General features: G+C 43.2%; 1 protein-coding gene across 3 annotated transcripts; it reads left to right on the top strand.

Annotated features, from left to right (window-relative positions):
- Positions 1 to 53,518: 53,518 nt before the first annotated feature.
- Positions 53,519 to 254,679, top strand: SH3RF2 (SH3 domain containing ring finger 2). 3 transcript variants are annotated; one of them, XM_040344588.1, is made up of 11 exons: positions 53,520 to 53,658; positions 60,819 to 60,898; positions 76,980 to 77,393; positions 178,681 to 178,950; positions 187,684 to 187,779; positions 189,811 to 190,125; positions 216,685 to 216,782; positions 222,256 to 222,426; positions 239,330 to 239,562; positions 243,051 to 243,394; positions 253,523 to 254,679. In XM_040344588.1, the coding sequence occupies exons 3-11, from the start codon at positions 77,016 to 77,018 to the stop codon at positions 253,856 to 253,858; spliced, it is 2,241 nt and encodes a 746-aa protein (XP_040200522.1). In that variant the 5' UTR covers positions 53,520 to 53,658; positions 60,819 to 60,898; positions 76,980 to 77,015; the 3' UTR covers positions 253,859 to 254,679. The 3 variants fall into 3 exon arrangements, with proteins under 3 accessions (XP_040200523.1, XP_040200522.1, XP_040200520.1); XM_040344586.1 differs by lacking the exon at positions 60,819 to 60,898; XM_040344589.1 differs by lacking the exons at positions 60,819 to 60,898; positions 187,684 to 187,779 and having other exon boundaries at positions 53,519 to 53,658.
- Positions 254,680 to 278,213: the final 23,534 nt, after the last annotated feature.

Raw genomic sequence — 278,213 nt, 5'->3', positions numbered from 1 at the left:
AATTTGGGCCCTAGGTATTGGTGTTGCCACAACACTGTAAGCCCTCACAGTTAGTCTTGGTGGGAGCTGGAACGCCCTGCTGTGAAATATTAGATCAATAATTGCATTTACATGCCCCTGTTGAACAGGGGCAGAAAAATTGGGCCTTTGTTGGTGGTGGTGCTGGCGCCACAACACTGTAAGCCCTCACAGTTACTCATGGTGGGCGCAGGAATGGGCCCTGCTGTAAAATATTAGATCAAGAACTGTAATTACATGCCCCTGTTGAACAGGGGCAGAAAAATTGGGCCTTTGTTGGTGGTGGTGGTGGTGCTGGCGCCACAACACTGTAAGCCCTCACAGTTACTCTTGGGATTACTCTTGGGGGTTACTCGCAGAAATGGGCCCTGCTGCAAAGTATTGCATCACAAATTGTAATTACACGCCCCTGTTAAACAGGGGCAGAAAAATTGGGCCTTAGGCACTGGTGCTGGTGCCACAACACATGCAACCCCTCACAGATACTCTAGTTGGAGCGCAGGAATGAGCCCTGCTGCAAAGTATTGCTTCAAAAATTGTAATTACACTCTCCTGTTACACAGGGGCAGAAAAATTGGGCCTTAGCCACTGGTGGTGGTGCCCAGAACCAAAAATGTTCTTACAAGCTATCAGCATGATCATTGAGGAGGAAAAGGATAGTCACTCAGCATAACAGGATAGTCACTCAGAATCAGCATAGGCAGTCTTTATTCATTATTATTCAGTTACATCAGCATCAGGTGCTTGGTAGCTGGTGGTGATCTAAGCCTGATTCATTTTTATGAAGGTCAGTCGATCGACCGAGTCGGTGGAGAGGCGCACCCTGTGATGGGTTACAAAGCCTCCAGCAGCACTGAATGTGCGTTCTGAAAGAACGCTGGATGCAGGACAGGCCAGTGGCTCAATTGCATACTGTGCAAGCTCTGGCCAGTGATCCATCCTCAAGACCCAGTAAGCCAGAGAATTTTTGGTGGGAAAGGTGTCCAAGTCTGATCTTGACCCTAGATATTCCCGCATCATGTAAAACAGACGCTGGCGATGGTTGCTGGAACCGGTCATACCTTGTGGCTGCAAACTAAAAAATTGTCTGAACGCATCGGTCAGACGGCCACCTTCTCCACCGCTCCTTCTGTGACTGACCGAAGCCTCAGCAACACGTTGTCCAGGACCAGGATTTTGTAACCTCCCAGTCTCTGGGAACGCGTTGCACAGACCTTTCTGTAAGGCCTCCCGAAGATGTTGCCCCTTTTGCAATTCGGCACTGCGTAACTGACAATTACACGGCCGTGCGACGTGGCTTCCAAACAAAATTGGCGTTCTTTTTTTCCCACAAATAGAGCTTTCTTTTGGTGGTATTTGATCACCTCTGCGTTTTTTATTTTTTGCGCTATAAAGAAAAATAGAACGACAATTTTGAAAAAAATTCAATATTTTTTACTTTTTGCTATAATAAATATCCCCAAAAAAATCTAAAACATTTTTTTTCCTCAGTTTAGGCCAATACGTATTCCTCTACCTATTATCGGTAAAAAAAAATGCAATAAGCGTTTATCGATTGGTTTGCGCACAATTTATAGCATTTACAAAATAGGGGATAGTTTTATGGCATTTTTATTAATATTTGTTTTTTACTAGTAATGGCGACGATCAAAGATTTTTTTTTTTTTCGTGACTGCAACATTATGGCGGACACATCGAACGCTTTTGACAAATTTTGGGGACCATTGTTATTTTCACAGCGAAAAGTGCTATAAAAATGCACTGATTACTGTGAAAATTACAATGGCAGTGAAGGGGTTAACCACTAGGGGGCGCTAAGGGGTTAAGTGTGCCCTAAGGGAGTGATTCTTACTGTAGGGGGGCGTGGCTGTAGGTGTGATGTCACTGATCGTCGTTTCCTATATCAGGGAACAGACGATCAGTGTCACTGCCACACAGAAGAACGGGGAAGGTGTGTTTACACACACCTCTCTCCATTCTTCAGCTCCTGTGACCGATCGCGGGACACCAGCGGCGATCGGGTCCGCAGGTCCCGCGGGTGCAGTCAAGGAGCTTCGGACTGGGACGCAAACGCGCGGCGGCGCACGACTCCGCGGCTGGGCTCTTAAGGGCAACGTACAGGTACGTGCCTGTGCCCAGTCGTGTCCTTCTACCGATGTATATTGGCTTGAAGGGGTCCTTAACCACTTGACCACTGGGCACTTAAACACCCTTCCTAACCAGACCAATTTTCAGCTTTCGGTGCTCTTACATTTTGAATGACAATAACTCAGTCATACAACACTGTAACCAAATGAAATTTTTGTCCTTTTTTTCCCACAAATAGAGCTTTCTTTTGGTGGTATTTGATCACCTCTGCGGTTTTTATTTTTTTCGCTATTAATGAAAAAAGAACGAAAATTTTGTAAAAAAATTAATTCTTCTTCATTTCTATCATAACATTTTGCAAAAAAGTAATTTTTCCTCAAAAATTTGGCCTAAAATGTATACTGCTACATATTTTTGGTAAAAAAAAAAAAAAAAAATTGGGAAATTATTTAGTCTGGGTGAAAGTTATAGGGTCTACAAGCTATGGTACCAATTTCTGAAAATTGAACAATTTGATCACACCTGAATACTGACAGCTTCTCTCATTTCTTGAGACCCTAACAAGCCAGTAAAGTACAAATACCCCCCAAATGACCCCTTTTTGGAAAGTAGACATTCCAAGGTAGTTAGTAAGAGGCATAGTTAGTTTTTTGAAGTTGTCATTTGTTCCCACAATTCTTTGCAAAATTAGGATTTTTTTTTTTCACACCATATTGTCATTATAACAGGTTATTTCTCTCACCTGGCATGTATATTCCACAAATGGCACCCCAAAATATATTCTGCTCCTCCTGAGTATGGCGATACCACATGTGTGAGACTTTTACACAGCGTGGCCACATACAGAGGCGCAACACTGAAGTAGCAACTTCAAGCATTCTAGGAGCATAAATTACACATCTAATCTCTCAACCACCTATTACACTTTTGAAGGCCCTGGAGCACCAGGACAATGGAAACACCCACAAAGTGACCCCATTTTGGAAAGCTAACACCCCAACGTATAATCTATAAGGCATAATGAGTCTTTTGAAAAGTTCATTTTTTTGCCAATGTTTTTGGAAAATGTGGGAAAAAAATGAAAATGCATTTTTTTTACACAAAGTTGTCCATTTATAGGATATTTCCAACACATAGCATGTACATAGCAAAAATTACACCCCAAAATATATTCTGCTGCTCCTCCTGAGTATGGCGATACCACATGTGTGAGACTTTTACACAGCGTGGCCACATACAGAGGCCCAACACCGAAGTAGCAACTTCAAGCATTCTAGGAGCATAAATTACACATCTAATCTCTCAACCACCTATTACACTTTTGAAGGCCCTGGAGAACCAGGACAATGGAAACGCCCACAAAGTGACCCCATTTTGGAAAGCTAACACCCCAATGTATAATCTATGAGGCATAATGAGTCTTTTGAACAGTTCATTTTTTTGCCAATGTTTTTGGAAAATGTGGAAAAAAAATGAAAATGCTTTTTTTTTTACACAAAGCTGTCCATTTATAGGATATTTTCAACACATAGCATGTACATAGCAAAAATGACACCCCAAAATATATTCTGCTGCTCCTCCTGAGTATGGCGATACCACATGTGTGAGACTTTTACACAGCGTGGCCACATAGAGACCCAACATCCAAGAAGCACCATCAGGTGTTGTAGGGACACAAATTACACATCCAATTTCCTTACAATCTATCACATTTTTGAAGGCCCTTCATATTTCTAACACAGCATGTTCATACCAAGAATTACACCCTAAAATACATTCTGCTGAGTAATGGGTAAAAAAAAGGATTACCTGTGGTTTTAGTAGTGCAATTGTCCACAGGAGGAGAGCCCTGATCCAGGCAGCAGGCAGGGACGTGGTCAGCGACAGTGAATGGAATTGTCCAGGCAGCAGGCAGGAATATTGTCCATAGTCAGTACAGGCAGGTATACTGTCCATATATAGTCCAGGGCCAGTGCAAGTAGAAACATTGCTAGCAGTGCCAAAATATTGGTCCTGGTAGTAAGCAGGAACATGGTCCAAGTAGCAGGCCAGGAAAGAATGGGGACAGGGGTAGAGGCTTCTCCCACCCAAATCTCTTTGAAGCCTCCGGGCAACCAGACCCTAATCTGGGAATGAGAAAACTAAAAATTTAGTTTTTTCATCCAGAAAAACAATTCTGGAGCCCCTCACATATGTGAGACCCCTGTGTTCCCACTAGCATAGCAGGGTAAAAGATCAATCCAAGGGGCAGGCAAAAAGCGTGGTCAAACAGTCCAGGGTCAGTTCCAGAGCGGGCAGAAGTAGGTACAGTTTAGCGTTAGGCAGAAGCGTAGTCGTATAACAGGCCAGGGTCAGTTCCAGAGCAGGCAGAGTAGGTACAGTTTATCGTTAGGCAGAAGAGTAGTCGTATAACAGGCCAGGGTCAGTTCCAGAGCAGGCAGAGTAGGTACAGTTTATCGTTAGGCAGAAGAGTAGTCGTATAACAAGCCAGGGTCAGTTCAGGAGCAGGCAGCGGTATGTACAGTGGCATAAGAGGTGTGGCCGTAAATGATAATTACGTTTACCATACTTTCCTAATAATCTAGTAAAGTATGGTAACGGCGGAAACATTGATTGAAACAAAGGCCTGGTTGGGAAGGACAATCAGGGCAATAATATGTAGTGTCTCTTCTAGTTCCTGCTTTGGTGCACACACGGCATCTCTTCTGACGTTTTCGGCCTGATTCATGGGGGGGGAGTTTATCAATAAAGTGTCGTTCATGGAGTCTGCTCACGCAATCAGAGCGAATGCCATCTGATGAGTCTTCAGGGTACAAAAGGGAGGAGAAAATTTCTTCTTGGTAATAAAGATAAGATAAGGGGTTCCTTGTAGATTTACGGTAAACGACATAAGTGTTGTAAATGGCCAAACTGAAAAGATATATGGAGACCTTTTTGTACCAATAGCGGCTTTTTCTTGTGGGAAGGTATGGTTCGAGCATCTGATCATTGAAATCGACTCCCCCCATGAACAGATTATAGTCTTGAACACATGCCGGTTTTTGGACAGGGCCGTTTCTTTTGGGGATTTCCACGTAGGTGTCATTATGTATCGTTGAGAGCATGTGTACATTTCGTTTGTCCCTCCACCGGAGAGCCAAAACTTCTTCATTCCGCAAAGACGCCGTCTCCCCTTTTTGCAGTCTTTCCATAATGAGCCTTTGCGGGAAACCCTTCCTATTGGGTCGCACTGTACCACACGCTGGAGTGCCCATCCGGTGAAGGTTGCGGAAGAGGGGCAAGCTAGTATAGAAGTTATCCACATAAAGGTGGTAACCCTTTCCAAGTAGTGGATATACAAGATCCCAAACAATCTTTCCGCTGGCTCCGATATATTCTGGACATTCAGGGGGATGCAGTTGGGTGTCCTTCCCTTCGTACACCCGGAAGGCGTAGACATACCCCGTGACCCGGTCACATAGCTTGTAGAACTTAACCCCATATCGGGCCCTTTTGTTTGGGATAAACTGCTTGATGCCAAGCCTGCCTGTGAAGTGGACCAATGACTCATCCACGGAAATATTTTGGTCGGGGACAAATAACTGGGGAAATTTCTCTGAGAAAAAATTTAGAAGTGGCCGAATTTTAAATAATTTGTCATGTGATGGGTCATTTCGGGGAGGGCACTGGGTGTTGTCGTTGTAATGGAGGAAACGCATTATCATGTGGTATCTGGTTCTTGACATAGTGGATGAAAAGACTGGCATATGGTGGATGGGTTTTTTGGATCAATATGAGTATGATTCATTTTTTTTTGAGAGCCCCATGTTGAACGTAAGGCCTAAAAATAATTTAAATTCCTCCACTGTCAATGCTTTCCATTCATAGGGACGGGCGTAATATGAATCAGGGTTGTCTCTTATGAATTGCTGTGCATAGAGGTTGCACTGGGCCACGATGGAGGATAATAGGTCTTGGGTAAAAACTAAATTAAAAAAATCAATAGGGGTAAAGTTCTCTGTGTTCACCTTAACACCTGGCTGGGCGGTGAAAGGGGGGATGTTTGCTGCTCCGGAATTGGGGGGAAGCCACGTAGGGTTTTCAAGGGCATAGGGAAGGCTGGCATGGGTCCTAACCCTTTGGGGCTGAGATGACACTCTGCTGGTTATTGGCCTTTGCTGCAGTGGTACTTCATTTCTCCTGGATGGTACTGAGCTGCTAGTTGATGCCACTGTATTTCTGGTGGATGGCTGCGAGCTGCTGGTTGATGCCACAGCGCTACTTGTGGTAGCCTGCTGCCCCATGTCAGAACGCCTTTGTTTCATGGGCACACTTTGCTCTTCCTCTGAATCTGTAGAAGACCCACTGCTTCCAACCGGTTCATATTCTGAATCAGAGAGCTCCCCGCTGCTCTCGTCGGTCAAGCACATATGTTCGTATGCCTGCTGAGTGGTAAAAAAACTTTTTGCCATACTGGTGACTGTGGGCTGTGGTGACAAACTATGGTAGGGAAACTGGAACAGATATGGCTGCACTGATGGGTGCTGATGAGATGAGGCTGGTCTAATGAGTGTGCACTGATGGGTACTGAGGGTGCACTGATTATCTGCCACTGATATGCACTGATAAGGCGGCGATGATGAGGATCCACTGATGAGCACTCACTTATGGGCACTATTGGGCACTCTAGTGGCACTGATGAGCGCTGTAGTGGTGCAGATGAGCACTATGGTGGCGCTGATGTGGTACTGATGGCACTAATGTGGCACTGGGCACTGATGGCACCGATGGGCACTGTAGTGACACTGGGCACGGTAGTGGCACTGACTGAGCACTGGTGGCACTGATGGAGCACTGGTGGCACAAATGGGCACTGTAGTGGCACTGATGGTGCACTGACGGACACTGGTGTGGCACAGATGAGCACTGGTGTGGCACAGATGAGCACTGGTGTGGCACTGATGAGCACTGACGGCACTGATGAGCACTGTAGGTGCACTGATTGGCACTGATGAGTACTGTAGTGGCACTGGGCACTGGTGTGGCACTGATGGACACTGGCAGCACCGATGAGCACTGTAGTGGCACTGGGCACGTTAGTGGCACTGATGGAGCACTGACGGCACTGATGAGCACTGTAGTGGCACTGGTGGTGCACTGACGGACACTGGTGTGGCACAGATGAGCACTGGTGTGGCACTGATGAGCACTGACGGCACTGATGAGCACTGTAGGTGCACTGATTGGCACTGATGAGTACTGTAGTGGCACTGGGCACTGGTGTGGCACTGATGGACACTGGCAGCACCAATGAGCACTGTAGTGGCACTGGGCACGGTAGTGGCACTGACGGACACTGGCGGCACTGTAGTGGCACTTATGGACACTAGCAGCACCAATGGGCACTGAAGTGGCAGAGGTGGCACGGAAGTGGCAGAGGTGGCACTGGTGGGGACTGTATTGGCACTGATGGGGACTGTATTGGCACTGGTGGGGACTGTATTGGCACTGTAGGGGCACAGATGGGTACTGTAAGGGCACAGATGGGTACTGTGTGGCACAGATGGGTACTGTGTGGCACTGCTAGGCACTGCTGGGCACTGCTGGGCACAAGAAAATAATGACACTACCTTTAAAATGTCTTCTCTCCTCACACTCTGCAACGGTGTGAGGAGAGAATGGAAGAAGACCTTAGATTGACCCTACTTTGTTTACTTTTTGATCGCTCCCTCATTGGAGGGAGCGATCAGGTGGTGAAGAGCCGCTATCATTGGCTCTTCACCGCGATCTGTGTTGCGCCGGGTCTCCTGGACCCGGCGAACACGCACACTCCCGCGAGCGCGCCGCAGGGCGCGCGCGAAACACGGAGGTGCACGAGGACGTCCCAGGGACGTCCTCCCGGGATAACTCGACCGCGCTGCAGCAGTATTTCTGCTATGGCGCGGTCGGCAAAAGGTTAAGTGGTTAAAAAATTGCATTTTCTCATTATGAAAAACGGTCGCGTGTACGCGACATTACTTTTAGAAAATTCATAATATTTTGGGGGTTTTACTCTTGAAGGCAAAAATGCACATTATTAGCCAGATTCAGGTAGGGTTACGCCGGCGTATCAGTAGATATGCCAGCGTAACTCTGAATCTAAGCTGTCGTAAGTTTAAGTGTATCTTAGGGTGCAATATTTACGCTGGCCGCTAGGTGGCGCTTCCATTGAGTTCGGCGTAGAATATACAAATGACTAGATACACGATTCACGAACGTACGTGCGCCCGTCGCAGTAAAGATACACCGTTTACGTAAGGCGTTTCCTGGCGTAAAGTTATTCCAACAAATAGCTGGCCTAGTCAATGTTAAGTATGGCCGTCGTTCCCGCGTCAAAATTTGAAAATTTTACATTGTTTGCGTAAGTCGTCCGTGAATGGTGCTGGACGTAATTTACGTTCACATCGAAAACCAATACGTCCTTGCGGCGTACTTTGAAGCAATGCACACTGGGATATGTACACGGACGGCGCATGGGCCGTTCGTAAAAAACGTTTACATAAAACGCCCCCCCCATCCTCATTTGAATTAGGCGCACTTACGCCGGCCCCATTTACGCTACGCCGCCGTAAGTTAGGAGGCAAGTGCTTTGTGAATACAGTACTTGCCTCTCTGACTTAAGGCGGCGTAGCCTAAATACGATACGCTACACCGCCTTAAAGATGCGGCGCCCTACCTGAATCTGGCTATTAATGTGCGTGTGTAAAAATGAAAACAAATGCCAGCAGTGAAAGTATTAATGGCTGAGAGTAATCTTTATTTTTTCCTAATGGGTGAACCCTAGATAGGAACTCTGATGAAAGTGACAAGGCCACATATATGTAGCAATGCTGAGTTAACATATTCATTATTTATAAGTACACTTTGCAGGTGTAGTAGTCCTTATATGGTCTGGCACTCTTCTTTGTGCCACTTGTCCAAAGTGATTTTTCTGTGGAGCCTGTGATAAGCCATTCGCCCTACTTGGTAAATGACGTGCATATTTCCACGTATGGTCTGGGTTCTGCTAAAGATCTAAATCTAACTTTCTGGAATATTAATATTGTTAATATTAGCAATAATAATATTGTTCATGGAATACTTTTTTTTATAAATATTAAAGTAAAAAGTAGATTCTGTTACAAACTGCAAGTTTATTACAGAATTTTGTCCTCTGCTGGAGTTTTCTTGAAATGTTGATTTTTTTTTTGGGGAAGGCATAGTTATTTATCTACTGTAATGCCGTGTACACACGGTCGGAATTTCCGACAACAAATGTTCAATGTGAGCTTGTTGTTGGAAAATCCGATGGTGTGTATGCTCCTTCGGACATTTGCTGTCGGAATTTCCCGACAACAAATGTTTTATTTTTTTTAAATTAAGACAACCATCAAGGTTTTTTGGAGTGCTGCTGTCCATATTTTCTTTTTCTATTTGTTGCCTTGTGCATTGCCAGCACCCTTGATCTCCTGAGACCATACTGATCACCCTAACACAATCCACCTGGAGCTGTAACTTTCTTTCTTTCTAACAAATGTTTGAGAGCTGGTTCTCAAATTTTCCGACAACAAAAGTTCTTCCGATCGTGTGTAGCCAATTCCGACACACAAAAATCCACGCATGCTCAGAATCAAGCAGAAGAGCCGCACTGGCTATTGAACTTCATTTTGCTTGGCTCGTTGTAACTGGCCGCGTTCTTGACGTTCGGAATTTACGACAACATTTGTGTGACCGTGTGTATGCAAGACAAGTTTGAGCCAACATTCGTTGGAAAAAAATCCACGGTTTTGTTATCGGAATTTCTGATCGTGTGTACCACCTAATGGCCCGTACACACGATCCGAATATCGTACGACGGATCGTAAGACTTTTTTCACTTAATAGTCGCAAGTAAAATGAAATAGGTTATTAAAGTCACAAAAATTCTCGTACGACCGAAAAAAATAATCGGAAGTGAAGTCATGTGTTGTAATGTATTTGTATTGTATTTTCGGACGACAACTGTACTGACTAAACGAAAATCGTAAGATCTGACATCGTACGAGGAAAATTTTCGTGCATGTCTGATCGAATAATATCGGATGAACTGTCGTGATCGGCTCTCGAAAGTAGTGTACACACGATCCGAAAATCGTACGATCCTTCATCGGACGATCGTTTTCGTCCGATATTCGGATTGTGTGTATGGGCCATAAAGGATGTTAAATGCTTCCCAGCCCAATATGCATTGCATATATCTGGCGGTGTTTCTTCTAGCAATAATTGTAGAACATCTGTCTTAAATCAATATGATGCCATTTTAATGGCTTGGAATATACTTGTAAAATGTGAAATGATCTCTTTGAAATTAAAATACTCACAAAGCAGCTATTACTTTTACATGAAACATGTTAAAATATAAATTACAACTTAATTATGCAGTCATGATATAAATCCAATTTTGATATGTAGAAGATAATGATCTATCGTTACTATAGCTTTTCCCCCCTCATACCCATCTTTTGCTTTTAGTATTTTTCTTCAAAATACAAAAAAGAAATATGAAATTCTTTCTAAAATCTTTTTTTTTTTAATTATCTTTTATTATCATGATTGCATATTATGCTGTTAAAACCAACCATAAATTACTCATCTTAGGTGAAGTGAAATTACATCCGTGGGCATACATGCAATTACCACATTTGTTACAGTTGCTTTGTGATTCTTCCCCCAGTTTACTTTACTGAAATTATATAATGTTTATCCAAGTCCTTGGATTTATTATACACCTCTTTTATCTTTACACGTGTCTGTACTTGCTAGGCATTCAACCTCAACAACCTTTACATACATTAAACACATTTTTATTTAATCCAAAATAATATTTTTTATCAATGTACTGTATATGCTTTTTTTCATGTCAAAACTGCAAAATTATAAAATGTACATATATTATATATCAAGAGGAATATTGTTATTATTATACAGGATTTATATAGCGTCAACAGTTTACACAGTGCTTTACAACATGATGGCAGACAGTACAGTTACAATACCATTTAATATAGTAGGAATTAGAGAGCCCTGCTCATTAGAGTTTACAATCTAACAGGGAGGGTCAAGAGATACAAAAAGTTATTAAAGGGGTTGTAAAGGAAAAACATTTTTTTCATAATAAGCATCCTTTACCTGCAGACATTCCTCTTTTCACTTCCTCATTGTTCGTTTTTGCTCAGAAGTTTCTCTATTTCTTCTCTGTTCTGTTCACTTCCTGCTTGTCTGATTGTTACTCACCACCGTGAAGGGAGGCTTTACTGCAGTGGTCAGTGACGTGCTCGCCCCCTCCTGGGAACTACATCTGTGCGGCAGGACGCTCTCTACGTGTGAGGCCTCGTACGGACGACACAACATGTCCGATGAAAACGGACCGTTTTCATCGGACATGTCCGCTGGGATCATTTGGTCTGATGGCTGTACACACCATCAGACCAAATTCCGCGCGGACAGAATACGCGGTGACGACGCGGCGACGTGACGATGACGCGGCGACGTGCGCGAACCCGGAAGTTCAATGCTTCCACGCATGCGTCGAATCACTTCGCCGTGATGCGCGGGTTCTCGGACCATCGGAAATGTCCGATGAGTCGTACTGACCATCGGACATGTCCGGCGGACATGCTTCCAGCGGACATGTTTCTTAGCATGTTAAGAAACAGTTGTCCGCTGGAAACCTGTCCGGTCGGCCGGAAAATTGTCCGGTCGGCCCTACACACGACCGAACATGTCTGCTGAAACTGGTCCGACGGACCAGTTTCAGCGGACATGTTCGGTCGTGTGTACGAGGCCTTAGAGACTTCAAGGAGGTGTGAATTACTGGGCGTGCCACAATGCATACTGGGAAATGTAGTTCTTAAATGAACGAGCGCCGCAAACCAGGAAGTGAATGAGAGAACAGAAACTAGAACGCGGGAGGTGATATAGATGAAGGAATTTAATAGGTATTTATTTGTTTTTTTTTAAACAGAATCATTACACTATTCTGTCTGTTTACCTTGCAGACATTAATTTTAGGCAAATTTTTTTTTTTCCTTTACAACTCCTTGAACTGTGAGGGATGGTCTAATGGAGAAAATGTTTAGTAGTTAGGTGGGGGCTGGATAGGCTATTCTAAAGAGATGAGTTTTCAGGGATCATCTGAAAGTGTACAGAGTAATGCTACGTACACACGATAGGTTAGTCTGATGAAAACGGTCTGATGGACCGTTTTCATCAGACCAAACCTATCCTGTGTGGGCCCCATCGGTTATTTATCCATAGGTTAAAAAAATAGGAACTTGTTTTAAAATTATCTGATGGATAAAAAACCTATAGAAAAAAATGATCGTCTGTGGGTACGTCCATTGGTTAAAAATCCATGCATGCTCAGAATCAAGTCGACGCATGCTTGGAAGCATTAAACTTTTTTTCAGCACGTTGTGTTTTACGTCGCCGCGTTCTGACACGATCGTTTTTGTTTTTAACTGATGGTGTGTAGGCACGACTGACCATCAGTCAGCTTCATCGGATATCTGATGGAAAAATCCATCAGACCGTTTGCATCAGACTAACCTATCGTGTGTACAGGGCATAAGAGATGGTCGGACAGATTGAGGTAGGGTGTTCCAGAGGATGGGAAGGGCTCTGGAGAAATCCTGGAGGCGAGCATTGGACGAGGTGACAAGGGAGATCAGATCTTTAAATATAAGTGAACCCAATCACTAAAATTTCATATGAGTGTAGCACCCTCTCAAGCAGGTGCCAAGATAGTTAGATAAGTGTTAAAGTGTGTTTTTGATAGGTAAATTTAGTTGCCACATTATAGGCAGTGTGGCTTTAAATATTGGTTAAGGTAAAACCATAGTTTGACTCACTGTACCCAGTGAACTGGGATTGTTTAGTTTGGCCTGATCTATGTGCTCTGCTGCTGCTAGTCTGCTGGATAGCTTCCCCTGTATCCAGACAACTTGAGAAGTTGCGCCATTCTAAATTTCCAGCATATTTCTGAGGCTTAGGCCGGGACTAATGGCTTCTACCACGGCTTCCACAATCTCGGACTCAGAATACCCTTTCTGTAGCCCCATGTCGATCTGACGCATAAGGTTTGTATAGGACAGCTTGTCTTTCTGTTCCTTTTCGCCTATCTGGCCAGCAATCCTAAAGTCCTTTTTGATTGTTACTTCTGGCAAGTCACGATGAGGAAGTCTTCGAGTAACTGAGACAGGTTTTTGTTTTAGAAGGCTGTCGCTCGAGCCCTTGCTCTCAGTACTTAGCTCTTTTATCTGCTCCTCAACCATTCTAAAGGTTTCCTGGAACTCCTCTTGTATAATGCGATATTGTTTCTTCAAAGTGGCTAATTGCTGTTCCAGTTGGGGATCTTTCCTGCTGGTGCTTGGTACTTCATCATTGTCCCTCCTGGGTGTGACGAACTCTAGCCCACTTGTGGTCAGGGATGGCCGGGAGTCCACTTTCCTTGAACTGACTCCCCCTGATTTGAACTGGTAGGGCTCTTGTCTGGAGCCTGTGGATGTGTTATGCAAATCTTCATCTCGTCAGTCACGTGCACACTCTTTCCACGGAAACTCTCTGGTACTTTCTCTCTATATTCCAATAGTGCATGGGTGCGGTCAGTCCCTCGAGCTGGCCTGAGGGCAATCACCCATGCTTTCCTATGAGGAGATAAATGTTTTACAATGGTCCTGACCTCCTCTTCATCCCAGTTCTCACCAGTGAGTTCAACCGCCACACTCGCTTCTGGGTGTGCGCCTTCCGCTTCACACCACTGAACCACTGTAAGGGGGTCCATACTAGCACCAAAAGGGCGGGCTTTACTTGCAGAGTGACAGGATCCCGGATGAGCCCCCACATGTAGCGCTACCCCCGAAGGAGCTGCTGGTAATTGATTCGGCCTGTACTCTGCTTTAACACCCCCCAATAATTTGGTCTCACTCCCCTTGACACAGCTGTGGTGCAGTGCTGATGTAAAGCTCAATAATAAAATACAGGTACATAGACACAGATTATATTCACTTTACCTGTGTTGTCACCCGGGCATACACTGTTACACCTGCTTGGAGAATTAACAAGCCTCACAACAGATTATGTTAAAGCAAAAGGTAACTTTACTAGAACAGGTTTCTGCGTTAACATGGAACCACAATTGGTATACAACAATAAGACAAGAGGTTGTAAATGGCAAAATCCTTTATTGGACATCCCAAAGTAACACCACAGGACACAGGAATTGCCTGGTAGATGTGTTTCACACAATACAAATGTGCTTAATATTGTGTGAAACGCATTTACCAGGCAATTCCTGTGTCCTGTGGTGTCACTGGGATGTGCGAAAAGGGATTTTGGAAACCAGTAGTGGTGTGCAGCCATTCCTTCCTTTTCATAGAGCGGCGAGCACCCACAGGTTCCATTAGGCTTTGTTGCCTCACCTGGAGCGGCGAGTGTTCTTTGTTCAGTTCATGAAATGTATATTAATTGAGCAAGAAAGGAATAGTGTCTAAGGGGGTAATCCACAAACACCCGGCGCAACATAACTTTTGTCATTTAAGTTACACCGCCGCAAATTGCACAAGGTAGTGCCCGATCCACAAAGCACTTACCTTGAAATTTGCAGCGGTGTAACTTAAAATCGTCCGGCGCAAGGCGTTCCTAATTTAATGGGGTGAGTCCCATTTAAATTAGGCGCGCTCCCGCTCCGGACGTACTGCACATGCTCCCGACGTCATTTTCCCGACGTGCTTTGCGCGGTTTTAAGTTGCGCCGGGTTTTGAGAATCGCGACGGGCGTAAAAACAAAAATACGAGTTGCGGCGGGAAAATTAAAAAAAAAAAAAAAAAAAAGACACCGTCGCGGGAAAGAAGGGTCTACTTTTACATGGTGTACTAACTTTACACCTTGTAAAAGCAACCCTAATTTTGCGATAGCAAACTAATACTTACGGAGAAAAAACGAAGCTGAAAAGCTTCGTGGATCTCCGTAAGTGCTAATTTGCATACCCGACGCGGCATTTCGACTCGAAATGCCCCCAGCGGCAGCCGAGGTACTGCATCCTAAGATCCGACAGTGTAAGTCCCTTACACATGTCGGATCTTCTGTCTATCTATGTGAAACTGATTCTGTGGATCAGTTCCATAGATAGAAACAGGGATACGACGGCGTATCAGTAGATACGCCGGCGTATCCCTTTTGTGGATTACCCCCTAAAATCCTATCTCACTCAGAATGTGAAGCTATCTCTCTGATGGCTTATCAAGATCTATCTCTCTCAGGTATGTAATGCAAGTGCACTCATCCATGTGGACACAAAAACACTACTAATGGATGAGGCCCATGTTCAACATATTTACAAAAACCATTCTCTAGTAAAAAATAAATGTATTGGCAGGCATATTTTTGTACCTCACCCCAGCAAAAAAAAGGAAAAAAGATTGAGGAGGAAAATATATTAAATCATGTGATCCCTAAGAAAAAAAGAATAAAAAATATGTGCTCCTAAAAGGACCTTAAACCTTACATGTTTCACTCCTATATTAGAGCTTTGTCAGAGGTGAAAATAATAAGGTGGTGAGCAAGGAAAACTCAAATAAAACTGAACCACCCAGTCACATGGTGAAGAAAAAAATAATGGCCTGAGCAGGATCCAGAGTGCTGAGTCCAGATGTGCTGACAGCCAGAGTCCTGAGTGCAGAGCAGATAGTTGATTAGTCACTGTGTGTGACTGGATGGTGAGCTGCAGTATTGCTAGGACTGGTGAGCTGCTGCTGTGGGGATTTACTATCTACTGCTAAAGAGATTGAGTCATTTTGAACTGACCATAGAGCATCTAGTAGCCTTAAGCCCTGTTCACATGATCGGTGTGTCTGATGAAAACAGACTGATGGACTGTTTTCATCGGACAAACCGATCGTGTGTGGGCCCCATCGGGTTTGTTTTTCATCGGTGAAAAAAAAAATGAACATGTTTTAAAATTTTCCTATGGATAAAAAACAAATAGAAAAAAACTATCGTCTGTGTGGAAGTCCATCGGTCAAAAATCCACGCATGCTCAGAATCAAGTCGACGCATGCTCAGAAACATTGAACTTAATTTTTCTCAGCACGTCGTGGTGTTTTACGTCACCACGTTTTGGCACGGTCGGATTTTTGACTGATGGTGTGTAGGCAAGACTGATGAAAGTCAACTTCATCGGATATCCGACGAAAAAATCCATTGGATTAGATTCCATCAGATATCCGTACAAGGCTTTATTGCTGCTGCAGGCTTGACTTGGACTATTCTCATATGCACCAATGGTACAACTGGGCCCCAACGCTGCCCGGGTTAAGGAGTTAGGACTAAATACTGCTCCTTCACAGCTTCTACAAAGAGACCTTTTCTTATTGCCTATGCGAAGAGGTACCTCCCAGGGTACATTGCACTACATCCTAGCCATTCTCCTAGAGTACACTCTAGACTAGTTATGGTATTATTTTTCACATTGCAGGTAATGCTTATATGCACTGGGCTAGATTCAGCAAGCATTTACGGCGGGGTATCTCCAGATACGCCGCCGTAATTTCAAATCTGCGTCGGCGTATCGTTACGCCGATTCTCTAAGGCAGATACGTTTAAAAAATAGGCTTCCTCCGCCGCCGTAACTTGAATGCGGCGGCGTATAATTGTGTGCAATATTATGTTGGCCGCTAGGAGCACTTGCTCCTGTAAGTTGCAGCGGTGTAGCGTAAATACGATGCGCTGTAACATCAAGCGCAGCTACCTGAATCTAGCCCACTGTTTATTGCTGACTTTGCTGATTTATGAGTTAATCCCAGTCTAGTGGTACAGAAGTCTTTTCTAAGTTAAAGTGGTTGTATACCCTCCTAAGCCACTTTTACCTACAGGTAAGCCTAGATTAACCCCCCTGGCGGTATTCCCGAGTCTGACTCGGGGTGAGATTTTCATACCAAAAGCGGTAACCCCGAGTCAGACTCGGGCTTGCCTCGCTGCAGCAGCAGACAAAGTTACTTACCTTGTCCCTGGATCCAGCAAAGCCACCTCGCTCGATTCACACAGTGTCCTCCTGTGCCGCCGATCTCCGTTCCCTGCGACGTTACGACGCACGGGAGCGGAGAACAGCGCCAAATTCAAAAACGTAAACAAACACATTACATACAGTATACTGTAATCTTATAGATTACAGTACTTTATGTAAAAAATACACACCCCCCTTGTCCCTAGTGGTCTGCCCAGTGCCCTACATGTTCTTTTATATAATAAAAACGGTTCTTTCTCCCTGCAAACTGTAGATTGTCCATAGTAACCAAAAGTGTCCCTTTATGTCAAAAATGGTTTTAGATCAGCTAGAAAACAGCGATAATAAATTATAAACACTTGCAGAATTGTGCAATAGCCATTTGTGGGGAAATTTGTCATAATAAAAAAATAATGACAGTGACAATTCTGCAACTGAGCAAATTTCAGTGATTTTGAGTTGATTACATTATTGAATAATTTTTATTAGAATTATATTATTATTTGTTATAATTATTTATAATTATTTATTATATTATCATTTATAATTTTGTTTTTAAAACAATGTCATACCCGGGATGCCTATTAGACTCTGGTTTGGTCAGATTTAAGTGAGTTATTCCTAAGAATTACAGGCCTACAGTATAAAACGCCAAATTTCCTTGCAAATAATGGTACCGCTTTCAGCACCTTTTTTCTGAAATAATCATACCGCCAGGGAGGTTAAGGCTTACCTGTAGGTGTTTGCAATATCTCCTTAACCTACACGGTTTAGGAGATATATGCAGAAAGGAATGCACCGTTGTCTATGGCGCATGCGACGATAACAGGAAGAAAGCTCAGAGGGGACATGGCGGCAGCGGTGGACGGGACCGTGGAGGACTTCAGGGGCTTCGTTCTCAGGTAAGAGACACATAATGAGCTAGTATGCTGTGCATACTAGCTCATTATGCCTTTCTCTTGCAGGTTTTGTTTTTAAAAAAAGTTTGTAACCGTTTACTTCCGCTTTGACTTGGCATAATGATTATACTGTCTAGTGGACTGTGTCTGAACCTACCTTCTGTGTGTTCATTTATGCTCAAACCGCCATTTATTTAAATCCGTACCAATACATTGAGTTAATTTACTTCTAAACGGTCTTGTCTATTTCCTGGTGCTAATTCACAATTGAGCTAAAGATAGCTATACTCAGGGGCGTACCTAGAGCATTTGGCACCCGGGGCGGATCCTACATCTGGCACCCCCCCCCCCCCCCAACGTTTACCTGGAAAAACACCCACAATTTTTTTTCATGTTTTCAAGAACATGTATTGCACGAATTTGTAAACTTTACATCAACTTAAAAAAAAAAAAAAAAAAAAAAAAAACATAGGTTTAAGTAAGTTAATAACTTATTTTCCAATTTCAATTATTTATAACATTTACTCAACAGATAATACTGCTTTTTTTTTTTTTAACAAAACCATAGCATAGCAAACGCCTGGATTCTGCACACTGTAAATCGCACATGTCTACATTCTGCACACTGTAAATCGCACATGTCTACATTCTGCACACTGTAAATCGCATATGCCTACATTCTGCAACCCTCCCAATCAGGTCAGCTACAGTGTTACACTATACACATGGCAGGGGGTGGCGGGCACAGTAATCACCCCCCCCCCAAATCAGGGCCGTCTTAATAGCATCATGGGCCCCTGGGCAAAGCAATGCTCTGGGGCCCCTACAATGGAGACAGTGCAGGTAAACAGACATCAAGTAGGTAGGAGGTAGGGGATATCTAGGGTGTAGAGGGGTCAGAGTGCTGGAGGGATATCTGGGATGTAGAGGGGCAGCCCGGGGCCCAAGGAACAGCTGCTTTGGGGAAAGAGCAGGGGCCCCCATGCAACTGGGGCCCCTGGGCAGTGCTCAGTGTGCCCTCTCATTAAGACAGCCCTGGGGCAGCTACATACAGTGCTAGTACACATGGCAGGGGGTGGTGGACACAGCAATCACCCCCCAAATCAGGTCAGCTACATACAGTGCTAGTACACATGGCAGGGGGTGGCGGACACAGTAATCACCCCCCCCCCCCAAATCAGGTCAGCTACATACAGTGCTAGTACACATGGCAGGGGGTGGTGGACACAGCAATCACCCCCCCAAATCAGGTCAGCTACATACTGTGCTAGTACACATGGCAGGGGGTGACGGACACAGCAATCACCCCCCCCCCCCAAATCAGGTCAGCTACATACTGTGCTAGTACACATGGCAGGGGGTGGTGGACACAGCAATCACCCCCCCAAATCAGGTCAGCTACATACTGTGCTAGTACACATGGCAGGGGGTGACGGACACAGCAATCACCCCCCCCAAATCAGGTCAGCTACATACTGTGCTAGTACACATGGCAGGGGGTGGCGGACACAGCAATCACCCCCCCCCCCCAATCAGGTCAGCTACATACTGTGCTAGTACACATGGCAGGGGGTGGCGGACACAGCAATCACCCCCCCCCCCCCAAATCAGGTCAGCTACATACTGTGATAGTACACATGGCAGGGGGTGGCAGAAACAGTAATCACCCCCCCCCCCCCCAATCAGGTCAGCTACATACAGTGCTAGTACACATGGCAGGGGGTGGCAGAAACAGTAATCACCCCCCCCCCCCAATCAGGTCAGCTACATACTGTGATAGTACACATGGCAGGGGGTGGCAGAAACAGTAATCACCCCCCCCCCCCAATCAGGTCAGCTACATACTGTGATAGTACACATGGCAGGGGGTGGCAGAAACAGTAATCACCCCCCCCCCCCCCAATCAGGTCAGCTACATACAGTGCTAGTACACATGGCAGGGGGTGGCGGACACAGCAATCACCCCCCCCCCCAATCAGGTCAGCTACATACAGTGCTAGTACACATGGCAGGGGGTGGCGGACACAGCAATCACCCCCCCCCCCAAATCAGGTCAGCTACATACTGTGATAGTACACATGGCAGGGGGTGGCGGACACAGCAATCACCCCCCCCCCCCCCAAATCAGGTCAGCTACATACTGTGATAGTACACATGGCAGGGGGTGGCGGACACAGCAATCACCCCCCCCCCCCAAATCAGGTCAGCTACATACTGTGATAGTACACATGGCAGGGGGTGGCAGAAACAGTAATCACCCCCCCCCCCCCAATCAGGTCAGCTACATACAGTGCTAGTACACATGGCAGGGGGTGGCGGACACAGCAATCACCCCCCCCCCCCCCAATCAGGTCAGCTACATACAGTGCTAGTACACATGGCAGGGGGTGGCGGACACAGCAATCACCCCCCCCCCCCAAATCAGGTCAGCTACATACTGTGATAGTACACATGGCAGGGGGTGGCGGACACAGCAATCACCCCCCCCCCCCCAAATCAGGTCAGCTACATACAGTGCTAGTACACATGGCAGGGGGTGGCAGAAACAGTAATCACCCCCCCCCCCCAATCAGGTCAGCTACATACTGTGCTAGTACACATGGCAGGGGGTGGCGGACACAGCAATCACCCCCCCCCCCAAATCAGGTCAGCTACATACTGTGATAGTACACATGGCAGGGGGTGGCAGAAACAGTAATCACCCCCCCCCAATCAGGTCAGCTACATACTGTGCTAGTACACATGGCAGGGGGTGGCGGACACAGCAATCACCCCCCCCCCCAAATCAGGTCAGCTACATACTGTGCTAGTACACATGGCAGGGGGTGGCAGAAACAGTAATCACCCCCCCCCCCAATCAGGTCAGCTACATACAGTGCTAGTACACATGGCAGGGGGTGGCGGACACAGCAATCACCCCCCCCCCCCCAATCAGGTCAGCTACATACAGTGCTAGTACACATGGCAGGGGGTGGCAGAAACAGTAATCACCCCCCCCCCCCCCAATCAGGTCAGCTACATACTGTGCTAGTACACATGGCAGGGGGTGGCGGACACAGCAATCACCCCCCCCCCCCCCAATCAGGTCAGCTACATACAGTGCTAGTACACATGGCAGGGGGTGGCAGAAACAGTAATCACCCCCCCCCCCCCAATCAGGTCAGCTACATACTGTGCTAGTACACATGGCAGGGGGTGGCGGACACAGCAATCACCCCCCCCCCCCCCAAATCAGGTCAGCTACATACAGTGCTAGTACACATGGCAGGGGGTGGCAGACACAGCAATCCCCCCCCCCCCCCCACAAATCAAGTCAGCTACATACAGTGCTAGTTGTACACATGGCAGGGGGTGGTAGGCACATCAATCACCCCCCTAAATCAAGTCAGCTACTACATACAGTGCTAGTTGTGCACATGGCAGGGGGGTCCCCCTCCCCCCAAATCAGGTCAGCACACACAGGGTGGCAGAGCAGGCAGACACACTCCTCCAGGCTCTTCTTCATGCAACACCCCCCAACCCCCCCCTCACCACTGTTGTCCAGCCTCAGGCTCTCAGACTCAGCCTCTGCTAGGGAGTAACTTGGGAGGCCCAGATGGATTCGATTCCTGATCCTGCCTCACTGCCTGTGTCTGTATGTGAAAGCAGCAGCCGAGCCGCCCCAGCGGAGAGAGATGACAGACACAGGCTGAGGCCGCAGTGGTGGGTGGAGGCGGAGCTAGCAGGAGGGAATTCAGTGAATAAAACGAGTGGACAATCTGGACTAGTCCATTGCGGCCGCGGCGATGGGGGTGTTCTAAAAAACACCTAAAGGGAAATGGAGCAGCCAGACCCAGCAGGGATGCCTTGGGATGATTAGACAGTATCACCCGACTTGGGTATGGAGTGCACCCCACATAGCGAAGTCACTCGGCCACTGACACCCCTTCAATGTGTGGTACCTGGGGCGGACCGCCCCCGCCGCCACCCTATTGGTACGCCCCTGCTATACTCTTGCAGTAACTTTCATTCATCCAGGTGTGTCAGAGGGTTTGAGGGTGTTTTTGGAGTCAAGATGCAGAATAGAGAACCCAAATTACCAAGCCCTGCGGGGGTAGCACTACACATGTCTTATTACTGCTAGTACACTGCAAAGTCTGAAGTTTTCTTACCAGCAATATACTGGAAGTAATAAGACATGACTCAAATGCTTTTATACTAGGTAATTCTGTATTATATATTCTTTATGTACCTTACCTTTTTGTTATCAGAAATTACTTCTTATAACCATGGAGAATTATACAATAAGAACATTCTATCATTTTTTCTTATAGATATATTTTAATAGAACTACTAAGTGAACATTTAACACTAGCTACCTTATTTAATATTGCTGTAAATCAGTGTCCAACTTGCTAAAAAAAGCATATGCAAAGGTGATAAAGGAAAATTTATTATCATATACTTACCGTAATTTTCCTTTCCTGATGGACTCCATGGCAGCCTACGTGTGGGTTAACCCCGCCTCCTCTCCAATGCTATAGGACCCCATACCCATAAAAGTCAGCTCACCTTCCAGTACTGTGTTCCGTAACTAGCCGACTACTTACTTTTAGGGTGGGAACTCCGTCTGCCATGGAGTCCATCAGGAAAGGAAAATTACGTAAGTATATGATAATACATTTTCCTTTTTCCTGACAGACTTCATGGCAGCCTACATGTGGGAAATAACTAGCCAGACCACACTGGTGGGTATGCTGAGCAAAAAATTGTTTTAATTTGTCCCGTCAACCGACAGGATTCTTGAACCAAAATTCACAGAGTAAAGAGATGCAGGCTCAATACAGTAATGAGACATAAATGTATTTATGGAGGACCAAGAGGCCGCTTTACAGATGACGTCCGGGGCCACATGGCAAGCCGCTGCCCAGGAAACTGCCATCCCTCTGGTGTAGTGTGCCGTCACCTCCTGTGGGGGAGCCAAGCCCTTAGCCCTATATGCCTGCTGGATTGTCTGGACGATCCAAGAAGCGATTGTCCTGGATGAGGCTTTCTTTCCTTTATTACTGCCTGAGTGCAGGATAAATAGATGATCGGAGCGTCTAAAGGGAGACGTAACTTGAAGATACTCGGTAAGGATATTGCCTATGTCCAGGGACTGAGTTTCGTTGGACTCTGGAGACTTAAAGGTAGGAAGAACAATTTCCTGATTCTCATGGAATACTGAAGATACCTTTGGATTTGAACCCAGCATGGGTATCAGAACTACCCTGATCCGGAAAGAACGTCAGGAAAGGTTCTTTGTGACCAAGAGACCCGATCTCGGAGACCCTCTTGGCCGAGGTAATTGCGACTAAGAAGGCCATTTTAGCTGAAAAGTCCTTGGGAGGACGGGGAAGGCCCGTTGTACTGAGTCCATTCAGAGAATCAAGAACAAGGGGAAGATTCCACTTGGGAAATCTTGGCATCCTTTGGGGCTTCAATCTTGACGCTCTTAACAGATCTTCTGAAACGCCCTTAAGGAAGGAGTCCACATTCTCCGTCCAAGCCTCCATTGCCTTTGATAAGGCTGCCAAGGCTAGGGCAGGTTTGCAGGCCGTACCTGCAAGACCTTAAATTCTTTTGAGATCCTGATCCATCCTTCTGTCGAGACCATCCTTGAAGGACACTGAATCGACCAGCAGGGGCGTAACGTGCTTGGCCAGACGCGTCTACCAGAGGAACGTTCTCAAGGTGTTTGACATCATCCGTTTTGAAAGGATACAATCTGGAGGCTTTGTTTGTCATGGCGGACTTCCTGTCCACCTTACTCCACTCTTCATCAAAGATGCCCTTCAGTTCATTTAGTAACGGAAAACTTAGGCGCTCTTTCCCCAGATGCTTAAAGTACTTTTTCTGGGGGAGTAGATTGGTCTTCCCACAAAAGTGCCTTTAACCGCTTTAATAAGCGGAGTTACTTGGGAGATATCAAACTCCACACTCTCCTCATCGCTTTCCAGTTCACCCTCCGGGGAAGCCGGTGAGGAAGCGTAGGGCTGGGAAGGACCTGGATCCTCGTGGACCTCATTGGCCGGAGAACCTGACCCAATGGTATTGGCCTGGCTTTGTGCGTGGGATGCAGCCTTCTCCTTTAAGATCGTTGCACCACCCATTCAACTAGAGACTCGATGTGTCGATCCTCTGTCTCCTTTTCCCCAACCGCACGGGCGTAAAAGCGGTCACACAATGACTTGCCCTCAGGGACTTGTGTGTCACATCCCCAACAGGCTCTTCGACCAGAGCGGCTATCATGGTGGTGGGAGCGGTGTTTGGAGGAGGAATGGGAACTTCTCCTCTGGTGGTGAGATGCAGATGGAGAATTGCGTTTGCTTTTCGATTTAGAAGACGAATGATGTTGCGGCCTGGTAAGGTCCGAGTTGATCTGGATTGCGGCACGAGGATCTGGACCGGAAGGGCTAAAGAAAATAAATTTGGGGGGAAAAGCCGTTAAGAAAAGCCAATATTTTGCGACTCCCACTCCACGCCCTCCCCTCTCCTGCACATACCTTGTGCGTGAGGGCTGGCCACGTATAGGCGGTGACTATTCCAATGTTTCTGGACCGGTGTAACACATCGATACTAGGTCAGAAAAAAAAAGGATCCTATGGTGCCGGGAACAAAAAGTTAAATAAGTGACCTGCCCCTTTAAGCATATTTTCCCTAGACTGTGACAAAATGCATTTAAATTCATTTATATTATTTTCTCATCATTTTTTTTTTCTAAACCTTGCACCAACACAAAAAAAACAAAACAGAAAAGAGGATCCTGCCTATTTCATAGGCAGATCCACCTCACTGACCTGGATCGCCAGAGAATCACAGCAGCATCTATGAGAACAGGCGAGCAGCTGCTTTAAATTCCCCGCCAGTGACGTCACACACAAACCACGCACGCAGCTTTGTGGTGGGGAAGCCGCCCAACGATGCCTGCGTGGCCCCTGAGAGTTTTACCGCACTGCGCATGCGCAAGCCAAGCCTCACTCTGGGAGAGGACACCACGCATGCGCGAACGGCAATGGCGCCCGCGACCCGGAAACACCACGGCGAGCTGGAACGCAGAAGTGCTCCAGCTGCCATAAGGAGAATACAGGTGGAAAACGGAAGAAAAATAAGGGAAAAAACAGACCAGATGTAATACACATAAAATACACAGAAATTACTGCCATGGAGATGGTGTCAGACCTTGCCAGCCGTGGAGCTCCTGGATCTTCTGGCACACAACAGCAACAACATATGTATGGCGATGAGGTTGCTGAAAGCTCTCCACCCGCTCATGGCTGGGATCCGAGCTGCACCGCTAAAGTGTGCTATCCACATCCTGGGACATCTGAACGAATGTGCATCCTAGTTCCAATGGAGGAGGACAAAAAAAGAACACAGTACTGGAAGGTGAGCTGACTTTTATGGGTATGGGGTCCTATAGCATTGGAGAGGAGGCAGGGTTAACCCACACGTAGGCTGCCATGGAGTCTGTCAGCAAACTGCTTTTTGCACTACCTTATTAACCACTTGAAGACTGTCATGTGAAACCCCCTCCTGTCCAGGCCCTTTTTTCATCACTCTGACTATCAATGTTTCGTTCATGCAACACTGTACCCAAAAAAAAATTACGGTACCAAATTTTTGGAGACAGTGCTTTTTCTGGTGGTATTTAATCACTACCGGTCTTTTTCCTTTCTATAGTAAAAATTAAAAACCCCAAACTCTTTTCCTATTTCCTTAGTTTCTGCTGTAAAACTTTGCAAATACATAATCTTTCCTAAATGTTTTCATAAACATTTCCTTCATAAATGTAGCCTAAATTTATTCTGCTACATCTCTTCGGTAAAAACAAAAAAACAAAAGAAATATATATTATCTAATCTGTGTGAACGTTTTATAGCTTCTACAAACGATGGTTCATAAATATTTGAATTTTATCAACCCTGATGTTCTGGCTGCCTGTCTCATTTCTTGAGGCCTTAAAAAATAATCTTTTGTCACAATTTTTGTGGTAAAAGAAGAAAGTAAATACAGTTTGATTTTATTTCACAAAGTTGTAATTTTAGTAAGTTTTCTTCTCACATACAGCATGGGCATACTGTACCTACAGTTACACCCCAAAACACATTCTTCTACTCCTCCCAAGTATGCAGATACCACATGTGTGACATTAAACTCAAAGAGACCAAAACTCCAAGGAGCACTCTCAGGCTTTCAAGGGTTATAAATAATGGGCTAGATTCAGGTAGCTGCGCCCCTTCTTACGGCGGCGCAGTGTATCGTATTTACGTTACGCCGCCGCAACTTACAGGAGCAAGTGCAGTATTCACAAAGCACTTGCTCCGTAAGTTGCGGCGGCGTAGCGTAAATGGGGCGGCGTAATCCCGCGTAATTCAAATGTGGAAGGGGGGCGTGTTTTATGCCAATATGTGATGACCTGACGTGATTGACGTGTTTTACTAACGGCGCATGCGCCGTCCGTGTACATATCCCAGTGTGCATTGCTTCAAATGACGTCGCAAGGACGTCATTGGTTTCGACGTGAACGTAAATTATGTCCAGCCCTATTCGCGAACGACTTACGCAAACTACGCAAAAATTCAAATTTCGAAGCGGGAACAACGTCCATACTTAACATTGGCTGCGCCACCTAATAGCAGGAGCAACGTAACCGAAAAAGCCTTACGCAAACTACCGCCGGGCGCACGTACGTTTGTGAATTGGCGTAACTAGGTAATTTGCATACTCTACGCTGAAAACAACGGAAGCGCCACCTAGCAGCCAGCGTGATAATGCACCCTAAGATACGACGGCGTAAGAGAATTATGCCAGTCGTATCTTAGGCTAATGTCGGCGTATCTTGCTTTCTGAATACAGAAAGAAGATACCCCGGCGCAGCTTTGAATTTACGCGGCATATCTATGGATACGCCGGCGTAAATCGTTGCTGAATCTAGCCCAATGTGTCTGATTTCTTGACCACCTATCACACTTCTTGAGGCACTGAAATCCCAGAACTGGCGAAACACCCACAAAATTAACACATTTTGCAGATTTTTTTTTTTTTACAATTTTACAAACAACTGTCATTTATTAAAATGTTTCTCACACACAGCATGGGCATATTTAGAATTTATTTTTATTTATTTATTTTATATTTAGATTGAAGAGGCGAAATAGGGTATAGGTAGTGGGTTCAGGTGTAGAACTTGATCAAAAGCATTCCTGCTTCCAGACATAAACTCTCGTCATCACTCTAGCCAGAGTGGGTAGTGTGCCCCTGGATAGGCCTCTCTCACTAGTCCTAGCAGCCAGGGCGTCACACAGAACTTTGGTACAGTCTCTGCCACTGACCTTCCCAAAGGTGGAGATACGTTCGGTCCAGAATCCTCTCAGTTTAAGATTAAGCACCCCGGATCTCTTCTTAAAGTAATTATTTGTGAATTCAGGAAACTGACAGGCGAAACACTGCTCAGCCTTTTCAGTATTAGTGTGTCCTTCAATGAAGTTCAGGCCTCTCCTGAGTGTACCAGCCTCGTGCTCTGTGCTCTCCAGAACAGATACTTAATTTGGTGGCTTCCTCCCTCTAGGACGGACAGTGCAGGACCACTTTGTTAACGTAGACCCAGTCTGACTACTGGGCCTACCGGGCAAATCACGACTCCAGACCAACGTGGTCCCAGAGCCAGGAACTCTGAACACTGAGAACGCTGAGAAAGAATACCTAATACACCTTGATCTGACTGCTGCCACCCTCAGCCTGGGGTGGAACCGACACCCCAGACAACAATAGTGGTCACCTGCAGTACAGCCATGGCTGGAACAGAGGCCTAAATTTGAAAACAAACAGGTCAAAGGTAACTAATCCTCTGACCACCCTCTAAATTTAAAGCAGGGCCAGCAGAGAAAAACAACTGCCCGCTACAATAATTAATTTGGATACACATACGTGGGAATTTACTAAGACTGGAAAATACAGAATGTAGCTTTCATTTTCAAAGCTTAAATGAACAGACTGAAGTTAGAAGCTCATTGGTTACTATGAACAATTGCTCCAAATTCTACCTGCTCCAGTTTTAGTAAATTCCCCCATAAATAGCTGCAGTTTTATTAACGCTTGAAAAAATAGCAAAAGTGCATTCAGGTTTTTAAATTGTTTTACCTTCAGGCATTAGAGGAGAAACAGGAAGTGAGAAATTCAGACAAAGAAAAAAAACATTTAGAAGGAAAATCGAAGGTAAAGGTAAGTGAACCAGCAATGCACTAGCTTAAAGGAACCTATATCGAAAATGAAAAACACACCTTTACAACCCCTTTAAGGGGTTGACTAATAAATGGGAGATGATTTTATTTCATCTTGCAGAGTTGCATGCTGATGTGGTTTTTAGTGAAAGACTTTAAGGCCTATAGAGGAGGATGGGGTTTGTGTAGGACCATCTGTACTACCCGAAGACATGAACTTGTTAACTATTGCATCCACAACATTTCAGCTAAACTTCAACTTGCAGAATTGATGACTTCATAGTGCATGCAGCCAGAGGCGTATCTAGTGAAAATAGCACCTATGGCAAGCACTAAAACTGCGCCCCTGTCGAAACATTTGAAACCCATCTTTCAGATAACCTTAACAAAGGAAAAACAGCTAACAAAACTAGTGATATTTATCATCCCTTGGGTAGTGACATATCCTCTTTATGGAGAAATCTGGGGTTTATTAGACCCCTGATCCCTCCTCTGCCCTCCAAGGCCAGGTAAATGCAGAACCAATGCTGGAAGTGATGACATTTTCATCACTTCAGTTTTCACAGAGGAGAGGGAGAAACTTATGTTCCTCCTTCTTCTTTGTGCGCTGCGAATCCGATAGCCCTGCCATTGTCCATTAGCAAAGGTGCTGAAAAGGAGATCCTGCCTATGTTCGGGAGGAGGGAAGAAGGGACCCTCAGGCCCTGGTAAGTGCCTTGCTGCCCAGCCACTCAACAGCGCCCCCTTCATATGGCGCCCATGGCTGCCATACCCTAGATACGCCACTGCATGCAGCTAGAGAGGTCAGAGATTGCTTGTTTTAAAGCTTGTTTTCTGTTTAAGATTGTGTAATTACTTTAATGTCCATTGTCTGGGTACAGGTACACTTTAAAAATAGTTAGTGATCAGTCGGACTGTTATAGTGTAAAATAAAACGTGTATGTTTCTAAAGGAGTATTTGCATTGTGATAACTATGATTATAAACGCTGATTTTATTCTCTTAAATATGAAAATTTGCAGAAAGTTGCAGTCACAAAGTCTTGCTATTCCCTATTTGAATAAAAGGGATAGTGTATATTTAGCATCAGATCACGTTTGGATTGAATTTTAGAACATTCACTTATTAATGCTAGCAAAGCCTTGATCGAACAACTTTATTACAGTGATAGTAAAATATATGGTCCCAGCTACCACTAGGGGCCAGTGAAGCTTCATATGACTGCATCCACTTTAAATCCATATGCTTGATGACATTTAAATATGTCTAGCTGATGTGTCATGCATTTCTGGAAAATATCTACAAGCATATAAACTATATTTTTTTTGTACTGACAGTAAAACAACTTATAAATGTGTTTTACAAAACAATTTCTTACATTTGCATTACAGGTAAAACAATAGTTAACTTTTTCTTTCAATAAATTAGCATTTGTTTTAACAAGTATGGTACTATGAAAAAGCAAATCAAAAACCTCTGGTGAGGATTATATCTGACCTTGAACCTCTGTTTAGCATAAATACAGGTGTATATATACTGTACTATCCTATTAAGACAGCTGTATAGGCAAGGGGTGTTGAAACACCAGTGGGCTCTACACCTACGGTGTTATCCAGTGCAGGAACAGGTGGCATTTACCATGGAAGTAGTGGGGAAATGGGGTAAGGGTAGCTCCTACTCAAGAGCTATTATTCTTTTTGGATACGTTAAGATGTTTAAACTAAGTTTTAGTACACCAGGAAAGCTGCCTGTGGTCAGTAAGGCCTCAAATGGGTGCTTTCAGTATATTCTCTGGTGACCATGTAGACTATCTGAAACCAGACCTGACCAGAACCTCTTAACCTTTGGACCTTCCTACTAAATGTGGGCAAAGTTGCATTGTGACATGCAACAATGAAAGTAAGTAGGTCAACTGTCTGGACAAAAGTCAGCTGTTAAAATTAAGCCATCCATTTGGATTTGATAAGAATATTCCTTTTATTCTGCCATTTTATAAAACTCCATGTCACACCATATTTGCGTACAAGCAAAAGTTTTTGGAAAAAATACATACCAGTAAGACGTAAAATTAGCCCATTTTTTTTTACATTGTGAAAGATAATGTTACGCCAAGTAAATTGATACCCAATATGTCATGCTTCAAAATTGCGCCCACACATGGAATGGCGACAAACTTGACCCTTAAAAATCTCCATAGACGATGTTTAAAATGTATACAGGTTACCAGTTTTTGAGTTACAGAGGCGGTCTTTTGCTAGAATTATTGCTCTTGCTCTAATGATTGTGGTGATACCTGACATGTGTGATTTGAACACCGTTTTCATGTGCGAGCTTGGTGGGACAGAGCGCTCTACATTTTTTTAATTATTATTTATTTAACTTTTTATTTTTTATTTTCACACTGTCCTTTTAAAAATAATATATTTTGGGTCACTTTTATTCCTAGTACAAGGAATGTAAACATCTCTTATAATAGAAAAAAAGCATGACAGGACCTCTTTAATGTGAGGTTTGGTGTCAAAAAGACCTCAGATCTCACATTTACACTTAAATGCAATAAAAAACATTTAAAAAAAAAATTCCCCTTTAAGACCGTTTGGCGGAAGTGATGTTTGGCGTTGCTTCCGTCATCCAATGTTATGGAGACGAGTGGGGCCATCTTTCCCTCACTCAGCTCCATGCCACTGAGGGGATAGGATTGGATCATCTCTGCCGCTACCGGTGGCTTCTGTAAGCAGCGGAGATGACCGGAGCGTGGCGGGAGGCACCTCTCTCACCACCGATAAAAGTGATCTTGCGGTGAATCTGCTATGGAGACCACTTTTAACTGAAAGAGGACCACCCATTGTTTCAGAAAATACTAGGATTGCGGCAGCTATCTGCTGCCATAACCCCAGTATTCTACGTCAAAGTACCAACGTATAACGGCATTGGCTGGTCCGTAAGTGGTTAAATTCTTTTACTGTATGAATTTTGAATTCTGGCTCTGATCAAGTTGTAATATATGATGCTTCGGGCTGCTGTGCTGCAAGAAAGGGTCGGCTGCATGGATCTGGCTGTCAGTTTTATTGTTTGTTTCTGATGCTGTCCCTGCTCATGTGCACAGAGGAACAAGCACAGCTGTAATTGGAGACTGTTATTACATAGCTTTGTGTAGCCTGTTAAGTCCACCCACTATACAGAGGAAGTGGATGTTAACTGCTTAAACTGCTGTGCATGCTCAGAGGAACTGAACATTGTGGAAGAGATGGTTCCGTACAGACTATGCTTGCTTTGTGGACTGAGGAGAGTAACTACAGATCCCAGCGATCTGGGGAGAGGAAAAGGAGGAGGCGGTTCCTAGGCTCAGGGTGATACAAGAGGAAATTAAGGGAGATTGTTATGATTGTTTGCAAGATGCTTGCTACTGCATCTGAGACAGAGCGAGGTACCACACCCCAGTACCTGAGATCGTCATTGTTGCTGACTGAGCCTGATGCCCAGTTGTTGGAAAGAATGCTTCAGATGCTGACTTTATTGTTGAACAGAGAGAGGTCATCTGTTGCCGTAGGAGTCAGTCACAGTGCAGGTGCCTTTACCAGTGTTTGGAGGAACTTTTCCCCCGAGCACTCCAACATTCGATTTAGGCCCCAACGTGCTGACCAGAAGGGTTTATTATAGATTGCCAAACTTTTTTTGTGGTACTACTAACTTTAGACAGAATTACCCCTAGCAGAGGAGTTAGGGACTACTCTCTATTCCACTTGTCTGTCATCAACCACATATCCTAATTGCTATTGTTTTACCTAGTTGTTTAGTAATTACTACTGTATCTTTTTTTTAAACTGTTTGGGTATTGTATACATTTGCAATAAATATTCCCCCTTCAGTTCTGGTGTGTCAAAGTGCATGGTGTACTTGCAGAGTCGTGGGCACAGGAAACAGAGGATTCAGAAGACAGCAGCTCCTTCAGGAGTAAGTGTGTGGGTAGGAGCAGAGTGGTGTTGTGGCAGAAAACACACAGAGAACAGGTGCAATAATGGAAATATATTCTAACAGATGTCCCACAAGAACAGACAGGTCTGGCGGGAAATCCAAATGGGAGCACTTACAAGATGTAACAGCAGATCGACAGTAGATTGGTGGAACAAAGGTGCTGACAGCATCTGTCTCAAGGAGCGGAATGCGGTCTGGATGGTCTGCACCCAAATGGGAAGGCCTACCACAAGGATGGTGTGCCCCTCTACTTTCCATACTGCTCCAGGACCTTTCCCTGATGCATAGCACTGTCGCTGAAAGACAGGGGACCTGTCCCTACTCTAGCCACTTGCAAAATGCTCTATAAAGCCAGAACCCAGGGTCTTAAATAGACTCTGACTCACCCAAGATGGCCACCAGAGTCACATGCCAGCATTTAATCGGATAGCTGCCTCCCTGTGACCAAGGAAACCATAGAGGAACTAGGTTCCTCTTGACTTGTTCCTCCTCCTCCTGCATTTCCAATGCAGACAAGTGCCACCTGCATTGGAGAAAGTAGACTACACCTGCCAACAAGTGCTACCTATATTTATGCTATGTATATACATATATCCATGTGAGCATCACATCAAGTGAAGTATTAACTGATTGTATTTCATTTTTAGTCTGTTTTTGTGTATTTTACAAAATAGTCATATTTTTTTTTCACATATGATAGAATCTATTGGAAAAAGATCACCCAGCATTTATTATATATTTTTAAAAAGCATATAGATTCATTCCTATTAAGATGAATAGTGTTCTGCATGCAATTTGCCAGCAGGATCTTAACTGTTTCTGGAAAAATTATTGCAGGCATCGATTTTGCAAGAGCTCCATTTGATTTGGGCAAAGCTTGTAATGATACTGAAGAATGTGAATTCAATTTCAAGAGATAATGAGCCCTGAAGATCCCAGTTTTTGCAACATGTCCCCATGGTATACAGCATTGTAGATCGGCAGATCTCTCACATCTGCTGGGTTTAGTAAGAGATCTGCATTGCCTCTTTAGAATCTGAACTAGTTTGTTTTTCTTCCAGTTTCCCATGTAGCAAAGAATAACTTCTAGAAACGTGATGTAGACAGCGGTGATCAGTATGCTTATAATAAATAATGCTGTTTAGCTTTAAGATGTCCAACTTGTCAGTATTCTGATCTGTTTTGAGCACACAATAGCATCGTTCCTATTTGCATAATAGTGTGCTTATAGGATGACAAATATCAATAAATCTGCCATCTTAGTTTCACGCTTCTCTTATCTTCACCATTACAAATAGACATCAAAGATGAAGTCAGTAGAGTTTTAAGCAGCACAAAATAGAAAATGTGGAAGGATTTTCATTCAATATTCACCAGTAGACCATCATTCACTATGGCATTATGTTATATAACCTTTAAAAAAAAATTCACGTGCAAAGATTATATTATTTTCTAAAATTAATCACTTTTATTAATGTTCTACATAATCTACCCAAATATAAATGTAATATAATTTTTAGAAAATGTAAAGATCCCAACTATGTTTTTTTTATATCTGAAATATATATATATGACAATTTGGGATCTATTTATAAAGCAGAGAATGTGACTTTTTCTTGCCTTGTTTATTCTATGAGGGCCCCACTTGTCTGCTCACTTCAGCGCCATACATTTATCTTATGTCCACAAATAATTTAAAATACAGCTAGGATGGGTCATTTCTGTTATATCTTTCTGTCTTACCTGGATTCAAGGTAGCATTATTACTACTGTACTACCTGTTGGGGGCGGAGAGGGTTCTTACCCTTTAAGGGAATAGTGGAATACATAGCACCCATGCTCTTTTATAATGCAGTACTATATTATTGAGCATCCAATATATACCCGTTCGGTTCGCACCAGAACCTTCGAACGGACCGAACGTTCGCACGAACATATCGAACCCCATTGGCGTCTATGGGACTCGAACGTTGGAATTCAAAGTTCTAATTTTAAAGCCTAATATGCAAGTTATTGTCGGAAAACGTGTTTGAGAACCCGGGTCTTGCTCCAGGGAAAATGTTTTTTTTCTGGAGCAGCGATTTTAATGATGCTTAAAGTGAAAAAAAAAAATATCGTACCTGCTGGGTGTCTATAGTATGCCTGTGAGGTGGCACGTGTTTAGAACTGTCCCTACACAAAATGAGATTACTATAAGAAAAAAGTCATTTAAGACTGCTTGCGGCTTTAATGTAATGTTTGGTCCCTGCAATATGGATGAAAATCACTGAGAAAAATAGAATGGGTTTCCCCGCCCCCCTCCCCCAGGTCATTACAAGCCCCTTTGGACATATATACTTTGAACAGCAGTATACAGGCGGTGCAAACAAGACAGGGGCCCGGATTCAGAAAGCACTTACGCCGACGTATCTCGATATGCGCCGCGTAAGTGTAAATTAGCGCCGTCGTATCTGTGCCCCGTACCCAGAACACAAGATACGCCTGAAAACAGGCTTCTTCCGACCAACGTAAATTTCCTACGCCGGCGTATCGTAGGCGCATATTTACGCTGGACGCATCTGGCGCTCCCATTGATTTCCTATTCAAATGTACAAATGAGTGAGATACGGTGATTCAGAAACGTACGTTTGGCCGGCACAGGCTACGCGCAGTGCGCGTAAGTGCATCGTCCGGCGTAAAGTTACCCCTCATAAAGCAGGGATAACTTTGCACCAGAGTTGCACAGGTCAGCTGGAGAGCAGCTACAGCAGCACCGTTACGGACGAGCTGAGCAACCACACTTGCATGACAACACATCTGTATGCCAACATGCCAGGGGCAGCCGTGGTCATAGCACTACTGCGTCTACGGGCACGTAGGAGGGCACATGAGAGGATATACCGCACACGCATAGACGTCTTTGGCATGGGTGATTCGGAGGTGTATCGCATCTTCAGATTCAGCCCTGATGCCATCCTGGAAATAACCACAACCCTGCATGATGACATCACCAGCAAGACACAACGCGTACATGCAGTGCAGCCACTGGTCAAGGTACTGGCAACACTGCATTTCCTCGCCAGTGGATCTTTTCATCATACAAGTGGAGTCGTGGCTGGGATGTCACAATCCACCATGAGCAGATGTGTGCACCAGGTAGTCCCCGCAATCCTCAGACGCATGTCCCACCACATCATCAGACCCACCCATGAGCATCTGCGGCAGAAGGCAATGCGTGATTTCTTTAGAATTGCAGGATTCCCACGCACCGTGGGGGCCATTGATTGCACACATGTGGCACTACGTCCCCCCCAAGCCACAGAGCACATATACCGCAATCGGAAGCATTGGCATTCCATCAACCTACAGGTGATAGCCGATGCCCAATGCCTCATATGGCACGTCCGTGCCAAACACCCAGGGGCCAGCCACGACAGCTACATATACCGTCAAAGCAACATCCCAACAGAATTCGGACAGAACGTGTACAGGAACAGCTGGCTGGTTGGTGAGTGACATGGGAGTCAGGCATGACTGTCCGACCCCATGATGCAGACATCACGAGGGGCACATGCACGACTAACATCCTCCTGTCTTTTCCCTTCCAGGTGACTCTGCATATGCACTTGGACCCCATCTCCTGACTCCATTCTGGAATCCCAAAACCAGAGGAGAGAGAAATACAATGCTGCACACATTCGTACCCGTACAGTGGTGGAACGCACATTTGGCATCCTGAAGTCCCGTTTCTGAAGCCTGGATAAGTCCGGGGGGACCCTGTTGTATTGCCCAAACTTTGTGTGCCAGATCATCGGTGCATGTTGCATGCTACACAACTACGCCATGAGAAAGGGCCTGGAGATTGACATGTGTGATGACCTATACCCCCGAACCCCAAAGTCCCCCCCTAACCGAGGCTACCCTGTCTGCTGAGGGAAGAGCAGTCAGGAGATGCCTCGTGGTAGGCTTCTTTGCACGTTAAACACACACATTCATCATGGCACAAGGAGAACGCACGCATGCACACCACTGTGGTCCCTAGCTCACACACACCACATACACATCACATTGGATTAGCCCAAGTCCACCATGCAGGACTTGGGAGCAGCAACGCCACGCCAAGGCCCCAATTATGTTGCTGTCCATTCATACCACATTCACACGGTCGTGGGGATCACTCCTCCCCAACGACCCAGGGTGACACCCCTTTGCTGGCAGGAATGTCACCCCCACATTCACACACCAGTCACACTGTAGCCTGCACTACTCCCCGTATGCAGGAATTAGAAAAAAAAGACAACTCATACCCGTGTGCAGGAATTAGAAAAAAAAGACAACTCATAACCTGAGTATACAAATAAAACCAATAAAACCCTCCACCTGCATGGCAGCCGTATTGGCCTGGACTTCCTCTGCCAGGCTCCGGACCTCCGTTACAAGGCCTGATGTAGTGGCCTGCAGTTCCCCCAGACAGGTCACAATTGCTGTGCCGTTGCCGACCACATCCTGCAGGCTGTCATTGATGGCGAAATTCTGATCCGCCTGCTGGGTGAGGGCCTGCTGCACAGCTAGGGTACAGGCAGCCTGGGTCTGGGCCGAGGAGGCCAGGCTCTCTGCCACTCTGTGCAGGTCCCCCACTAAGGCACCCATATGGCTGGTTTGCCGGGCCTGGTCCCTCGCCAAATTCTCCTCCAATGCCTCCGGAACACCCCTTTGTTTTTTGTGTAGCCTTCCTTGGGGCAGGAGAGGCTTGGGGCAGGCTGGATGGGGTGGCTCTTGAGGAGCTATCCCTGATGGGGGGTGGCCCTTGAGGGGCTATCCCTGATGGGGTGGAGGTTTGGGAGGTTACTGGTATGGGGGTCTCCTCCACTATGAAGAACCCTTCCTCCATAGTGACCTGCTCCTCCTCTACTTCCTCTACAGGTGAGGTGGGGGCACTCTCCTCCAGGGATGGCGTCAGTCGCCCAGCAGCCGACAACGGCCCAGCTCCCTCCTGGACATATGTGGATGACACAAAACATTCACATGTTGGTGGACCCACACACTTGTCACATGTTCCCTTGCACCCCCTCACATTCTACACACTGGAGAGAAGATAAAACACACTTACCTGTCCTCAAGGGCTAGTCAACCGAATTATATCCCTCCAGGCCCTCAACCTGCTCCCTCTCCAGGCATCGGGCAATCACCTGCTCCTCAGAAGTGAGGGTGATGTTGGTGGCTGGTCCACCTCCTGTGCCACTGGCATGCCTCCGGATCTTTACCAGCTTTTCTTTAACAAGACGCCGCAGATCATTGATCTTTTTCATTATATCCTTGGGGGTCCTAGCCTCCACGCCAAGGGCATTCACCTGTGTCGTTAACTCCAGCAGGATCTGATCTTTCTCCACCTTGCTGGTAGTGCCACTCAGTGCCCCATAGAGGCACGCGCCGTACTTATTGAGGCCCTCGATAATAAGTGCCTTCTCCTCAGGGGTGAAATTGAGCTTCCCCCGACCCTTAGCAGTCACCACTGGTGCAGACATGCCTCAAGAAACAAAAATGCTTGTGTACTTTTGCACTTGACGGGCGCATGTCTGGACGTATTTATGCACTGGGCGTAGGCGGTGGGCCGGCGTATCTTAGGGGTTACGACGGGCGTAGTTGTGAGCATGCGCAGATGGGTGCAGTCAATTCGTCCACGTCACAGCACATGCGCCGTTTAAGATACGCCCGACGTAAACCACTGCGACACAGTCGGACCATCATTTGTATGGGGTGACGCCCACTTACACTTACGCTGCCCTAATCGAAAATACGTTACGCTGGCGCATCCTGGTGAGTAAAAGCTTTCTGAATACAGTACATGCCTCTCCGTGCTGCTCCGGTGTAGTGTAAAAAACATACGCTACGCCGGCATAAATATGCGCCAATGTATCTGAATCCGGGCCAGGGACTGTAGGTTTGTTGTTAAGTAGAATATGTTTGTAATTTTCAACTGGTACTTCTTTAAAGTGTAGCTTCAGCCATAAAATCTTTTTTTAAGCTTTTCTGAAAACATAGAGAAGGGTTATCACCCCTGTAATGTTTGTTTTGCTGTCTGTGTGCATCTGTTCAGAAGATTGCACCTCACTTTCTGTCCCAATGACAATTTATTTTTATTTTTTTTGTGAAACAAGGATTGGTGATAAAGCATCAGTGGACAGGAGACAGCTTTTACAGAAGAGAATTTCCCTTCCTAGGGGTAGATTTCCTCTCACTTCCTGTTGTCTCCTTCCGTTTGCAAGTAGGAGTCGTTTGTAAGTTGGATGTTTGAAAGTAGGGGCCTGCCGTATATACTCTGCATAAATTTGGGCCCTAGGTGTTGGTGTTGCCACAACACTGTAAGCCCTCACAGTTAGTCTTGGTGGGTGCTGGAATGCCGTGCTGTGAAATATTAGATCAAGAATTGTAATTACATGCCCCTGTTGAACAGAGGCAGAAAAATTGGGCCTTAGGCACTGGTGCTGGTGCCACAACACTGCAACCCCTCACAGATACTCTAGTTGGAGTGCAGGAATGAGCCTGCTGCAAAGCATTGCATCAAAAATTGTAATTACACGCCCCTGTTAAACAGGGGCAGAAAAATTGGACCTTAGGCATTGCTGGCGATGCCACAACACTGCAACCCCTCACAGATACTGTAATTGGAGCACAGCAAAGAGCCACATGCAAAGTATTGCATCAAAAATTGTTATTATACGCCCCTGATAAACAGGGGCAGAAAAATTGCGCCTTAGGCACTGCTGGCGGTGCCACAACACTGCAACCCCTCACAGATACTGTAATTGGAGCGCAGCAAAGAGCCACATGCAAAGAATTGCATCAAAAATTGTTATTACATGCCCCTGTTAAACAGGGGCAGAAAAATTGGGCCTTCGGCACTGCTGGCGGTGCCACAACACTGCAATCCCTCACAGATACTGTAATTGGAGCGCAGCAAAGAGCCACATGCAAAGTATTGCATCAAAAATTGTTATTATACACCCCTGATAAATAGGGGCAGAAAAAATTGGGCCTTAGGCACTGTTGGTGGTGCCACAACACTGCAACCCCTCACAGATACTGTAATTGGAGCGCAGCAAAGAGCCACATGCAAAGAATTGCATCAAAAATTGTTATTACACGCCCCTGTTAAACAGGGGCCGAAAAATTGGGCCTTAGGCACAGCTGGCGGTGCCACAACACTGCAACCTCTCACAGATACTGTAATTGGAGCACAGCAAAGAGCCACATGCAAAGTATTGCATCAAAAATTGTAATTATACGCCCTTGATAAACAGGGGCAGAAAAATTGGGCCTTAAGCACTGGTGGCGGTGCCCAGAACCAACAATGTTCTTACTAGCTATCAGCAAGATCATTGAGGAGGAAAGGGATATTCAGTCAGCATAACAGGACAGTCACTCAGCATCAGCATAGGCAGTCTCCAAGGGATCTGACATTTCCAAAAAATTATTCAGTTACATCAGGTGCTTTGTAGCTGGTGGTGATCCAAGCCTGATTCATTTTTATGAAGGTCAGTCGATCGACGGAGTCGGTGGAGAGGCGCACCCTGTGATCGGTCACAAAGCCTCCAGCAGCACTGAATGTGCGTTCTGAAAGAACGCTGGATGCAGGACAAGCCAGTAGCTCAATTGCGTACTGTGCAAGCTCTGGCCAGTGATCCATCCTCAAGACCCAGTAAGCCACAGGATTTTCGGTGGGGAAGGTGTCCAAGTCTGATCTTGCCCCTAGGTATTTCCGCACCATGTAAACCAGACGCTGGCGATGGTTGCTGGAACCGGACATACCTTGGGGCTGCGGACTAAAAACTAGTCTGAACGCATCGGTCAGACGGCCACCTTCTCCACTGCTCCTTCTGTGGTGTTCACAGCAAACAACTTTGTATTCCGTGGCTGGTGGTACAATAGGCATTCACCGGATACAGAAGTAAGTGCCGCCCATTACATGCCTCAAAAATTAGCCCACAGGCGTTCACCGGACAGCAAACAACTTTGTATTCTGTGGCTGGTGGTACATTAGGCATTCAACAGATACAGAAGTAAGTGTTGGCCATTACAGGCCCCAAAAATTAGCCCGTGGCCACAGGCGTTCACCGGACAGCAAACAACTTTGTATTCTGTGGCTGGTGGTACATTAGGCATTCACCGTATACAGAAGTAAGTGTCGGCCATTACAGGCCTCAAAAATTAGCCCACGGCCACAGGCGTTCACCTGACAGCAAACAACCTTGTATTCTGTGGCTGGTGGTACATTAGGCATTCACCGGATACAGAAAAAAGTGTCAGTACAGGCCCAGAAAATTAGCCTACAGGCGTTCACCTGAATTTGAATGAAACATGGTCTACTGGTCACATGTGTTGAATTCCCCCGAGATCCATGCTTCATTCATTTTTATAAATGTGAGGTAGTCAACACTGTTGTGAGCTATCGGTCACGACCCCCCCTTCTGCGCTGAACGTCTTTCGGACAGGACACTGGATGAGGGGAAAGCCAACAGTTCCATTTGCAAATTGTGCAAGCTCTGGCCAGAGGTCAAGCCTGCCCACCCAGTAGTCCAGGGGTTCATCACTTCTCAGTGCGTCCACATCGGCCGTTAACCCTATGTAGTTGGACACCTATCGGTCTAGGCGTTCCCTGATGCTGGATCCGGAGGACAGCTGTCGATGGGTCGGCTGAAAGAATGATCTCATATCATTAGTGACCAAGACATCTTCAAACCGCCCTCTTCTTGCAGGCGCTGTTGGATTGGTACCTAAAACTGTTTCTCTGTGAGTGGAAATTCCTTTGCCAGCGGACGCAAAAGCAGAATGCAGCATTTCTCGAAGCAAGGCCAGGAAGTGCTGCATTCTGATAGCCCTCTGGGATGGTGGTAACATTTCCATCATGTTTTGTTTGTACCGGGGGTCTAAGTACGTTTCCACCCAGTACTGGTCCTTGCCCTTTTTTTTTTATATACGGGGGTCCCTCTTAAAACACTGGAGCATGAAGGCCCCCATTTGCACTAAACTGGAAGCGCTGTACTGGCCTGGCTTCTGCTCATCATCCAGGATAATGTCGTCCTCGTTCTCCTCCCCCCATCCACGGACAACACCAGGGATCCCAGAAAGGTTTAAAGCATGCTCTTCTTGCTCCTCCTCCTCCGCCCTGGCACCATCCTCCTCTGACTCCTCTTCAGACTCCCGTTGTTGACTTGTCTCAGGTGGAGTAGCCCCCCCTGGGAATTCATCCAGCATTGCGACTTCCTCATCTTCCTGCTCCTGCTCCTCAACGGCTTGATCAATGACACGATGCAATGCACGCTCCAGAAAGAAGGCGTAAGGTACGATATCACTGATGGCGCCCTGGCTGCGACTGACCAGTTTGGTGATCTCATCAAATGGCCGCAGAAGTCTGCATGAGTCGTGCATGAGCACCCAAAAAAAACAATCTCCCCAGAACCTGTCCTGCCGCAGAGTTCGTACAGGTAGTCGTTAACTGCACGTTTCTGCTGGAGCAGCCTATCAATCATATACAATGTTGAGTTACATCGCGTCGGGAAGTCACAAATAAGACATCTGACCGGCAGGTTGTGTCGCCGCTGAATGTCAGCAAGGCGAGCCATAGCCGTGTAAGATCTTCTGAAATGGCCCGAGATTTTCCTGGCCTGCCGCAAGATGTCCTGGAGCCCAGGGTATTTGGCAACGAATCGCTGCACGACCAAGTTCAGGACGTGTGCCATGCATGGCAAGTGTGTAATTTTGCCCTGTTTCAGCGCGCTCAGCAGATTGGCACCGTTGTCGCACACCACTTTACCAACTGTCAAATTGAGTGGTGTTAGCCACTGATCTGCCTGTGAACGCAAAGCTGAAAGGAGTGCAGGACCAGTGTGGCCCTTGTCTTCCAGGCACAACAGACACAGCACAGCTTGAAAACGTCTCACCTGGCATGTGGAATAGATTCTGGGGATCTTGGGCGGCACAGCGGAAGAGACGGTAGCATCGGAAAATGAGGACTCAGCCGAGGAGGAGAGGGAGGATGAAGTAGGAGGAGGAGGAGAAGAAGAGGCAGGCCTGCATGTAATCTGTGGCAGTAAAACCAAATCTACAAGGGTGCCACGGGTTACATGCTTGACAGCTGTCAGAAGGTTCACCCAGTGGGCAGTGAAAGTTATATACCTTCCCTTGGCATTTTGGCACTGACACTGTGTGCCAGAGATACATTCACTTGCCGCTGAACATGGCCATATAGCTCTGGGATGCCCTTCTGTGAAAAACAATTCCTTTCTGGGACCTTCCATTGTGGTGTTCCAATGGCCACAAATTTATATGGCAGTGGTTGGCGGGCTATCAGTTCCAACAAGCCAGCGGTCAACCGTTGGGCAAGAGGGTTATCCGGCGTCATCGTTTTTTACGATCAAACATTTGGGCCACAGAAGCCTGCCTTTTTTCAGAAAAACGTGAGGAAGTCATGATGGAAGGTAGAGTGGAGGACAATTGTGAGCATAGAGGGGAAGGAGAAGGAGAAGGAGAAGAGGCTGGACGGTTAGAGCCTGGAGTGTGGCTTTGTGGGTTCTGATGGCGTTGCTCCCACTGGGCTCGGTGATGGTAGGCCAGGTGCCTTCTTAAGGCGGTCGTCCCTAGGTGAGTGTTGGGCTAACCGTGACTTATGCGTTGACTGCAAAGGTTGCAGATGGCAACACTATTGTCTGCAGCGGACACGTTAAAAAAAGCCCACACTGCGGAGCCATGGGCCGGCTTCCTGGGAGTGCCAGATGTGACCGTACATGGTTGATGGCTTGCTCCTGATACATTAGGAGTCTGGTTTGTCCCTCCTGTGCAATGTAAGTTCAGCCTGCTTCTCCTCCCTATCTGTTGGTCCATCTCTCCCTCTAAACTCTCCTCCTCTTCCTCGCTTGTGGGCACCCACGTGACGTCTGTAGACACATCATCATCAACGTCACCTTCCCCATCACTAACTAGAGATCTCGGAGTAGGCAGCAACAGTGGGGACCAACCTCCTTGGGCTGATCTGGGTACTGTCGTCAGACTGCTGAGTGGCGGCTGTTGCTACCTCCTCTTCCTGATCCAATGCCAAGAATGGCTGTGCATCCGAAATGTCTTCTGATGGATCGGAAAATAATTCCTGTGACTCAAGTGGATCAAGCGGAGGGTATATGGTGGTGGTGGAGGTGGTGTTGGTGGCGAGCCACTCAACCAAGTCTGGTGCGTCCTTTGATGTAATCGAACGAACATTGTGCCACTTACCACTTTGGCTCTGGCCTGGTGCTCCTGCCCTACCCCTCCCACCCCTGCGGAAGGGCCTGCCTCTTACTCTGCCTGTCATTTTTTAAATGACCCTGTGACAACAAAAGTCTCTAGAGAAGCGCAGTATATGTGGAAGAAGGTATATAACAAAATCTGTCGTTTTGGGGGGCCACTGGTTTATCAAAACTTTTTTTTCAGGATTTTGTTTAAATGTGCGCAGCAGAGGTAATGCAGTGAAAGAGGCTAAAATTCAGCAGTAACCAAATACACCGCCAGTCACAATGCTGCACAATACAAATCCACTATAATATGCTTTCTATATTCGAAAGTATATTATAACTACCGTATATATTACACCTATATACTGCAGACCTGTTGTGTAGTGATTTATGTCGCTAAAGTCTGTCCCTGCTGGAAACGTCAACCTCTTCCTACACTTACAAAAAGTATATGAATGTATTACACCCCTATGTACTGCACAGCAAGTAGCACACCTATACCAGTGCTTGAAAGGACTTTTGTGGACCTGTTAGGTATCGATTTGTTTTGCTAAAGTCTGTCCCTGCTGGAAACGCCAACCTCTCCCTACACTAACAAAAAGTATATTAATGTATTACACACCTATGTACTGCAGAGCAAGTAGCACACCTATACCAGTGCTTGAAAGGACTTTTGTAGACCTGTTAGGTAGCGATTTGTTTCGCTAAAGTCTGTCCCTGCTGGAAACGCCAACCTCTCCCTACACTGACAAAAAGTATATGAATGTATTACACACCTGTGTACTGCAGAGAAAGTAGCACACCTATACCAGTGCTTGAAACGACTTTTGTGGACCTGTTAGGTAGCGATTTGTGTTGCTAAAATCTGTCCCTGCATTGGGCCTACTTGTAAAATCTTGGATCAGGCAAAGTGATGATGTCCCCTCGCTGATTTGTAGTGGTAACAGAGAAAACGTTATCCACTTTCCCGCGACATTTAAGAACTACTCTGTCACTGAAAATTTACTGACCGAGGCTCCAGTCTCTCAAGCAGCCTTCAAACCGTTGGCCAACGCAGATGAATGCATACTCTGTATTGCGATCAGTCTTTGGTACACTTAAATGCTCCCATATTGCGTCCTGGTACCAGCTCTCTCTCTTTTGTTCAATCACGGGCATAAGAGCTGGAGGCACATAAGGATATTCCCACCCATAGTCCATGGCCACCTTTCTCATGAAGATGCGTTGCACGCGGGCCAGTTTCGGTAAAGTACGGGGGTGTCCAAGTCCCAATAAGACAATAGCATCAGGAGCTCTCTTCAATACAGGCAGGAGAGCAGGCATGGGGTTAACAACACTGATGCTTGGCACTTCAACTTCCCATGTTAGCTGTGGGACATCCGCAGATGGTGCGGCATCCCTGGAGTGCTTCCTGTGTTTGCGGGGTTTGGCAGCCCGGGAGTTTTTACCCCGCTGTGATTCGGGAAACTCAGGCTCGAACGATTGGTCACCTCCAGCATCAGATAATGAGTCCAAGTCAGATGTGTCATACTCCTCAGCAGGCAAACACGCACGTTCTCCAACAAGGGTACTGACTTTGTCATGCTTGCACACAGGCAGGCCTCTACCACAGCCGTGGGAGGTTTGAGCGGGGCCCATCTTGGCGATAGCGTGCCACACAGAGACCACATTGGTCAGCGCTGTCTCCGTTACGGCATCTGCTTCCACACTGGGCACACACTCTTTGTCATCCGCATCGCTTACCTCCGGGGTAAAAGCCGATGGCAGAGTCAATGTAGACGAGACAGTCACGGTCTCCGAATCAGCGATCACATCAGTTGAAGAGGGTTTCGGCCATGGGGCCTCCTCATCCGCGGTCACTGTCCCAGTAATCCAATCCACCCTGTACTCCCGAGGAGATTCAGTCGGTGGCTCCACTTGGAATAAATAATTCCAGCATTTCTTGCACCGTGCAAAGGGCAAAAGACGGACGACCAGCTCCGAATAGCGGAGGCAGGACAGTCCAAGGGCCTCCACGCTTTCAATGGAAAATAGGACGAACTTTCCCTGGGTCCACATTCGGATTCCGGTATCTGTCAGGGGGACTCCAGCAGTAGTAGACATCGCATTTACTCCCGGCACAGACATCGGGGGTCGCAGTTTTCCAAATGGCGTTGATGGCACAGACATTTTTGCACGACCTCTCGTAGGCAGGAAATCACTCTGTCCTTTAGCGCCAAACTCAGTCTGCATCTCACGCAGGGGTGGGTGACTTCTCCCACCTGAATGTCCGCAACAGGTGTTCTTTGCTGTGCTTTTTATTACCGAGCGGGGTAAAAACAATAAAACTTGTGGTGAGGAAAGTAAAGTTGAAGAAGAAAGGAGAATAGCAAATTCAGGCGTGATGATAGGGAAACAGTCCTGCTCCCAAGCGTAACACTTCTGTGCGCCACTCTTGCCGGATTGGGTTTAGTGTACCCGGACAGGCCTCTCTCACTGACCTGGCAGCCACAGTATCACTCAAACATTTGTAGGATAAAGTCCCTGCCACAGACCCTCCTTGGTGAACTTGAACTTGAGGAAAAGTCTCTGCCACAGACCCTCCTTGGTGAACTTGAACTTGAGGAAAAGTCTCTGCCACAGACCCTCCTTGGTGAATGTCAGGGAGACACCTCTGCCACAGGCCCTCTCTGATTTGTAGTTACGGAGGCAATCCTCCTTAGATGAATTACGCCTGGATCTCCTTCAACTTGTCGCCCAGGTACCGACTGACAGGTGATCAATCCTTCAGTGTCTGGCTACCTTGATCCCCGGTGGTTTGTCGAGGCCCTTTTGGACCGCCAGCCTCTCAATGGCGCTCCTCAGACGGACTCCCTACCGAACAGCAATACAGCTTGGGATCCTCACAGGTGGGAACCCAGTCGCTCACTGGGTCCCCGCCGCTGTTCAGATGCTCTGGGCTATTGTGGCCCCGGAACCAGGAACACCACGTGGCACGCACGCCCCGGTAAGTTAGGCCATAACACCGGGGCGCCTTGATGTGGTCACCCTAAAGGTGGGTGCCACACTAGAAGAAGAAGACCCAGAACCAATGGCGTCTGTCCCATAAATACCCCTCCCCAGCATGCACAGCGAGGTCAAACCCTCCTGATTGGCTGCTGGGAAGAGCACCCAAGTCTCGACTCCACTGCTGCCACCTGCAGCACCGGGGTTGGAAGAACACCCCAGCACAGCAGAATAAGCCCACAGCACCGCCAAGCTGAGACAGAGACCCTGTTTAACGCATAACAATTTGGATCAGAGTTTAACTACACTCTGATCTCCCTCTAAATTTAACTAGCACCGGTACTGTAAAATAACCAGACACTACATGTATAACATAATACCGTCTGTGAAAGCGGATACCTTGTTCTTGTCCCGCCACCTCTATACCTCAAATTTCTTGATTTTGTTCTTACAGTTGCTAAAAGAGGTTCTAAAGAAAGTACAAAAAGTAAAGAGGAGAGTGGGCACTTCTTATGTGTGCCATTATAAAGCATAAAAGGTTCTGGCAAAGTACCATTTATCCGGATTTGGGCTGTAGGACTAGAGTACAATGCCCCTATCCACCTAAAAATGCGTGGGCCCTTGCCAAAATTACACAGTGTCAACAACATATAATTCCAGTCCAACCTATCGAAAGCCTTTTTTAGCGTCTACCGATAGGAAAACTGGTTTCTTTTCATTTTTAGCTTCATACATTAAAAGAATAGTTCTTAATATGTTGTCCCTTGTTTCTCTTCCAGGAACAAAGCCTGCTTGATGTTTCTCTATCCATTTTGGCGTATGAGGTTTCAGTCTTTCAACCAATATTGTTGCATACATTTTTATATTTTCATTAATCAAAAATATTGGCCTAAAGCTGGAGCACAATGTTGGATATTTCCCTTCTTTTACTAGAAGTGATATATAGGCCCCTAAATCTTCCTTTAGTATCTCCAGTCCTGCCCCAATGGAGTTCATAAATGTCTGAAAATAGGGGGTCAAAATTCCTGTAAACCTTTTCAAATATAGGGACGTATACCAATCTGGGTCTGGGCTTTTACCAACCTTGATAGTTTTAATTGCCTGTTCTATTTCTTTTTTAGAAATATCGCTGTCTCGCTTAGTTGCACCCTCTTCTGATAAGACTGGAAGATTTACTTTCAATAGATACTGGTCTATTTTATTTCTTCTACATTGCAAATCATTGTCATGGATATGCAATAAAGGCTGGCAGCTTACCTGTCTCATATGTTTATTAGAGGCCTGACCCTCTTTCTGGCTGTCTTTTATCACTTTCCTCCCTGTATGGCTCCACCCCAGGACATCCCAGGAAGCCTATATTAACCACTGCACTGCTAGTCTGCTTTGCTGTTCAACCTTTGTTTGTAGCTTGTTCCTGTCTGCAGTGTGTTACGTTTACCTTCCTGTGTACCGACCTTGGCTCGTCTCTGACTTCTCCTGTTTGTCTGTTTCCCTGACCCTTGGCCTGTTACTTGTTTACCCTTGTCTGCCTGTTGCCCCGACCTCGGCTTACCCATCACTATCGCTTGTCCTGGTTGCTGCTTCCCCTCTCTCCCTGCGGAGTGTGACCTTGGGGACCCCAGGGGTCGCGACCTGGATCCAGCTGCGGCGAAGGCCATCCTCACCACCAGAGGCTCTGGTGAACACAAAGCTGGGTCTTAGACTCTGCGCCCTGGGGAATCTTGGGATCGCGCTTCCTCTCTGATCGGCCATAGGGTTCACTACCCTGTGGTGCATCCCTGACCCCAACGGGGTGCACTTGTCACCTGGCCACAGGTGACCTGACAATCATCACAGTTTTGAGTATTGTTTACTTTGCTTATTCCAGAAAGATTTTACTAATGTCTCTCGAACAAGTCTTTTAATGCCTCTTGTTTTCCCAATAATTTGACCATCACCTTATTATTGTTTATGTCATGGATATGCAATAATGTCTGGCAGCTTACCTGTCTCTCCATGTGTTCATTAGAGGCCAGACTCTCTTATCTGGCTGCCTTTATCATCTCTCCTCCCTGTATAGCTCCACCCAGGCCATCCCAGGAACTCTATATTAATCACTGCACTGCTGGTCTGCTTTGCTGATCAACGTTGTTTGTTAGTATTGTGTTCCTGCTTGCCGTGTGCTACGTTATCTCTGTGTACTGACTTTGGCTTGTCTCCGACTACTCCTGGTTGCCTGTGACCCTGACCCTTGGCCTGTCCCTTGGTTATTCTCGTCTGCTTGTTGCCCCGACCTCGGCTTACCCTTCACTATCCCTTGTGTCCAGAGTGGCTGCTTCCCCTCTCTCCCTACGGAGCGTGACCTAGGGGACTCCGGGGGCCGTGACCTGGATCCAGTTGCAGCAAAGGCCATCCTCACCACTAGAGGCTCTGGTGAATACCAACTGGATCTTAGATTCCACGCCCTGGGGAATCTTGGGCTCAAGCTTCCTGTAGGGTCCCTGTTTGTGACCCAGTGAACCTCACCTCCATATCCACTCTGTGGTCCATCCGCAGCAGTCTGCTATAGGGTTCACTACCTTGTGGTGCACCCCTGACTCCAACTGGGTGCACTTGTCACATGGCCACAGGTGAACTGACAGTTTATTTCTTTATGTATCTGTTCCAACTCCTGAATTTCCCATAAAAAAAAAGAGTTTGTTTCTGAGCTAACCAAATTTTCCTTCTCTTATCCCCTTCTGCTATTAATCTTTCTCTCATAAACACTTTATGAGTTTCCCAAAGCACAGTTGGAGCGATCTTTTCTATATTGTTTTCTTTAAAAAATTAATTTGACTCTTTTTCCAGATCACCAACTATCCCACGGTCGTATAGGAGGGATTTGTCTGCACTCCAAGATCTCTGCCTAACCTGTATGTCCTTCAAATACAGGATGACCATAAAAGGGGCATGATCCGAGAGGGTTATTGACTTCTGCTCCCAACAACCCTTCTAAAAGCTGATGGCCTAGGAAGACATGATCTATTCTTGAATAGGAAGAATGCACATGGGAGCAATAAGTAAAAACCCTCCCCCTAGGGTGTAGGATTCTCCAGGCCTCTACTAATTGCCGTTGATAAACTTTTTGCTTGATTATCCGAAGATGTATTCCCTCCGAACGTAAAGAGAAAAGTTGAGTATCAAGGGTTGGATCGAGAATAAAATTGAAGTCCCCTGCCATGGAACCAGACTGGAAGCATTTTAGAATTTAGATTGACCCTAGTAAAAGGGATCAAATATGGCAGAAACTGAAAGGATTGTTTTCTAATATAGTTTTCTTACAAGAAACTAATTTATAGTGGTCATCTAAGTCCCCTGCCATGGAACCAGACTGGAATCATTTTAGAATTTAGATTGACCTTAGATGACCACTATAAATTAGTTTCTTGTAAGAAAACTATATTAGAAAACAGTCCTTTCAGTTTCTGCCGTATTTGATACCTTTTACTAGGGCTATTTAGGCCTCTAAGTTATAAGTGATTATTTTTAAAGGGGCGATTTTTCAAACGCAAACAAAACAAGGGCAGGCAAGAACCATGAGCTATGGATAAGGAAAACACTTCTTCCAAAATTCCAGGAATATTCCATTCTCCTAACAATACAGTTACTAAAACACATTATAATCTTGTACCTACATACACCCACAAAAAAACGCCCCCACCCTCTACCCTCCCACCTTTACATTGAATACCAATGTTATGACCTGTCAAGCTGATGTCTAAGTTATAGGTGCACAGCCAAGCAGGGCATACCTTGGGGGTCCTGTATGTCTGTGTGAACCCCCAGAGCTAATCCCCAAATTTTGAGGATGGGGGGGGGGGGGGCGATGGGCACAGCCATTCCCCAGTGTTCCCTTAAGCAAATCCTTTTTGTTTACTGGCCTGTCTCCCCTAACCAGGAAATCTGACTCTATCCTTATCTTCTGTTTGATCCAATTTTTCAGATTCTATACTTTATTCCATAGTCAATCTTTTAACTTCCCCCATTTCGGGGGTTTCTTTTCCCAATTTTCCAAGTTGATATGTGGCAGATCTAGTTTGCTGCAAAATTATTTTAAGTCTTCTGGTAATTGCAAAGTAGCTGCAATACCCGGATTTTTTGCTATCAAGCACGCTGGAAATATGTAATCAATGTTTTTAGCTTGTAGCTGATTTGACAAAGGCTTCAGGGCCCTTCTATGGGCTAGGGTCTCCCATGATATGTCTGTAAAAATTAGTAGCTAAGGGCCAGATTCAGGTAGAAGTGCGGCGGCGTAACGTATCGTAGATACGTTACACCGCCGCAAGTTTTCATCGCAAGTGCCTGATTCACAAAGCACTTGCGATGAAAACTACGCCGGCGGCCTCCGGCGTAAGCCCGCATAATTTAAATGGGCGGGTGCCATTTAAATTAGGCGCGCTCCCGCGCCGGACCTACTGCGCATGCTCCGTTTCGTAACTCCCGCCGTGCTTTGCGCGAAGTGACGTCATTTTTTCGAACGGCGATGCGCGTAGCGTAATTCCGTATTCCCGGACGGCTTACGCAAACGACGTGAATTTTTAAATTTTGAAGCGGGAACGACGGCCATACTTTATACAGCAATACGTTTGCTGTGTAAAGTTAAGGCACCAAAAACGACGACTAACTTTGCGACGGGAAACTAGATTATTGGCGACGTAGCGAACGCGAAAATCCGTTGTGGATCGCCGTAACTCCTAATTTGCATACCCGAAGCTGGTTTACGATGCAAACTCCCCCCAGCGGCGGCCGCGGTACTGCATCCTAAGATCCGACAGTGTAAAAAAATTACACCTGTCGGATCTTAGGGATATCTATGCGTAACTGATTCTATGAATCAACACACAAAACAAAGACCGCGCTGGTGTCCCCCCACCCTCTGACCCTAGGCAGCAGCTGGCGTGTGAATCACAAGGAAAATATAAACAAAGAAAAGCCGCGCCACAAAAAACAGTCTATTAGGGTACACAGTCTATGAGAGTGTAGTTAGTCCGTAATTGATAGAATGGTGCTTGTATAGTCATAAATAGGTTCGGATTAATCCTGACAATGATGGCTCCTACAGTCCACAACCCAGTGATGCAATACACAAAGTGACCATCCACCGGAAAAGAAAAGGAAAGCCGCTTACCAGAAGGCAAGCGGTTTGTCGGTTCTGGTAAGCGGCTTTCCTTTTCCGGTGGATGGTCACTTTGTGTATTGCATCACTGGGTTGTGGACTGTAGGAGCCATCATTGTCAGGATTAATCCGAACCTATTTATGACTATACAAGCACCATTCTATCAATTACGGACTAACTACACTCTCATAGACTGTGTACCCTAATAGACTGTTTTTTGTGGCGTGGCTTTTCTTTGTTTATATGATTCTATGAATCGGTCGCATAGATACTCTGAGAGATACGACGGAGTATCTGAGATACTCCGTCGTATCTCCGCTGTGAATCTGGCCCTTGATTCCATTAAATTCGATCGATGCAGCTTTTTTCATGCCCAGTGCCACTTGCTCTTTTACTTTATAATGGAAAAATCTTGCTATTACGTCCCTAATAAAATCTGTTGATAACTTATTTTTCTGTGTATTCTGTGGACTCTTTCAAAACGTCTAGGGGATAATACTTATTCTTTCAATATTTTATTTTAACACTTCTCAGACTGTATTTTCTAGATCGCGAAAAAGTCCACAAATCCTTTTTGTTATTTTGTCTGTTTCGGTTTTCTTGATCTTCAAGCCTGTATCGAATATTCCTCATTGCAAACCAATCCAACTTAGCCCTCTCTCGCAGTTCCACAATGTTTTTTTTATGTTCATCTAGATGTTCTTCAGACTCTTCTACCCATTGTAGGACATTCTGTATATCCATTCTAGTTGCACTCAGTTCTCCTTTAATCGTATATTCCAGATGAGACCTCATCTCTGCCATATCTTGTTTTGTAGGTGGTGCTTGTAAGATTTAAGTCCCCTTTTCCATTTTCAGCTGTTGTTGATTTTTTTGGAGAACCATCTTCTCCCATGCCTATTCTCCTTTTTGTTTTTTCTACTGGTGAGAAGTTATCTCATCTACGCTCTCCACTGCTTGTTCTACTACCTGGACTGCCTTATCCTGAACCATATATGATTTTATAGAGTTGTAATTCCCACTTACTGCTTGATGTTTTTTTGCTCTTTTTCTCCCCATTACTCCTTCATACTCCTCACCTAGTAGTTAATTACCAACCCACAATCCCTAAACTGCAGAAACTACAACTATCGAATCTCAATCTCAGTCTACCTCAATCCACACATCTATGCTACTCAGCAAATCAATGATTCGGCTATGCAGGGGCTTATACAAGTGGCTATACATAAATAAATATGCAAGTACCTATTCAAATAATTATGCAGGTGGTTATGCAAATAATTAAGCAGATAATTATGCAGATATGCAGGTAGATGTGCAGTTGCTATACAGATGGACATGCAAATAAAGATGCAGCTAGCTTTGCAGGCAGGTATGCAGGTGGATATGTAGATGGGTATCCAGGTGGGTATGTAGATAACTATGCAGATAAGTATGCAGTCAAATAATAAGGACATTTTTACCTCCTGAGTACAGCTAGAAAAATGTTATGCCCATCTCTTCTCTGAAGCTAAGAGTTGTATTTTAAGTAATGTTGACAGATGACATGTCAATCTGTTAACTTACACACACACACACACACACACACCCATCCCTCATTTTGGTTTGAATAGTATGTTGGTACTTATATCTTGAATTTATTTCATATTTAAGATAAACAGAAATTTGCAGTAATAGCGTCATAAAAAGATATCCTTGTAAAATGCTGTAATCATACACTCCGTAGCTGGAAAAAATGTTGTTAGACAGAAGTACACTGTCCAAACTTGTTTTATTGCAAATATTACACCAGTTATTCAAGAATATTTCCCAGTTTCTCGTGTTTATGAATCATCAGTATCCTTGTAGATATTAATGCTACAGTCACAACTTCCTATTGGGAATCACGCCAATCATCTGAATGGGTTGTGAAGAGTTAAAAGGGCTGTGCATGTAAGTTACGAGGTTCAAGCAAACTATGTGGGAGTTTTCAATGCAGTCACAGCTTCAGGAACAAAGCTGGTTTGTCTCTTGAGAAGTCGTCTATTGCAATGAAAAGGTTAGTTATTGAATAAAAACTAATTTGGTGTTCAGACTGACACACTGTAATTGGCGCAGCAACATTAAATGTGAATTTGCACTCTCAGGATGAATTCACTCTAAGATGTGTTAGGATGTATTGATCAAAGAGTAACATAATTTTATGTTAGGTGAATATGACCCAATGGAGTGTAAAGCTTCAGTACTGTACATTTTGTTTCTAGGACTGAACTTCATAAAATGTTACTTATATATAGCTACCAATAATAGAAACAAACTAATTACATTAAATAAGGAATATTATTTGACATGTATTGAAAAACATCCCTGGCTGTATCAAAAGACTGCAACAACGCAGAGTGTATCAAAAGTAAAAATATGTAATATTGTTGTATATGGGGTCTGGGACAGCTGACCTGTGAGTATACAACATGATTTAGAATGTCTTTACCAAATGTATTTTCATTACATGCTAGAAAAAGCCTCTTCACACAGGAATATGAGATATAAGGATAAGATTCCAGTTCTATGTTTACTTTAGAGTAGGTTTATAAGCTTGTTAAAGTAGATGTACCTAGCCAGATTTTGGTTTACACAGATTTTCTATTTAATAACTATAATTGCCTGTGGAGTGGCCATTGAATAAGAAATTCCCAAAAATTACTGTAGTAATTAGAGACCACTAACATGCCATGTTTCCTAATAAATCCAGAAATTGAGGATGCCTTCACACCTGTTGATAACATGTTGTTGTGGTAACACACAGTCAAAATTCTGTACAGTTTTTACCAAAACGCATACATTGTATGATGTGTGGTGTGTTGTGGTGTCGTTCCTTTCATGCTTTAAAAAAAATTCTAAAGGTTTTTATTTTTTTATTCCATTGCTGTGTGTTAGCAGCCTGTTCTTAAAGCGGAGCTCCACCCGATTTTTAAGTCATTTGTAATATTTCTAATGCTAAAAAACAATACCGAAATGGATATTTAAGTTTAATAAATATGTACATTACCTGAGTTCTTCGTTTGCCTTCCGGTCTGGAGCCTTCGGGTTTTCCTCGGGTTATTCTTATTTCCTGTCCCGCGCTGTGTCTTCTGGGAGCTTGTTTCATAGCTCCCTTGTTGTCCTATTCTGGCCTAGACGAAACATTGCGTGATTTCGGGGACCAGGACGAACCACGCCTGCCATTGCTATGGCAACACAGACACTGACGCCCATGGTCCGCGCTGCGTGTGTGCATGCGCGAGATCGATCGGTGGATGCTGGGAACACAGCATCACCAGAACCAGGAAGTCCCTGCCCGTATCTAATGCCCACACTACAAATGGCAACGGAAGGAATATACGTTTTTCTTCAGCACACAAAGGGAGCGGAGCGGACGTTAGAGCGGAGAGAAGTAAGTTTATTTAAGCCCTGCAATTAGCTATGTAACTAGACTTAAACAAAAAAAAAACGTAATTGCATGGGAGATCCGCTTTAAAGTGTAACATCATCCCTAAGGGAAAGATTCACTTTTCTGCCTCCCCCTCCTCTTTAACTTTTGGGCATTTTTTTTGGGGGGGGGGGTGGAGCAGGCATGTGGTTTTGACAGATCTCCGCTCCCGCTTCTGCCCAGATTGCCTAGGTGATCCGAGAAGAAGTTTGGCCCCGCCTTCTGTGCCCGCAGCCTTTTGGGACATATCACAAGTGCCGAAAAGCTGTGGGACCATTATCAGGATGCAGCATGCCTCACGCATGCATAGTGGGAAGCCGTCTGTGAAGCCACAAGGAGTCACAGCCAACTTCCCACACTTAGCATGGTGGTACCACAGACCCGAAGACCACTAAAGGACTGGCCTGGGTGAGAACCAAGCTTGATTCCCTAGACAAGTAAGTGTCCTTTTATTAAAAGTCAGCAGCTACAGTATTTGTAGCTGCAAACTTTAAAAAAAAAATGTGGGGGAGGTGGCTGAAGAACCAACGAGTTGGCTGCCATAAAGCAACGTTTGTTAAAGTGGTTGTAGTGGCTGTTGGTTTTTTACCTTTTTCATCCTATGCAGGAAGGTTAAAAAACCTTCTGTGTACTGCTCTTTTCATAGCCCCCTAATACTCACCTGAGCCCCCTGCCGTCAGGGCCGGACTTACCATTGGGCTTGACTGGGCTCAATCCCATGGGCCCCGCCCAATAGGGGGCCCTGGATGGCAACCCCCCTTTTTTTTATAAAATTTTTTACATTTTTTTTATTAAAGGGCTCAGAGGTCCCCAGGGCCCCATGTGGCAACCCCCCCCCCCGGTTCCCCTCTTCCAGGGGGCCCATGCCTTAAGCTGTGTAAGGGGCCCCAAAATTCCTGATGGCAGCCCTGCGCTTACCTCCCAACACGCACGGATTCTGCGGGACTTTCCCGCACAGTCAACTTCTTCCCGCAGTCCTGCGAAAGGGTTAATTTTCAAGCAATGCAAGAGGAGGCAGCACAGAAGCAGGAGGAACCGGAGCGGTGTGTGGAGGACTGTGGCTGCTGAAGAGAAGAAAGCCGACAGCTGAGCTAATGACAATCTGTGGCCCTGGCTGTCGGCACAGGTGAGAGGCACTCCCCCTCGCTCAACAACTGCAAAACCCCCCTGTGTGTGAACATCTGCTGAAGGGAAGAGAGCCGATACATTCCGTGCACAGGTGAGAGGCACCCCCCCCAGCTCAGCAACTTTAATGCGCACCCCCCGCTCAACAACTTTAATGCGCCCCCCTGCTCAACAACTTCAATTCGCCCCCCCCGCTCAACAACTATGATCCCCCCCTCGCTCAACATCTTCGATCTCCCCCCAATTCTCGGCGCCAGGGGGCCCCTTCAACACTCAAGCCCAGGGTCCCCCACCACCCTAAGTCCTGCCCTGCCTCTCGTTCTAGCTATGTGCACAGCAGCCTTGCCTGTCTTGTGTCTTTTTCTCTCCGTATTGGCTGAGACACAGCAGCATGAGCCACTGGCTCCCACTGCTGTCAATCACAGCCAGTAAGCCAATGAGGAGAGAGCAGGGCCGAGCTGCGGCTCTGTGTCTTATGGACGCATAGAGTGGGGCTTTGGAGAAAGTACGCACCAGTTTCCCCAAAGCAAGCGGCTTACTATTAGGATCACTGGACAAGTGGGAGGAGCCAGGAGCCCCAGCAGGGGACCTGAGAAGAAGAGGATTACACAGAGCAGGTAAGTATACCATGTTTGTTATTTATTTTATTTTTTGAAACAAACCTTTTATATCACTTTAATGCTCAATATACTGCAAGTTAAAGGGGTTGTAAAGGCTTCTGTTTTTTCACCTTAATGCATCCTATGCATTAAGGTAAAAAAACACAAGCCTTTACACCCCCATTTTACTTACCTGAGCCCCTTCATCTCCTCGGCAGGGATGCGCCGTCATTCTCTCCATGTGGTTCCAGCTCTTGATTGAATAGATTGACAGCAGCGCAGCCATTGGCTCCCGCTGCTGTCAATCAAATCCAATGATGCAGGCGATTGGGGGCGGGGCCGAGTCCGGCATTCGTGTCTATGGATGCAAATGCTAGACTCAGGAGCGTAACCATAAGGTAACCCCCTTGGGAGAGCCCTTCTCCTAGGGGCTTATCCAATACGGGGAGGAGCCGCGAGAACCACTGAGGGACTCCAGAATAGGATGTTCGGGGCCACTCTGTGCAAAACGAGCTGCACAGTGGAGGTAAGTATGACATGTTTGTTTTTTAAAACAAATTAAAATAAACCTTTACAATCACTTTAAAGGCCATGCAATAACACACCACAAAGGAGTACACTGAGGTTTATAAATACAACTCTGACACTGCTTGGAAGACTGGAACACATGATCTGTTGATGGTCCTTAAGTACTGGTTTTGTAAAACAGTGAATTAGCGAACACACCTATATGTGGCATTCACAGATTTTGAAAACATGTTAGCAGGATTGCCAACTGATCCCTTTTTCTGATATATCCAAGTTATAGGATTTCCATAGATTTAGGTAGTTTCTTACAGTACCTGCCTTAAAAACAGTGGGGCAGATTCACATAGAAATAGATGGGCGCAGCGTATCAGAGATACGCTATGCCGCTGTAACTTTCTTTTGGCGGGTTCGAATCCCCAAAGAATTTGCGCCGTAAGTTACGGCGGCGTAGTGTATCTCTGGCGGCGGAATTCAAATCAGCGATTAGGGGGCGTGTTTCATTTAAATGAAGTGCTTCCCCGCGCCGAATGAACTGCGCATGCTCCGTTTCTAAATTTCTCGCCGTGCATTGCGCTAAATGACGTCGCAACAACGTCATTTTTTTTAACTTAGACGTGAATTACGTCCATCCCGATTCACGGACGACTTCTGCTAATAAAAAAAAATTCACAATTTCGACGCGGGAACGACGGCCATACTTAACATGGCAAGTCTAACTATACGCCGCAAAACAGCAGCTTTAACTATACGCCAGAAAAAGCCGACTAGAGACGACGTAAGAGAATGCGACGGCCGCGCGTATGTTGGTGGATCATCGGAAATAGCTAATTTGCATACCCAACGCGGAAAACAACGTGAACGCCACCCAGCGGACGCCGAAGTATTGCATTTTAGATCCGAAGGCGTATGAGGACGTACACCTGTCGGATCTAACCCAGATGCCGTCGTATCTTGGTTTGAGGATTCAAACCAAAGATACAACGCAGGTAATTTGAAAGTACGTACGCCGGCGTACTCGCTCTGAGGATCTGCCCCAGAGTGCATAGTTTTTCCCTGTCACTCACTTAAAAGAATGAGTTTGCATCCCAGCACACTAGAGCGTTTTTCATTAGTCGGCTGCAAAAAATGTTGCCTATTTGGGTTAAAACATACAGGAAACATGAGCTAATAGAATTTACATATACTGTATGTTAATTAGCACAGAAATTTGAAACCAATAGCAGCAAAAATGGACTTCCCTTTACCGCGGTCACAATCAATTTAAATGTGGCTTCTCTGGGTTACTCCACTTTGCACATATACAGTGTCTTACTACATACATCTAACAATGTTAGCAGCTGTTTCAGATCAACTAAAATGTTGGTAATCTTGCACTAAATCTGTATAGAGCACCTAATAACAATCATAAGTTTTGCACATTTGTGTACAGAGGACAAGCTGTCTAATTTTATGACAATAATATTTAGCAAATTTGTAATTGTTTTTAAGCTTTATGTAATACAACTTAAAACTAGGCTTACTGGACCAATACATAAAATGGCAGCTTACTGCTTACAATGAGTATATTGAATATATAGAAATATTGCATAGGCATTTTTGAGTGTGATGCGCTGGACTAGTGCATTTGGTTGGCTTTTTCATGCTGCATGTATAGTATAGTACGGAGATATGCAATTAGCGGACCTCCAGCTGTTGCAGAACTACAATTCCAATGAGGCATAGCAAGACTCTGACAGCCACAAGCATGACACCAGAGTCAGAGGCATGATGGGACTTGTAGTTTTGCAACAGCTGGAGGTCCGCTAATTGCATATCCCTGGTATAGTAGGTGAGGTTGAAAAAAGACACAAGTCCATCAAGTGCAACCTATGTGTGTGATTTTATGTCAGTATTACTTTGTTTATCCCTGTATGATGTGGTTGTTCAGGTGTATATCTAATAGTTTTTGGAAATTATTGTTACCCCCTTCTAAAACCACTGCCTGTGCAAGAGAATTCCACATCCCAACCACTTTTACAGTAAAGAACCCTCTATGCAGTTTAAGGTTGAACAGCTTTTCTTCTAATTTAAGTGTCTTATTCCCTTTCGCAGAAAAGTTTAATCCCTATTGTGGGGTCACCAGTACGGTATTTGTACATTGAAATCATATCCCCTCTCAAGCGTCTCTTCTCCAGAGAGAATAAGTTCAGTGCTTGTAATCTTTCCTCATAAATAAGGTCCTCCAGTCACTTTGTTAGTTTTGTTGCCCTTCTCTGGACTCTCTCCAGTTCCAGCACATCCTTCCTGAGGACTGGTGCCCACAACTGGACGGCATACTCCAGGTGCAGCCGTGCAAGAAGCTTTGTAGAGTGGGAGAAATATTTTTTGATCTCTAGAGTTAATCCCCTTTTTAATGCATGCCGATATTCTGTTTGCTTTGCTTGCCATTGCTGAGCCTGTCATCTACTAGGACCCCCGGGTCCTTTTCCATCCTAGATTCCCCCAGAGGTTCTCCCCCCGTGTATAGATTGCATTCATATGTTTGCCACCCAAATGCATTATTTTACATATTTCTACATTAAACCTCATTTGCCATGTAGCTGCCCACCCCATTAATTTGTTCAGATCTTCTTGCAAGGCTTCAACATCCTGCGGAGAAGTTATCGCCCTCCTTAGCTTAGTATCATACGCAAAATACTGAGATTGAGCTGTTTATGCCATCCTTCAGGTCATTTATGAATAAATTAAATAGGATTAGTCCCGGGACAGACCCCTGGGGGACCCCACTTTCCACCTGGACCATTCCGAGTACTCCCCATTTATCAGTACCCTCTGAACTTGCCCCTGTAGCCAGTTTTCAATCTATGTACTCACCCTATGGTCCATGCCAATGGACCTTATGCTTGTACAGTAAACGTTTATGGGGAACTGTATCAAATGCTTTTGCAAAATCGAAATGCACCACGTCTACGGGCCTTCCTTTTTCTAGATGGCAACTCACCTCCTAGAAGCTTAATAGATTGGTTTGGTTTTGGTTTCTTCATGAATCCATGCTGATTACTGCTAATGATACCGTTGTGATTACTAAAAATCTTGTATATAGTCCCTTATCATACCCCCCAAGAGCTTGCATACTATTGATGTTAGGCTAACTGGTCTGTAATTTCCAGGGATTTATCTTGACCCTTTTTTAAATATTGGTGCTACATTGACTTTTCTTCAATCTGCTGGTACCATTCCAGCTGCTTTACTTTAAAATTAGTAGGAAGACGAAGTAAAATGTATGCAGGCTGATTGAACAACTTTGTCACTATTCACACAAGTATCTTTTAATAATCGACAGCTGGTCCATAAGGGGTGCCTTCACCCTAATCTTTATGCGGGGAGACGGGCGCATAGATTTCTACCAGTCTCTTTTTTTAAGCACATGATTAGAGCCTGAGGCTTTAATTGGCTTCAAAAAGGTTAAGCCCACCCACTTGTGACCTTAGAGAATCAATATTCGTTATTGTCTTCCAGCTTCTCCTCCCAGCCAATCAGGATAGAATGCAGGTCTTAAAACCAGATTGACCGAGTAGGGAAGCCACAGCCTTGATGAGGTAAGTGTGGATCTGCCAGTGGAGTTTATTTGCGCCCCCCCCCAAAAAATAGAGCGCCAGCCGTCACAGTTTTTAATGGTGTACAAAAACAAATAACGCAAAGAATCATTGCATGTATGAAATGTGGTAATGATAAATCATCTTTGTGAAAAAATCAAAACTTTCCACATATTTATTTTATTTCCTGTTGCACAAAATAGCTGAACCCACAATTTTAGTAATTTGGTATAACATTTTTAATGGCCAGTGGATGTATTCCAAGTAGTCTGCGTTAAAACCCCTTGTATCGCTTTACTATATTGTAAAATATCATTATTTTAATAAAAATATCATCTTAAAAAAAAAAAACTGTATCATATTTAGAGAGCACAGCTTTTGCTATACTGGCATTAGGGATGAACAAAAAATTGCCTCTTATTAGCCACATTAGTTTATAATCTTTTCCCACAAAAACACACACAAAATGAAAAAAAAAAAAGAGTACTCGATGGCCCCCCCCCAAAAAAAAACTGAACTCAAAAATAATTAAATACACTTAATTTCTGCAGATACCCTAAAAACACCCCTGAATGCTAAAAAAAAGAAAACGTATTTATTTAAGCAAATTTTGCCTAAGCAGAGTACATTTAAGAGTTTCTGTTTAGGTGAAATGTTCCTGACTTCAAAACCAGCTTCTCTGAAATTACTACATTTCTCCCTAGTTAGCATATAAAAGTACATTAATGCATGCCTTGTATGTTGACAGCAGTTGCTAATTATGATGTATTGAAGGTAATTCCCTAAAACCCTTTTGAATTCTATTGAAGTTGGTACATAGATAATGGATACCTAGTCCTGCATGGCAATTTAGGTCAAAATTTCAGGTTAAGACATGAATTCCAAATAACTGATATCACTGGAATTCTTATAAACCCTGGTCTTGGTTCAATTACTTTAACATGTTACATTCTACAAATGAAGTTAAGACTGTGTTAAATCTGCACCTTTCCCCCATAAACTTACATTAACCCCCCCCCCCCCCCCCCCAACAAATTTATATTTTCTGAAAGAACCCCTGAAGAATAAAATGGTAGCAATTGCAATTTTTTATGTCACTTGGTATTTGTCCAAAAAAAATTCTTACATACATACATACATACATTTTAGTACACACGAGAATATTATAGTACAATTTTTTTCACAAAAATATAGGCATAAAGTACCGTAAATGGATACCAAGCTTAAAAATTGTACACTGTCATGCAACTACATTAAATGGCATGGCGTGGTTCAATTGCTTGTCTACATACACATGCATGCCCAACATGTGCTTTGGATATATATTTTATTACAGTTTTTTTTATAGCAGCCTGAATCACTAGACATGATTGCCAAAAAAAATACAATACCAAGCTCACAGCGGCAGATGCTTGCTTTAGCCCCTTGAATACCAAGACATTTATAAATTTACATTGGTAAACAAGGGGCTAAAGTGTATCAAAACCCAAAAACGAAAATGTAATATATTGCACTAGTCCAAACATGTGGTGGCTGCATGCATTTTTTTTTTTTTTACAAACACTTTTTTTTTATATGTGGTGATCATGCCAGTTACACTGCTAAACACAAGAAGGTACCCCACTATGTGAGTGAGTGAGAGACTTGTAAAGCGCAACACATGTATCCATTTCATGGGTAAGGAACCCCTTGACCTCAGAAGAGATGGGTTTTAATCTTTCTCCTGAAGGCCAAATGGTCCGACTCCAGTCAGATGGTGGTTGGTAGTGCATTCCACAGGGCGAGGTCCCTGGACTGCAAATCTTTGATCTCCTTTGGACTTGTATCTGGCTTTGGGTATCTGGAGTAGGTTTTGATTGGTGGATCGCAGAATGCGATTGGGGTTATGGGCTTTTATTTTTTCGCATAGATATTGGGGGGCGTTGCCTTGAATACACTTATGAATTAGACAGAGTGCCTTGAAAGTGATTCTGTCTTTTACTGGCAACCAATGAATGGATCTCAGTGAAGGTGAGATTGATTCCCATGGTTTTTTTCCAGTCACTAGTCGAGCGGCCGTATTTTGAACGACTTGCAGACGAGTGATTTGGTATTTGGGGAGTCCTAGATAGAGGGCATTTGCGTAGTCGAGTCTGGAATTGATGATTGTTCCCACCACGACTGCAATGTCCTCTTTCGGGATAAAGGGCGTGAGTCTGCGTAGTAGGCGCAGCAGATGGTGGGATCCGCTGACTACTGACCCTATTTGTGCATCCATTGTCATGTAGGTATCGAAAAATGACTCAGAGACTTTTGACTTTGGTGCTAGGGGTGAAAGTTTTACCCAGAATGGGCGGGGGAGTCCATGTTGACGCGGGTCGATTTTTCCGGTTAGCGTGAAAAAGGAGAAGTTCTGTTTTTGAACCGTTGAGTTTAAGATAACTGTTTGTCATCCAGTTATCTATTAGAGTAAGGCATTTCTCTAGTCCAAGAGAATGATCCTTTTTGTTGCAGATGCAGAAATACAGTTGTGTGTCGTCTGCATAGGAGTGGTAAAGTAACTTCTGGTTACTGATGATTTCAAAGAGAGGGCGAAGATATATATTAAACAATACGGGCGATAAGGGAGATCCCTGAGGGACTCCGCATGATACCGTACGTTTTTCAGAAGTGAAAGACCCCAGTTTCACTATTTGTGATCGGTTTTCCAAGAAGGAGGAGAACCAGGGTAAAACACCTTCAGCGACTCTGGCTACTTCAGCTAGCATAGCCAGTAGTAGTCCGTGGTCTACAGTGTCAAAAGCCGCGCTTAGGTCCAGCAGTATCGGGAGACAAGATTCTCCTTCGTCTGCGGCCTCTAGAGCGTCATCCCATATTTTGAGCAGCGCCGTTTCTGTTCCGTGACCCGGACGGAAGCCTGATTGAAACGGGTCGAATAATTTATGGGTGTCTAAATGCAGTTGCAGCTGTTGTACAACTACTTTCTCCATCACCTTGGAGAAAACATTTAGACCTGTTATGGGCCTCCGGTTGTTTGGGTCTTTGGGGTCGAGGGTAGGTTTTTTTAGAATTGGTTTTATTGTACCTTGTTTCAGCAAGGTGGGCACCATGCCCTCCTTGAATGATTGGTTTATGAGCTGCGTGATAGCTGGTGCCAGTATATCGGCACTTTCTTTCAGCAGTTTAGTGGGGATGATATCATTGGGTGCTGTGCTATTACGCAGAGTCCCGATTATATTTTTAGTGGCATTGATGGAAATGGGGTTTAGAGTGAATTTTGGTGATTGCGGCTGATTTATGTGGGTATTAGGTTTGTGATTTGGGGGGAGTTGGTGACGGTTCCATTTTGCTGAATACTTTCACAGATTTTTTCAATTTTATTAATGAAATAATCCGATAATTCGTTGCAAAATTCTTGTGAATCAGAATTGGGGGCCTCTAAACAAGCAGGATTCATAGTCTGAGTGACCAGCTTGAAGAGTTCTCGGGGGCGGTTAAGGGCATTTGCGACGATGTTGGAGAAATATTTTTTTTTGGCCGTAAAGATTTCTTTGTGATATTTCTTTGTTATTATCTTATAAATGGTGTGGTTTTTATCTGAAGAGCACCTTTTCCACGCAGCTTCTGCTCTTCTACGCTCTTGCTTTAGCAACGTCAGCTGGCCATTAAACCAGCTGGAGTTGTTTTTCCGGATGCAAGTTTTGCGTTTTGGCGCTACTAAGTCAGCTGACTGTAGCAGCGCCTTGTTGATGGCGTCAAGTGTTTCTGTGGCTGTTTGTTTTTGTTGGGTTGTTTTTATTTTGTTCCCTAGTGTTGTTTTGAAGAGTTCCGAGTGGAGTTTCTTCTGAGATCTAGTCCAGTGAGTTGTCACCGGTTTTGTCATTTTTTGGGCTGGCGTTTTTGGTGATTGTGAATTTGATGGCATAGTGATCGGTCCATGGTTGCGGCTCATTGTCCAGGACGTCAATTTCCAAATCTTGTTTGAAAATGAGATTGAGCGTATGGCCTGAGGCATGAGTGGGGCCTTGTATTAGTTGCTGCAGACCTAATCCTTCCAGATGGTCGATGCAGGCGTCGGCTAGAAAAGTAAAATAATATGGTTTCTGGTGGCCATATAAGGCACCATTTTGCAGTTCTGTCAAATATGTAAAGAGTTAATAGAGAGAAATTAATTCTAAGTGTACCCTATTTGCCAGTTGTTTGAAAAATGTTGATCAAAATGTGCTCACTTTTTTAGTTGACTATAACATTGGGATTTGACATGATATATTATTTAGTGCTGGATGTTAGAAAGCCAACGGCACCACATCCCTAAATTATCAAAAATGTTGTAGAAAGGGAGGGGGGGGGACTTTTAAGGTGCCAAGATATACTGTAGATACAACATGAATATAAAAAATATCAAACTGTATTTAAACATAATTACAAATCATCATAATATCATCATACAATATCCATGTGATATAAAAATAGCAGTCACTCCTTGCTCTACATGTTTCGCCATAACTATGGCTTCCTCACGGGGACCCTTGAAGAGTACTAGAAACATAAACAACTGATTCAGGCTCCATGCACACTGGAATAAAAAATGTTGCTTCTACAGGAGTTTGTTGTTCTGCCTGTAGAAGCAACTCAATGTTATCCTATGTGTCCATACACATTAGGACGTTTACAGGCATATTTTTGAGAACAACGTTTAGAGGCAGGAAAAAAAAACCTTCTCATTCGCGTTTCTGATTGGAGCTCACTGGCAGAAAAAACGTAAAACTCTCCTAAACTCGTCTAAACTTTGTACAAAAAATGCTCTATATGGACGTTTTTTACTCCAAAAAGAACAGACGTTTTTTTAAGCCCAGTGTGCAAGGAGTCTAAAAAATAACAAATGCATGAACAGATCAACAAATATGTCAAAAATGTATAGGCTGAGAATTGACCCGGGTATTGCCTTACCTGTATAATAATGACTATCTTATGCAATCAAAAACTATGGCTCAGATGTTAGGAGGATATTTATATAAAGGAGATATTTGGTAAAGCCACAGAGGAGGACAAATGCTGGTTTGCCAGTAACCAATGACCTAGTGGTGTTGGGTATACCGGTAGGTCAAGCATATTAGTCCCATTATTATATGTTGGTTTGGTCCTTATAACTGTGGATTTATAGTATATCCTCTTCTTGGATAGGCATTTTGTTTTGGAATCTTTTTGTCCTCCTCTGTGGTTTCACCAAATATCTCCTTTATATAAACTTCCTCCTGACATCTGAGCCGTAGTTTTTGATTGCATAAGATATTCATCATTATTCAGGTAAATGAACACCTGGGTCAATTCTCAGCCTATGCTTTTTTGAAATATTTGTTGATTTGTTCATGCATTTGTTATTTTTTAATCAGTTGTTTATGTTTCTAATATGTTGTTCGCAATTCATAGTGATTGTACATGCAGTACTTTTCAAGGGCCTCCTGAGGAAGCCATTGTTATGGCGAAACATGTAAAGCAAGGAGTGACTGCTATCTTTATATCACATGGATATTGTATGATGATATTATGATGATTTTAAATATGTTTAAATACATTTTGATATTTTTTGATATTCATGTTGTATCTACAGTGGGGATCGAAAGTTTGGGAACCCCAGGTGAAAATTTGTATTAATGTGCATAACAAAGCCAAGGAAAGATGGAAAAATCTCCAAAAGGCATCAAATTACAGATTAGACATTCTTATAATATGTCAAAAAAAAGTTAGATTTTATTTCCATCATTTACACTTTCAAAATTACAGAAAACAAAAAAATGGTGTCTGCAAAAGTTTGGGCACCCTGCAGAGTTAATATCTTGTACTGCCCCCTTTGGCAAGTATCACAGCTTGTAAACGCTTTTTGTAGCCAGCCAAGAGTCTTTTTAATTCTTGTTTGAGGTATCTTTGCCCATTCTTCCTTACAAAAGTCTTCCAGTTCTTTGAGATTTCTGGGCTGTCTGTCACGCACTGCTCTTTTAAAGTCTATCCATAGATTTTCAATTATGTTGAGGTGAGGCGATTGTGAAGGCCATGCCTTCAGTTTACGCCTCTTGATGTAATCCCCCATGGATTTTGAGGTGTGTTTAGGATCATTATCCATTTGTTGATGCCATCCTCTCTTTAACTTCAGCTTTTTCACAGATGGCATCAAGTTACCATCCAAAATTTGCTGAAATTTTATTAAATCCATTTTTCCTTTCTACTCGTGAAATGTTCCCTGTGCCACTGGCTGCAATACAACCCCAAAGCATGATTGATCCACCCCCATGTTTAACAGTTGGACAGAGGTTCTTTTCATTAAATTCTGTGCCCTTTCTTCTCCAAATGTACCTTTGCTCATTCCGGCCAAAAAGTTCTATTTTAACCTCATCGGTTCCAAAATGCATCAGGCTTGTCTATATGTTCATTTGCAAAGTTCAAACGCTGATTTTTGTGGTGAGGATGTAGAAGAGGTTTTCTTCTGATGACTCTTCCATGAAGACCATATTTATACAAGTATCTCTTTATAGTGGAATAGTGTACCACAACTCCAGTGTCTGCCAGATCTTTCTGGAGGGATCGTGCAGTCAAACGTGGGTTTTGAATTGCTTTTCTCACAATCCTGCGAGCTGTTCTGTCTGATATTTTTCTTGGTCTTCCAGATCTTGCTTTAACTTCCACTGTTCCTGATGACTGCCATTTCTTAATTACATTCCGAACAGAGGATATTGACATCTGAAAATGCTTTGCTATCTTCTTATAGCCTTCTCCAGCTTTGTGAGCGTCAACTATTTTCAGTTTCAGTTTTCTAGACAACTACTTAGAAGAACCCATGGTGCTGATTGTTGGGGCAAGTTCAGATGAGTCTGGGCATTTAAAACCTTTGAGATTGACATCACCTGGTCTTCCCAGATGATGATTGAGAACAATCCATGACACTGGCAGGTCTCAGCTTTGCAAAGGGGGCAGTGCATGCTATAAATTCTGCAGGGTGCCCAAACTTTTCCAGACGTTATTTTTTTGTTTTCTGTAATTTTGAAAGTGTAAATGATGGAAATAAAATCTAACTTTTTTGACATATTATAAGAATGTCTAATCTGTAATTTGATGCCTTTTGCGGATTTTTCCATCTTTCCTTGGCTTCGTTATGCACATTAATACAAATTTTTACCTGGGGTGCCCAAACTTCCGATCCCCACTGTATATCTTGGCACCTTAAAAGTCCCATCCTCCCTTTCTACTAAATTTGACATTATAGTTCATAATAGCAAGAGGCCATTTTATTCTTTGGTTTTCTCCAATTATCACACTCCAAAATAATCTAAGAAGATTCCTTTAATAAAGCACATTAAATGACAATTCAACATATTTTAGGCCTTTTGAGCATGTTGTGATCTACAGTTTTCAAACAAAAGTTAAACAGTGTACACTGCGTACACTTAGAAGCACCCTCTCTATACACTCTACACAGAAGAAAAAACACAATTTCCTGTCCTGTGACAACACTCACTCACCCTAGGGTGGGACCACAAAACAACCCCTTCTCTCCCCTTTGCCCTACTCAACAAAGTATGGTGGAATGTTATACAGTTTAGAAGTAAAACAATAAAGCTGGTAACACTGAGATTTCAATTCTGCAAACAGGAATCCAAAACAATGCTACATTTCTAAAATGATCAACCAATGATTTCTGTACTTGCAGAAAATTTAAATTTAATATGAAAAATGAAAACAAATGCAGCCTCCACATTTAAGAACTAATTTTAAAGGTATCTGCCATAACCTACATTAAAATATCCAAAAAGACTGATGACTGAATGTTTGTAACTATATGGCCAGACAGCGAGCAATCATGCCTATATGCCAATACGATTCTAAAACCGTTAGCCTTAACACGGATTTGCCCCTTCTATGTCTCGAAGGGTGTGCCACAAGATTTAATTTAATCAGATTTTATTGAAAATTATCATACAAACATAAACAAATTATTATACAAATATAAACAAGTTCATGCCTGGGCAAATTCATATATACACAAAATTATATGTACGTAGATGGCGCAATCATTTCATCGAGCAGATTACAAAACTAGTACACACAACTAAGAAAAAAAAAAGAAGGGTGGTAGGATACAAATAAACGTCCTATAATGAAACTTTACTTATCACATCTATAGTCATTACTTTATTTCCCTAGAAGTTTTCAATTTCTTGTTGTTTCCCTATACATCCTCCAGGGGGCCCACATCTGGTGGCATTTTTCGTATATATCCAAATCATGTGCTAGGAGTGTCTACATCCTCTCTATAAAATCCATTTCTATAGCCCATTCGTTCACCAAGGGGGGTTGTATTGACCGCCTGTGCTGCGGTATAACCAATCTCGCTGTCCACAAGATTTTAGGGCCAGATTCACCAAAGAGATACAACGGCGTTTCTCCTGATACGCCGTCGTATCCCTGTTTCTATCTATGCGACTGATTCATAGAATCAGTTACGCATAGATATCCATAAGATCCGACAGGTGTAATTGTTTTACACTGTCGGATCTTAGGATGCAATACCGCGGCCGCCGCTGGGTGGAGTTTGCGTCGTAAACCAGCGTCGGGTATGCAAATTAGCAGTTACGGCGGATCCCCGACGGATTTTCGCGTTCGCTACGTCGTCCGTAGTCAAGTTTCCCGTCGCAATTTTAGTCGTTATTTGACCTGCCCTAACTTTAGTCAGCAATCGTATTGCTGTCTAAAGTATGGCCGTCGTTCCCGCGTCGAAATTTTAAATGTAACATAGTTTGCGTAACACGTCCGGGAATACGGAATTACGCTACGCGCGTCGCCGTTCGAAAAAATGACGTCACGGCGCGCAAAGCACGGCGGGAGTTAGGAAACGGAGCATGCGCAGTAGGTCCAGCGCGGGAGCGCGCCTATTTTAAATGGCACACGCCCATTTGAATTGGCCCGCCTTGCACCGGAGGCCGCGGCGTAGTTTTCATCGTAAGTGCTTTGTGAATCAGGCACTTGCAATGAAAACTTGCGGCAGTGTAACGTATCTACGATACGTTACGCCGCCGCAGTTCTATGTGAATCTGGCCCTAAAAGTGTGTTTGTAGGGGTTTGTAACCATTCAGCCACCAGGGCATTTGTGAGGTCAGGTAGTGATGTTGGATGAGAAGGCCTGACTTTCAATCTGCATTAGCATTCATCACAATGTTGTTCAATAGGGTTGAGGTCAGGACTCTGTGCAGGACACTATAGTTCCTCCATCCAAACATGTTAGAGCATGTTTTGCCATGTCATTTATGAACATGACTTTATGCTGTAGTATCATTTGATTTCAGATATTAACACTGAACTCAAAAGTTTTGGGGCTGTCGACATAATTTGGTGATGTTGCAAATGTATGAATATCTCAGATGGACTTGACTGGGACAGTGGGAAGCAGTAGTAGTATTAGATGGTCAAATTATTAAGATCGTTTACAGTTTTAAAATAACAAAAACACCAAGTCCTGGCTGGAGTCCATTGTTAATTTTAATCTAGCTGATATCTTTCATACTGAGGATGGAATGTTTAACTTCCACTCCTTACTACTGCTGTTTCAACATGTTTTTCTGTGCATCTTCTGTGTTTTTTTTTCTAATACTTTTTTTTTTCTTTGATTTCATGTGAGTTGACGTCTGCAAATTCAAATCATTTGAAACAGAAACTTATTTACCATGTATTTTAATTATGTGTGTATGTTGTGTGTATAAACATTTATAATAGGTGTGGTGCATAATTGCCTGTTAGGCATACACTGGCTGCTCTCAGTTACAACAAAGAGTAGGTGAAGTAAATGCAGTTTTAATCCTGTTGGTTTATGGTGCTAGACTTATGGGGCCAGATTCAGGTAGATCCGCGCAATATTTGCGTGGGCAAAGGGCAACGATTTTTGCTCTGCGCCCACGCAAATATTTTGATTTGCCCGCGATTCACGGAGCAGTAGCTCCGTAAATTTGCGCGGGCGCTATGCTAATTAGCCCGGCGTAAGGGCGCCTAATGTAAATGATGTAAATGCTATTAGCAGGAGCAACCTTGCGCTAAAGTCGCCGTACGGAAACTCCGTACCTTGCGTGCGCAGGGCCCGCGCAACTTTTGTGAATTGGTGGTAGTATGCAATTTGCATACTATACGCCGATCACAATGGCCGCGCCCCCTAGCGGACAACGCAAGAATGCAGCCTGAGATATGAAGGCATAAGGAGGCTTATGCCTGTCATATCCTAGGCTGCAGTCCGCGTAGCGATGTTCCTGAATCAGGGGCATTCGCTACGCGGGAGCAAAACAGCTATTGCGCCGCGCAACCTATGGTTGTGCGGCGCAATAGCCTCTTGAATCTGGGCCATGCTCTGTACACACAAGCGGAATTTCCGTTGGAAAAAAGTTGGATGGTTTTTCGACGGAATTCTGCTCAAGCTTGGCTTGCATACACACTGTCACACAAAAGTTCTCTGAACTTTTGAGCGTTAAGAACGCGGTGACGTGCAACACTACGACAAGGTGAGAAAAATAATTTTAATTCTTCCGAGCATGCAGCAAATTGTTTCCGAGCATGCATGTTTTTTTTCCTGTACAGACGAACACATTTTCCGATAGGATTTTTTTCTGATAAATTGAGAACCTGCTCTCAAACTTTTGCTGGCGGAAATTCCGACACCAAAAGTCTGATGAAGCATACACACGGTCGGAATTTCCGATGAAGAGTTCACATCAGACTTTTGCTGGAGGAAATTCCGCTTGTGTGTATGGGGCATTAAGCATTGTACACACGGTCAGATTATTAGATGAATTTTTATAAGTTTTTTGTTGGATGCTAGTCTCAAATCAAAAGTGAAGAGGGTACTCACCATCAGAAAATTTTCTGACGACAGAATTCAACCTGGGCACTACCGTAGCTAAAAGTGTTCATAAGAGCAAAATAAAAATAAAGACACTTGGGCCCGGATTCACATACCTTGACGCATAGTTATGCCGGTGTAGCGTATCGAATATACGCTACGCCGACGTAGCGCAGAGCAGCGAGCACAGTATTCACAAAGCACTTGCTCCCTAATCTACGCTGGATTCCCTCGGCGTAACTCGTCGTAAGTGTCAGTGGGCGTGAGCCATGCTAATGAGGCGTGACCCCATGTAAATGATGGGCCGAGCGCCATTAAGATACGAATAACGAACGGCGCATGCTCAGAATCACGTCAAAACAACTGCCTAAGTTACGTCGAATCACTGCCTACGACTTGAACATAACCTACGACTAGCCCTATTCACGTACTACATAAACGATGTAAAAAACTACGGCTGTGTTCCCTGGTGCAGCCATTTGCATTGATGCTGCTGACTTACACGAGTCTTTATGAGTCGCAACTTTACGCCGGACGTTCGACTTCCGTAAACCGTGTATATTAATGCAAGTACAATCGTGAATCGGCGTATCTCACTCATTTGCATATTCGAATCGTAAATCAATGGGAGCGCCCCTTGCGGCCAGCGTAAATATGCGCCCACGATACGACGGCGTAGGAAACTTACGTCGGTCGGATGAAGCATATTTACAGGCGTATCTTGCTTTCAGAGTCAGGTGCATAGATACGACGGCGCATATGTGCACTTACGCAGCGTATCTCGAGATACGTCGGCGTAAGTGCTACGTGAATCCGGGCCATGCAGTCCAACTCTTCAATACATGCACATTTCCTTTTGTATTATCCCTTGTGCAGTAACACCTGTGTTGCATGCATTGGTACCATGCAGTATCATTGATGCTGAATGGCAGCTCAATGCACATTCTCAGTGCACTTGCGTTGTGCTGCTAAAAATGCTTTCTGCACAGTTTCAGACCTGAAGCCTCGTACACACGGGCAAGAATCTCGTCAGGAAAAAAACGTAGTTTTTCCTGACGAGATTCTTGGCAAGAATCTCTTGCCGCTCGAGTGTACACACACTCCATTCAAAAGAACCGCAGTTATTTTGAAAGGCAAGAACGCAGTGATGTGATTGCGTCTGACAAGAATGCGCTCGTCACAATCGATGCCGTCGCTGCCATCTTGCTTCACCCTACCTATGCCGTGGAAGCTACTGCGCATGCGTCAAAGTCATTTCGAGCATGCGCGAGTTTAAACGGCGACAGGTAAGTATACAGACGCACAGGTTTCTCGTTGGGAAACAGGCCGACAAGAATCTCGACGAGAAAATAGAGAGCAGGATCTCTATATTTCTCGTCAAGATTCTGGGCAGATTTCCAGACGAGAAACCTGAAAGCCTCGTACACACACTCGGTATACTCGGCAAGAAAGCTCTGCCAGCAGTTTTCTTGCTGGTTCTTGCCGAGAAAACCGAGCGTGTGTACGAGGCTTAAGGTTGGATTCACACCTATGAATTTTTAGTGCTTTTTGTATTTTGAAGATTTGCACTACAGTCCATTTTAACCTGGTTTCCTAAGGAACACATTCTGTAGTGCAAATCTGCAAAATGCACTAAAAATGCATAGGTGTTAATCCAGCCAGGTGTAATGGGCAGCCTATTCAAGTGACTAATTAGCTTCCCTAACAAAATGCACAGTAATGCAAAGCAGTGGTGTGAACAGGCCCTAGAATGTTTTCAGTGAACTCTTTCCAAGATACTGCAAAATTTTACTGGTCATGTGCCTATTTAATATAGATTACTAAGAAAAGCAGGAGAGCAGAAGTATGCACATTGTTACACTGAGGCTTTGTCCATATGCAAACATAGTCACATTTAAAGTATAGACCTATAGGCAGAACGTTTTTTCATTTTAGATAGAGTAATGGGGGGGGGGGGGGGGTTGCAACCCCTGTCAGCTTTCTTTTGGTAACTGTGTCCCATTGGGAAGATTTACCTTCATATCCTGTCCCATAGCCAAAACAGGAAGTGAGATAAAATCCCTGCAAATTAAGGGAATTCATCGTAATAGCATCATGGGCCCCTGTGCAAAGTAATGCTCTGGGGCCCCTACAATGGATACAGTGCAGGTAAACAGACATCAGTAGGTAGGAGGCAGACAAGCGGAGCTTCCCCTTCTGGGTGGAGCTCTGCATTAACTACATGAAAAATCATTCTGTACAGCAAAGAAACAGTGGGAAAATACTACATACATAAAGTAACAAAGCTGTCCTGTGCTTATAATATATCTGCTAGATTGATGCCTCCACAGCACTATGGCCCCTCTACACCCCAGATATCCCCCCAGCAATCTGACCCCTCTACACCCCAGATTTTCCCCCAGCACTCCCACCCCTCTACACACCAGATATCCCCCCCAGCACTCTGACCCCTCTACACCCCAGACACCCCCCCCCCCCCCAACACTCTGATCCTTCTACGCCCCAGATATTCCCCCAGCACTCTGACCCCTCTACACCCTAGATATCCCTCCAGAACTCTGACCCCTCTACACCTCAGAAATCCCCCCAGCAATCTGACCCCTCTACACCCTAGATATTCCCCCCAGCACTGTAACCATATACCATAAGATACCCTTTGTATTGTGAGCCTACTACATCTCTGATACCCCTACACTGTGGCCTCTCTACATCCCAGAAACCTCTAGCACTATAGCCACCCAAGCTACCCCAAGCATTGCTACCCCCATACACCCCAGATCTCCCCTCAGCCTTGTTTTCCCCCATACACCTTTGATTTCCCTCAGCACCATTATTCCATCCATGTAGTACCCCCCTTTTTCAGTGGAGATACAGTGCATGTAAACTTTTGGCTCTGTGCCCACCTCCAGCACTGCACTCGCCTATACCAATCAAGCAGGCAGAAGGAGGGGCAGAGGAGGGAGAATCCCTCCATACATTTCAAGCCTTTCGGTGCAAAAAGTGCTGGACAGCTGGGATCACCATGACACCGTCCACAATGCTACTTCCACAGGTGGGCTCTCAGTGCTTCCAACTCAGCAGCTCCCACTCCAGCTCCAAATCCGCACATTTTGAGTCCTGAGTATTCAAGCTGCATGGGGCGGGCTCAGAGCATTACTGGTGCTCTGGCCCTGCCCCTCCCTGCTGGCTGTGAAATAATAGGTATCGTTCTGCATAGCACGGTCCACCGCTGCCAGCCTGCCTCCCCTGTGTATCCATCACTCTCAGTGCCATCATGGGGTCCCCAATTTCAGGGCAGTGTGGGCTCAAGGACCAGCTGCTTTGGAGAAAGTACAGGGACCCTCCATGCAGCTGGGGCCCCTGGGCAGTGCCCAGGTGTGCCCTCTAATTAAGACAGCCCTGGCCCGCCCCCTAGGACACCAGAGTTAGTATCTCCATTGGAATATTTTCCCTCCATTACTTTTCTGGGGACAACCCAAAATTTGGGATTTTCTTTAACTTTCACTTTCAATGATAATGGTAAACAGGACAAATAGAGAGGACGAGTCTCTCTAATGGGGGGGGGGGGACACAGAAAGCAGTTAAAACTTAATGGGTTTTTATCTTCGCTTGTCCAAAATGTAAAAAAAGTTTTAGTTATACTTTAACCACTTCCCGCCCGGCCTATGGCCGATTTACGTCCGGGAAGTGGTTCTGAAATCCTGACAGGACGTCCATGGACGTCCTGCAGGATTTCATGCCGTGCGTGCGCGTGGGGGCGCGCAGCGCGGCGATCGGTTATGCGGGGTGTCAGTCTGACACCCTGCATCTCCGTTCTCGGTAAAGAGCCTCCGGCGGAGACTCTTTACCACGTGATCAGCCGTGTCCAATCACGGCTGATCACGATGTAAACAGGAAGAGACGTTGATGGCTCTTCCTCACTCGCGTCTGACAGATGCGAGTATAGGAGAGCCGATCGGCGGCTCTCCTGACAGGGGGGTTCGCGCTTATTGTTTATCAGCACAGCCCCTCCTCGAATCGCCACACTGGACCACCAGGGAAGCCCACCCTGGACCACCAGGGTGGGCCAAACAAATAAAAAAGCATTGAAAAAAAAAATGCTTTTTTTTAAAAAAAAAAAAGATGCCAATCAGTGCCCACAAATGGGCACTGACTGGCAACATGGGTAGATCAGTGCTGCCCCACAATGTCCATCAGTGCCACCCCAAGTGTCCATCAGTGCCACCCCACAGTGTCCATCAGTGCCACCCCACAGTGCCCATCCATGCCCAGTGCCCATCTGTGCCACCCATAAGTATCCATCAGTGCCACCCATAAGTTCCGCCCATGAGTGCCCATCTGTGCCGCCTATGAGTGCCCAGTGCCGCCCATGAGTGCCCATCAGTGCCGCCCATGAGTGCCCATCAGTGCCGCCTATGTGTGCCCATCAGTGCCGCATACCAGTGCTGCCAATCAGTGCCACCTCATCTGTGCCCGTCAGTACTACCTCATCGATGTCTATCAGTGCCATCTCATCGGTGCCCATCAGTGCCGCCATATCAGTGCCCGCAATTGAAAGAGAAAACTTACTTATTTACAAAAAATTTACAGAAAAAAATAAAAACGGAATTTTTTTTCAAAATTTTCCGGCTTTTTTTTAGTTGTTGCGCAAAAAAAAAAAAAACGCAGAGCTGATCAAATACCACTAAAAGAAAGCTCTATTTGTGGGGAAAAAAGGACGCCAATTTTGTTTGGGAGCCACGTCGCACGACCGCGCAATTGCCATTCAAAGAGCGACAGTGCTGAAAGCTGAAAATTGGCTTGGGCGGGAAGGTGCGTAAGTGTCTGGTATGGAAGTGGTTAAATACAGTACATAAAGATTGTTGTGTTTTATGGCTATAGAAAATACAAGAGCTGCTGATTTGTACATTACCTCTGTGCTGCAAAGAACATGTACTTGTGGCATAGTGTTTCTGCAATGCACAGCTCTGATCCTGACAGGCACACGAAGAGAAAACAGCAGCGTTTTATAAATTCTTTTGTATTTGTGAATCACAAATGACTCACTTGAAACTGAGCTATAAAACTAAGGTGCATTGCAAAGTGTCTCATGAGGAATGGCTGTGCACAATAACAACTCATTCATATCTACACTATAGGGATCGAGACTTCCTAATTCAAGAATGACTGGAACCAAATAGTGAATTGAGCACCTAGTGATCTAATTGTATTTTTTTTTTTTTTTTATGGTAGGATGACTATATCGATGTGATCTTCTGATCAACCAACATGGATGATTTGGTCATTCTTGATCTCCTGGACTGCCCTGTGTGCTTGGGAAAATTGGATGCTACGGCAAAGGTGTTGCCATGTCAGCACACCTTCTGTCAACCATGCTTGCAGCGGATTCTGAAAGCTAGAAAAGAGCTGAGGTGCCCAGAATGCAGGACCCCAGTACATTGCAGCATAGAAGAGCTGCCAGCAAACTTGTTGTTAGTACGCCTACTGGAAGGTATAAAAAGTGGGAAAGGCCTGATGAGAAAAAATTCCTTTCAAAGAATGGGAGGGCTTTTTGCCCAGGACTCCTTCAGAAGGTCTCGTGAGCAGAAATCAAACCATGAATCAAACTACAGGCTGTTTCCAAAGAAAACGATGCCTTTGGAAGGGGTAAGAAGCACCATGCATCTGTGTTCTGAAACTGAAATGTTTTAAAATCCCATAATATATGTGTCTCGGTTGTGAGAAAATGTCATAGCAAATACTGGAACTGTATTACGGAAAAGCTATTTGTTGCTTTTCCTTACTATGTCTATATGCCTTTTGTATATAATATTCCTGTTTTCACATAGAATGTATTTATCAGTGAGCTGAAAAGGCGTACATTGGTCACTTGTCAATTTTTTTTTCAAATGTCAAATAGATGTTGGAGTTTTAAAATGAAAATTCAGAACTACAATTTGTAACTTACATTTTACATGAGGTGTATGGCTTGGTGGACATACTGGTGGCCTGTTTCCTATACTGAATTGTTAAAGGGCTTTCCTTTTTTTCATCTGATGGCTTTTATTTAGCTTTAGAGCACATTATTTGTAGAATGCGTTCAGACATATTATTAATGGTGACACGCAGTGTTTTGTGCCAATTAAACTGTTATTTGTAAAGCATTCACCTGTATAACACCATATTTCCCGGAGGAATAATAGATGTGTTGCCTCATTTTGCCTAATTTCACACTTTTGCGTTGTAGTAATATGTGGTAAAACATACATTGTAGAACTACCGTATATACTCGAGTATAAGCCGAGGTACCTAATTTTACCCCCAAAAAAATGGGAAAACGTATTGACTCGAGTATAAGCCCAGGGTGAGAATGCAGCAGCTACTGTAAGCGGAAAAGAGGTTCACGCCTCACTGTGCCCATTTGCATGCCTCACTGTGCCCAACCTCATTGTGCCCAACCTCACTGTGCCCAACCTCACTGTGCCCAACCTCACTGTACCCATTGCAACCTCACTGTGCCTAACCTCACTGTGCCCATTGCAACCTCACTGTGCCCAACCTCACTGTGCCCATTGCCACCTCACAGTGCCCATTGCAACCTCACTGTGCCCAACCTCACTGTGCCTATTGCAGCCTCCCTGTGCCCGAGTCAGTGTACCTACAATTCTTGACAGGCTGCAGGCGTCCATTCATTGTTTAAAAGTCGCGGTCTCCTCCGGGTCCCGTTCCGTGATAGGCATTTCCCAGCAGCCTATCACGGACGTCTTCTCATCTTTGGACTCAGTTTCCCAGCAGACACTGTGTTCAGTGTTCCGCCAATCACGGATGTCTTTTCATCCTCGAACAAGAGAACGTACGTCCATGATAGGCGGATACACAGTGTATGATGGGAAACGCCTATCACGGCAGGGACCAGAGGGAAGCCGCAACTTTTAAACAATGGAGGCTCGCAGCCCTTCAGATACACTGACTCAAGTATAAGCCGAGGGGTGTATTTTCAGCCCTAAAAAAAGGCTGAAAAACTCAAGTATATACGATATATAGGTAAAGTATTCTTTAGCACCCAGTACTTATAAAAATGTTGGATGCCTGGTCCCTTCTAAACTCTGTGGTTCCGTATACTGACTAATGCATCAGTATGGGACAACATAGTGGAGTAGGGGACAGCAGATGGAACCACAGCATGCAGCATAGCACCAGGCATCAGACATACCCAGAAGTGTAATGAATGCAGAACATTCCTCCTAGAGCTTTTCAAAATGTGGAGGGGGCGAGCGGCAATACAGGTGAGTATTAAGTCCGTCCTTTACAGATAGCCAGAGTTGCCTTGAGGCCCCATTCACTCCTGAGCGATTTTCTGCTTGTAGCTATAAAAAGCTCAACAAACCAAATCCCATTCATTTCAATGGCCCCTGTTCACATCGGAGCTTTCTGTCACATGAGCTTCTTTTTGGCAGATTACAAGTATTTTTGACCGCAGAGACTTCAATAGAAATGCCTGACTTGAGCATTTTACAAGCGTTCTCTGCTTAAATAACAGCTCTTCACCCCTAATTTCCTCTCCCTCTCCTCCCCCCAGTGCTTTCTATTGGCTAAACAAACATGCCTGAAACTGTAAAATGCTTGTAATATGCATCTAAAACACTTTTAAAAAGCTTGTAAAAAAGCAGCAAAAAAGCTTAGAAAAACTCCTGAAAAGCACCAGTAAATTGATATGCTCAGGTGTGAATGGAACCTAAATCGAATGGATTGTTTAATTTAGGTTCTAACATCACATATTATTAGTAAATTAAGGAGTGGTGTACAATCAGATTGTAAAGTGTAAAACCAGAATATGGATCTTCTAATCACAAAATAGTAACTATTATTTACAGCATTGATATAAACCAGGCATATGCAATTAGCGGACCTCCAGATGTTGCAGAACTACAAATCCCATGAGGCATAGCAAGACTCTGACAGCCACAAGCATGGCACCCAGAGGCAGAGGCATGATGGGATTTGTAGTTTTGCAACAGCTGGAGGTCCGCTAATTGCATATCCCTGATATAAACTATAAACTATTGAGGCCAGCTGGTTAATTCTTACAAATTCTGCTTTAATTCAAAATGGCTGCCACCAATGGAAAAATATATGCACTTTAAGAGGCTGTCACTTTGTCCTTTCAAGGCAAAACAACAAGTTATTTGTAAGAACCCTCCATCCAGTGATACTAACCTTTGCCACTTTACCCTGCTGCTCCATTTATTTGTGTCCCAACCCTGTAGGCTGAGCTCCATGCCAGAGGTGTCCAAGCATACACAGACATTGGTGTATATAAGTCAAAATCCAGCTAAACAGTATGAGTGAGCACTCAAACATAGCAGCTGGCAGAAAGAATGGTGAATGGTGATATGCCAACCTTATATAAAGAATTAGGGCTGTTACTGATTAAAATTTTCATGTTCGATTAATCGTTTTTTTTTTATTGATTAATCAATTAATTTCCATTAATTATAATACAGATCCAACTACTTTTAACTGATCTCCTTGCATTGCAACTCTGCATTAGTCAGTGGTAATGTGGTATACACTATATACAATAACCCGACACTAGTTAGTTTCCACAATCCATGACTTAACTTCACAGTTCACACAAATACGTTTTAAATTCAAACTGTAGCACTAACGCAAGTCATTTTTTCCTATTAAACTTTAAGAAAAACGTAGAAAGTTAGTTTAACTTTAATTATAAAATGTATCTAGTATATTGACTGTCAGTCACTTTATAGTAGGCAAGTAGGCATCACTTTAGCCAGTCACGCAGACATACCAGAGTGTTTACATTTTCTGGAAGCCGACATGATCACATTTTATTGACAATATACCCTGAAGAACTGAACAGTCTTTCGCACGGAACATATGTTGCCGATACACAAAGAATTGTCTGCACAAAACTGCTTAGGACAGGAAAACGATGGTTATTTTTGCCCCCTTCCCCTGATGGAACCTGATGCATCCTCCTGCTCCACAGATGCAAAGGTACCTCAATCCAATGGGTGCACTTTGCTCGCATCCAGCAGGGTAAGTCTCACTGTCCAGGCTGTCCAGGCTGTCCGGTGACGTCAAGAATTTTGATCGATAAAAAGAATTTTGATCGATCAAAAGAATTTTGATCGATCAAAAAAATTAAAGATTAATCAAGGAATTAATCTTTAATTTCCCCAGCCCTATAAAGAATACATATAAAGAATACAAAACATAATGGTACAGCACTCAAAACAACCAAATATCCTGTGAATGACTAAATAGTGCCAAACTGAATATACAACACTCAAAACAATTCATATGATGCTTAAAGTAGCATGATTTCAAAGTAGTACTACTTCAGGTCTATGCAAGTCGTACCTGTACTTGCAAAAAGTAGTGCAAGAACTACTTGAAAAAATCAGTTCAACGTGGATGTATTCGCAGTTGCACCAATTTGACCGCTTCCATCACGGACAATAAGGTACAACTTGTCAAGCGATTTGAAACTATAAAATCGCATGACAAGTCGCACTAGTGTGACTGAGGGCTAAGTGTTACCTCAAGCAAAAAATAAACAAATAAAAAAACTGTCTCTTAATAGTTAACTGATTCCTTTTAAAAATGATTAAAAATAGATAATAATGTAAAAAAAACTGTCTCTTCTAAAGTGCTATTGTGCAAATATGAAGTCCTAGATTGACAGTCACAACCCCTGGTCTTCTTTAACTTATTCGGCCCAAAGTGTAGAAAGCACTCCACTCTGTCGCCAGTAATGTGCAAAACCACCACCTCTTTTATGCACTCACCAGATGTCCAAAACACAAGGACATGTATAGTAGCCAATCTCGTCTCACCAGGCAATCACCAGCTCTCCGATCTTCTTGGCAAAAAAGCTCACACACCATGGAGCCCAGAGATGGAGTACATCGTGCAGTAATTTATTGTAATAAAAACGGCCAATACATATAAAATACCACATGGCATATAGTAAAACAAATAGTCTGGTATCACTCTGGTGGCTCGTGGAAATGGTGGTGTGATGGCATAAAGGCCCCACCCAACGCATTTCAAGTGCGCGCAGGTCCTCAGGAGATAAACCTATCTTTGTGTAAATAAACTCTAGCAATAAATGTTATTTGCTCCCTTTTTGGTCTGTTAAATTATACGATTGGACATATTTTATTTTATCTCCTTGACAAGTGCAAAAATTATTTAATCAGAAATCTTGTTAGCAGATAACTTCCTGTACTCTCTGGGGTTGATTTACGAAAGACAAATAGACTGCTTCCAATGTACTCTATATTAGCTTGCAAATGATAATGGAAGTTAGAAGGCTTTCACCTTATTCACTAAACTCTGGGAGAAATTTCCTTGCAACGTGCAACTTCCCTTGCAAAATTACCAGTCTATTTGCCTTTTGGTAAAGTAACTCCTATACCGCAGGCCTGTTATGAGTTAGCATTGTTCCCTACTATTTGTTGGCTATCCCTGCTATGGAGAAGAGGTAGATGTTATGTAGTCATAACACACACCCTGTCCTAGGGTGACAATGTTGCTCAGTAAGGTTGTCACCATAGGACAAGAAATGTGTTAATGGCAGGATTACCAGGTTTAAAGAAAGAACTGTGTGGGAAAAAAAATGCAGTCACCACATCTAAGGACTTGTATGCTGCAATACTATCAATCTTTGTTCTTGGGTTTAGATACAATTCTTTCTGTTGTGCTTGGATCTGGTGATTGGCAGCTCAGGCTAGAGTGCTGCATCCTGGGTTACATGCTCCATCATACCTGGAAGTACTGGGTGAAGTGACTGGTTCTCTTTAAACTGTGAGCAGACTAATGTTCTCTACAAAACCATTTGGTAATCCAATAGACACAGTTCATTAGATTTATTTATCAGTGAGTATATTGTGTGAACATGAACTAAGTAGGACATTCAGAGGAATCTCTTACCTGTTCACACACAGCAAGACAAGCAATCTACGTCATGTCTGACATTGAATACAGCCAGAGTGTGTTTGGTTTGGCTTAAACATCAGAGCGCTGGCAATAATAAACAATATTGTGTTTTGTACATGTTAGTACTAAGCCTGTCAAAATACCTTGCTTTTTCAAACTAAAGATTAAATTTTCTATCAGTCGATTGTAAATTCAGTGAGAAAGGGTGATGTTCTATAATTTGTTTATAGTCAAAGTAAAATGTTACTTAGGTGTGACTAGGCATGAATCGTCATCAGTTTACTGAACGTATTCTTTGTTGGGTTGCTAATATACTGAATTCTGTGCTTATTCAGCCTACACAACCAAAACCCTCATATTTTGTATATAAAATACATAATTTTAAAGAAGAATTCTAGGCAGATATAAAAGACACAAATAAATGAAGCTTTGTAAAAATTAACTATAATTATAAAAAAGTAATTTTTAAATGCAAGTGGTATAAGTACATGACTCTGACCTGGTACCAGCCGCTTGCACTCGTGGTACAGCATGGCTGGAAAGGGAGATGCAGCACAAGTGGTTCATGTGCTGACAAGAAACATGGTGATAGAAAGAGAAAGGATAGTGAAGCCCTGTACACATGGCCGGGAATCCCGTCAGGAAAAAAACGTTGATTTTCCTAAAGGGATTGCTGGCAGGCTTGCCATGCAAAGCCGTGTATACAGACGGCTACTCAAAAGAACCGCCGTTCTTTTGAATTGCAAGAACGCGGTGACGTCATCGAATACAATGAGCCGGTGTCTCGTCTAATTCGATGCCGTGGCCGCCATCTTGCTACACCCCACACTAACCTTGTATTCTACCACGTATGCGTCAAAGTGTTATCGAGCATGTATGTTTTTTCACTGCATACAGACGACCGGTTTTCTCGGCAGGAAACACTCTGCCGGGAAATCCAACAAGAAAATAGAGAGCAGCGTTCTCTATTTTCCCATTGGGATTCCCGTCTGTTTTCCTGACGGGAAAACTGCTAGGGATTCCCGGCCAAATGCTCTCCTGACAGTTTTTCTGCCAGGAAAACCAGTCGTGTGTACGAGGCTTGACAGTGAGGTAATTTTATCACTGTGCTGCTTCTCCTTTCACTGTCCAGCACACCTTTGAGATGGGGAGAGAGCATTGGGAACCTATAACAAGTGCATGAACAAGGAACAACATGGCAGGATCACCTGCTATTATTTTATAAAAGCTGCAGATTTAATATTAAAAAGTACAATTACTATTGAAATTACATATATGAGATTTCCGTGATTGGGAAAGTACAGTCGTGTTCGAAATAATAGCAGCCCATCACATGGGCGTCCGCAGAACTTTTTTCAGGGGGGGGGGGGGGCATCATTTTAAGGTCACCCATGCAATATAAAAAGATGTACATTCTCTAGGCTATATTTATATTGGCATGGTATGCCTGGCCTCAGTAATTTCCAATACAAAGTGACGCTGAATTATCTCTTATATAACACATATCTTTCCAGTGGAAAGAATATATATGTGTTATATAAGAGAGAATTCAGCTTCACTTTGTATTGGAAGTTACTCAGGCCAGGCATACCATGCCCATATAAATATAGCCTAGAGAATGTACATCTTTTTATTTTGCAATATATATATACATCTGTTGTGGCCATATTTTGATCTTGATGAAAACAGCCTATACAAAGTGAAGAAGATAAATTATCTTTTAACATACACAGACATATCTTTCCAGTAATAGCTGTCCAACTTTCCAGCAATATATAAATCAAAATGCTCCTCCTAATTGCTGTTACCTGTGGCCCTTCTTCTGCTGCTTGCAACTGTATATGCCACTCACTTCAAGTCAGGATTTCTTGTGTTGTGATGATGAGTAGGCACTGGCAGCGTATCACTTGAATGCACTGAGTAGGCAGCGCCGACGCCGACCAGATCCACACAACATGTACACAGGCAGGCAGCCAATCACTGAAGAGGAGCAGTGGAATGGCCAAGCTGCGGAGCCATCTTATCTGATTATCGGGCTGGGGGGTGAGGGAGGAACATCAGATGTGTCAGGACAGAGAGCAACCGGCTGACTCAGTCACTGCAGCTGGCAACTACAACACCTTCCTGATGATTCCGGGGGGGGGCAATTGCCCCTCCTTGCCCCTTTCTGCGGACGCCCATGGTCCAACATCACAAACCACATCAATCACTGTTTTTGGTATAAATTATATTTCTACATGGCAAATTTACTAGTAGGTGTAGTAGAGTAATAGAAAAACAACAGACCCAACAACAAGCGTGACATGCATGCTGCTAGTTCAGTGTAACTGAATTATTAATTGAAAGGAGCGTTTTCAAAATATTAGCAGTGGTGAGTTTAATTAGTGAGGTTATTCAGTCAGTAAAAACACAGGTGTCGAGCAGGTGGCCCTTGTTTAGGGATGAAGGTAGCACATGTTGTACATGCTAGGTGTAGTGCATTTCTTTCTGAAAATCTGAGTAAAATGGGTCCTTCCAGACATTATTCAGAAGAACAGCGTACTTTAAAAAGTTGAATGGAGAGGGGAAACATATAAACAAGTGCTGAATTTGATAGGCTACTCAGCTGAAATGATCTCAAATTCTTTAAAATGGAAACCAAATCCAGAAAGACGTGGAAGAAAACAGAAGACTACCATTCGAATGGATCAAAGAATAGCCAAAATGGCAGACTCAGCCAATGATCAGCTCCAGGGTGAACAAAGAAGGTTTAGCGTTACCTGTGAGTACAACAATTAAAAGACGCCTATGTGAAGTCAAGCTATTGGCAAGAAGCGCTCACAAAGTCACATGTTGGGGGGGGGAAACGACGTGCCAAAGAGGTTACAATTTGCCAAAGAACACATTGACTGACCTAAGGAGAAATGGGGCAACATTTTGTGGACTGATGAAAGCAAGATTGTTATTTTTGGGTCTAGGGGCCACAGACAGTTTGACCCCCAGACACGGAATTCAAGACACTGTACACTGTGAAGACCGTGAAGTATGGTGGTGCAAGCATCATGATTTGGGGATGTTGCTCATACTGTGGTGTTGGGTCTATTTATCGCATACCAGGGATCATGGATCAGTTTGAATACATCAAAATACTTGAAGAGGTCATGTTGCATTATGCCAAAGAGGAAATGCCCTTGAAATGGGTGTTTCAACAAGACAACGACCTCAAACACATGAGTAAGTGAGCAACATCTTGGTTCCAAACCAACAAGGTTAACGTTACAGAGTAGCCAGCCCAATCCCCAGACCTTAATCCAGTAGAAAATTTGTGGGATGACATCAAAAATGTTTGAGGTAAAACAAAGAAATGCAGAGAAATTGTGGAATTTAGTGCAATCATCCTGGGCTGTAACCTGTTCACAGGTGCCAGCAGTTGGACAATTCCATGCAACACAAATGTGAAGCAGTTCTCAGAAACAGTGGTTATACAACTAAATATTAGTTTAGTGATTCATAGGAAAGCTAAATCTTCAAGCATTTTTTCATTTTATACAGTAAATGTTTGAGTTTGTAAAGAAAAATGCAGACATTTTTTTCTTCACTTTAACGCAATAATAATTTTGAAACATTTTTCTTCGTGTCTTAATTTGAAATAGACTGTGTAGTGCTCCGAATGCATTTGCGTGTATGGAAATAAAAGCTAGTTTTAACACAACTGTATATATTTAAGCAGATTGTAGTCACAATAATATCATTATCTATTAAATATAATTATTATTACACACGATTTATATAGCGCCAACAGTTTGCGCAGTGCTTCACAACACAAGGGCAGACAGAATAGTTACAATACAATTCAATACAGGAGGAATCAGAGGGCCCTGCTCGTTAGACCTTACAATCTAGGGAGGTTCAAGTGATACAAAAGGTAATAACTGTGGGGTAAGCTGATGGAGGAAATAAAAGTACAGTTGTTAAGTGTTATTTAAATGATATGTTTTTTTGCAACAGGATACAGACATTTCATATTCTATAATTTCTCCCCTGTATTTTTGCGGTTGCTTTCCCTTCAGTACCAGTCACAAGACCAACTCACGGCATCTTCTGGGAAAGCATTACAATTAGACGTGTATCCATTAGATCACTTATACAATTTCTTATGGGGGAAATATACATAAAGACAGGTTGAGGCAAGGGTATAAGACTACTGTATTAAACCTAGGACTCATTTATCTAAGTATACAGCAATACATTTTTCCCATTGTATCGTATAAGCAGGGCTGGTCCTCTATTGTGTCAAGTAATTGCTCTTGTAATTTGCATTTGCGTAATTTACCTTTGCTTTCCTATGTGGATACAATTATTGATCAAAATACTTACAAAGGGTACATGTTTTTACATTTTATGGTTTATCAGTTAAATTTTCTTTTTGGGTACTGGTCTGGAGATCAGGCATCTTCTGCTGCCTGCACACATATTCACTTTGTTTTTTAGACTGGCCGAGGGCAACAATTTCTGGGGTGTTGTATAATGAAAAATGCAACCACACTTCATGGTCGCATAGTTTGCCTACCCCTTTCCACCATCTTGTTTGACACCAGTTATATTTGCAGGCCAATAGAAAGCTGCAGATGGCAGACAGTAACAGGGCTACGTGGCGACCATAAAAGTTCTCACTGCTATATTATATTTAAAGTTTGCCATATAATTTTGGTCTTCTGGTACTGCCTATGACAGTAGGCAGTATGTGCAGGAGAAGAATGCAGAGGGTATGACAACATACAGTATGTGTAGGAGAAGAGTGTAGATGGTATGACAGTAGGTAGTATGTGCAGGAGAAGAGTGCAGAGGGTATGACAGCATACGGTATGTGTTGGAGAAGAGTGCAGAGGGTATACAGCAGGCAGTGTGTGTAGGAGAAGAGTGCAGAAGGTATGACAGTAGGTAGTATGTGCAGGTGAAGAGTGCAGAGGGTATGACAGCAGGCAGTATGTGCAGGAGAGGAATGAAAATGGTATCATGACAACCATAATGTACAGCAGTGGCGTCGCTAGGGGGGGCGGGGAGTGAATGCCGCACCCGGATGACACCTGGTAGTGAGGTGACACACGCCGGCAGGGACTGCACCAGTGTACATGTATCGCGGTGGCTCGCTGGCTGTCTGGGTAGCCCCTGTCCCGCTGTCCCACACAGCAGAGTGGACAGAAGCCAAAGCCACCTTGGCTGTCTACATGTACACATATTGGAGGAGAAACACTGCTGTGCGTGCCAAGCTAAGTTCTTTACTGTACTCAATTGTAGATGTAGAAGGAGTACAGAGTGTGTACTGAGGGAGGAGGGGGTTCTGTACTTATTGTAAGGGGGTTCATACTTAGTGTATGGGGGGTCTGGGCTGGGGAGGGGGATCTGTACTTAGTGTAAGGGGGGTCTGTACTGGAGGAGGGGAGTCTCTACTGAAGGGGGCTGTACTAAGGGAAGGGGTCTGTACTTAGTGGAGAGGGGGGTCTATAGTGAGTGAGTGTGGTCTGTACTGAGGAGGACTATACTAAGTGGAGAAGGGAATCTGTACTAAGGGAGGGGGGTCTGTACTTAGTGGAGGGGAGGGATGGGGGGCTGTCTATACTGAGGGAGGGTGTCTGTACTGAGGGTGACTATACTTAGTGAAAGGGGGGTCTGTACTTAGTGGAGGGGGGTCTGTACTGAGGGAGGGTGGTCTGTACTAAGGAAGACAATACTTAGTGAAGGGGGGTCTTTATTAAGGAAGGGAGGTCGTTACTTAGTGGAGGGGGGTCTGTACTTAGTGGAGTGGGGGTCCAGACTGAGGGAGGGTGTGGTGTATACTTAGGAAAAAGGTGGATGTATACTGAGGGATGGGGTCTGTACTTAGTGGAGGGGGTTCTGAACTGAGGGAGGGGGTCTATACATAGTGGGGGGTCTATACTGAGGGAGGGTGGTCTGTACTGTGGGGGGATTATACTTAGTGGACAGGGGGTCTGTACTGAGGGAGGTGGTCTATACTTAGTGAAGAGGGGGGCCTATACTGAGGGGGAACTATTGTTGGTGTAGAAGGGGGTATGTACTGATTGGGGGGTCTATTCTTAGTGGAGTGGGGGTGACACAATGTTTTAACGCACCAGGTGACACCAACCCTAGTGACGCCACTGATGTACAAGAAAGAACTGGTAGAAAATATGAAAGTGGCCAGTATGTGCAAGAGAGCAGTGCAGAAGGTAGAAAGGTGGCCATTATGTGAGGGAGAGGAGTGTGTCCATTGTATGACAGTGGGTAGTATGTGCAGGAGAGCACCTGAGGGTAAGATAGCTATCAGTATGTGCAGGAGAGGACATGTGCATGGAGGCAGTTATTTTCACTCCTTACAGTATATGCTGTAGACTGAAATCCCTGCTTAGTTCTGCTGGACAGTGAGTGTACTTTTATGTTGCACTCACTTGCTGCAAGTCTGTCAGGCGTATGCTGTAAGCTAAGCAGCTGTTCAGCAGGAACAGTTGGCAACACCGCACATGGTATATATCTTAGTATGTATAATTTAATGCCAAATTCGCTAAAGTAATAGTCTGTAAATTTCCCATTTCAAATCATACAGATATTTAAACAAATTATTGTTTTTTCAGGTATAGTAAAATGACAGATCAGTCAGACAGGTAGCAGATATGTTCATGCTATGAAAAATGACTTTGCATTCTCAAATAGGTAAAATAATTCATATGTATGATTCTCATCCTGGGGATGTTGCTAGTGCTTTTAAGCATAAAATTAATTTTACTGAATGACTAGTTTTAAAATACAGCCTTTTAGTGTAATATCATGTGCTCAACTTTAAGTGTGAATGAAATCTTCCACAGCTTATTTCATACATTCTCAAAGTGCCCCCTCTCACTCTTTATCTCTCTTCCTCTCTTTCAAAAGGAATAATAATAGTCATTTTAGCTGATCTGCTTTCTGAATAGATTTGGACAAGGCTTTTGAAGCAATAAATGTATAGTAAGCGTCACGACTTGCCTAATGGCAAAGTGTAGCTCATACATATATTTTTTTATCATTTAATTGTATGAGCATGTCACTACAGTACTGGGTCAGTATAGTAATAACCATAAGAGTGGGTGATTCAAATGCTTCGGGGAAGGCTAAGCTAGATGGGGGCCTCAGCTGTCACCCCACTATACAGCTGTAGGGAATTTTTTTATTTTGCCAGCAGTTAGTTAGAGAACAGGTGTTGGAACAACCCAGAGTTTACTGTAGCTTTAACTCCTTGCTTATGAGTGTATGGGGCCTCACAGAAGTGGGTCTTTATCTGTGGGGCCGCAATCACATGTAGCTGTGCTTGTGCTAAGAGCACACTGCACAGCACACTCATCGAGAGTACAATTGGAAACAGGAGACCTTGTTCCTGATCACATGATAGTTGTGATAGCCTATGATTGGCTGTCATGTTCATCAGTCACTGTACAGCCTGCACTTGTGTGTTTTCTCCTCTTGAGTGAAGAAAAAGATACATTGTATCTTTTTTTCTTCTTGCTAGAGGAGAACATTTTAATAAAAAAAATAATAATAATAAAAAAAATCTAGATCGGGGTTCACAAGTGTACACTGATTATCACTTTCTGCACGGGTGTTTATTTCTACAATTCCTTTACTTCAAATTTCTACACTCTAAGATGTTTTTGCTTTTATTGTAATGTTTATTCTGAGGAGGAATAGATACAGCTGTAGCGGATGGTTGCTACTAGTTACTATCATCCACACATATTCACCCTGTTGCCAGACCTCCATACATCACTCTCCGGTAGACAATGAACAGTCATTTGCGTTTTGCTTTTGTTTATTTAAGGGATATAACTTGGTTGGGGAAAGGGTATGAGATGCCCATAGAACAGATTACATTTGCCATATTTACTTGAAGAATTGGTATAGCGGTTGCACTTTGCATATTGTGGAGCGGGAGCTTGGAAAAATTATGGACTCTAACACTGACAGACTTGACTTTACACTTCTCCTCTGCACAACTCCTGCAGACTGTTACTCCCAGGACTCACCTCCTCTTGCACAAACTTCACTGTCGCAGCATTAGTCTTTTCCCCCCATCTAGCTGTTGCTAGACTCGCTGAATTTTGATAGGCCAGGGGATACTTAGTAGCATTAAATGGTTGATGGACTACTGATCCCAGCCAGTCCATCCTGAAAACCCTGTGCCCTCAGGCCACAGCAATTTTACACAAATCCCTACAGTCTCTCCTAGTTGGGGATTGGTCAGGGCTCCTTACATGAGCTCCCTGTCACTCCAATTCTCAGCCTTGCCCCTCTTCCAGAACATTCTCCCTGGAAGCAGGTGAGGCGCCCAATAACTGAAAGACAGGTGGTCACACCCACTGCTACACTAACCACTCCCTGCCCCCCAGATAAAAACAAGCAGGCCTAGCATGCATCATAGGCCTACCTATATTTACCTGCTTGGTAGCTATCACCCAAAACCTTAACTCTAGCACCTACCTATGGTAGAGGGCGCTACACAGCTAAACACTGGACCTCCATGACCACACCACAGAGTGATTACTTAAAGTGTGTGTGCTGTACTCTTGGTTAAGGCAGCATATATTTCTGGAGAGTTGCGACTTCTTCCGTTAGCTGCATATGAGGAAATCTAAACATGCAATATTTCTGGAAACACTTATGAACTGTTCACTAATATTTGGACTAAAATGGCTGCAATCTTTTTTACTTTAAGTCACCGGGAGGATTTTTTATTTCCTTTGTTGCCAACAGCTTATTTCTTATTCTTTTGGCTATTGATTTTGGATGAAGAGCTGACTTTTTTTATATTTTTGTTCTCCAGGGTATAATTTACCTGGTTACACAGCCGGTTCACACAGGGGCGACTCGTCAGGCGACTCAGCCGCCTGACAAGTCGTGCTCCGCTCTATTCAATAGAATCGTTCTAATAGGAGCGACGCAAGTCGCTCCGACTTAGAAAAAGGTTCTTTTACGGCTTTGGGGGCGACTCAGGGCGACTTGCATTGACTTCAATACAAAAGTCATTTTGCAAGTCGCCTCTCAAGTCGTCTTGAGATCGCCTTACCGAGTCGCCCCTAAAGTCATGCCACCCCAGTGTGAACCGGCTCTTAGTAGTTGTGATGGTATGTACAGCTCTATTAACACATGTCAAAGTTGCAAAACTGAGTTTAAGATTTGTTATACCCTCCATAATGAAGGGGTAAACAATAATTTTTAAACATATTTCTTTGCTGGGGGAAAAGGAAAATATTGCATCTCTTTGCATTTCTGCGTCTGCCTCCTTTGTAATAATTTATTTTTACAGAACTACAAATGCTTAGGGCCAAGTCAGACAGGTGATGTTGGCATGTGTGAATACGCTAAGGATCATTACCTTGTAAGGGAGCAATTCTGGTGACAGTAATTTTAAGCTTATTATAAACTCCCATAAATGTTTTTATATGGACAGAGAGATAATCTAACTCAAGTTTATAGGAATTTACATGTCGTGCCACATATGTAGGCAAAAGTTTCCAAACAGTAAGATATTTGATACTCCAACTTTGATGTGCTGCCAAGTGTTCTGTTATCAGACTTTTAAGGAGGTTTACAAGTGGCGGTTGACAGTATCCAGGGATTACAGGACAGAGAGTCAGCTATGCGGAAGTGAGGATCCTACTTCCAATGCCACCTATATCATAAATATTTAAATTTCTGATCTCCACCTAAATATTCTGTGTATTTGTATGTGAATGTTCATTTCTGCAAACCAGGTTGCCTTTATTTAGTGGTCTTTAAACTACCGGTAGTTAAAGCGCATTCAGTTGTGTGCAATATCTCATAATAACTAATTAGAACTAAGCTGCATGCCACTTATTTCAGTGGACTTACTATATTACCAGAGGTGATTGCTGACTATCAAACAGGACATTAGACGTATTCCGGTCCTCAAACAGAAGGTCACAGACAGTAATAAAGCCATCAAGATTATAGCCAAATTGGGCACAGGCAAACCAATCCTAAACAGAGTCTAGATTGATGCAATGAGTGACAATAGCAGATTCAACAGGCCAGTATGCAAGTCAAGCACAGATAATCTGAGTGCAAACATTGTAAAAACAATTTGTAGAAATAATTCAAGGCATTTCAAAACAGAAGTTAGAGAGACATGTATAAATTACATGAGCAGAGAGACTAACCTATTTAAATAGATACAGCAATAAAACTCTAAGCCCACCTTTTACGCTTCCCTCCATGGGTGCAGTCACCACTCCCGACCTGTACAATTAAGCACTTATTAGATAAAATACATTAGAGAGAGAGAGCATCCAGTGGGGGATTATTATGGACTATCCAAGTGAATAAAGTGGAATTTAAGCTGATTTTGATGTTTGGTATTTATGCGGTAGACTAACTTGTTCACCAGGCAAAGGCTGAATGTGCAGCAGACTGTTTAAAGGGTCACTAAAGGAAAAAATTTTTTTTGCTGAAATGACTGTTTACAGGGCATAGAGACATAATAGTTAACTGATTCCTTTTAAAAATGATTAAAAATAGATAAAAAAAACAATCATATAATGTGCCTGCAGTGTAGTTTCGTTTTTGCTGTTGTTTCCTGGTTCTCTGATGTACAGAGAGCCACTAGAGGGCAGTCAGCCAATAGAGAGCAGTGATACTTTGTCTAAAACTCCTCAGCACCAATCCAGTTTAGTTTTACTCACACCTCCTTGATTAGTGACCACCGTGAGAAATCTCCCAGTACTGTGGTCATCAGGAAACAGGCAACCAGGAAGTGTCCAGAACAGAGAGGATTTACAGCAACATGAATGCAAAAACGAACAATGAGGACATGAAACCAGGACTGCAGCAAGGTAAAGGAAGCTATTTAGCTAAAAAAAAAAATTCCTTTAGTGACCCTTTAAGCTTCCATGATTAGAGCAGGTGTACATTTCAGAAACCTGAGCTGTAGTACTGAGTAACAACCAGCATATGGCAAATAATTTTAGGTAATTGTTACACAGAATTTGACCTTTCAGGTGTGATCCCAGGAAATATGGTGACCTGCTGGGAAAACCCAACTGACTGCTGCCCACAGGCTGGGCGACATTCAACTTACGTCAACATTTTTAAGCTACTTAAAAATTCATTGGTTGTCTTGTGAAACATGCTTTTTTCCAAATTAAAAGATTTCTAAGCTTGTTTAATGTTATAGTGCAAAGTATTCAGACAACAAATAAATCAAATTTATGTTTGATAAATGTGATAATGCATCTGTTTATCCAGCATCAAGACTCAGTTTTTAGCTTTGCTGCTGCCATCATTAGAATTTAATCCAGGCACAATATATATAGTTTGAATATTCTTTTCTGGCCAGAGTCCCAAAGCCTAACTAGTAAGTGTGTGTGAATATTTTTGAAATGTTTCTAAAATAATGTCAGGCTAGCCAATCAATATTATGTAAACCAACCTAAACCCACCAAAAAGGATGATTGCTCAGGTACGTACCCATTTTACTAAGCCTATTCTCTTCTTCTTGTGGGCAAAAAATGTATACAAGGACAGTATAGAACTTTACATATGTTTGCATGATTCTGCCAAAGAAGCGAAACTGTGAGATGTCCAAACGTATGTAGTAGTGTGTGGATGAATCTCTCTTGTTCTACAGTGGTACTGTATGATATTTAGCCATGCAATGTGGGATGCACAACATAGATCTGGATGTTTGTGTTGCAAATTGGACATTTAGAATAGTATGAGTGTGTATACATCACAAGGTCCAAATGCAGATATCAGGCCTCGTACACACGACCGTTTCCCTCGGCAAAATTCATCAAGAAACTTGGTGGCAGAGCTTTTTTGCGAGGAAAACGGTCGTGTGTATGTTTTTCGTCGAAAACTGTCGTGGATCTCGACGAGAAAAAAAGAGAACAAGTCTCAGTTTCCTCGTTGTGTTTCTCGTCGGGCTGGTTTACGATGAGAAACACGTTCGTGTGTATGCTTAGAAACCCGCGCATGCTCAGAATAAAGTATGAGACGGGAGCGCACCTTCTGTAAAAGTAGCGTTCGTAATGGAGATAGCACATTTGTCACGCTGTAACAGACTGAAAAGCGTGAATCGTCTCTCACCAAACTTTTACTTAACACGCAGTAACATGAGATTAGTAAAAGCAGCCCCAAGGATGGCGCCAGTGGAATCAAACTTCCCCTTTATAGTGCCGTCGTTTAAGAACAACGAGATTTTGTCTTGACAGTGTGTAGGCAAAGAAAGCTTGACAAGATTCTCGACAAGCCTGACAAGGAACTCGTCAAGGAAAACAACGTTTCTTTTACGACGAGTTTCTCAGTCGTGTGTACGAGGCCTAAGAAGTGAAACACTCAGAGTGGCTTTGGTGCCACATACAGAAAGTACTGCTGTATAATTAGTACATTTCAATAACCCCCGGGACAATAAGTGATGTGAACAATTCAGCGTTCTTTCTCAAATCCTTGAGGAATATGTCAGACCTATATATATGAATCGTGATAACTGTAATAAACCTGTAATTTAGTAAACTGTAAAGCATGAATAAAAAGGTAAACATTTCAGAATCCTATATAGGAAATGTACAGCCCTATTAATGGCAGCACTGAAAAAGTCAGTGAACCAATGGCAAAAAGTTAAAAATACACTGAGTTAAATCAAACAAATGGGAAAAAAGATTGATGTCCTGTTGTTCAGTTAATAGAAATGTCTAGAACGATATCTTAAGGTAGAAAATCATTTTTTTTTCTCTCTCTCTTTAATAGAATGAATTCAATTTCATTTTGTGTCATGCTCTTATATGCACAGCTAGATTTCTAATTCAGAATATAATACTCATGGCTTAAATTAATGAATGCAAAAAAAAAAAAAGAAAGAAAAATCTGTCGCTTTTTAAGTGTGTATATATATTTCACTTTTTCAGTATTGAGCTATCAAACATTTTAGTAAATGAGTCCTTTTCAAAAGATGGAAATTAGAAGCCATTCTTGTTAAGAAACAGGTCTATTTTTCTCTAAAACGTGTGAGAAGTGGTTTGTTGGAATATCTAGTATGGAGTAATATTTTCCTGAGCTCTCTAGACCCTTTATATGAAAACTAAAAAAAAAATGCAAATTAGCTGATATAAAAAAGTAAATTAGTTTATTGATTAATTATTATTCTAAAATAAAAACTAGAGCCTTTTTGAGTACAAATACAAAATACAAAAGAAATAAATGATTGTGATATCAGTATTTTTTTGATTTTTAGATTTTTCTGTTGCTAGGATATTAAACTCCTTGTAATTAACCACTTCAATACCGGGCCTATTCTGGCACTCCTCTCCTACATGTAAAAATCATATATTTTTTTGCTAGAAAATCACTCAGAACCCCCAAACATTATATATGTTTTTTTTTAGCAAACACCCTAGGGAATAAAATGGCAGTCATTGCAACTTTCTATCTCGCACTGTATTTGCGCAATAATTTTAAAAATGCCCTTTTTTTTGGGGAAAAAAAAAACAATTTCATGAATTAAAAAACAAAACAATAAAGTTAGCCCATTCATGTCATGCTTTAAAATTGCGCACACTCATAGAATGGCGCCAAACTTCGCTACTTAAAAATCTCCATAGGCGAAGCTTTAAAATGTCTTACAGGTTACCAGTTTAGAGTTACAGAGGAGGTCTAGTGCTAGAATTGTTGCTTGCGATCTAGAGCACACAGTGATACCTCACATGTGTGGTTTGAATGGTGTTTACATATGTGGGCGGGACTTATGTGTGTGCTCGCTTGTGAGCGCGAGCTACCGGAGACAGGGGTGTTTTTAAAAAATAATCATTTTTATTTATGTTTTTATTTTACCTTTTACACTTTTTTTTTACATTTCAATTTTTTTTATCACTTTTATTCCTATTACAAGGAATGTAAACATCCCCTGTAATAGGAATAGTGTGTGACAGGTCCTCTTTATGGAGAGATGCAGGGTCAATAAAGACCCCACATCTCTCCTCCAGGCTGAAAAGCATGAGATCAGAAAAAAAATTCACCAATCTTATGCTGACAGTCGTGATCATGGCTTTGTTTACATCCGGGGCTCGGGCGTGACGTCTGGTCACTGATAATCTCTATGGTCATCATCCGGCGTTGGACAATTCTTTCTCAGGGTCCCCGATGGCACAGGAGAGCCCAGAGAAGCACCGGATGGCGGCAGGAGGGGGGGGACGTCCCCTCCCGTCGCCTATAAGAATGATCAAGCGGTGGAGCTGCCGCTATGATCATTCTTATTGTGCACAGAATCGCTGCCTGAAAATAATGATATCTGAATGATGCATGTAGCTGCAGGCATCATTCACATATCCCCGCACAAAGTCAAGTAAGTCATATGACGGTGTGCGGTATTGAAGTGGTTAAAGTGGTTGTAAAATGTGGTTTATATTTACCTACTTTGTGCGGAACTGCAATGGAATTGCACAGAGAAGCCCTAAACCTCCTCTTCTTGGGTCCCCCACAGGTTCTCCTGGCTCCTCCCCTCTGGCGAGTGCTGCTTTCTATGGGGTCACTCATAAACAGTATACTGTTTTATGTATTTTTTTTTTATAATGTATAAAATCTACAGTAACTCTGTCTGATGTATATATACAATATATCATTTATAAAAAACACTTTGGGAAGCAGGAGCAGCTACAGCATGATTTATCTGTGTCTTTAATTATATATCGGCTATCTGACCTAGAAAATTTCAACCAACTCTTTACAACAGATTTCTTAATCATATATCCTAATCCACCCAGACTACTAATAATTATGAACATTACTGATTTGACAAAAAAAAACAAGGTGTTCACATTATTATATACATGACTCACGGTTGCATGGTTTCTTTTATATTTCTTTCTATGTACGTATCATGTTTTTAATAATTGCGTCATTATTGCATTTTAAATCAAGGACACAAAGGGCATGAACACTGCTAAAACATCAAGCGGAATTTAATCATAGATTTTAAAAGTTATTTATATTGCAAAATAAGGCAAGCACAGAAAATGCTTGAAAAGCATGGAATAGTGTTTTAGTGGAACTCCCTTTGGGTTTGTGTACTTGGGCATTTGTATGGGTCAGATATGCTTTTCCTCTCATGCAAGTAAATACGAATGCAAACACAGTGTAAAGCAGCTCAGAACAAGGTAAAAAGAAAGTCAGTGGGGGCGCATGCGCGGCGCTGATCGGGATGGACGCTTGAGGTTGTAGCTCCGCTCCACTCGGGACCTAGATCACCGCTGGAGGGCTAATAACGATCAGCTTTTTGCTCCATTTTAACACCCCTCTAGCCGCAACTCAGTAGTGCATGCCGCCAAAGAAAAAGAAGTCCCAGGGCCCGGCTCAGCACACCTTGACACACTATCTCCTCCGTGCCCGGGAGCAGGACAGCATGTCACAAGATGGCGCCGACGCGGATCCAGGCCTGCCAGGCACACCGCAACGGACCTCACCAGTCCTTCCTCCCTCAGCGTGGCAATTGGAAGCAAACCGTGAGTACCAGTCGGGGTTATCCAAGGCTGACCTGGATGCTAGTCTGGAATCCATGTATGAAAAACTAGCCACGAAGTTCCAGACTGAACTTCACAAAACCTCACATACGCTCTCCCAGGAGATCGCGGCCCTTGGCTCCAGGACTGACCTCCTTGAAACCAAACATGACGAGCTGGCACTAGCTTACGGGGACCTCAGTAGAGAATATGATTCTCTGTCTGCAGCATTTGTCCAGATGCAATCCCAAATTGAGGACCTGGACAATAGAAACAGACGCCATAACCTACGCCTACGTGGGGTCCCTGAAACAGAACTAGAACTCATTCCCACGGTCATCAAGCTATTTAAATCACTGCTGCCAAATTGTGACTCTGCTGCATTTACATGCGATCGCATCCACAGAGCTCTCAGACCAAAGCCACCCCCGGATAAGCCTCCGAGGGATATAGTTCTTTGTATGAAGGACTTCCTTATTAAAGAAGAGATCCTACGAGCAGCTCGCATGAAACAACGGATTGTGTTGGATGATAATGTAATTCAGATCTATCCGGACATTTCACCTGCTACCCTTGATAGACGCAGAGGCCTGAAGGAAGTTACAACGATCCTTCAATCTGCCAGGATTCACTACAAGTGGGGATTTCCCTTCAAGCTCACTATCCCCCACAATGGCACGACATACACTGCAATATCCCTGCTGGAAGGACAAGAGATCCTCGTGAAGCTAGGCCTCCTAGATGCTGCAATGATTCGCCGTCCCCCCTCCACACCTAGACCTGCTCCAATCTGGCAAACACCTCCACCTCGTAGGGATAGAAGGAGGATCAGATACGACCCTGGTGACAGAAATCTTAACTAGCCAACTACAGACGCCCTAAACTGGGTTTCTCTACGTTTATTCTACGGCAACTACTACATTGATGATGGAACTATTTTTTCTTTTCGGATATTTTGTTTTTTCGTTTGGTCTTTTTCCATTTAATTGAAACGATTTCCATCATTCCAGAGGCTCCCCCTCTGGTATTCGTCCCTTGGAGCCGCGTCATGCTCTCCCCACCCAGCTAAATTTGTGACCGTTCACCCCTTGAACTAGTGATTGCGCAGTTCTCTTTCACTAGTTGGGACCTGCTGGGTTCGAGACCTAGTTGTCTCGTTTTGTTTTGGTTCTCTCATTATCAGGTTGTGTCCTTTTCTACCTGATCCGATGCATATGTTCTGCACTCTATTTTTCTATGATTTCTTTTGTTTTATGTTTTTACGATGTTGTTTTTCAGGCAAGTCTTACTTTTATTCAGGTCAATGGTTTACTATGGATATGATGGGTGTCCCTTATCAACAGGGTTTGCGTAATGTACAAATGTATACTCTAATAGATGTTCCCTGCCTTTTTTTCACTGTGACTCTGCTGGTGGGTGGGGTGACTCCCCTGTCAGATGGTAATTTGGGACCGAAACTAGTTGGGTCTTTTACCTTAGGCCAATTATCCCTGCTTATAGAACACACTCCCCTTTCTCATGCCAGTTACATGTGTGTCACATAATGTGAAGGGCTTTAACTCCCCTGTAAAGCGCCGTAAGGCCTTTGACATGTACAAATCCTTAGGAGCCAAAATTCTCCTTATTCAGGAGACTCACTTTGCCCAGTCCTCCCATCCTAGATTCTTCCACAGACAATTCCCGCAGGCCTTTTACTCGCTTCACTCCTCTAAGTCTAGGGGCGCTGCCATTCTCTTGCACTCTTCCTTTCCTATGGAGGTTGGGCAGGTTGTTAGAGACCCGGAGAGTAGATATGTAATAATTAAAGGGCGGGTAAATAACAAAGAATTAACTATCGCATGTGTATATGCCCCTAATGATGCCCCCGTTTCTTTTTTCAACTCCTTTTTTGCCGTCCTGACACAACACCAGTCCCCACACATGATAGTAGGAGGAGATTTCAACATGGTTGCCAATGCTAACCTGGACAGGTGCACCACCGCGAGCCATGCTAAGGCTTTTCCTAAGACCTTGGTAAGACGCCTTTTTGACCACCAATTGGTGGACGCATGGAGAGCGCATAATGTAGGGGTTAGAGAGTTCACTTTTTACTCTCATCCCCACAATAGCTCTGCCAGATTAGACTATGTCTATGCTTCACCAGTTCTCTTGGCCAACTCCTCATCCTCCTCGATTCACCCCTGCGTTTGGTCAGACCACCAAGCGGTTTCTTTTACCATGAAGTTCATCGGCTTAGCCCCGACCCCATACACCTGGAGGCTTAATGAAGCACTCCTATCAGATGCGGTAGTTGAGTCTGATGTTCAGGGGGCCATAGTAGAATATTTTGCTCAGAATGCCATTCCCGACACTCCATTTACTACAGTCTGGGCAGCCCATAAAGCTGTAATCAGGGGGAAACTCATAGGAATTGCCTCAGCACGCAACAAACAGAATAGACACAAAATCCTATCACTTTCGGCGGAATTAGACCTTCTTTATAAGAAGGCTGATTTGTTACACTTAGACTCTACCCGACAGATAATAGAACAAAAGCGCCTAGAACTAGATGTTTTGCTCTCAGATAAGGTGGAGAAGGCTTTGAGATGGTCTAGGGCGCGTTTTCTGCTTCATAGCAACACGGCCTCCTCCATGTTTGCGAGAAAATTGAATCAGCAGACGCGCCCCCCACATGTCTATAAGCTAGATGTCGGGTCAGGTCAGACCTCTTCTCACCCGCAAGAAGTGCTTAGGCACTTCACACAGTTTTATTCTTCTCTCTTAGCAGCAAGGCCCTCAGAGCCCTCAGTCCTAGACGATCCCTGGTTCAACTCCATCCCGATCCCCTCCCTATCTTCGGCACAACGTGATAAACTAAATGTGCCAGTTACAGCCGAAGAGGTCCTCGGGGTTATTAAGTCTCTAAAGTCAGGTTCCGCCCCAGGTCCCGACGGTTTTTCGTCAATATACTATAAAAAGTTTGCGGAACCACTTTCCCCCAGATTGGTCCATCTTTTTAATTTGATTCTGCAAGGTGGTAGTTTCCCCGAAGAAATGTTGCTTGCCAACATGTCCCTGATCCCCAAGCCAAATAAAAACCATGCTCTCCCCCAAAACTATAGGCCTATCTCAGTTATAAATAACGACCTAAATTTTTTTTCTAGAATCATGGCAGATAGGCTAGCAGGAGTAATTTCGTCCCTTATCTCACCTTTCCAATCAGGTTTTATCCCCCATAGGCTTATCACGGATAATATACGCCTAGCAACGAACGTTATCCAGGATGCCAACCTGTTTTCCCGGAAACTTTTTCTGTTAGGCCTGGACATACATAAGGCCTTCGATAGTGTCTCCTGGAACTATCTAGCCACACTTTTGCCCCGCATGGGTTTTCAAGGGGAGTTTTTTCACGCTTTCCAGGCACTATACCAAAGTCCAAAAACGCGTATTCGTATCCCAGGGTGCAGCTCAGAGTTCTTTGGCTTGGGTAGGGGTACACGACAGGGGTGTCCGCTTTCCCCCCTTATTTTTGCGCTGGCCCTCGAACCCCTTGCTATAGCCATTCTAAATAATCCAGACATACGAGGGTATACAAAAGGAACTGCCAATTATAAATTCTGCATGTATGCAGACGACGTCCTAATGTTTGTCACCAACCCCCTACTTACCTTGCCCCCTTTGTTGTCCACTTTGTCGGATTTTGCGAGGATCTCCGGTCTCTCAGTCAATGTTGCAAAATCAGTGGCCTTACCAGTTGGCTTCTCCCCTGAGGAGATAGACCATTTAAAGCGTAGTTTTGCGTTCTCCTGGAGGACAGACTCTATTTCATATCTGGGCATCGAACTGACCGGAGATTACCGCAAACTCTTCCACGCAAATTACCCCAGGATGTTTACTAAACTAAAGGCTCTGTTGAAGCTCTGGTCCCCTTTACACATCTCTTTTCTTGGCAGAATCACAGCCCTAAAGATGACAATCTTGCCCAAGCTTCTTTATTTGTTCCGCTCCCTTCCAGTTAGGCTCTCTAAATCCCTTTTATTAGATTTCCAGTCCCACTTGAATAAATTTATATGGCAAGGCAAACCCCCAAGATTCTCCAGGGAAGTTCTTTATCGGCCAATGGCTGGGGGAGGTCTGGGAGTCCCTCAGGTTTGGCTATACTATCTATCTAGCAGGTTCACTCAACAGGCGCAGTGGAATATAGCTAATTCCAGAGTCCCCTGGGTCAGATTTGAGGAAGAGTCAATTTCCCCCTATTTCCTCCCGGGCCTGCTATGGTCCTCTAATAGATCATGGCCAGGGCTGCTATCAAAAAATTCCATTGTGGATGAGGGTTTGAGACTTTGGTTTGATTATAAGGATAAGTTCAAGCTGAGTTCGGACGGACCTCAAGGGGCTTCATTTTTTGGAGACCCGAGATTCCCTTCGGCTTTTGACCATCCTGAAGTGTTTGAGATTTGGAGAGACTGTGGCCTGACTCGGCTGAAGGACTTTTTGATGGGATCCACCTTTGTCTCTTTCTCTCAACTACAATTGCTCTACCCCTTGCCCACTAGGGAATTCTACCATTTCCTACAGATAAGACATTTTTTCCAGCAGAACTACCCCCTTCAAGATTCGACCATGAGCTCCCTTTTTGAAGACATTTGTTATGCATCTCCCAGACAAAAAGGCCTTATAGCAATGGTTTATCGATTCTTGGAGTCAGTGTCAGAACCAAATCTAGTGAAATATAGGGAGGACTGGCAGCGAGAACTTAAACTAGATAAGGATGCTTTGGACTGGGTCAGAGGCTGGCAAAATATGCGCAAATGTACTAAGTCCCTGACAGTTAGGGAAACAGCAATTAAGCTCATGACAAGATGGTATTACACCCCTCTCCGCCTTAGCAAAATCTTTCCTCAAGCTTCATCTACCTGCTTTAGGGGCTGTCCCCAGCAGGGCTCATTTTTCCACCTATTCTGGGAGTGTGAACAGCTGCTGCCGACATGGAAGGCCGTATTAGAAATGATTGATAAGCTGGTGGGTGAACATGTGGTACTGACATTCAAGCACTGTTTATTGTTCCAGGACATTGAGGACACCCCCAAGCATATGGTTAGGTTGATACACGCCATCTGTATAGCTGTTCACTGGGCAATTGCCCTTCATTGGAAAAAAACAATAGTCCCCTTCTCACCCATAGTAACTAGAGTTGATCAGATGATGCTCTCTGAAAAGATTTTCCACACACTGCACGATACAATCCCAATCTATGACGCTAAGTGGAACCCTTGGTTTCTTTATAGACTCCAGACGTAAGTGACCCTGAAATGTTCCATGTTTTGCCTTTTGATTTTCTTTAATTGACTGTTTTGTTTTTCTTTTCTATGATCTGTATATTTTCATACTCACTTCTAGTTTGGCTGAAGCCATATATGTTGAATAGGTATGATGTATGATGCGCTTAATTGCTACCCTCCTCCCAGGGACCTGGGATGGACCATGTGTAAATCTCTCTATCTGTCATTATGGATGTGTACTTCTTATCCTGTATGTATGATTTTTACTACACGTACCGATTGCTGTATTAGCTTTTTCTATGCCTGTCGGTGTTTCACCGGTTTATATTTCAATAAATACTTTTTGAAAACAAAAAAAAAAGAAAGTCAGTGGGAACTAAGAAGCCTTTTACAAGCAAGTAAATGAATGTAGCGGTCCCACGAAATCTGCCTTTGGAATCACCTAGGATTCTGACATTATTTCCCTCTAATGCTCTTGGGAAATGTGTGTCATCATTTCCCAGGATGCAGTGCGCTACCCAATTATCACTCCCCATCCAAGACTTCCAGGAAGTAAGTGCTTGTGGGCTTCACAATGCCCACAAGCAAAATGACAATGGTGTGGACATAGTTTTATAAACTATCTTTTTTGAATAACTATGCGGAGCGGCGGCGGATTGTAAAATAGTAAGTGACCGGATTTATATTATAAAAACGCATGATGAAAGGACATACATTTAAAAAAATGCTAATTGTGGTTGGAACTCCGCTTTAAGTAGCACTCACAGAAATGAGAAGCAGCAGACTGATGAGCTCTTCTCTCTGTCACTTTTCTTTGTCTTCCTTTTAGAATGTTCCTTGTTAGTACCTGAGACCCGGAAGAGCTTTCACTTTTCCATGGATTGCAAGGGGACAGCACTCATCTGTGTTTTTTATCTGCCTAAAGTGTGTCTTACAAATTGTTTTATAACATTCACAAAGCTGCTGAGCTGTCAAGGTTGTTCGCTTGGCGCAGGCACCATTCAGGGAGCACGTTGCACTTTCTCAAGGAGTGCAAAGTGTTTTCTGATAGGACTAGGTGGAGACTATGATGTCACTGTTCCGCCTCTCTCCAACTCTTCCAGACAGAGAATGCTTTGCATTAATTGAAAATATTGCAAAGTATTCTCTGAATGGAGGCCATGCAAAGCAAATGACCTCCTGTTTTCAAAATTCCACAGTGCAGCCATTTGTCATGGGACCTGGAAACTAGCAGAGATCACTGTAGTAGAGGTGCCTACTAGTGTTGCTCACGAATATTCGTATTGCGAATATTCGGCTCGAATATGGCATATTCGAGTATTCGCGAATATCTCGAATTTTGCGGCCAATATTCGCTATTCCGAATATTCACATTTTTTCAATTTTATTTTTAAAACAGATCACATCCTAGTGATCTCCATCGACGTCTAAAAGCATTGCTGGTATGATTAGAGACACTGGGCCGAGTAGCTGAAGCGATCATTTTATATTGCCGAATATTCGCAATGCGAATATTCGGCAATAGGAATATTGCGCGATTATTTTCTCCGCCCTTCTTTTGCATCAGAGTTCTCCTACCACAGTTGTTAAAATTTCGCTATCATTTTCGCATCCGCATTAGCGCAATTTCGCAATATTGTTTTCCGAATATTCGTATTTTTTCAATTTTATTTTTAAAACAGATCACATCCTAGTGATCTCCATCGACGTCTAAAAGCATTGCTGGTATGATTAGAGACACTGGGCCGAGTAGCTGAAGCGATCATTTTATATTGCCGAATATTCACAATGCGAATATTCGGCAATAGGAATATTGCGCAATTATTTTCTCCGCCCTTCTTTTGCATCAGAGCCAATCAGAGTTCTCCTACCACAGTTGTCGAAATTCCGCAATCAATTTCGCATTTGCGAAATTTTGATAAAATATCACGAATATTGGATTTCAGAATGAGCCAATCAGAGTTCTCCTACCGCACGTGTCGAAATTTCGCAATTATTTTCGCATTCGCAATAGCGAAATTTCGCAAAAATTTCATTTGGATAAAATATCACGAATATTCGATTTTAGCGAATATTTCTCGAATATTCGGCTATATATTCGTGATATATCGCAAAATCGAATATGGCGTATTCCGCTCAACACTAGTGCCTACTAAAAGTGATTTCCAGCTTCTATAGGGATCCCACAGGTTTGTGTACGCTCCATCGGACAAACTTTTTCAGTTTTCATTGGACAAACTTTTCGGCAACAAAAGTCCTACGGTGCAAAGTCCTGCCGTGTGTACAGAAATCCATCGGACTTTAGTCCGAAGTACAAATATGCATGCTCAGAACCAATGTTAAAATCAACCAACAATAGCAGAAGTTGACCAAAGGATGGCGGTAAAGAGCAGAAAAACCACGTGATTTTGGGAAAGTTTGCTGAAAAAGCCATGTCGTGTGTATGCATACCAAGTTCGCCCTTCAAACAAAAATCCACAGAAAAGTTTGTTTTAAGTCCGACCGTGTGTATGAGGCTTTATATTAGATGTCCAGCACATCCCCTCCCCTTTACATTAGATGATAAGAGCCATCCCACCATCAGAAGTTGAGTCCCCCACTCTCCCTTATATCACAGTGCACCCCCATTTGCCTATGCTGCTGCTGGGAAGAAGCTGGATGCATTGCTTGAAAGCAGAAAGTAAGGGTCTGGAGTAGGACCAAAGGAGGGCTAGGGCTCTCCTACAGCTGCAGGAGAGGTGCGAGGGCCACATGAAATGGCCTGGAAGGCCAGATTCGGCCTGCGGGCCTTGTGTTTGACACCTGTGCTTTATAGTATTCCCCTTAGCTCCTCCGATAACAGGTTATGACGGAAGGAGAGAATGGGTTGGGGGAAACAGTGGAAGAGCTAGGCCAGCACAGACACTCACAGAACTTGTTGACTTAGTCTATTTGTATTGGAATTCTATAAAATCTAATAAAACTTATTTTATTGTATTTATTTTACAAAAAGTATCTGTAAAAAGGAAAAAATTGCTTCAACTAAGCAAAAATACCAGATTTTTCTGTGCTTTTACCTGCAATTTTTAAGTTGGTGACAGGATCTCTTTAGCACCCCTTTAAACCACCCAGAACACACAGGCATGAAAAGGGAAAATCTACCCCCTTTTTTAACTACCACCAAATGCTCCATGACATCTGGTGTTGGCTATGTATATAAAGCAAAACTGAGAAATATAAATGAGCATTCCGCTAAGAGTCATATTTATATATACTCACCAGTAAGGCATTTGCCCTATTTATGTTTGCCAAATATATGTTGTGTTTCTAATAGAGTTATATCACATTAATTTTCTCACAGTGTTTGCACATTTGCAAGGCAAGGTGTTGAATCATTGCCCTATACAAATAAAATAGAATGATTGCCTGTGGAGATCCAATGCCTGTAATGTTGAAACTGTTCTTGATTTTTAAGGTGATGTGCTCATCCTTACTACTAGTCCAGTACAGAACACATGTGGATTGGTATCCTCGTGGCAAGGGAGCAGGGCCAGATTAAGAACATCATGGGCCTGGTGCTGAGGATTTTGGTGGGGCCTTTTAGGCTGCATTCACACCTCCGCGACAAGTAACGCCGCGTGCGCGGCGTATTTTGCCGCGAATAGTGTAACTTTTTTTTTACAAATCCTTCCTATTGCTTTGTATGGCCGAACGCCAATGCCGCCTGAAAAAAAGGGTCCGGGACTTTTTTTCATGCCGCAGGTGTACGGCGTCTATGAGATATGAACCATCTCATAGACAGCAATGGGAATTCTCCCCTCCAGCGGCACGAGCGGCCGGCGTCGGGCGTTTTGTCGCGGAGGTGTGAATGGGGTGTAATAAATAATAAATAAATGCGTGGGAATGACATGAACGCAGCCCAGCCAAGGCAAGTGACCAAAGGCACAGAACCCAGAAGGAAGACCGGGTGAAGATGGAAGTGCCCGGGCCCCGCCTGATTCATCGCAGCACTGGAGGGCTCAGTCTGAAAATTGAAGTGTACACTAATGTGCTAATATGCTGTGCATACTTGTACGTTGTGGCATAACCTACCCCAGGGCCTCTAAAAAGTAGTAATGTCAGGAAAGTTTACTACCGCTTTATTATCACAGGATCCCAGGAGCCTCTCATGGGGCCCCCTACTGACCCGGTGGACGGTGGTCCTTGGGCAGTGCCTAAGTGCACAGTTGCCAACAGTAGCTGAGATCCCCGATGTTCCTCTATACATCATAGTAGTAATCACAAAATTAAATGATTACTAATAATGGGGCAGAACAAATATGAGAACTGATATTTCCTTTAGTTGAACTAACAAAAGTGTGTCCATTCTAGAGCTGGTAACATTGAGGGTATTCAGTATAATTTTAAAGAACTGTTTTTGTGGGTAAGCGACATAGGGGAGGAGTATGGACGGTATATAAGTGGGAAGTATGTGCAGGTGAGGGAGAGGAATGTGGAGCGTCTAACAGTGGGCACTATGTACAGGAGAGGAGTACAAAGGGTACGGAAAAAAGCACTATGTACAGGAGAGGAGTGTGAAGGGTATGACAATGGGCAGTATGTACAGGAAGAGTGAGGGGGTATGACAGAGGGTAGTACGTACCAGAGAGAAGTGTGGAGGGTATGATGGGGCAGTATGTACAGGAGAGGAGTGTGGAGGGTATGACAGTGGGCAGTATGTACAGGAGAGGAATGTAGACGGTATGATAGTGGGCTCTATGTATAGGAGAGGAGTGTGGAGGGTATGACAGTGGGCAGTATGTACAGGAGAGGAATGTAGACGGTATGATAGTGGGCTCTATGTATAGGAGAGGAGTGTGGAGGGTATGACAGTGAACACTATGTATAGGAGAGGAGTGTGGAGGGTATGACAGTGGGCAATATGTATAGAAGAGGAGTGTGTAGGGTATGACAGTGAGCAGTATGTACAGGAGAGGAGTGTGGAGGGTGCGACAGTGGGCACTAAGTACAGGAGAGAAGTGTAAGACAGCAGGCACTATGTACAGGAGAGGAGTGTGAAGGGTATGACAGTGGGCGCTATGTATAGGAGAGGAGTGTGGAGGGTATGACAGTGGGCACTATGTACAGGAGAGGAGTGTGTAGGGTATGACAGTGGGTACTATGTATAGGAGAGAAGTGTGGAGAGTATGACAGTGGGCACTATGTACAGGAGAGGAGTGTGGAGAGTATGACAGTGAGCACTATGTACAGGAGTGGAAGGATATTTAGGGACTGAGTAGTGGTTAAGCGGGTCATACATGGATTGAAATTACGCCAATTATGCAGAGACCAGCCATAGTCAATCTATGTATGGGCTAGCTGGTTTTACACAAGTCAATCTATTAATCAACTTGAGTACAACCAGCCTGTTTTTTTTTTCTTAAAACAATCAGTGCTGCCAGCTAAAGTTAGCAACACTGATCATTGTACGCACTGGCAGAACACAATAACACTGCAGGAGTGATTCCCCCATCCACAGGTCAGCAGGTAAGAGGGTGTGTGGGGACAGGCTGGGAGAGATACTAGTCAGTGGCTGGGTAGGCAGTGATAGTATCAGAGCCAGATACACACAGGTTACATACGCCACGATCGTTAGAGCGAGAACAATAATTCTAGTACTAGACCTCCTCTTTAACTCTAAACATGTTACCTAAAAAAATGTAAAGCATCGCTTAGGATACCAAAAAAAATTGTGCTAACTTAACTAACTAACTGTTTTTTTAATGAATGAAACATTTTTTTCCAAAAAAACATGTTTGAAAAATTGCTGCGCAAATACAGTGCTAGAGCTGCACAATTAATCGTTAAAAAAAATCGTGATCTCTATTCAACCCCCCTGACGATCTTCAATGCAGAGTTTGCTGATTCTTTCATATAACAAGTGAAGAGACTTTCAGCTGTCAAAAGAAAATATCTGGGCAGTCTGCTAAGTTTTTAACAGGAAACATTGTAACTGACACTTCCTTCTTAGATCAAAGGGATACACTTCTGTGTGTAAAGAACAAATCTGGGCAGTCTGCGAAGTTTGTAAACAAAATGAAACATTGTAACTAACTAACATTGTAACTAAATGTAACCACTTAAAGTCCAACACTTGTTTCTTAAGTTAGAAAGCAATATTATTTGCTAGAAAATTACTTGGAACTGCCAAACATTATATATATTTTAGCAGAGACTCTAGGGAATACAATGGCTATTGCTGCAATATTTTATGTCACACTGCATTTTCCCACTTCAATGAATAATAAAAACCATAAAAACAAAACAGTGAAGTTAGCCCATTTTTTTTTTTTTTTTTTTTTTTTTATGTGAAAGATGATGTTACGCCGCAACAATCGTGAGAGAATCGTGATCTATCTTCTAAGCAAAAAAATTGCAATTCTCATTTTAGCCACAATCGTGCAGCTCTGTACCGTGCAACATAAAAAGTGCAAAGACTACCATAGAGTAATTTTCTAGTAAAAAAACAAATGATGATTTTTACATGTAGTAGAGAAGTGTCAGAATTGGCCTGGGTGGCAAGGGGTTAATTACCATGAATAATATACAAATAATTATTATAAGCACTGTGATCCTATCAGTCTGCTGTAGTGTGTCAGCTTGTATTTATATTGGCCGCTCTGAATGTAGCTTCTGACAGGCTGTGCAAGCAGGCCCGTATCTCCGGAACCATAAATGATAGCCGTCCCATATTTTAACCAGTTGTGGGGTAGCTCTTCCCATGCCTACCCCCAAATGTGGGGTTTCTGTGACCTCTGGTCATCGAGCTACAACCCCCCAAATTCGATCTTAGAAAAAAACAATTCTTAAAAAAAAAAAAAAAAATTTTTTTTTTTTTTTTTTTTTTTTTGGGCAAATGGGCCTATCTTGAGAAAGGGGCCTGGAGCTGCAGCTCCATCAGCCCCATTGTTAATCCGGCCCTGCAAGGGAGCAATGAGTGTTGTTTCAGCTTCCATGCTATCAGTCCACATACTTTTCAGTAGTACCCCATAAAATGCATGTCCCTTTCAATACACCATTTCCCAAATGCCAATTCAGCTTTTTGGTCTAATCCAGTTGAGATCCTTATAGATGGAGCCAAAGCTTTACTCATCAACAACTTTCAGCCACTGGAATATTTTAGGAGCACATGCAACCAGGGCCGATCCACTCTATAGGCTCACTATGCAAGCCGCTTAGAACCCGCAAAGCTGCGGAGGGCCCCCCAATTTACTAGTGGGCCCCGCCTGGTGAGAAGTAATTTTCGGCCCCTCACCCCGCTTCTCAACTCGCTGGCTGCATGGGAGAAGAGAAGAAATCAGCACCCCCCGCTTCTCACTTTAAAGTAAGATGTAAATTCCGAAAGCAGAACACCCCCTCCCCCCGCTTCTCAACTTTAATCTTTAATGTGACATGTCACTGTCGGCAGCGCCCCCCCCCCCCTGCTTCTCAACTATAATGTGACATTAAATTTTGCTTAGGGCCCCAGGGAGGTCAGGATCAGGACTGCATGCAACATTGTAAGGGTGTCTTCCTGTTAAGCTCTGCCAAGACCACTAATGCCATAAGCATACGGGAGACTCCCAGAAACCAGATCGATTCCTCCTGAATTCCTCCTGAAAAATAGCAGTGTACTAGTATATAAATGTGCTTTAGTACCCTTCTACCTGCTGCCTCAAAATTGTACAGTATATCTGCAGTGTTTAGCTCTAAAGAGCTGCTGATTTAGAATCTTATGCCCCGTACACACGGTCGCTTTATGTGATGTAAAAAAACGACGTTTTTAAAAAGTAATTTTAAATGACCATGTGTGGGGAAAACGTTGTTTGTCTTCTGAAAAACGACAAAAAAAAAATTGAAGCATGCTTCAATTTTTTGTGTCGTTTTTCCCAAACGTCGTTTTTTGTGTCATAAAAAATTACCGCGCATGCTCAGAAGCAAGTTAGGACGCGAGTTTGAATGGAACAGAGTGCCGTCGTACATGCTGAATGTAACCGCGCTTTGCTAGAGCTTTTGGAAAAAAACAATGGTGTGTATGCTACATCGTTTTTGAAAATGAAGTTTGAAAAAATGCGTTTTTTTTCATTACATAAAACGTCGTTTTTTTCTATCACAAAAAACGACTGTCTGTACGCTGCATTAGTCTCAGGAAATTTGGAGTGAGATTTGCTAAGGTAACTACGGTGCTGCTCTCTATTCAACAGTAATGAGCTCAGGCATTTTTAAAAACAATTCTGAATCCCCCTGAGCTATTCTGCCAAAAATGTGTCAAAGCCAATAGCTAATCATAGGAGGTGAAGGCATTTCCCACAGCTGCATGCATACAGCCCTGGAATTATTATGCAGCTCAAGAGTCAATGATTAGCCTTGTACAGTATATAAAGGGCAATGCCTTCAAATAATTGTATTTTGAATGTTATTCAAAGAGATTTAAAGTGTTACTAAACCCACAACAGTAAAATCAGTGTGTATATGCAATAAAGCATCTTTGTTACACTCACTGTGGAACCTAAGGTGTTAATCCCCCGCATTGTGTAAAAAGGCTGTTTGATCCTGGCTTCTCTGATCCTCACCTTCTTCCACTGTCTCCTGATAATTTCCTGATAGCATGAGTCTATGGAGTCAAGCTGCACATGCTCAGTTTGATGTGTATAGCTAGAGAGGTTTTCTTTTCTTGGGAGAGTGCATGTGATCAGCACAGGGCCAATCAGCAGTGTCCAGAGCGAGTGTCAGGAGTCATAAAACTCCTCCTTCAAGCTTTAACCAGTGCTCGGCTGGACAGAAGTCACAAGACTGCTCTGTTGATTAGAAAAGGTATTTAGTAGTTTATATTTTCTAAAATAATTGCGTTTCCATGTTCTTAGTTATTAGCACTGTGGGAGACCAGATATAGGGAATACAGGGTCCTGGGTTTAGTAACATTTTAAGTCAGCCATAAACGATTCGAACCATGTATGGGCAGGCTGAATGTACAAAGGTTGATTGATTGATCAAATTGGGTACAGCCAGCCTGTGAAATTTTACATGCGATTTTTGCTAGTGGATTGCTATTAGAGCCGCTAGCAATAATCACTGTGTTCCCCTAGCATGACGGCTTAACTTGCTAGGAGAACACAATGGCTCTGCAGTAGTTGCAGGAAAGAAAATCACTCCATCTATGGCTGACTTTAAGGCTGGATTCACACCTATGCAGTTTTAGTGCTTTTTGCATCTTGCAGATTTGCACTACAGTCTATTAAACATTGTTTCCTATGGAACACGTTCTGTAGTGCAAATCTGCAAAATGCAAAAAGCACTAAAAATTCATAGGTGCGAATCCAGCCTAAGTATCCCTGTGTTTCCCATACCTGTATTGAATCCTGATAATTAAAAAAGTAGGTGGCTTCGGTTTTGCAGGTAATTTGCAATATGCTGTATGAATCAGAAAATGCAAATACATGGTTTCTGGAGAAGGAAAGCACTTTATTTTTTTAATTTGAAACAAAGCCTTTTAATTTTACAATTATCACAAGATGTGGGTGTGATCTCAACTAAGAAATCACCTTCTTCCTTATAATATATGATAGGAATCAAGCTAGTACTCGCACAAAGCAGGTTCTGGGACAATCGCCAATCGGTATCAGCAAACAATGATTTTAGTGTTCAGGAATGACTCACTGGTAGAAAGCTGCTCTACAGTTGCGTTGGTTGGACCTGAAAAAAAAACAACATTGTTTTATTATATTCAGACACTTTTGACACTTTTTTGGGACCATTTACATTTATACAGCGATCAATGCTATAAATAGCCACTGATTACTGTGTCAGCCCTGGTTCACACTGGTGTGTTTTGATATGCGATTTGATATGTCAAATCGCATGTCAAATAGGTCGGCAATTGCCGGCAATGGCACTGTCCTAATCAGTGCTACGCTGCATCTGTGGCGCTGCACCAATTTCAAAAAGTCGTTTCTGTACTACTTTTTGCGATTTCGACACGACATCACGGCCAAAATCGGGACTGACAAGCGGGAGTGATATTGTGTGAATTCAGCTGAACTTGCACGACTTCATTCCCGCAACCCAGTGTGAACCTGGGTAAATGTCACTGGCGGGGAAGGGGTTAACACTAAGGGGTGATCAAAGGGGTTAAATATGTTCCCTAGATGTGTTCAAACTGTAGGGGGATGGGCTGCCAGGGACATGACAGAGATCACTATTCTCAATCACTGGAGACAGTAGATCTCTGTCATGTCACCTATCAGATTGAGAAATCGTCTTGTTTACAAAGGCAGTTCCCCATTCTGCCTCTGTAATAGGCGATCCCCAGTCGCCTGCGGACATCAAGTCTGCCAGACCCATGGGCACGCTTCCATACAGCTACGGTGGCTGGTCGGCAATCGGGTAAAGTGGACGTAAACCCGATTCATCAAATTTGAGCTGGGCACATATATCTGTACTGTTTTTGTATCTCTCTTCAAAGCACTATGTCCTGTAGCTCTCTCCTGAAACGTTCCTCTGTTATCAGCCTGATAACTCCTGACAAGTTCTCCATCATATATGATAAAAGCAGCCTGAGTTTTGTGTTGGGGAGGATGCTATAAATAGATTAGCAGAGCCCTGAACTATTCAACAATCAGCTCTGAAAGTCTCTACCTATAAGGAGAGGGGGTGTGTGCCTTTCCGCCAATCATCTGTCTTGGCTGCAAGCCCAGGCTTCACTGCAGTGTTAACCAGGAAGAGAAAACATGATGTGAACTTTCTAAACAGTATTTAAAGCTGAAGACAGCAGATATACATGTAAAACTTATGTAGGGAGATTTATTTCATCCCTGTGTATCATCTGAGACTGTTCACTTCACTGGGTATATGTGAGTGTTTGCATTACACTATAAAGTAGGTTATATGTAAACCCAATCACTAAGATCTGGTATAAGCTTTGACATGTTCTTGTAATTTTCAATTACTGAAAATGTTGTTATAATAATACCTGTTGATCCTGTCATGAAGTTCCTTGTTTCGGTACCTCCTCTTACCTCTTATAGGGTGACAACACCCTGTTCCTGTCTACCAATTCTCTACCGAGTTTCTGCATTTTTACCTCGACACACAGGCTCCTAATGAAGACTACAAGTGGCCATTTCAACACATATTACACATGGCCCAATGTTGTCACCATCAAACTATCCTCGAGAAACACAATGCAGCCATTGCTACACTGCATGCACATAGTCAGGAATTGTCTGCAAAAGTGTCTGCAGAGGATGACAAAGGGTGAAAAATAACCTTTTATTACAAATAAGGAAAAAAAGCAATTATTTATGGATTTACATCTACTTTAGAGCCTACATCTGTCACCTTTGCCCAACGTGTAATTGCTGCTCTTTATTATATATTTTATTTTTATTATTATTTTTATATATACCTTTTCCAGTTCTAAGCTGCTCACTTGATGTTCAGGGTCTTCCTCCTTAGCTCTTCTCTGGTGCCGGACAGTCCCCAATGCTGGCATGATCTATGACTAAAGTGGAAATTAGCGCTTGCAGCCAGAGCCAATTTTATTTTTTTCTTACATGGTTTTGGGCACTACTGAAAGAAAGTTGTCCAGAGTTGGTCTTTAAGAACAGCCTTTGAAGCAGTGCTGGATTTTTTATTTTTTTTGTTGCTTGCATTGTATTGTATTGCATTGCAAGTATTTTCATGGTATGTCCTAAATAATACAATCATGGGTTTGGTTTGGAGCATAATTATCGTTTTGTCAAACATAAAATATCTAAAAAAACTTGTCTTAATATTTTAGACATTGCAATAGATTTTACTGTCACTTTATTCTGTATGCTAGTAAATGTGTCAATTAAAAGTTTAACATTTGCTCCTGGCTCTTACGCTCCATAAATCAGAATGAAACTGCAGTGTGTCCAAATGCCTACAGCAGCGGTGTCATAAGATATATTATATATCCTAGCTGTGGCTTATCCCCCTCTCTGTGCTAATTTAAAAAGCCATAAAGCATTCCCATTCATTGACTACTGGAAAAAAATATCACAGAAACCTAATTAGCAGATTTGCATATAATCAATTTACTCATTTCATGACATCAAAAATACATACCCGATTTAAATAAAATAATAGCATATTTTTAGAGGGAGGGCAGATCTTTTATTTTACATTTCCATAGAGTTATAGTCACAGATCTGTAGATTATATAATTGCCAGTATATCCCAGCAATCACTTCACCCTATTTATAATAAAGAGCATATAGGGTGTTCAATGCTAGGAGGAACATTGTTACATGACCTGTCAAAGGCATGTCATAGGTTATGACATCCTACTTACACTTTTTCTCGCCATTCAAAAAAAAAAGAATAGGGCTTTACTTACTTCTGAGCTCTAAGGAAAGTGAAAATCAAATCTGTTGAGCACACAGCTCTGATTTATGAATCTGCCAAATTGTGTTTTCTTTTTATCTAAGTGGTATTACCACCATACCACTGATTTATGATGGGACCCCTAGCCTCCCTGATCACTGCAGTTATTTAGCGTTTCTGATCCACAGCTGTTGAGTGCACTCATCATCGCTTCCAATCGTACGCTCCATGGGCAGGCAGCAAAGTCTGTGCTTGCCACAGCTGTTGGTACATATGCAGTTTCACATTCCTTAAACACATCCAACTTAGTGTATGCAGTGCCATATCACATAAAATGGCCTGGTCATTGAGCAGCCAAATCTTCCGGGGCTGAAGTGGTTAAAGTTACAAGGGTACATAAAAACAATATTATACAACATTTATTAAATGTATTAAAATTATTACATATACTGTATAATCCAGGGCTTAAAATTTCAATTCTTGAGCCACTAGCCAGGCTTCAAGGGTTACTCGCCACCAGTTGCCCCACTCAACCCTTACCCTGCTCCGCCCCACATTCTGCCGCTATTCATGCCCTCATAAATTATCTCATGAAGTGACACTTAAATGTTTTATGCAGAATTAAGTTACAAAAATAAATAAATAAAAATAAACAACAACTTTATCTGTTCCCCTCAGTACAGCCTCACCTGTGCCATTCAATGCAGCCTCATTGTGCCCCACATTGCTGCCTCACTGTGCCCCACATTGCAGATGCATTGTGCCCCTCATTGCGGACCCATTGTGCCCCCATTGCAGAATCATTGTGCCCCCATTGCGGACTCATTGTGCCCCATTGCCGACTCATTGTGCCCCCATTGCGGACTCATTGTGCCCCATTGCCGACTCATTGTGCCCCCATTGCCGACTCATTAGGCCCCACATTGCAGCCTCACTGTGCCCCCATTGCAGCCTCACTGTGCCCCCATTGCCGACTCATTGTGCCCTATTGCGGACTCATTGTGCCCCCATTGCGGACTCATTTTGCCCCCATTGCAGACTCCTTGTGCCTCCATTGCAGCCTAATTTTGCCCCCATTGTAGCCTCATTTTGCCCCCATTGCAGCCTCATCGTGCTCCCATTGGCGGCCAGATCATGACAGGATGAAAAGGAGAACCGCGGGATCGCAGAGCGGAATAGTCCGCTGTTAGAACTTACATTGAAATTTGCTCTGCTCGCTCACACAGCCCTGCCTCCTCCTGCCCCAGCTGCCTGTGATAAACAACAAATCCCAGCATTGGACCTGCATTCTGTCTATTACAGGCACGGGGTCAGGAGGAGGCGAGGCTGTGTGAGCGAGCAGAGTGGAGGAGATTTCAATGTAAGTTCTAACAGCGGGCTAGCTATACCACTCTACGATCCGTGGTTCTCCTCTTCCTACGTGCTCTCTGCCATCGAGGCGATCGCTGGGAGAACAGCTACCCATCAACCCTGCCCGCCAGCGGTGCTCGCACCCCCCGCTCCCAGGCTGCCCAGCTCCTCGCCAGACCTCATTTTCCACTCGCAAAATGCGAGTAGGCGAGAGGAAAAGAGGTCTGTATATATGCACGCTTTTCTATTAAATAAAAAATTATTATGTTGATCACTTATTACGTGTATCGACCCCATACATTCATCAGAAAACAGTATGTTTAGTGCAAGTATTTATTTAAGAAGGCTTTACTGTTTATTTTATTTCCACTTTTTGCAGTTTTTATTTTCTGTATTGTTCTACCTTCAACGTGAAAGGTGAAAAAAAATATTTAGCTCTTTACTGAAATGAGAGGGAATAAATGTATATGACAAGAGAAAGCCTAAAATTTAATTATGAACCTGTTTTTCAGCTTTGAGATGTTGGAGCAGAACAAATTGCAGACAAGTAAAATTGACTTGCCATGACTCAGAGTGACTTTTAAAGTCAGAGAGAACAGTATTGTCATGAAATAATAATGCAGTGGAATGAGATAAATGGAGGAAAGAAATCACATAGGAGTTTCCATTTAATGATAAACTAGCACATACCTCTTGGGAGTATACCTTGAAAATAGCTGATGTAATCTTAAAGTTGGGGATATCAAGAAACCATGAACTGGCAAAGGAAGCTGTGCATCTGTTATCACATTATTTTACATATTAATGAACCAGAGTATGATCTCTGTAAACAGAATTGACATGGAATTTGTGTAACAACCTTGAACCTAATATACAACTTGAATGCTGTGTTGGCTTTCTGTACGTAGTACAAGAAAAAAAAAAAGGAATCGTAAAATTAAATACAATTTGAACTGTATCAAATAGATACTAATAGCTAGAGATCTATATGTGTCACAGATTATTTAGGGGTCAAGTCCTGGGGAAAAAAGTGTGGGAACTCACACCCAAGATCCACTCCCCCACCAAAAAAATTATAAATTATAAAATTATACGCTCATATGCATAATTTCTAAACCGCATGGTCTCCCAGGAGACATTGCGGAGGTCTGTCGCGAGTTATCGTGGGATTTAGAAAGAAGCAAGTTCTTTCTAAATCCCGCGATAACTCGCGGCAGACCTCTGCAATGTCTCCTGGGAACAATGACAAAGCTCCCAGGAGACATTGCGGCATCGAGGAAGTGACAGAATACCCGCACACTACCTGATGAATACATATACAGGAAGCGACCGGTAACATAAAAGATTACTAAGGTTCGCCTGCCCCTGACAGTGACTCGAGCTGGGCATCGCCACTTAGTGAAGGATTGGCTTGGGCGGCTTGGCTGCTCTCGGCTGCTCTAGTCCTGCAAAGGGAACTGAGTTCCTGCTGTGAAAAAAGTGCAGGAACTCCGTTCCCACACATTCCTGCAGGACTTGAGCCCTGAGATTATTAGATTGAATGTTATTATAGAAGAATGTGTTTTTGTAGTACTATAAGTAACATTTTCCTAGGTAGTTGCTTGGTCTCTACAAGCTGACTAATTTCAAACATCTTTGCTTGGAATATTAGAAGAGAAATGAAGGAACACCACTCACGATCCAGTACATGAATATGTAGGTAAATCCGGCCTCAGTCAGTACTGCTCCAGCCATGCCCTCTAAGGAATGCTTGGAATGGCTCATAATCTAAAACCGGTTGCATATCAGGGTAGTTTAAAGTATATGCACTGTATATCCAAAAAGATTTGTATAAAGTAGGAAACCTTTAGAACCCACTGAAACCGATGTTCCACAGGCATCACAATCCGTTATTTATTCCGTTTGGTCTTCCAGCCCATATCTCAATTCTCAAAATGTATCAAGCCCTGAAGAAGAAGGGTTGTTGCAACCCACTAAATGCATTGGTTCTCATAATCCATTAACCTCCCTGGCGGTATGATTATTTCAGATTTTAGGTGCTGAAAGCAGTACCATTATTTGCAAGGAAATTTGGCGTTTTATACTGTAGGCCTGTAATTCTTAGGAATAACTCACTTAAATCTGACCAAACAAGAGTCTAGTAGGCATCCCGGGTATGAATTAAAAAAAAAAAAAAAATTATAAATTATAATATAATAAATAATTATAAATAATTATAACAAATAATAATATAATTATAATAAAAATTATTCAATAATGTAATCAACTCAAAATCACTGAAATTTGCTCAGTTGCAGAATTGTCGCTGTCATTACTTTTATTTTTTTATGACGAATTTCCCCACAAATCGCTATCGCTCAATTCTGCAAGTGATTATAATTTATTATCGCTGTTTTCTAGCTGCTCTAAAACCATTTTTGACATAAAGGGACACTTTTGGTTGCTATGGACAATCTACAGTTTGCAGGCAGAAAGAACAGTTTTTATTATAGAAAAGTACATTTAGGGCACTGGGCAGACCACTAGGGACAAGGGGGGTGTGTATTTTTTACATACAGTACTGTAATATATAAGATTACAGTATACTGTATGTAATGTGTTTGGTTACCCTTTTGAATTTGGCGCCGTTCTCCGCCCCCGTGCATCGTAAAGTCGCAGGGAGCGGAGATCGGCGGCACACAGAGGCACTGTGTGAATCGAGCGAGCACCCGCTCGCTCACACAGCGTGGTGGCATCGCTGGATCCAAGGACAAGGTAAGTAAACCATGCCTGTGGATTCAGCGAGGCGAGCCCGAGTCTGACTCGGGGTTACCGATCGCAGCACAAAAATGTAACCCTGAGTCAGACTCGTGAATACCGCCAGGGGGGTTAATCATACATAGGAAAATATTCTGGACTCTATGACCATTGATATGACTTTACCTCCCTATCCTTTCATATATCTGGACTTATATGAGGACCACCTAGGGGTAGGGCTATGTGAGCAGCCTCATGAAGCATATCAGCATGATCAATGAGGTGGTTATTGACAATTTGGGGTATTTTTGTATTGTTTTAACAAACCCAAAACAAACGTGCAGAATTCGAAATCCGAAAAATCTGACATAAAAAAAGTATTTATTTTTGTTTTCGTTGCTACAACAGTTTGATATAGATAGGAGATTTGACATGACGCTGACAATAGCAATCTGTGTCTATAAAATCTGCGGTCGAATGTGCCTAACCTTAACTCTATTAGTCCAAGATTATTCTACATAGAGAGGAAAGATTCGACATTATAGAGACAGTGTTGGGGTAGACCATTCAACATTCAAGTGAAAAACATAAAAACGTTCAATCTGTCATTGAAGGCTTATGGTGTCTGTCAAAAGTTCTAAGAAGATTCGACAAGCAGCTAAACTGTACGCCGCTGCAATCGTACATTTCTGGTCAAATGCTTGGCCCATAGGCTGTAGAAGAATTTAAATGTTGGTTGACTAGTAATGATAATTTATAAATATAATTATTACTAGTGCCATACAACATTAGAATTCTTCTATAGCTTATAGGCGGAACATTCGACCAGAAATGTATGATTGCGGCGTCGTACAGTTTAGCTGCTCCGTCAAATTTTCTTAGAACATTTGACAGACACCATAAGCCTTCAATGACAGATTCAACCTTAATTAATTTGGAATTTCGGACGAATACATTTTTTAACAAAACAAAATAAATAAAAACTAATTTCGGGAGTAACTAAATAAATTTATTTTTCATATGAAAAATATTTCAGTGTGCACATGTCTATTCACAGCCCTGTATAATAATATTAGAAGATCTATAATAGGAGATCTGAATGTACTCCAAGCAGGGCTCGAGTCCTGCAGGAACGCGTGGGAACGACGTCCCTGCACTTTTTTCACAGCAGGAACGCGTGTTCCCATTGCAGGACTCGAGCAGAGAATAGGTGGGAATGCAGTGTTTACTAAGTGAGGGGCACACACTGGGGGTGTCAGGCCGGCGCCCCCCCTCCGATTGAAGCGGAGACTGCAGGCAGGTTAGCAGCGGAGTGGCAGGCGCCCACCCCCCGCGCGACTGAAGAGACAGCGAGGCTGAGCGGGTGGGTTCAGAGACAGCGGGAGGTATTAGGCAGCGGCGCTCAATTTTTAGAAAACACGCGGAGAGAAGAGCCTGAGGTAGTGTGGCTTTGCAGGGGTGTGAACCGCACTGTAGTGACACCCGGCCATCAGATCCCTCCCTGCGCTCCGTGCTCTGATCAGTCTCGGCCACAGCCGAGGTGAAGCGGCCCGCCCTCCCCCTCCTCCTGTATGTCTACACAGGGGGAGGGGATCCGACAGGTTCACGAGTGTATGGCATGTCCCGATCATCTCAGGTACATAAGGGTTACTGAATGAGGGGGGGGAATCTGTACTGAAGAGGGGGGGGGGAGAATCTGTACTGGGGGGTATGTACTGAATGGGGGGGGTATGTACTGAATGGGGGGGTATGTACTGAATGGGGGGGGGGGTATGTACTGAATGGGGGGGATCTGTACTGAATGGGGGGGTATGTACTGAATGGGGGGGAATCTGTACTGAATGGGGGGAATCTGTACTGAATGGGGGGGTTTGTACTGAATGGGGGGGAATCTGTACTGAATGGGGGGTGGTATGTCCTGAAGTGGGGGGAATCTGTACTGAATGGGGGGGGGGGTTGTCTGAATGGGGGAATCTGTACTGAATGGGGGGGGTGGTATGTACTGAATGGGGGGAATCTGTACTGAATGGGGGGGGGTATGTACTGAATGGGGGGGAATCTGTACTGAATGGGGGGGAATCTGTACTGAATGGGGGGGGGTATGTACTGAATGGGGGGAATCTGTACTGGATGGGGGGGTATCTGTACTGAATGGGGGGTATGTACTGAATGGGGGGAATCTGTACTGAATGGGGGTAGTGTACTGAATGGGGGAAATCTGTACTGAATGGGGGGGGAATCTGTACGGAATGGGGGGGGGTATGTACTGAATGGGGGGGAATCTGTACTGAATGGGGGGGTATGTACTGAATGGGGGGGGAATCTGTACTGAATGGGGGGTATGTACTGAATGGGGGGGAATCTGTACTGAATGGGGGGAATCTGTACTGAATGGGGGGGTATGTACTGAATGGGGGGAATCTGTACTGAATGGGGGGAATCTGTACTGAATGGGGGGAATGTACTGAATGGGGGGAATCTGTACTGAATGGGGGGGAATCTGTACTGAATGGGGGGGAATCTGTACTGAATGGGGGGGGTATGTACTGAATGGGGGGGAATCTGTACTGAATGGGGGGGAATCTGTACTGAATGGGGGGGTATGTACTGAATGGGGGGAATCTGTACTGAATGGGGGGTATGTACTGAATGGGGGGATCTGTACTGAATGGGGGGGAATCTGTGCTGAATGGGGGGGGATTTGTACTGAATGGGGGGGGGATCTGTACTGAATGGGGGTGTGTGTACTGAATGGGGGGTCTGTACTGAAGGGGGGGATCTGTAGTGAATGGGGGGGATCTGTACTGAATAGGGGGGATCTGTACTGAATGGGGGGATCTACTGTAGGGGGGTGGGTCTGTACTGAATGGGGGGTGTCTGCACTGTAGGGGGTCTGTGTAACATGCAGGGGGTCCATAACTGTTAGGGGGGTGTCTGTGTAACATACAGGCGTCCAGAGGTGTGGGGGCTGTGTAATGTAAAGGGGTCCAGTGATGCAGGGTGCTATGTAGTGTAAAGGGGTCCAGTGATGCAGGATGCTGTGTAATGTAAAGGGGTCCAGTGATGCAGGGTGCTGTGTAATGTGAAGGGGTCCAGTGATGCAGGGTGCTGTGTAATGTAAAGGGGTCCAGAGGTGCAGGGTGCTGTGTAATGTAAAGGGGTCCAGAGGTGCAGGGTGCTGTGTAATGTAAAGAGACCCAGAGGTGCAGGGTGCTGTGTAATGTAAAGGGGTCCAGAGGTGCAGGGTGCTGTGTAATGTAAAGGGTCCAGAGGTGCAGGGTGCTGTGTAATGTAAAGGGGTCCAGTGATGCAGGGTGCTGTGTAATGTAAAGGGGTCCAGAGGTGCAGGGTGCTGTGTAATGTAAAGGGGTCCAGAGGTGCAGGGTCCTGTGTAATGTAAAGGGGTCCAAAGGTGCAGGGTGCTGTGTAATGTAAAGAGACCCAGAGGTGCAGGGTGCTGTGTAATGTAAAGAGACCCAGAGGTTTAGGGTGCTGTGTAATGTAAAGGGGTCCAGAGGTGCAGGGTGCTGTGTAATGTAAAGGGGTCCAGAGGTGCAGTTGTGGAGACCTAACCTACCTAAGACAGTTTTGTATCACAGTGGCTTAGCTATGTTAACTGTCTGACGTTTTTGCTTCTTGGGGGGGGGGGGGTTAATTTACAATGGTATTCAGCAATGAGGGAATTAATGTACTTCCACTGATGCATTGGTGACACCAGTGTCAGTGTTTATTACCCCTATTTGGTGCAGCATGAAAGGGTTCATAAACACTGACACTGGTGTCACTAATGCAGCACAAAGGGGTTAATTACCTGCCACTGGTCACCAATGCATCAGTGGCCAGTGGTGTATTTGATATTACCCACCCCCATACACTCCGCACCCCTCTCATCGACATACCACCCACCCCCATAATTGTTTATTTTTTTGGTGGGGGAGTGGATCTTGGGTGGGAGTTCCCACACTTTTTTCCCCAGGACTTGACCCCTGACTCCAAGGTTTTATTGTTGGCTGTGTCCCCATTTAGAAGATTTACCCTCTCAGTCATTGCCTCAAAAAATAGTAAGTAATTGGATATGTTACTGGTTTCACTGGAACAGGAGTTGAGGTGAAATCTTGCAATGGGGACACCTCTTCTTTTGACAAACATCTAAAGCTGGCCATAGACAGTTTTTTTTTTGTTTTGTTTGTTCTATGTTCATTTAGCCTTTTGGCTAAAAAACAAACAGATTCCTCCATCCACCTTGCTTGTGAATCTTCCCCATCGGGACATTGCTGGAAAAGCTTTGTCGATCAGCAGCTGCAACCACTGATCAGTATATTCTGACAGGATGTCCCATTGTCAGTATACACTAATCATCCACAAAACGTTTCCAGTACAATCCTGTGACAGAAGTTGATCAATCACGTTCTGTTGAGCAGGGACAGCCACACACTATGGAAGTTTGGCCAGTCCCTGTTGAACTGGACAGATTTTCATCTGTCTATGGCCAGCTTAAGCCAATTGTTTATTTTCCCCCACTTTTAGGGGGATTTACTATTACTTTGTTCCTTGTCTGTAGGAGAGGAAGTGCAGAAAATTCTCCCCAACGGTACACAGACCTAAAAAGAAACTGTGTGAGGTTTTAGCTGTTCCCTTTGCTCTACTCGCTTTAAGTTTACTCTCATATTTTGTACGTTTAGAAATTTGTACATACATAGGTCATTTGTGTAGTTAAATTCGGGGCTTTTATACTGTGCCAAAATGTTTTTGTTGACACACTAAGTGGTAATGGCACAATATGAATCATACCCACATCATGAATAAGAGTAAAAGTAAGTAAATGTGTCACATATGGCATGAGGCATTATTGTGGAAATGGAAAAAATACTTTTACTGTCAAATTCATGTTGCAATTGCTATGTAATCAGGAGAGAAAACTGGCAAGTTTAGTACTTTTAAAAGAAAATACGAAAAACTGCGCTGTAAACCAACATGAAAATAAAAACAGTGGAAATTGTCTTAAATATAAACAATATAAATACCACTCTAGGTGCATAAATGTGAATGTACACACATAAGTATGTGTTAAATGGTATAAAAGTTCAATTGCCAACAACTTAATGGCAGCAAAAAGGAAAATGAAAATGTCCTGATATGCTTCAAATAAAAGTGATTCCGCAATGACAAAAACATGAAGAAAAGCCTAATGGCACCAATATCACACGTGTCCCTTCACCAGAAGTACAAGCCTGCTTACCAGAACACAGGCTAATTGAGCCTGGAAGTCAAACACACTCTGGACTGGAAAAGGTCGTTAGGACGATGGCCGTGGAAAATCCGAGCGGATCCAAAGTCGATATCCTCAGTTTAGACAGCTGGAGGGTGGATGGAAGTAATCCGACCAAGTGGAAGCGATCACCTCACTCACAGCAGGTATCACATACAGTACCGAGGGAAGAAATACCCGCATAGCATAATATTGTATGCACAAAGTTTAATGTAAAAAAGTCAGATATACTCACAAAAGCATCTGAATTAAAATCACGTATAAAACAAACGGCTGGCAAGCAGACACCCATCCTATGGGCAAAGACGTCAGCGCGTTAACTTCCCGACGATCATTTCGTCTCACCAAAGATGTCTTTGTGAGACAAAACGATCGTCGTGAAGTTGACGCGCTGACGTCTTCGCCCATTGGACGGGTGTCTGCTTGCCGGCCCGCTGTTTGTTTTATACGTGATTTTAATTCAGATGCTTTTGTGAGTATATCTGACTTTTTACATTAAACTTTGTGCATACAATATTATACTATGCGAGCATTTCTTCCCTCGGTACTGTACGTGATACCTGCTGTGAGTGAGGTGATCGTTTCTACTCGGTCGGATTACTTCCATGCACCCTCCAGCTGTCTAAACTAAGGATATCGACTTTGGATCCCGCTCGGATTTTCCACGCCCCATCGTCCTAACGACCTATTCCAGTCCAGAGTGTGTTTGACTTCCAGGCTCAATTAGCCTGTGTTCTGGTAAGCAGGCTTGTACTTCTGGTGAAGGGACACGTGTGATATTGGTGCCATTAGGCTTTTCTTCAAGTTTTTGTCATTGTGGAATCACTTTTGTTTGAAGCATATCAGGACTTTTTCATTTTCCTTTTTGCTGCCATTTAGTTGTTGGCAATTGGACTTTTATACCATTTAACACATAATTATGTGGGTACATTCACATTTATGCACCTAGTGTGGTATTTATATTGTTTATATTTAAGACAATTTCCACTGTTTATATTTTCATGTTGGTTTACAGCGCAGTTTTTCGTATTTTCTTTTGCTTTATTATTTGTGTTGTCACACAATTTTGTTACTGCTGCTTTACATTCATAATATTGCATTTACTGCTAAGTTAGATACATTTTCAATATTTCACTTATTTGTATTGTGTTTAGTCACCATTAGGGAGTGCGGTATTTTCTCTTCTTAGTACTTTTAAAGCTGACTTTTTGAAGCTTTATAGAAGTGTGACCTTCTGCATAGCTTTGTGTTTCAACACTGCAGATTCTTACAGTATTAGATATGGATGCACCCACAATCATTTTTGTACTAAACTGATACATTAAAGCAGGGGTCTCAAACTGGTGGCCCTCCAGCTGCCTTCACGTCCCATCACGCCTCCGCCTATGGGAGTCATGCTTGTAACTGTCAGCCTTGCAATGCATCATGGGACTTGTAGTTTCGTAACAGCTGGAGGGCCGCCAGTTTGAGACCCCCGCATTAAAGAGTCTGTCCACGCAAAACTGGTATTTCATTATTTTTTTTATTTTTTTTAGATGCTGGTGTTTTAAACCACTTGACAGTTTCTTAAATCTCTGAGATGTTGGTTACATTTCTGCTGTTGATCCCATGAGCCTGCACACTTGTGCCCTTAAAAAGGGGTTCCAATTCTACCTTCACAATTTCTTTATATTATAAAGCATGAACAGAGGATGCTAGAACTTGCCAGGTTGTCCCAATTACTAAATTATCGCTTTTGGGTGGTCTGCCTACTTAACTTGAACACCTATAGGCTCAATGGAAACTAGTGATCTTCTGCATGACAAAATACTTTTTTATTTTATGGCAGTTTCCTTTTGGCCCTTTCCCACCTGCAATCTCTATATATACTGTATATACACATACCCCACCCTGGTGACCCACACTTAAGTTTATAAATGCCCCCAAAACTTATTGCTGCTTATGGCTTTCAATTGTGGCTGTCACTGGCAGCTCAGGTTCCCTACTGATGATAGGGAATGAATCAGAGTGGTTCCTGATCATCCTATTGCTATGACAAATATGAAATAGTGATCAAAGGTGGCTGGAGACCTCACTAAAAAAGAAATAAAAGCCTTCAGCCATGAATAAGCACTGAAGCCAGTGCGAAACGTCGGTATTCTCCTGTTCCTATTGCTGTGATCTGCTGTGTTCTTGCTGTTGATTTGAATAAAGACAACCCGTTTGGTTTGGAGTGCGGCTGTCCATCCCTCATCATTATACCAATATTTGCCTTAGTGCATTGCCTGCACCCTTGGAGTCCTATATTTGTGAAACGACCCTACAATAGACCTACCTTGAGCGGTGATCTTCTCTCCCTTCAGCCTGAAGGTTTTAGTAGCACTTGCCATGCAATCTGTTTAGTACTGTAGTTGTCAGATACAATTACAATATGAAAAAAAAAAACTTTTTAATTACAAAGGCAAAAAATATATTCTTGTTACATTTTTATGCATTTGTAAGTGTATAATAAAAGAAAGCAGGGTTTTTATCCAAACATTGAACCTTATAGGTCCCTATAAAATATCAAGTTATGCAAATTAGTTACAGCGTTCTTGTTAAGTTAATTGATGCATGTTTGCCAGGTAGAAATGAACAGAGCTAGATGAGAGAACATATATGCTAGAAACTAAGCATGATACTGGCTTACAACAAATGCCTTTAAGGCGAGGATTACATCTTTGCGGTTGAGGTTGATGTGGTTTTCTGGTGCGTTTTTTAACACACGTTTTTGATGAGGGTTTATTGAAGTCTGTTACATGCAAGACAAGACCTGCTGCAGGAAAAAAGTCCCTGACCCGTTCAAAAAACACAGATGTCATCAGCACATGCACTCTGAAGGAAGGGCCGCCCGTGTCATTTCTTCAGAAGTGTGTTCTGTGGCCGGCAGCTCCCACGCTTATGTGCGGGAGTGACAGCATGTGGCTCCAGGCCAGTCACACAGCCGGCCACGGAAGGAAGATGGGTCAAGATGGATGCGGCCTACAGCGGGGGACGATGTGGGCTTTGTTTGCAGGTAAGTGTCACATAATGTGCTAGTACGCGATGCATACCAGCACATTATGCCTTTACTTTGCTGGAAAGCAAAGGGGGAAAAAAGAAAGAGTTTCCTTCCTCTTTAAGGGCAAATGGCAAGGGTGATGTTACAAGTAATGCCTTGGTTTTTATGGCACACCTAGTTTTCCTTTGAAAGTAAGATTTAATAAAATCCATTCTCCAAAACATGTTTTACCATATCAGTCATAAAAACGTTTTGCCTTATATATTCAAATATTTTTCTTTGGTAAAGAATCGTATACTGTACTTATATTGCATACCCTTACACAATCTTTGAACTTTGTCAGTGTTTAGACTATCATGTTTAATCCAGGTGAGGTGCATGCCATCTCTCTGAATCAGGAAGGACAGGTTGTCATTTGAGAACATTTGTATGATATCTCTCCTAGGCTACATATATTGTGTAATAATAGCAAGTTCGTTTTTCTTTTTCTTTTAATAAATGATGCGTTGTTTTACACTAATACGGAATGACTGACAATATAATACAGGCAGCTGATATGTGATATTTCAGAACTTATATTTCAGAACATATGGGAACAAATTTCCCCCAGGCCAATGAATAATAAATTGAATATATGTGTATGTACTGTCTAGATTTAGCGATACTCCAGTAAGTATTTTATGAGTCATTTTTCTGCTTTGAAATTTAAATAGTGATGGAACATTTCATCACATGTCATTTTGCCATGAATGTTTGTGACAATCTTAAAATGCAAATGACTACTTAGGTACAGCATTTCTGTTGATTATTGAGACCATTATATTTTCTATCTTTACCCTAGCCACTTCAACCCCCACAGTAATGGCAAATGAGAAGCTATATATGCTGCATTGTTTTCTCTAAGCCGAAAATTGAGGTGTTCAGACTTCTCTATAAAGATAATTGAATCAGCTTGTAAATAGCTATGCACTGTCCATATCTGTGGAATGTTGTTTGGCTTTTGTGATATTTAACTCCTGATTAATCATTGGTGTAGAAAAATCCAGATTTCAGCGTTTTATAGGTGGTATACCTGTTACATGAAGCAGAAAATTGCATGTGTGATTACAAGACGAAAGTAGTGAGCTTGGTTCAGTCCTTTCTCAGGACTGATAAATATAATGAAAATTACAAAGTGTAACTTTAAATCTCCAGGAACTGGAGATGACATAGGTATAAACAAAGTAGTCATGTGTAGCTGTCAACATAAAAAAACATTGGTGACTAGAGAACAAACATACTACTTCAAGTTTCAACTGTAACAATGTATAATAATCTAACTGACAAATCAGTAAAGTAAAGCTACTACTACAAATGGGCAAACGGTTCGGCTCAAGCATAAGTTTGGGCCGAACTTTGGTTGTTCGGGTGTTCTGGCGAACACCAAACAATATGCTGAGTTCACGGAAAATTTGAATGCCGCGGAACCCCGTTAAAGTTTATGAGACACTAACATGAAAAATCAAAAGTGCTAATTTTAAAGGCTTGTATGCATGGTATTGTGATAAAAAGTGTTTGGGGACCCGGGTCCTGCCCCAGGGGACATGTATCAATGCAAAAAGAAGTTTTAAAAACTGACGTTTTTTCAGGAGCAGTGATTTTAATAATGCTTAAAGTGAAACAATAAAAGTAAAACATTCCTTTCAATTTCGTACCTGGGGGTGTCTATAGTATGCCTGTAAAGTAGCGCATTTCCCCCGTGTCCCTGCACAAAATGACATTTCTAAAGGAAAACAAGTCATTTTTAACTACTCGCGGCTATAATGAATTGTCGGGTGAGAGAGCGCCCCCCCCTCCTGAACAGTACCAGGCCACATGCCCTCAACATGTGTCCCCTTTGTTAAAGGGGGCTTCCAGATTCCGATAAGCCCCCCGCCCACAGACCTCCACAACCACCAGGCAAGGGTTGTGGGGATGAGGCCCTTGTCCCCATCAACATGGGGACATCCTCCCCATGTTGAGGGCATGTGGCCTGGTACGGTTCAGGAGGGGGTGCGCTCTCTTGTCCCCCCCCTCTTTTCCTGTGGCCTACCAGGTTGCGTGCTCGGATAAGGGTCTGGCATGGGTCTGGCAGGGGGTTCCCCTTAAAATCCATACCAGATATGAAGGGCCTGGTATGGAATTTGGGGGACCCACCACGCATTTTTTTTATTTTGGTTTGGGGTTCCCCTTAACCAGGGCCAAAGGACCTGATAATGGACTGGGGGAGGACCCATGCTGTTTTTTTCAGTAGTTTTAAATGCCTTTTTTTCCTTTAGAAATTTCATTTTGCTGCAGGGACTGTTCTAAACATGGGAATAATGTGCTACTTTACAGGCATACTAAAGACACCCACCAGGTACGAAATTTAAAGGAATATTTCACTTTTATTGTTTCACTTTAAGCATTATTAAAATCACTGCTTCTGAAAAATTTTAGTTTTTAAAACTTTTTTTGCATTGATACATGTCCCCTGGGGCAGGACCCGGGTCCCCAAACACTTTTTTTTTCCAATACCATGCATATAAGCCTTTAAAAATAGCACTTTTGATTTTTCATGTTTGTGTCCCATAGACTTTAAGGGTGTTTGTGTGTTCGAACAAATTTTTTGCCTGTTCGGAAAGTTCTGGTGCAAACCGAACTGGGGGATGTTCGGCCCATCCTTACACACTACTATTTTTTTTTTTGGGGTTGACAGCTCAGGTCAGAGCCGATGTACTAACATCCGCCCCCCACCAGAATACTCCAGTCAACGCGCTGATAGGGAGCCGATAGGCAGACCTTTTTCGGTTATGACCCCTCGACAGAAACGGGCCAAATGGCCAGCTTCTCTCAGACCAGCTGCCGTACACACAGGCCGAATGCTAGCCGGTTTATATTGAACCGGACGATATCACCCGACATTCGGCCTATGTGTACTAGGCTTAAGTTTCAATAAATGGAAATCCTGAGCCCCATTATCTATATACCAAGAATATTCCATCTGGTAAAGCAAAATTTTAAAAAAGAGAAAAGAAAATAGGACATCTAACAGTAAATTAAATACAGAGTATACTGTACATGTACAGAAATGCCACATTGGTTTTATTCAGAGTGGAACTGCTAATTGAGGTGATTATTTCCTAGAATTGGGTCTTCATCTGATGCCAAAAAATCATTAACATTTATATTCATGCATGTGGATGGATGAGTGTCCGTGATAGGTACCTGTCCATTGGCAATGTTGTCATATTTTAACCTTTTTGATATGGCGGAGGTGATGTTTATAATGAATTTGAATTTTCTATAAAATTTTCTATTTTATTTTTTCAATACCGGTTGATCCTCTTTGATTAATTTCTTGTGGACCTTTAGTCCATTTATTTATATGCTTTTGGTAATCTAGAGGACCACACTTCTCTCCCTCTCTATGTGGAATATAGGGGAGTGACGGTACTTCTTGATCTTAGGTACTGGATTATTTATTCCTCCTAGATCTATTATATTTGGAGGTAGAGCCATGGTAACAATTACATTTTTATGAATTATGCTCATATGTACACAAATATGATTGGTTCAGCAGGCACCATCATCTGTTCAACGATCTTGCTGGAAAACCAGATCGGCACATATAGTCAATGGCTGCAGCACTGATCAGTATATTTTGATGGGTGTGGGAGTCCCCACTGTCAGAATATTTTCTTAAAAGGACAGTACACATTTTTTGAAACAATGTTTACTGTCCCTTTTAAGAAAATAAAATAGTGTAGGGACACCCTCCATACAAATTGCTTATCCAGTGGTGAAAGGTCTGTTTTTTTCCTAAATGTCGGAGTTTATCATATAGGTGTTCAACTTCATGTGAAGGTTCTAGGCATCCCTCAAGCATGTTATTTAAAGAAAATGTGTATTTGTAATGTTTTCCTTTTAAGTCACATTAGCAGCCCCTCCACATTGAACTTTATTTTAAAACATGTTTTGCATAGATATATATCCCCCATGGCAGTGTCCAGATAACCATGACCTACAGTATTTATACTAATAACTTGCAAATTAGTCGTGAAATAGGCCAAAAGCAAAATTACAAGATTCAATTCCCACACACTTCAGTAGGATTTGGGCTCTATATTTAGGGTTTTTCTGATTTTTTAAGGGTTTGGCAAATGTCCAGAGAACTGAACTTCCTGCCTAGTTTGCTCGTCACTAGTCTATGCCCAAATACTTGATTTTGGACATTGATTTTAAATGCCCTACAAAGTGTTTGGCTCCTGGTAATTCAACTTTCTTATCCCTAAAAAAAAAAAAAATAGTAAGGAGCAATATATTCCTTTGCTTTCTGTGTGGTTTCCGCCACACCATATAGGTCACATTGTACGACATATTTAATACCCAGTGATATTGGTTTGATGTCCCACGTGTGGATGATTGAAAGCACTACTTTTAATCATATTGGAGTAAATACAGTTCTATCATGGAAATTATCCTTTTTTCCTGAAACGAAAAAATGTTTACAAAATTCAAAGAAATCTCAAAAGGGCACTTGGAACAATGGTGATCAGTCATACCGAATTACCAATAGTCAATCCAATAATTTTCATAAAGCACAATGTCTCTGGTGAGGCTGGCCTTGCCACACAGGCTTCCGTTACTGGAGTTCCTAGAGTGAAAATCTAAAAAGAATAACATTGAAACTCTGAGACACATAGGTAACTATATACTATTCGGAAATCTTCTCTTCCCATTTAATATGATCAGTCTTTTTCATGATCACTATCTCAGGGTAACCTCTAGCGATTCATTTATTCTCTATTTCCTTTAAATATATCTCCTGTTGTTCCTTGTTACTGACTATCCTTTTAACTCATTTAAGTTGCCCCTAGGTATTGATTTAAATATACTTGGAGGGTGAAAACTCCCAAAGTGTAACAATTGATTGCCATCCATGGGTTTTGTGAAATGAAATAGATTCTCTGTTACTAGGCTGATTAAATTGTAGACCAGGGCACATAGAGTTCAAATGTGTATCAAACTCTTCCAAGAATTGCATGATGCCACTCCATGTTTAAAGCAATACAAGAGAATGAAATTATAAAGGTGGATGATCGTTCATTTTTTATCCGATCTTGTTTTATAAAATGGTGATTATTGCTAATTATCTACTGTGCTGAATTCCTTAATTTTGCATCCCTTTTGATCTAAATAGAGTCATATAAAGAGGATTCTAAACAAAAAAAAATGAATTCCCTATTTTTTACGAGGTCGCAGTTGTCTCAATCTCCCAGTTTCCTAGGTGGGTTATAGTCCAACCACAAAATTTGATATTCTCATGGCATTTACACTTCTGCACGTAGAGGAAACCTGTGTAAATAGAATTGTAATAGTGCTGATATTTAGGAGACTAACCAACGGACATACAGTATGATGGAAGGTAGAACATGGGGGTTCTTAAACCTTTTGGGATGTGTTGGTATTTCCTACCCATCATGAAGTTTTGGTGTTCCTGTCTCCAAGAAATGTAAGAAACCATGTGATTTAACGGCTCAAAATCTTTCTAAAGCTGTAATATTACTTTTTAGTGGTGTAATGGTGTTAAAAGGGTATTTATGTATCTTACCTCTTTGCTGTTTAAAACTTCTCCAAATAAATAACTGATGTTTTGTAGGAAAAAAAAGGTGCATGTTCGTAGACTTGAACACACTTAATCATGTTCATAAATGCATCAGAGGGGCACATGCAAACCCATGCAGCACCTTTCAGCAGCATTTTGCACTGATCTATACAAATAACAATTTGTTTTCTAGTACCATTTACAGTATAGTCATCAAAAACAAAATTGTGGGTGGAGTAAACGGCGCAGAAGCTTCCAATAGTCCTTAACATGCTAGTACAATCACAATAAATGAATTTGTACTCTTATCTTTTGGTCTGGTACTCCTTCCTTTATGCATGTTCATCGACCCAGTCTATGTGTGATAGAAGCAGTGGTGTATTTAGGTTTTGTGCTGCCCTAGGCCTGACGAAACTTGTGCAACCCCTAATTTAAATATGACCCACCCCTTCCCACCCTTTCCTGTCAAGGCCACACCCCTATTTAAGACCCGCCCTGACATTTTCCAGTGGGGACACTAGTTCTGAGGGCCTTAGGGGGGCAGTAGAGTTCCTTAATTTGCAGGGATTTACTCTGAATTCTTGTTTTGCTATGGAGCCCGTCAGCTGATTTTTCTGACAGTTTTTAGCCCCCCCGACATGGCATTTGTCTCTCTCTAGCTGAGAAATCAGGTGGGAGGTCCACTGTTATGATAGGACAGTCAAAACTAGAAGCGACGCAAAGCCCCCCCCCCAGTTGCGGACCGCCGCCCGCCCACACAACAACCCATTGGTTGGGGTCTGCCTCCCTAGCCCCCTCCATGTGTATGGGCTGTCCCTCCCCCTAATGGTGGCCCTGCCAGTATTATTATACCGGCAGTAGTGTGGCCGCTTTATGGGGGAACTAGACTGATTTGCCTCCAGGCCCAGTCCGACCCAAGAGTGCCGCTACACTAAAAGTGTAGTGCAAGCCACAGGAACTCTTTTCCTGCTGCCCCCCTGCAAAGTGCTGCCCTAGGCCTGGGCCTTGTTGGCCTAGGCCAAGATACAGCATTGGATAGAAGTACATTATATAGACTAGCTAAATCCTAAAAACCCAAGGATTCATGTAGAATCACTAAATCCTCAAAGAGGTATCAAACCCAACCCCAAAAATGTGTTATATCGCAGTTTACCAATCATTCGATTTTGTGGTTGCATCAGTTTTCTTTTTTAAGTCTTTTTACCTCACCAGGTTTTCACCCGGAGATCTGGCCAGTGATACGCCTCCTCAGTTACGGACTGACCATTCATGCACTGCCTGTGGGCCCCATGCCACTACGGGCCCCATCAGGTTTGCCAGCCTCAGTAAAAAAACAGGGACAGAATGTAAAAATCAGTTTTTAAAAAAAATCACAAGATTATAGCTGCCTCTCCAGCACCTTTTCAGTGTGTGTATTCTTTGTGTATGTACTGTGTGTGTATATTGTGTGTCTGTGTGTGTATACTGTGTATGTATACTGTATGTGTGTGTGTGTGTATACTGTATGGCCCCATAATCTATTGCCTGGGGCCCCATAATCTCCTATTGCCTGAGGGCCCCATAATCTCCTATTGCCCGGTGGCCCCATAATCTCCTATTGCCCGGGGCCCCATGAGTTGTCAGTCCGTCCCTGCACCTCCTGTATTAGAGAGCCTACACTCTGGGTGAAGGAGCAACAGAGACACCCTTGGACAGCAACATTGTCACACCCTTGGACAGCAACATTGTCAGTCTGGGAGGAGGGGGATTTTTTATCAGATTTAGATTTACTAACAAATTGAAGCCAAACTCTGGCTAACATTTTTTTTAAACAGTTACAGCAATATTTTTTTATTCTTTCTTTTTTTTTTTTTTATAAAGGTTTTACATAAATAACAGCTGACCATTGTAAGCTAATCACCCCTGACAGTGTCAAATGGTTTGTCTCGACTCTCTAAGGTAAAAATAAAATTAAGAAAGACCAAAAAAGAAAATTAATGCAGCCATCACACCTAATAATTAGTAAGTTGCAATATAATAAATGTTCACTTTTGGGTTTTGAACTGCTTTGAAGTGCTTGTAAAGGCAGAAGTTTTTTTTATCTTAATGCATTCTATGCATTAAGATAAAAAGCCCTCTGTGTGCAGCAGCCTCCCTCAGCCCCCCTAATACTTACCTGAGGTCCATCTTGATCAACCAATGTTGCACGAGAGACTCTGCTGTATGGGACTCCCCTCCTCTTTGGCTGAGACAGTAGCGAAGCGCCATTGGCTCCCGCTGCTATCAATCACAGTCAGTGAGCCAATGAGGAAAGAAAGGGAGCGGGGCGGGGTCGGGGATACTTTTCTGAATGGACATAGGGAGCTGTGGCTTGTCTCGGGTGCACCCATAGAAAGCTGCTTGCTGTTGGGGCACTCAACAGGAGGGAGGGGCCAGGAGCGCCAAAGAGGGGCCCAAAAAGAGGAGGATCTGGGCTGCTCTGTGGAAAACCATTACACAGAGGAGGTAAATACATGTTAGTTACTTTTAACGGGAAAAAAAATGAGACCTTATTATCACTTTAAGTCTTTGTAAAAAAAAAAAAAGAAAGTATCCCTAATTTATGATTTCATGTGTGTGGTCAAAGGTGAATTTCTTTTATCCAAAACTTTTGCTTGGAGTGAACATACCGGGGTTAATTTACTAAAGGAAAATAGGCTGTTCGCTTTACAGTGGAAGTTGCATTTTGCATGGGAATTATGCAAAGAGCTTAGTGAACGTGGTGAAATTGCATTAATAGGGTTCAAGTTGAATTACCAGTAGCCAGGGATGCGCTCCTTGGATGAGACTGACAGGCGTCTCAGCCAATCAGGTTGGCTGATTCTGGCTACCGGTAACCTGATTGGCTGAGACGCTTAATTAAAGGGCACAGCGGCGACAATTAAAGGGCACAGCTGTGACAATTAAAGGGCACAGTGGTGACAATTAAAAGGCACAGTGGTGACAATTGATGGCACAGTGGCTGTGTTTGATGGCATGGCACAGTGGCTTTGTTTGATGGCATGGCACAGTGGTGACAATTGATGGCACAGTGGCTGCGTTTGATGGCATGGCACAGTGGCTGCGTTTAATGGCATGGCACAGTGGTGCGAATTGATGGCACAGTGGCTGCATTTAATGGCATGGCACAGTGGTGACAATTAATGGCACAGTTTCTGCGTTTGATGGCATGGCACAGTGGTGACAATTAATGGCACAGTGGCTGCGTTTGATGGCATGGCACATTGGTGACAATTGATGGCACAGTGGCTGCATTTGATGGGCACAGTGAGGCTGCAATTATTTTTTTCGTTTGCGCCCCCCCCAAAAATTTTGTGCACTAGCCGCCACTCAAATACATCATGTAGCACCACCTAGACAGGGCAGCAGCAGGGAACTCATACTCACATGCAAAGAAATAGATCCATAAACCTACTACTATATACCCTAGAGGATACATGTGGATTTTGATATGTATTCGTTTTTAAAACTAAAGGGTACATTATTTTTATTGTTTTATGCATTTCATTCCTTTTGCTTCAGTATTATCAGAAAAAAAAGTTACTTTGCAGACCTGTCATAGTTTGTTAATTTTAAAGCGGAGTTCTGGCTACAATTTCATATTTAAATATAAATACCCCTGTAATACACAAGCTTAATGTATTCTAGTAAAGTTAGTCTGTAAACTAAGGTCCGTTTTGTTAGGTTGTTACAGCATTTAGACACTTTATAAAATAGAAATTGACCGGGGCCATCTTAAGTGTGGGCATCATGAAGCCAGACTGTATGACTTCCTGGATTTCAGCCTTTCAGATCTCGCATATGCTCAGTGCTGCGCAAGCAGTGTCAGATCAGGTTTCAGCACCTGTGCTGTCCAAGTCACATGATTCTTTGAGACTGGGGAGTGCACAGACTCCTGGAAAGTTACACCCACTACATTCCCAGGAGTTTGTGCGGTGTAGGTTAGGGAGCTTAAGCACCTAGGTGCAGGAAGTGGGAAGATTAACTATTCTGCCTAGCAACAACACTTTGAAGGCATCTAAAAAAAAAAAAAAAAAATTTGTAAAGGACTAATGACATTTTTTTAAAACTACTGATGTAATGTTATATTTATGGGTGGAACTCCACTTTAAGTAGAATGTTTTATGTTCTAGTCATTGGCATTTTTTTGTATTGACAGTTACATTTAATTATATTGTCTATATGGGTAACTATTTGTCTTTTTCCTTCATGGAGCATGGAGATTATTTTGTAATTAACTTTAGATGTGTGTCAAAATTTAGGAAGGGCTGAAACAATCCCGAAACTGTCACACACGCCTGGCTTTTTGGTGGAGTTTCGAATATGCTGTATTGATGATGATGATTCATTAATGAAAGATTTGAAAGGCTTTATGCTGCAACCTACAATATATTATATATATATATATATATATATATATATATATATATATATATATATATATATACAGTGATGAAAATAAGTATTTGAACACCCTGCTATTTTGCAAGTTCTCCCACTTGGAAATCATGGAGGGGTCTGAAATTGTTATCGTAGGTGCATGTCCACTGTGAGAGACATAATCAAAAAAAAAATCCAGAAATCACAATGTATGATTTTTTTTAAACTATTTATTTGTATGATACAGCTGCAAATAAGTATTTGAACACCTGAGAAAATCAATGTTAATATTTGGTACAGTAGCCTTTGTTTGCAATTACAGAGGTCAAACGTTTCTTGTAGTTTTTCACCAGGTTTGCACACACTGGAGGAGGGATTTTGGCCCACTCCTCCACACAGATCTTCTCTAGATCAGTCAGGTTTCTGGGCTGTCGCTGAGAAACACGGAGTTTGAGCTCCCTCCAAAGATTCTCTATTGGGTTTAGGTCTGGAGACTGGCTAGGCCACGCCAGAACCTTGATATGCTTCTTACAGAGCCACTCCTTGGTTATCCTGGCTGTGTGCTTCGGGTCATTGTCATGTTGGAAGACCCAGCCTCGACCCATCTTCAAAGCTCTAACTGAGGGAAGGAGGTTGTTGCCCAAAATCTTGCAATACATGGCCCCGGTCATCCTCTCCTTAATACAGTGCAGTCGCCCTGTCCCATGTGCAGAAAAACACCCCCAAAGCATGATGCTACCACCCCCATGCTTCACAGTAGGGATGGTGTTCTTGGGATGGTACTCATCATTCTTCTTCCTCCAAACACGGTTAGTGGAATTATGACCAAAAAGTTCTATTTTGGTCTCATCTGACCACATGACTTTCTCCCATGACTCCTCTGGATCATCCAAATGGTCATTGGCAAACTTAAGACGGGCCTTGACATGTGCTGGTTTAAGCAGGGGCACCTTCCGTGCCATGCATGATTTCAAACCATGACGTCTTAGTGTATTACCAACAGTAAGCTTGGAAACGGTGGTCCCAGCTCTTTTCAGGTCATTGACCAGCTCCTCCCGTGTAGTCCTGGGCTGATTTCTCACCTTTCTTAGGATCATTGAGACCCCACGAGGTGAGATTTAGCATGGAGCCCCAGTCCGATGGAGATTGACAGTCATGTTTAGCTTCTTCCATTTTCTAATGATTGCTCCAACAGTGGACCTTTTTTCACCAAGCTGCTTGGCAATTTCCCCGTAGCCCTTTCCAGCCTTGTGGAGGTGTACAATTTTGTCTCTAGTGTCTTTGGACAGATCTTTGGTCTTGGCCATGTTAGTACTTCGATTCTTGCTGATTGTATGGGGTGGACAGGTGCAGCTAATGACCTCAAACAGGTGCATCTAATTTAGGATAATAAATGGAGTGGAGGTGGACATTTTAAAGGCAGACTAACCGGTCTTTGAGGGTCAGAATTCTAGCTGATAGACAGGTGTTCAAATACTTATTTGCAGCTGTATCATACAAATAAATAGTTAAAAAATCATAAATTGTGATTTCTGAAAAAAAAAAATTGATTATGTCTCTCACAGTGGACATGCACCTACGATGACAATTTCAGACCCCTCCATGATTTCCAAGTGGGAGAACTTGCAAAATAGCAGGGTGTTCAAATACTTATTTTCCTCACTGTATATATATACACACAGGTATACACAGTGAGGGTTAATTACAAAAGGCAAATCCACGTTGTACTACAAGTGTACTTGGAAGTGCAGCCGCTGTAAATCTGAGGGGTAGATCTGAAATGAGGGGAAGCTCTGCTGATTTTATCATCCAAACATGTGCAAAAAATGCATTTTTTTTTCTTGCATGTCCCCCTCGGATCTACAGGGACTGCACTTCCAAGTGCACTTTCAAGTTCACTTGCAGTGCACTTGTAGTGCAAAGTGGATTTGTCTTTTTATAAATAACCCCCACTATATATGTAATGAGCTACTCATGCTGCAGTTCGGCATGGGCAGAAGCAGTGGCAGGTGGTGCTTTATATTTTGGGGGGGCGGCAATCAAATTTGCTCCCCCGCGTGCGAGGTGGACGGTGGCGATCTTTGATCCCCCCGCAGGAGACAGACGACAGTGAACAATGAGCCCCCCGTGGTAAACGGACAGCGGCGATCAGTCGTCCCCCGCAGGAGATAAACAGTGGCGATCGGTGGCCCTACCTTAGGAGACCGATGCATATTCCTCGCTCCTGGGATTTGTTGGGCTGTTGCTTCTTCTCTGGCCAAATAGAAAGTGGGTCCTGAGACCCTGGCCAGGGAGGAGAATCAGGAAGACAATAGCGAATATTAATTCACTATTGTCACACAACTGGGTGGGCTTCGGGGCACAGTGCCCTGCACCCCAGACCCATCCTTTTTTTAAGACAATTTGATCCTCAGGCTCTAATCATGTGCTAAAAAAGAAAAAACCCTATTGAAATGCATGCATCCGGTGCCATGCTTGTAGATTAGGGGCCGGGTGCATTGATTAGGGGCGGTGGTGCCCCTATACCCCTAATGGATGGGCGGCCACTGGGCAGAAGCAACCAGAGAAAGGCCGATGATGTAACTGGTATGGGTAGAGAATGGAAATCACACACTAATGATGTAACTTGTTAGAGTAGAGAATAGAAATCACACATTAATGATGTAACTGGTGAGGGTAGAGAATAGAAATCCTACACATATACACACACATAGATGGTGAAACTAGATGGACGTGTGTTTGTTTTTTCAACCTTATAAACTGGTATAAATGTAACTATGCCGAGAACCTTAAGACTCTATTCCCCTAAAAATCCTATGTAACTGTTCACATCACTGCGTTGAAGGTGCTCTGCGTTTTGAAAAGTCCTGCACAAAAGTCACAATGGAAGATGCACAAAAAACCCACCTTCCATTTTAAGTCAATGGAAACGCATCAAAAGTGCATCGAAAACACACTGCATCTGCGTTTTTGGCGCATCTTTTAAGTCACATATCCATGTTTCACATTTGCATTCTGGGAGTTAGGAAACTAGAAATCCCATGGTAAAAATACAATATGCATTTTTAAAAAACACATACCGCATTTTTAAATGAACCAATGTGAACATGCCCGGAGGGCTTATTTACACTAGGTTAGCCATATGAAGAGTGATCAAGGGTGATTTGCTTTTAACCACTTCCTTACTGGGCACATATACCCCTTCCTGACCAGGTGAAATTTCAGCTTGTGGCACTGCGTCACTTTAACTGACAATTGCGCGGTCGTGCGACGTGGCTCCCAAACAAAATTGACGTCCTTTTTTCCCCACAAATAGAGCTTTCTTTTGGTGGTATTTGATCGCCTCTGTGGTTTTTATTTTTTGCGCTATAAACAAAAATAGAGCGACAATTTTGAAAAAAAAACAATATTTTTTACTTGTTGCTATAATAAATAGCCCAGTTTTTTAAAAAAAAAAAAAAAATTCTCAGTCTAGGCGATACGTATTCTTCTTCATATTTTTTCGGGGAAAAAAATCGCAAGAAGCGTCTGGTTTGCGCAAAAGTTATTGCGCTTACAATATTTTGACTATTGACAGATATATTATTATTATTTTTTATTATTTTGTTTTACTACTAATGGCGGCGATCAGCATTTTTTTCGTGACTGCGACATTATGGCGGACACATCGGACACTTTTGACACATTTTTGGCGCTATTCACATTTATACAGCGATCAGTGCTATAAATATGCACTAATTACTGTATAAATGTGACTGGCATTGAAGGGGTTAACACTAGGGGGTGAGGAAGGGGTTAAATGTGTACCCTAAATTGTGTTCTAACTGTAGGTGGAGGGGGGGTGACTGGGGGAGGTGACCGATCTATGTCCCTATGTACAAGGGACACAGATCGGTCTCCTCTCTCCCCTGACAGGACATGGATCTCTGTGTTTACACACAGAGCTCCACGTCTTGTCCCATTAGCCGCCGATCCCGAGTCCATGGCGGACATCACGGCCGCCAGGCACTCGCATCGGCATCTCAGCGATGCGGCGAGCACGCGCGTGCCGCCGTCGGACGAGCGCGCCCGCGCCGCTGAATGCGCGCGCAGGCCGTGTTTTTACGGCCTGTTAGAGATTCAGAACCACCCCACGGCCGTATAAAGTCGTACGGCCATCGGGCAGTGGTTAATAGAGCGTTTGACAGGTGGTAAGGAGGTGTTATGTTGCTTTCTCACCACTTGTTTTAACCCCAATCACTGCATACATTGCATGTGGTTGCAGTGCAGTTGTGGTGTGGCCCTATTCCCTTAAATAGTGCCTTTGCAAATCAACCCCATTATTCCACACATTCCTTTTATTGAAACACAAATATGGCTACAGACTGGCTATTGTAAAAAACTGGTTTTGGAATTAAGTATTTCTATTGAATAGAAAAATAAGAAATATTACACCCCAGGTTGACTGAATGTCATTTATATTAGCCATCTATTCAAAATCCTCTTTTTGTTCTAAAGTAATCTTCTGAATGACATCTTAAGTATCCGTGCCCTGTAATAATACTTCATGACAAGGGTACAATCACACCTGACAGTCTAGGTAATCATAAAATAGAAAGAGGTAGTTACTGCTATTATGTACAAGAAGTGGTCTCAGAGTGACACAGTGATGGCAGATAAAAATTACAGTACATTGCCCACTCTAATCATTCAATTTTCCAGTCGGCTTCAGCATTCCAGTACACACACATTTCCCATTTTCAAGTTCTCCATTGTAGCTTTTTTTTATGTAAACCTATTTTTTTAAATGATTTCATGTTTTTATTATTGCTCTAGCAGATACTTTGGATATAGAGTATAAGTTTGCTCTCAACAGCTGCAGATTTTAACTTATTATAATATCACTGTCATTATTATGTCTATAGTATACCTAGGCAAAGAAGCCTCTAAAACAGAAAGGGGACTTACCTGCATGGGCGTCCGCAGGTGGGGGCAAGGGGGGGTCAAGTGCCCCCCCCCCTGGTAGGGCTGGTGCTACCTATAGGCAAGTGTGCATATCAATCGGGGGCACCGCGCTGCATGTCCCAGGGCCATCACATACACAAAATGGAGTGTCAGTGAGTGATGGTGTTTGCAGCCCCTGAGCTGGGGAGAGGCAGTGCGACCACTAGCTGGAAATAAAAAGCTCTCTGGCAGCTGCCTGTTACCTTTCACATGCCGCAGACAGCGTCTGCCAATGCTCAGCCTGACCAGATCACTAATGAGGGTGGGTAATGTATCTGGGTGTAATATATGTGTATGAGGGTGTAATGTATCTGGGTGTAATATGTGTGTATGGGGGTGTAATGTATCTGTGTGTAATATGTGTGTATGGGGGTGTAATGTATCTGTGTGTATGGGGGTGTAATGTATCTGTGTGTATGGGGGTGTAATGTATCTGTGTGTATGGGGGTGTAATGTATTTGTGTGTATGGGGTGTAATGTATCTGTGTATATGGGGATGCAATGTATCTGTGTGTATGGGGGTGTAATGTATCTGTGTGTATGGGGTGTAATGTATTTGTGTGTATGGGGTGTAATGTATGTTGTTGAACAGGAGCGGAGCATTGGTTACCTTTAAATGATGCCCTCCCCTGAAAAAACTGTGGATGCCTATGCTTGCCTGTAAATTAAGGTGACCAGATTTTTTAAATTAAATCCGGGGACATAATTTTTCTTTACTAGTAATGGCAACAATCAGCGACTCTCTGCCCGTCGCCGCCTACCTCACAGCCTCTCAAGTCTTACTCTTCAGGCCCCGGCAACTACTGGATGGGGAGCGGAGGAAGATCACTCCGCCAGGGAAGGCAATGAGATAGGCAGGTGGCTGGCCAGGATTTGAGCCAAGGCAGAAGAACGTGCAAGCGAAGCTGAATAGACATGTGCCCGAATCTGAAGAAATATTCCCTCCGCTCCGACCAGCACATGATCATCAGAAAGGGGCACAGATAATGGGAAAAATATAACCCCCCTATGCTTGTAGGCACGGCGGAGCGGGGGTGTAATTCTAATTTTTTTATTTTAATTCTGCACTGATTGTCTTTGAAATTGCCCCTGCTCCCTATTAAATCCAATCTGGGGACAAAACCAGGGACAGACTTGGTCCGGGGACAGTGTCCTCAATCAGGGGACTGTCCCCTGAAACTGGGGATGTCTGGTCACCCTACTGTAAATACCATTTTGCATGAAAGTCTTAAAGTTATTTTTACACACACACTGGGTTCCAACTAAAGAGGCATATACAACAGAACACAACAAAACTTAGGGCCTGTGTCTATGGTCTTTTGTTTACTTCAGATGGATGCTGTATTCCCATAAAAGTCTATGTAAATCCAAAACCCACTTAAAGCAAGTCAACTGCAGGCCAAAGCATCTCCAACTGATGCCACAGGCACAAACCCAAAGCTCTAGTGCTTCTGCTCAGTTGCACCTTAATGTGTATTGCATGAAGTAAGCCCATTTATATTGAATAGGCTGTCAATACATCACAAGGCAGATAAAAACAAGCATATACCATTTTACCAATGTCATGGTCCACAAAGCATGTGCCATGCATTGAAGTGTGCGGCAGTGTGGATGAATTGACTTACCGTAGTTCACTGAGGTGACATTCAAAATGAAGGGCACAACGACACAGAGGGGGTTATTTTCGGAAGGCAAATCCACTTTGCACTGCAAGTGCACCTGAAAGTGCAGTTTGAAGTTCAGTCGCTGTAGATCTGAGGGGGAAGATCTGAAATGAGGGGAAGGTCTCATGATTTTATCATCCAATCATGTGCATGCTAAAATGCTGTTTTTTATTTTCCTTGCATGCCCCCCTCAGATCTACAGTGACTGCACTTCCAAGTGCACTTCCAAGTGTACTTGCAGTAAATGGTGTCCCTAGGGGGGGGGCATTATGCCCCACCATGTCCCCCCCCCCCCAAAAAAAATATTTATATATATTTTTTTGCACTTTTTGTATTTTGCTCGGGCCGCCGCTGGAGTAACAGTCTCTCCTGAGACGGAGAGCGTCCCCAGTCAGCTCTGCGGGGGATTCCTCCCCGTCCCTCTGCTCACTGGCACTGCATAATGCTAGTGCTCACACAACCACAGCCCGATCTGCTCCTTCTCCTGCATCCTCATTGGCACGGAGAAGAGCGAGTTGCAGGAAGGACTACAGGAGCACTGTGGGGGGGGGGGGGCCTTCATCTCAGTTACTGAAAAAAACAGACTGATTTCTTCCGTCCTTAGGACAGGAGAACCAGCCTGTAAATTCCGAGAGTGGTGACTGCAAGCTGAGCTGAGTGTCAGTGTATGACACTCTTTCACAGCCCAGCGAGTCCAACCACCCCTTCACTCTCCTCACATACAAGCAGGGAGGAATACAGCTCCTCCTCCTTTCAGTGCCGCCCATACTATCCCCGTGCGCTGTATCTGAAGAGAGGGGATGTGTGGGCGGGAAATATGAAAATCAGCAGCATTCCTGGCTTTGTGTGAATGATGCCTGAGATTCTAGCCTGGACCGTGTTTAAGTGTGTGCACTGCAGTACACTGTAATTACTGAACTGCATTATCTCCATCCCTTCTCTCCCCCATCTGTCTCTCTCCCCCTCTCCTGTTCTTTCAAGATATTTACAAATAACTTTCACTTTCAGTTTTTCAGTTAGGCAGGTAATATATGGTGCAAATTTCTTTCCTGCATCCACAAATTGCAGGAAAGAAACATGCATGATTCCCCCATCAACACAGACAGTGCTGACAGGGGAATATCCCTCCTGACCAGCAATTGTATTCTTCCGACAAACAGTGATTATCACTAGTGGCTATAGCAACCACTAGTGATAATAATCATAAAATAATCTGCTCATTAATGGTTCAAATCTCAGGCAGTTCCTGCTGAACCAGCTGAGATTTAAACTGTCTATGGCTGGTCTTAGCTCTTAGGCAGCCCATACATTGATCACTTTTTTTCATTCAACTATTAGGTTGAATCAAAAAAAAAAAGAAATGATCCAATTCCCCATCTACACATTATAGGTGGATGGGGGAATACTTCCAGTGTGGACCAGTACTGGAACAACCAGAGTTTCTGTTCTGTCCTGGCTATTCACAGCGCTGGTCTCTGTCTCCATGGCAGCGACGGCAGCACATTGGAACCCAGTGATGGTTACTTTATGGGGCTGATGTACAGGAGGGCCAGCACAATTTGTTGTTAGAGATGGGCTGGGCATGTTTAAAATTCCACATGCCAGAGCCTGCCAGGAAGCCCACACTGCACAGCGCTAATCACAGGCAGTGAGACATTTCCCGGTCCGCTGCTGCACAGATCAGGAAATGTCTCACTGCCTGTGATTAGCACTGTGGAGTGTCAGCCTTCTGGCAGGATCGTGCATGTGGGATTTCAAACACACCCAAGCCCATCTCTATTGGTTGTAGACAGTTGAGCTCCCTGTAGGTTGCTTAGCAGCAGTGGAGCCTTCTCTGACAAGCTGATCGTGATGCAATCCAGGTGATGCTCCTAGTCAAATCCTAGTGTTAAATATCAGTGATTTTATTGATCAAAGACCACACTTTACAGGCATAGAGCCCACATGGCTGCTGAACATAGGGTTGATTATATATACAGTATATGTGGTTAATGCTAATAAATACTGTGTTTATTAGATCTGACTAGGAGCATCACCTGGATCACATCCCGATCAGCATGTCAACAGAGAAGGTTATACAACATTACTGCTGCTTGGTGACCAGCTGGGGGCTCGGCTCTCCATAACCAATAGTACCAGCCTTCCCTGCATGCACCCATAATGTCACCTCACCAGCACTAGGTCCTAATAGACTGCCGCCGCTGCCAAGGAGACAAATGCCAGACTAGCGCTGTCAATAGCAGGGACAGGACAGCTGGGGATCCCCATAGTGGCAAAACACCAGAGATCGGTGGCAAGACAACCTTTACAATCCTGATAGTTCTCCCACTTCTTTGGACCCTTATATTTTCTGGGTGTGCCGGTGACATATATATCTTGTTTTCTGCCACCCTGGGGGGCCCCAGTATAGTAAGAAGGGAGCTCACTGCAGAACATGTGAAAGGGCCGTTGTGGGATCGTAGTAAAGGGCATTTTATAGTTGGCCCCCCTACTTTTGTCCCTTTCCCCCCATGTGCCCCCCCTAAATATGAAAGCTGGAGACACCACTGCTTGTAGTGCAAAGTGGATTTGCCTTTCGTAAATAATCCCTAAATGTTTTACTGTGCATTAAGTCCATCCGGGTTCACGGGGAACTTAGCCAGTGTCGACGTACGTTCCACAGAGAGCGAAAGTACATCCATGGTCAGGGCCGGACTTACCATTGGCCTTGACTGGGCTCAAGCCCAGGGGCCCCACCCAATAGGGGGCCCCCTTTTTTTAGGGGTCCGGAGGTCCCCAGGGGCCCGGAGGCCCCCTTGGGCCCCGGACGGCAACCCCCCTTTTTTTTATTTATTTTTTGTAAAAAAATGTTTTTTTTTATATATTTTTTATTTTTATATATATATAATATATATATATATATATATATATATATATATATATATATATATATATATATATATATATTATTATTATTATTAAAGGGCCCAGGGGTCTCCAGGGCCCCGGACGGCAACCCCCCTTTTTTTTATTTATTTTTTGTAAAAAAATGTTTTTTTTATATATTTTTTATTTTTATATATATAATATATATATATGTATATATATATATATATATATATATATATATATATATATATTATTATTATTATTATTAAAGGGCCCAGGGGTCTCCAGGGCCCCCGGATGGCAACCCACCTTTTTTATTTTTTTATAAAAAAAATTACATTTTTTTTTATATATATATATATTTTTTTTTATTAAAGGGCTCAGAGGTCCCCAGGGCCCCATGTGGCAACCCCCCCTTTTTTATTTTTTTTATAAATGTTTATTTTTTTATTTTTGTTTATTTTTTTATTTTTTATTAAAAGGCCCAGAGGTTCCCAGGGGCCCAGAGGTCCCCAGGGCCCCCGGGTTTGGCAACCTCCCCTTTTTTATGTAATTTTTATAAATGTTTTTTTTTTCATTATTAAAGGGCCCAGAGGTTTATTTTTTCTTTTTATTAAAAGGCCCAGAGGTCCCCAGGGCCCCGGATGGCTACATATATTTGTTTTCTTCTTTATTTCTTCTTTTTTTTGTAAAGGCCCCCCCGCTTCTCAATTTGCGGCAGCCCCCACGCTTCTCAATTTCAGGCGGCAGCACCCCCACCCCCCCTAGGTTCTCTGCTTCAGGGGGCCCATGCCTTAAGCTGTGCAAGGGGCCCCAAAATTCCTGATGGCGGCCCTGCGCATACCTCCCAACACGCACGGATTCTGTGGGACTTTCCCGCACAGACAGCTTCTTCCCGCAGTTCCGCAAAAGGGTTAATTTTCCCGCACTGCAAGAGGAGGCAGCACGGAAGCAGGAGGAACCGGAGTGGTGTGTGGAGGACTGTGGCTGCTGAAGGGAAGAAAGCCGACAGCCGGGCTAATGACAGTCTGTGGCCCCGGCTGTTGGCACATGTGAGAGGCACTCCCCCCCTCAACAACTGCAAAATCCCCCCCCCGCTCAACAACTTTAATGCGCTCCCCCCCGCTGCTCAACAACTTCAATTCGCCCCCCCCCCCCGCTCAACAACTTCGATCCCCCCCAATTCTCGGCTCCAGGGGGCCCCTTCAACACTCAAGCCCAGGGGCCCCCACCACCCTAAGTCCTGCCCTGTCCATGGTTGAAAAAACAGAAATGCGTCAATGCATTTCGCCCCTCCTCCTTCAGGGCGTCATCAAGGACATTGTATATAGGATAGGATACATGAAGCACCTTAGCACTGTTCATTCATTTGGAGCACTTTATTATATTGGCTTTTTTGTTTGGATGTTTTGTAGCACCATCATCGCTGTAAGCGCTGTATATATATATTTTTATTAGTAAATCAGATTACCGCTTGTTCTCAGTACAGGTTTCTTTTAAAGCATATACTTGAGCTTTCTTAAATAAACATTAAAAAAGCAGTTCTAAAGTTTGAAAGATATATCAAAAATATATCAATAAGAAATACGAGTGAACTACATCTTTAGAATAGCTGTGATTCAATCAATTTATTCAGTGGCAACAGATTAAGGGAACAAATCATAATTAGCTCATTGCTCTTTGCATAAATCACATTAAGATCTAATTGCCAAAGCTTGTATTATTGCAAGCTCATCTCTTTCCTGTTTTAGTACTTGTTTGAACAAGCACAATTTTACTTATTATTACATCCACCAAGAAGTGGCCTGTTTGTTTTAGTGTATTATTTGGATGCACACATGTTGCTGGAGGGAATGCAGGCATGATGCAGTAACAGGACACGCGCCGTTCGTGGAAATCTCCCAGTGTGCATTGCTTCTAATACGCCGCAAGGACGTATTGGTTTTGACGTGGACATAAATGACGTCCAGCCCCATTCACGGACAACTTACGCAAACGACGTAACTTTTTCAAATTTCGGGGGTGGGCAAATTTCGATGCGGGAACGACGGCCATACTTAACATTGCATAGAATGCATTAAGATAAAAAACCTTCTTCCTTTAGAACCACTTAAATATCACACCTGAACATGTGAACTTTTTTAACATCACATAAAAAAATCATGTGTGTCTGATGTTGAATGAGAAGATAATGCAATCAGGCTTCTATTTCATCCTAAAGGTGTTCAAGGTTGAGGTTAGGGTTCTGTGCAGGTCATTTCAGTTACTCCACACCAAACCTGTCAAACCGTGGGCCAGATTCATCAAGAGATACGACGGCGGATCTCCTGATCCGCCGTCGTATCTGTGAGAGCCGACGGTCGGATCTGTGAGATCCCACGGTCGGAGCTATGCGACTGATTCATAAGAATCAGTTCCGCATAGATCTCCCTTAGATCCGACTGGTGTAAGTGACTAACACCAGTCGAATCTTAGGCTGTAATCTCCCGCCGGCCGCTAGGTGTCGTCGCTTTTTTTTAAACGTTGCATATGCAAATGAGGAGAACCGCCGATTCACGTCCGTACGTCCGCCCGTCGCTCTTTTTCAACGTCGTTTGCGTTCGGCTTTTTCCGGCGGAGAGATACCCCTGCTAATATGAGGGGTAGCTAATGTTAAGTATGGCCGACGTTCCCGCGCCGAGTTTTAAATTTGTTACGTCGTTTGCGTAAGTACATCGGGAATACGGATGGCCGTAAGTAACCTAGCCGCCGAAAACAATGACGTCCTAGCGACGTCATTTGGAGCATGCACACTTGGCTTTTTCGCCGGCGGCACATGCGCAGTTAAATCGGCGCGGGAACGCGCCTGATTTAAATTGTACACTCCCCCTAGCCACGGAATTTGCATTCCGCCGGGGGGAGTTAGGATCCGATGGTGCAATTTGCGAGGTAAGTGCTTTATGAATCATGCACTAGCCTCGATAAATTGCACCGGCGGATCGTAAAACAGGTAGATCTGGCGGATCTAAAGATCCGCTGAGCTACATGAATCTGGCCCCGTGTCTTTATGAATCTGACTTGGGTCATGCTGTAACAAGAAAAAGGGTCTTCTTTAAACTATTGCCATAATTTTGGAAGTGCATAATTTCCTAAAATGTCTGTATCATGTAACAGTATCCTTCCATTTGAACACTTGAACTCAATAATTTGGGAGTGTGTTCATATCCTGGCCTTGAAGTGTACATTTTAAGACCACTGCTAATAGGTTTCATTGAATCTTATAACTAGTGGGTGGGACAGTTTATCTGTTGAGTAAATCTTGATATGGACAGGACTTGGGTTTTCTATTTTCAGCAAATTTGTAAAAAAAAACTAACTTATAACATTCAGACCCTCACTGTTTAGGCATTTAGGCATGGAAGGATTTGTGGAAATAGCCATAGAAGATGACACCTTGTTTCATGACCTTTCTAATGCAATAGTAAAGAAATACTAAAAGTCATACATGCAAGTAATTCCTGTTTGTTTTAAAAAAAATGCAAGGGTCTATAAAGATAAAATAATCTTTGGGGCAGCATGTCTTTGTAGGGAAATATAGCACTGAAATCCAGCTAAGCCCCACCTTCATAGGATCGGACTCAGCTGTTTTTATAAGTGTAATGCAAAGCATCTGAGGTCATGTTCCTATTTGGATGATTTGCACTGTACTTAGCCTGAAAACCCACCATGCATCTATGGGACTGCTCTAATTAGCCCCATTAGCATCAGCTGAGGAAGAATGATGCATAAAACAATGCATTAAAAGTATATATTTTCTTGTTCAATATTTTCATTTTTATTATAGTGCAACATTACAGTTTACTACAATTATAGGTAAGAAAATATACACACAATTATGTAGTTTATGAGGGTGACAAATATCTTGTCACGTGTTATATATCACAATGCTGTAAAAGTATACAAATTTGTTAACAGATTTGTTGGCAAATGTGCATATATGCGCAAGACAATAAAAGAAGAAGAGTAAACTATAAATAAGTATGAGGGTATAAAGGGGGGGGGGGGTTACAGTCAAGGAGTGAGGTATTATCCAGGGCCCATATATCCCTTAGAAGCAATATACGGGATGGTCAATGACATAGCGTATTGTTCATGGTTCCAAAAGTGGACTGGCTTACTAAAACATCTTCATCCTCTATCACCCAAACTGACATAAGTTTGGAGTCTACTGCAGCTGCCAGAGTGTCCTATTCTGCCTTCTTGTCCACAGCTACTCCTGCAATAGCCCCACCGTCAGTTGAAATATTTGAACACAGCGTCAGCCACTTGCTTCTTGAGGATGCACAGGCATTATTTGATTCTGATGTTGGTTCTGAGGTTGAAGGGAGTAACATGAGCCAACAGAGAGGGCAGATAACTGATAAACAACAAATTGGCAGTCATGTTCCCACAGCATATTGCCAAGTTGGCTCCAATGATTAGGATGGAGGGAATGATGATAATAATGAGGTCACTGACTCGACTTGGGTGCCTGATAGAGTAGAAGAGGAAGTGGGGAGGAGGCACAACCCCAACAAGGCAGGATGTCCTTTAAAGGCAGCCATCATGGAATAGTAGGGAGCAGCCACCCTATTCTATCAGATTCTAGAGCTCATATTTCCCGGCCCACTCTTTTTTGTGTAGCTGATTGCATAGTTGCAATTTGCAATCACTGCCGCAAGCAGATCAAGTGTGGCTAAAACATCAGCCATTTGGGTACCACATGCTTGCAAAGGCATTTAACTTCCCACCACTCAGCCCGTTGGCAAGAGCACCTGAAATCCACACAAAATGGACACACTTCTCCTCACTCCTCACCTTTCTTCTCTATCCCCACTATATCTCATGATGATGACCTCTCAGCAGCCTCCACTGAGAGGGATGATGGTATAGCAAAGGGTGTCACATGTCCTTGCAACAACTCTTCCAGCAGCATACCACCAGCTGTAGAGTATAGCTGGCAAATTTCTTTGCCTCAGTTTCTGCAGTGAACACAAAAAACACTCTCTGACACCCACATGCCCAGTGTCTAAATTCCAGCTAGTCCAATTTTCTGGTTTTACAAATCCTGCCTTTCCATCTGGTGGATTCTGCCCCCTTCCATGAATTTGCAGAATGTGCTGTACCACAATGGCAGGTTCCCAGTTGCTATTTGTAACAGATAAGAGCATGCCTGTCCACAGACTCCGTTGACCGGCTAACATTTCTCAAAAGGAATCAGTCCTGGATTAACAGCGGCTATTAAGCCCCTGATGACAATGTCCCTGATTAAATGTGCTTTGGGTCTGGAATCTCTGCAAGACTGCGTAAGCTGTTGTGGGTGTTGATTGTATCTTAATGACATTTTTTGGTATAGGTTTCATGGGCACAATTAAGACCCAAGGACCAATTTTTTTCCACACCTGTTTAACGGGTGCATATAATGAATATTTTTTACAGTAAGGCCAATTATTGCTTTCATCATAAGTACATCTATAGGGTTACGATGTGAAGACACCACCAACACCTAAAGCCCAATTTTTCTGCACCTATTACTTCTATCCAAAGTCTGCGAAAGAGACACCAGACTTTGTCTAAGAGAAATAATTAATCTTGGCCTGAGTTTACTAATTTGGCTTCTTCACATAAGGCTTGCTCACTGTGGGGCAAAACTTTGTTATTTCCATCCAAAGTGTGCGAAAGAGACACCAGAATGTATCCAAAAAAATCTCTAATCTTGTTCCTAGTGCTCTAAATTGTGGCCTCATCATACAGACTGGCTCCCTTAGCCGTTGTTTACAAGATAAAGAAAGCTTGCAGGGAAAATCAATCTAAATGTAATATATATATATATATATATATATATATATATATATATATATATATATATATATATATATATATATATATATATATATGTCAGTTTTGCTGCAATAGGTTCTATACACAGTACAGATGCATCACTTTACAGGCAGACCAAGGGGACCCCCAAGGCACTATATTTAAAGGATTTTTTCTTTTGTATTGTTTCACTGTAAGCATCATTAAAATCACTGCTCCTTTAAAAACAATATATTTTTTTAAAACAAATTTGCATTGATACATGTCCCCCAGGGCAGTACCAGGGCCCCCATACATTTTTATGTCCAATAACCTGCATATAAGCCTTCAAAATGGGGGCTTTTGATTTTTCAAGGTTGAGTCCCATAGACTTTAATATGGTTTGAGGTTCGGATCCAAACTTTTTCCATGTTCTGGAGTCCTGGTGGGAACCAAACCAGGGGTGTTCAGCCCAACTCTAGTCATTTATTTAGTGAGGCAGTGTTTAAATTTTGGGTGAGAAACTAATGTTTATTTAAAAGGAGATTCATGGAAGCATACTGTCAAAATGATCTCAGTTCTTTGGGGTAATGCAGTGGCTTTGTGGGACACATAAGACTGACCGACATTTCAAATATGTTTTTTGTTCGGTACAGTTCATCAATACTAAAAAAATGAGAAAACAACATTTTGGGACTTGGCAGCTGACCACTAGTAGAGGGACAAATGGAAGTTAAGAATATGTTTTACTTTATGAGTGTCTGATTAAAATGCAACATTATTTAATCATATCTTGTATTAGAAAGATTAGAAAAAAGCTGCATTAGGTGCCCTGATGCCTGAAACTGTGTCTGAGCAAAGTCAAAACTGCATTTCAGTAAAACATAGCCCTGGAATTCAAGAAAGTAGTTTCTACAGAATGATAAGCTAATGGTTAACGGTGATCATCTAATAAGAATGTAGCTGTCAGAAAGCATCTCCATTTTCAGGACATTATTGAGGATTAAACTACTTTGTGTGTGCGAAAATGCATCTACATTTAGATGGTGATCACAAGCTTATACAAAGCATGCCTAGAAAATTACAGAGTGCTAGAAATAACTTTGCCATGAAATGCAGACATTTCCCAAAGGGAAGCAAACTACGCTGGATTCATCACCTGGGCTAAATAACAGGTGTCTTCAAATAATTGCTATCAAAGACTTGATTTATATGTGCACTTGCAATCTGCTCTTTTACTTGTCACAGATGAGAAACAAACTGCTGGCAAGTGGAGTGGAACGATACACCTGATTCTTTGAAAAAATGCTCCAGAAGTGTTAGGCATTACCTCTCTTTATTCAAGGTCACTTTGGCCCCAAACCACTCTGCTATTACAGTAGTACAAATGAAGGTTCTCAGTTGAAATATTATTTTTAAAATTGTTTATTTATGTACGTAACATCTTGTGAACCAGTTGGACAGTGTGCGTCACATCTCTGTAAAAGAATTGTGATAGATGCCCCCTGTACCAAAGAAAATGCAAGGACAACAACACTGACAGCCGGACTCAGTGTCCAGAGGGAGAGCACAACTCATGGTAGCAAGACTATTTTTTTTTATGAAATAGGTATGCTATAATGCCCTCATACACATGTAGAACAATAGTCATTAACTACTCAAGCGGAAGGTCTGGCTTTCACCATGACTTTGTCTGTCACCACTGCCGAGAATTTAAAAAAGTGTCAACTTGCCACACCACTGATCTCAATGTGCCTACAGCAGGTCTACCCTGACCACTTGGTTACAGCGATGTCTTGCAGTTTTTACAGTGTCTGACTGGCACCTCCACACACCTTCTAAGCCACTTGGTGGTGGCAGTGTCTTCCAGGCCTGGCTACCTAATATCTTCTTGGTGTCTCAAAGTGTTTGCACACAACCAAGCTAAGTAGAACACTCTTTGTAGCATGAGCCAACAATGCACAAACTCCCTTCACAATGTTTTCATACAGTATATGAAAAAATAGTGTATTTCAATTAGGACATTCATGCTTATGTAACCAGTAACCACAGATACATAAACCAAGGGGGATTAAAATACCAGGGCTGGGATGAAACCTCGAAAAAACATTAAGTCAGACATGTTTTACTGGCAATTATTTAGATTTGACTAGAGCATACTTTTACGTAGACAGTCACTACTTAGTGGGTAGTGACTATTAGGTAGTGATTACTATTAGTTACTACCAAATGAGAACAACAACAAAAAAGGGGATGAACATTAATGTAACAACAAATGCAAAAAGAACACAACAGAACCTTCATAACCAAGGAGGGTAGAGTACATAATCAGAACCAATGATGGGTGAACGTATCTGGGTTTGGTAAATTCTACTGATGTTTGGATGCCAAACCTGAACCCCATTGAAGTCAATAATTTTATTTTTTTAAGTTGTAAGTTGTAATTCCACTTTGATAGGGAACCCCTCCTGCAAAAAACAATGCCAAAAATCATAGGGTCCTCTTAAAAATCCACACCAGACCCTTATCTGAGCATGCAGCATGGTAGGCCAAAAGCACCTTAATTCTATTAATGAGGACTAGGATCTTTTCCCCACAACTCTAACCACAAGGTTGTGGGGGTCTGAGGGCAAATTCTGGAAACCCCCTTAAAAATAAAATATCCCCCTATGTAAATGGATAGGTGGTACATAGTAACCCTTCCTCATTCACATGGAGGGGCAGTCTCCCTGGGTCCCCAAATTGAAAGACACCCACAACTACTGGGCAAGGGTTTAAGAGAAGAGGCCATTTTCCTCATTAACTGGAGGATAAGGTGCATTGCCAGTGGGGTAGCTTGGTATGGTTCAGAAGAGGGGGAGGGGTGCACACTCTCTTCTAACTTTCCTGACCAGCAAGGCTGCATGCTTACATAAAGGTATGGTCTAGGGGAGCAAGGGGACCCAACCATTATTTTTTATTTATTTTTTTGTGTGGGGTTGAAGGTCTGAACCCATGGTTGAAGGAAATAAAATAAGCATAAGCTATGGCTTGCATTGTTTCAAATATGATTTACAGTACTGCTAATGATTCATCAATCAATGATCTTGAGTGTGGCAACCTGCAGTCTTTTAGCCAGATTCAGGTAGCGATACGATGGCGTAATTTACGTTCACGCCGAAACCAATGAGTCTTTGCGGCGTAATTTGGAGCATGCGCACTGGGATACATCCACGGACGGCGCATGCACCATTTGTTCAGAACGTCATTTACGTGGGGTCATGCTTTATTTGCATAAAACACGCCCACCTCTTCACAATTTGAATTAGGCGCGCTTACGCCAGCACATTTACGCTACGCCGACGCAACTTACGGAGCAAGTGCTTTGTGAATACTGCACTTGCCTCTCTAACTTGCGGCGCTGTAACGTAAATGACATACACTACGGCCACACAAAGTTACGCCGGCGTACGTGAATCTGGCTATTTGTGATTTTCCTACATATCGGGGGCTGTTTAGTCAAGTCCCAGTCTGCAAAGACCCACAGGATTATTGAGGAGTGCCATCCACCAACTGATTGGACTTATGTCTTAACTATTTGCATCTAAAATGGTCCACTGCTGTGAGCTTGCCTTATTTTGTTTATTGCTGTACTTCTACTGTAGTGGTGTGACAGACATCATTTTGTATAGGTGTTGACTGAAACCAGTTACATTCTCAGCAGCAGAAATATGAACTATGAGCGCATACTTCAGAAACAAATTAAAATGTACTTGAATCTATTGATACAGGTGATGACAAACTTGTATTGTTTCTAGTAGGAAAGAGGATCTAATGGGGTGTGTTATCTATATATGTTATTTTGACAAGTTTGCTATGTTCCTGGTCACTCCCCTCCTTCTCATTCTCGTTTGAATTTTAGTAGAAGAAAGTCTAAATGTAGAAAACCTAAGAAGTTAAGAAAGACATGTTAGTGGGTCGCAGTTTTTATTTGTGAATTGTTCCTTCCTGTTGTCAGATCTAATCCAGTTGAAAATGTGTCTTTTGACTAGACTGTAGAGGCAGACTTAAAGTAAATATAAACTCTTATCTTGTAAAATAACCCGTTCAGTTTAAAATAGAAATAAAAGGCAAAAGGTTTGTGTATAGATATTAGAAATATATAAATACCTTTTCTCTAATTTTAAGTGATCACATAACCTCTTTTCTTACCTGCATAAGGGGCTTTAAAAGCTAGAGGTGGGGAAACAGCAGTACACTGATCTTCCCAGGGAATGGCTCTGCATGTCAGTACAAGTCTGTTTATTGCAGGACTGGTTGACTGTTCTCTCAGCACGGCCAGAAAACTGACTATGCTAGGATGGATGTGCTTTTATGCCTTGCATGGTCGGTTTGAAAAAAAAAAGCAGGGGACTGGCAGGATCACCAGGTATTTCACACAATGGAAGCAATACAAAGAGAACGGGATACTTTTTAACATAAGCATATAGTACAACAGACACAAACCAGGAATATAAAATGCTGGGGTAAAATATTCTTTAAAGTTCCACGGTAGTAATACATTTATCACAAATGATGTATGGAAATTGTGGATCACTGGAGGATGTGCTTTCAGCCACGTAGGTATGGAGGTTGCAAAATAACAGGAATATGCTGAAGTTATAATTCGAATTTGGCATTCTTAAAATATATTTTCTTTTTATATAGCAGGGATGCTATGCGACAAAATGCAATGATTGCTAGAAGAAAGAAAGAAAGCACTTACAATTATTATTGGGCCAGATTCACAAAGAGATACGACGGTGTATCTACAGATACACCATCGTATCTCTGACTTACACTGGTCCTATCTATGCGCCTGATTCATAGAATCAGTTACGCATAGATAGGGCTTCGATCCGACAGTTTTACAATGTGTTACACTGTCGGATCTTATTTTCGATTTAAAAATGGCGCCGGGGGCGTTCCCGCTGATTTACCTTGAATAATATGTAAATCAGCGAGATACGCAAATTCACGAACGTACGCGGACCCGACGCTTTCCCGTCGTATACTTACCCCTGCTTTTATCAGGCGCAGCCAATGTTAAGTATAGCCGGCGTTCCCGCGTCGAATTTACATTTTCTAACGTCGTTTGCGTACGCCGATTCACAAACACGCGCGTCGCAAGTCACGCTCACGTCGAAACCACTGACGTCCTAGTGACGTCAGTGGGAGCAATGCACGCCGGGAAATTCCCCGGACGGCGCATGCGCATTTAAATCGGCGCGGGAACGCGCCTGATTTAAATAGTACACTCCCCCTAGCCGCGGAATTTGAATTCCGCCGGGGGATTTAGGATCCGCCGCCGCAAGTTTGGAGGTAAGTGTTTTGTGAATTAACCACTTGCCTCTCAAACTTGCGGGAGCGGATCTTAAATCACGTAGAGCGAGCGGATCTATAGATCCGCTGATCTACGTGAATCTGGCCCATTGTGTTTTTGAGTAGAATAGCTGCTTATTGTTAACACATAAATCCCCCGATGAAAGGGGACACAGATCCCCAAAATGTGTTGAATGACCTTTAGATCTTCATTAAAACTTTCTACATGATTAAAAGACGGTGCTTCATTCAATCTCTTTATTCTACTTGGCTCTAGGCTTTGCTACTATATGTAGAAGGGAGTATTCATGATCCTGCCTTCCTTCAAATGTACACAAAAAAGATCGGTAGACCTCTACATGGTCTACTGAGAACTTTGCTATCTAGATGCTATGGTGGCACAGTCTGTATCTGTCATGCTGACTCTCTTGGTACAATAAAATGTGGAACAAATATGCAGTATTCTCTTTTCTTTGACTTTCCTGATCTACATCCCTGTTAAAGCCAGTGACTCAGAAGTCAGTTGATGAGCATAACTAGCATTTTCAGATGGAGGTCAACAATGGAAGGCCCATATTTATTCTAATAATAGTTTGACTTGAAAGGCTTCCTATTTATAGCAGCTATGATTGCACTTTTAAAAATAAATACAAAATGTCAATGGATGTTTTGTAGCTTTTGTATGGGGGCCTTTATATATGATAATGTGAACCATTGCTATACAGTCATTTTCTGTTGACCTCATATCAAAGGGCCATTCTGTCCTGACCTGATATTTCGGGAGACAGAGGTAGGAAGTTAGTGAACTAGCAGAATGAATCAGAATTAAGCCCTGTAAACACGGGCAAAATGCCGGCAGACATCGGCAAATTTAATAGTACCACTGTCAGAACACAACAGCTCAGTGGGGGAGATCACTGTACTAACCTCAGATCGTTAGTACAGCGGTTCCCACTGGAGCTGACAGTTTTTTTTTTGTTCAACCCGCTAGGTTGAAAGGGGAAAAAATGAATAGTGTGTACCAAGCTTTAGAGTCTAGCATTGTGCTTGAACTGAGCTACTTCCACAGATGAGTTCAACATCCTGTCTCCTGTAAAATATATACTTACCCCCAATTTTTATTTGTATACAGTATTTATGGTATTCTCTATCATCAGCTATCACAGAAATGGGAACTGGAAATGATTTGTTAATGTCATTGAAATTGTGAAATGTGGTACATCCAGATGATCAAAGCATGGGATCCTTCAAGATATTTGGATTCCTTCCTCTCTCAGGAGGTGGGCAGAATTATTTTACTTAGGATGATGTGGATGCCACAATTACTCTACATAGTGAATCATTTTCCTTGTTTAAAGAGGGTTCTGAAACATGTCTCTACTTATTGGCTTCCCAACTCCAATGTTAGTCTGATGGGATTCTGATAGCATTTCCACTTAGTCCTACCAAATAGTTTGTCACATTTTTGTGGCCTACATCCCCTGTACTGTTTGGACACAAATAAATACCCTAAGCAGTAGTGTTGCTAGGCAGGTGCAGGAGGTGCGGGCTGCACCAGGGTGACACCCACCAGAGGAGTGACACCCGTGGGTAGCGGCACCACTAACACCACCCACTGCCCTGATCATCTGTGCCTCATGCTGCAGCTGTGTCCCTCAGCGAAGCAGACCGAAGCCGCCTCCCTCTCCTCTCTGTTTACATCCACAGAGGAGGAGGAGCCTGCGCTCGAGGGACACACACCACTGTGTGTATCTGTCAGCGCTTTTCTGAGGTATGTAAGGGGGCGTCTATACTGCAGGGGGGGTCTGTACTTCTGGGGGGTCTGTACTTCTGGGGGGTCTGCACTGAGGGGGGTCTGTATTGCTGGGAGGTCTGCACTAAGGGGGGTTTGTACTGCTGGGGGGGTCTGCACTGAGGGGGGTCTGTACTGCTGGGAGGGTCTGCACTGAGGGGGGTCTGTACTGCTGAGGGGTCTGCACTGCTGGGGGGGTCTGCACTGGGGGGGTGTCTGTACTGAGGGGGTGGTCTGCACTGCTGGAGGGGTCTGCACGGAGGGGGGTCTGTACCGCTGGGGGGTCTTCACTGAGGGAGTCTACACTGGGGGGGTGTCTGTACTGAGGTAAAGTGCCTGCACTGAGGGGGGTCTGTAATGCTGGGGGGTCTGCACTAAGGGGGTGTATGTACTGAGGAGGGGTGTCTGTACTGGGGGGTCTGCACTGCTGGGGGGTGTCTGCACTGCTGGGTGTGTCTGTACTGAGGGGGTCTGCACTGAGGGGGGGTGTCTGTACTGAGGGTGGTCTGCACTGAGGGGGTGTCTGCACTCCTGGGGGGTCTGTACTGAGGTGTGGGTGTCTGTACTGATGGGGGGTCTGCACTGAGGTGGGTGGTTTCTGTACTGATGGGGGTGTCTGCTCTTGGGTGGGGTGTCTGCACTCAGGTGGGGGGTGTCTGTACTGATGGGGTGGTCTGCACTTGGGTGGGGGTGTCTTCACTTAGGTAGGGTGTCTGGACTGATGAGGATTTTTCGCACCGGGTGACACCAACCTTAGTGACGCCACTGACCCTAAGTCATATGAGTGTCCCACTCTGTATCTCATAGAGGAAATAAAAAACACAGCCAAACCTCTCTCATTTTTATAGATTAGATATTACTAAAACTTAGAATGTTTCTAAAGTGGACTAAAGCTCACATTCACACTATCTTTGCTTTATATAAAGATGGTTCTCTAAAGCTGCCTTTTTCAACCAGGGTGCCTACAGGTTTCTTCAGGGGTGCCTTGGCCTAATGCCTAAAGATTGCCCCAAAATGTTATACAAGCCAGTGGGTGGATCAAGCCTGCCTTTTAATGACACAAAGCCTCATGCCGCGTACACGCGATCATTTTTAATGGTCTAGAAAAAACAAAGTTTTTTTCAACCCGATTCTTGTCAAGCCTGCCTTGCTTACACACGATCGTGAAAAAAAATGCTCGAGCAAAGCGCGGCACTATAAAGGGGAAGTTCCATTCGGATGGCGCCACCCTTGGGGCTGCTTTTGCTGATTTTTACCTGTACGTCCTCTTTAAGTGCCCAGCCATGGGTCGCGGGCGCGCGCCCGCAACCCGATCCGAAGCTCCGTGACCGCGGCCACGGGACCCGTGGACCCGATTGCCGCTGGAGTCCTGCGTTCGGTCCCCGGAGCTGAAGAACGAGGAGAGCTGTGTGTAAACACAGCTTCCCCGTTCTTCACTGTGGCGCTGTCATTGATCGTGTGTTCCCTGATATAGGGAAGCACGATCAATGACGCCACACGTACAGTTAGAAACACATATGAGGTCACACTTAACCCCTTTCAGCGCCCCCTAGTGGTTAACTCCCAAACTGCAATTGCATTTTTATAGCATTTTTTGCTGTGAAAATAACAATTGTCCCAAAAATGTGTCAAAACTGTCCGATGTGTCTGCCATAATGTCGGTCATGAAAAAAATCGCTGATCGCCGCCATTAGTAGTAAAAAAATAAATATTAATAAAAATGCAATAAAACTATCCCCTATTTTGTAAACACTATAAATTTTGCGCAAACCAATCGATAAACGCTAATTGCGTTTTTTTTTACCAAAAATAGGTAGAAGAATACGTATCGGCCTAAACTGAGGGAAAAAAAAGTTTTTTTTATATATTTTTTTATTCTATTTGTGGGAAAAAAAGGACGCCAATTTTGTTTGGGAGCCACGTCGCACGACCGCGCAATTGTCAGTTAAATCGACTCAGTGCCGAATCGCAAAACTGGCCAGGTCCTTTACCTGCATTTTGGTCCGGGTCTTAAGTGGTTAATCAGTTTCAGCTGCTTTGCTGTTAATTGAAATTAACAACAGGTGCACTAGATGGGCAACAATGAGGCGACCTCCAAAACAGGAATGGTTTTGCAGGTGGAGGTGTCTGACATTTATTTTTCTTTACTGATCTTTTCTGACTGTTTTTCACTAGTTTTGCATTTGGCTAGGGTCAGTGTCACTACTGGTAGCACGAGGCGATACTTGGACCCTATAAAGGTTGCAAAGGCAGTCCAACTCCTCTAGGATGGCACATCAATTCGTGTCATTGCCAGAAGGTTTGCCTTGTCTCCCAGCACAGTCTCAAGAGCATGGAGGAGATTCCAGGAGACAGGCAGTTACTCTAGGAGAGCTGGACATAGCCGTAGAAGGTCCTTAACCCATCAGCAGGACCGGTATTTGCTCCTTTGTGCAAGGAGGAACAGGATGAGCACTGCCAGAGTCCTACAAAATGACCTACAGCAGGCCACTGGTGTGAATGTCTCTGACCAAACAATCAGAAACAGACTTCATGGGGGTAGCCTGAGAGCCCGACGTCCTCTAGTGTGCTCTGTGCTTACTGCCGGACACCAGAATTGTCAGGTCCGCCACTGGTGCTCCATGCTTTTCACAGATGAGAGACGTGAAAGGGTCTGTAGAAGCCGCGGAGAACTTTATGCTGCCTGTAAAATTGTTCAGCATGTCCGGTTTGGTGGAGGGTCAGTGATGGTCTGGGGAGGCATATCCATGGAGGGACGCACAGACCTCTACAGGCTACACAATGGCACCCTGACTGCCATTAGGTATTGGCATGAAATTCTTGGACCCATTGTCAGACCCTAGGCTGGTGCAGTGGGTCCTGGGTTCCTCCTGGCGCACGACAATGACCGGCCTCATGTGGCGAGAGCATGCAGCCAGTTCCTGGAGGATGAAGAAATTGATACCACTGAATGGCCCCCACGCTCACCTGACCTAAATCCAAAAGAACACCTTTGGGACATTATGTTTCGATCCATCCGGTGCCGCCAGGTTGCACCTCAGTCTGTTCAGAAGCTCAGTGATGCTCTGGTCCAGATCTGGGAGGAAATACCCCAGGACACCATCCGTCGTCTCATTAGGAGCATGCCCTGATGTTGTCAGGTGTGCATACAAGCACTTGGGGACCATACAAACTACTGAGGACCATTTTGAGTTGTTGCAATGAAATTTCAGAAAATTGAACTAGCTTGCTGCATAATTTTTTCACTTTGATTTTCGAGGTGTCTTTGAATTCAGCCCTCTGTAGGTGGATAATTTTCATTTCCATCAAATGATGTGCCATCCTTTCATTCCTAACACATTACCCAGTCCATATCAGTATAGATATCCAGCATGAGATTTTTGCCCGTTGAGATATGATATGCTTTCAAAGTGTTCCTTAAATTGGGTGGCACATTTACCTCATGGCTCCCCCGAATTCCTAGAGGTGAATGATGCGTATTGCATTTGGTAGAAGTAAAGGAATGTCCGCAACAGGTGTTATTTGCTGTGCTCTTTATTACCCAGCCGGGTAAAAACAATAAACTCGTGGTGAGGAAAGTAAAGTTGAAGAATAAGAGAGAACAGCAGATTCAGGCGTGATAATAGGGAAACAGTCCTGCTCCCAAGCGTAACACTTCTCTGTGCCACTCCTGCCTGAGTGGGTTTAGTGTACCTGGACAGGCCTCTCTCACTGACCTGGCAGCCGGAGTATCACTCGGGACAATTGTAGGATAAGTCTCTTCCACAGACCCTCCTCGGTAAACTTGAGGAAAGGTCTCTGCCACCGATCCTCCTTGGTGAGCCTCAGAAAGATACCTCTGCCACAGGCCCTCTCTGTATTGTAATCACGGAGATATCCCTCCTTAGATGAATTACGCCTGGATCTCCTTTAACTTGTCGCCCAGGTACCGACTGACAGGTGATCAATCCCTCAGTGTCCGGCTACCTTGATCCCTGGTGGTTTGTCCAGGCCCTTTCGGATCGCCAGCCTCTCAATGTCACTCCTCAGACGGACTGCCCACCGAACAGCAATACAGCTTGGGATCCTCAAAGGTGGGAACCCAGTCACTCACTGGGTCCCTGTCGCTGTTCAGATGCTCCGGGCCAACACAACATGGTCCCGGAACCAGGAACACCACGTGGCATGCACGCCCCGGCCAGGTAGGCCATATCGCCGGGGCGCTGTGATGTGGTCACCCTAAAGGTGGGCATAAAAAAAATATTGTTAGATGGCGCAATATAAGGTGGATTACAGACAACAGTGGTTCATGGATATAAATAAGATGGTCATAAAAAATGGTATTAAAAGATTAGTGGCTGATGAGTAAAAGTAGTCCTTATCTCAAAAGGATTATAAAACACAAAAGTTCATAAATAAGTCCATAAGCTCTTAGCGGCAGCAATACTAAAAAGAAGAAGCGAGCTCTGAAAATGGTACACAAGAAAGACAAGGATGCTCCACTCTAAGTGCAGTATGAAAGGTTTTAATAAAATGGAATGAAATAGAGCACACAGCCAAATGGCTACTCACAATTGCTGTAAAATAACAGGCATGTATGGTGACTATGGTCCCGGGTCACTGGTGGCCGATATGTCCTGGTCCAGAGAGAAGTCAGCACAGGATAGAGGGAGCTGTAGGTGGAACGCTGTGGTAGTCGAAACAACCATGCAAGGAGACAGCAATCCGTGCGAGCCGTCATACGGAGCGGCGTGCGTCTCAGAGTGGACCGCAGCCAGGGATCGTCACACCGGAAGTGGCGTGGCCTGCGGGAGAGGACCAATGAGATCATATATATATATATATATACACTGTGTAACAGGTAGTGTACTTTGTGCTGTGTCTAAATATATGTACAGTACATAGACACACAATACACTGTGGGCCAGATTCACAGTGGAGATACGACGGCGTATCTGCTGATACGCCGTCGTATCTCTGTTTCTATCTATGCGACTGATTCATAGAATCAGTTACGCATAGATAGCCAGAAGATCCGACAGGTGTAATTGTTTTACACTGTCGGATCTTATGATGCAATACCGAGCCCGCCGCTGGGGGGAGTTTGCGTCGTAAACCAGCGTCGGGTATGCAAATTAGGAGTTACGGCGATTCACGACGGATTTTCGCGTTCGCTACGTCGCCGCTAGTCTAGTTTCCCGTCGCAAAGTTTGTCGTCGGTTTAGGTGCCCTAACTTTAGTCAGCAAGCGTATTGCTAAAGTATTGTCTAAAGTATGGCCGTCGTTCCCGCGGCGAAATTTAAAAATCAACGTTGTTTGCGTAAGCCGTCCGGGAATACGGAATTACACTACGCGCGTCGCCGTTAGAAAAAATGACGTCACGGCGCGCAATGCACGACGGGAGTTCGGAAACGGAGCATGCGCGGTAGGTCCGGCGCGGGAGCGCGCCTAATTTAAATGGCACACGCCCATTTAAATTGGCCCGCCTTGCGCCGGAGGCCGCCGGCGTAGGTTTTCATCGCAAGTGCTTGGTGAATCAGGCACTTGCGATGAAAAATTGCGGCGGTGTAACGTATCTACGATACGTTACGCCGCCGCTCTTCTATGTGAATCTGGCCCTCTATGTATATGCTGAACTTCGTAATTTTAAAGCTAGTGTGCCCCTAGATATGTCATTATAATTATGTTGCTGTTTAAAACAAAAAAATCGTTTTGCTCTCTTTATTTTATATTTGAATAGTTGGAAAAGAGAGAGAGAGCAACTTTTAAACTTCCTTGCTGCATATCAGTAGGGTAGTTTTGCATAGAAGATTATGGAAATCATGCATGTGCAAATTTCATAGGTTTGTGCATTGTACAAAAGATTGCTGCCTATTTGTTTTATAACCTGCAGAAAATGCTGCCGTGTTTTGTAAACCTTTAGCTATTACATGTTTTTACTCAGAAGAAGTTTCTGATCTACCGACATCTAACAACGGAAGACTACTATCAAAGGGAGCAGTGCCATAGGGAAGAGTATAATTACGTGTATGTATTCATAGAACATTTTCAGACAAGGAGTATTTCCAAAACAGCCAGGTGTTCCATAATTCTTGGTAACAGAAGTGTGCTCAGTAATACAAATATTATTTGCAAATATAAAAAATTGTGATAACCTATCCATCAGATAATAGTCTCTATATAAAAAGAAAGTTTTAGAAGCAAATATTTCTAATTGTCGTTCCCAATCCAATTGCTGATCAGAGTTTGTTATTCTACTTGATTTACTACAAATACAACATTTCGATGATAACATATACTTTAAAGCGGAACTTCTGTAATTGTTTCATCTTTCCATCTATTAAATCTTCTGCCTTGTTTTAAATTTGGAGAGTCAAATTCTTTTTTTCTGCCTGTAAATACCTTATACAGCCCACTTCCGGTTTCTTGTCTGGTAAAAAGCCTAGGCTTATGACATCATGCACAGCTTTCTCTTTCACTCTTGTCAGTGTTTGCCAGGAAGGGAGGGGGATGAGTCATAAGAGGGCCAATGAGAGCAGCAGAGCTGGAGGTGTGCCTCTGTGTAAATCCAGGAAGTGAACAGGCAGCAGCTTCAGCTACCCACAGTTAAAATGGTTGCAGCCAGACTCAGTGGAGGGAGATTTCTGCAGCATATTTGGCAAGTACAGAATCACAGTATATATAAAATAATATGCAAGGTGGTTGGAGGGAAGCTTCAGAATAGCAAATATGTTTTTATTACAAATTATGTGAGCAGACTGCAGTTCCTCTTTAAGGTTCTGTGGAGTGGTTTTGTATAACTTTATTTATTTGTTATGGTCAGGACTAAAAATTTAATATTTTAAACATATTTTGTCAGGTAAATATAAAATGTAGTCTTCTATCCAGCCAGAAGGTGGCGTTTAGTGTCCTTTTCACATGTTTTCCTCCATCTTATTAACTGTAAAAAGCCTGTTGACACTGCGTTCGGGGCATGCACCCACACCCACATGGATATCAAACTGGGATCAGCGGCTAGATGGGGCAGAGTCAGCACTTAACAAGACCATTTAGTGCCAAAATGTGCATGTTACAACATGTCAGCATTGACAGAACCTGGTCTGAAAAAGAATGGATCTAAAGATAGTTGTTGTCTGCATTTGAGTGCTGAAGCCTGTCAGTTATATTTGGGTACCTACAGATGTACTTTAAGGCCTCATTCACACTACGGGCCGTTCGGGTCCGTCTGTCACGGACCTGAACGGCCGCTCCATGCATTCCTATGGAGCGTCGGATGTCAGCGGAGACATGTCCGCTGACATCCGATCCGCTAAAAACAGACGTATGGGGGCCACGTCCCCATCCGTCCAAGCGGATCGGATCGTGTAAGATCTGATGAAAACGGACATGCTGTCCATTTTCATCAGATCGATCCATAGGACACAGCGGTGCCCGACAAGCCCCTCCCCGCTCAGTGAGCAAAGAGAAGCTTGTCATCCGTCACCTCAGCGGAGATCTGCGGACTGATCTCCCACTGAGCCGACGGGAGCAGGCAGACTCCGTAGCGACGGAGTCCGCCAAGTGTGAATGAGGCCTAAAGCTCAACTCTGGGCTCAGTGGAGCTCAACCTGACCTCCGGAGGTCAAGTTGATCATGTGATGCACATATTATTATTTCTCTTTTAAACTTCTCCCAGTAGTAGGCAATACTCATTGAAGAGAGGGACAATGAAATGATTACATCAGTGTCACCCTCTATCACATTTCACAGTGAGTTTAGGGTGTCATGGTGACCCCCCAAAGGGGTCCATGACTCCCAGTACTTACAGAATGTCCTTAGATCAGGCATGTCCAAAGTCCAGCCCGTGGGCCAATAACAGTCCGCATTCTGGTTTCGAACGGCCCGCCTGGTGATCTTGACATATATATCTTTTGTGGCCCCCAACGAATCCCTGAGCGCAGGGGCCACAAAAGATAGATATGCTGGCTGCCTTGGAGGGGACGGGACGAGTGTCGTGCATACAGGAGAGTATTTCCTGTTTACACGGTGTCCTGTGTAAAAGGAAGTCCCGTCTTCTGCGCTGCCATTGGACAACTGTTCTGTCCATCACAGGAGGCGAGACTTTCAATTAAAGAGGCCCATTGAGAAAACAGGCGTTGCTACTGTTTGTCTGTTGGCGCTCGTCCCACCCCCTCCCTGTCTCCTCTGCAGACTGCACTGACAATAATGGTGAGTCTGCATTCATGGCAATACAATGGGTACTGCATTCATGGCAATTTAGTTGGTGCTGTATTTATGGCAATGTAGAGGGTGCTGCATTCATGGCAATATGGAGGGTGCTGCATTCATGGCAATACGGAGGGTGCTGCATTCATTGCAATACGAATTGTGCTGCATTCATGGCAATACGGTGGGTGCTGCATTCATGGCAATACGGTGGGTGCTGCATTCATGGAAATACGGAGGGTGCTGCATTCATGGCAATACGGAGGGTGCTGCATTCATTGCAATACGGAGGGTGCTGCATTCATTGCAATACGAATTGTGCTGCATTCATGGCAATACAGAGGGTGCTGCATTCATGGCAATACGGTGGGTGCTGCATTCATGGCAATACGGAGGGTGCTGCATTCATGGCAATGGGGTGGGTGCTGCATTCATGGCAATACGAAGGGTGCTGCATTCATGGCAATGGGGGGTGCTGCATTTATGGCAATACGGTGGGTGCTGCATTCATGGCAATGGGGTGGGTGTTGCATTCATGGCAATATGGTGGGTGCTGCATTAATGGCAACGGTGAGGCTGCAGATGGGCACTGATTAGGCTGCATTGATGGGCACTGACCCTTATTTTGCTTCACAGTTCTTTATTTAAAATGTAAGATTTTTTTTCCCTGAAACTTCCTTTTATAAAGTAAAGGTGTGTGTTATAAGCGGATAAATACGGTATATCCAAATAGCACGCCCGAGCTCATCCCTTCACCACATACAGCCACAAAGGCACGAGAATTCTTGTTGGGCCATGTGTTAGTGCTCAGAGGAACACACTTAGCCCGAATTTTTATGGTTTAAAGAATGTCAGGCAAAATGGTTGGCCCTCAAGCATGTTCACTTCATCAAATCTGGCCCTCTTTGAAAAAAGTTTGGACACCCCTGCCTTAGATTAAGGACATCACATTAAGGACATCCAGTGGTGGAATGGGATTACTGCGGCCTGCGGGGGAGCACAGGGTCACTTTTATACAATTATATACCTGTAAAAGAAAAGGCTTAATTTTTTCAGCCCCTCATTTGTTAAAGAGCCACTGCCTCTCTGCTCACAGCTGCTGCAAGTGTCCATACTTACAGTTGTGTGCATGTAGGCAGGTTGCCTACAGAATGTTAGTTAAAGTGGGAGTAATCCTACCAGTTGAAGCAATGAAGCATCAGCATTTCAACAACCAGGCCACCACAAAGGTACATATATTCCCTCTTCTTTTTGAAGTTATGTAATTGTATTGTCAGTGACCTGATGCTAGAAGGATCATGTTGAGCATGTCTGCATAGGGGTTAGCAAAGTTTGACCAGACTTGGGTGACACGTCAAAGTGATCTCAATCTGATATAACATGGAAATTGGCATATGTACCTATTCAATATCACTGTTTTCTGTGCTACAGACCACATAGCAATTCTGCAGACTGACGTATGTTCAGGAAACAATGAAAGGTGGATAATGGGAAAGACTTAAGACAGATATGACAGAAACGGCAAGTAGTCTATCTGGGCTTGCACTGGATGACTATAGCTGAAAGACACAAGGGTGCAGCCTTGTTAATGGATTTTCATGAAAGGAATCTGGGTTTAACATGTAATTCTGCTGGATGTGTAAAGATTCGCTAAGTGGATATGTTTTATAGAAGCAATGAGAGCAGTGCTTTATTGTAGGGGCCAGACCAGCTGGAACCAGCTAAGGACAACATAGATCAAGTAAAAGAGAGTTAAAATAAGGGCACAATATGTTGTTTTACATGAATAATAATCCAAATCTAAATATGAATTTTATTGTAGTATTATGCAATAGTACACTTCTTTCTTTGGAAAGGCTTGTATGAGATCATTTATGTCTTGTTCGTGACAAAAGGAAGGAGGGGGGGTTATTCCAACATGTCTGAGCTGCACCACAAACATTTGCTATGTAAACAGCGCTGTCTTACCTTCCATAACTGTTTAAAGCCAAACCAATCACAGTATTTCATCTAGAAACATTAAAGGTGGTAAAATCTTGGAAAAAATCCCGAAGCAGCATTTGTCTATGTTGGAAGATTCAACGCAATTTTGCTCATAATCTCATGCTATTTGTGCAAGATTCGTTTTGGGGATGGAAAGGTTTAACAACTGTCAGAGATGCCTGTTGTCCTGTACACACGTGCAGGATTTCCGACGGGAAAAGTTCCAAGTTCCGAGGGGAAAGCCGAGAACCTGCTCGGTCAGTCTTTCCCCCTACACACGTCCGGTTTTCCCAACAGGAAAACTGCAGTGGAGCTTTTGTCGGGAATCCCGGCCTTGTGTATGCTCCATTGCAGTTTTTCCCATAGGAAAACTGCCAAAAAACGCTGGTTTTCCCGGCGGTAAAAAAGAGAACTGGTTTTGTCCAGCAGTTTTTAGCTGCAGCTGCACCTGCTCCAGATCCCTACTTTCTGCTTTCAAGCAATGCATCCAGCTTATTCCCAGCAGCAGCATAAGAAAAGGGGGTGCACTGTGATGTAAGGGAGGGTGAGGGACTCAACTTCTGATGGTGGGGTGGCTCTTGACATCTAATGTAAGGGGAGAGGATGCGCTGGACATCTAATCTTACAGATACAACCGGCCCTTTTGAGGGCAATCATAATGCTGATGCGGCCCACCATGAAATTAAGTTTGACACCCCTGCTCTAATCTTTCCTCATAGCTGAGCTCCTCCATGCCTCTTATCAGTTTGGTTGTACTTCTCTGCACTTTCTCTAGTTCCCTGATATCCTTTTTGAGAACTGGTACCCAAAACTGAACTGCATATTCCAGATGAGGTCTTACTAATGATTTGTACAGGGGCAAAATTATCTCTCTCTCTCTCTCTGGAGTCCATACCTCTCAATACAAGAAAGGACTTACTGGATACTTAGTATACAGTACATGGTAAGGTGACCAGATTTTTAAAATGAAATCTGGGGACATATTTTTTTTTTACTAGTAATGGCGTAAATCAGCGACTCTCTTCCCATCGCCGCCACTGACCGCCTCACAGCCTGTCAAGTCTTACTCTCCAGGCCTCGGCTACTACTGGGTAGGGATCGGAGGAAGATCACTCCACCAGGCAAGGCAAGGAGATAAGCAGGCAGGCTGCTGGCCTGGACTTGAGCCAAGGCAGAAGAACATGCGAGTGGAGCTGAATGGGCATGCACCCGAAACTGAAGAAATGTTCCCTCCGATCTGACCAACACATGATCACCTGAAAGGGGCACAGATAATGGGAAAAAAAATACACCCCCATAAGCTAGTAGGAGCGGCGGAGTGGGAGTGTGTAATTCAGATTTTTCTTTCCTATTCTGCACTGACTGTCTTTGAAATTGCCCCAGCCCCTGTTCAAATCCAATCCGGGGACAAAACCGGAGACAGACTTGGTCCGGGGACAATGTCCTCAATCCGGGGACTGTCCCCGGAAACCGGGGATGTCTGGTCACCCTAGTACATGGGGAACTCTGTGGTGTTCTCAAGGAGAGGAATGGAGGTGTAGAGGGAAGATGGCTTAAGCATGTGCACTTGTGCTTTGTGTTGAAATGACTGCAGCAGAATGTCTAAACTTGAATGGGACATTTTACCCTGAAGATTCTGCTAGTATGTCACTATATGTCACAGTAAGCTTCCAGATCCACCCACCTGTGCCCACATAAATGGAGCCTGAGGCATCTTGGGATATGTGATGTGCATATTCCAGGAGACTTCAGAGCAAAAAAGGCGTCAATCTGGCCTAGGCCAGAAAGGCAGCTGGGGCCAGAGCTAACCAAAATAATTTCTTAAAAAAAAGGTAAACAAACACTTTTTTTCTATGTTTGACATCATGGAGGGGTGAGATGATGCCTTGTGCAGGCTAAGTGATTGGCGTATGACAAAAGCTTCCCCTCTGCGCATACGGCCGCGTCACGAGTTGCCGAAAGAAGCCAGACTGCGAGTCGGCTCTATTCGGCTCTATTCGGCCGTATGCGCCGAGGGGAAGCTTTTGTCATACGTCAATCACTTAGCCTGTGCATAGGAACGCCCACTCCAGCGGGATTCACTACCCGGAAGCCGGGGGGAAAATAATGAAAAAAACGGTATGTACGGCAAAAAAAATAAAAAATATCTGCGTACTGTCAATGTCGGTAGTGAGCTCACTGTAATGTTAGATTTTTTTTTTTAGCGTGAACCCCGCTTTAAAGGAACCTATTTAGAAAATAAAATACAAACCTTTACAATCCCTTTAACTTTGCTCTGCTAATATGTGCTGAACTATTTGTAAATAGATTGACTTGGCAGTAAAGCTTAGCACCTGCATTTACTTGAGTTGCTCTCTACGTAGTGTTCAATAAATGAGGTTTTCTTTGTATATTAAGCCTACAGTAAGCACATCTGCACCTATGCTTCTCTGAAAGGACAAGTTATAAAAGGTACTTGTACTCTCACAAACTATATGAAGGCCTCTGGTGATATGATTATATTGTGGTTTTTAGATCCACACCTGAGTTGCTTTGAGAAAGCGCATCATTAACTCTTTTCACATAATTCGTAGTAGTGGTCCTAGTATTCAAAGTACATTTTGGTGCAGCAGTCTCTACCCAATTGTGGCTAAGCACAGACCTTGGGAATTTTTTTAACTGGCCTCTGCTGATAGTCTGGACTTTGGGCTGGACCATTGCCAGCTTCTTGTCCAATACTTATGCCCTGTACACACGATCGGTTCGTCTGATGAAAACGGACCGTTGGACCGTTGTCATCAGACGAAACGATTGTGTGTGGGCCCCATCGTTTTTTTTTCCCATCGGTGAAAAAAAATAGAACCGGTTTTAAAATTTTCCTTTGGTTAAAAAAACGATAGAAAAAAACGATCATCTGTGGGGAAATCCATCGGTCAAAAGACCATGCATGCTCAGAATAAAGTCGACTCATCTCGGAAGCATTGACCTTCATTTTTCTCAGCACGTCGTTGTGTTTTACGTCACCGCGTTGGACGCGATTGGATTTTTAACCGGTGGTGTGTAGGCAAGACTGATGAAAGTCAGCTTCATCGGATATCTGATGAAAAAATCCATCGGTTCGTTTTCATCAGATGAACCGATTGTGTGTACAGGGCATTATTCTCTGATATTAGATCGGGATCAAGATGCAGTTGTTTTTAGCCTGCATAGGCATGTGTACTATAGTGTACTATAGTGTATGTCTTGAATGACTTCTTCTAGTGCTCTCTGCACAAAATAGGAGACCGGCACCTGCCTTGACCACCTAAATAGAGCAATTTTATTCATCAACGTGAATGTTAAAATGTATTAGTATCATCAATGTGCCCAAGGCCTTCAAGTTTGTAGATGTATGAACACCCTTGATGTTGCATGAGCAGAAAGTTGGGAACAACAATATAAAATAAATCAATATCTATAAGAAGTGACAAGCACACTTTATACGTATACACTAATAAAGGATAAAGTATTCTAGGCAGTCAAAGATGGAAGCTTAAGTTCCTTTCACTACAGGTTTCCTTTAACTCACAGGTACGTTGCTTTGAATTTGCCACTGTGGGGGGGACTCGATATCCACCGGTGTCCCGCCATCGTGTTACGGAGCTGCAGAACAGGGAGATTCCAGTGTAAACAAGGCATTTCCCTGTTCTGCCTTGTAACAGGACACTGATCTACTGCTCCCTGTGATCGGGAGCAGTGATCAATGTTGTGTCACTGGTAGCCCAGCCCCTTCACAGTTAGAATCACTCCCTAGGACACACTTAGCCCCTTCCTCGCCCCCTAGTGGTTAACCTCTTCCCTGCCAGTGTCATTTACACAGTAATCAGTGCATTTTTATAGCACTGATCGCTGTATAAATGACAATGGTCTCAAAATAGCATCAAAAGTGTCTGATGTGTCCGCCATAATTAAAATTGCAGATCACCGCATTACTAATAAAAAATAAATAATAATTAAAATGCCATAAAACGATCCCCTATTTTGCAGACGCTATAACTTTTGCGCAAACCAATCAATATATTCGCTTATTGCAATTTCTTTTGCCAAAAATACGTAGAAGAATACATATCGGTCTAAACTGAGAAAAAAAATTAAAATGTTATATCTTTTTTGGTGATATAGCAAAAAGTAAAAAATATTGCTTTTTTTTTTCAAAATTGTTGCTCTTTTTTTGTTTATAGCGCAAAAAATAAAAACTGCAGAGGCGATCAAATACCACCAAAAGAAAGCTCTATTTGCGGGGAAAAAAAGGACATAAATTCTGTTTGGGAGCCACGTCACACAACCGCGCAATTTTAATTGTCAGTTAAAGCGACGCAGTGCCGAATCGCAAAAAGTGCTCTGGTTCGGAAGGGGGTAAATTGTTCCGGGGCTATCATTGTTACGGAGTATATCAGGGTGTGAACTCGTACCTAGAAACTCTTGACCTTACTACGAGACCACCAATTGTGGAACATCGAACCCACTTACCTACGGCATTAAAAAAAGTGTTTATGCAACTCTGAAATGCCGCCCCTCTTGCACTAACCACGATGGCATCTGTTTTTAAAAGACCCAGCTTTCATTTCTGTTTTTTTTTTTTATTTATTAGCATAAGGAGGGGGGCTTTTAATTTACATTTAAGATTTATGCTGGAATGACTTCTCTAAATTAGACCCAGAAAATGCCATTATCTGATATTGGATGTTTGTTTCAGCAATGCTATCAATTTCTCCAATTTAGCACTGGGCAGCTGATGAACAGTATATGTGACACCTGGATACCACTGGCGTTGAATGCTTTCAATGATCTTCATTGCGATTGCTTTTTTTTTTTTCACTTTAAATGAGGGTCTTTCTGTGTGAACTGGATTGTTATAGGGTGAATCTCCTCTACTTGTGCCTTAATGAGTTTTCAGCAGAAATAAACATAATAGCTGATTTGAGCCAGCGTGTCCAACAGATTCCTATAACATATCCATAACTTTTCATTTTACCCTTTGTTTTTATTTCCTGAGCAAGAGGAACAGCTTGGGCTAGATTCACATAGATTAGCGGATCTTTAGATCCGCGTAATCTATGTGATTTACGATCCGCCGGTGCAATTTAGCGAGGCTAGTGCAGTATTCACAAAGCACTTACCTCGAAAATTGCACCGTCGGATCGTAACTCCCCCGGCGGAATTCAAATTCCGCGGCTAGGGGAGTGTACAATTTAAATCAGCCGCGTTCCCGTGCCGATTTAACTGTGCATGCGCTGCCGGCGAAATTTCCCAGTGCGCATGCTCCAAATGACGTCGCTAGGACGTCATTGTTTTCGGCGGCAACGTCAATTGCGGCCATCCGTATTCCAGACCGACTTACGCAAACGACGTAAAAATTTGAAACTCGCCGCGGGAACGACGGCCATACTTAACATTAGCTACCCCTCATATAGCAGGGGTAACTATCCGCCGGAAAAAGCCGAACGCAAACGACGTAAAAAAAAGCGACGGGCGGGCGTTCATTTCTGAATCGGCGGTTCTCCTCATTTCCGACGCGTAAAAGACCGCATATCCGACGCGTAAAAGACCGAAGCGACACCTAGCGGCCGACGGGAGATTGCAGCCTAAGATCCGACAGTGTAAGTCACTTACACCAGTCGGATCTAAGGGAGATCTATGCGGAACTGATTCTTATGAATCAGTCGCATAGATCCGACCGTCGGATCTCAGAGATACGACGGCGGATCAGGAGATCCGCCGTCGTATCTCTTTGTGAATCTGGCCCCTTGTGTCGTATTTCCCTGACCAAAAAGTGCATAGGGACTCTTTGTTAAATCTGTGATTTGTACAGCCTTTACAATTAATATATTGAATGAGCAATGCAGGGTGTGCATGCACAGAGAAGAGGATAAAAACTGTATATGCAGCTTATTTCCACATTGGTTTCCATAACAACAGAAACATTATATGCTTTGTGCCTTTTCCATTTTAAACAAAAATGTTCAAATATTCACAAATGTGCATACTGTGTTTCGGAATTTCAGCTCAGTAGGGATGCTTGTACTCTGCTGTACTGACTTTATTATGGCAACCAACCAGCAATTAATCGAAGATGTATAAACAAAGTAGCTCACTGTCTACGTTTAACTAAAAGAAAAATGTTTTCACCATTACAAAATAATTTTTAGTTTCAATATATTTAGCCTGCATTTAAGTTGTCACTCAAAAGATTTAAAAAACTGGGTCTACATCTGCTTATGAGGATATTTATATTCTTGAGATCCAACGCTTTTAGGGGCAGATCCACTAAGATCTGCCCCGGCGCAGTGTATCTGAGATACGCTACGCCGCCGTATTTGACTTTTTTTGGTTTGAATCCTGGAAGAATTTGCGATGTAAGTTACGGCAGCGTAGTGTATCTCTCGCAGCGTAACGGTGCCTAATTCAAATCGGCGAGTAGGGGGGCGTGTTTCATTTAAATGAAGCGCGTCCCCGCCCCGAACGTACTGCACATGCGCCGTCCCTAAATTTCCTGCCGTGCATTGCGCTAAATGACGTCGCAAGGACGTCATTGTTTTGACGTGGACGTAAATTACGTCCAGCCCGATTCACGGACGACTTACGCAAACGAAAACATTTTTTAAAATGATATGCGGGAACGACGGCCATACTTAACATTGAGTACGCCACCAAATAGCAGGTTTAACTATACGCCCCAAAAAGCCGACTAGAGACGGCGTAAAAGAATGCGATGGCGGCTCGTACGTTCGTGGATCGTCGGAAATAGCTAATTTGCATACTCGACACGGAAAACGAGCGGACGCCGAATAATTGCATCTTAGATCCGAATGCGTACGAAGACGTACTCCTGTCGGATCTAACCCAGATGCCGTCGTATCTTGTTTTGAGGATTCAAAACAAAGATACGACGCGGGAAATTTGAAAGTACGCCGGCGTATCAGTAGATACGCCAGCGTACTCGCTTTGTGGATCTGCCCCTTAGTCTGCATTCACACCTGAACGCGGCGTATTGTACCGCGATTTGCTGCGACAAATTGCAGCGTTTTGTCCCGCGATTTGCCGCGACAAAACGTGTCGTTTTTAAGCCTAACATACGCAGGAGAGGAGATTAACATTGTCGGCTATGCCGAACGCCGAAAGCCGCCTGAAAAAAAGGGTCCGGGACTTGTTTTGAGCTTCAGGCGTACGGCGTTTCGGCGTTCGGCGTGGAGATGTGAACCATCTCCATAGCCGACAGTGTTAAATCACCCCTCCAGCGTATTGCAGGCTGCAATAGCATCAGGCTTCAGGCGTTAAAACGCCTAGGTGTGAATGGAGCCTCAAACTGCTGTTTCCTTGGCTCCTTACTGGACAAGGAATTCAACATAAGGAATTTTAAATGTACGTTGTAGCAGTAGCTAGTAACTATAGCAGGTTAGTCTGATAGAGTTCCACACAGGTGATCGGAATTTACTATCGTTTTTTTTTCATCTGAAAAATTTAAAACGTGTTCTATTTTTTTACACCGATGAAAAAAAAAAGTCAGATGGGGCCCACACACGATCTGACTTTTTTCATCAAAAAAAACGATCATGTGTACACGGCATTAGAAGTACCGTACAATATGTTGGCTCAGATTAACTGACTGCAGTATGCAGTTGTATGATAGCATCTCAGTCATTTGTACTGGATTACTGGATGAAAATGTTTCTGCATAGCCTTGTTGGCTACTTTAAGCTAAAAAAATTGTGCTCTGCTGTGTATAAAAAGACACAACAAAAGAGAAAGAGATTTGACAGTGCCATTCAAAGGAGATGCCAATAAATTGAAACAGACTTGTAAAACTATTTATAAGCTAATCTGTGTTTCTTCTTATAGGTTCCACATGCAAAAGCTTTATTGAGCCATAAAGGACGATTTCCCGGTGACTTGTCCTTCAATAAGGGAGATGTTATTATCCTACAAAAACAGCTGGATGAGAATTGGTATCATGGAGAAGTAAATGGAGGGAGCGGAGTTGTTCCTGCAAGTTCTGTAAAAATATTAAAGAAAATAGATCAACCTCCGGCACTTTGCAGAGCTCTCTATAACTTTGATCTGAAGGATAAAGACAAGGCAAAGAACAAGGATTGCTTGAAATTTTCAAAGGTACTGTAGTAGTGACTAATGCATAGGACCCTAGAGACCATGGTGAGACAGTTTGTTACATGTGATGCTCGATGTCCTGCCCTGTTATTATGGCTATAAAATATTTGATCATACACAGCATAAATTTAATCATAGGCTGGCAGATTGCTGGTACCAAGGATGGCTACCCTTGACCCTCCAGCTGTTAGGCTAGTCAAGGCTGATGCCACTTGCATACTGATGAAAGTGAGTATGGGGAAAATGAAGAGGTACAAATTATGGACACTATGCTGTAATATCACAGTACTGATTATTTCTACTCTATTCACCAAGAAGTGTCAAACTATGATTCATATGTTGTTCTGCTATATGAATATAGCTTATCCAGATATCCAGTTCTACTTTCACACTTAAAGTACTTAGGACATGAAAGAAAAAGCAAAGCCATTTCAGACTGTATGGATTTCCCAGTGACTGATAAGCTTTGCCGATGGAGTGTTGATTAAAACAAGCACTTTGCTCTTTTTTCCCACGCCTATGCTCATTAGTGATGTTCTGATTTGGCTGCGAGGAGTTGTACAATGATTTACAAGATTAGCTACCTAATACACAAATGATGAGCTCTATCTGTCTGAATCTTGTTCTGTCACTGCTCAACTCATATAGTGTTTGCATAAATTCTGCATTTAGATTAGCAAGTTTCTGACTGTCTACTTAGCAGTATCCAGGTCAAAGACAAATCATATAGAAAGACTTCTGTATTTCTGCCAATTTAAGAGTCTGATTTTGTTTTAATTAACACAATAAAGGGAATTATATGATGTGGGCCATAACTGTCTTGCAAATTCAAACACCAAATGTTTTACTGGTGGTCACTACAGTTTAAACACATACATAGCATATAATAACATTTGACCTAATAATATAGCACTATAGTTATGTGAAACACAATCACATACAAGGCATTTATATCCACAAGTTATTACATTGTATATAATGGCCAGTGACATCACCACACCACATTAATGATCCACTATTCACTTCCCTCTCTTTTACCAAAACATAACTCTAAATAACCACACCAACAACCTGAGAGCCGGTTCACACTGGGGCGACTTGGGATCCGACTTGAAGTCGCCTCAAGTCGTCCCAAGTCGCGCTGTCGAGAGAAACAATGCAAGTGAATGGGAGCGGTGTTAATACACACGACTCGAGTCGCTCCGACTTCAAAAGAAGTTCCTGTACTACTTCAATCCGACTTTTAGGTGATTTGTACCCATTGATTTCAATGGAAGTCGTCTCCAAGTCTGATCCAAGTCTGATCACCGTCTTAACTGAAGCGACTTTCCAGGAAGATAACATACATTTCTCAGGCAAACCTCTCCCTCCCCCTCCCTCCCCTAGAGCTGATTGTTGTTTGATTGGCCACTGGAAAGTCTCCTGTCCTGGAGACGACTTCAAGTCGTGTTGTAAATCGCCCCAGATCGCCCTGTGGTTCATGCTCAAGTCGTGTCGGAGTCGCCTCTGAAAGTAGTGCTGGAAGTCGTGTCGCCCTAGTGTGAACCGACTCTAAATCCTTTCAGGGTTGATACTTCATTAATATGTATCGGACACAGTTTGATATATGTAAATAATGAACAATCAAACAAATAAAACATAACCAACTCCAGAATCCTTTTTGCAGTGCTGAGTGCCGTATTTCAGACTCTTCTTCCTTATCGGATGCCAGTTCAGCCTCCAGTCATCAAGGTTAGGCTCAGTGGCTTACTTGGGCTCCCTGCTACCAATTCTACCAACTGTACATGCCACCTGCCACTTCAGCTCGCAAAAGGGATAACCACCACCATCAGGAGAGAGATGATTTCCTCATCGACTCCCTGACTGCCACCAAGAAAGAGCCTAAATAATCCAGTCCTGCAGAAGCAGGTTAAACATATAAATGCCCACATCACTGAGGTGGACACCATCCAAAAATAAAAACATCTACCCTCCAAGTCACATGACACAAAACCAGTCCATTCCATACTCCATGCTCCATGCTCCATGCTCCATGCTCCATACCACAAGCTGCCTTTGACCTAACAGAAATGAAAAAAAAGATTGACGTAACAACATAACATGCTAATTCACTGATCCCACAAGACAAAGGTGAAAATCCAACACACCCAGAATATCGCAATACAATTATTTTACACTTCGATGAGGCCTTATATATGTGTGATGGTGATGTGGCTCCCACCTTCTGATCCTCTGAACGATGTCCCAAGACATGCTCAGCCTAGCAGCCTCCATGGCTAACCCCATATAAAACAAGTGTGTAGTCGGTAGCCGACAAACCCAGTTCAGTTAAGCAACAGTGAAGGATACACATAAACTGGAAGCGCGAGGGGAACACACATCCTCGTATTTTAGGAGGGCCCCCAACCTAAGGCCGAATCGCCATAAATGCCACCAAATAAGTAACAGGACGTGTCACACAACCAGGTCATTTCAATAGATGAATAGAAACACCCTGGTGAAGCTGATCTGTCTTTGAAGAGCAAAGAAAAATGTTAACAGTATCACCCATTTGCCAGACATTTCTTAACTTGGAGCCTCCCAGATGTCCACTTGTTAGGTTTAACTAGTTCACCGTAAAAATGCCAGGTAGAAAGATAACACAAAAAGAGCAACATCATAAGAAAAGTGACATAACTAAGGTACTGCACAGGGAACTGGACTCCAGCAATCCTCACGTTTACACATCATTTTTCACCTTTTCAGTGCCTGATTTAGTGAATTCAGGCATCTCAGTAACTTCCTGCCAACTTCCTGTCTGTAGCTGCAGGTGATTTACCCCATTTCAACAAGTTGCCTATAAACCACAAAAATAGATCACGTCGATTACTTTCCCCACTGCATGTCACCAGTCAACTGCTCTGTCCGAAGCCACTGCAGCCACACCTTAACATATGCTGACCAGGTAGATGGGGCCAAAGAACTCTGAATAAATGCCCACATAACTTTGCCATGTTGTCAGAATGAAATTGCACCGATTTATTGTAGAGAAGGAAACCCCAAATCTCAACCACAACTACCAATAGAAACAGCTCTAGAAGAGCCAGGTTCTTTGTAAATCCAGCATCAACCCAACGCTGAGGCCAGGCATACCACCTACCTGCAAAATATGCAGCAAAAGACAAGCGCTGCAAGAAAATTCAACCAACTGGCAACGGTGTGCACACAAAGTTCAGTTTACCAAGCAGCAATTGTAACTGCTTCATCTGTAAGGCCTGGGGTTGCCACAAACACATGTGAATTACACAGGTTCTAAGGCTAATTTAATGCAGATACGACTCCAAGTGATTTTGCATACCACCTTTAATCAGCCACAGAACCTGTGTTTGGCTTTAAAGGGATGAGGTGGCAACCCTAATAAGGCCATGTCGATACTGGAATTAGATCTGAGATTTTGTCAGCAGGAAGCAAAAAATCACCCTGCATGGAATACATTTTTTATTTAAAAAAATTTGATGATGGTGGCAGGCCCTCCTGTCTTGTCAGGGGCGATGGCAACACTAAATTGTTTATAAATGTGCATAAGACTGCAGAGCAGGAGCTCACAAACTCAGCAATCACTGGTACTGACACAGAGATAGTTGTCAAAACAATGGACAACATAGTTGGATCCTGTTTGGACTCTGACAACCCATTCTAGGAATGAGCTGAAAAACTCAAAATATGCGCAAGAAATAGAGCAGCTAATGGGAACGCACCTGTCAACAAAATAAGACCTGCCAAACTTCTAAATCTGTTTTCACCTTAAGGGTGCCAGATCCTAATTACTAAAGAAAGGGCTACATTGAAGGATGTGTAGGAAAAAGATGATGGAGCTGTTGGTCCTTACTATTGCAATTTGTTCATTGACTCCTCTTTCATAAATGATAAGTGATGTATCATGTGAAATTTGCCTACTTCCACCTGGAGACCACCCCTAAAAAGGGACACCACTAAATTGGTGCTCCTGCTCCTGCATAGGAGGTGCCAGGCTGAAAGGGAGAATGCGCTCCCTTTGGAATTCATGACCCACATCCATATGCCAATGTCTCTATTATGGAAAGAAAAATAGATCTCGCTGACCCCCTAACCATGTGGTATAAATAATAAATTGGAAAAAAGAAATCACCCCAAAAAATAGTATATAACCAAAACCAGGCTAGTGATAAAACAATAATTAACTTATGTCAGTTAACATAAATAAAACAATTGCCTAAATTCAAAAGTGATAATCGTGAAAAATTCATTAATATATTAATAATGACCAATAAATATGATTCAAAAGAAGTCCTAAAAAATATATAGTGCATAAATAATTGATGATAATGAACACCAAATAATAGACACCAGTGCTTAGTGCAAAAAGTCCATAAACTGATAACTGTCGTGTCCAAAAGCGACATGTATCCTCCACCAATCAGCAGAAATTAGTTCTTACCAACTTGCTATGATCGCCTATGACAGAGGATCACTAAGTGCATGTAATCAAGATTCTCACTCCAGAAAACAGCCAAAACAAATCCGATTCTTAGGCAGTAACTCTCATCCAATAACAATCTATTATTTTTCATGTATCTATTATATCTGCTGATGATTCCTGTTCGCTATTGGATGAGAGTTACTGCCTAAGAATCGGATTTGTTTTGGCGGTTTTCTGGAGTGAGAATCTTGATTATATGCACTTAGTGATCCTCTGTCATAGGGGATCATAGCAAGTTGGTAAGAAGTAATTTCTGCTGATTGGTGGAGGATACATCATGCTTTTGGACACGACAGTTATCAGTTTATGGACTTTTTGCACTAAGCACTGGTGTTTATTATTTGGTGTTCATTATCATCAATTATTTATGCACTATATATTTTTTAGGGATTTTTGGGAATCATATTTATTGGTCATTATTAATATATTAATTAATTTTTTACGAGATTATCCCTTTTGAATTTAGGCAATTGTTTTATGTTAACTGACATAAGTTAATTATTGTTTTATCACTAGCCTGGTTTTGGGTATATAATTTTTTTTTGGGGTGATTTATTTTTTTCCAATTTATTATTTATACCACATGGTTAGGAGGTCAGCGCGATTTATTTTTCTTTCCATGCTTTTTCTTGTATTTTTTGTTTACTTGTTAATCGCAGCTCCCAATTGATTAGCTGCGACTTGGTTTTGCAGCTATTCTTTTTCAATCACTTCTAGCACAGTTTTTCCAATTTTCCATAATGTCTATTATCCCAGCTCTGAGCAAACAAGGATAAGCTGCCTAAATTGTTCATCATACCTGAGCCAGGCAGTCTCCCCAAAAATCCTCCTAAATGGAATCAAGATAACAAAAAAGAGCTGAACATGGCTCTGGTTGTTTCTCGCCCACAACACTACCCAGGATCATAAAAGCCTGGAGCCCATTCGCAAAAGTATGAGGAATCAAGCAAAAACTCTGCATATCATTGTCTTTTTCCTTGTGGTGCCTTTTACCCTATTCCGATTTTTCTCTCTGAAAATGCTCCCACAGAAGTAAGGTGTCTAAATGTTCCCTCTGGCAGATTTTTTCTTTAACTTTCAGCTTTAGATGGGCTCTCAGGAGGCCCTCATAACAGACATAAGAGTGCCCCTTGGCCGAATCCAGGTACAGACTTTTCACTACCTGTAGGATCACTCGCAGTCAAAGAGGATGTCCCTGCAATTGCTGTAGTGGCCTAATCACTAGCTATAAGGATGTTGACCCCATCACAGTCACAGTAGCTAATAGTAAGGAACCCTGCCTAGAAACGCTATGCTGTGTGGAATCTCAAACCATCCTGGGGTTTACAAGCCTACTGCTAGTCCCTGTCTCCAAACCCTCCAGTAAGACCCGGATACTCTGTACAAATCTGGGAACCCCTCCACTCTGTGTGTTAGCAATGTGTGTGTGAGAAGAAAGGTGCAATAGATCACCGGATGGATGTGCAGACACTTCACTCCTGCCGACAGTACAATTAAGGATTGGCCCATTGGTGCCTGATGATCCCAAGTCCACAGCCACCCCACTCTGGAAAGATGTTGTCTAAGGTGCAAAATGGCTCCCATCACCAATTCCTTCCGACTGAGGTACCTGCGGCCATCTTGGGGTTAAGGTAACCACAGATGGTTTGGCACTCTCTCTCCATCAAACCTGTGCTGCCTGGGCTCAGCATCCTAAATTACAGAGCAACTGCTTACCTTCACCTGTGGCAACTACTTGGTTCTCTGGCTGGCAGGACCCTTGCAACTTGGTTGGGCTCCAAGCCTGAAGCCCCAACCATGTGCTGCTTGCTTCCAACCTGGATAACCCTCAGACTGCCTAGCAGCCAGGTACTCCCGGATAGGCCTTAGGTTTCTGGCCTTGCAGCTGGGAGCTTTTCAACACACGTCCACCCAGACAGCCATCCAGATGGCACAGAACCCTAATCACATGACTCCTCCAGAATAAATAGGCTCTACCAGCAGGCCATGGGCAAAGAAACCCCTGTCAATTGGCTGAGACAATCCATCCACTCCTAGTTCGAATTTACTATGCCATTGTCCATCTAATGTCACAGGTAACAACGCCACCTAGTGACAGGAGAGAGAAGTGCATGAAACCTAGATTTAGGGAAAGGTCAGTGGATCTGCCTAACAACCATACCAGGGTGCTACATATACAGTATTTCATTGTATTTGCAGTGGTATTAGCATAGTATATAGCATGTCTCAGGGCAGACCTACCAATGTAAGTTGCCCCATTACTTTACCAAATATAAAGGGCTAAAGAGAGTGCTTAGTGTGTTTTGAATAAAATAACTACCACTACATTTTTGTTATGTAATATATATATGTTTATCACATACATATACTGTATGTTTGGCATCTGTATGGTAAAACCTCTATAGGCAATGTTTTTCACTTTTTTTGTTCAGTTCAAGAATTTCATATGCAATATTAAAGCCGAAATTGAGGCAGATATAAAAACTCAAATCAATGCAGTTATATAATAATTATATAATAATTAAAACTAATTAAATGTATTTTAAAAGCAACTAGAGTACCTATTGGAACTAGTAATTTCCTGTTCAGCGGCACCCAGACTGGTAGAAGGAGGGCAAGCACTGGGAACCAATCAGGCCTGCTGCATGCATATGAACTGACAAAGAATATGCTGACAGGAGGAGAGAGCAGAGGTGTGAGCTGCTGCTCCTTCTCTGTCCAATGACAAGCTGTGACTAGAGGAGAGTCCCAGCACTGTTGCTGAATTGGAAGAGTCAGGCCACCAACCTGGCTGTACAGTCTGACAAAGCTATGTTAATCTAAGCAATGGATGGACGATGTATACAAATCCTGTAGCAGGTAAAACCTGTATTTATGTTTGCTCAGAGGTTACAGTTAAAAAAAAAACACAATAAAACAGTGGCAATCAACTTATATCATTTTTTTTATTAAATATATGAAAATAAAGGTTATTATGTAATACGTCAAAAAGTAAAGCTGAAGATACTTTGAGATATGGCATTGTCTTCCTAAAACAGAAGGCGGTAACCAATCTTCATTTATATAATAAATCCATAAAAGATGGAACTTTTTTCTCATTTGCATGACAAAAATACTGTGTTTAACAGTTTTATGTCCTCACAGTTTTTTCAAGTAAATTAAATGTCACCTTTGCTCATGTTATATTTAGAGATAGAGGGCCTGCAAACATCCACCCATGCTGCTGTGACGTTGAAACAAAATCATGCCGACCAATCAAATTCAAGATGTTATTTTCTGCTGCAGATTTTACTTTTTGCAAGTTTTTTGGAACAAGTCCAGTGTGTTTTCAATACCTTTTAAACCAGTAAATGTTTAAGTTTAAACAAATATTTAAATAATGTATAACAACCAGATATTCATCATTCTAGAGTAGCAATAATATATTTCATGTATTGCATGAAAGCTTAAACTAAAACAAATTTGCTTCTCATTCTGGTTTCAAGGTAGAAAAATAGAGTACATTTCTTGGATCAGGTATTTTTATATGTTTGGGTGATATATTCATTCTACCAGCAGAAGGTTTCCATGCTCATTGTTCTTCAAGTTTGTTAAAGGGGTTGTAAAGGTTTGTTTTTTATTTTCTAAATAGGTTCCTTTAAGCTAGTGCATTGTTGGTTCACTTACCTTTTCCTGCGATTTCCCTTCTAAATGTTTTTTTTCTGAATTTCTCACTTCCTGTTTCTCCTCAGTAAGTTTGCTCCCATCATCCATGGGGGTTAGCCAGCCAGAACAGCTTACTGAGGAGGAACAGGAAGTGAGGAATTCAGATAAAGAAAACAAAGAAAAAAAAGATTTAGAAGGGAAATTGAAGGAAAAGGTAAGTGAACCAACAATGCACTAGCTTAAAGGAACCTATTTAGAAAATAAAAAACGAACCTTTACAACCCCTTTAAGCACAAGCAGCATGCCATCAGCAGGAATGTAGCAGAGACTAGCGTAGGCTAGGTGATAGTACTGCTCAATGTAAAACCATATCTCCAATGGTGGTGGGTTCGGACACAGGATTTTAGAAGGGGAACCTGAAGACTTTCAACAGCAAAGACTGAACTTCGCTAGAACCCAAACTAAACTATCATCACTTTTATAATGAGTTCCTTATTCAGTTTTCTTTGTAAAGTTGAATATATTGCACATATGTGTGGTTATGGATGAATTGTTTATTGTAATATCCTAACAACTTCCTGTCTTCATTACAGGATGATATCATTAGAGTAATTCGAAGAGTGGATGATAACTGGGCAGAAGGCCGGTTGGGAGATCAAGTAGGCCTTTTCCCCCTGCTCTTTGTAGAGGTATGAAAGGCATGCACAATCTGCTATTTTGCAGTGAAAATTATATATATATATATATATATATATATATATATATATATATATTACAGGTCTGACTTCCTATTTCACCTTTTTAAACCTATCTATAAAATCTGTTTTATAATATTATTAAAACATAAATCTTCTACACTGCATGTACGAGATCGTACCTTAGTAACTTATCAAAACTTACATACAGTAGGGGTTGATTTACTAAAACTGGAGAGTGCAAAATCTGGTGCAGCACTGCATAGAAACCAATCCACTTCCAGATTGTTTTTGTCAAAGCTTAATTGAACAAGTTTAGAGGGGAGTTCAACACAAAAATCTTCCGTTTAAGAGCAGGTGACCCCCTGACATGCCACATTTGGGGAAGGAGCGGAAACCCACTTCCTCCCAGGGCACCGCGGCGCCGGAAGGAAGTTCACCTCTCCTCCCTCCCTCTCGGCAATCATCTGGGACATGTCACAGGTCCCAGATGTATTGCTTGACGAATCACAGTGCGCATTGCGGCTCGGGCATGCGCAGTGCACCCCCGGCTGTGAAGCTGGGCGCCCACACTCATGATGCCGGCGCTTCAGAGAGGAGGGGGAGACGAAAGGGGCTTCGCAAGCCCGCATCGCTGGACCCTGGGACTTTTCATAGAAGTCAGCATCTACAATTTTTGTAGCTGCTGACTTTTATATGGGTGGAACTCTGCTTTAAGTTAGAAGATGATTGGCTACTGTGCACAGCTGCAGCAGGTTTTGCACTCTCCAGTTAGTAAATCAACCCCATGGTGTCCAGTGTAGGGCCATTATGGAATTTTATAAACAAATAATGTCTGTTTAATATTGTGCTTCTGTCAGCAAAAAAGATGCAGGCACACACATCATTGCTGTAGTCCTAGGTGGTTTTAGTGACCCCCTATTTTAGTTTTAGTGATAATTTCAGTACACATCCATTAGATACCAAACCTACAGTGCTTGGATGTGGAAATCAAATAACACCATATGGTAATTTTAAATGGAACTTAAAAACCATGACAAGGGTATTTTAAATGTGCTGACTCCCTTAATTCCCTTAACCTGTCGCCCTCCCTTAAAGAAAATCTGAAGCCTCGTACACACGACCGAGAAACTCGACTGGCGAAACACATCGTTTTGCTTGTCGAGTTCCTTGTTAGGCTGTCGAGGATCTCGGCGAGCCAAATTTCCCCATTCCCGTCGAGGAAAAAGAAGACATGCTCTCTTTTTGGCTCGACGAGATCCTCAACAGTTTCCTTGTCGAAAAGTGTACACACGACCGGTTTTCTTGGCAAAAAAAAAACAGCAAGTTTCTTGCTGGTTTTTGCAGAGAAACTCAGTCGTGTGTACAAGGCCTTAGGGTGAGAGGGTGGAATATTCATTCAATGCTGTTTAAATAATCTGAACACTAGGTGGACACCTCTAATACTTCTCCCAAACAGACTTCAGGCTCCGACCAAGACAAGTGTCTACATACTCTCCTTGCATCTATAAATGTTGATAATGCTTTGTTACCCTGGCACCCCAAGCCCAGTCATGCAGGCATTACACATATGCCTCTGTCCAAAGCCCCAGACCTGTCTTTTTGACTGAGTGGCCTACAAATTCTTATTTCCTTTGGGGGTCCTGCAGTTTGAGGAAATGTTACTTTCACCATGTGTATTTATACTAGTAGTTGCTTAGCAAAAATAGCCATTGTTGTCCATTAAAGTGCTTAATAACAGACTGGCAGCAGGTTTTAGAGAATACACGGATACAGCACCACCCAAAGCACTCTAGATCCCTATACAGTACATTCATTTCTACTAATTAGGGGGTGTCAGCAAACCCTATTAGTACCTGCAGTCATGTATGATGTAGTCAATTTAGTGGTTTAAGGGTCTTTTTGTACTATGTACCATGAACAATTTTTACTAAGGCTACTGTACAACAGGGAATGACTGTTAAAATAATGTTTGCTTTATCTCATCATTGGCCTAGCTATGATTATATGTATTTTTTTTTGCAGCTAAATAGCACTGCCAACCAACTTCTAGAGTCAAATAAATATAAAAGGAAAGATGCAAATAACATGGCCGTCATCCCCTCTCCACTGAAGAAGTCTCCCTCCAATGTTACAACTGAATCTGCCCCAACACATCAGGTGTCACAAGGCAGGAGAAAGAGGCAGTTCCTGATCACAAGTGCCCTAAATACTCTAAACAAGATCGTACATTCTCCATCAGTAAGGCATACTCCAGAAATTAGCATGCCCATTCTCATCAGTTCAAGCAATACAGCACTGATTGAGAAGGCCAGATTCCTGTCCAATACACCCAACCAGGTAAGTGGCATTTCCTTGTTATTATTCTAAGGGGCCCTCAAAATTGTGGATTGAAACGGTTGTGATTTTCAGAAGTAAAATGCTATTGTTTCATGTTGTTACTGTGGCAGGTTTTGTTACCACATTTTGCCTTTGATTTTGTAACATCAAGTGTTGAAAAAATAGATTTTTAGAGGATTGTCCAGCTACAATAATGCAAGAGTAATTTTGGAAAGAAGTAAAAAAATATTTCCCTCCTTTTTTCTATTAATCATTATGATCATAATCTTCTTAGCTTTGTGAAGGCTACAGGGCCAACCAGCTTAGCAGATCAGCGCAAACTTCCTTTTGCCCAGGCCAGACTCAAGTTTTTCTTGGAAAAATCCAAGGTGTTCCATTGGCATATTTTGTGTCTGCCCTAGAGCATCTTGGTTGACACAGATATATGGAATGTAGATTGGCTTCTGAACTACAAGCATCTTATTAAAACTCGGCTTGCTATTACTTGTTATTATGGCACAAGGTATTAAAACCCATACAATTCAGAACTCCCAGCAAATATAAATGGAAAACATGCCCTAGTTAGGAATACGTTTATTCAATAACATCAAAGGATAGCTGTATGTGTAGGAAATACTTAGCACTGATCACAACCATGTTGTGCCATTGCTCCCTTACATAGATCCACCTATGACCACAAGCTGCTTTGAGAATGATGGCCAACTTGAGGGAGAACACGATTTTTCTCCAGATTGCAGTCACAAGCAAGCCTTTTTACTAAAAAAGTATCAAAGCTTAGAGTATGAAAAGTCAGTCAGGCAACTAATATTTTTTTTCTGTGTGGAGACAGATGTTCTCCTTTATATTTTTATTTTTTAACTGCGGTTTCCCAGTTGTGGACTTTTGTTATCCAAGTCATTGCTGTGAGGTCACATTTCCATTCTCCACTCACTGTACCCAGGAGGAATTTTCCTCTGCTTCTGGATAGGAAAATCTCCTCAAAGCAGGTACACACAGCAATCAAAGAAAAATTATAGCAGGCAGTCACATAGGCAACGGAAGTCTCTGAATAATGATGTCACTATTTGGCTTTAGGCCTCATACATAGGCATGCGCACGGGGTGTGCCAGATGTGCCTGGGCAAACCCTAATAAGCTCAGGTGGCTCAGATTGACCTCAGAACCCTTGCTGCCTAGGTCCTTGTGTCACACCTCCTTTAGCCCACAGTGCTTCTGGCCTCTCTCTTCTCCTCTTTTGCTGGCTGCTACGGGGCATATTTCAGAATGGAAAGCGATGGAAGGGGCTGGTATATATGTCATTCATGGGCCCCTTCCATTTCGGTCCGGTACCGATTACTCACTGTGTTCATTCATAGCTGAAGCATAGTAAACACAGCACAGAGCACTTCCCATTAATTTACTGTCTGCAGAGGAAGGTTCTCAATCCCTTTCCCAATCTCAAAAGTAGGACAACAGGGGTCTGTTTAGACCCTTGATATTTCACCAAAGTCGCCCAATGGTGCTCCTAAAAAAAGTTGTAAAAAAAAAGTAAAAAAAATTGTAAAAAATATTTAAAACATTTGTAAAATATAGTTTAAATAAAAAAATTATATAAAAAAAATAATGACACCATCGACTGTCCTACTGACACTGTCCACTGCTCCACTGACACTGTCTACTGCCCTACTGACACTGTCTACTGCCCTACTGACACCATCCACTGCCCTACTGACACCGTCCACTTCCCTACTGACACAGTCCACTTCCCTACTGACACCGTCCACTGCCCTACTGACACTGTCTACTGCCCTACTGACACCGTCCACTGCCCGACTGACACCGTCCACTTCCCTACTGACACCGTCCACTTCCCTACTGACACCGTCCACTTCCCTACTGACACCGTCCACTTCCCTACTGACACAGTCCACTTCCCTACTGACACAGTCCACTGCCCTACTGACACCGTCCACTTCCCTACTGACACCGTCCACTTCCCTACTGACACCATCCACTGCCCTACTGACACTGTCCACTTCCCTACTAACACCGTGCACTTCCCTACTGACACCGTCTACTGCCCTACTGACACCGTCCACTGCCCTACTGACACCGTCCACTGCCCTACTGACACCGTCCTCTGTCCTACTGACACCATCCACTGTCCTACTGACACCAACCTCTGCCTTACTGACATGTCCACTGCTCTGCTGACACTGTCCACTGCTCTACTGATGTTTTAATACATTTTAAAATGTATTTTTTTTTATTTATAAGAGTGTATGTGTCTGTATATGTACAGTATGTTCAGTGCGTTGAAAAAGTATTCACACCCCTTAAAATTTTCCATATTTTGTCATGATAAAACTAAAAAAACGTAAATATATTTTATTTTATTGGGATTTTATGTGATAGACCAACACAAAGTGGCACATATTTGTGAAGTGGAAGGACAATGACAAATGGTTTTCAAAACATTTTATAAATAAATATGTGAAAAGTGTGGCGTGCATTTGTATTGCAGCAAAAGTTGGTTCTACCAGTACAAGTATTGACTCAGGGGAGCTGAATACAAATGCACGCCACACTTTTCACATAATTATACATAAACCTTCTTGCTCTCACAGATCAGCACTATCTGTGTTTCCCAGGCAGAGCAAAGGCTGTCTGCTCAGGTGAGCTTACATTGGCCTGGGGAAGAGGGCCAAGACCCGAACTGGATCCTGGATCAGAGATCCCTGAATGTATATGAGAGGAGCCTGGGAGATGTATAAACCATAAACAGGACTTTCCCAGGCTCTCTCTGGGATGCTCTGCTACAAGGGGTATGAATACTTTCAATAGAAAAATAGCTGTGCAACTAATGTGAATACTATAGTAGTGTTAGTACAAAGTAAAACAAATCTTTCACCCATACATGGGTTACATTGATAGTGAGAAAAATTAAACATGTGAGAGTCTATTGTTCAAACAACAAAAAAGTGCATCTGATGGTAATTTGATAGTAGAAAATTCCTTTTCCCATTCAAGCAGATAGTGACATCAAAAATGCATGAACCTCAGAAAAGTGCATGGATAGACAGGACACCTCCACCTCTCAATCACACTGTCCCTTACCAGAAGGGAAGATCCCAACTAGAGATCTTCTGACAGCAGACGGCTTACTCCCCAGCCAGGGGGTTACGTGGCAGGATATCCAAGAGCCAAAAACTTCTCCCACAGTGGACCGATAACCAATGGAGATAGAAACCAATATGGCTACCGCTGGACGCTAGCCTGAGAGAGGAATGCTTTTGCAAACCTATGTGGAGAATGCCTATTGTTGTAAGAGGCCTCTGACTTTTCTTGTTTCCTGGTTCTGTGAGATAGTTCTGTCCCAGTGGGGTTGCCTTAATACCACTTTATTTGGGAACAATCTAGTGCCTGTTTGGATTACAAGGACTGTACTGTAGGGAAGCTGCCCATCGGCATGAACTGGACATGGCTAAGCTCCAGCAACAGCAACAGGATCAGTCTCTGGTTTCCCTGAACACAAGGAAGCACCTGTGGCTCTGAGCCATGCATCCAAGTTTCCAGTCATGTATTAGGTCAATGAAATTGATACTTACTTGATATCATTTTAAATAAATGTGTCATGAGTACCACTTGCCACAGATACAGTGAGTCTGGTATACGATGCCAGGGCTAAGAGGAAAGTCCTGGAGACCTAGTGGAATTGCTAAAATAAGAAGGAGGATACAATTTTGAAACCATAAAAGACTCCAAAATCACAAAGTATCAACTGATACCAGAATTTTATTACAAGAAATTCAGGTTTATGGGAGAAAGACTTCCAGACACTTGCAGGGATACTGCATTCTGGCAGTTAATGACTGAACAAGCATTGCTATGAGTCCCTGGGAGATCACCAAGCAGCAGCAAAATTATAGCCAACTACTGTACTGCTTGTTTCCTGTGTTACCTGCCATTAGGTTGGCAAAGCAGCAGATTCCACAGCAGTGGCAGCCACTCCATTAGGGGCGCAGGGGCGCCCCCCCCCCCCCCTCTATGCGCCCGGGCCCAATCAACATGCAGGGCACCGGACGCATTGATTTCAATGTTTTTTTTTTGTTTGTTTTTTTAGCAGATGATTAGAGCCTATGGCTGAGAGCACTGCGGCCTGAGCCCACCCAGTTGTGTGACAATAGCAAATTAATATTCGCTGTGGTCTTCCTGCTTCTCCTCCCGAGTCAATCAGGAAGCGAGTCTTAAGACCCGATTGTCCGAGAGAAGAAGCGATCATATTTGCCGCAGAGGAGGAGGAGAAGCAGGGTGAAGCCGTCGTGAAGCCCCTAAGGAGGGAGAGATGCAGAGTGAAGCCACCGAGGAGGAGGAGATGCAGGAATGAGCTGAGGCTGCCTGAAACCTAGATGGGGTAAGTCCAGGGCTGGCGGGCGGGCGAGCGAGCGATGGGGGGGTATGGCTGAACGACCCATAAAATAGTGCACCTGCCGCCACTGTTCCAAAGGATTCCACTAAAACTTTACCTTTAATTGATAAACCTTTTAAGAGGATGGTGGTGGATGTCATTAGGCCACTAGCCTTCCCCTGCAGTTAGACCCCTTTCACACTGGGGCATTTTTCAGGCGATTTAGCGCCTGTAAAGCGCCTGAAAGAAGCTGCATCTGCAATCCCACTATGAAAGCCCGAGTGCTTTCACACTAAAGCGCCTGAAAAACGCCCCAGTGTGAAAGGGGTCTTAACGGAGCTTTACCAGCATTTTTCGGGCGCTGGCAGTGTGAAAGGGCTCTAAAAGCATTTGGGCTTTAACATTGGGATTGCAGATGAGGCTTCTTTCAAGCGCTTTTTTTTAACGCCAAATCGCCTGAAAAATGCCCTAGTGTGAAAGGGGTCAAAGAGAGTAGGATTCCTTGCAGATATCCTGAAAAATACATATGGTGCATATTGTGGCTAGTCCATACCACCCACAAACGAATAGTTCATGCAAGTGTTTCAATGAGACTTTGAAACACATACTGAGGACATTTGTGGGTGCAGGAAAGGGACTATGCATGATATTTTCCTCATCTGCTGTTTGCCTCAAGTGAGCCCTAATATGTGTGCTGGATTATGTACTAAGGTTCCAGGACAAAATAAAGACACTGTTTGGAATGGTGCAGATGAACATGACACAGGCTCAGGCAAAACAAAAATTCTGGTACAACTAAAATGCCAGAGAGCAGACGTATGATGTGGGTACGACATAGGTATGATATGGGTGACCTATATTTCTGATCCCCCAAAAAGTTTCAAATGACCAGTTTCTGTATGGACTACAGGAAGCTAAATGCCATCACTACTGCTGATGCCTACCCCATGCCAAGGGTCGAGTTGTTAGATAAGCTGGTAGCGTCCAACTATCTAACAATCGTGGACCACTGAACCTTACTATAAGGTCATGAAAAATTCCCCTAGCAGCTGCCAGCTCAGGAAAAATCAGCTTTCATTACCCAATTTGGATTATTTGAGTTTACGGCTAGGCCGTTTGGGCTGAAGAATGTTTTGAATGACTTACTGGAAGAGTGGAAGCATTCTCATTCACATACCTGGATGACATTGCAGTGTTCAGCCCTACCTGGGAATAACATCTTGCACACCTGTCTCAAAGTCCTAGACCAACTAGCATTTGTTAATCTGACAGTCAAACCCAGTAAGGCCGGGTACACACGGACAAACATGTATGGTGAAAGCGGTCCGTCGGACCGTTTTCACCATACATGTCTGCCAGAGGGCTTCTGTACGATGGTTGTACACACCATCGTACAGAAGTCCGCGCGTAAACAATACGCGGGGCGTGTCCGCGGTGTCGCCGCGTCGATGACGCGGTGTCGCCGCGACAATGACGCGGCGACGTGCGCGGCCCGCCTTTAAAATGCTTCCACGCATGCGTCGAAGTCATTCGACGCATGCGAGGGACGGCGGGCGCCTGGACATGTACGGTAGGTCTGTACTGACGACCGTACATGTCCGAGCGGGCTGAATTCCAGCGGGCTGTTTTAAAACAAGTCCAGGAATATTTGTCTGCTGGGAAAAGGCCCGGCGGGCAAATGTTTGCTGGAATTCGGCCCGCTCGCGCCCACACACGACCAAACATGTCTGCTGAAACTGGCCTGCGGGCCAGTTTCAGCAGACATGTTTGCTCGTGAGTATGGGGCCTAAGTGTCAGATGGCATGACAAAAGACACCAGATATAAGGAGGCACCCTGAGACAAGGAAGGACAAGGTCATAAGGGTCTAACCTACCTTCCATGGGAAATACAGGCTACTTTACAAAAATGTGTGTACAATCACAGTTTCTTGGCTAAACCCCTAACCTAATCAAGCGGAAATTTACGAAGCTGGTCTCCTGGATGTCAAATTGTGAAAAAGCCTTACAGGTCTTCAAGAAGACACTGGGCAGTGGTCCTGTCATACAAGCTCCAGATTTCAAACATTGGTTTCTGCTGTCAATCAATGCTTCTACCAATTGGTAAGGTGCAGCCTTAAGCCAAGCAGGCCATTTAGGTGATCAACATGTCATCATTTACCTGACCCGGAAGCCATTCCATTGGAGTTTAATTCTCCAGCAATGCAATACAATACATAAATATATGGGAGCGGTTTTACCTACCTATGGATTTCCTATTTCTGGCCATCCAAAACTTATATTTACAGTACACAGCTATGCCATACAGCACAGCCCTGTAAGACATAGCAGGAGACCAGATGGCAAAAAAAAACAACAGGGTGTCACTACCTGTATGTAGAGCCTAAGATGATGAGGGTGGCCTGTTGCACAGTTCCCATCGGTGCACCCCTGGACATTGAAACATAGTCTGGGAGAGCGAAGGAAAGGCACAAGTGCAAAGGATTAGACACTGTAAGCAGGATCTTTGAAGCACTGATATCTAACGAGCAGAAGTGCTGCTGGGGATGCCAGGTCCAGTTAAAGGACATTCTTGATTGTCTGGGAGGAGAATCAGGAAGACAATTTGCTATTGTCACCCAACTGGGTGGGCCAACGGCGCATTGCTCTGTACCCCAAGCCCAATTAGAGCCTCAGGCTGTAATCATGTGCTTAAAAAAAAAAACTTTTGAAATCCATGCATCCGGCACCCTGCATGTAGATTAGGGGCCAGGCACATTAATTAGGGTGGTGGCGCCCCTGCACCCTGTATAGACGGGCCGCCACTACAAGGGTATAACCTTTTCTTATGCTATCCAAAAAAAAGTTTTGCCTATAGTCCTAGTTTAAGGTAAGGTATTTTATAAGCCTCTAAAAACCTTTCCCAACCTGGGCTCCTTGAAATCCTGATGTCGTTCTAGAAGTTATGGGGTTTCCATGAACTCTGAGTAATGGCAAAGGTATTTATTACTTGCTGGTGCTGGTATCGTCATGATGCTGTCAATCCACAGATTTAGCAGAAGGGGACCAGTGGAGCTTCTCCTTTCCTATTTTATTTGAATATTCACTTTTGCAAGTGATTTTTATATTTGTCTTTAAGGGGGCATTCTTACCACTGACCATCCATGTTATACCCAATTTAGCCCCATAGATTGCCAATCTAAGGGGGTCCTTCTCCCTCTTACTACCAATGTAAAGGGGCCCTCCTAATTTTAGGCCTCGTACACACGACCGAGGAACTCGACAGGTGAAACACATCGTTTTGCTCGTCGAGTTCCTTGTTAGGCTGTCGAGGAACTCGACAAGCCAATTTTCTCCATTCCCGTCAAGGAAATAGAGAACATGCTCTCTTTTTGGCTCGACAAGTTCCTCGACAGTTTCCTCGTCGAAAAATGTACACACGACCGGTTTCCTCGGCAAAAAAAAACAAAACAGCAAGTTTCTTGCTGGTTTTTGCCGAGAAACTCGGTCGTGTGTACGAGGCCTAAGGCTGCAGAGGAGTGTTAAAAAAGATCCAGGTGCCAAATATGCTAAATATGCCACATTCCTTATTTATCATTTATAATCATTCTTATATTTGTAACTTACTAATCACGATAGTGTACTGTAATCTATAGATCTATTACTATTTTGCAAGTGTTTCCTATGCCCTGAAATTGATATCAAGGGTTCCTCTAAAATAGACTGCTTGAAGGTGTGGAGGGGGTTCCCTGAATCCTCTGAATAAACAAGGATATTGTGCTGAGGCCCCAGGATAAAACACTGTGATATGGGAGGTATAGTAGGGCATCATTTTCACATAATTGCCAGGCTAAAGGCTTGGGCTTCTTGGACTAGAACATTTTACAGTGCTCAGAATTACACATTTTGTTTTCATGCAAGTCATAACAGTTAAGTCATTCAGAACCAAATGACAGATTTGTTAGGTGTTCTCACAACCTGCAATTATAAACAAGTTATTTTCACTGACTTTTTATGATGGGTGTACTGACAATAAAGCAGACATAGCGCCGCACAAGGTGTAAAAAAAACAATAAAAATGTCACTGAAACAAAAGGGATTTGTTTCAAATTAAATCAGAGGTTATCGTTTCTTAAGTGAACACTTTCCTATTAATTTTAAATATTTATAAGCTTTTATCAGGAGAATGCAGGTGTTTTTTCTCCAGTTTCATCATTTGCATTACTCCATATACTATTGCAGTGACTGAAATGGACAAAATCCAGAGAAAAATAATTCATATATAAGTTTTGCTTTTGACTGGCAGGTCTGAAAATGAAGGAATGTTTGAATTCTCATTGAATCATTCCATTTTGTTCTGAAGATATAGCCTCATTCACACAGGGATTTTAGTCCCAGTACATGAGACCCTGGTGTTGTGGGGCAGGCAAAAAAGTACATGCTCATAATCTAGCCATCATGTAAAACTCTGATGCCTCGTACACCCGACCATTTTTCTCAGCAGGAAAAAAAATGAAGTTTTTTTCCGACGTGATTCCTCTCCAGCCTGACTCGCATACACACGTTCATGCAAAAAAACATCCGACCAAAGCGCAGTGACGTCCAACGCGTACGACGGGACTATAAGGCCTTGTACACACGAGCAGTGGACCGTTTTCATCGGACATGTCTGCTGGGATCTTTTGGTCTGATGTGTGTACACACCATCAGACCAAAATCCCCGCGGACAGAGAACGCGGTGACGTAGAAGACACCGACGTTCTCTGACACGGGAGTTCAATGCTTCCACGCATGCTACAGTTTATTTAAGTGGCATAGCATCTATTCTGAATGAACATAAGAATTTGTGATTTATAGGAAGTCAATTCCATTTAACAGGTAATTGTTTTTATACACCAACCTACAGTCATTGTTTTAAAACAAAACGAGAGTATGTAATTTACATTTATTTATTCATCCTTATAACCTACTGCAAACAGACCTTCGATAATTTGCTGTATCAAAGTATTATCATCTTCAACATACGGTACCGGTTGCAGCCCACTGGCTTCTGCTGGTTATCTTCTTCGGTTGTTACAGCTGCCAGGATGAATTGAAAGTGTGGCTGCATTTGGGGGGTTAATAGGGACCTGAGCTATCTGGTCTGTTGGCTCACTTCCTGCTCCTCAACTCAGCTAATAGGTGTTGCTGGAAACCACAGTTACGCTATAAGACTTCTAATTTCACGCTGGCAGCTTCCAAGGCAGGGAGGACAGCTCATCTTTTCTATCTACCCAGAACAGCTTAGGATGAAATATATTGCAGCACACCACAGACAGACCGCCGCTTTTAAAAATGAATAATGCATGCCCAATTATGACCTAGATTAACCACTTTTATACTTTTAATATTTGGGTAAGGGCCAGAAGGAATCCTTATTATTTTGTAAACACAGACGTTGGCTCTCTTTAGGGCTAGGAAGATTTAGTTCACTTTTCGTGAGGAAATCCCTTATAAATCAAAGCTAATAAGTGAGATCAATTTTTGACCTCAGTTAATGGCAGGTTCGCTAAATTGCTCAAGCCATTAGCGGCTAGTAATGACCATTCGTTTAATTGTACGTTAATGAGTGGTGCAGAGTGATGTGACAGCTCAAGGTGTTGTAGATTGGGACGCAGAGTAGCTATGGAATACTTTATTAGCAAGCCCAGGCATCCATAAGTATTTCAGAACAGGAACAGGAAATTCTATTAATTTGTACATGGAATAGAAAGTATACATGTAACAACTAAAATAGTGACATCTATAGGTCAGAGGTATGAACACCGCACAAGGTATCACTAGAAAAATGAAGTATTAGGCCTCGTACACACGGCCGAGGAACTCGACGTGCCAAACACATCGAGTTCCTCGGCCAGTTCAGCCCTGAAGCCGCAGAGGAGCTCGGCGGGCCGAGAGCTCCCATAGAACAACGAGAAAATAGAAAACATGTTCTCTATTTTCTCGACGAGTTTCTCGGCGGCTCCATCGGGCCGAAAGTGTACACACGACAGAGTTTCTCGGCAGAATCCGGCTCTGACCGAGTTTCTCGCCGAATTCTGCCGAGAAACTCTGTCGTGTGTACGAGGCCTCAGGGTGGCTTCACACAGCTAACTTGTGGGTTTTGTGCGAGTTCGCTACACTTTTCCATTAACTTATATGATGTCCCGCGTTTTTGGTATGGTTTTAGAAAGCGCCCCAAAGATGCAGCATGCAGGAGTTTTGCTTTGTTTTCTGAAACCACACCAAAACTGAAGGACCCTATAGACGTCTATGGGAAAAGGCTGTTAACCCCCCACAAAACTGTGGGTTAGGGACGCTATAGCAAAAGTGCAGCAGAGCAGTGTGAAGCCTCCCTTCAGGCCTGCCAAAGGCTAGCATGATTATGTGCTAAATGCCAGTTATTAATTCCAAAATGTATTGATACAAAATCAAACACCTGATACAGTGGTCCACTAATGTGTTTCCATCATAGCTCAAGCAAATCTTATGGGGGGGTTTAGTAAAGGTACAGTAAATAGGCCGTTCACTTCAAGTAGCACTTTGCCCAAAAGCCTAGTGAATGTTAAGTTTCCTTTAACTTAATATACCCTATCACATACAAGCAAAATTAAGAAAAACAGCATTTTTGCTTGCACATGATTGGATAATGGAAATTAGAAGAGCTTTGCCTCATTCGCTAAGCTATGGGTGACATTCCTTGCAATGTGAACAGCATATTTTCCTTTAGTAAATCAATCCCATAGTGTTCCATCCAAGGCTTTTCATGTCACATAAACCACAAACAGGAAAGGCACCATGCACCAATAGGATCTTGCAATTCATTTTGAACCGCTTTATGGAATGGTATAGTGGTGGTCACATAGACACAAGTAAATGCAATAAAGCAATAATCTGAACTTTATTCTGCCTGTAGCAACTGATCAGTTTCTAATTGCTATTTCTGCATCCCAGTTTTAAAAATGCAACAATTATTGTGATTAGTTACTATGAGCAACAAGATGTATTCTTTTCAGCAAAGCTTCATGGAAGGTGTTAAAGAGGTTATAAAATAAAAAATGTTCCCGCAATAAAAAAAATAAATGAAAATATTTACCTGCTCTCTGAAGGGTATCAGAGCGTCCCTGAACCTCCTCTTTTGAGGTCCCGTTCTGGGATTCTCTGCCCTGCCTCTTCTCTGTGTGTCACTGCTGCTTCCTATGGTGGCACACGTGCGAGTGTGCTCACAAGCTGGGCTGTCTGTAACCATAGATACATACAGCTTGGCACCACCCCGTCCACTTCTCCTTCCTTCCACTTTTGTCAAATAACCTGTACACACGATCGGAATTTCCGATGGTAAAAGTCAGATGGACTTTTGTCCATTGGATTTTCCGATCGTGTGTAGCCCCATCAGAGTTGAATTCCATCGGAGTTTAGATATAGAACATGTTCTATTTTTTTCCGATGGAATTCCGTCGGAATTCCCATGTGATTTGGCCGGGCAAAAGCCTGATCGTGTGTACGCGGCATAAGCGAAGTTCAACTCATTGATGACACACTCACTAGAATTTGTCCTTGTATCCACTCTTGATACAGGACTCTGGAACCTCCTCAACAGAATGACTGGCAAATTATCCCTGGGTACAATGTCCTGTAAGACAAATAAAAAAAATGAATGTAAAACAAAATGCAGCACATCTGCTAGGGAATATGTCCCTACATATAAATTTATGGAGGGGGATTAAAATAATAGAAAGCCAGCACTAAAATGTCTATATTTAGGGGGAGCTTTGTCTGATGTGCACTTAATTCTGGGATAGAGAGATACAACTAAAAGCTGTAGGGTTCTGTAGCAAAATCTCAACAGGCCCTATTTGTGTCTTATTAAAAAAAAAAAACTTGTTTAGCACCTAACATTGTTTCTAACTTGAAGGCCTCATGCACACATGGCTTTTTAAAAAATTAGCTGCAAAATCAGTACCGACGCTAGGAAAAAGTGGCTGTAAAAACGTGATTTTAGAAGCGTTTTGCATTGGCGTTAATGTGCATTTAGCCGCGTTAGCGTTAAGTAGCGTTTCTCTGTCCTCTTGTATTTTCCACTCAAAAATCCTACAGCTTAAAAATGCTTGACGTGGCTTAACGCTATATATAGCATTAACACGCATTTAGCCACGTATAGCCACGTATAGCCACATTTAGCAGCATCAAGTTCAAGAACGTACTGCCTTGTTTTTTTTTTTTCTTTTTGCAGCTTGAAAATGCCTATGCCATTTACAACTCCTAAAAGCCTGTGGGGCAGATCCACAAAGAGAGTACGCCGGCGTATCTACTGATACGCCGGCGTACTTTCAAATTTCCCGCGTCGTATCTTTGGTTTGAATCCTCAAACCAAGATACGACGGCATCTGAGTTAGATCCGACAGGCGTACGGCTTCGTACGCCTTCGGATCTTAGATGCAATACTTTGGCGTCCGCTGGGTGGAGTTCCCGTCGTTTTCCGCGTCGAGTATGCAAATTAGCTATTTCCGACGATCCACGAACGGCCATCGCATTCTTTTACGTCGTCTCTAGTCGGCTAGTCGGGATGGACGTAATTTACGTCTAAGTCAAAACAATGACGTCCTTGCGACGTCATTTCGCGCAATGCGCGGCGGGAAATTTAGGGATGGCGCATGCGCAGTTTGTTCGGCGCGGGGACACGCTTCATTTAAATGAAACACGCCCCCCTACTCGCCGATTTGAATTAGGCGCCTTTATGCCGCGAGAGATACACTACGCCGCCGTAACTTACGGCGCAAATTCTTCCAGGATTCAAACCAAAATAAGTAAGTTAGGCCGGAATACTGTATCTCAGATACGTTGCGTCAGGGCAGATCTTTGTGGACATGTGCATGGTCACATAGAATAATAGAATAACATGGAGACTGGCGTTTAAAAAAAAAGCCTAACGCCCCTAGGAGCAGCTGTAAAAACGTCCTGTGTGCATGAGGCCTAAATCTGGGCCTAGCAAGCTTTGTAAAGGCACAAACTGCAGATAACAAAGACAAATAATTGTTCATATAAAATGTTACTTTTTTGTTTTTCTAATAAAATGCAAAAAAAAAAAGGAACTATTAGCCAGATTCAGGTAGATGTGCCTAACTTTAGGCGGGCGTAGCGCATCTCATATACGCTACGCCGCCGTAAGTTAGAGAGGCAAGTACAGTATTCACAAAGAACTTGCGTCCTAAGTTACAGCGGCGTAGTGTAAATTGGCCGGCGTAAGCGCGCGTAATTCAAAGTAGGCTGTAGTGGGCGTGTTGTATGGTAATGAATCGTGACCCCACGTAAATGACGCGCCTAGCGAACGGCGCATGCGCCGTCCGTGGACGTATCCCATTGCGCATGCTCAAAATCACGTCGCAAATAGTCAATGCTTTCGACGTGAACATAACCTACGCTCAGCCCCATTCTGAATCGGCTTACGCAAACAACGTAAATGACGTGAAATTCGACAGCTGTTCCGACGTCCATACTTAACATTGGCTGCGCCATCGTTTTGGTGGTTTATCTTTACGCCTGCAAAACGCCTTACGTAAACGGCATAGCTTACTGCGATGGGCGTACGTACGTTCGTGAATAGGCGTATCTTGCTCATTTACATATTCTTGCCGTAAATCGACGTACACGCCCCTAGTAATTATGCAGCTAAGATACGACAGCGTAGGAGACTTACGCCGGTCGTATCTTAGCAACAGAGAAGCGTATCTCAATTTTAGCATACGCTTAAAGATACGATGGCGCGGATTCGGACTTACGACGGCGTATCTACTGATACGCCTTCGTAATTCTTTGTGAATCTGCCTATATGTATGGGACCTCCTTGACCCTATGGTCCTGGAAATGATTGTTCCATCTACATTCATTGTTGCCATCATTTAAATGTATCTGTTGGATACAAAAGACAATTTCTGATGCTTTCATTAGATTCCCTTGTGTACAGGAACTTTTATATCCAAAATGATAATAAGTATTGTTCTTCCATAGTTGCCTAGCAATATTCAGCTGAATAAAACAGTAACTGCCTTTTTTAACAGTATGTTTATCATCTACTTGTTATGGAAAGGAACATAATGGAAGAGGTCTGACAGGAGCTTCATTCAACATCCTTATATAAGATGGCTTGCTTTAGTTGCCATGTGTCATAATAGTGCCATTTAGCGAACATAATGCCTTAGCCAGGTGCTTATTTTTAACTGAGTTAAAAAAAAAAAGTCTTATCGCAGGTATTAGTCTAGAAAATGTCACGGTCACATAACTTTTATTTATTGGTTCTACTGTCGCAGAAGATACAGTATCTCTCGTTCCATTGCTCTGCCACAGCTTTAGTGTTATTTTTAATACGCTCCACCCGTGTGAAGTGGTTATTTAAAATGTCTGAGCTGTGATAACGTTGAAGTCTGAGGAGTAAATACACGTTTCCTAGTTATCAACTAGCACAGACTTATGTTGCCAGAGGCTTTGTATGTTATCTGGAGCTCTTTGGGTCCAAGAATAAAAATGAGCTGGGCGGCAAACATGCTCGGCTGCCACTGTAAACATTTATTGTACGACACACTCTGCTGCATGGAGATATTATGTATTATAGAAATGTAAGCGCATATATTTGTAAGCTACTTTTTTGAGTCTTACAAAATCATTATGTGTTCTAATTAGTTATTGGGAAAAAGCCCTGCTTGTTAGTTGTGTATTTTCCATTTGAATGTGCATGTGTAAAGAATGGAACATAATCAACATCAGCAACCTTATTCATTCACCATGGCATATAACAGCATATATTGCTATCTGGAGCCATTGCCCTGCTTGGTGTCACAAAGCGTAGGAATAATATGAGAGTTGGGATTTAAGAGGAGAACTTCAGGCAAAAGATACAATTTAGTAATATATTTGTAATTTGTAAAGCCATTTATCTGAGTTTCCTTCTTTTTTTGGGGGGGGAACACTCTTTAGAAAGGAATTGTAATAATTTAGACCCGTATAAGGAAGCCTGTAGCTGACATCATCTTTTGTGTAGGTCAGGAAACAAACCAAACATAAACAGAAAAGTACTATATGGATACACTACAGTTAGGCTTACCACCAAAAGTCCTAGTTACAGTATATAAAAAGTTTACAAAATTTTATTGCTGCTCTCAGCCAATGGGGAGGCAGAAACCCAGTAGAGCAGATGCTCTTGTGCACATTGGATCAGGTTTGATTAGCTATTGGGGGGGGCTGTGGGGAGCAGCATACCTTCATGCAGAACCAAGGTAAGGTCATTGTCCTGCTGCATCATCCAACTTCTACTAAACTTCAGCTGACGAACAGCCACCCTGACATTATCTTGTATTATATTTTGGTAAACTTGGGAATCCAGTTTCCACATGATGATGGCAAGTGGTTATGGGCCCTGAGGCAGTGACGGAAGCCCAAATCATGATGTACCCTCTACTATACGTAACTGCTGGGATGATTTTTGATGTTGGTAAGCTATGCCCTTGTTGTACCATACATAGTGCTAAGTGTTCTTCCCGAACAATTCAACTTTTGTCTCATCAGTTCACAAAACATTTTCCCAGTAGTGTTGCAGTTTGCCGAGGTGCTCTTTGGCAAACTTCAAGGGTGGAGTACTATTTTTTTGGAGAACATCTGGTGTCTCCGTGGTGTTCTGCCATGGACACCCTGCCTGTTCAAAGACTTATGTATGGTAGACTCAAGAGCAGGGATATTTTCCAGTTTCAGTGATGTCTTCAAGTCTTTGGCTGTTACTCGTGGGTTCTGCTCTACCTCATTGAGGGTTCTGCATTGTGCTTTTGGAGTTATCTTGGCTGGGTACCTACTTCTAGAGAGAGTAGCCACAGTAATAAATTGGCTCCATTTATAGATTATTTGAGATTGCTTTGTATCCTTTTCCAGCCTTATGCAGATCAACTAATCTTATGCCCCGTACACACGATCATTTATTTCGTCTGAATAATCTCCGACAGGTTTTTCCGACGGAATTCCGCTCAGGCTGTCTTGCATACACATGGACACACCAAATTCCGACCATCCAAAGCGCGGTGACGTACAACACTACAACGAGCCTAGAAGAATGAAGTTCAATGCTTCCGAGCATGTGTCGACTTGTTTCCGAGCATGCATGTTTTTTTCTCCGTCTGAGTTCCATACAGACGAATGGAATTGTTCTCAGAAAAAAAGAGAACATGTTCTCTTTCTAATTCCGTCAGAATTTCCGATTGAAAAAGTCAGATGGATCATACACACGGTCGGAATATTCGATAAAAAAATTCTGTCTGATTTTTCGATTGTGTATACAAGTCAAATGTCTTTAGAGAGCTCCTTTTTTGTGAGGCATGGTTCATATCAGCTGATCCTTCTTATGAACATGAACTTAAAATGTTTGAGGGTCTTTTATCATCAATTTAAACTACACCTAAAAACTTGTTTAATTGATTGGACTACAGGTGTACAAAATACTGACTCCAATACATTTTGTTGAAGTGTTGCACTACCCCCGGAGGAGCTGCTGGTTTTTCCGGGTGGCACATTTACCTTGTGGCTCTTCCGAATCCCTAGGAGTGAATGGTGCATATAGCAATAGTAAAAGAATGTCCGCAACAAGTGTCTTTGCTGTGCTCTTTATTACCCAGCCGGGTGAGTTTAGTTTACCTGGACAGGCCTCTCTCACTAATCTGGCAGCCGGAGTATCACTCGAACATTTGTAGGATAAAGTCTCTGCCACAGACCCTCCTTGATGAACGTCAGAGAGACACCTCTGCCACAGGCCCTCTCTGATTGTACTGTAGTTACGGAGACAACCCTCCTTAGGTAAATTACGCCTGGATCTCCTTCTTAATGTCGCCCAGGTACCGACTGACAGGTGATCAATCCTTTTGGACCGCCAGCCTCTCATTGGCGCTCCTCAGATGGACTCCCCACCAAACAGCAATACCGCTTGGGATCCTCAAAGGTGGGAACCCAGTCGCTCACTGGGTCCCCGTCGCTGCTCAGATGCTCCGGTCCAACATGGCTCCGGAACCAGGAACACCGCGTGGCACGCACGCCCCGGCCAGGTAGGCCATAACGCCAGGGCACCGTGATGTGGCCACCCTGAAGGTGGGTGCCACACTGGACGAAGAAGACAAACCCAGAACCAATGGCGTCTGCCCCATAAATACCCTCCCCCAGCATGCACAGCGAGGCCCAACCCTCCTGATTGGCTGCTGGGGAAGAGCACCCAAACCTCGACTCCACTTCTGCCACCTACTGCACTGGGGTGGGAATAACACCCCAGCACAACAGAATGAGCCCACAGCACAGCCAAGCTGAGACAGAGACCCTGTTTTAAGCATAACAATTTGGATCAGAGTTTAACTACACTCTGATCTACCTCTAAATTTAAATAGCACCGGTACTGAAAAGTAACCAGGCGCTACAGAAGTATGTCATTTATGGGTTCACTTAAGCCTGGTACACACTTTTCAATGAAAAAAAAACAGAAGAGCTCAGGAGGAGTCACTGTGCTACTGGTCAGCTAATTGGATGCTGATTGGCAGATCTTTTTTTTGTCATGCCCCTTTGACAGAAGCTGGCCGACATGCCTCTCTCCTTGCTTTCCTGTGCCTCCAGGAAGGACTTCCTATATGTATTATGGTAGGATCCTTCCAACACCCGAGCCCTGTCCCAAGGTCACCTCACCCAGACTAGGGGGCACCGTCAAGGGCCACCGACAGCCTCCTTAACACTCCATCTCCATCTTCCATCTGACTGCCCCTGCTGGCTTGCCTATTTATGAGATGGCCTGCCCCTTGCCAAGCTCTTTACTCAGAATTGGCTGGGGTCATCATAGATATTCCAATCAACTCCTCCTAGCCTCCACCCACTATGTCTAAAACATTTTCCAATGTCCCAGGAAACTGGGGGAAGCACCAGAGAGGCTACTAGGATGCGTTATCCAGTCCTGAGTCACTGAACCCTGACCCAGATTCACAGCGCAGGCTTAGCCCTTTAAATTTTCCTATGCTAACAACCTAGCATACTAGAGGGTGCTGCACTTGCTTTATTATATCACAGTACTACAGAACTCAAAAAAAGATTTGTTGAAATATGGCAATAGACAATGACAAATGGCAATGGCAATAACAAAAGACCCATCATGTATAGTTCAACAATTGCAAATGCTATGTGCAGCTTAATCTATGTTAATATTAAAATCATGTTTGTTTAGTCTAGTGGAAAGTGTTTCATCTAATTGCTACATCTTTTGGAAAAGTATTATTATAGTAATATTACAAGCATATTACGCACTCAGGCAGTATTTAAACACTGTAACAGCTATAACTTAAAGTGTAATTTTAGCAAAAATCTTATTTCGTTTTGTTTTATTTCAGAATAGAAAAGAGAATACCTGTCAGGTTTTATTGCTGTCTTATTGGGCAGATGTATCTTCACTTCCAATCCTGATGGCTAAGTTGTTACCCAATAGGCCAAAAAAAAGAAACTCACCATAATCAGTTGTGTAGCCTCCCCCATGCTTTCCACGAGGGAAGTGTTATTGTTAACAAAATGCCACCAGTTTGAGGACTGTGCTGTTTAATGGTATATCAGTAGAGATGTCACCAACTAAAGTGCTTCTCATAGATCAGGCTGTGGGCTGAGCGTAGACACAAAATTGTAGGCTTTTATTGCATCATCCTACACTGATTACATGACAGGCTGTAGAAATGTGCATTGATACAACACAAAATATGGTGGGCACATTTGACTCTTCAGGTTAAAAATAAACCACTAAGAAGACAATAATTTTGTAAGTAAAAGTCTTATGTAAAATCAGTGCATGCCTTTTATTTTTCTACTGAGTCATTGGAACCTATGTATAGGTTTTATACATACTTGCAGCAGATCTTCAGGATGCAAAAAAAAAAAAAAATTATACATTTTAAATTGCTTTTATTTTGTGCATTAAATGGTATTGGGTGCAGATCTGAATGTATTTCCAGAGAAACATTATAATACATATACACTATATGGCCAAACACATATGGACATACCTCCAATTTATCTAATTCAACTGAAGGATACTGTTAATATTACAACATACAAATACATTTTGAAATAACTGTGTGCTTTTAATCAGGTGGTAGGTAGCAATTTAGTGATGGTCAGTTTCTGTTCCAGCATGATTGCACCCCTGTGCACAAAGACAGGTCCATAAGGACAAGGTTTGACCAATCTAGTGAGTAATTTATGTGGCCTGCACAGAGCCCTGACCTCAATGCTATTGAACACCTTCCGGATGCATTGGAATGCCGATGACAGGATAGCATCAACCATCAGTATTCATCCTCACAAATGTACTTTTGGCTTAATGGGTATGAATTTCAACAGATATAAACTTTTGTGGAAAGCCCTCCTAAAGGGGTGGGAGAAATTATAGCCAGAAAGAGGGGGCAGGAGAAATCCATATAAATGCCCACGATATTGCAGTTGGATATAGGTGTAAAAATTGGAAAGGAAAATTGGACAGCCGCACTTCCACAAAAACCTTAAAAAGGTAGCCTTTAATGGTAAAAAGAAATGGAGCACTACAAAACACAGCAGACAGTGGGGTGTATATCTGACGCATTTTGCACTGTAATGTCAGTGCTTAGTCATAAGCTACTGTATGACTAAGCACTGACATTACAGTGCAAAACGCGTCAGCTATACACCCCACTGTCTGCTGTGTTTTGTAGTGCTCCATTTCTTTTTACCATTAAAGGCTACCTTTTTAAGGTTTTTGTGGAAGTGCGGCTGTCCAATTTTCCTTTCCAAATTTTGCTCTATGCATTGCCTGCACCCACGTTTCTGAGAGGACATTGATTGCATAGTGCACTCACCTGGAGCGGCAGTTTGCCTTCTCTCAATCATTGTTTTTGGATATAGGTGTAATGGTCAGCTGTCCTTTAGGTCATACACTGCCTTGAAAAAGTATTCATACCCCTTGAAATTGTTACAACCAAAAACGTAAATGTATTTTATTGGGATTGTATATGATAGGCCAACACAAAGTGGCACATAATTGTGAAGTGGAAAGAAAATTATAAACGGTTTTCATCATTTTTAAAAATAAAATAAGTGTGGAGTCAATACTTTGTAGAACCATCTTTCGCTGCAATTACAACTGCAAGGCTTTATGGGTATGTCTCTACCAGCTTTTCACATCTAGAGTGACATTTTTGCCCATTCTTCTTTGCAAAATAGCTCAAGCTCTGTCAGATTGGATGGATAGTGTCTGTGAACAGCAATTTTTAAGTCTTGCCACAGATTCAGGTTAGCACAAATTGGATTTAGATCTGGACTTTGACTGGGCCATTTTAACACATGAATATACTTTGATCTAACCATTCCATTGTAGCCCTGGCTGTATGTTTAGGGTCGTTGTCCCGCTGGAAAGTGAACCTTCGCTCCAGTCTCAATTAGCCCCAGTCTTTTGCAGACTCTAAACAGTTATCTTCTAAGATTGCCCTGTATTTGGCTCCAGCCATCTTCCAATCAACTCTGACCTGCTTCCCTGTCCCTGCTGAAGAAAAGCATCCCCACAACACGATGCTGCCACCACCGTGTTTCACGGGGTTGGTGTGTTCAGGGTGATGTGCAGTGTTAGTTTTCCGCCACACATAGCGTTTTGCTTTTAGGCCAAAAAGTTTAATTTTGGTCTCATATGACCAGAGCATGTTCTTCCCCATGCTTGCTGTGTTCCAAACATGGCTTCTCGCAAACTGCAAACAGGACTTCCTATGGCTTTCTTTCAACAATGGCTTTCTTCTTGCCACTCTTCCATAAAGGTCAGATCCAGCGGCGCGGGCACGGGCGCGTCCTGCGGCGGCGCGCACGTGCTCGCAATGTAACTATCTATAAAACATCCCCACCTGGAATTCTTCTCTAAATATTTGTCACCTTGAGATGAGGTTATGTGTATCATCTCCTAATGTTCCATATAGCGTAATCTAGTATTTTGGTGCAATCGAAAAGGTACAGTGGTGTTCTGAAAAGCATTTCCTTTGCATTTTAGAAGCACTATTAATGATTTTCATTGTGCACTGTAAGCAACTTTGGAAGAAACATACAAATTGAACGTGTTATACTTACCTGCTTTGTGCAATGGTTTTTCACAGAGTGGATCCTTGCCTCCTCCTCTCGGGTCCCTCGCTGGCGCTCCTGGCTCCTCTCCCTGCTAAGTGCCCCCATAGCAAGCCATTTGCTATGGGGGCACTCGTGCATACTCACTCCTGAGCCCTGCTTTGTGTACCCATAACACCCAACCCCTGCTCCTTCATTTCACTGGCTATGATTGACAGCAATGGCTCCTGCTACTGTCTCTGAGCCAATGGGGAGGCAGAGAGCTGTGACAGCAGCTGCTCTCGTGCACATCACTGGATAAAGGTCAGGCTCAGGTAAGTATAGGATGCATGAAGTAAAAAACCTTCAGGCTTTAGAATCACTTTAAAAAGCATAACTAAACACAACAGGGCCCTGGTTCAAAATATTAATGAAGGGGCCCCTCTGTGTCTCATTCAACAGCCTTTGATTTTTATTTCCTTATGACCCTAAAGTAGGGTAACATTTTGCATTCTGTTTTTATAAATACAACTAGGATTAGACAAAAAATTAATAATGAGAATAAAAAAAAGAAGGGCTATTTTGTTGTTTTCAGAATATAAGACAAACTGGTAAATACAAGAGACTGAGAAGATAAGCCAGGACCCTCTGGCCTTGTGAGCCCATGAATATTGAAACCCTCTGCATCCTAGTTATTCACGCAATTTGCATTTCAGTTGCAATTAAGGAGAACTTGATGAGTAACAATTATTGTCCACAACAACCAGCAACCCAATGGCAAAATACTGACTCAAAGGGAGGTTCTGCTAATTGCGATTAGGTCTGTTGTGCAGTGCAGGAGAGGCTTGTTTGAGTTTTATCAAACAATGTCTTTTAATATTACATGAATGTAGACTGGATCCACCCTAGTATTTTCATATAATCTACTTATACATGCAGGAGGTTTGCCAATTTTTGTTTACTAGCAACAATGGAATAAAATCTAATTAAATGTATATATTATAGAGGTACTGGGCCAGATTCACAGAAAAAGTACGCCGGAGTATGCGTCGCATCTTTATTTTGAATTCTTAAACAAAGATACAACGGCATTTGGCTAAGATCCGACATGCGTACGGCTTCGTACGCCTTCGGATCTTAGGATGCAATACTTCGGCGCCTGCTGGGTGGAGTTTGCGTCGTTTTCCGCGCCGGGTGTGCTAATTAGTTTACGGCGATCCACGAAGGTACGCACGTTCATCGCATTCTCTTACGTCGTCGCTAGTCGGCTTTTCCTGTCGTAAAGTTGCGATTGCTATTTAGGTGGTGTAAAAATAGACAGCCCATGTTAAAGTATGGCCGTCGTTCCCGCGTCAAATTTAAATTTTTTAATTTTTTGGCGTAAGACGTCCGGGAGTAGGAAAGGACGTAACGCACGTCGCCGTTCAAAAAATTACGCCGGTGCGACGTCATTTCGCGCAAAGCATGGTGGTAAGTTTCAAAACGAAGCATGCGCAGTACGTTCGGCGTGGGAACGGGCCTAATTTAAATGATACACGCCCCATGTGAATTAGGCAGGCTTGCGCCAGACGGCTTTACACTACGCCGCCGCAAGTTTACAGGCAAGTGCTTTGTGACTCAAGCACTTGCGCTGAAAACTTGCGGCGGTGTAACGTAAATGACATACATTACGCCGCCACAAATGTATGTGAATCTGGCCCACTGTGTCATAACTACCTTACAATGTAATTGTAGCCTGCAATGTCATTCTGTCTTATTTAAAGGGTGATCCCACCCAAAACTATTTTCTTTTTTGGTAGATACTGGGGAGCTAAGCCACCTAACACCTGGTTTTAGATTTGTCAGAGACTTGGTTAATGAAATAATTACTGAAATGTATAATAGTTATAAAATATACACTTTAATCTCTATCATACTGGTGTACTAAACTGCATTTATTTTCAAATCTTGCCAGCTTGCCAGTCTGCCTCCTGCATATGCACAAACCTGGTCATTTATTTTGATATACAACTTACCCATAGCTTTCAGTTGTGGTGAATAGAGTGTAGGCAATTCATGCACAAGAAGCCAACTTGGCTGATATTGGAAGAAAGGCTGTAGGGTGTTTGGTCATCTTGTTTCCTTATGCCTGACTAAAGCCTGGTACACACAAGTTTTTTTTTTCTTCAACCCAGCTGGTTAAAAGAAAAAAAAACTTTAACCTCCGGTCGAAGCCACTGTACTCACTATGCAAAGTTAGTACAGAAATCTCCCCCCACTGAGCTGTTGTGTCTTGACAGGGGGGAAACAGCATCCCACCCTGTCAGAACACTCCAATCAGTGCTCTCTGTCATTGGCTGAGAGCGATGATCTGGATTCGTTTGACAGAAGCCGGCTTCTATCGAACAGGCCAACATACTCACAAGCCGAATGTCGGATGTTTTTTTTTTTACCAGCCAATGAGACAAAAAAAAACAACCATCCGACATTCGTGTGAAGGACTAATTTTTGTGCAGAAAAAAAAATGCTCTCCTCTTAAAGAACTGCTTTACTCTGCTTCCGAGCTCCCAGACCCAAACACCAAAAGCTTGACACGCATGGAAATACACTTGCGCAAAACTTGTGAAATGTCCAAACAAAAACCTCTTCAAGATTACTAAGAATACACCGTGCTTGAACTCTGCTCACTTGTGCATGCAAGCTAATAAATTATAAGCATGGGGAAAGGGGCCCAGAAAGGAATACTAATACTAAGACTAACCCATATTAAGACATGAATAATACTACAATTAAAGTATGCAAGACATTACAGATCTTTAATTTGCATTTATATTTATAATGTGTTTCTAAATACACAGAATATAACTGATTATTAATATTTGGAAGTAATAACACTGCAGATGGTTGATCCAGGGAGTACCTGATCACTTTAGAAGATTGGAAGAGATTGTTTCCCCTGCTGAAGCAAATGTGAACCTGCTTTTTGTTGTCTTCCTCTGGGTCAACTGTGGGTTTAGGGGTCTGCAAATGTAGGTTTCCAATTGTATATATTTTTTTTATAGGTTGAACATAGTGGACTTTGTCTTTTTTAAGCTATGTGATTATGCAAATTGTTAATTTACAGCAGCCTTCTTAGGTTGAAATACAAGCTGCACGCACCTATTCCTCATATTAAAATACAATACATAATAAACTTATTTATTTAAGTTTGTGTAAGATGTCATAGAGCTTACAGTATGTTAAAGAGACTCTGTCACCCTCTATTCATTTCAACAATAAACTTCCCATGAAATTATGTAATTTTTGCATGTTATTTACTACCTTCCTTGTGTAGACATCCAAAAGGCTTGAGACTGCTGTTGGGCACTGCCATCTTGAATGTGGTATCAGTAGCCCCAGCAGACTGAGAGGTGTTAGGCCCCGTACAGACGACCAAACATGTCTGCTGAAACTGGTCTGCGGGCCAGTTTCAGCAGACATGTTCGGTCGTGTGTAGGCACGAGCGGGCAGGATTCCAGCAAACATTTGCCCGCCGGGCCTTCTCCCAGCGGACAAATATTCCTGGACTTGTTTTAAAACCGTCCGCTGGAATCCTGCCCGCTCGGACATGTTCGGTCGTCTGTACAGACCTACCGTACATGTCCGAGCGCCCGCCATCCCTCGCATGCGTCGAATGACTTTGACGCGTGCGTGGAAGCATTTAACTGGCAGGCCCGCCCACGTCTCCGCGTCAATGTCGCGGCGACACCGCGTCATCGACGCGGCGACACCGCGGACACGCCCCGCGTATTGTTTGCGCGTGGCTTTCTGTACGATGGTTAGTACAGCCATCGTACAGAAAGCCCCGGGCAGACATGTACGGTGAAAACGGTCCGGCGGACCGGTTTCATCGTACATGTTTGCTGGTGTGTACACGGCCTTATTCAAGTGACAATATATAGTAATCCCCTTCATTCCTCCCCTTGCAGCTACTTAAAAGGCTATATAGGGAGGTGAGGTGAGGGGAGAGGCAAAGAAGCTGAACCAACACAAACAGTAATAAGACAGTCCCAGAAGAGGAGAGAGCTATGACACGACAAGAGAGAAGAACTGTTGCTGATCTAAAGAATGGACTCTTCCTAGAGTGGTTGAATTTCCTAGCAAGTTTAAATATACATTGCAAAATTTAAAAAATATATAAAAAGTTTATGAAAAGGAAAATAGCAAGTAATCATCTAAAATCTATGGGCCAGATTCTCGTAGATCGGCGCATCTTTGAGCGGGCGTAACGTATCCTATTTACGTTACGCCTCCGCAACTTAGATGGGGAAGTGCAGTATTCTCAAAGCACTTGCTCCATAAGTTGCGGCGGTGTAGCGTAAATAGGCCGGCGTAAGCCCGCCTAATTCAAATGTGGAACAGGAGGGCGTTTTTTATGTAAATGTTATGTGACCCGACGTGATTGACGTTTTTCACAAACGGCGCATGCACCGTCCGTGGAATATCCCAGTGTGCATTGCGCCAAAGTACGCCGCAAGGACGTATTGGTTTCGAGGTGAACGTAAATTACGTCCAGCCCCATTCACGGACGACTTACGCAAACAACGTAAAATTTTCAAAATTTGACGCGGGAACGACATCCATACTTAACATTGGTACGCCGCATGTACGCCACCATATAGCAAGGGTAACTTTACGCCGGGAAAAGCCTAACGTAAATGGCGTATCTGTACTGCGTCGGCCGGGTGTACGTTCGTGAATTCGCGTATCTAGCTGATTTACATATTTCTAGGCGTAAATCAGCATACACGCCCCTAGTGGCCAGCGTAAATATGCAGTTAAGATCCGACGGCATAAGAGACTTACGCCGGTCAGATCTAAAAGAAATCTATGCGTAACTGATTCTATGAATCAGGCGCATAGATACGACGGCTCAGACTCAGAGATACGACGGTGTATCTGGAGATACGCCGTCGTCTCTCCTTCGAGAATCTGGGCCTATATGTGGTTTTACCTGCATTTATTTTTAATTGGTGACAGAGTCCCTTTAAGTGGACCTAATGTGTACTTAGACAGAAGGATAAAAAAAATGATGTTTCCTTATGTTTGAATTTCCAGGCGATTGGCTCAATTTACTATGCCACACTAGGATCACAAGGGACAGGTCCATCACTAGTTGCCATTCCAAGCAGTCATCATAATGTTTTGGCCAACATGTGAGTATATTTAATTCTGTTTGGCTCAATATTAACATAATAGGATTTCCTTAACAACAAGAATTTGGGCTGACATTTGTACATAATGTGCTTTTAAAATGCTCAAAATGTTTTTGTTAAAAAAGTGTGCCCCCCTAAAGATACTGACAATAGACACCAGTAATACAGGCTGATATTGCCAAATCAAGAGGGCTATGGGCATGCATTAATAACAAGTTGTAACAGTATCTGCATCGGGTCCTCTAAGTCGGTATCCTGGCTATTCCAACTGCAGAATAAGCAAATCTCATTGAGATTTACTATTGCCATGTCCGAATAAGTTTTTTTCTCCAGAGTTGGATAACATAATTAGTTTGCTATTTATTTAGAAACATTTTCTCTTGATGGTACCACTTGATCCATAGAGATAAGGTAGGTTTCGTCCCAGGTCAGCAGGCCAGCGACAACATCGGCAGAGTTGTCTACCTTATACACCTTCTACACCAGGGGTTGGCAACCTTGGCCCTCCAGCTGTGGTGAAACTACAAGTCTCATGAGACATTGCAAGACTCCTAAAGGCAAAGGCATGATGGGATTTGTAGTTTCAGCACAGCTGGAGTGCCAAGGTTGCCTACCCCTGTTCTACACCAACGGAAAATCCCTGGGTTCCTGCTTTCTTTAGATCTCTATAAACCATTACATTTCCTGCCTTGGGAGTACCTGTGATTTTTACTGTCCCACTGGGGCTTTGGAGAGGTCATCTTAGCCTGGATTCAGGCCTTGTACTCGACCCCCTTCTGCTTCTGTCAAATATGCAGGCTTCCTTTCAAACCCCTTTTTCATATTCAGGGGCACGAGACAACGGTGCCCTCTGTTCCCAGCTCTTTTCATTTTAGTGCTAGCACCCCCTTGCTTCACTCCACGCCCTGAACCGCCCCCGCAAACTCTTTAATTTAGTCGCTCAGTCCATAAACCCAGCCTGCCTAGAGGCTCCGAATTTTGAATCACAAGAGTTTTGCAATGAATTATCAGATTATTTCATTAATAAAATTAAAAAAATCCGTGAAATTATTCGGCAAAAGAGAACCTCCACCGACTCCCCTGCAAATCAAAAAGGTAATATTCACACAAATATGCCGCAATCAACTAAATTCACATTAAACCCTATCTCCATCGACACCACCAAAAATATCATTGGTACTCTGCGAGACAGCACAGTGCCTAATGATATCATCCCCACTAAACTCTTGGAAGAATGTGCCGATATTGTGGCACCGGCTATCACGCACCTCATTAACCAATCATTTAGGGAAGGCATGGTGCCGACCCTGCTGAAACAAGGCATAATCAAGGCCCTGGTTCTCCTTCTTTTTGGAAAACCGATCTTAAATAGTGAAACTAGGACCTTTCACTTCTGAAAATAGAAAATACTTTGATAGAAAATTGGATGATGGAGAGTTACCTTAAACTCAATGGCTCAAAAACAGAACTTCTTCTGTTGCACACCAACCGAAAGAGACTTCCCACTACAACATGGGCACCCCATCTGCTGCGCCTGCTACGTAGACTCATTCCCTGTATCCCGAAAGCAGACACTGCAGTCGTGGTGGGAACAATAATCAACTCCAGACTCGACTATGCAAACGCCCTTTACATCGGACTCCCCAAGTACCAAATCGCTCATCTACAAATCGTTCAAAATACGGCCGCACGACTTGTGACTGGAAAAAAAACCTGGGAATCAATCTCGCCCTCCCTGAGATCTCTTCACTGGTTGCCAGTAAAAGACAAAATTACGTTTAAGACACTGTCTGACGCATAAATGTGTTCAAGGAAGTGCCCCCCAATATCTATGTGAAATATTAAAATGTCACAACCATAATCGCGTTCTCCGCTCCACAAACCAAAAACGACTCCAGATACCCAAGGCCAGATACAAGTCCAAAGGAGAACGCAGGTTTGCAGTCCAAGGACCTAGACTGTGGAACGCTCTACCAACCAGCATCCGAACAGAAGTGAATCACCAGGCCTTCAGGAGAAAACTCAAAACTCACCTATTCTGAAGGCTAAATACAGTAGGGAATAGATACCAAGCGCCCTGAGGCAATTTAGTTCACATGTGTTGCGCTATATAAGTTTTTCACTCACTCACTCATACCGAGGGTCTAATGGAGAGGTTGGGTTTGACTTTAGGACAACTGATTAGTACAGACGTAAAGTGGAATGGGAGGAAAGAAGCAGAATTGCAGTAAGGGACAAACCAGTGTTCGGGACAGGTAGGATGTTAGCTGGGCCCTGATTCACAGTCGGCAACGTTCATGCTGGCCAAGAGCCCCCCTCCCTCTCTCCTCCAGGAACAAGATGGGGCACCAAAATACCTGGAATACAGAGGAAATCTGCCATCTTAGTTACTCACGTGTTCTCATCCAGAAGCCCAACTCCTAAAATAAAGCCTTTTAATGTAGAACTATACAGTCTGAATTTAAATGTAACACAGGGATGCCAACACAGCTCTTCCATATTCTTCATTTATAGGTTCCCTCAGATGGGTCAACCTGAAGGGGGGCCTATACTAAGCCTACCCCAAAGGGCACACTTCATGCAAACTATAGCTTGAATAGTGATATCTCATAGGCTATCCCTTCACATCAATTTCTGCCCTAAAGCTTTTTCAGCCCCATACAATAAAGATTATAAAGAATTAAGCTAGTGATACTCACAGTACCCAGAGGAGTTTCCTTCAAAGAAGTACTGGTACTAGCCCCTGATCAGTCTACCTCTCTGCTTAATAATGGCACATCCCCACAATGGTTGGAAGGTTGGGGACTCGATCAGAACTCTAACATACGGTATAAAGATGTTATATGTTACAACTTACAATATAAACAGAAGCACATGTATACAGGTGTGCACATGGCATGACACCAGACTAGACTCTTACTTAGTTACAAACATTGATAAAACAGTAAAACATGTGTAAAAAAAATGATAACTGCCAACAGTTGCATTTTCAAGCAGATTTAGAAGTAATTCACATATAATAATTAGGATCAAGGAACTCCCTCTATTCACCAGTAATGGCATGCTGCCTGTAAACATAATAATGTAGGTTGTCACCCCCAGGCCCAAGACAACACAACTTTATCCATACAGATGGGTCCTCCCTAGTCTCACTTTGGATAACACCTGCAAAACTCTTGAAAGGAGACAAAGTCCCCTACAAGAGCACATGAACTGGGCACTCACAAATGTTTCCGAACAGTAGCCTCATAGAGTTCCTGATGTTTGGCTTAAATGATCCAAAAAAGGGCCACAGAGACATACGGAAAGTTTAACGTGTAGCGTTCTCGCACTCTGCAGACCAAATAACGCTGAAACCACTATAAGTGGGTTAACCAGCATCCACACCCCTGACCTGGAGGCAGATAGGAATTAGGCGCCTGTCCAACTGTTACAGGTTTCACCGACTCCTCAGTACCATCAGGCATCCGGTACAAGTGCTGCTTCTCACCCTCTTGGGATAGCCAAGCTCTCCAAAGGACTCCAGAAGCATCTCCAGGTTCTATTCCAGTCACCAAATCCTGCTCCACCTCCATTACTCCCTGGGGTGCCTCCAACATCAACCTGACAGTGGGAGAAAACCTCAACCCTGAAATTCCATCCCCTGGGGTGACTCTTTTTCTTGCCTTGGATCCACAGGCACCAGATTAGAGCAGAATGCTGTAACTCCCGCATCAGCTGGACCACCCAGAGTCAGCTCTTCAAGTGGAGATGATGATTTTTCCCACTCAGCAATCATGGGCTGCCCATTGATGGGCTCTACTCTAATGGTAATGGGGAAACCTGTCCACAGCTCACTTACCCTGTATTGTCTGGAACCAAGAGAGCCTGGCTTCTCCACTTCTAACTGATATGCCAGATCTCCCTCATCACAACCTTCATTCTTATCCCAAGGCACGTTCAGATCTCGTGGCCGCTCACAATCCAGAAGGACCTCAAACAAGAAGGCATGACACCTCCCACAACATGCCCAAGGGGTGTAAGCATGTGGGTGCTTAGGGACAGGGTGTTGATAAAATCATAGCAAGCAACACAAGGCAAACCGTTTTTGTGGCACTACCGATAAACCGGTATTCATTGTCAGCCCCCTGTATATGAGTACAAACATCCAGGTCTTATCTTCTTCTCTGAGGCATTCTTCCATAGAAATAGGAATATAGCTGTTCACACAGCTGACCAACTGTCGTGTCTTCCGGCTATCGTGTATTGTCCACTCCTCCTTCAACTCCGCCTTCTGGTACAGTTGCATAATACTAAAGAAACAACAAAATCTCTGTTGGCTAGATTTGTGAAATTGTATCTCCTTGCTCAAGAGATCTTAGTTTTAAAAGTTTGTTTGCTTTTTTGTCATAATAACAGCCCTGTCATATGTTTCATCAAGCATTTTTCTGCATGTTTTAGTACAGGTAAAATTAGTGGACATGATAAAATCTGTGGTTTGCAATAGTGTCTGCCTCCACCAACATGCTACATTGCAGTACATTGGCGAAAAAGTTCTGCATCTTGGGTGCATTGATCACATTCAAGTTGAGTCTTTAAGCAACACAACATACAGGGTCTAAAATGCTTATTAGCGTAAATGAACACAGCGGGCTAGATTCAGAAAGGAGTTACGTCGGCGTATCTCCAGATACGTTGTCGTAACTCAGAATGAGTGCCGTCTCATCTCGGCGCCTGATTCATAGAATCAGATAAGCCTCAATGTTGCCTAGATACGAGCGGCGTAAGTCTCCTACGCCGTCGTATCTTAGGGTGCATATTTACGCTGGCCGCTAGGGGCGCTTCCGTAGATTTCCATGTAGAATATGCAAATGAGATAGATACGCCGATTCAGAAACGTACGTCCGCCCGGCGCATTGATTTACGTTGTTTAAGTTAGGCTTTTTCCGGCATAAAGTTACCCCTGCTATATGAGGCATAGCCAATGTTAAGTATGGACGTCGGGCCAGCGTCGAATTTTGCGTCGTTTGCGTAAGTCGTACGCGAATAGGACTGTGCGTAAGTTACGTTCACGTCTAAAGCAATGACTATTTAAGGCGTAATTTGGAGCATTTGCACTGGGATACTTTCACGGATGGCGCATGCGCCGTTCGTTAGTAACATCAATTACGTGGGGTCATGATTAATTGGCATACAACACGCCCCCTACCAGCCTATTTTGAATTAGGCGGGCTTACGCCGGCCCATATACGCTACGCCGCTGTAACTTCGGGCGCAAGTTCTTTCTGAATACGGGACTTGCCTCTCAAAGTTACGGCGGCGTAGCGTATATGAGATATGCTACACCCGCCAAAAGATAGGCATTTGTTTCTGAATCTAGCCCAGCATGTATTGCTGTTTGTGTTCTGGTGAGCAAAAGCTCAAAAATGTTCCATTATTTAAACACTGGTTTATTGCAAAAAAAATTGTAAAGCCTCATGTTTACTTTTAACAGGGGTATCGCTGTCCATCCATACACAGCTCATGGACCAGAAGAAATAGATCTGCAGAAAGGAGAAGGTATTCGTGTCCTGGGAAAAATCCAAGAAGGTTGGCTCAGAGGAATCTCATTGGTCACAGGAAAAGTTGGTATCTTCCCCAGCCATTGCATTCACCCAGTACCAAGGTTAGTACTGTAATATATATAAAATGTCTACCTAAAACTACATTCAAACAACATAGCTAGTTCTTTAGGAAAGAGATGTTAGAAAGAAAAGGAAAAGAAGTAAGGGAAGAAGGGAAAAAGTTGTATCTTACATATTTGCAGACTTAAAGTTGAACTCCAGGCAAACATCTTAATATAAAATATACCTAAGGAAGCTGTTTTACCCATCAAAGGATTTGTATCTCTATTCTCATTCCTGAGATTTACACAGCCTCATCACACAGCACAGCCAGGTAGATAACACCACGTATTATGCTTATTGTACACAGGGATGGAAATAAAATCCGTTGGAATTTTTTGTCGGAATTCCGTTCAAGCTGTCTTGCATACACACTGTCAGACCAAATTCCCACCGTCCAAAACGATGTGCCGTAAAACACTACGACGAGCCGAGAAAAATGAAGTTCAATGCTTGCGAGCATGCATCGACTTGATTCTGAGCATGCGTGTTTGTTTCTCGGTCGGAGTTCCACACAAACGATCGGAAAAAAATAAAACATGTTCTATTTCTAAACTCCGATGGAAAAAAGTCCGATGGGGCCCATATACAGTCGAAATATCCGATGAAAAAATTCCATCTGACTTTTTTCATCGGAAATTCTGATCGTGTGTACAAGGCATTATTTTACGTTTAGGAATACAATGGTGTCATCTCCTCATCCCTATACTGCTAATTGGACAGAGAAGAAGCAGCAGACTAATGAGGTTAGCCAGTCCAGCTATGCAGCGCTAATCAAATAGGTAAATAAACATTCAAATCACATATGATGGATATTTGAGATAAAAGATAAAGTCCATGGGATATGGGAAAAACAGATGAAAGCCCCACACCAGACCCGGGGCAATGAGAAATGCACACAACACCACCGTGTTTGCAGCAAGACTCCTTACCAGATCAGATGGACCCTTAAACTATAGAGTGGTCATATATGCATATAACATAGAAGTATCCATGACTCGGCACTAAACACCAGGCTGAGCAGCTCCAACAACCATCAATGAGCTGTTCTTCTAGGTTCAAAACGAACAGTTACATGATCGTGAACACACTTCCAAAACACATAAGGCCTTTTTATTCAATCTTTAGCTGCTGTCATTTTTTGTCAAATTCAATGCAACATGGCAACCTGCAGCTGCTCTATAAACAAAACTGCTCCAAAAATGTAATTTACTGCTTGTGTGATTGGCTCAGTGATTCTTCTGGAGGTCCATAGCTGCTTCCATGGGCGCTCACACACACCAGCGTCATGATTTTCTGAAGCCGTAGTAATATGCTGATGTGACCCATGCAGAGAATACAACCTATTTCGGGGGGTACATAGAAAAAGGTTACCACAACCAGCAGTGTCTCAGCAATGAACAGCCTTCCACCTCTTCACTCCTCATGAGACACTGCTGGTTGTGGTAACCCTTTTCATAACCAGTTTTGTTTACAGAGCAGCTGCAGGTTGCCATGTTGCATTGAATTTTACAGAAAATTACAGCAGCTGAAGATTGAAAAGGAAAGTCTTATGTGATTGGGAAGTGTGTGCATAATTGTGTAACTGCTCGTTTTGAACCTACAAGAGCAATGATGGTTGTTGGAGCCACTCTACCGGATGTTCAGTGCTGAGTCGTTGACGCTTCTATGTTGTATGTCTATATGACCACGCTACAGTTTGAGGGTCCATCCGTTCTAATAAGGAGACTTGCCGGAAACATGGTGGTGTTGTGTGCATTTCTCATTGCACTGAAGCTGGTGTGGAGCTTTCATCTGTCCTTCTTACATCCATTATATGGACTTTGTCTGTTATTTCAAATATCCATTATATGTCATTTGAATGTTTATTTACATATTTGATTACCGCTGCATACCTGGACTTTGTAAGAGCCTGTTCACACTGGGGCGACTCGTCAGGCGACTCAGCCGACTGACAAGTCGCGTCCCATTCTATTCACCAGAACCGTTCTAATAGGAGCGACGCAAGTCGCTCCGACTTAGAAAAAGGTTCTTTTTGCAAGTCGCCTCTGAGGTCGTCTTCAGGATGACTTGCCGAGTCGCCCCCGAAGTCGTGCCGCCCCTGTGTGAACCGGCTCTAACTGTTGTATTTACATTTAACACATTTTTGCTGGCTGCTGTTTCTTTTTTTTTTATTGTCGTAGCATGGATGAATTGTAGTTTTTATGGTAATGAGGTTATCCTTCTGATCTCTTCTCCTGTCAGTTTATTCGTTATCAGCAGATTTGCATGGAGCACAATTAATTTGGCTCCCAGCAATATCCTTCTTTTTGAAGTCTGGTTGCTGCTGAAAATCTGGAGTCAAAGGGGTTGTAAAGGTTTGTTTTTTATTTTCTAAATAGGTTCATTTAAGCTAGTGCATTGTTGATTCACTTACCTTTTCCTTTAATTTCCCTTCTAAATGTTTTTTTTTTCTTTGTTTTCTTTGTCTGAATTTCTCACTTCCTGTTCCTCCTCAGTAAGCTGTACTGGCTGACTAACCCCCAGCCAGATGATGGGGGCAAGCTTACTGAGGAGAAACAGGAAGTGAGAAATTCAGACAAAGAAAAATAACATTTAGAAGGGAAATTAAAGCAAAGGGTAAGTGAACCAACAATGCACTAGCTTAAAGGAACCTATTTAGAAAATAAAAAATTAACCTACACAACCCCTTTAAGCATTCAATTGAACATCAGGCAAACACCTAAATACACAGATGAAGTTCACATATGGGGTATTTGTGTTTTCATATATTCACACAGCCCTACCACACAGCACAGCCCAGTCTGGCAGGGCAGGAGACATAATCGTTTCTCACTCTTCCCCTCTTAGTACAGCAGTATCAGAAAGGTATGCCTGGTTGAAAGCAACACGTTTTCTGAATTGTTGATCAATGAAGTTAAAATTAATAATGCAGATATACAGCTACTAAATGGAGAACCATCAACTTTGTACTTGAAACACAGTAATACATTTATTTTTTTCTAAATGGACCCCTGCCTCCTGTTTAAAAAAATTAAATAGCAGTTCTTGCCCTCTCCATGCTGCAGGACAGTTCTACCTATCTTCCCTTATGGTCCAACACCGGTCCAGGGTGAATGATGCTTGGGGTCTTTTAACCCACTTGTGTGCATCATGAAGCCATCTTGGGCTCACAGCAGAATGCTGCAAAGAACAGTACCATGTCATTACATAAACACATTCAGCGTCTCAGTATTTAGGAAGAGAACCCATGATGTCCTGTAACCAGACCAACAATATCAGGTAAAAGGATATGTATAAAGAATTTAAAAAAATAAGCTAATGCAGGTGGAGAACTGGAGTGTGGGTGATGGTCCCAAACTTGAGTATGGGCTTTCAAGCCAAAAAAATGTGAGACAGTGGAAATACTTTCATGTAAACGTTACAATAATAACTCAAAATTCACTGTCAATGCCCTTTATCAGGCCAAGTTTTTTAGGTCACAGGTAAAAACATTACTGATTTTACATTGGGACAGCTAATTTTCATGTGTCGCTACACGTATTGGACAGAGGTCCACTATAATTTAGGTTGGGGTAGAGTTTGGAAAAACCATACTATGGTATTTATATTTATACAGATCTAGTTTGAATTTCTGTTGGATCTGGATACATCTTTGCACACAGACGTGCGCAGGGGGTGTGCCAGGTATGCCTGGGCACACCCTAATCACTACATGCAGTCCTGTTTCCCCCGTGTTGCGCCTCCACCCCCCCCCCCAAAAAAAAAACTGTTACTGCCCCTACCTATGACTAGTCTTCACAGCAAGGAGCATTGGAAGGGCGGACGCATGTCAACAAACACACAGAATAACCAAGCTCAACTCACCAACCAATCAGCAACCAACCAAATTCACCTGTCTAACAGTGCGTTAAAAACAGGGGTTTAGTTGCACGCATTTGCAAATACATGCGTAAGCTGCAGGCCCCGTCAAGGCTCCCTGTGTATTGCAGTCCTAACTCTAAAATTTAAAGTTTCCTCAATAGAAGCACATGTATTCTGATGGATAGATGAAGGGCAGATGACTGGAGGGAGCCCAACCCTCCTTAAAGGAGCAGGAGCACACTAAACACCCAGCACATATAAGCAAAGGTGCTAGTGCGTTGCCTGACCACAATGATAACAATACAAAAAACAACTGTCACTGCCCCCTACCTGCCCCTACTCCCCCCCCCCCCTCACCTACAGTGCTGTTGAATTCCCTCCTCTCCTTGCCCCCTGGCTGCTGTGGGGGATGTTTCAGGATTGAGAGCGGTGCAAGGGGCTAGTTAATATTTAATTGACCAGCCCTTTCCTTGTTTAAATGAACACAGTAAACACACTTGTTCACTGTGTCCATTCATAACTGAACTATAGTAAACTGTGTTTACTATGCTTCAATTTGTAAGTGAAAAGGAAGCCACTCAGCACAGAGCACTCCCCATTCATTCACTGTCCAGTACAGCTGAGACTGCAGAGAAAGGCATGTGTGTTTGAGCCTTTCTCTGCAGCCTCAGCTGTACTGGACAGTGAAAGAATGGGAAGTGGTATGCACACCCTAATGCAATAGGCTGAGCACACCTATGTCTTTGCAGTACAGCTTCCTATACTAGACTGTTTGTTGTGTAAAATTAATACATATATAAACCTAGATGTATGAATGTTTAAAAATGAAGCATAATACTAAAGCTTTTAAACATTCTGGCAATTGCTAGAAATGCTGCAACTGTGACTAAAATGCCTTCACGTTACATACTAAAATGTATAGAAATTACATACTGCGATTCTGTAATTATACATTTCGCAGTCACGATGTATTCCGTAGCCATCCTGTTTTTCTACACATTGTTATAAAGGTGTGATTGTGGGTAAAATTAGATCTACTTTGAGAAAAAGCAAATGGAAATGTGGGTAAAATGTAAAATCATTGAGAGGGAAAATGCATTAGTTCACTTTAAGTGGTTACATTAGTAGTTACAGTTCTGTATGGTCATAATGTATTGCATGTAGCTAATATGAGGGGATGGAACCATGGATTGTCATTGCTGCAACAGTAATGGAAGAAAAAATGCCTTGAAAGCATGAATGCCATTTTAAAGGGTGGCACTCTGTAGTTTTGTTAATTTCAAAATGTATCCTTTTTCCTTTTAACAATTTTTTTCTTACATCCTGTTTATCTTTTTATCTCATGCTCATTGTTTGCTGGATCTGTGCTTACAGCATCGCTTTTTACAGATATGACACTTTCCTTGGGATGTGTTGGCACATTAGTTAAATACAATTTAGCATCATTGTTCTTTTTGTATGTGTGATTATTTTGCATCACTCCTTTCGTTGATGAAACCTTTTAATAAAATGTATGTAATGCTCAGGGGAGGGGCCACTGAGAACGATACATCTTCTCCCAACGTAGTACAGAAGCTGCCAGTCACAAGCACAGTTCCATGCACACCGACAATGCAAGCTCAGTCTAGGCAATGTCTTTTTAGAGTTTATTGCAGTATTAACATGAAACAGGAGAGAGGTTCAAGAGTTTCAGGATACTCCACGAGGATCAACAAGAAGACAAACTTTTAGCACAAATTCTTGTAGTGGCACGTACACATTAAAGTCCAAACCAGATCTTACTCACAATGTCCCAAGATCTGCCTGCCACCTATCCTCCACAGGTAGATCCTCAGTGAGGGAGACAAAAGATCCTTCCCCAGACCAGGACTTAAGGTGTTGTAAAGGTACAATTTTTTTTCCCCAAAATAGCTTCCTTTACCTTAGTGCAGTCCTCCTTCACTTACCTCATCCTTCAATTTTGCTTTTAAATGTCCTTATTTCTTCTGAGAAATCCTCACTTCCTGTTCTTCTGTCTGTAACTCCACACAGTAATACAAGGCTTTCTCCTTGGTGTGGAGTGTCGTGCTCGCCCCTACCTTGGACTACAGGTGAGTCAGGACGCTCTCTACGTTGCAGATAGAGAAAGGAGCTGTGTTTTAGTGGGCGTCCTGACTCTTCTGTATTCCAAGGGAGGGGGCGAGCACGACACTCCACATCAGGGAGAAAGCCTTGCATTACTGTGTGGAGTTACAGACAGAATAACAGGAAGTGAGGATTTCTCAGAAGAAATAAGGACAGTTAAAAGCAAAATCGAAGGATGAGGTAAGTAAAGGAGGACTGCACTAAGGTAAAGGATACTATTTAGGGGAAAAAAATGTACCTTTACAACCTCTTTAAGAACAGTGCCTTACAGCAAAAATCTGTTAGTAATCTCTACGTCCAGATTGTCACTTTTGTCTCAGTGTAGCTGTTCCCCTCCTAGCAGTGGAAAGAATACTCTGGAAAGGCCTCTCAAACATTTATCACCCCCCCCCCAGCCACCTTCCGGGTGCCTTCTTCCCGTGATTGGCTGGGGCATGATAAATACTTATACTGGATATTTAAATCTCCCTGCTGTATATTGTAGAAGCTTCTTCCAGAAGCAGGTGGTGGAAATCAAACATCCAACTTAGGAAACCTTGACCAAACAATAATAATTGATTACTGCGCTACATGTATGCATAGCCGGAATTTTTTTTATCGTTTTGGATAGAAGTAGAGAAAGATTGGAAGTCTTTTCAAAATTGTATTACTGTGTCCCCATTGGATAGATATACCAATGGAGACACCTGCTCTTGTGGCAGCTGTCTAAGAGGGTATTTCATCCCAGTTTGTAGAGATTTTCTCTCACTTTCTGTTGGGTCTCATAGACAGTTTAGCAAAGGGAAATCTTCTGATACTACAAAGTCAAAAATGAACTAACAAGGGTAACCTTCTCTCATACTATAGAAAACTAGAAACAAAATAAACAGAAAAGTTTTGTTTGTATGCATTCTTCAATAAACCATAACCCTTGTGATGATTGGGGTATCAAAAACTGCGCCCGACTGATAACCCACTACTGCGCCAGATGGAAAGAAGTTAAAGCGCCTAGCTGCTGCTTAAATAAATAGTATGTGAAATAAAGGAATATATTTTGTACATAAAGTGTCAATATAAAACCACAGCGCTATGAGAATAAATTAATATTCAAATCTAAATATACAAACACAAGTGTACAATGTGATATCACAATGATAAGTAAATAACTTATAAACTTGTAAACATGCAAAATAAGTGAAAAAAAGGTGAGAAAAAGTTTGTGATGCTACAGAATACGTAACGTATTCAAAAAAGAGAATTCATGTGACTTCAAAAGTAGTTGATCCACTTTCCAGGACTTCCACCACACCTCAGTGTTCAGTGCTCCAATCCCCCTCACAGTGGACACTCACCACAATCATATGCCTCCCACTCCCATTTAGTGGTCACTAGATAATAGTGACCACTATTATCTACAGTTAAGGAGTTTGAAGTGTGCAGTGATCTGCTATCACACAAAGCTGTTTTTGTGATTCTGATTTGTGAGTGCAACTTTTGAAGGTTCATTTGAGTGTTTTAATAAACTGGTCTTACGTTTTTACACTATTGTGCATTTTTCTCTTGTTTTGCATTATCACTTTGGAAACTTCTCGGAATTAACACTTGGATTTATATTGGTGATACCCTGGAGATACTCTTATTACAAGCTCGTTAGCCAAACACGAGAGTGGGAGGCATATGATTGTGGTGAGTGTCCACTGTGAGGGGGATTGGAGCACTGAACACTGAGGTGTGGTGGAAGTCCTGGAAAGTGGATCAACTACTTTTGAAGTCACATGAATTCTCTTTTTTGAATACGTTACGTATTCTGTAGCATCACGAACTTTTTCTCACCTTTTTTTCACTTATTTTGCATGTTTACAAGTTTATAAGTTATTTACTTATCATTGTGATATCACATTGTACACTTGTGTTTGTATATTTAGATTTGAATATTAATTTATTCTCATAGCGCTGTGGTTTTATATTGACACTTTATGTACAAAATATATTCCTTTATTTCACAAACCATAACCCTTAACAATAAACAGCCTCTTAAGGTGGGAAAATACTATTTGAATGTTCAAGAAATAATAGACTTTCAAAGCCATTGTTAAAGAATATGTTTACCTTTTAAAACATGTTACACCAGTACACAGGGTGTAACATGTAATATGTTCTAATTGTCCGCCCTAACAATCACCCCCCCCCCACCAGTGTGACAGCAGATGAGGTTTCTTCTCCCTGCACCCACTGTCACATTTTAAAAATAGCAAGGCTTCGCATGGCTTTGCCCACCCAGCCATGTAATTCATTCACAGGCATCTGTGAACTTTGAAACTAAAAGTCCCATCTGCCACAGAGGCAATGGATGTGTAGTTCAAATGAAGTGAAAATGTGCTGACCAGCCCATTCATAGTTCATTCACACTGGTGACAGACTGTAGAGAGAGGTACGGGCAGAAATTTGTAGGCAGTGTCTGCAGGAGCCTGACATTGCAGTGGTGATATGTTGATCGCAGATGCAATATTTTGCAGGACACTGTTTTAAAAAAAAAAAAAAATGCACATTTTTACCTGCAAACTATATGCATTTATTATTTTTTAATTAGGGTCAACTTAGACTTTAAAAATGTGTATTCTATTATGTGCTCAGGTTGGTGTAGTTGAGTGCCCTTTTTCTCACAATGCTCAGATGCAGACACAGGCCCATGTAACTAATTTTTCTACAACTGCAAGGGTTCCTGGATACGCCCAGGGAAGATATGTTTCCCTGCTTAACCTTTCTGGGGAATTCAGAGGCAATACCGATAAAGCAGAGTAAGTGATCTGCAGTTGGGTGAGCGGCCATCCACTGTCAGGACCAGTATTTGAGCAGCTGGACAGGAGCCTAATAGCTTGCAGCTTCTCCAGAAGACCCAGTTACTGTGGTGAGCCCACCTCCAATTGCTACCAGAGTACTTTAGTTCTGCTCACCTGTGGTACTGGTTCTACTCTCGAACTTCACTGAGAGGGACACTGTTTAGGAGGATACGTGCAAGTAGCTGTTTGTGTTCTAAATAGATTTTGCTTCAGGAGTGATTTTCAGCCACACTCTCTGTTATGCTATTGAGTCTTATAGAGTCTGTGCAAATACATCTTACCCTGAGTCATAGGGGCATTGCTGTGAAGAGGACATGTTTGTGCAGCTTTCATAGTCTGTTTTGTATTATTCAGCAGTGGGCAGTGTATGCATGCTCTTTGGCATTCTGACCCTGTTTTGCATTTTTAATTTTAACTTTGCACCTGTAATTGCAAGTTACAGTTATCCTCCCATCTGCTTATTTGACCAATTACCTATTCTGTTAAACTATTACAAGTTGTTGTTCATTAAGTAATATTTTGCATTTCTTTTGTGTGATTTATGGGTCAAGCACCACCTGTGCTCAAGCTTCTCTGTTTATTACATACCTGTGGATCGTGTTCCTGATAAAAAATGTGTTATACATTCTACCCTGCTGATTTTCTTTACCTCGGCAGAACACGTCTTCATTTACATTCATGTGTGAATTCTCATTGCCTAGTACGCTTGAAATAATCAGGCAATGGAATGGAAATTGTGGTTTGTGTTTTTAGTGCTCGTTCTGCATCCTCTTCATTGTTCTCCCCCTAAACCATCACAATAAAAACTAACTACAAGAAAAGGCATAAATAGAACAATAATAAGCAGCAAAATCTTGCCGCCGAGCTGGCAATTCTGCATTGCAGAAGCCTATTTTATCCTCCCAGAAACGTCTGCACAAATGAAATGAATCGGTATGTTGGCTGCTTTGCCAGAGAGTAGCCATATTATTAAACCATAAATCAGGACCAATAGGCAGCCGAATACAACACCAGCCAAGATTGTGAAAATTGGACCATATGGCATAGTTTAGGTTGAATTATGGGAATTTAGACTTTAACTGCATGCTTCAGGGAAAAGAGACAAATTTGTGCATCTTTACCAGTAACGTATACAGATTCCTCTTTCGTTAATTAAAACTCTTATGGGCATATTTATAAAACAGAGAATCTGACTATTGCCAACACTCAATGCAAGTTAATCTTCCTGGTACATGTGTTAAATGACACCACCGTGTTTGGTGAGTCATAGTCACTGCTTTACAAATATGCCCCCTAAACATGCTTAAACGGAATTTAAACTTTGCAAAATTTGACGACTTTTGTGAACATGACCTGACCTGAAAAAAAATTCTAAGGTAACCTCTTAATGCTTGTTTCTGCAAATATCCATTCTGACATTCAAATCCAACCCTGTGGGGTCTCCTTGAATCCTAGACTCAAGCTGTACATGGACCCTCAACTCCTGCCATGGGTAAAGCCGGCCACAGATGGATGTTTTTTTTCATTCAGCCAGTGGGCTGAAAAAAAAACTAACATGGGAAGAGGATGAAGGAATCCATCTTGTCAGGACATTGTATTCTGACTGCAGGGGTCTCCTCTGTAAGAATACTCTGATTAGCAGCTGCAGCTTCTGATCGAGAAAAGTTTTCACAACATTCTCATTTGACAGAAGTTAAAGCGGGATTTCAGCCCCAAATCAACTTTTTGACATTAGTTCCAGCATACTGCTAACATCTGCAGCATGCTGGGGTTTTTTTTTTTCCGCTACTTATCGTTTTATGAGCCCTTGTTATCAGGCTCCGAGCGGGGAATCCTGCGGGGAGTAGGTGTTCCTAAGCGAAGAGGAGTTGATTGACGGGCTGCTAAAGCGCGTCACGGCTTCCGGAAATACCCGAAATGACACTCGGGTGTTTACGGCGCTAAATGGCGCCTGCGCCTGGCGTGTAGAGCTGACTGCGCAGGCGCCGTAAACACCCGAGTGTCACTCTCGGGTATTTTCGGAAGCCGTGACGCGCTTTAGCCGACCGTCAATCAACTCCTCTTCGCTTAGGAACGCCTATACCCGGAAGCGATCCCCGCTCAGAGACGGATAACAAGGGCTCATAAAACGATAAGTAGCGAAAAAAAAAAAAAAACAGCATACTGCAGATGTTAGCAGTATGCTGGAACTAATGTCAGAAAGTTGATTTGGGGCTGAACTCCCGCTTTAAGTACCAGAACCCAATGACAACCTGGAATATGACATTTGAATAAGAGGGCCATGAATTACAGCAGGGGGAGAATGGGGCTTTACCTTAAATTTTGATGGATCGAAATTTGACTGCTTCAGCAGCGACCAGCTAAACTTTGATCTATGTATGGCTGCCCCACCTTAACAAAAGTTGATGATTAGATTAATAAATGTTATCAGGGGTGGGGCTTAAAGTGTAACTAAACCTAAAAACAAAAACTTTATATAGTGTAGCGTACCTGTAGCATTACCCCCTAAGGAGCCACTGAGTTTTGGGTCCTCTGCACAGCCTGGCAACACGAATATTCCAACCTGCATTCAGACACAAGGAACAGTCCATAGGCTTTTTTGGGGGATTTATTAGGGATTTCAAGTTGGATGAGGTAAAAGGGATTATGGGATGTCTAACTTGATTCAAAGACCAACAAAAAAGAGGACAAATTCCTTCGCTGGCACACTGCAACAACATATACTTGACTGTGCTCCCTTAAAGCGGGAGTTCACCCCCAAATCAACTTTCTGACATTAGTTCCAGCATACTGCTTACATCTGCAGTATGCTGTTTTTTTTTTTTCGCTACTTATCGTTTTATGAGCCCATTCAAATGGTTGAATAGTAGAAGTATTGCTTTAAAGTTAAAATTACTAGCAGTTTAATCTCTTTGTAGTTGGAATACTTTTACTGGGGGCAAGATCCATGTTATTTTGGTCTCCTGTAGTAGGCAATAAAAAAACTTCAATAGTCTGAAGGTCTCCTTATTGCACACCAGTGTGTTGGGAAATCTATGTATTAGAGTTAGAGGGCCAGTGTTTAGTGAACGGAAGGAACGTGTTAAATAGATAGAAGAAATACATACCTCTCAACTTGATACCTCTCAACTCTGAGATGGGAATGAGGGACGCCTATTAGAAAAAGTATGTAGGCATAGGACACACCACATGCCATGCCCCCTTAAAGGAGAATTATCTTTAAAAAATGATTAGATAAACCCACAAGTGTTTGTTTACCACTACTATTTCTTTATACTGGCTTTTGAAATTTAGAAATGCAGCCATTTAGAAATTGGATGAAAGGTTTAGCACTGGGAAACACTTTTTGATAGATAAATAGTGCATTTTATATTCAACTACATAGATTAGACTAAAATGAGGGACAAATGAGGAGGAAAGAGAGACAGAGGGATATTGCTCCAAATCAGGGACAGTCCCTTAAAATCAGGGACAGGTGGGAGCTATGAGAAATGGCAGCAGGTCCCTTTGCTATAAAGAAGGGGCAGATTTTCAACCTGGCTGTCATTGTCAGAGAGAAGTGGTTTATTGTCACTGAACGTGAAAGTATGATTGGTTAGTACAAATAAAGCATTAAAGAAAGTACTGACATTAAAATAATAGATCTAAACACAACAACACATAAATAAATGTAGTACAGAACTATAATGTAAATGCTTTCATTAAATCTATATTATTGATGGGGCAATGTTTACATAATTTTCTGCTCACACTTTTCCCTGCTGCTATAAATTTAAATCTTTCCAGCAGAAAAATCAATGTCTGATACATTATGTAATACAGTACATATATATTAAAAATGATGCACATTAAGAATGAAAAGTAAATATTGTTCACAGCCGATGAAAAATGGATGTATGCCTTGTGGCAGTAGATTTGGGTTTTACTGGAAGCATGATGCAAACAGTCAATAGGTCTCATTTATCCAAAGTGTCTGAAAGAAAAAATGTGGCGTTCATATTACTCAATCAATGTTTAGCTGCCATTTTTTTAGCGAAAGTTAGAAAGAAAGAAAAACACAAAAATGGAATTGGCATGGGCAACAGACACGTTCTCTTTGCATACATTTGATAAATACTCTTTAGGTGCTCAAAAGGTAAGTTTTAAAAACGGGAAAAAATTTTGAAGTAACTATTTATGTTGAGCATCATGACCTTACAGTTCATTCCCTATAATAAACTGCCCTGAAAATTGGTACTCAAGCATTTTTTGCTTTGCAGTGAAACATGTAATGATAGTGAATTTTTTATTGCATTCTAATTTCTTGATGCAACATTATTGTCTCCTCATTTAATTTTATATTAGTGCTTGTAACTGCCCCCACTGCCACTCAGATAATTGAGGTGGGCCGCATTCTTCTCTCTCCTACTTTTCTTCTTCCATGGCTTGTCCATCTCCCCCTCTGCTGCCAGGCCCCTCAGGTAATTGAGGTGGGCAACATTCGCCACTCTCCTACATTGCCCCTTCCTCTGCCTGTCCCTCTCCTCCTCTGCTGCTAGGCCATTCAGATAATTGAGGTGGGCAACATTCTCGTCTCTCTTACATTGCTCCTTCCTCTTTCTGTCCTTTTCTATTTTCCTCTCCTCCTCTGCTGTCATCTCCTTTAAATGTATGAGGTAGACAGCACTTTCCTCTCTCCTATATTGCCCCTTCTTCTGCCTGCCGTTCTCCACCTTTACTGCCAGGATCCTCAGACCATTCTTGGGGCAGCATTGTTCTCTCTTTTACATTGCTCCTTCCTCTGCCCGTCTATCTCCCCCTCTGCTGCCAGGCCCCTCAAATAATTGTGGTGAGCAGCATTCTCCTCTCTCCTACATTGCCCCTTCCTCTGTCTGCCCCCCCCCCTCTGCTGCCATGCCCCCCAAATAATTTAGGTGGGCAGCATTCTCCTCTCTCCTACATTGCTCATTCCTCTGCCTGACCCTCTCCTCTGCTGCCAGGCCCCTCAGATAATTGATGAGGGCAGCATCCTCCTCTCTCCTACATTGCTGCTCTCTGATTTGCCCCCCCCACACACACACACACACTGCATGCATTCTCTGTTTTCCATTCTTGTAAATTCAGTTTTTGCAATTATAAGAAAAAAGTCCAGATTTTAAAATAAAACTTCACTTAGAAGCTCTTCTTTTAGTCTTGGGTGGAGTTTTTCCTCATCAGATTAGATTAATATAAGGCTATATGCAATATTATGAACAGTAAAAGAAAAAACGCATGCTCTCTGCAAAGTCCTTTAACAAATGACGACTACCAATGGCTAGAGCTCTCTATACCACCTTTTGACTGCTACTTCCTACTGTGACGTCACAAAGAGCGCCCCTCAACCAATCACGTGACTGCAGTGTTTACCAACACGAGCCATGTAGTCATATAAGGCAATGTAAGCTTTGTGGAAGAAAAAAAACATGGCAAATAAGATTTGCCTAAACAAAGGGGGAGCCGCTCTCCTCACCACACCAATGCGGCTTCCAGGGCACCTTTTTCCAGCTCTATCTGGCGGGCTTGTCAACCTGGAGGTTTCCAGTGAGTCTGTCTCAGTGGGCGGACTAAACCATCAGGCACTGGCGCCATTAGAGGCTCTGCAATATATGCAGTCTGGCGCTGGCACCTCCTTCTCCCGTCCATCCCCCCAGGTGTTTATACAGGGCATCACCCGGGACTGACTAGAAGAGCAGGGAGTAACCTGCCTACATGGTAACTACAGCAATAGTGTCAGTATCCTCTTCACTCCACAACAAACACGCAACCTGTGATTAGGGATGAGCTTTGTGTTTGACTCGAACGTATGTTCGACTCGAACATCGTCTGTTCGTACGTTCGGCGAATTTCGAACAAAACGTGTCGTTCGCGCCAAATTCGAGTGACGCGCTTTGGCCCATAATTCACTGCGGCGTTGCGCGCTGATGATTGGCCAAGCATGCACCATGACCCTGCATGCTTGGCCAATCACAAGGCGCAAAAAACGAAGAACCACAATTGGCCAAAGCCAGGGTGGCTTTGGCCAATTATGGCTCAGGGGGTTTAGTACACGCCCCACACTATATAAGGCCGCCTGTAAGGCGGCCGCGTGTAGTGTGTTCCAGCTTTGTTAAAGAAAAGAACAGTCAGACAGTTAGAGAGATAGATAGAGACACAGTGTCTTTTCTACCAGATAGATAGATAGATAGATAGATAGATAGATAGATAGATAGATAGAGCAGGCAGGCTAGTCAGTTTAGTTACATTTACAGTGTGTAGAGGATATATATACATCCTAGCGTTGTACATATATTTATACACTGTATAGCTTAGCTAGATCAGCTATTCCTATTGTTAGGCAGTAGATTGTGCTAGATGCAGTGCTCTAACGTGTTGTATTGCCTGCATAATAGTGTTTAGTTTACACCTAAACATAGTACTCAGTGTTAGTGGACGTGTTCTATTTAATTGCCCATAAACGCATTAGCTGTTACTGCACGTGGGCTATTTAATAGTGTATAAAGGGATATTGCGTGAGTGAGAACGTCATTCGCAGTCTGTAGAAAACGTCGTGAAAACGATCATGCAGTACGACGATACGAAACTTGATTTTTGGACTTCATGATCAGTGGATGAGTTTGTGGGTTTGATATGGGGAGAAAGCTAAGGCTTGACTGATATTAGGTTTTTTTGATACATTTTGACTTGCAGAAATAATGGAGGCCTTCAGAGAACAGGAGTTCTTCACAGAATTTGTTCAAAGGGGGCCCCGGATGGCAACCCCCCTTTTTTCTAGAATTTTTCTTTCCCCAAAAAATAATTTATTGAGCCAAGATCTGGCATTGTAATGGCCCCCCCACCCCTAAAATAATCGACATATTGTTGCCACACAGCACTGGCACTTTGGGGGGCCAAGCCTGTATGGACAGTCTCACGGGCCACCACCACTGGAACATCAGTGGCACAAGTGTCATGTAGTTTGTTGAGGGTCTCTTTAGGAAATTGTGCAATATGCAGGAGCAAAGTATGACATGGTTCTGATTCTACTTAAGAAACCTACAGTCCTTATCTTGTTTGCACCGCCTGTATACTGCTGTTCAAACGGTCTTGTCAGGGCCGATCCTCGCTATAGGCTCACTATGCAAGCCGCTTAGGGCCCCGCAAAGCCGCAAAGGGCCCCCCAAATTAGAGGCCCCGCCTGGTGAGAAGTAATTTTCGCCCCCTCACCCCGCTTCTAGACTTGCTGGCTGAGTCATTTCCGACAGCAGAACACCCCCTCCCCCCGCTTCTCAACTTTCTTAAATGTGACATGTCACTGTCGTCAGGGCCCCCCCCCCCCGCTTCTCATTTTTAATGTGCCATGTCATTTTGCTTAGGGCCCCAGGGAGGTCAGGATCGGCACTGGGTCTTGTAATGACCTGGGGGGAGTGGTGGCGGGGAAACTCATGCTATTTTTTTCAATGATTTTTATCCATATTGCAGGGACCAAACATTACATTATAGCCGCAGGCAGTATTAAATTACTTTTTTCTGAGAGTAATCTCATGTTGTGCAGGGACATTTCTAAACATGTGCCACTACTTTAGACACCCAGCAGGTACCATATTTAAAGGAATTTTTTTTTTTTTCACTTTAAGCATCATTAAAATCGCTGCTCAAGAAAAAACTACAGTTTTTACAACTTTTTTTTCCATTGATACATGTTCCCTGGGGCAAGACCCGGGTTCTCAAAGACGTTTTCCAACAATAACTTGCATATTGGGCTTTAAAATGAGCACTTTTGAATTCGAACGTTCGAGTCCCATAGACTTCGATGGGGTTCTAAATGTTCGCACGAACGGTCGGTCTGTTCGAACGTTCTGGTGCGAACCGAACCCGGGTATGTTCGGCTCATCCCTACCTGTGATAGACATGGTGATATCCAGAAACTTTATCTACTCATCTGCGGTTTGGCAAAGCTTAGGTAGGATTGACTATTGCTGTATTACACCAGTCCACACCAGTCTCTTTTGTTGCTAATCTTTAGGTGTATATTATGAAGTCCTAAACGTTTGCCTTTGATTAAAGGGGATGTTAACTAATGTGTGTATTTTCTGTTTTATAGCAAGAAACCTTCAAACTTTGCTGATGCAAGGTTCCCTGCCCAGCAGACGAAATGGATTTCCAGCAATGTCTCTGTGTCTTCACAAAGCAGCCTGTCAGAAACTGGCATCACTAGACCCTTTAGGCCTTTTCATTTGCCAACTGCTGTGGTGGAACCAGTTAAAAAAAACATCACGCCCTCCTCTTCCCTGATACCTGTGCCACTTCGACGGAGGAACGGCAGCTTAAAGAAAAGTTAGTTATGAAATAACTGTATTTATTGAAATTGCATAGGTTAGTCTGGCTTTCTGTAAAACTGAGACAGAAAAACACAAAACAAATCTAATGGTTAAAACTCTTGGAAGATTAAATATCTGTTCCATCTATCGCAGTTCCCCCAGTTTATTCCTGTGATCCAGTCTTTAAGGGTTCTAATCTGGTGAACTGGCACTTTTTTTTATTAATTAAAGAATGCTAAAAGGTTATGGGCAATTTACAAACATAATCCAGAACTAATAATTCATAAGGGTGCTTCGGGTCATATATTTTTGCTAAAACCTGTCAGTGATCTGAGAAGAATACTCAGTCTGGCCGGGTTCACACTGGTACGCCACAACTGTTGTACGACTGTCATCCTGCTTTGCCCTGCAACTTCGGACCTACTTTGGCCCTACTTCCGTCCGACTTGAATGAACAAGATAAGATTTTGCTCCGAATTTGAAATAGTCTGACTTGTCCTTTAACCGATCAAAACAATCCCAGTGTGACATAAATTCCTTTTACTGCTACTGTAGACACCATGGGCCAGATTCACGTAGAATCGCGGCGGCGTAACGTATCCTAGATACGTTACACCGCCGCAATTTTTCATCGCAAGTGCCTGATTCACCAAGCACTTGCGATGAAAACTACGCCGGCAGACCTACTGCGCATGCTCCGTTTCTTAACTCCCGCCGTGCTTTGCGCGCTGTGACGTCATTTTTTTGAACTGCGACGCGCGTAGCGTACTTCCGTATTCCCGGACGGCTTACGCAAACGACGTTAAATTTTGAATTTTGACGCGGGAACGACGGCCATACTTTAGACAGCAATACGCTTGCTGACTAAAGTTAGGGCACCAAAAAAAACGACTAACTTTGCGACGGGAAACTAGACTAGCGGCAACGTAGCGAACGCGAAAATCCGTCGTGGATCCGTCGTAACTCCTAATTTGCATACCAGACGCTGGTTTACGACACAAACCCCCCCCAGCGGCGGCCGCGGTACTGCATCCTAAGATCCGACAGTGTAAAACAATTACACCTGTCGGATCTTAGGGATATCTATGCGTAACTGATTCTATGAATCAGTCGCATAGATAGAAACAGAGATACGACGGCGTATCAGGAGAAATGCCGTCGTATCTCATTTGTGAATCTGGCCCCATGTCGGATGTCACAAGTCAGAGGGTTAGGACAAGGATCCAACATTGATCTGACTTCAATGATATTCAATGGGCTGAAGTAGGAAAAAAGTCAGACCAAAGTAGTGCAGGAACCTTTTTCAAAGTCAGACCGACTTGTGTCGGACCAGTTAAGACGGCTCTAATAGGGAATCATTCATTTACATGTACTCCCAAAGTCAGAACGTTTATTGTAACAGTGTGAACCCGGCCTTTAATAGAGTCACAATAGTGGTAACTGTTAAGCCCTGTACACACGATCGGATATCTGATGGAATCTAATCCGATGTATTTTTTCATCGGATGTTCGATGAAGCTGACTTTCATCAGTCTTGCCTACACACCATCGGTTAAAAATCCGATCGTGTCCAACGCGGTGACGTAAAACACTACGACTTGCTGAGAAAAATGAAGTTCAATGCTTCCGAGCATGCGTCGACTTGATTCTGAGAATGCGTTGATTTTTGACCGATGGACTTCCCCACAGAAGATTGTTTTTTTCTATTGTTTTTTTAAGGAAAAATTTAAAACAGATTCTATTTCTTTTTCACCAATGAAATATATCCCTTCATGTTGTAAGACATATGGGCAAGCATCAGTATGATAGAGAACCTGAACGCTTAGGCCGCGTACACACGGTCGGTCCATCCGAAGGACCGTTCTCATCGGTTAACCGATGAAGCTGACTGATGGTCTGATGTGCCTACACACCATCAGTTAAAAAAACGATCAAGTCCAACGCGGTGACGTAAAACACAACGACATGCTGAGAAAAAATAAGTTCAATGCTTCCAAGCATGCATCGACTTGATTCTGAGCATGCGCGGGTTTTGAACCGATGCTTTTGCGTACTAACCGTCGGTTTTGAGTAGGGGTGCAACGGATCACAGTTGATCCGTGATCCGAACGGGTCACCCCCTTCGGATCGGAACACACTGTGATCCGCGGATTGCCACGGCTCCGGAGCTAGGCCGAAGCCGCGGCCTTTCCTAATGTTACGGCGGCGGCTCCGGAGCTAGGCCGAAGCCGCAGCCTTCCTAATGTTATGGCCGCGGCTTCGGCCTACCTCCGGAGCCGCGACCATAACGCTAGGAAAGGCCGCGGCTTTGGCCTAGCTCCGGAGCCGCCGCCGTAACATTAGGAAAGGCCGGAGCCGCGGCCATCTTGGTACACCCGGCGGTGGCCCTCCTCTGTTTACACCCACAGAGGAGGAGCCCGCACTCGTGGGACACACCACTCGGGGAGTGTCTGTCGGTACTAGCTGGGGGGGGGGTCACTGTACTGAGAGGAGGGGGTCACTGTCCTGAGAGAAGGGAAGTCACTGTCCTGAGAGAAGGGGGGTTACTGTCCTGAGAGAAGGGGGGTCACTGTCCTGAGAGAAGGGGGGTCACTGCATTTTGACAAACAGTGCATACAATACCTGGCGACATATACATAGTACATCTCATCTCCCTTTTCCAGACATAAAAAATGAAAAGACTTAGCCGGATTCAGTTAGAGCGGCGTATGTTTCAGCGGGCGTAGCGCATCTCATATGCGCTACGCCGACGTAACATAGCGAGGCAAGTACAGTATTCACAAAGTTTCCTAAGTTACGGCGGCGTAGCGTAAATGGGCCGGCGTAAGCCTGCGTAATTCAAAGTAGGCTGGTAGTGGGCGTGTTGTATTGTAATGAATCGTGACCCCATGTGAATGCATGGCCGAACGAACGGCGCATGCGCACGCATGCTCAGAATCACGTCGCAAATACTCCCTACGATACAAAGTCACAATGCGTACGACATGAAACCTCACTTACGCCCAGCCCCATTCACGTATGACTTACGTAAACAACGTAAAATCCGACGGCACTTCCGACATCCATACCCTAAACGACTTAGACCAGCTTTTTAGTGGTTTAACTTTACGCCGGAAAAACGCCTTACGTAAAGGACGTAGATTACAGCGACGGGCGCAAGTACGTTCGTGAATCGGCGTATCTTGCTCATTTACATATTCCCTAGCGGCCAGCGTAAATATGCACATAAGATACGACGGCGTAGGAGACTTACGTCGGTCGTATCTTAGCAACAGTGAGGCGTATCTCATTTTAAGAATGCGTGCAAAGATACAACGGCGCTCATTCGGACTTACGACGGCGTATCTACTGATTCGCCATCATAAGTTTCTCTGAATCTGGCTAACTATGTTTAAGCACCCTGTGTTCCTGGCTCTTGTATATTCTACTGAGGTCTTTTGTGTGTAAAATTATTTTGAGTCCTAAGGCGGAATAAAATTAATACCAACCTGTATGTTTTACCAGATTTGCCTCCTCAAAAGACTGTACAAAGCAGTTCAGGATCCCAGCCTGTGGGCACCATCACCAGAACACTCTCCATGGTTACTCAGCCTCAGCAGATCATCATCAATGCTTCTCATTCCAATGTAGGAGCCAGTATTGAGACCCGAACCAGGCCAAATTCACTGTATGATGTTCTACCCATTGTCAGTAGACCTGTGGACTATAGAAGATATTCTGCTGCCAGTTCAATTGCTTTGGAGCCCAAGGAGCTGATAACCAGAAACAATTCAACACTTAGACCTCCGATTTCTGCTCCTCCATCAATTTTGGTGAAGCCTGACACACCTAAAAGTGGCCCTGAAAAGGTAAATACTCTACAAAATGTTGTAAAGGGTTAATTAATCCACCCTAAATAATACATAAGCAGGTTTGTTCTCTTGAAACTACAACTACTCATTTAAGATGATGGAGTCAGCCTCATGGACTTCAGTTTGCTGACAGCATAGCAATGGGAGAAAGTGGAGTATATTGCTAAAAGATCTTAACAGCCCTGGATATTAACAGAGGCACTGTAAAGATACATACTGGGGGAGATTTGCTAAAACTGACGCACAGAATCCAGTGCAGCTGTGCATAGTAACCAATTGGCTTCTAACTTCAGCTTGTTCACTTAAAGCGGAGTTCCACCCTAAAATTGAACTTTCTATGAACAGCTTGCCTTTAATGTAAAAAAATGTGCCTAGCTCCTAGTCCTCGTGGTTCAACTTCCTGTCCTAAGACCCCATTGCCTCCTGGGAAATTATGACACTCATTTCCCAGGAGTCTCTGGACATTACTGTACCTAAAAATCTGTACCTAAAGGGAAGAACCACGTCATAACAACGGTTCGGGACGTTCGTCCGTCACTGCCCTTGTCATGACAACAAACCAAACAAACTGCTTTACGAGCGCCGTTCTACTGAGCATGCACAGGATCGAGAGGTGCATGCTGGTTATCCAGCCTGCACCTCTCCCCGAAAACAAGGAAGAAACAGGAACTGGGCTTTAGATGCTCACACATATGATGGAAATGGGCACAACATGAGCTGGAGGATATAAGGCAAGTGATTACAATGATTTCCTGATCGATTGGGGAGCTATTAATATGTTTAATGGAATGTTTAATGTACTGTATTTATCGGCGTATAACACGCACAGGCGTATAACATGCACCCTAACTTTGAGAGGGAAGTTTCAGGAAAAAAACTTACCACGGCCCCCTGCGTATAACACGCAGGCACAGTTTACCCTCTATTTTCAGGGTAAAAAAGTGAGTGTTATACGCCAATAAATACAGTAATTAATTTTAACTTGCAAAAAAAATGTAATCTATGCCCGGAACCCCGCTTTAAGCTTTGACAATAAATCCTAGAAGCTGATTGTTTACTATGAAAAACTGCACCAGATTCTGTGTGTGCCAGTTTTAGTAAGTCTTAGCCAATGCATACACTGCCCACTTCACCACTTATGTAATAATGGCACCAGTCTCCCTCTGACTGACAAACCTACAAATGAACCCAACTGTGAAGTAATGTGAGTGTCTGTCATCTCTCTCTCATCTCCCTGAGCAGCCCATCAATGACTGTTTATATAACTGTTTGTTTTGTGTTAGGACTTGGTTAAGGCACCAAAAAAAAAGTGTAACTTTGCGACGGGAAACTATACTAGCGGCGACGTAGCGAACGCGAAAAACCGTCGTGGATCCGCCGTAACTCCTAATTTGCATACCCGACGCTGGTTTACGACGCAAACTCCCCCCAGCGGCGGCCGCGGTACTGCATCCTAAGATCCGACAGTGTAAAACAATTACACCTGTCGGATCTTAGGGATATCTATGCGTAACTGATTCTATGAATCAGTCGCATAGATAGAAACAGAGATACGACGGCGTATCAGGAGAAACGCCATTGTATCTCATTTGTGAATCTGGCCCATATTGTGTAAAGTTTAGGGTTAACGATTAGAGGGATTTAGTTTAAGGTTAGGATTAGGTTCAGGGAGGGAAGGTTTACTTTAAAATGTGGGATACTTTTTATGGTGATGTTACGTTTTTGAGCTATTGAACTCTGTAAGCAGTGTTTTTCCTTAAAGAGCTGCTAAGGATTATCTGGATAACATGTGAAAATGTCCAGTAGCTCCACTTGCTGCCTAGATGTGTAAATAAAAACAAATATAAATATAAAAAACAATAGAAATATACCCAAACCCAAGGCTCCGCTTCAGACTTGCTTATTTCAATCCACACAGACAATCCAGGTGCTAGCTACCACAGCCCATCTCCACTCTCAATCAAAAGTAAATATAAGCCCCACTCCAATATGAAGTTCTTCTTTTTTTTAATTCATAAAAAGTTAAAAACTCCATACATTAATGTCTCCACCCAAAACCACCTTTCTTGATGCATTTCACCATTACTGTCTTGCTCACTTCCCCTATCCTTGAGCAAGACTGTAGTGTTGAAACGCATCAAGGAAGGTGGTTTCAGGTGGATACATTAATGTATGAAGTGCCCATCTTTTGATTACATGTGCGCCGTAGACAGCGGCACAGGCGCACTGAGCGTGCTGTTTTTCTGAATGGGATAAAGCCAGAAACCCGTGCATGTGCGGGGATCTGTCGGTTCCGCGCGCATGCGCGGGAGTGACGTCATCGCCGCTCCGTCCAGTCAAAGCGCCGGAGCGGTGATACAAGGAAGGCGCTTCGAGGGGACATGGCGGCAGAGGGGAACGAGGAGCGCTTTGGGGGCTTCGATCTCAAGTAAGTGCCACATAATGAGCTAGTATGCTATGCCTTTTTCCTGCAGGGTTTTTTTTTTACAGGAAAAATATTTTTGGGTTTACTTCCTCTTTAAAGCAGAACTTCACTCTCTCAATCAAAATTTACTATTTGTAATCCTCATGCTGCTAGCATTAGTAAATAGATAAAATGGTATTTAATTTTTTTTTTTTACATTTCTTTAGCTACTTCCTGGTTTCTAGGCCTAGGCAAATTATATCATTCATCCCGGGAGTCTTCAGGAGGGGTTTTCTTAGCTAAGCACACCCTCCTGCCTGCATGCCTGTGCTAAGGGCAGATGGATTCTCAGAAATAAATGCTACAAGAATCACCTGCCCTTACTAAAGATGGCCATGGTTAAAAATGCAATGGGAGTGTTTTTTTTTTTTTTTTTTGTGGACTTCTCCTACCTTGCTATGGCTGTAAACTATCACCTATGGTCCTATTGACCGATGGTCTGTTCTCGCCTGACTTCTACACTAGTCTGATAGCCTTAGACACTTCCTGATTTCTCCTTATGTTTTATATAGGACTAGTTTTTGCATAGCATGACAATCGGTGACACTACTCTAGCTGTGCTCAGATCAACCATCCTTGCCTGAGCAACATTTATCCATGTGGCACCAAGCCCTATACTTTGTGATTCCTGGTCCCTAGAAGTTCTTCTGAGCACTATGCTCATCTGTCCATAGAAATCCTGCACAATGAACAGGCTGCTGTCCCTGGAAGTTCTGCTGTGAACTCAGATCACATGTCCCAGAAATCCTGCACGCTCAGCAGTAGCCCGTCCTTGGAAATTGTGCTGTTCACTTTTCTTACCCGTCCCTGGAAACTTTCTACGTTAAGCCATAACCTGTTTCTGGAATCTTGTACATTGTTCTGTACTTAGTCACTTGTAGCCTGTGTATGGTACTGATCTGCCGCTCTTCATTCCAGTGATCATCATGACCTCATCTGAGCTTTTTGCTCACCTTGTCTTTGTTGGTAGTAACTCTGTTAGTGACCTATGAGCGGAAAACAGCCAACCCATCTTCACCATCAGGAGCCACTGGCTCCCTAAAACCACTGGTTCCCTAAACTCCGTTCCTCAGTAAACCCAGCCAGGATTTGGATGGGCATTCTCAGGCTGTGGTCAACAGACCTGTGACACTGGCATTAGGTTGATCATTTAGATCAGGTGTGCCCAACCAGCGGCCCGGGGGCCACATGTGGCCCGCAGAGCCCTCTGATGTGGCCCGCGGCCTCCTGCTTTGGGATAGCAGGTTCGCAAGCCCAGACCACAGGTTGCCGACCCATGTGAAAGCAGCCTTAGGCCCATTTCACATGATCGGTTCAACCCACCTAGACACTCCATTCATTTCTATGTAGAGGCAGATCTGTCCCCTTCCATCTGGTTGTATTGGATGGGAGGGCCCACAGAGTAGAGTGGGCTGTGTCCGTGTCCGTTCTGCATATACAGAGCAGACACAGATTCTGTCTTCCATCCGCTCCACTTATTGTGGCCCGCGACCAGTTACCAAGTCGCTCATGTGGCCCTCGCTCTTCAAAAGGTTGGGCATCCCTGATTTAGATAAAGTTGCAATATGAAATTGAGCTCAAAGTTAAGTTAAACCCCCTTTAAAGGTGATGTATACTGATTAAGTAGATATTTTCTTTATCACAGTCTGGGCTAAGATTTTTTTTTTCATTAGTTAATTATGAATATTGAAAATGAATATTCTGTGTTACTATTTAAACCAGTGTGTGACCAGCAGGTAACTTTAATTGCTTTAATCTAGTTTTATGCTACGTATACATTTTGAGCTACATTTACCTGATTTGTGAAAAAAGCCTGTGTTTACAGAGCTCAAAAGCTCAAGTAGCAATTGATGCCTCTAAGAATGTCAGAGCTGTGATGTATACACCACTGTGCACCTTGCCTTTTTAAAATGGACTAAACTGTATCTGAGCACTGTGTAATTCATTTATAATATTAAAAGCAAGCTTACCCATCCATCCATGTTTCCATCCTTTATTTTGTTAAGAAGTCACTTTCAAAAACACCCCCCTAGCATTTCTAGCTGCAACCATCTTCAATAAGAACAGGTGATACATGTAGCACTTACAATGTACTTCCTAGAATCCATCTTTCCTTAGCTCACATATGAAGACAGGAGGGTATGCTTAGCTGAGAAAGCCCCTCCTCCCCTCTCCAGATTAAAGATAAAAAATGCGTATGAGAACTAGGATGTATGATATCGTTTTGGCTTAGGCCAGAAATCAAGAAGCAACTGAAGAAATTTAAAAAATTTAAAGCAAGCAAATATACTGTACCTTTCCATATACAGTATTTACTGATGCTAGCAGCATAAGTATTAAAAAATAGTTTGTGTTGACTGAGTTTAAATGCCCTGTACCATTATGATAGACTCACCCGGGACAGAGGCTTTTGGAGGGGACTGAATGCTAGCCTCTTGTCTACTTATTATGGGCCCTGGGTTTTAAGGGAACACTACTCTTTGTGAAGTGTATGCCTGGGGACCCTTGAAGTAATGTTACTTTGGATTAAAATCTATGTCCCCCCCAAGACACGTAAATTCTGGGAACCTTGTATATGCCATATTAGAAATAGTGACTGCTTCATACTGTTGGGACTCATAGCAGATGTTGATGTCATCAACTCCAGCCAACTGTCTGTCTGTTGTCTGCTATAATGTGTTTATTGTAAATAAGTCTAATGAATAAGCACTAAGTCAGTGCGAAACGTCGGTTATCCTCCTGTTTCTGTTGCTGTGATCTGGTATGTTTTGCTGTTCGTTTAAATAAAGACAACCTGTTTGGTTTGGAGTGCGGCCATCCATCCTTCATTTTACGCCCTTGTTTTAAATTTAACCGATGGATACCTAACCGATAGAAAAAAAACGATCGTTAGTAGGCACGACCATTGGAAGCTTGGAAGCAATGAAATTAGTTTTTTTCAGCACGTTGTTGTGTTTTACGTCACCGCATTCTGACACAATCGTTTTTTTAACCGATGGTGTGTAGGCACGACTGACCATCAGTCAGCTTCATCGATTAACCCCCCTGGCGGTTTTCCTGAGCGTGACTCGGGGTGGATTTTTTGTGCTAAAATCGGTATCCCCGAGTCATGCTCGGGGTAGCTATGCAGAGCCTGCAGCGCGCGCTGGCTTACCTTGTTCCTGGATCCAGCGATGCCACCCCGCTGTGTGAGCGAGTGGGACCTCGCTCGATTCACACAGTGTCCCCGTGTACCGTCGATCTCCGTTCCTTGCGATGTTACGACGCACGGGGGCGGAGATTGGTGCCAAATTCAAAAAAGTAAACAAACACATTACATACAGTATACTGTAATCTTCTAGATTACAGTACTGTATGTAAAAAAATACACACACCCCCTTGTCCCTAGTGGTCTGCCCAGTGCCCTACATGTTCTTTTACATAATAAAAACGGTTCTTTCTCCCTGCAAACTGTAGATTGTCCATAGCAACCAAAAGTGTCCCTTTATGTCAAAAATTGTTTTAGAGCAGCTAGAAAACAGCGATAATAATTTATAATCACTTGCAGAATTGAGCGATAGCGATTTGTGGGGAAATTCGTCATAAAAAAAAAAAAATAATGACAGCAACAATTTTGCAACTGAGCAAATTTCAGTGATTTTGAGTTGATTACATTATTGAATAATTTTTATTAGAATTATATTATTATTTGTTATAATTATTTATAATTATTTATTATATTATAATTTATCATTTTGTTTTTAAAAAAATGTCATACCCAGGATGCCTACTAGACTCTTGTTTGGTCAGATTTAAGTAAGTTATTCCTAAGAATTACAGGCCTACAGTATAAAACGCCAAATTTCCTTGCAAATAATGGTACCGCTTTCAGCACCTTTTTTCTGAAATAATCATACCGCCAGGGAGGTTAACTGATGAAAACGGTCCATCAGACCGTTCTCATCGAATGGACCGATCGTGTGTATGCGGCATAAGGGTCTTTTACCCATTGTTTGTGCTAACTAACTCTGCTATTGTGTGAAGGAGTTCAGTGTTGATATTTATGATGATGTGATTGTAGTTAGGGAGCTAGGAAACGACAAGGCTGACCTGAAAGGTCATATTACTGAGTCACCTAGTCTGGTTAAATGATTAGATAATTGGCTCATGTTAATTAGGTTTCTGGTAAGAGTCGGTTCACACTAGGGCGACACGACTTCCAGCGCGACTTTCAGAGGCGACTCCGACACGACTTGAGCATGAACCACAGGGCGATCTGGGGCAATTTACAACACGACTTGAAGTCCTCTCCAGGACAGGAGACTTTCCAGTGGCCAATCAAACAACAATCAGCTCTAGGGGAGGGAGGGGGAGGGAGAGGTTTGCCTGAGAAATGTATGTTATCTTCCTGGAAAGTCGCTTCAGTTAAGACAGTGTTTAGACTTGGATCAGACTTGGAGGTGACTTCCATTGAAATCAATGGGTACAAATCACCTACAAGTCGGATTGAAGTAGTACAGGAACTTCTTTTGAAGTCGGAGCGACTCGAGTCGTGTGTATTAACACCGCTCCCATTCACTTGCATTGTTTTTCTCGACAGCGCGACTTGGGACGACTTGAGGCGACTTCAAGTCGGATCCCAAGTCGCCCCAGTGTGAACCGGCTCTTACAGTTTGTATTGTCATACACACATATTTGTGAGATCTCAAATAAACCAGGCAAAAGAGAGTATACTCCTCACATTTTTGTAAATATTTTGTTATATCTTTGCATGTGACAACACTGGAGAAATGACACTTTGCTACATAAATTAGTGAGTGTACAGCTTGAATAACAGTGTAAATTTGCTGTCCCCTCAAAACAACTCAGCATGCGGCCATTAATGTGTTGCAACAAAAATGAGTACACCCCTAAGTGAAAATGTCCAAATTGGGCCCATATAGCCATTTTCCCTCCCAGATGTCATGTGACTCATTAGTGTTACAAATTCTCAGGTGTGAATGGGGAGCAGGTGTATAAAATTTGGTGTTATCTTCCTCACTCTCTCATACTGGTCACTGGAAGTTCAACATGGCACCTCATGGCACAGAACTCTCTGAGGATCTGAAAAAAAAAAAGAATAATATTCAGAGGTTGTCCTTGGGAAATAGACATATGAGTGCTGCCAGCAGTGCTGCATTGCTGCAGAGGTTGAAGGGGTGGGGGGTCAGCCTGTCAGTGCTCAGACCATACGCCGCACACTGCATCAATTTTGTCTGCATGGCTGTCGTCCCAGAAGGAAGCCTTTTCTAAAGATGATGCGCAAGAAAGCCTGCAAACAGTTTGTTGAAGACAAGCAGACTAAGGACATGGATTACCTGAATGTCCTGTGGTCTGATGAGACGAAAATAAATGTATTTGGTTCAGATGGTGTCAAGTGTGTGTGGTGGAAACTAGGTGAGGCGTACCCTTAGGAGACTGGGCCGCAGGACAGTATTCCAACATGATAACGACCCCTAACACACCTCCAAGACGACCACTGAATTGCTAAAGAAGTTGAGGGTAAAGTTGATGGACCAGCCAAGCATGTCTCCAGACCTAAACACTTATGAGTATCTGTGGGGCATCCTCAAACGGTGGGTGGAGGAGCGCAAGGTCTCTAACATCCACCAGCAATGTGATGTCATCATGGAGGAGTCGAAGAGGACTCCAGTGGCAACCTGTGAAGCTCTGGTGAATTCATGCCCAAGAGGGTTAAGGCAGTGCTGGAAAATATTGGTGGCCACACAAAATATTGTCACTTTGGGCCCAATTTGGACATTTTCACTTAGGGGTGTACTGACTTTTGCTGCCAGCGGTTTAGACATTAATCGCTATGTGTTGAGTTATTTTGAGCAGACAGCAAATGTACACTGTTAGAGCTGGTTCACACTGGGGGCTCAGCCGCCTGACGAGTCGCATCCCATTCTATGCAATAGAATCGTTCTAATAGGAGCGACGCAAAAAAAAAGGTTCTTGTGCGACTTCGGGGGCGGCTCGGGGGGATTTGCATTGACTTCTATACAAAAGTAATTTTGCTACTCGCCTCTGAAGTCGTCTTCAGGACGACTTGCAGAGTCGCCCCCGAAGTCGTGCCGCGCAGTGTGAACCGGCTCTTATACAAGCTGTACACTCACTACTTTACATTGTGGCAAAGTGTAATTTCTTAAGTGTTGTCACATGAAGAGATATAATAAAATATTTACAAAAATGTAAAGTGGTGTACTCCCTTTTGTGAGATACTGTGTGTGTGTATGTATGTATATATATATATATGAAAGTATAACCACACCTAAAATTTTACCATATTTACCGACCAGGCATATAAGACGACCCCCTTATTTTACAGTTTTTAAAGATTTTTTTACCTGTACTCACCGTAAAAGGCCTCGTACACACGGTAGGTTAAACAGAGGAAAACGGTCTGATGGACCGTTTTCATCGGTCAAAACCGATCGTGTGTGGGCCCCATAGGTTATTTATCCATCGGTTAAAAAAAAGCCAACTTGCTTTAAATTTAACCAATGGATTCCTAATCGATGGGAAAAAAACGATCGTTAGTAGGCACAACCATCGGTAAAAAAATCCTTGCATGCTCAATATCAAGTCGACGCATGCTTGGAAGCTTTGAACTTCGTTTTTTTCAACATTTTGTTGTGTTTTATGTCACCGCGTTCTGACAGAATCGTTTTTTTAACCAATGGTGTGTAGGCACGACGGACCATCAGTCAGCTTCATCCGTTAACCGATGAAAATGGTCCATCGGTCCGTTCTCATTGGATGGTCTGATTGTGTGTACGCAGCTTCAGACGACCCCCCTTCCGATGCTTCATATTTCTTCCTTCTGGAGCCATATTCTTCTTCATTCTTGCTGGAGCTGAAGCCATATTCTTCTTCCTTTTTGCTGGATCTGGAGCCAATCATGGCGAGCAATGCATTCTATTAATGAATACAAAGCCTGCTTGGATTGGCAGAGGCTGCAACATCATCAGCCCACGCCTCTCTGACTCTCAAAGCCAATCCGATCGGTTTGGCAGAGGTTGTTTCTCCAATCCGAGCAGGCCCTGTATTCATTTGAATACATCGCTCACCGGGATTGGCTAAGCAGTATATACTGTATGTAGCCGAAGCTACATACAGTATTACGGCACATCCAGCAGGCATCTGAGCAGCTGAGCAGCTGACCCGGCGTATAAGACGACCCCTGCTTTTTGGACAGTTTTTTTAAGCGTAAAGGTAGTCTTATACGCCAGCAAATACAGTACGTATGTAGTTGTCACAGCAACCTTCGAAAATGCCATTTTAATGGGCTACCTTTTTTAATATCTGTTTCTGGCGATGAGTACATCCTGCCAAGCTCTGAAAAATCTGCTTCGGGGGGGCAGGTAGCTTGTACATCTCACTGCAAGGCAGATCTCCTGTCTTAAAACAGCACCTTCTATGGGAAGCCAGTAACAGCTTTCTAGTTGAATGTAAAAAATGAGAGCCATCAAACCATGCTGCAGTAGTAGGATTTATCTTCAGAACCCTGTAATACTGATATTTTAAGTTCTGCAGAGAGAAGTGAAAATGCATAAAGATAAAGAAAATTGAATAATTTTGAATGTGCTTTTGCCTTACATTTTTTCTGAACACTTTTTACAATTTGTGTTTTTATTATTTAGCAGGTAAAAACTGTAAGATTTATGAATTTCAGTCCTCCAACCTTGAAACGTCAGAGTTTTGTATTTGATGTAAAAGATGAGGAGATCTTCAGCCAGAATGTCATGTCGGAAAGCTTGCATCTTGGGGAATCCACCTTGACTGTACCACTACGACCCAGTCCCGCCTTATTCCAGAAGACAGAAGGCCGTAAAATACAGAAACTTAGGAGTATTGGCAATGACATGACACCTATTCCTCCACAATTCACACTCTCCTTTCCCAAAAAACGGACCATCAATGATAACTCAAACAAGACCAACGCAATCTATCAAGCTCAAGAGATCCCGTCAACTTAATGCTTATACCTTGATTTAACTCGGCCTGATTTTTTTTCCACCTTGGCACATTAAATTAGATTTTGTGTCTGAGAGTTTCACTATAATTTTCTCATCAATCCATTTTGTCACACCGGACAGACTTACCATGACAAACAAAGGATCACTGGCACCTTCAATTATGAATGTCTCTTTCAAACCCTCATTCTTATTATCAAGACAGGTCTGTGTCAGGCATGCTGTCATGCTTTTTGCTACATGAAGATATATAGTGGATATTTTTGACAAGCTGACTGGGTTATTTTTCTCTGTAGGAAATAAGGTCACTTACTCAACAAGGTGAAAGAATGAAAATAGTTAGATGTCCCTCCACGTTTAGATGATACATCTAAAGTTTTTTTTTTTGGCCTGGCAAACTTGACTTTTTTTGCTTTAATGTATTTTATGCTTTTCCAAAAATTGCACTATTTTTAGAATGTAATTTCACCTTAATGCCAGTTATTTGTAGTGGCTTGTATATCAGCAATTAAAGGAAGGAAGTGGTAACTTCTTTTGAGTCCAATTAAGCTCATCTTAAAATAGAAGAGCCAGCTATGCTTAAAACTAACGTGGATAAAAAAAAAAACGCCTTTATACTGAAGTATCTTTTTTTGTGTAAAGGAGTTAAAGGATGGACTTATACAGCTATAGAAGCCAGATATGCTTAAAACATAATGTTCTTAAAATGCACTTTTACATAAGCATTTCTATTCTCTCTGCATAGGACTCAAATGATGAATTGCACCAACTATGAGGGCAAGTTATGCTTAAAGCAAACATTGATAAAAACACATTTATAATGACGCATTTTCATTCTCTGTGTATAGGAATCACATAACTGACTGAATTTTCTTGGAGAGAACCACTGTTAATGAAAATTAAGCAAACCAGTTCACTACTGCCAACTCAGTATGGTATCATGTGTTCTTGACTGTACAAGTAGAGGGGTTTCCATTTTTAATTAAACTGAGAGTAAACTCCTATGGATGATTTTTACCTATAGGTAAGCCTATAGTAAGGCTTACCTATAGGTACAGTAAATATCTCCTAAACGTGCACTGTTTAGTAGATATTTACTTGTGAATCCACCGGTAAGGTCAACGGCGCATGCGCTCTGAAGGAATGACCAACCGTGCTGTTCTTTCAGAGTCCTGTGCTATGAACAGTGCATGCACGAGAGTGACGCCATCACGGCACATCCAATCAAAGGACCGGAGCCCCCCAACCCAGAAGGAAGACCAGGTGAAGATGGAACCCTGTCAGTGGTGAAAGCATGCTGCTGGAGGGCTTTGTTTTAAGGTAAGTTTCACATAATGTGCTAGTAGGCAATGCATACAAGCACATTATAACTTTGTCTTGTAGGTTTAAAAAAATGTGTGAGATGGAGACCGAAGATGACTATTCGACAGAAACAAATAATAGCACATTATAGGCTATGTTTTCAGCCTAGGCTTGGCCTTTGGTCACACTCCAATATCCAATGAATTATTCAGCCTAAAGTAAGCAGCATTCACTTTTAATGATAATAGATAAAATCCTATTACAATATTTTTTTACTTACCAGCTTGGAGCTTGGATTTACAATTTATGTAAACTCAATCACTAAAAATGTTTAGTGAGTTAGTTATTGTAATTTCTAAAGTCATTTACAATAATTCTGAATCTGCAACTATGTTAAAAGCGTAAATAACACAATGGTGTTGCAGCTGTGAAGGTCCTTGTTCAGACACATGCTGTAATAGGTTGGAAACAATCTTTCCCTGTCTCCCAATTAGGCTACTGCATTGTCATCTTGCGCACCGTCTTCCAATGGAGACTACAACTAGCCCTTCTAACACATATTACCATACAGCCATCATTTGGAGGCTATGCATGTAAGTAGGAGGTGGCTGCAATGTATTTCATATTAAAAATATGGAAACTGTTTAATACACAGTGCTTTAGAAACTAAGTTAAGGTTTGCATTTTCTTTAATGCTTTTAAGTAGCTATTTTGGAAGCAAGCAATAATAAAGACAGATTTCTTTTTTAGTCTGTAAAGTTCTATTTATTGTGGTGGTTAACATGGACAAGCCAAGTCCAATTTGTCTAACATAACAGCTAGGTTCACACTTGAGCTTTAAGCGTTTGGAGCTTTTTTTCAAATGCGATTGTACATGTTTTTTTTAGAGTGTTTTCAAGCCTGAGCATTTTTGTTTTAGGGGATGGAAATCTAGGTTCTAGGAGAAGGAGAGACAATAAATTGTGGATTTTTCAGGTTCTCTTATTAAAGTCTATAAAGACCAAAAACATGCAACTCTGACCCAAAGAAGCTCATATACTTTTTCTAGCGGTAAAACTTCAAGCGATTCAACACTCAGGTGTGAACAAGAACCATTAAACATAATAGGAATTTTGATGTTGAAGACTGAAGTGCTAGAGGAAAACATTAGCTTACATATGTGGAAATATCTTAAAGTAAAAATTTTAATTGAGAAAAAAAACATAGTTTACATTTAGGAAACAAAACACTCTGTCATTTATAAGGTAGCACTGATTCTCTTGCAAATCTTGTATGACCACAGCAACACCAAATTGAATAAAAGTGAATGATTTAAACTAAAACTCCAATCTTATTTGACCACCTGAATGAGCAGTGTATGAGCAAACTTAAGCCCCATACACAGGATCGGAATTTCTGATGGAAAAAGTTGACAGACTTTTTCCATCGGAAATTCTGATTGTGTGTATGCCCCATTGGAGTAATTCTGATTAATTCCATTGGAGTTTAGATAGAGAACATGTTCTCTTTTACTCCGATGGAATTCCGTCGGAATTCCGATGTGAGATTGGCCGGGCAAAAGCCTGATCGTGTGTACGGGGCTTAACTGTTGATATTACAAATTGCAGGGAGGTTGTCAAGGTACAGCATAGCGCTAACTGCTCTACATTTCCCCTAAAAACAACTTAAAAACTACAAGGAAGCCCAGCACTGATTCCTGTCAAGTTTACGTTCTAGAGTCCAGCTCAAAAACACCCTCTAGATAGAAGACATGCATATGGATCATCACACAATAATAGCAATGAAGCCAACTTGCCTCTTCTAGTCCTTACCTGACTGTGGTCCAGTTGGACTATTTGGGAATGTACTCAGGAGAGGCGGTCAAGCTGACACGAGACCCTTACCAGAGGTCAGGAATCCTCAGGAGAATGCTTTCCTACTAACAACCAATGTACCCCTCCTTTGCATGGAAGCAGAGAGATGGGTCAATTTCTGAGTCCAAATACAGGAGTGATCACTGAGGGCCATCATGTAAAGATATTAATATGGCAATATGAAAAAGGGAGAAAACTGGAGTATTTCCCACGTTCTCCTTAAAGCAAGGGGGACATATGGTAGCTGTTACTAAATAGTTAAATATAGGGGCAGAATAGCAGAGTTTAGTGCATACAGCCTCATCATGTGGCACTCTTCCTTTGTAGCCCTTGTTCTTTGTAAGTAGGTAGGACCTGGATAAGAAGTATGCCATGTAATTGGACTGTGTACAACTAATATAGACAGGATAGAATATGTGTGAGGCGGAAGGAGTCATGGAAAGAGAGAAGACAGGAGGATATCAAAAAGTATACTGCAACAGTGTTGTAAAGCTAGAACGGAGCATCCAGGATCATAAAGTAAATTAGTGCAATCTTGCAAGCGGTGCATTGCCGTATGTATGTATTGCTGTATGTATGAAAAATGAATAACACAATGCCCTTTAAAGAAAAGTCAGTTTCACAATAGAGACTTTAATAAAAATGCTTTTCCCCCAGTCTAATGTCTTTTTTATTTATTGCAGCAACTTTTGTCTGAATAACATAGAAAATTCTATATGTTACTTTCTCTCTTTACACATTACACAATTCAGTGGGAATGAACTTTTGTTGCAAATTATTGATCTGCTAAAACCTTTTTTGGCATTCGGTAAATAATATACTATAGAGGTCCTTACCACTTTCTGTTCTTTTTCCAGACTTGTGTCTTCATTTTATGTCGATTGGATGATCAATAAAGATGTAACTCTCACACATACAATATGTGCTGGAATTACATTATCCTGTAACCTGGTTTCACTCTCAAAATCAAACGGATGCTGTGAATGTACACTTCAATACACAGCAGGCAGTGTACGAAAAAAATGCTAGGAAAAGATTTTTGGCAGAAGTCTAGCACCAGTACATTCTGCCCACATTTTTTCCTAGTTCAGTTCCACTTCGAAGCCCTTACTATAAAGTATTCTGGGCATTTTGTATTTAATTGGGGAAACTAAAATGACTCATGCCATTCCGTTTCTTATTCCACATAGCAATATCTGTGCATAGAATCAATTTTTTTATTGAGTTTTCGCAACTGCTATCTAGGGATTACTTGAGAGGTCTGATATGAGAGGGGACGGGGGTTAGTAATAAACAGCTTATAACAGCCTCTATGCACTGGTAATGTTAGAGGGGAATAATATGACAGTGATTTATTTTATTCTATAGGTTTTTATTTTATTTTATAGATTTCCCTAACTACTTCCGGACGGCCGCGTGCCGATATACACCGGCTGTTTGAAGAGGGATATCTTTGTTATGGCAGCAGCTAGCTGCCATAATCCGGGTATTCTCCTCTTCAGCCGGTTGTCCTGTTTCCGATAATAGTGGTCTCTGCGGCGGATTCGCTGCAAGATCACCTTTATGGGCGGCGAGAGAGGGGCCACCCCTCCCGTCGCTCTCCAGTGCCCTCCGCCATTTACCGGAGCCGTCGGCAGCGGCGGAGGGGTAGGCGATCAGGCTCTCTTGCTGGCTGGGTATGGAGACGAGTGAGGAGAAGATGGCCCCCACCCATCTCCATACCATAGCAGGGCGGAAGCAGCGTCAAAAAGTCTCTTCCGCCTATAGCTCTTAAAGGGCCGTTTTTTTATTTATTTATTTTCAAATGACAATTTATTTATTTTTTTATTGCATTTTAGTGTAAATATGTGTTCTGGAGTCTTTTTGACCCCAGATCTCATATTTAAGAGGTCCTATTATGCTTTTTTTTCTATTAGAAGGGATGTGACACGATTAATTTTTTTGAAAGAACAGTGTAAAAAATTTGAATAAAAGGTAAAATAAATAAGAAAAAAAAAATGTAAACGCACCCCATCCCACGAGCTTGCATACAGTACTTGAGCATCGCCCACATGTGAGGTATCACTGCGATTGGTAGATCAAGAGCAATAATTCTAGTAATAGACCTCCTCTGTAACTCAAAACATGCAACCTGTAGAATTTTTTAAACGTGGCCTATGGAGATTTTTAAGGGTAAAAGTTTATCACCATTTCACAAGCGGGTGCAATTTTGAAGCGTGACATGTTGAGTATCAATTTACTCGGCGTAACATTATCTCTCACAATATAAACAATAAAAATTGGACTAACTTTACTGTTGTCTTATTTTTTAACTCAAATTTGTTTATTTTTTCCAAAAAAAGTGCGCTTGTAAGACCGCTGCGCAAATACGGTGTGACATAAAGTATTGCAACAATCGTAATTTTATTCTCTAGGGTCTTAGAAAAAAATGTATAATGTGTGGGGGTTCTAAGTAATTTCCTAGCAACAAATATCAGAAAGAGGCTCGGTCCTTAAGTGGCTAGAAGAAGAACTTTTGGACTTTGATTGCAGAGAGCACCACCACTGACAGTTTATTGAACATAGACCCTCTGACTGCTGAAGGTCATTAAATATTTTCAGTCTGAGACAATTTGCTTGCCTACATAGTTGCCTAATGTGTCAGATACTGTGGCACAGCTCTAGCAGTTTGGACACGGTCATGAATAGTACATGCCCCACGGGAGCTTTGATGATGCTTAGGTTTATCGTTTCAGCCACAGATACCAATGGTGGGGGATAATATTGTGTCTGCTGATATCAGTGCTAGGGGTTAATATTGCATCCACTGATACAAAATATGTTGGTTATTATTGCTGCCACCAGGGATAAGCTCCAGGTTTATTCCTAACTTCAAACTTTTAGACTGTTTGGTCATGTGGCCACAGGCCTGAGCTGGCCTGTGATTCGGTCACGGCGCATCATGTGACTGGCCACAGAGCTGGCCTGTCTGTGCTCGCGGCCCGGGTGGCTTTGGCGCATGCACATGCACGCGCCTGGAGTCTCCCGCCCGCCTATCACGACGAGAGCTGTGCTCCGCTCCGGATCAAAAGACTCAGCTGAGCTCATCAGCACCCACCGTGGCCCCAGTGCGAAGAGAGAGAGACGAGACGACACAGACAGCAGTAAGAGCAGCGCAGGTGAGGACCGGCATGTGTTTGGAAGTGTCTGGGACTGGGGGGGGTGAGAGCGGCCTAGTCTAGGGCTGGGGGCTGGGCATGTGGAGGTGGAATCCTATTATCTGATATTGTACAGACAGTATTGCATTTGCTGGGCATGTGGAGGTGGAATTTTATCTGATATTGTACAGTATGGCATGTGGAGGTGGAATCTTATCTGATAATTGTACAGTATGGCATGTGGAGGTGGAATCTTATCTGATATTGTACAGTATGGCATGTGGAGGTGGAATCTTATCTGATATTGTCAATATCAGATAAGATTCCACCTCCACATGCCCAGCAAATGCAATACTGTACAATATCAGATAAGATTCTACCTCCACATGCCCAGCAAATGCAATACTGAACAATATCAATTATATCAGATAAGATTCCACCTCCACATGCCCAGCAAATGCAATACTGTACAATATCAATTATATCAGATAAGATTCCACCTCCACATGCCCAGCAAATGCAATATCATATATTGTACAGTATTGTACAGTATTGTACAGTATTGCATTTGCTGGGCATGTGGAGGTGGAATCTTATCTGATATTGTACAGTATTGCATTTGCTGGGCATGTGGAGGTGGAATCTTATCCGATATTGTACAGTATTGCATTTGCTGGGCATGTGGTGATGGAATCTTATCTGATATTGTACAGTATTGCATTTGCTGGGCATGTGGAGGTGGAATCTTATCTGATATTGACAATATCAGATAAGATTCCACCTCCACATGCTCAGCAAATGCAATACTGTACAATAGCAATTATATCAGATAAGATTCCACCTCCACATGCCCAGCAAGTTATTTTTATAATGACGAGGATGACATTGGGCCCTCATTATTAATTATTATTTACAACAGGCAGTGATTATGATTTATGGTACAATGGGGTCCTGATTAATTTTCTACGGCATTTTGGGGCATTGGTCATTTTCTCTGGCACTTTGGGGCAGAAATTTGTTTTTATGGCACATTGGGGGCATTGTTATTGGCTGTGTAATGTGCTGTACAATTGCATTCTTTTTTTTTGATTGGAGTGCACGATCCTGTATATAGCATTAAGGTAAGAAACAATATATGCAGTGTTATATTTGTTTTAAATGTCACAATGGTTTTGCGGCCCCCAGTTTTTTTTTCCTTCGGAAACGGGTGGCTCTTTATGTCTTAAAGGTTGCAGACCCCTGCCCTAGCCCATTAGCTTAGAAAAAGCCCATACTATCTTCTGCGATTTGTCTCCCATTTGCTTTATTGGGGTTCAGATTTTGCACCCGAACTTCAGTAATGTTTTGCGAACCTGTCCCAAACATAACCTTGATATGTCCTGCTTATCACTAGCTGCCGCTGACCCTTCCACTTTCTCCTGATGCCTTGTACACATGACTAGTTTTCCTGTCGGGAAAACTGCCATGACAGCTTTTGGCCGGGAAAACTGGCTGTGTGTATGCTCCATGGCAGTTTTCCCGGCGGGAATAAAGAGAACATGTTTTCTTTTTTCCTGATGAGATTCCTGGCGGTCTTTTTCCGGGCAATTTTCCTATGGGAAACACTGCAATGGAGCATACACACAGTCGAGATTCCCGGCCAAAGCTCTCATGGCAGTTTTCCGCTGGGAAACCCGTACGTGAGTATGAGGCATTAGTGTACCCCTGGTCCTATTTTGTCAAAAACATAGTAAATCAAACTTGGCACACTACAGACCACACCCTGCAAAGTAAAATCTACTGTGTTGGCCACTCCTACAAGCGTTCATAATTTCTTATTTACTCAATCCCTACTAATTATTTTCAAATGTTGGAAACTCTGCTTTACAACCTACCAGCCCTGATCAGTCTACTGTGGCTTTTTGGTGTCCTTCTGCTAGCATGCTGTCATAAAAGTATGCAGTGTCACCGATTTGCATCCACAAAGCTAATGTTTTTTTATCAGCAATCTGCAAAGGAAGGCAGAGGGAGAAAACAATAAACAGTTAATTGAGTGTTTTATTATGCATACCAGTATCGGGCATAGAAAGATTTATATACCACACCCTCATTTTACAATTCTGTTTGTGTGCTTGGATTTCACTCAGCCCATTAACTTTCAGTCTAATAGTTCCCCCACGTGTCATTATTCAGTGGTCACATTCCATTGAGACTTAATGAAATTGTGAAAAAGTAAAGAAGTTCTTTCTGGCTTGAAGAATTGTATTAAAGGAAACATAAAGAAGATATATGTGTACGTGCTCCTGAAGCCAAATAGAGGCAAATATATAAAAGACATTTAAGATCATGTTGTCCCTGGTTCTACAGGTTTTATTTTTGTTAGCACCTCATTTGATTTGCCTGAATTTATGACATTGGTTGTGTGCTACAATCTCATCTCGCTGATATCATTATTGTTATGACAGATTGATATTGCACTTTTACAGTGTGAATGTCTTGCTTTCTGAGCAAGTTAAAACTGCTCTGTCTTGTTATTTTCCTGGCAATAACAAACTGTTTATATTAGGTTGGGGATAGTTTTGTCTCTTGCAATTGCTTTTAACCAGGCAAATAAACTGGTCCTTGGGGACTGCATGGAGCCATCACCTTCTGTCTGTCAAGTAGGAACATTTTGGTGAGTGTTTTATGTCTGCAGAATTAGCCTTTTCTACAATTACAGTGTATGTGTAAAACGGCATTACGCCACTGCATCTGCTGCAACAGCTCAGTAAAAGAAGTGGGGCTTAGCATAAGGGGGTGAAGTTCAAAGCACATCTAAATTTGCACATTTTTGAAATGCACTCAGTGTAATATTTGCTGATAAAGAATACTTGTATAATGAGCATTGTTGTCCAATGTTGTCTCTTGCATTCAAACACACCACTGCTTAAACACGTGCCTGCAAAATGCAGCAGAAGGCTCCTTCACCTGCATTGCAAATGCACCTCAATAGAACCTGCTACACTCAAAGAAAAACACAGAGCAGGCATATATAGACCCAGAACAGTTGTTCACACTTTACTATTGAAATAAGTTGATCTGTGATTTAACAACTTCAGCCCCGGAGGTAATGGCTGCCAAATGACCGAACCACTTTTTGCGATTCGGCACTGCGTCACTTTAACTGACAATTGCTCGGTCGTGCGAAGTGGCTCCCAAACAAAATTGGCGTCCTTTTTTTCCCACAAATAGAGCTTTCTTTTGGTGGTATTTGATCACCTCTGCGGTTTTTATTTTCTGCGCTACAAACAAAAATAGAGCGACAATTTTGTAAAAAAAGCAATATTTTTTACTTTTTGCTATAATAAATATGTCTCCAAAAATATCAGTTTAGGCCGATACGTATTCTTCTACATATTTTTGGTAAACAAAATCGCAATAAGCGTTTATTGATTGGTTTGCGCAAAAGTTATAGCGTCTACAAAATGGGGGATAGTTTTATGGCATTTTTATTAAAATTGCGTGGGGGTCTGTCAGGCCTATCTTCTCTGTGCTGGCAGCTCAGCTGTCAGCTAATTGCCAGCTCCCATCTCTCCACAGTGATCCACCTGTTGATGATCCTAATCGTCAGCTCTGCCTACTAAGACCCCTTTCACGCTGAGGAGTTTTTCAGGCGGTACAGCGCTAAAAATAGCGCTGCTATACCGCCTGAAAAACTCCTGCCCAGCAACCTCAATGTGAAAGCCAGAGGGCTTTCCCACTGAGGCGATGCGCTGGCAGGAGAGAGGAGAGGTATGACAAAGTTTATTAGTAGCCCCGAGTGTGCCCGACTGCCCGATGACACAGCAGGTCCCCCCTTCTGGAACCTGCAGCGCCTATGATGGATGTCCCACTGCTCCAATCCGGGGACGTGTGACGTCCATCATAGGCGCCGCAAACTCAGAAGGCGGGAATTACAATGCCGCCCGGCACACCGTGATATCTTCAGCGGCTCACTACGGCACGGCTTCTGAGTCTCCTCCTCTGGCTGACTGGCACACCACATCCCTGTTCAGCGGCTCTCCTGAGTCTCTCTCCTCGGCTCCTAAGCCTCCCTGGCTGCATCGCTATGATGGGCACAACACAGCTGAGGTAGGTGACGTCAGTGATAGTGTATGGTAGGTCTGGTCAGTGTGGGTCTGGTCAGTGTGGGTCTGGTCTGGTCAGTGTGGGTCTGGTCTGGTCAGTGTGGGTCTGGTCAGTGTAGTGTGGTCTGGTCAGTGTAGTGTGGTCTGGTCAGTGTGGTGTGGTCTGGTCAGTGTGGTGTGGTCTGGTCAGTGTAGTGTGGTGTGGTCTGGTCAGTGTAGGTCTGGTCAGTGTAGGTCTGGTCAGTGTAGTGTAGTGTAGGTCTGGTCAGTGTAGTGTGTTCTGGTCAGTGTGGTGTGGTCTGGTCAGTGTAGTGTGGTGTGGTGTGGTCTGGTCAGTAGGGTTGCCACCTCATCCCTTTAAAAAGGAACACATCTGAATTACACAGATTCTGAGGCTAATTTAATGCAGGTAAGGCACCAAGTGAGTTTAATTACCACCTTAATCAGCCACAGAACCTGTGTAATTCAGGTGTGTTCCTTTTTAAAGGGATGAGGTGGCAACCCTACTGGTCAGTGTAGTGTGGTGTGGTCTGGTCAGTGTAGGTCTGGTCAGTGTAGTGTAGTGTAGGTCTGGTCAGTGTAGTGTGGTCTGGTCAGTGTAGTGTAGTGTGGTCTGGTCAGTGTAGTATAGTGTGGTCTGGTCAGTGTAGTGTGGTCTGGTCAGTGTAGTGTGGTTTGGTCAGTGTAGGTCTGGTCAGTGTAGTATAGTGTGGTCTGGTCAGTGTAGTGTGGTCTGGTCAGTGTAGGTCTGGTCAGTGTAGGTCTGGTCAGTGTAGTGTGGTGTGGTCTGGTCAGTGTAGTGTAGTGTGGTCTTGTCAGTGTAGTGTAGTGTGGTCTGGTCAGTGTTGTGTAGTGTGGTCTGGTCAGTGTAGTGTGGTGTGGTCTGGTCAGTGTAGTGTAGTGTGGTCTGGTCAGTGTAGTGTGGTCTGGTCAGTGTAGTGTGGTCTGGTCAGTGTAGTGTGGTCTGGTCAGTGTAGGTCTGGTCAGAGTAGTGTAGTGTGGTCTGGTCAGTGTAGTGTAGTGTGGTCTGGTCAGTGTAGTATAGTGTGGTCTGGTCAGTGTAGTGTGGTCTGGTCAGTGTAGTGTGGTGTGGTCAGTGTAGGTCTGGTCAGTGTAGTATAGTGTGGTCTGATCAGTGTAGTGTGGTCTGGTCAGTGTAGTGTGGTGTGGTCAGTGTAGGTCTGGTCAGTGTAGGTCTGGTCAGTGTAGTGTGGTGTGGTCTGGTCAGTGTAGTGTAGTGTGGTCTGGTCAGTGTAGTGTCAGTGTAGTGTGGTCTGGTCAGTGTAGTGTAGTGTGGTCTGATCAGTGTAGTGTAGTGTGGTCTGATCAGTGTAGTGTAGTGTAGGTCTGATCAGTGTAGTGTAGTGTAGGTCTGGTCAGTGTAGTGTGGTGTGGTCTGGTCAGTGTAGTGTGGTGTGGTGTGGTCTGGTCAGTAGGGTTGCCACCTCATCCCTTTAAAAGGGAACACATCTGAATTACACAGATTCTGAGGCTAATTTAATGCAGGTAAGGCACCAAGTGAGTTTAATTACCACCTTAATCAGCCACAGAACCTGTGTAATTCAGATGTGTTCCTTTTTAAAGGGATGAGGTGGCAACCCTACTGGTCAGTGTAGTGTGGTGTGGTCTGGTCAGTGTAGGTCTGGTCAGTGTAGTGTAGTGTAGGTCTGGTCAGTGTAGTGTGGTCTGGTCAGTGTAGTGTGGTGTGGTCTGGTCAGTGTAGTGTGGTCTGGTCAGTGTAGTGTGGTGTGGTCTGGTCAGTGTAGTGTGGTCTTGTCAGTGTAGTGTGGTCTGGTCAGGTCAGTGTAGTGTTGTCTGTTCAGGTCAGTGTTGTGTGGTCTGGTCAGTGTAGTGTGGTCTGGAGTGTAGTGTGGTCTGGTCAGTGTAGTGTGGTCTGGTCAGGTCAGTGAAGTGTGGTCTGGTCAGTGTAGTGTGGTCTGGTCAGTGTAGGTCTGGTCAGTGTAGTGTGGTGTGGTCTGGTCAGTGTAGTGTAGTGTGGTCTTGTCAGTGTAGTGTAGTGTGGTCTGGTCAGTGTAGTGTAGTGTGGTCTGGTCAGTGTAGTGTGGTGTGGTCTGGTCAGTGTAGTGTAGTGTGGTCTGGTCAGTGTAGTGTGGTCTGGTCAGTGTAGTGTGGTCTGGTCAGTGTAGGTCTGGTCAGTGTAGTGTAGTGTGGTCTGGTCAGTGTAGTGTAGTGTGGTCTGGTCAGTGTAGTATAGTGTGGTCTGGTCAGTGTAGTGTGGTCTGGTCAGTGTAGTGTGGTGTGGTCAGTGTAGGTCTGGTCAGTGTAGTATAGTGTGGTCTGGTCAGTGTAGTGTGGTCTGGTCAGTGTAGTGTGGTGTGGTCAGTGTAGGTCTGGTCAGTGTAGGTCTGGTCAGTGTAGTGTGGTGTGGTCTGGTCAGTGTAGTGTGGTGTGGTCTGGTCAGTGTAGTGTAGTGTGGTCTGGTCAGTGTAGTGTCAGTGTAGTGTGGTCTGGTCAGTGTAGTGTAGTGTGGTCTGATCAGTGTAGTGTAGTGTGGTCTGATCAGTGTAGTGTAGTGTAGGTCTGATCAGTGTAGTGTAGTGTAGGTCTGGTCAGTGTAGTGTGGTGTGGTCTGGTCAGTGTAGTGTGGTGTGGTCTGGTCAGTGTAGTGTAGTGTAGTGTAGTGTGGTCTGGTCAGTGTAGTGTAGTGTGGTCTGGTCAGTGTAGTGTAGTGTGGTCTGGTCAGTGTAGTGTAGTGTGGTCTGGTCAGTGTAGTGTAGTGTGGTCTGGTCAGTGTAGTGTGGTCAGTGTAGGTCTGGTCAGTGTAGTGTAGTGTGGTCTGGTCAGTGTAGTGTAGTGTGGTCTGGTCAGTGTAGTGTGGTCTGATCAGTGTAGTGTAGTGTGGTCTGATCAGTGTAGTGTAGTGTAGGTCTGGTCAGTGTAGTGTGGTGTGGTCTGGTCAGTGTAGTGTAGTGTGGTCTGGTCAGTGTAGTGTAGTGTGGTCTGGTCAGTGTAGTGTAGTGTGGTCTGGTTAGTGTAGTGTGGTCAGTGTAGGTCTGGTCAGTGTAGTGTGGTCTGGTCAGTGTAGTGTAGTGTGGTCTGGTCAGTGTAGTGTAGTGTGGTCTGGTCAGTGTAGTGTAGTGTGGTCTGGTCAGTGTAGTGTAGTGTGGTCTGGTCAGTGTAGTGTGGTCTGATCAGTGTAGTGTAGTGTGGTCTGATCAGTGTAGTGTAGTGTGGTCTGATCAGTGTAGTGTAGTGTAGGTCTGGTCAGTGTAGTGTGGTGTGGTCTGGTCAGTGTAGTGTAGTGTGGTCTGGTCAGTGTAGTGTAGTGTGGTCTGGTCAGTGTAGTGTAGTGTGGTCTGGTCAGTGTAGTGTAGTGTGGTCTGGTCAGTGTAGTGTAGTGTGGTCTGGTCAGTGTAGTGTAGTGTGGTCTGGTCAGTGTAGTGTAGTGTGGTCTGGTCAGTGTAGTGTAGTGTGGTCTGATCAGTGTAGTGTAGTGTGGTCTGATCAGTGTAGTGTAGGTCTGGTCAGTGTAGTGTGGTGTGGTCTGGTCAGTGTAGTGTAGTGTGGTCTGGTCAGTGTAGTGTAGTGTGGTCTGGTCAGTGTAGTGTAGTGTGGTCTGGTTAGTGTAGTGTGGTCAGTGTAGGTCTGGTCAGTGTAGTGTGGTCTGGTCAGTGTAGTGTAGTGTGGTCTGGTCAGTGTAGTGTAGTGTGGTGTAGTGTGGTCTGGTCAGTGTAGTGTAGTGTGGTCTGGTCAGTGTAGTGTAGTGTGGTCTGGTCAGTGTAGTGTAGTGTGGTCTGGTCAGTGTAGTGTAGTGTGGTCTGGTCAGTGTAGTGTAGTGTGGTCTGGTCAGTGTAGTGTGGTCAGTGTAGGTCTGGTCAGTGTAGTGTGGTCTGGTCAGTGTAGTGTAGTGTGGTCTGGTCAGTGTAGTGTAGTGTAGTGTGTAGTGTAGTGTAGTGTGGTCTGGTCAGTGTAGTGTAATCTGGTCAGTGTAGTGTAGTGTGGTCTGATCAGTGTAGTGTGGTCTGGTCAGTGTAGTGTGGTCTGGTCAGTGTAGTGTGGTCTGGTCAGTGTAGTGTAGTGTGGTCTGGTCAGTGTAGTGTGGTCTGATCAGTGTAGTGTAGTGTGGTGTGGTCTGATCAGTGTAGTGTAGTGTGGTCTGGTCAGATCAGTGTATGCAGGTTATGTCAGTGTGTGTACTGACACACACACTCATGTAGGTCTGGGTGTGTGTGTCAGGTAGGTCACCCTGCGCCACTCCGCCGACCGTAGTGTCATCCCCCCCCGGTGCCAGCTTGGCTTGTGGGCTGAAGCCCCTGGTCTTTTTGGCACCTAGAAATGCCCCTGCTTGTACACCCCACTAACAAGGGAGCAATCAGGGTCAGTGAGAGAGTGATCCCATAAAGCAGTGGTCATCAACCCTGTCCTCAGGGCCCACTAACAGGCCAGGTTTGCAAGATAACTGAAATACATCACAGGTGATATCATTTGCTCCTCAGTGATTGCAGTATTCTAGACTGCATCTCCCCAAGGTAATACATAAAACCTGGCCTGTTAGTGGGCCCTGCAGGACAGGGTTGATGACCACTGCCATAGAGGTAAGAGAAAGTCTCTCCATGGGATTCTGATGATGGCAATGTGTCACCATGTTAGATGTTTTGGGCCATTGAACTTAGCTGCCTGCAATGTGTCTGACAAAGTCTTTACTGAAACTGATATAATAAAGTCCTGTCTCCGGTTGTAAGTGTGGTCAAATTCAACTATAAGAACGTTTCTGTGCAATTTTTTGTTTTATGGAATAATTTGACACAAGTAAAAGCATTTTCATCATTTGGCAGTAATTTGCATTATGTTTCCATGGAAACATGAACTAGTGAGAGCTTGCCACTCAGAGCTGGTACAGTGCATGCAGGGTCACCATTGTGAAAAAGACTTGAGTTTAGCCAAGCATTGTCTTGCCCTTTTTACAGTATTTTCAGTAATCTTCAATTTAGGGCATGGCCTAAAACTAGCAGAGGTATAGTTCAAAACTAACCTTAGTAAGTATTTTACCAAAAGAGTAGTTAATGCTTGGAACAGACTTCAAACAGAGGCTTCCATCTTCACCGGGTCTTCTTTCCGGCTTTGCAGACTCCGGCTGTGTGAGTGGCCAGAGCTGCGATGATTTCACTCCCATTCCTGCGCAGGAGCCACGGCTTATGGCACAGGACTCTAAAGGAACAGCCCGGGTGACCGTTCCTACAGAGGGCATGCGCCAGTGATTTCACTGGCTGCGTCTACAGTAAATATCTCCCAAACAGTGCTTAGGAGATATTTACAGTATTTATTGATAAGCCTTATTATAGGCTTACCAATAGGTAAAAGTCAGAGATGGGAGGTTACCCCTGTTTTTAACCAACATATACACTCACTGGCCACTTTATTAGGTATATGTTGCTAGTACCGGGTGGCACCCCTTTTGCCTTTAAAACGGCCTTAATTCTTTGTGGCTAAAGTTGGGTGAACAGTTAGACGCAAGCATGAGTTCGACCATGAGTTGCGCTGCCGCACAGTGCATTGGAAGCCCTGATTGGCTGAAGCAATGAAGCTTTGCCTAATTAGGGGACATAGCATTCTAAGAGCCATGATTGGATGCTGTGATGATGACTATATCCAATCATAACTCATTGCTTTTAGTCCCACCCCAAACTATAAAAATATTCTCCCCATAACGCCCATTTGCAGTGTGATATTGGCGTGGAGAGGGATAGAACAGGGCTCTGTTCGGTGCTGCTAGCGAGTTGGTGTGCTATAGTGTACTATTGTGATTCTATTGTCAGTAAAGAATATCAGTTTAATGTGAATCTAGCGATAGTGCAGTGTGAGTATAGTTTGACCCTTCGTTTTTACTTTAGTGTCACTTTAGTGTGAATCTGTCATGATCACTTAGTGCCCCTGTTCCTCATTCCAGCTCCCTGTCTGTGTTCACCTGTTGACTGATTGATCTGGTCAGTCACCTGATATAAACAAACTGAACACTCTGGGGCAAATCCACAAAAACGTAGCCTAACTTAATTTTTCCCATTTAAGTTACACTGGCGGGAAATTTCTACCTAAGTGCCCGATCCACAAAGCACTTACCTAGAAATTTCACGCAGTGTAACCTAAATTCTCCCGGCGCAAGGCGGTCCTGTTATCCAGGGGGCGATGACAATTTAAATGAGGCACGCTCCTGCGCCGGCCGTACTGCGCATGCTCGTGACGTCATTTTCCCGACGGGCAGCGCGCGAAATTATGTTACGCCGGGCTTTGTGGATTGCGACGGGACAATAAAGTTGCGTCGGGTAAAAAAAAAGTTACGCGCCGAAAAATAAAATTCAAAATTTAAAAAAAATCGCGGTGATCGAAAAAAAGGTCTGTTTTTACAAGGTGTAAACAGTTTACACCTTGTAAAAGCAGCCCTAATTTTACGTATGCAAGCGTAAACTTACGCAGAAAAAACAAAGCTGAAAAGCTTTGTGGATCTCCGTAAGTCCTCATTTGCATACGCAAAGCGGCATTTCAATGCGAAATGCCCCCAGCGGCGGATGCGGTACTGCATCCTAAGATCTGACAGTGTAAGTGTCTTACAGATGTCAGATCTTCTGCCTATCTTTGGAAAACTGTTTCTGAGGATCAGTTCCAAAGATAGGCACAGGGATACGCAGGCTGAACAGCAGTTCCGCCTGCGTATCCCTTTTGAGGATTTGGCCCTCTATCCCTTGCTTGTGATAGAGACAGACTTACCTGCATTGTCCTAGACCAAGCCTCTTGTTAGTCTACCTTGCTTACTGTTGGATCCCCTGTGCATGACCTGGATTGGATGGATTATCCCCTGAACTCCGCCTGCCTTTTTACCTGGAACGGATATTGGATTATCCTCTGAACTCAGCCAGCCTTTACCTGAACTGTCTTTGAACCACGCTATCTGCTAAATTGCAAGTACCTGTTTGCTTTGCTCAGTTCACATCTGGCCAGGCTTGCTGGCCAGGCACTATAGCATTGTGTATAAAGTCCTGGGGGCAACTGAGTACTGGTAGGCCTGCTTGTCTTAAGGGAAAGAGGGCTGGTATAGGTGAAGCGCACAGTAGCCAGCTATAGTGTCTGACCACCTGTGTTGGGGTAGACGTGACATTCGTGACAAAATCTAGTGATAGTGCAGCGTGAATGTAGTTTGACCATTAATTTTTACTTTAGTATCAGTTTATTTTGTCAGGGCAAGTTTCCTGCAGTATATTTCAGTGCGTTAGTGCATGTTTAAAGTGGTTGTAAACCCTCGGAAATAACATTATTTAAAAAAATGGCCCATAACACAGGCAGCTCAGAAAGAGGCTCTGTCTTAAGTGGTTAAAGGGGTTGTAAAGGTTTGTTTCTTATTTTCTACATCGATTTCCCTTCTAAAAAAAAATTTCTTTGTCTGAATTTCTCCTCAGTAAGCTTGTCCCCAACATCCGAGCCATTCTGGCTGGGGGTTAGTCAGCATGCTCGCCCCCTCCCTTGGGACTACATCCCTGCGGGGAGACGCTGTGTTCACAGCATGGGGGCAAGCTTAATGAGGAGGAACAGGAAGTGAGAAAATCAGACAAAGAAAAAAAAATTAGAAGGGAAATCGAAGGAAAAGGTAAGTAAACCAACAATGCACTAGCTTAAAGGAACCTATTTAGAAAATAAAAAACAAACCTTTACAACCTCTTTAAGTAAAGTGTTGTACGACGGCGCAATTGTCAGTTAAAGTAACACAGTGCTGTATCGCAAAAAAATAGCCTGGTCATGAAGAGGGTAAAACCTTCTGGAGCTGAAGTGGTTAAAGGGTCACTAAAGGAAAACATTTTTTTAGCTGAAATGACTGTTTACAGGGTATAGAGACATAATAGTTAACTGATTCCTTAAAAATGATTAAAAATAGATAAAAAAAACAATCATATAATGTACCTACAGTTTAGTTTCGTTTTTGCTGTTGTTTCCTGGTTCTCTGATGTACAGAGACAAGGAGCCAATAGAGGGCAGTGATGGTTTTAAAAAACGAAACTGTATTGGTGCTGAGGAGTTTTAGACACACAGTAATCATACCTCCTTGATTAGTCACCACAGTGAGAAATCTCCCAGTACTGTGGTGATCAGGAAACAGACAACTAGGAAGTGTCCAGAACAGAGAGGAATTACAGCAACAATAAAGCAAAAACGAACAATGAGGACATGAAACCAGGACTGCAGTAAGGTAAAGGAAGCTATTTAGCTAAAAAAAAAAAATCCTTTAGTGACCCTTTAAGATTAAAAAACCTTCTACTTTTACAACAAGTCATTCTCTTGGACTAGAGAAATGCCTTACTCTAATAGATAACTGGATGACAAACAGTTATCTTAAACTCAATGGTTCGAAAACATAACTTCTCCTGTTTCACGCTAACCTGGACTCCCCCACCCATTCTGGGTAAAACTATCACCCCTAGCACCAAAGTCAAAAGTCTCGGAGTCATTTTCGATACATACATGACAATGGACGCACAGATAGGGTCAGTAGTCAGCGGATCCCACCTTATGCTGCGCCTACTACGCAGACTCACGCCCTTTATCCCAAAAGAGGACATTGCAGTCGTGGTGGGAACAATCATCAATTCCAGACTCGACTACGCAAATGCCCTCTATCTAGGACTCCCCAAATACCAAATCACTCGTCTGCAAGTCGTTCAAAATACGGCCGCTCGACTAGTGACTGGGAAAAAACCATGGGAATCAATCTCACCTTCACTGAGATCCCTTCATTGGTTGCCAGTAAAAGACAGAATCACTTTCAAGGCACTCTGCCTAATACATAAGTGTATTCAAGGCAACGCCCCCCAATATCTATGAAAAAATAAAAGCCCATTATCCCAATCGCATTCTGCGATCCACCAATCAAAACCTACTCCAGATACCCAAAGCCAGATACAAGTCCAAAGGAGATCGAAGATTTGCAGTCCAAGAACCCCGCTTGTGGAATACACTACCAACCACCATCCGACTGGAGTCGGACCACTTGGCCTTCAGGAGAAAGATTAAAACCCATCTCTTCTGAGGTCAAGGGGTTCCTTACCCATGAAATGGATACAGCGCCCAGAGGCGATTCAGTTCGCATGTGTTGCGCTTTACAAGTCTCTCTCTCTCTCTACAACCGCTTTAAAGTAGTTATATATTCTTAACAAGCAGTAACACCTCATTCACACTTGTTCGGCTTGTCAAATGACCTTTGGACATCAAAGTGGCATGACGAGTCTTTCCTTATGTTTTCTAATGATAACGATTCATATATGTGCAACTTAAAAGTGTAGCGACTTCAAATTAGTTCATGTACTACTTTGGTCTGACTTTCTTTTACAAACGTTTTATTGTCATAAACCGACAGTACAGGTTCACTACAGTGATATATAACATACAATGTACAGAGTAAATCCGGACCCGAAAGCCCACATCAACATATAGGAAGCAAGATCTTTTTGGTCCGACTTTCATGCAACTTGAGGGCCACAGACTTCAATGTTAACCCTGAAAAGTTGGATGAAAGTTGTACCTGAATGTTTTACATGCTACAGTGGACTTTGCAGAGGGACAACATGTCACATCCAAGTCGCACCCATCCAAAGTTGCACCAAAGTTGGACTCCAAAGTTGTGCAACTTTGGAGTCATACAAGTGTGAACAGGGCCTAAAAGAGCATTTTTTAACCAGTTCCCGACCAGCTTGAGCAGATATACTGCGGCAGAATGGCTCTCATGGGCGAAATCCTGTGTATATACAGCTTCGCCCAGGAGAGCCAACCGAGGGCAGGCGATTGCCACCGGCCACGCGTGATCGCGTGCATGAGCAGGAGCACTGGGTTTGTGTGTGTAAACACACAAACCCCCGTGCTGTCTGAGGAGAGAAGGACAGATCGTGTCTTTCTACACAGTAGAAAGAAATATCTCCTATAGTAAGTCCACCATCCCCCCACAGTTAGAACACGAAATAGGGAGCACAGTTAACTCTTCGGTCGCCCCCTAGTGTTAACCCCTTGCCTGCCAGTGATATTTACATAGTAATCAGTGCATATTTATAGCACTGATCGTTCTGTAAATGTCAATGGTCCCAAAAATGTGTCAAAGGTGTCCGACATGTCTGCCACAACGTCGCAATACTGCAAAAAATCACAGATCACCGCCATTAATAAAAAACAAACAAACATCATATGAATGCCATAAATCTTTCCCATAGTTTGTAAACGCTATAACTTTGCGCAATCAATATACACTTATTGCGATATTTATTTATTTTTTTACCAAAAATATGTAGAAAAATACATATCGGCCTAAACTGAGGACATTTTTTGTTATATTTTTTTTTATTGGGATATTTATTATAGCAAAAAGTAAAAAATATTGTGTTTTTTTCACAATTGTCGCTCTTTTTTTGTTTATAGCGCAAAAAATACAAACCGCAGGGGTGATCAAATACCACCAAAAGAAAGCTCTATTTGCACGACATTGCACAACCCTGCAATTGTCAGTTAAAGTGATGCAGTGCCGTATCGCCAAAAATGGCTCAGTCATTGGGCAGCCAAATCTTCCGGGGCTGAAGAGGATAAACAAGGCATCCCAGAACTCTCTAGCTGCATTTACTGTGAAAAAAATGAATCCTCAAAGTTTAGAACATAAAATTTGGTTTCAGTCGGTTTCTACCAGGATATCACAGAGACAAGAACCAGTGGGAAAGAGTAGGCAATAAAAAGAAAATTAATCTTATTTGACAAAGTGTATTTTATTCATTTTTTTACTGTCTATGGGTGCCTATCCATACCCTCAATCCCCCATTCTGGTGTCACAGCAACAGGAAGTGAAGTAAAAGTTTCTCATTGGGTCCCAAACTGCAATTCTAATTTTTCCCTACTCTAAAACTAAGTCAACAGTTTTGGCTGAAGTTAAAGGTGTTGTAAAGGTTTGTTTTTGATTTTCTAAATAGGTTCCTTTAAGCTAATGCATTGTTGGTTCACTTACCCTTTTCCTTCCATTTCCCTTCTAAATGTTTTTTTTCTTTGTCTGAATTTCTCACTTCCTGTTTCTCCTCAGTAAGCTTGCCCCCATCATCCGAGCAGTGGAAAGTCATTTAGAACAGCTTACTGAGGAGGAACAGGAAGTGAGAAATTCAGACAAAGAAAACAAAAAAAAATAACATTTAGAAGGGAAATGGAAGGAAAAGGTAAGTGAACCAACAATGCACTAGCTTAAAGGAACCTATTTAGAAAATAAAGAACGACCTTTACAACCCCTTTAAGCTTTAATGTTGTCTACTGTTCCCGTTTAATATCAAATGCTTAGCATTTCCAGCACTGTAGATTACTTAATATTCAAGTCAAATCAGCATACATTTGGTGTTCAGCAAACCTAATTTTAGAACACAAAATGTATTTTAATATGTAAACATACAGTAATTTTGAAGTGCAACATCAATATTGCAAATTGTCTTGCCTGTTTTTGTCACAATAACTGTCATACCTAATATAAGTCAAGAATGAGCAGAAATCAGCTACTGTCTAAGGAGGGAATTTGAAATGTTGAAACTAGCTAGAGGCATTCATAAAAAGGTACACTGTCCAATCAGAATGTACGGTAGTATTCATTTGAGGTACTCCAATGACCCTTTAACAATACCATGAACCATATTTGAGTCAAAATCTTCCTTATCAGTTAAAGAATATGTTAACCCAACATTTCATATTCCTCCTAAAATGTGCCTGCTGTACCATGGACTTGTATTAAAAAGTATCCCGATATCTTTGTATTGCTTCCTTCATGTGAAATCCCTGATGTTCCTGCAAGTCCCTCTGCTTTCTTATTAAAAACTGACCACATTAGGCATGAGAGCACAGCGTAGTCAGTTTTCTAGCTGTGCTGGAAACTCAGCCTTCTTTCCACCAATTATTAGACTTGTGCTGTAACATCTCCTTTGCACAGCCATTTACTGGAAAGAACAGTGTCCTTCTGTTTCTGCACCCCTAGCTCTCTGAGCTCCTTATGCAGCTGAGAACAGAGGGTATTTGATCACTTCTAAAAAAAAAAAAAAGGATATATTTTACCTTTCATTTGTATTTCTAACTGAAAGGGTTGTTTTACAAGATGAGGATTTACATATACCTAAATTTCATTGTTAATTAAGTGATGTTGTACCCTTTTTATGATAAAAGTTGTGTTTTTTTCCTTTCCAGTATATTTTCATGTGAGTGATATATGCAGGTATTATTATTTGTTCTCCTGTGTTTGGCCACTCATTCTCCAATGATGCAAAGGTGCAATCCCTTCGTCATTTTTCTTCACAGGTGTCTTATCACAGAATTTTTTTTTATCACCACAGTCCCTGTTTCCATTACCAACTACATTGTACAAAACTTAAAGGGGTTATAAAGGAAAAAAAACATTTTCCCTAAATAGCTTTCTTTACCTTAGTGCAGTCCTCCTTCACTAACCTCATCCTTCCATTTTGCTTTTAAATGTCCTTATTTCTTCTGAGAAATGCTCACTTCCTGTTCTTCTGTCTGTAACTCACCACCGTAATGCGAGGCTTTCTCCCTGGTGTGGAGAAAGCCTCTTGAGGAGGGTGAGCAGGCAAGTCAGGATACTCCCTACTTTGCACATAGAGAAAGGAGCTGTGTGTTAGTGGGCGTCCTGACACTCCTGTTCGCCCCCTCCCACCCTCAAGAGGCTTTCTCCACACCAGGGAAAAAGCCTTGCATTACTGTGTGGAGTTACAGACAGAAGAACAGGAAGTGAGCATTTCTTAGAAGAAATAAGGACATTGAAAAGCAAAATGGAAGGATGAGGTAAGTGAAGGAGGACTGCACTAAGGTAAAGGAAGCTATTTAGGGAAAAACATTTTTTCCTTTACAACCCCTTTAAAAAAAAGATACGCTTTGAGACAGAGATGATACACTAAATTACAGGCATTGTTGTATTGCACTGAACAATGTGCCACAAACAAGTCTCAAAAACACACATAACTTTTTTTAAATTAAACTTCCATTAAAGTATAAGTAACCCCCCCCCCCCCCCTTATCGTTTTCAGCCAAGGAAGCTGCCTTTTTTGCCGCTATTTAATCTACAACTGCCATGATGCTGTACATGTTATCAGTTATGACACCAGCCATTGGATGGTTTGACAGTTTGGTTGAGAGCACAGCCAATGGGAGTGTTAGGCCTCGTACACACGATAGGTTAAACAGAGGACAATGGTCTGATGGACCGTTTTCATCGGTCAAAACCAATCGTGTATGGGCCCCATAGGTTATTTAACCATTGGTTAAAAAAAAGCCAACTTGCTTTAAATTTAACCAATGGATTCCTAACCGATAGGTCAAAACCGTTAGTAGGCACAACAATCAGTTAAAAATCCATGCATGCTCAGAATCAAGTCGACGCATGCTTGGAAGCATTGAGCTTCGTTTTTTTTCAGCACGTTGTTGTGTTTTACGTCACCGCGTTTTGACACGATCGTTTTTTTAACCTATGGTGTGTAGGCGTGACGGACCATCAGTCAGCTTCATCGGTTAACCGATGAAAACGGTCCATCAGATCGTTCTCATCGGATGGACGTGTGTACGCGGCTTTACATTTCCGGCACATGCCAGAAATGAAACTGTTTTATGGATGGGTTTACTTTGCTTTAAATGTGCTTCTCTTCACACAGAATACAGACAAGGAGCTAACACTTTGTCTGAGCCTACCATAAGTTCTTACTTACGACTGTAAACAGCAAAGTGGTGGAACCTTATTTCGACTGTGCCTTTTATATGAACTGCACTGTAGAAATACCTTTCAGGTGGTCAGTGCACCTATTAATGCCTGTGAAGTCAGCTGTCCTTGGATGTCTGAGGCCCCGTACACACGACAGAGGAACTCGACGTGCTTGGCACGTCGAGTTCCTCGTCTCGTTTTGGGATGAAGCCGCCGAGGAGCTCGGCGGGCCGCCTTCTCCTATAGAACAACGCGGCCAACGAGAAAATA

Source organism: Rana temporaria, chromosome 3 (genome assembly GCF_905171775.1).
Source record: "Rana temporaria chromosome 3, aRanTem1.1, whole genome shotgun sequence".
Taxonomy (NCBI): Eukaryota; Metazoa; Chordata; class Amphibia; order Anura; family Ranidae; genus Rana; species Rana temporaria.
Note: the sequence above shows the minus strand (reverse complement) of the source record. Positions and strands in the feature narration are given on the sequence as shown.

Excerpts from the sequence above, each read along its gene's own strand:
- SH3RF2 (XM_040344586.1), top strand. The coding sequence starts at position 77,016 with ATGGATGATTTGGTCATTCTTGATCTCCTGGACTGCCCTGTGTGCTTG. Across the intron at positions 77,394-178,680 it reads AAACGATGCCTTTGGAAGGG|GTTCCACATGCAAAAGCTTT; the intron begins GTAAGAAGCACC and ends TTCTTCTTATAG. Across the intron at positions 243,395-253,522 it reads CTAAAAGTGGCCCTGAAAAG|CAGGTAAAAACTGTAAGATT; the intron begins GTAAATACTCTA and ends TTTATTATTTAG.